We start from the raw sequence: 273,331 nt of genomic DNA, 5'->3' as shown, positions 1-273,331 counted from the left end.
AAGCAAATACAAAGAAAACACAAACCTTCAGAAGTCAGTGGTAAATTACATGAGTAAGAAAATCCATTATTTTCTCCAGTATGGCTGATCTTTGTGCTGTAGAGGTGGGGGGGATCACCAATGATAGCAGCCAGTTTGTGACGTCATGCTTTATAAATCGCAGGCAAGTGTATTGTTAAAAAAAAATGTTTTGCCCCTACGATTGTTCAGGCAGTGGTTATTTTGCCATAATCGGCAACCCTCCTGCGAGCGTTATTTTGCCGTGAATGTCTCTGATGGGTCAACCGGAGGAGCAAGAAAACGCGATGATTGCTTGTAGACACTAGCTAGTATGAATAACACAAATGTGCATGTTTACGCCGCTGCGTGACAGCAACGTGCATGCCGTCTCGTCCAGAGCACGTTAGCTTAGCGGCCGGTTAGCATAATAACCACACGTCAACTAGATGGCGAGTTAACGGTCACGGTAAAAAAAAACACAGAGGATTGTTTATCTTGGCCAAACAATACGCGACTGCTTCAGTATTATCCAACCACCGTCTGCTTTTTTTTTTTTTCCCATAAGGAGTGCATCGAATCAAGAGTGCTCTAGTCATGAACTTTTGTTCACGCCACACAACACAATCTGTTTTCATCTCTTCCTCGCGTTTCTTTAGCATGTGCATCCTCTTAACTTTAATGGCAACAGTTTTTCTGCACAATTTGCAAACAATGGTATTTTTTGCATTATATCTGACCTCTTGTAACCAAACAGCCTCCATACTACGGATGCAGCTCATTCTCACTTTGCCGACAGAACTGGCTGCAGCTCACAGCCTCACACGCTCAGACATTGTTTTTATGCAGCAGCGAACGACGCATGTACGTCCAAACGGACACGAAGACGTATGTTATTACGTCATCACGTCAATTTCACGATATTTCAAATTTTTATCACCCCAAAAAAATACACCGGTAATATCGGAGAAGGTATGACATGTAACACCCCTAATTGACAGATTGACGATGACGGAATGGTGTCCCGAAAGTTGAAGATTGCCGAACGACGGCCGTTCAAATTCGTTGACATGCCCACTTCTGGTTTTAACTAGTGCTGCCATATACAATATATTTTTGCTTTTAAAATTATTGGGTTTAGTTGCGCTTTAAAGACATCTGGGATTCTTCTTTAGTCAAAAAATCTCGTATAATGGGTACAAAGGAATCTCTAAGACGTAAATATAACATGAAATAGTGACGAACGTCATCATCAAGTGTAGAAAATATTGCACAAGAGTGACATCTCCAAGAACTGGTTGTCCCTCCAAAATTGCTGAAAAGACGGTCAGATAAGATGCCAAGAGGCCAACGGAAACATTGAATGAGTTGCAGGAATTTCTGGAAAGTACTGACTGTTTAGTACATGTGACAACAATCTCCCCTCTTCATATATCTGGTGAGTTTGGGAGGCAAGCTGTAGGTAAGCCTTATCTTCCAAAGGAAAATAAATAAAAATAAAACACTATAACCTAAGAGGAGAAGTAAACTGGAATTAGCTGAGGCCTTAGTCAAGGTGGAGGGAAATATGAACAGTTCCAAACAGAAGTTAGCACAAAAGCTTCCAGCTTCTGCTAGAAAACAATAACATTTCAGGAAAAGTCTACTAGAACATCTGAACTTTATATAAGATTATTCGGAGGCACTTCAAATGGTGAGATGCGTGTGCTGAATTCCATTTAACACAAGTTTGAATGTGATTGGTTAATTCTGAAAACCGCTACAGCCCAGTTAGAAGAGGGTGTGCAGGACAGGGGGGACAGGGGGGGGTGCCCCCAATTGTGTTGTACAGATTATAGGTCACATTGGTGGGAAAAGTTATAATGATCTTGGGCTCATTCTTATATAACAAAAACTTGGCATTGAACAGCCAGACTTTAAATTCCCTGTAATACAGCAGAACAACTTGATCATGCTCAAACTTGAATCTTACATCGTTCTTGTGATACATTTTCTAATTAAAAGGGATCAGCCCTGTTCTTTCGTTTGCAATTACAGGTGAAATTACTCCGCCTCACCTACAGGAAAGCTTGATCATGTGCGCTATTGCATCATTTCAGTGGGCATGAGCTCATCGGAAAGAACGCCATTTACAGGCACAGAGGGCGATCATTTGTGGGTACTTCTGGAAAAGTAACACATTGAACCGCCAAATAGGAAAAACACCATCATGTCAACTTCAGGATAAAAGGAAGTTCTTGACAGGATCCCACAAACTGTCAAGTAGCTACTAACACATTTCACCTGTTGGGTAGGGTATATTTCGGGTGCATTTTGATGACATTGTCTGCTTAGTATCTTAGAATAAAGCTGTGCAAACATAATGGAATGACTATGAATGAAAATTGGTGGGATAACATCCACTTGTAACAATCCACCAACACCAGCAAAATTCTCTAACAACTTAACTACAGTACCTGGTTGCAGGCGCAGCAAACTAGAGTAGCTTAAGTGTTCACTTTCATCTTGATTGATTTATGTAAAATTTATTGTTATGGTGTATTGTATGATGTATGGTGTATGGTGGACGACAAGGACGCATCTGTTGAGGAAGGACGCATCTGTACTTGCTCCTGCACTCGCTCGTGATTCTAACTACTTGTTGATTTTTGCATTGGGATTTTTTAACTACATTATTGCAGAATGCCTGGCGGAAAAAGAGCTGACAAGAATGAGGAGATAAAATCTTTTCTTAAAAAACTCAGTGGAATGATCTCCGAATTACTTGAAATGAAGAAGAGCATTGAGACACCTCTTCAGCAAATACAGCAATTGAAGACAGAGACACAAGAAAAAGATCGACGCATTGTTTCCTTGGAACAAAAAGTGGATGATTTGGAACAGAATCTTCATACGGAAGATTCTGACCAATCTTCAGGGAATGAGACCGTGGAACAGCAAGTGACACTTTAACTCTTGTTATACTTGCATTGATAACATGTATTGCTGTTCCCGTTTGAATCTAAATATTGTCTGGCTCTAATTCCGTTTGGACATTTGTTGTAACAGTCAAGGCTACATGATAAAGCTGTATTGTGGCTACAACGAATCTGTCAATACGCAAAATTGTTTTGTTTTTTTTAAACATTTGTAAATCATGTTTTTCCCCCTTTTAATTATTTTAGAAAACCTTTCTTACTCTAAATGTCTTTAAAGTTTTCTGTCTAATGTTTTAACATAGTCAATGTACGTTTTTTTTCCGTAAATTTTGTACGCTACTTTTGTTTTCTCTGCTCGTGAATGTTAACTTCTGTTTATGCTTGTGGGTGTTGTCATGTGTAAAGCACACCAAAAACGCCAAAAACGTTTAATAACGATTAGTAAAATCATGATATGTCACCATAAACGTTAAATCACGTCATCTATGTTTTGTTTTTTTGTTTTTTAAATCAATGGGCAGTGCAATGTCTAAGTGCAACACTGCCTGGTCAATGGGTTGTGGAATCAAAAACACTCACTAACTATAGCCAGCAGATGGCAGCATTGTATCTCTTTTCAATGGGCTTCCGGTGTATGGAATTACAATGAAACATGACGGAATCTGATGAAATCGAACGTTTTCAAGGATGATGTGAATGATCAAAGCCTTTGTCATATTAAAGTTTTTTTTTTGATAATGTGGCAGTAAAAGAGTTAAGTTGCCTTGTGTATGAAATAGACATTAAGAAATAAACTTGCCTTGCCTCTCATTCTGTGCATCTTATTTAATTACTTGAGGCATGTGAGAACACATCATCTTAATGTTTGTTATGAATATGAATAATCATATTTGTTCAGGATGACATGCCCTTCCATAGAAGCCCTCTTGTACGTCATTCCGTGGAAAGACAAGTAAGGTCTTTTCTGTGCCCTCTGACCAAAAAATGAGTTGTTCTTTCCCCTCCCAACACCACCATGCATGGTCAACTTCCTGTGGTTTCACATACCAAAGCAGACATTCACACACCCCCGGTGACGGCTCAATTAGACCACGTCATCTTGCAAGACTGAGAGGAGTTCCTGTCTGCACGTCTCCAGCAGCTGTCTTGCAGCCGCCTGCACTGTGCGTCTTCTGAGGTGACGGAAGGATGGCGTGTGTGTGCCTGTGCTTAGCTGGATTGCAAGGGGTTTGTCTGGACTGTCTTGACACATGAGTCAAGGCACTCGTCCACCGAGGCGAGAATGTGCTTGGCATGTGCAGTCATCTCCATATCGTATGAGTTACGTACAATCATAAATTAAATATGAAAGGCGCTATGTAAATCCTATTTATTGATATATTATTATTATTATTATTATTATTATTAGGGGTGTGAATTGCCTAGTATCTGACGATTTGATTCGTATCACGATTCATAGGTCACGATTCGATACCGATTAATCCCGATACAAATTTATAAATCAATTGTAGTGATATTTTTTACTCAAATTTAGAAAATACTAATCGGTAAACTTGTACAAGTACACTGTAATATTTGTATGAAAATGTATTATTTATTTATCTGAGACTTCAGCCTTCTAACTGTGAGCCACTGTATATAACAAACAGAATTGAAATAAAAATATTAAGGCTTAATGTTACATTAATATAACATTCTTCCATGCTTAAGGTGTGAACCCTAACCCTAAGTAAGACGTTTTGTTGAATATTTATCCATCAAAAATGTTTAAAAATCGATTCAGCTGCCTATTGAATCGATTCAAGAATTGCGCTATGTAATAACGTGATATATTGCCGAATCGATTTTTTAACACCCCTAATTATTATTATTATTATTATTATTATTATTATTATTATTATTATTGTCGTCATCATCATCATCTTCATTAGGGACTTTCAATATCACTTTTTTTCAGATCGATACCAGTACAAGTGCTCAACTCTTGATCTCTTGATGAGTCACCGATACGATACCACATACTGGTACTTAGATACACAAATTTAAAGTCCCCCCCCCAAAAAAAAAACACAAAAAAAAAAACACAATGACAGATAAGTTTGAAGAATGCCGTCATGAACGCCATACCTTGAAATAAAGACGGGTATTGCCGATACCAATGCCTGGTATCGGTACTCGCCCATCCCTAATGATTATCATCATCATGGGGTATATGCCAACGAAGAGGCGGGACTGTTTTTTCAAATCAGCTTTGATTCCGGTTCCGGTTCGCAACGTGTGGGCCACATCCCAATACTTGTGCTTCCGACTTTGTGCCCCTCGGTTGCGCGTTCCCGTCGCCGGGTGCGAGTGTATAGTAGGGGTGGGAATCTCTGACATGAGGCCGATTCGATATGTATCTCGATACACAAGTTGCGATTCGATTGAAAAACGATTATCTTTCAGAACAGAACGGTTCGATACGGTTCGATTAAGTTTGGGAACGATACAATTTTCGATTCGATACGATTAATTTCAATATTCAAAACTTATAGTGACATTTGTTGCTTGTAAACATTAATCTTAAAACACCACAAATTTTTACAGTATCTACAAATGTGTTAAAAAAAAGAACAACAACAATGTCTTCTATATTTTTATATATTGAATCAATTATTTAAATGGACCGGAACAAAGGGCTGGGCGATATGACTGAAAAATGTATCAGTTTAAATATTTATTAGTTGTTATTGACAGTTATAATTGTTTTTTGTTTTGTTTTTTTAATTCAAAATCAGGATCAGGAAAACAAAAGGCTGATAATTCAATTTGAAATATAAATATTTAACCTTTAAAAAAGACACCAACACAATTAAACAGAATATGTCCACATTGTGAAGTATTTCAGAATCGTAAATTTAAGACATGAAATAAACCTACCGTCCAGCCAAAAGAAATATGAAGCCACCTTATGGAACAATAAATCTATCAAACACATTTTAACAACTTAATATATCCAAAAATATTTCCAAAAGTGCCCTAACCTTTTTATCAACAATTTTTGTTTTTAACAATTTTTGTTTTTCTTTTGCCATCACATTCATTTTTGGTTAATGTATGACATCTTTTTTTGTTTTTTTAATCTGAGACACGATGATGACCACTGTTTGTTTTGTTTTTTGGGCTGTCGTTCATTTTGAGTTTGATGACGTAATTGCGGGCACGTCTCAGTTCCCTGCTGCTCATGCTAGTTGTGTACATTGATAGGGAGCCACAAACTGAGAAATGAGATACTTGCAGTTAGGGGTGTGAATTGCCTAGTACCTGACGATTCGATTCGTATCACGATTCACAGGTCACGATTCGATTCGATACCGATTAATCCCGATACGAATTTATATATATTTTTTTATTGAATCGATTCGAGAATCGCGCGATGTAGTATCGCGATATATCGCCGAATCGATTTTTTTTAACACCCCTAGTGTATAGTGTGGGCGGCGCATGCGTGTTGGAACGCGGCCCACACGTCGCAACCCGGAACCGGAATCAAAGCTGATGTGCAAAAGCACGGAAGTCGGAAGTCCCGCCTCTTCCGTGGCATTTACCCCATTGTCATTATCAGTTTTGTTATCTAACTTTAGAGATAACGCACAATTCTTTTTTGTTTGATAAGTGGCCGAAACTGCATGGCTTTTAACTAGAGGTGGGCAATGTGGACTCAGTTAGACCCGTCACCACAAATGCCACGGGTGGGCCCAATTATTATAAATACCCTAAAGACAGCATAAACTTACCCCATATATTTAGATAAATTCACGTAGTATTGCCGTGCATCTATCCATTGAATGGCACCCGCTGACAGTATTATCATAGACAGCATTTACAGTAGATACACATAGAGTAAACAGCAACTCCGTCGTAATACGTTGACGCCACAGCCATGTTGGATGAGGCAAAGTGAAGTTATTTGTAAAGATGCCTCGTTCAGTTTCTCCTTAGAAATGTATCATCAAGCCACAACTCATTGGATTAATAAGGAACCATTAACTTTATATTATCCCATTCAAAACGCAATCTTATTAGTTGCCGATTTAATGGTGAATACAATTGCCACATCCAACATGGCGGATGCGCTGACATATCGCTTCGAACGGGCCACCTGTTTGAACAGTGTCTGCAGCAGAATAAAAAGAAAAAAAAGAGAAGCAAAATCCGACTTCATTTTAGTTGCCCAAACGGTATGTGGCTCCGATAGTTCTTTTTTTCAAGTGGCCCCTTAGTTGTCGAGACTAATGTAGTTTTTGTAACATGTCCCTCCTCACTTGCCGTCCGCTGGTCTTTTGTGCCAGTGTCCTTGGAGCTCCTTATTATTTACAGATGCCGCCAGCAAATGTTTGGGAATGTCACCCTTTTTATTTGTCTTGAACAAACGGCTACTGTTTGCCGTTGCCGACGCCGATACAACAATAATTCACGAGCGGCGAGCAGTAGCAGCAATGAACACAAGTAGCCAATGCGAGCGTAAAGTACCTCCTCCACCACTAGACCTGTGTTGCGTTTACTGATACTCGGACATAACAGTGCGAAACAGAATGAATGAAAAATATTATAATAAAAAAGGAGAACCATTTTAGAGATCCATGCCTCAAATGGGTGGGCACGCTCATCTTGGTGGGTGGGCACGGATCCCGATGGACGGCTCAAGGCAACGGGTGTGGACTCAGTCAAAATTATATAACAATATACAAGGATTGTTGTGATGAGTTCAGAATTACTGTATGATAATGTAGAGAAAAAAAAAGTGTATATTTATTGGAAAAAAAAGCTGACAGGATGTAGAAGTCTTTGTAAAAAGATATTTGTTAACTGCAGGCCTAGTTTATACTAGGGTTGTTCCAGTACCGTTTTTTGGCCCCCGATACCGATTCCGATACCCAGCTTTGCAGTATCGGCCGATGCCGATCACACCAATACCTAAGTTTTTTTTTTCTTCAACATGAAAAAGCTGTCCTGCCATTGGTTCAGAGCATTCAAGAGCCAAAAGGATATCTTAGATCGGCATGCAGTGAGCATGTCACATATCAGTGAATGTCGTGCACAAGCAAGACACAAGATGCTGCATCCAAAGTCCTATATTAGTGTTGGAATTAATGGTATCGGCATGTTACTTGTTAGTAGTCACCGATACCACTGTTTTAATGCAGTATCGGGGCCGATACCAGTATCGGTATCGGAACAACACTAGTTTATTCACATCTGGAGGAAAGAAATATTCAAACGATTTGTCCTAACCAAATATGGTGTCACTATTATAAAAAAAAATAAGGAATTCCTCTAGAGTTTCTAGAGTCATCTTTTCAAGAAAATACTTTTTTTTAGAATGTCTTAGCAAAAGTAAACCTTTTTCAGCTCATAAAAAAATACAGTAAATGTGAAATGGTGTGTGCATAAATAATGAGTACAGATAGAACTAAACAAAACATGCAGGTGTGCGAGATGAACAACTGCACATTCACACATCGATGTCAAACCTCCCTAAAGGAAAGCAGGTTAGTTCTATAAAATAAAGCCAGACAAGTGGCGAGGAATTTCAATCTGCACGCTGTCTAGTCAAAACAAGATGTCTATGCAGTATGGGGTGGGGGGGCTGCACAAGGCGTGACCGGAAAGAGGACTTCCTATAGACGTAAACTCAACAGGACTGAAACAAAATGTGTAATCTACAAAAACATGACCTAAATATTGTGTCTGGAGGGCATAATTTTCTATCCTGTCTGCACACTCTAAATAATTCCTGAGCTATTACACATTATGGCAGACTTAACTACTTTTTAATGACCATTATTTTCCAGTAACAGCAAGTCTACCTGTAACAGATGCCAGCTTGAGCAGTGTGATTGTCCTTGGCGCCTACCAAGATCAGTTTCATACATACATAAAAAAATGTTTTAAAATATGCTGCAAGTGCTGTATGAAGTGTAAAGTTACAACTAATAGAGTTGTTACAAGCCAATACTGTACATTGTAATTTGTAGATGATCCATTGTGGTCAGGCATAAGAATAGACTTTTACCAAAAGTGCTTAAGTGAAAGAAAAGTCAAAAGCAGCATACAGTAGATACAGTCGGATAATGCACCACTGCTCCCAGAATATTGGAGCAATTACAAATGGTTTGTATTCACATTTTTAGTTCTTTTGTTACTTGCACTGGAGCAACACAAAATACAGAGGTGGGCGAGTCAATAAATTTTGAGCATCCGTCATTTGGCAGTCATCAAGTTGGGACATCCTTCCGTCACTGTCAATCCGTCAATATTTCAACCGTCAATCCGTCATCCGTCAACGTTTCCTCATTTGAAGTGGCCATCCGTCACTGTTCCATCAATCGTCATTAGTCAATCCGTGAACAAAATGAGAGGTCTGTCATTGACGGATTTCCGAATTTATTGACGGATGACGATTACGTTGACGGACGAAAAACCTCTTTTGTCAATGCTTAGTTCATCAATTTTTCAAGGTTTTACGTCAGTCGTTAACAAAATGGGCGTCTGTCATTGACGGATCTTCCATCAATAGTGACAAAATGCCCACCTCTGACAAAGTAAGCAGAGAAAAATAAGCCATAACTAATCATAGCACAAAGAACTACAAAAACAGACAAAATTATTGGTAGCCTCACGTTAGAGAGGAAGTCAACACAAACATTTTCTTGATATGTCTTACACACCCCCACCAGCCTAAACACGGTATTCTAATTTTAAATTACGTTAGTGGAACATGAGTTAAGCAGCAAAATTCACCAGCATTTATCCACCACAGCGAGGAGCCATTTTGTCACTTGCTGACAACTCAAAATAACAATTGCTCAGGGCTCAGGTAACAACCAATCACAGCTCAGCATTTAGAAAATGTGAGCTGTGTCAAAATGGCCTTGATTATAGTAGTGTGGCCAGTGGCACATGCAACAAATTATTGTAAAGATTTTTTGTATTTACTTGGCTTCTTAACATTTCACAGCATAAACTTTGTAAAACCTCAATCACTTCATGTAACGAAAACATGTCTGATCCACTTCTGTGCTGCAGATCTGCCCCACTCTTCTTTTTGTCAAGTGGCGCAGGTCTCATATTTGAAGGGTGCTCTTCTCAACTCTTGTTTTGAGAGCTCGCCACTGGTGTTCAATGGGATTACGATCTGGACTCATTCCTGGCCACTACAAACTTTCCAGTGTGTTGTCCTAAGCCACATATTGCCCTGCTGTAAGACCATGATTTTTGACAGGGAACTCACTTTATGATACAGGGCCTTACATTGTATCCAAAAATTATTTGGTAGTCTTCAGATTTCACAATGCCACGTACATGCACACAGACAGGCTTCAGTAGCAGAAGTACCAACGCAACATCAAAACATCAGTGAACCTCATTAATGTTTGACTCTGGCAACCGTTTTCTTTTCTTTAAAGGCCTCATTCCACGATTTTGGTTTTGAAATCCACTGACCTGACAATTATTTGCTTGTCTTTCTTTTGTTCATGCTCAGTGGTACACAAAATAAAATGCTTAGACACCTTTTTGAATAATTTGCTACATTTTTCCGGGAGAAGTGTATTATCCGAAAGTCGTACCAATGTGTACTAGTGTATGTGCAACCATTTTTGTTCATTCGATGCAGAAGTTTTGTTTGATTTTCAGTATAATGTGCTATATCGAAATCAACCAGCAAAAAAATTGTTTTTGTTTTGTAGTTGTTTTTAAAATACTGTGTATCCTATTTGTCTAGGCTTGGATTTTGAGTCTGAAAATAAAGCTGATTGAGTGATTTATTGATTGAATAATCAATGTTGGCCGTTGACAGTGCACAATGTCAACTGTATCCCCAAATTGGCAGTAATGTTTAGGTCCCAACCAGATAACGTTGAGGAAACCCAGGCAACCCAGACAATTGCCTATAGGGTCCACAGCTGAAAGGGGACTCAAGGGATGTCAATTATTGGCCCATAAAGCACTGCAACATCATGTCACTGTGGGAACTTACCCACATAAGGCCCCCTACCAACAGGCTTGTACAGCAAAATGAAGCAACATTTTCACTCGGGGTACACAAAAAAAAGAGGGTGAGGAAAATAATTATAACAATAAGTGGGAAAGTGTATATGTTCCGTGAAAAAGTCGTGATGCCATTTTGTCCAGATTCTATCAGAAACATTTACTGCCCATTAGCTAACAACATTTAATGAAATCAGCTAATGACACATACAGTAATTCAGAAGTGTGGAATTGCCAATGTGGGGTACAATTTTTTGCAAACTCGTTACAACACATTTGCAAGTACAAAATACATTTGAACGTAGTTGCAAATACGTTCATTAGCAGGGTTCTACATTAAACCAAATTGTGGTGGTCCTGACAGAACCAGCACTGGCCCTGTATATCACTGGCGTTGGGCTAATAAACCTCACGTCAGAATTTGGTCAAATTCATAATTTTCAATAATTAATACTATCAGTACACACACACACACACACACACACACACATATATATATATATATATATATACACTCCTCACAAGAGTCGCAGGGGGTGCTGGAGCCTATCCCAGCTGGCTTCGGGCAGGAGGCGGGGTACACCCTGAACTGGTCGCCAGCCAATCACAGGGCACACATAAACCCCCATTCCTTACCCTAACCTCAACCATAACCCAATTGAAACCTAAACTCTAAAAACTCAAAACTAAAGTCTTGACCCTCAAAAAGAGGTCTAAACTTGTGGGGCCACGGCTGGGTCCCACAACTCTGTGAAATCCCGAAAAATTGGCCCCACTGTGAAGCCAAACCTGTTGTCTTAAAAAATAATTAATTTCATAGAGTGATTAATGTTTATACAAGTAAATATTAAGTTAAGCATATTAATATTGTAATGTTGGAAAATAAATATGAAAGTAGGAACTAAAATTAGTCAACAAATGTAGATGATTTTTAGACTGATGGGAGTAGGCCACCTGTTGTGTCCAGAGCATTTAAGGCGTGGCACCACTTGGTGTCACATGAAAGTCAGCCTTGTAGTTAGCAACTACCTAGCAGCACCATGACACACTCTGGAGTATCACTGACAGATGTGTTGTGATCAGAGTGCAGGGCAAGCTTCCACAAAAATTGAAGAGGCAGCCGGTAAGAGCAATATATTAGTGTTTGTCTAGCGATGCTAATTGTTTGGGTGTGATTAATTGTTTGAGTTTGAATGTATCCAGGCCTGTTGAACTGACTTGGTGAGAGGCACGGTGTTTAGGAGTGCGAGTTTTACTATAAGGATGTTGGTTGCTGGCTAATTGTTTAACTGTTTGAATTGATATGCTCGGTTTCTAGCCTGCTTTCAGTCACACGTGGTGAAGAGTTTATTGTGATGATTCTGAAGGAGGAGTTGAATGAGGGCTTAGTTGGTAGCATTGATTTAAGTGTATGTTTATAAGATAAAATGGGGAAAAATAGAAAAAAAACAATAGGAAAAAAAATATTTGCAATTAAATAAGTTTAAAACATGATTGAGTTATGTATTAAAAACTAATGTAAATGATTTTTAAAAATTAACTTAATGTGTTTATTGAATGAGTCATTGTATTGATATAAAATGGTTTGTATTGAATATGGGAAATGTTAATGTAGGATGTATTTTTGATGAGTCTAGATTGTTTCAATGTGCTTGTAATATTCTGTGTCTATTGTTTCCTTGTTTGAAAGGTTTTTCACCTAATGGGCAACCTAATGGTCGACTAATGGTCAATACCTTGAAATTGAAATAAAAGGAAGAAAAGAAAAACTTTTGTCATTGAGTGAATCCCAGTTGGAGTCTTCAAGTGGACGCTTGTTTCTCTTTCAAGTTGGAGGAACTGCACTTGAGTAGAATAACTTGACAGTGAAAAACCGGAGGACCAACAGTGAAAAGTTGGACAATCTGGAAATAGGACTACCTTTTCAACTGTGAACGGGACACAGTTTGGAAGGAAAATGGCTCACCAAATTGTTGAGAAATCAGTGGAGCAACTCAAAATGGAGCGGACCACAGCAAAGAGATTGTTCACTCGTTTAGTCAGCAATATTATTAGGACTTACAAGGACATGTCTGAAGAGGAGCTGAGAAACTGTTTCAATAAACTCACAATAGAAGCGGAGAAAGTCATGGAAGCAAATGACGACCTGGAAGCTGGCTTCATTGCAGAGCTAGAGGAGGAGCTGGACGCAGATGAAGAAGCTGTGTTGACAGAACAGCAAAAATACAACCTGGCAAAAGCTGCAAAGGAGTGTGAGTTAAAAGAAAATGAGGCCAAAGGTCTGATTCAGGAGACTCTTTGGATCAAATTTGGAAATGCTGAGGTGTCCACAGCACTGCAAGCAGCCCAAATTGTGTGCGAACATGCTTCTACAATACGGCCTGATGGTAACCAAGAGGCATATGACTTTATGCTGAACCACCTGCAAGGACTGGTGAAGACTGCAAAAGAGGTGCATGGCCGGTGGAAAAGATGGATCCCACCAGGAGAACAGGGGAAACTGCAAGATCACCTTAAGGAGTTGGAATTACTCCTCCCCAAGCTGATATCTCGGAAGGTTGACTTCATACAGGCAAGGATAAAGGAGGACACTGACAGAGTGCGGACATCCATGACTCCAGGTTATCCCATACCAGCCATTAAACTGAGACCGACATCTCTTCCTAAGTTTACTGGCATCAAACGTGAATTTTACAGATGGAAGAAGGACTGGGAAGCACTCCAAAGGCAAGGTGAGCCGACTGGTTCGCAAGAAGTGAGAAAAGTTCAATTGTTGGACAGTGTGGATGACAGAATCACAAGAGACCTTCGCCTTACCACCTACAATACTGCAAATGACATATTCCGTGTCCTTGAGAATCGTTATGGCAACCCAACTACAATTGCTATTGAAATAGTGGACGAGTTACAAAGGATGCCAGCTGTCAAAAGTCACCAGCCACGCAAGATAGTGGAATTGATTCAAGCCGTGGAGAAGGCACTGCAAGATTTGAGTGACCTCGGGGACACAGGGGCTATAAGAAATCCTCTAGTAACAAAGTCGATTGAAAGCAAACTCCCAGAAAACCTTAAAAAGGAATGGCTTTTCTATGTTGCTGACAGGAGGAACACTGTGGGAGCAAGCAACCGGTTCGACAGTCTCTTAACTTTCCTTAAAGAGCAAGAAAACATTTATGAGCAGCTCGAGCAACTGAGGGAAGAGGAACCAAGTAGAAGAGAGACCCGGACTGACCCTAGACAAGCCAGAACCAAGTCCACAAAGTTGGAGACTGGGCACATAGGTTGTGTGGTCTGTGGCGATGGAAAACACAGGAGGAAGCTGTACTTCTGCAAGCAGTTTAAAGGACTTAAACTGACAGAGAAGAAAGCTGCAGTTGGAAAACTTGGTGCATGCAGGAGGTGCCTTGAGATTCATGATGATGGTTCATACTGCAATCCATCCTTTTTGTGTAAAAGTCAAGACTGCAAAGATGAGCATACATCTGATCATCACTACTGTCTGTGCCCCAGTGCCGAAAAAAAGAGAAGCAATATAAGTCAGAAGAAGAGCAAATTCAGTTCTGAAGAGGGGAAAAGCAGAAGAAAATACACAGAGGAGCAGGAGGAATTTTTCACCAAACTCCCACCAGAGTTGGCGAAGCAATGCCGAGATGTGTTTTCAAACACAACCTCAAGAGCTCTCAGTACTGTGAAGGAGCAACCAAGCCTTCTGGTGGAAAGTGGACTGCAAGAGCTGCCAGTTATCATGATGCTTCTGAAGGTCACAGCCAATGCCGGGCAAAAAATTGGGACATTGATCGATTTGGCCTCAGATACCAATTACATCACCCATAAAGCCGCAAGCAGGTTGAACCTCAGAAGTGAAGACATAAGTCTTGTTGTCCATGGTGTTTGAGGGATGAGAGTTTATGTGGAAACAAAACGGTACCTTTTGAGGATTAGAGTAAAGACCCCGAAGGGTGGCCTGAGATCACATCAGATGACTTGTTATGGACTAGACCACATTGCAGATGTCCACCAAGACGTGACGCCAAAGCAGTTGCAGAAATTTTTCCCGGATATACCACTCGATGAACTTGTCAGGCCAAGGGAAATAAACTTACTCATAAGCCACAGAGAAGGTCGGCTGGCACCTCAAAGAGTTAGGACCATCGGCGATCTCGTGCTTTGGGATGGACCACTCGGGAGGACAGTTGCTGGGTCACATCCTGACCTTTTTGAGGACGTGACTGTTACAGCCCACATGACAAAGACCCATTTTGCAAGGTCAATGAGAGCAGCAGCTGTCAGGTACGAGGAGGTCACTGGCTGTGTTAGAGAGCTGCAAGAGCTACCGGACCAAGACGTCGCCACCACTGAGTCCCAAGAGTCAAACACCTTGATTGCAAGCCATGACTTCCTAGAGTGGTGGAAGTGGGACAGTATTGGCGCGGCATGCGAACCAAAATGTGGGGGCTGTCGTTGTGGAAACTGCCAGCCAGGAGGCAAAGCGATGACCCTTGCCGAAGAAAGGGAGCTTGAAGTGGTCAAGGAAGGACTCACCTATGTCACAAGTGACAACCACAGCAAGGAACCGCATTGGCACGCCAGATACCCTTGGTTAGGAGATCCTGCTTCCCTGCCCAACAACAAAAGGACAGTTGAGTCTACGTTCCTCAGGACTGAGAAGCAGTTAACCAAAGAACCCGAGTGGAAGATGGCTTACGCTGCTCAAGTCCATGATATGGTGGAAAGGAGGGCTGCAGCAAAGTTGTCCCAGGACACAATTCTCAGTTGGACTGGGCCAGTCTGGTACGTGAGCCACCTCATAGCTCCTAACCCACACTCAGTCACTACCCCAGTGAGACTTGTGTGGAACAGCAGTCAAAAGTTTGGAGGAGTGAGTCTGAATGACATGCTGATGAAAGGTCCGGATGTCCTCAATCAGATCCGTGCAGTCCTCCTCAGATTTCGGGGTGGAGTGTATGCTGCTTTGGGGGACATAAAGAAGATGTATAACTCTGTGTGGCTAGAGGACGAGGAAGTGCATCTTCATCGATTTCTGTGGCGAGATTCAGCAGATGCGGCACTGGAGGAGTATGCTATCACAAGGGTGAATATTGGCGATAAACCAGCAGGGTGCATTGCACAGCTTGCAATGCGCGAAACTGCTGCTTTTCCTCCGTTCATCCACCTCAAAGAGGAACGGCAGGTTCTCCAGCAGGACAGCTACGTTGATGACATACTTACATCCCACAACAACCTCAATCAGCTGAAGATCATCACTGAAAATGTGGAGAAAATCCTCAAGGCTGGAGGGTTCGAGCTCAAGCCCTGGATTTATTCTGGGCAAAGTGGGAGGAACGGAGGTAACACCAAGCTGAAGGAGACCTCGGTAAAATCTGTAGTCCTGCCAAATCAAATGCGTGATGAGGACAATAAAGCACTTGGTCTAGGGTATCTGGTGGAGGAAGACAAGCTTCATGTCATGGTCGGAGTCAACTTCTCAAAGAGAAAGAAAAAGATGAGACTTGGCCAAGACCTCCACTACGATCAAGTAAGAGACCAAACACCAAACCCGCTGACACGGCGAGAACTACTGAGTCAAGTGTCAGGGCTGTATGACCCAGTCGGGCTGGTTACTCCTATGAAGCAAAAAGGAGCTATACTGGTGAGACGAGCATTCCAAGAGGCAAAGCAGGGAAGTTGCCCAATCAAGGACTCATGGGACACAGCTCTCTCGCATAGCTTAAGAGGGGATGCAATTCAGCTTTTGGAGGAGTACGTCCAACTTGGCAAGGTCAAGTTCACTAGAGCTTTAACTCCCCCATGCTTCGCTGGAAAACCTTTGGCAATCACATTTTCCGACGGAAGCGAGCATGCCTATGGAGCAGTGATGTACCTCAGATGGAACTCGGATCAAGGCCCGATCATCAGGCTCGTGGAGTCAAAGGCCAAATTAACTCCCCTGGACTGCAAAGGCGATGCCGTCAAAGCGGAAATGTGTGGAGCAGTGTTTGCGTCACGGCTAAAGAAGTATTTTGAGCATCACAGCCAAATCCAGGCTGGGAGGTGGTACCATTTGATCGATAGCCAAACAGTCCTTGGGGACTTGACATTTTTTGCAAATAGGATCGGAGAAATTCAAAATAACACGCAAATTCAAGACTGGTGGTGGATCCCGGGCTCACAAAACATAGCCGATATAATCACAAGAGGTGGGAACCCTCAAGACTTGGATGAAGACTCAGAGTGGCAGAATGGGTCCAAGTTTCTGAGTCTACCAGTTGAAGAGTGGCCGATCAAATCAGCTAAAGAGCTAGTAGCTACTGCCAAAGAAAGTGTCAACAAGTTACAGAAGAAGGCATTTGTTGCTGCTTTGACAAAGACCAAAGAATTGAAGCAAAAAGGAGACCAGAGTTCAAGCCAGGTCTACACGAAGGAAAAAAGACCACCTGCAGCCATCCAAACTCTTGTGGACATTGAGCGGTTTAGTGAAATGAATCGACTTGTTAAAACTGTTGCTTGGATTTGGAGGGCAGCAAAAAAGTTCCTTGGGCAAAGAAGTCAAGGCATGAACAGTCCAAAGTGGGAGGCCGTATTGTCACAAGGAGTCATCTCTGTAAGAGAACGAGAAGACGCCCTAAGAGACATTTTTCTTGCAGCGCAGAAAGGCGCAACCTTCCCAAGTACTACCACTGACAGGCTTGTAGTCTACAGAGACAAAGAGTCTGGGCTTCTACTGTGTGGTGGCCGAGTGCAAGCTTTCAAAGAACATCAAGTTGGAGTCCCCATCCTGCCATATGACACGTGGGTGTCAACTCTGATAGCTCGGGAGGCCCACAATTTGAGCCATGATGGAGTGGCTGGAACCTTGCTCAAAATGAGGAAGTGGGCATGGGTCATAAGAGGCAGAAGGATTGCCCAAAAAGTGGCTGATGGCTGCATGACCTGCAAAAAGGCAAGAGCAAGAAAATGCCAGCAAGTAATGGGTGACTTGCCACCAGAAAGAACTACACCCGCTGCACCCTTTGAATTTACTACAGTTGACCTTTTTGGCCCCTACCAAGTGAAGGATGACATCAAGAAAAGAGTCACACTGAAGGTCTGGGGGGTTGTCTTCTGCTGTATGGCCAGTAGAGCCATCCACACGGAACTGGTGAAGACCCTATCCACGGAAGGGTTTCTAATGGCCTACCAAAGGTTTACGGCGATAAGGGGGCATCCCCGTAAGATTTGGTCAGACCCTGGTACAAATTTCATTGGAGCAAAGCCAGTCCTCGAAGAACTGTACAGATACTAAATATATAAAACAGACCTGGAGGAAATGGCAGCCAGAAATGGAACGGAGTGGATGTGGAAAGTTCATCCAGCTGATTCGCCGCACAGAAATGGTGCTGCAGAAGCTGCAGTCCGTGTTGTAAAGAGAGCACTACAAGGCATTGGAAAAGAGTCTGGGCTGTCTTACAGCGAATTCCAAACAACCCTTCAAATAGCAGCCAGCCTAGCAAACGACCGTCCACCAATTGATGCCAGGGCGCAGAGCAGAGAGGGCTGCATTCAATATGTGTCGCCAAATACGCTCCTGCTTGGTCGATCATCTCCAAGCGGAGACATTAAGACATTTGATTTTTCCAGCTACCCATATAAAAGGCTGAGAGCAATGCAAGCGGAAGTGAACAAATTCTGGAGTCTCTGGAGTCAACTGGCTGGTCCCAACCTGTTTGTAAGGAGCAAATGGCATACGGCAGAGAGGAACGTCACTGTTGGAGACATAGTATGGCGAAGTGACCAGAATGCGCTCAGAGGTAATTTCAAGCTTGGAAGAGTTGTCAGCACCAATCCAGACACCAAAGGCATTGTGAGGGACGTTAACATCAGGCTCTTTCCAAGCTACAATGTGTCTGTGGGAAGAGCTCGGAAAGCAAAGATCAATCAACTTGCCTCTGATAGACAGAAGGAGACGATCCAACCTACTATCCTCCACAGGGACGTCAGGCGACTTGTCGTCCTGCTACCGGTTGAAGAACAGATGGACAGCAAAATCGGGGCATCATCTTGACTGTTTCATGGACATTGTGTGAAGACTATAAAGTTTACCTTTAAAGCAGGCGCCCTTCTCTCAGCTTCCACTTAGGAAGGCCGAGTGGGAGGTGTGAAGCCAAACCTGTTGTCTTAAAAAATAATTAATTTCATAGAGTGATTAATGTTTATACAAGTAAATATTAAGTTAAGCATATTAATATTGTAATGTTGGAAAATAAATATGAAAGTAGGAACTAAAATTAGTCAACAAATGTAGATGATTTTTAGACTGATGGGAGTAGGCCACCTGTTGTGTCCAGAGCATTTAAGGCGTGGCACCACTTGGTGTCACATGAAAGTCAGCCTTGTAGTTAGCAACTACCTAGCAGCACCATGACACACTCTGGAGTATCACTGACAGATGTGTTGTGATCAGAGTGCAGGGCAAGCTTCCACAAAAATTGAAGAGGCAGCCGGTAAGAGCAATATATTAGTGTTTGTCTAGCGATGCTAATTGTTTGGGTGTGATTAATTGTTTGAGTTTGAATGTATCCAGGCCTGTTGAACTGACTTGGTGAGAGGCACGGTGTTTAGGAGTGCGAGTTTTACTATAAGGATGTTGGTTGCTGGCTAATTGTTTAACTGTTTGAATTGATATGCTTGGTTTCTAGCCTGCTTTCAGTCACACGTGGTGAAGAGTTTATTGTGATGATTCTGAAGGAGGAGTTGAATGAGGGCTTAGTTGGTAGCATTGATTTAAGTGTATGTTTATAAGATAAAATGGGGAAAAATAGAAAAAAAACAATAGGAAAAAATATATTTCCAATTAAATAAGTTTAAAACATGATTGAGTTATGTATTAAAAACTAATGTAAATGATTTTTAAAAATTAACTTAATGTGTTTATTGAATGAGTCATTGTATTGATATAAAATGGTTTGTATTGAATATGGGAAATGTTAATGTAGGATGTATTTTGATGAGTCTAGATTGTTTCAATGTGCTTGTAATATTCTGTGTCTATTGTTTCCTTGTTTGAAAGGTTTTTCACCTAATGGGCAACCTAATGGTCGACTAATGGTCAATACCTTGAAATTGAAATAAAAGGAAGAAAAGAAAAACTTTTGTCATTGAGTGAATCCCAGTTGATGTCTTCAAGTGGACGCTTGTTTCTCTTTCAAGTTGGAGGAACTGCACTTGAGTAGAATAACTTGACACCCACCATGTAACAAAAACAAGAAGACGCACACATGCACAGTATATAAATTATTCACTAATATTGAGTGTTGGAAATGTTTTGCTTTCCTTGATGATGCAATCAATGTCAATGATTGAACAAACATACCATTTTTCATGGTCCCCTGAAAAGGGATGACAAGACAATGCAGCACATCAACAGAATCGTCACGTCATCACGTCACAAGCATGAAACTACTTGGCAAATCAAAAAACAATATAAAACTATAATAGATAAGAAATAATGTAATGTTTCACAACAAAGTAATTCCAGTCAGTACTGACTGGTTTTCTGAGTCCCGCAGACTCAATAAAAAAATACAAAACTGCACCTTTCAGAGTGGTCTTTTATTGTACTCTAAGGCACACCTGTGCACTAATATCATGGTGTCTAATCAGCATCTTGATGTGGCTCACCTGTGAGGTGGGATTGATTATCGTCATGTGTTGTAGGCTTACATCAATGTAACCCAGCAATCGCCGATCAGCACGGGTTATGTCATGTTTTGTGAACCTACATGCACATGTCCATCCATCCATGCATCCATCCATCCATTTTCTTAACCGCTTACTCCTCACAAAGTAGATGCACATGTCCAACTGTTAAATGTTTCAGTACTTTTTGCACAAGTTACTGTTCTCTAACAAGGAGCTTAATGGGCAAAATTCACAAACGACAATCATCGTGGTGGTATCATCAGGGAACAGCTCTTGGAGGCTGGTGTACCTCAGTGAACTGAGGAAGAGTGGGGTGCCATGCCTCAGCAGACAACGAGTCGACGTGTGAACAGCTTGAGAACTGATGCTCAAGAACACATGACGATTTATTGAGATGTTGAAATTGTTGTTAAGTAATTGTAAAACAGCCATAAGACGGCATCTGATACCAATAATGTACTCTGTCATGAGTACCTTGAAATAAGACCAGGTACAGATTCCCTAATGCTGATAGTTATAGCTAGTTTTTTTCTTGCTTTATGTTTAATAAAAGTAGTTCGATATCACTTTTTTTCAGGCTGATACCAATACAAGTACGCAACTCTTCAGTAGTAACCAATACCAAGTAGATACCACTAGTACTGATTTATAAAATTTCCCCAAAAAAACAATGGCAGACACTTTTAAAGAAAGACCTATATATCCCAATACAGTATAACATTTTCCTTAAAATTGCATGAAATCAATAGTAATTTTCTATTCTTCTAATTTCTAGTGCCTGATCGTAAAACGACCACAAGAGGTATCGGCTGCACCCACGAGGGCCAATACTTTGAAATAAGGCATGGAATCAGTACTCGCCAATCCCTAAATAAAATGTTTAGTTTCCAATGTCCAAGTTTTTTGAGTGGCCTCCATGGTTCGTCTTGCCTGGGACCCCCAGACTATAATATACACTGGATAGTCTGATGTTCTGATATATATTTCTGTAGTGCTAGCATTAGTTTTGACGTGCATGCTTTTATAACTGTAAATGGTGCAAAGGTAGTATTATGCTGTTGAGGCCAAGTGTGATGCAAGAGTAGTAAAACATTGACATGTTTTGAGCAGTGCACACTTAAAAACCAACAGGAAGCAACCACCCAATGTTTGAAAACAATTTAATTTAAAACATAAAGAAATTCTTAATGAAAAGTAACCTGAACAGAGGAATACACTTCTTTACCTTAATCTGAAATTACAAATGTGTTTATATTTAACATTTACTGACCTTTTTGCTAATTTTAGTGATAGGTTTTTGTAAACACTATTCATCTCATACTCTCAAGACTCCATTACTTTTTTCATTCATGGCAGATGACCAGATAATTTCACTGCATGCGTTTGTGCCCATGTGAATGTAAGTGCAGCTTGCACCATGCGCAGCAAAAATAGACGTGAATCTAATATGTTGTGCTGAGGGCAGCATTGCCAAAGCTTTTCCATAAAAACAGCAGAAGATAGCAAGGGCCCCTTAGAGCCACTGTGCCGAATAATGTGACTGATCTGAAATGACAGGCTGTTTCACAGAAGCCAACCAACCGTTTCCCCATTGACTGTTTTCCTCTCTAACACACACACGCACACCCCCACACTTTGTGAGAGCATAAACAAAGTGTGAGATAACACTAACACAAAAGAATTTTAGATAATTATCATCATTAACAGTTGTCATTTGGCCTCATACACATCATTCATCCAAAGCACCCCAAAATTGGTACAACACATTTTGTATTAAATATAATTTAAAAAAAAAAAAAAAAAAGCCTACATTGGGGTCTCAGATGGGCGTTGCCTTTGTTAAATCACTAACATTTGTTTGTGCAGAGTGTGGTACTTATAGTAGAGTATTCTAAGGCAAGGTGTCTTATGTTGCTATGGAGTTAACTATGAATGCAATAAAAAATGATTTTAGCAGGTGACAGTATCCACTTATTCTATAATACGCTTCTTTATTTGTGATTATGCTCAGCGGAACACGTTAACGTCCAATGATTTATTTGATTTATTTATTTATTTTTTAGGTGGCTGATGTATGATGCTAAGCATATGTTGCCACTTTGCCTACCTCTCTCCTCCTGCTCTCTGCACCCGGTCTGGTGATGAGCGCTGTGTCCCCGCACACCACAGCGGCATCCTCCACGAACACGCAGTCCGGGAGCGTCTCATCCGCGGGCAGTTCCACTACCTCGAGTCCGAGCGTGGTCCTCAGGACGTGGACGTAATCATTTTGCTCCCTTTGCGCCTTGGTTGAATCCACCTCAGCCTGGCTGGTCCGGAGCGCTTCTTTGGCCAGAGACCTCGGGATTCCCCGGACGACAGCGTGGGTGTAACAACCAAAACCTGCCATTAAACCGGCCATGTTTTCCCCGCCACTTGACGTGCTTAACTAAAAGGGGAGGGGGGGGCAATGAGACCTGCGGAGCACCCTCGCGAATCAGTGAGCATCAGCTGTCACAATGCTGCCTGGCTTGCTTATGTACCCACCTTTTCACTATGTTGGGATTGCAGTATTTCACGTTTTCTCTGCCCCACGTGTTTCTCTGCTGTCATCAACATGTCTAAAACAGGATGTGACGTGTAGCTTTCTTTCTCATGGGTTCACCTTACATGACGGGCTTTCTTCTTCTTGAGTTCTGCTAAAGCTACTATTTCTAGTAGACCGTCCGCAGAGCCATTTCAGGTGAAATAATCCTAAACTGAAGTGAAACATTCATTTTTAAAATGTGGTTGTTGCGAGAAAGTTGCGGTGGTTGGACAAAGTTGGGGGCAAGTGCGATTTTGCGTTTAATAGTTGCTATCACAACTTTGCGAAATGTATATCGGTATTCGCCCATTCCTAAATAAAAGATTCATTTTCCATTGTCCAAGTTTCTTGGGTGGCCTACATGGTTCTTAGTCTGACTACAATATACACAGCATATTGACCCTTCCAGCTGACGTCACTGCTTAGCTCCCGCAGCACCTCCCGGAGGGCAAACATCCCATAACAAATGAAAATAGAGAGCTTGATTTTCGGCGAGCGTTTTGGTTAAAAGGTGGGAAATATGTCAACTGTCACGAAAAAAACAAACAAACAAAAACGTCCAAAGTAGGACATTACATGACTGTGAATCATTAAAACCAGTCGTTTGAAGCCGCTAGCTACAACAAAAAAAAAGTTGTGTTGTAGTTTCACGCTAGCCACAGTGCTAGTCTTTTACACCTCACTGTCTTGCGCGGGGTTTAGAATCGCAGACGAAAGAATGGTCTCCTCTCTCTTTGACCCATTAGAGCATCTGTTGGCCGCACACAAGTTGACCATAGCATTGGTCGCTGATTTATCCACTGTTTGACCTATTTTCTAGCTCACACTGATTGTTTTCTAATTCACTCGCATTGACGCCCTGACCCCCACCGCTAGGGGCGCACTTCAACGTGACGTCACACTGGAAGGGTCTTTCGCCTGAAGTTCTGACTATAACATCGCTCACAGTCTTCATGTATTGCTGTAGTGCTAGCATTTGATGTAGGCTACATGCTTTTCTAATTGTAAATGGTGCAAAGGTATGATGCAGTTGAGGCCAAGTGTGATGCAGTGCACCCTTAAAATCAAACAGGAAGCAATCACCCAATGCTTGTTATTAATTGATTGATGTAAATTGTATTCACTTGTATACTTACAATGTTTGTTTTGTTCTTGTTTTACTTATCTTATTCTTTACTCCATGACCGATTTCTGTTCCATGTACAGCACTTTGTATACAGCAACGCTTGTTTTAAGGTGCTTAATAAATAAAGTTGAGTTGAGAATTATTAACTCATTCAAACCCAAGAATGTGTAAATATGTGTCCTGTGCTCCCAAAAACCATATTTATACTTTTTTTATTCTTTTTTTTTTTTTTTTTATTCAATAGCATACAGAAAAAGGCTTTGATGCAGCTTCTGACATGAAGAGGTGGCTTAAAGCAATGGTAGTTATTACAAAAAAACAGTCAGCAGATGGCAGCAGAGTATAAGAGATCAGCCAGGGCCATGTTGCAACAAGCTCTTTTTGCCAGTGTTTTTCACCGGGAATGTGAATATTGATGAAACTTAGCTACATTCTAATGCTAATTGATACAAAACTGAAACACATACAAACATCCTTTTTTTCTCTGTTGAAAGAAGAGACTCTAATCTTTCGTTGGTAGGTTCCATGTTTTTATGGCAATAGAACAAAATATTCTGTGTGCCTGGCAAAATCAGTCAAAATCCAATAACAGCCGAAGGGGGTTGCTTCAGTAAAAATGGCTGGGAGTGAATGAGTAAAATTTGACATTGTATTTTGGTTTTACATGCTAAAATGTTTGGTTCATTTAGCAGGGAAGACACCAGAAAATGTCAGAAACTTGAATCTATTTGTAACTCACCTTTCCCCAGCCTCCGGAAACAAGAAGAACATCTTAGGGTTGCACTAGCTAAAGTCAGCTAAAAACGTGTTGGCTAAAGCTAGACTTGTTCTAATAATTACTTATTTTCATACACTTATATTACAATTTTAACTTTTTGTGCTGCAGGGAAATAAAAATAGAGACCTCAATGAGGTTATTTTTGGACAAATCTCAAAATCGACATTTTTGCCTAAGCGATCTGTGTTATTAACTCAAAACTAATGTCTCCATTTTGTCGGAGTTGGTCACACATTGTGTGGCTACATCTGTTGCAGCACTTTTTCTGACCGGTTTACAACTACCATAATTCTTGATGGGCAGATGACAGCTGCCTCATTGGGTTTCGCACTCCAGCCTCGAGACGGGTCGCTGTGACGCCCAGCGACCATCACGTGAAACCCGACAGCCTGCCATCTACAGTTCCTGTGATTCAGTGACTTAAAAAAAAAAAAAAAAAAAAAAAAAATCACAACAGATGATATGACTGTTTTATTGTGGTTGTGTTGTGCCCATGTGCATATACAGGGTGACATAAAAAAAATAATAACAATCCAATAAAACCAAGAGTGATATAAGAAAATTATTCATACTAAGTGAAACCTTAAAACGTAGCTTCAATCTGCATACATGGTTTGAGCAGCAGCATTTTGCATCTTTGACCCCGGCTTGACTTCCTGTAATGCCAATTTAAAACTGATGTATGCAGATCAAGTCAATATGTCAATATACTTGTCAACATAAAATTAAACAAATGCTTCTCTACCGTTTACTTTGAATTAACGTGTCAAACTGTCACATATCGCCTACATTTGAAAACAATTGTGTACTCTGTCAAAATAGGCTTAGGCTTACTCCTGCAATTGGCTGGCGACCGGTTCAGGAGGTACCCGGCCTCTTGCACAAAGTCATCCAGGATAGGCTCCAGCTCACTTGTGAGTCATCACCCTATAAGTAAGGATAAGCAGTGCAGAAAAATGATGGATGGATGGCTTACTACTTTTATCAAGCTGCTGATGACGATACAACTTTAAGACTGCTGCAAATTGAGAGAATTAAATGTACTTTGTGAGTGGCAAAGTCAACTGTGGCTGAGATCTTGATTGATTGAGATATGGACTGTGGACTGGGAAAAAAACAGTCACAGCAGGAATGCAAACCAGGTAGCATTAACAAAGATGTCAACAGTGGATATATTGGAAAATTTGACAAATATCGATATCGGACTTTTTAAAAATCTGACGGATGATCTAAGGTAAATCTAAAACCATTTTAACCTCAGGTAGCTATTTATTTAAATTTTCTGTTAACGTTGTAAGAGATGCTGCTGACCCTGGGAACCTTCTGAACCTTTTGTTTTTGTTTGACATTAATACAAAGAAATGTGAAAGTTTAAGATTTCAGTTATTTTTACATTTTGGGTCGAAAATTTACTGTATAAAACTGCAGAGAGAGCTATGGTATTTACTTCCATTTAACATTTTGTTAGAAATTTAAAAGGATGTTGATTGTCTAAGATAAAAGATAAACTTATACATTTTGAAAAGTCTGAATAATTGTTTATCAATAAACATGCTTGAAGACATTACAACAGAGTCAAGATTGGCATTTGAATAAAAATAAAAATAAAAAAAAATTGACACCAATATTTTTTCCCCTTTTCACTAAAAATTAATACCGGCTTCAAATATTGGTTATCGATCTCCTTGACTACTAATAATCTGCATCAGTATCGGCCCTAAAAAAAACAAAAAAAACAAAACAAAACATATTAGTCTATATCTAGTCAGCAGATTCGGAAAAGCAAGATATTCCTCATCAATATCCTCATTTAAGTGAATTATTGTGTGTGTTGTGCATGTGCCAAATTTATTAAAATGGGCACTGTACCTAATTAATTAAGTACATTTCAGATATATATTTATATACTATATTTTTGCCACCAGTGCCGATACAAAAGACCTTTATCCAATATTCCACCTTCATAATGATCTTTAGTCAGAGCGGTATTGATTCATCGATAAATTTATTGTGCAGTTGTATTTTGTTGTAGTGTAAAACTGTTACTGCAAACCTTATAAATGAAAGATAATTCGAGCTACATTAACTAATTATTTTATTAATCGATTAATCTGCCAATTATTATTAATTGATTAATCGATTAATTGGATTTTTAAAAATGCCATCATGTTATTCAAAAACTGGATATAATTTCACAGTGACAGTGCAAAAAATCAAGTCACGAACATAAATTAATTATGATTCAGATTCTGGTAGTGACGGGCGAGGACCGATTGTGGTATTTGGCCTTATTTCAAGGTATCAAATACTCATGGAGGCTACTGATACCAGCGACCGATAACTTGAGGCAGAAAATATTCTGATGTCGCTTAAGTCCTCCTCGCCAGTAGATTTGACACCTCAGCGAATTGTGTGCATTACTTCCAGTTCTGACAAAAAAAAAACATGTGAACATGGCTGCTTTTCTAGTATGAAGTGATGGCAAACCAAACTTTGCAAAACTTAAAAGAGGTGGTATGATGAGTAGTTTGTTTAATAGTCTACTAGCAACTTGCAAAATACACTATCGTGTGAAACATGAGAATGAGCACAACACTAGCTATGTGGGAAAAGAGGAAACACCAGCAGCTAACTTTACAGCAAACTCCACATAAAACAGACATTGAAGAGCACCAATCTGAGGGCAGTACAAATCACACTCGCGGAAAACATTGCACTCATTAGCTTGCCGCTCTCATTTGTGGAGCACGGGGGAGTCCAAATGTTGTAGAGCCAAAGTACTGCATGAATTTCCCCCTCGAGTCACATTTGTGATGCCGCAGTACGTGACAATTTTACCAAACATGTTAGCAGCTTTTTATGTAACACTCCTTTTACTGTGCGTGATCAATCCAGTCCACTACTGGGCTGAAGAGAAAGAAAAAAAATGCTGCACTCTGGCCAAGTTAGCCAGAAAATACCTCTTAGTAGCACCGGGCAACAGCGGAGAGAGTGAACAGCACTCAAGTTGAGTTTCTCACATTCTCAATGACACAAGAAATCAGGTCTCCACTGCAGAGATGCTTCTGTTCCCCAATAAGAAACTGTCACTTTACTAGAGCTTTTTAACTTCACATGACAACTAACTAGACAGGGAAGCAGCTGAAAGGTTAATACTTTGTTCTTTGCTTTAATTTTTGCATCTTTATAAACCTTGAGAAGAATTCGGGAAGGTGACCCCAAAATTTTCTTTAAAATATGTTATATGTCCCCCTACTAGTCTAGACATGGCATTCTGATTAATATTGTGTTTGTGGAATATGAGTTATGCAGCAAAATCCACCTGTTTTTATCCAGCTCAGGTGACAGCAAGAGACAAAATGGCCGCCCCTCTGAAATGGAAACAAATCGGGTGGATTTTCCTGCATAATTCATGTTCCAAAAACACATTAATCTGAGTACAGTGTTTAGTGTGGACGCATAGAACATAATATTGTAAAGAACATTTTTGTCATGACTCGAGTCATGCAAGGGTAATGATTGGGTCTTGACTCATTTCTGGGGTCACGCCAGTGTTAAGTTTGAGTTCATGACCTGTTAAGTTTGGGTTCATGATGGTGAGGTCAAGTGTCAGTTTTTAACTGATGTAACCATCATTTGGTTTCAACTGGAAAGACGCTATGTGATGTTATGTGATGTCAGGACCTATGTGATCTCGATCTTTAATCCTTTACTTAGCCACAACCAATCAGATCGATTCACTGTCTGTAGTAGCAGTCTGAGAAGTGTTTGTGTTTGCCGGATTTATTGCTTTCTGTCCCTCTGTGCAACTCTCTTTGTTTCTCGTCTAGTCAAGTTTGTTCCATACCTCTCGATGTGAATAAATAGTTAAAACCTAATTTGTGTCTGCGCTTTGGGATCCAACCTCCAGCTCATGACAATTTTTGAGTTGACTTTCCCTTTAACAGTTAACCTGTTTTATTTTGCACGTAAATGTATGTTAAATAAATACTAGAGACTTTTGTTCATTTATTGCAAATTAATCCTAAACTCGGAGAGAATTGTTTGTGTTGTATTTTGGACTTTATTGCAGAGTGACTTAGTGAGTGTGCCACCTTTTATCAAAAATAAAAACAAGTTTCTTTGCTCAAAGTTACATGTCGTTGAAATCATTTAAATTTTACATATCAAAATTACGAGTGGTGCTTCTGATCAGTGTTGGTGAGTATTTAAGACCTGAATGTGAATACTCATACTGCTATCAATCTGGAAAAAAGGGGGTATTGAACATTCAAGTTTGGGCCGTATGCAACATTTCGGAAATTAGGCAAAAATGCTGCAGGTTATTGTTTTCTGAAGTAAAAGCGGTTGTTTACAATAATAATAATAATAATAAAATACAAAAACATCTAATTTGGATTTTTTTTTTTTTTTTTTTTTTCAGAAAATTGATACATGGTTTATTTACACGGAGGGAGTGGGTGTTTTGTTTTGTTTTGTTTTGAATGTGTAAAGCACTTTGAGTTGTTTTTTTTTACATGATGTGTTATTTAAATAAAGTTGACTTGACACAAATAACGTGCTTTCATGGAAATCTTAAAATAGTTCTGAGGATTTGGACAATTTTAAGTTAAACAAGGTCTTTAAATGATTAATCAAGTGTAATTCTCATTGTTGAACAATTAGTTGTGGTTTAATTCATTAATGGTTGCACTTCTGAATGTAACCAAAATATTAGAAACACTTCTCCGTATGATACAGTGTTGTTCTACAGCTTTCCAAATTACAGTGACAGATCAACCAACTGAAAGAGGGATGGACTGACCCTCAGACAGATGGACAAACCGACGGACTGACTAGTCGAGTTTACATGGAGACTTTTTACTTATTTGGACTGAAATCATCACGAATGAAGATCTGTGTTCACCTGTTCATATGTGACATGATCCATTTCGATCTGCCGTTTACACGCTCACCTCCGTTAACTAATTTGCTCCCAATAACGTATAAATACGTTTTTTTATGTTCTAAGTGTCCAAAAGACGTATTTATACGTTCTTTTTTTTTTTTTTTTTTTTTTTTTTTTTAATGCTAGAGCATACAGAAGGCTTTGATGCAGCCTCTCAACTGCAAAGAACGGTTGCAGAAATGGTAGTTATTACACAAACAGCCAGCAGGTGGCAGCAGAGCAAATGATATCAACCAGGGCCATCTAGAAAAAAAGCTCAATTACTTACAATTTTAAATAGATTTGTGAAAACTGATGAAACTTAGCTCTCTTCTAATGCTAATTGCTGCAAAACGGAAACAGATAGAAACATACTTTTTTTTCTGATGAAAGAAGAGACTTTAATCTTTCTTTTGATAGGTTCCATGCTTTTATAGCAATAGAACACAATATTCTGTGGGCCTTGCAAAATCAGTCAAAATCCAGTAAAATAGCCGGGAGCGAACGGGACTGCTTCTGTGAAAATGGCTGGGAGTGAATGAGTTAATCCGGTCAGCCCCATTACAGCTGTGGGATGCGTGGACATCACGCGATTTATCAAGATGGAGCTCATTCATCATTAAGCACAGTAGTTCTGATAGTTTAAACACTTTTATTGAAGCAACATTTCGATAAAAAAACAAGTTCCAAGTGCTTCTTAATGGCCGGATACGAACGACATCACGACGCATTTACGTCAAGACAGAGCATGCACATACCGGACGCAGCCTGGCCATTTTGAACTGATGAACTGTTTACATGACGCTCGTTCGGATTGACAGAAGGAATACAACATTCCACACCTGAAATTCCATTTGGATTCAGCCTTTACATTACGTTTGAGGTTCTTATATGGAGCATTTTCATTCTGTTTGGTCATTCAGATTCATTCTAATCCGAATACATGATTCCATGTAAACCCGGTTACTGACAGACTGGCCAAAGGACCGACAAACAGACTGACTGACTGACAGATGGATAAACAGATGGACTGACAGACAGACGGATGGACAGCTGGACTGACTGGCTGACAATCAGACTGACTGAGAGACAGACAGGCCAACCGACACTTGTCTGAACCTGACCATCAGAAAGACCAACTGACCGACCGACAGACAGACTAACCAGATGGGCTGACCAATGGACAGATTGACAGACAAACCGACACAGAGATGGACAAACTGACAGGCTTTGGACAGATAGACCAACCTCTGGTCAGATTACCGGACCACCTGACTAACTGAAAGACAGACAGACCAACCAGTAGATTGAATGAACCACTGACGCATAGGCTGATGGACACGTCAACAAACAGACCAACTGACAGAGATGGACGGTCAAATGAACTGACAAGTCAACCAACCGCTGGGACAACCAACCTGACCAACCGACAGTCACATGACCAATGGATGGACTGACCTGTAGGCAAACAGATGCAAGGCAGACCAACCGACTGATGGACAGATAGATGTACAGTACCGCCAAACAGGCTGCTGTAAGGACAGATGGGTTGACCAAAGGGACGGACAGATGGACTGACCAATCATTGCAACAATCTGGCATGGATCATTATGTAAAAAAAACAAAACATTTTTTGTCAAAAAAGAAGTAAAAAAAATGAAAACACAGCAATGCTTCTCGGATGCAAATGAAGACTTTTGAAAGAGACATCAAGACAGGACATCATGGAGGAAAATGAAGTCCTCTGCAGAGCAATAGGAGTACAGTACAGTCAGTTTGTGCATGTTAGAAGAAAAGAAGAGGACTTTATATTCCCAAAGGTACCATCCGGCAGGTTTTGGACTCAGTGAAGCGGTCTGCATAGACGGAATGTTTCTTCAGACATCCCAGAAGTGCATTCTTCCACTGCGGGACCTTGGTTTGTCTTTTCTTGTTCCAGATTCCCTCAATTATCTCTGACTGCTTGAAACATTCCAGGAGCCCCACATTCCTTTTTTTCCACTCAAGGCAAGCTCACCAACCGGAGTCCCTCCTGACACAAACACCTGCACCCACCCAGACATTTTTTTTTCCACCCCATCATTTCTCATCATTGAAAGATGATGTGGCACAAAAAAAGAACATTTTTTTTCTTCATGCTGAGGAATTTGGCTGACTTGGATGAAGGAAAACCCTCAAACTTGTGGTACACCTGGCTGGTACACTAGTTTGTGCAGCTATGAAAGCAGACCCAATCCACCAGCTGGGGATTAAACGGCACCAGAAACACTGCCCATTATTTGTCTGGCATGATGATGAGATTCTCAGTCGAATGTGACATGCATGATTTGACAGTTGCATGTGGCATATGAAATTGAAAAGCTGTTGCACAGACTCGAGGCAAGAGTAAATGAAATGGAACAAAATGATTGAAGATGTTTTTCAGTTTTGGAAAGGATATGGTGATGGATTGTTGCTCATTGTGCACAATCAGGCATGACTGCCCACAACTTATTCAATATGACCTTTAAGCAGACAACAAAGGGATGTCTGGAAAATTTGGGGTGAGTGAAATTTAAGTAGTCGTTAAGATTATGCAAAAACTGGACAAGACAGGCAGAAGGAAATTCCATAAAGAGTCAAGACTTCATCACAGTATAACGACTCCACTGAGATTTACAGTTTGACATCTTGTCATTTCTTGAAATACAGAATTCATGTCAGTATAAATGGCAGGCAGGTTTCCAGATAGTTTGTAGCAGAAGATTCCACTTCTGACAGAAGCCCCCATTTTGATGGGTTCTTTCTTCATTAGAATGACCTGATTTTATGTGTTTTCCCCTACTTTGAGTCCCATTTACTTTGCAAGTTGAATAACATTTCCTCTTATAGTGTATGTATGACTACATGTAAGGGAATACATGAATTGGCATTAGGTATTCAGGATACAAAAAAAAAATGACATTCTGTTACGTTTCAAAAAATGCAATCAGATTACAGTGTGCCCCCGAATACTAGCGGTTCAGCACCAGTGGATTAACAGATTTGCTGTTATTTATTTATTTTATTATATTTAAATAATGTTTTTAACATGTTTAGGTTTTATTTTAGGAGGTTATTCCCCCATTCTCCCTGCAAGACGAATATTGATTAACCTTGCTCTCGCAAGATGAATTCTCGCGGTATTTGTGTGTTCACAAACTCCGGAGAATACATCTTGTACCGCTCACGCAGATAACCGCCGTTCCGAACCACTGGTGGTCCGGACCAATCACAGAGCGACATTGTGTTTGGGGGTGGGATATGCAACTGTGACGAAACCAGGAAGCAGCACTGACGCAGGGGCTAACAAACAAACCCAACATGGACGAATGGATGCTACAATTAATTCTGTTCTCGCAGAATTACTCCGTTACAGAATTACACCGTTTCCTTGTTGAATGTTGAACAGCGCGAGGCGCTTCGTGCGTTTCTAGCTGGTAAGATGTTCGTACTTTTCCTCCGCTTTGACAAGAACGAACACGAAATTTTCACCCGTGGCCATGATTGGTTAAGACAAACATGTAGAATGTCGCATCGTCCAGTCAGCTCGAATTATTGTATCGAATGTCCCGCCTTTAACCGAAATTACTGGTCATTAATTATATGCAGATGTTTTGCTTTTCGCCCAAGGCTTTTCCCTTCTGTACATTATAATAATAATACGTGTAACTCAATGGGCCACCTGACTCCACTTGAGCAGTGGTTATAAGCAAACGGGTGTATTGACAGGGAAAGCAGAGGAACTGGCTGTCATGTCTTACAAATGCGCAAGTTAGTTTAGAAGCTACACAGAAGGAGTAAATGGTGACCAGTTGAATTCACACATAACAGGTGCGCTTTAAATTTGACGGGCAAAAAATGTTGATAAAAAGCCTTTTTAATTAAGCGATTAATTGTGATTAATCAAAATTCTAAGATGTGATTAATCTGATTAAAAAATGTAATCGTTTGACAGCTCTAGTTAAAATAAACACAATCAGATTACAGGTACATTTGTAAAAAATGTGGATTATTTTGTTGGTTTACATTTTTAATGCTGGGACAGTTGGGTCCTCCTCTCCCCCTCTCAAATTTGTTGGCCAAACAAGTGTTCCTGGAGTTAAGTAGGTAACTGGCCAAAACATCTCTCAATGATGCGTCAGTGGTCGTCCCATGTAGGGTTTTTGTTAGCCAGCGAGTAAATGAGACAGGTTGCCGACTGGATACGTAGCGTGGGTAGTTTCAAAAGTGCCTCAAAGTGACTTTTGTTTCCATTTGCAGGACTTACTCATTCATTTGAAATGACTTTTGCAAAGAAACGTGTGTTGTCAAAATCATCCGGACTGTTTGTTCCCGAGGACCGCTAAGAACTAGTAAGCTGTTCGGCTATACTGCCTATACTCTTAAGAGAGGACACATAAACAGCATACAACCTGGAGAAGGCTGCAGGTGACCTGACTCAATTATCCATTCATTCAATGTCATATCTTTTTTTCTTTATAGATCTTGGACTGTGGATTTACATAATTGCCACCCATTAGAGAATAAACAAGTCAACTATAGAATATAAATACAGAATACTGAGACATACTTTGCATTCAAATAATTATTAATGCATCACATCTGATGTTTAATTAGTTTCTCCTGAATCTTACATACTTCTTTTTCCCATTATCATTTTAGACAATTATACGCTTCTGACTATATGAAATTGTGAAAATCAGTTGTGGCACAAACAGATGAAAGATGAGAAATGAGGCAGGCCAAGTGTGTCACAGAATATGAAATGATGTTTCTCAACATCATTAGTTGACCTCAGCTCAAATTAGAGCTCAGATATTCCACATCATTATACACAAGGCCCATCCCAAAGAAAGTGTTTTAACAAGCCCATGCTTCAAGATGCTTTTTCCCCCTTTTCTTTCTTTCCTTTTTTTTTCTCCATAGCCCATCACAACTTGACTCAGTGGTTTTCATGAATAGTCTCACCTTTGTGCCTTTCCAAATGTCTTTACACAGTGTTATTTGCTGCTGTTTCAGGCAGACACAGAGAAAGGAAGAGCACAACAGTTCTATCTCCTGAAAATATTACAATGGAATGTGCTCTACAAGAAAACTCAAGTAGCCTATGATTAAAGTAATGCTGACACCAGAGTACCGTATTTGTTACAAAATATTGAGTTTCCTTATTGAGAAATACTCATTTGTGTTGAGCTCTGCACAGTGCACAAAGAACCACGACCATGTGCTAACATGGACACACCCCCGGCCCGACCCGAATGGTCTCACACATAACTCACAGACACGCCCCCCAGTACTCACAGATCTGTTTTTATCACAGTAACGCTAGAAAACATAACATATCAAAGGATACCAGATGGTGTTTAACCATCAAAGAAACAACAAGCATCCTCTTAAATGTCCCCATCTAGTGTCTGGAAGGCAGATGTGCTTCTACAACGACATCAGTCCAGTTTGAAGGTTTTTTTTGTTTTGTTTTTGTTTTTAGAATGTGTGCAACGTGTGTCCACATCCAACACGTCTTGACACAGTCCAGATTTACGTCGTGCCCGTTTATAGATGGATTATTTGTTATGCGTCATATGCGTAAAGTGAGAACTAAAGTAATAGGAAGAAAGAAAAAAAAACTCACCGGGGGCTCTAGCTGTGTCGATTGTGATCAGCGACATGTAGATCCTTAAATAAACTAGTACCTTCCTGAAAATCAACTTCTTCTCAACACGCATTATTATTATTATTATTATTATTATTATTAAATCTTAAATTCAATTGATCTAAACCCAAACGAAGTCTGTTTCTCTCCCAGCAGCACTCCATCTATTTGTTGTGGAAAGTGCTAGTGCTTTATCTGTAACGGGACCTACTTTTTCCTCCCTCGGAAACATGATAGACAGATGGCGTGAAAAGTTAAAATTGCCCCGAGCAAAGAATGCTTGAATGCGAAGGAATTTCCCTGCACGAAGAACATATTTAACAAGTCAGGAATGCTTTGTGGTCTGCTTGCCAAAAGGAGGGGGGATATGTTAATAATGTAGGCTACTGCCATACCAAATATGGTAATATAGTTACGTCTGCGTTGTGGCGCGCATCTGGAAGCGCTTAACTCCACTGAATAAAGGCACCGGAGAGACAGAAATAGACTCTCTTAAAAGTATGGCAGCACACACTTTCAGATTCTCATGTGAAAAAGCTACTGTTATTTTAAACAGTTTCCACAGCAACGCCTTATAAATGGGCGTTTAACAATCAATTCCTGTCAGAATTACATCATGACAAGGCAAGAATATGATGACGTTTTCCCATTTTGAATGACATAATCGAATTGTTCAATAAACAATTTGAAAGAAATTTGAGCATTTGATGAATATTGTGCACACATTGGATGAAAAACAAACTTTCACCAAATCAACAACTGTTTTTTTTCCCCCCAGTCAGTTAAAGTTGCTTTTGCTAGAAAGAATGTGGAAAGAGGTTATGATAAACAAGAGGGAAAATGTGAAAGGGAAAAGTGCATTCTTATGTGCACCATTGGGGTGGGGTGGGGGGGGGGGCATTTGCGAGTGAGAGACAGGGGGGGAAAAGTGCACGGTTTAGACAGGGCGGAGCTTATGTCTTGGATGGAAAAAGGCCGAGAAACATTCCTGGCATAGTTTGGGAACAGTTCAGCAGGCAGCCCAGGGACGACGTCAGCTTCCCAGTAGAGTATAAAAGTGAGGAGGGCGCCGGAGCTCAGCAGACTACACCAAGAGCTTCACAAAGCCCAGCTTGGATCTTCAGAGAGCAGAAGTGAACACCGCAAGACTGCAACAGGGAATACTTCACATCAACGAGACAGAATTGCTCAACTCTTCTTTTCTTCTGGGACCAGGATTCCTGTTTGCAAGAAACTTTTCCAATATGATGATGATTTTTGCTGTCGTTACCTTCCTGGGGAGCATCAACTTGGTGAGTTAATAATTTTAATTTCACTTAACACGCAGAGGGAAGCCAGCTCTATTTTTTCAAGGGGAGATCACCGATCCAGTGGTGAATAATGTTATTCTTGTTTATACAGGTTTTCTCCTCTTGCTCATCCATGTGTGAGTGTCCACTTGAGATGCCCAAGTGCGCACCTGGTGTCAGCGTGGTTCTGGACGGTTGTGGTTGCTGCAAAGTTTGCGCCAGGCAGCTGAATGAGGATTGCAGCCTTACCGAGCCCTGTGACCACACAAAAGGGCTGGAGTGTAACTTTGGAGCCATCTCTGCTGCTGCTACAACTCGTGGCATCTGCCGAGGTATGTAGAAAGCACGTGCATGCTTGACTAAACCTCAAAGCGTGATGAAAAAGCTTTTTCAACTGGTTAGGTGATCCTTACCAAAGAGCAGGGAAGAGTGACATTCCTTTGTTTTTGTTTCTTCTCCCTTCTGCAGCCAAGTTAGAGGGCAGACCTTGTGAGTACAACAGTAGGATCTACCAGAACGGAGAAAGCTTCCAGCCTAACTGTAAACATCAGTGCACATGCATCGACGGTGCTGTGGGATGTGTCCCACTATGTCCTCAAGAGCTCTCGTTGCCCAATCTGGGCTGCGCCAACCCAAGGCTGGTCAAGGTAGCGGGCCAGTGCTGCGAAGAGTGGGTGTGCGACGACGGCAAGGAGACGGACATTTTGGAGAAGATCTTCGGCAAAGACAAGACAACTGATGAACTCGAAAGAGACCTCACCAAGAAAAACGAGCTGATTGCGATTGTCAAGGGGGGACTCAAGTCGTTAGCCGGTAAGAAAACAATCTTTGACTTCACATTTAGGTGACATCAACGTGTGAGTCGAGTTTGCTAATGAGATGTTTTTCTTTTCACAACAGCCTACAGGCCGCAAGCTGAGATTCACATGTTTGACAGCCAAAAGTGCATCACCCAAACCACACCCTGGTCTCAGTGCTCCAAGAGCTGCGGGACAGGCATCTCCACCAGAGTCACCAACAACAACAACGAGTGCAAGCTGGTCAAGGAGACTCGAATCTGTGAAGTGCGACCATGCACGCAGTCGCCTTACTCTAGTCTCAAGGTAAGCTTCAGCCACCTCCATGAAACGTTAGCATCGCTTTCGAGTCTCGACTTCCCCAGCTAATGCCCCATCATCCTTTTGCAGAAAGGAAAGAAATGCAGCAGAACCAAAAAGTCCAGCCAGCCCGTGAAGTTCACTTACGCCGGCTGCTCCAGCTTGAAGAAGTACCGACCCAAATACTGCGGAGCCTGCGTGGACGGCCGCTGCTGCAGCCCGCATGACACCAGAACCATCCGAGTCAAGTTCCGCTGCGAGGATGGCGAGACCTTCAACAAGAACATCATGATGATCGAGTCCTGCAAGTGCACCTACAACTGCCCCCACGCAAACGAAGCCTCCTACCCTTTCTACCGCCTCTCCAATGATATCCACAAGTTCAGAGACTGATTGGAAACGCGGCAGCCGTTGGGGGTGTAAATAAGGCACCAAACAACTACCAGCTTCTTGTTGTAACTAGATTCCTACGGAATTGTGGGCTTACATCAGGAGGACTTTATAAAGTGCACTGTATGCTGTGACTACATCAGCACTCTTTACTAAGAATCGCTTCATATTAAGGGAGCATCGATGCTAGCTTCGTTACGGAGCAAGATGTAATTAACATTTGTACATTTATGTTATTTTATCAATTCACTGTGTATATTTTGATCTTTAAACATCTGACATGGCCAAGACTGTAGACTTGTGTGCTCATATGTACATATGTGCACGCGTATCATCGATTAGCATACCATCCCACAATGGAACCTGTGTGGTTTGGTGACTTCCTGACGTGGGCATTTTCGTTCATGTTTTGTGGCAGCTAGTGAACTCCCTTCATAAATAAGACAAAACGAAACATGTCAAAGGATGAATGAATGTTTTTAGTGTTGTTAATATTATTTATCTATGGAAATGTAGCTACTTTATGTGGATATTAAAAGTCATACTGGAATAAATTGTAAATGATTAAATTTTATATGTTACAAATAAAATGAATTTATTTATGAAATATGAAAGTGTGTCACTTTGCTGTGTTCAAACTACAGCACACATGATCAAAATGCTACGGCAGAATTTTCCCACAAATTTTTCAGACACCAAGCAGGGCTGATGGCTTATATAACAACACATTGCAGGCTCTCTGCTGACTTTCTATTGCTTTGGAATGCTAGTCCGAAGCGAGTTCTTTTTATTAGATCTGGCCAAGATTCACACTTGTAAAGATGAGCTGAGTATGCCAGCTGCTCTCAATGGGTTGTGGTTAGACACCTTAAGACCATGAATTATCACAACCCGTAGACTTTTAAAGAAAGAAATAATGTCATCAAATTAATTTGCTCTCTCGCTTTTTGGTTTCATCAACATGTTGCTCTTCTATGATGCCATGGACCTACTGTAACAGCCCTTTACTGTTTACCTGAACTCATTGCTGCCCATGTCTGTTACTTTTATGACTCTTAAGTAAGACAAAAAAAAATATGGCTGGTGGTGGAGCCTTGCACCTGGTGCTAAATACCTCCAGTGTGGTTTGAAGTGGGTGAGTGCTCAGGGTTATCGACGGGGTAGGCTCTTCTTTTTTTGATCCAGGTATTGGGAGTGGCTCAGGAATGCAGTAGTGGCTCAGAAAGCAGACATCCTGATGGGCGGCAGATGTTGGAAAGTATTTCAGAGCAACATGTTCACTTTTGCTAGGATGGTCTAAAAATATACAAACACTCCCTTGTACTCACTTGGCTTCCACAGGACGCGTTTCATCTAATTGCAAACTATAAAACACTTTTCTTTGTAGAAGGCAGTCTTGGATGGTCTGATCTGATTGGGGAAATTCATTTTGGAGTGCAGCATGACACGTCTCGGCTGGAGCTGCATATTGCACAGGATGTGCCCACTTAAAACTTTTACGGATTGCTCACATGAAAGACTTGCAAGTTTACCTAATGACAGAGATGTGTGTCTTCCCCTGCAGCCCTGATTTACAGTCAAAACACTCAAAGAGAGAGAGTCTTGTTTTTGCTCTTTGCGTTCATGCTGCTTCCCAAAAGCACATTTTCATCAGTGCCTTATAGTTTGGAAAGTGCCATGCAATCAGACTGTCATTAGTCTTGTTAACACAATGCAACTTGGTTACGTAATGGTTTTTGAATGTTATGTGAGCAGTCCTTTCAGTCATTCATAACATTCCTTTTTGATACAAGTGCAGCAGTAATCTTTCAACATTGTTTTCAGAGGACAGATCACAATCATTGATTTGATTCAAACAAATGGTGGTGTCTGCACAAACGGTCACATGTCACACATCTGCACAGGAGAGAGAGAGAGAGAGAGAGAGAGAGAGAGAGAGAGAGAGAGAGAGAGAGAGAGAGAGAGAGATTGAGAGATTTCACAAAATTATATTTATATATTTATATGAATTACAAAATTCAAATTTTGTATATACCAATGTATTAGCATTAAAACCTCATTATGCACTATGTAGTTGAAGGCAATCAATGACAGTATTTAATTTTTTTTTTTTTTTATTTTATTTTTTTTTACTATTCAGCCACGCAGGCTGATGATATTCACGTTTAAGGAATTGCAAGGCAGAAAGGAAGGAAGGTTTTGTGTGTTAAGTCATGTTAAAAAGCACCATCTGCTGGTTGAACAGGAAATTCGCATTCTGTCAACTTTGTAGATGCAATAGAAATTATGCATCCATCCATCCATCCATCCATCTTCTTGACCACTTATTCCTCACAAGGGTCGCGAGAGCCTATCCTAGCTGGCTATGGGCAGTAGGCGGGGGACACCCTGAACTGGTTGCCAGCCATTCGCAGGGCACACAGAGACGAACAACCATCCACACTCACAAGCACACCTAGGGACAATTCGGAGCGCCCAATTAACCAATTAAGGGGTAGGATTTAGATAAGTAACTCGATAACTTCTTCCTACTCCCTTTGGACATGTAAACCATTTCTAATCATTGTTGTGAGTTATTTTTTTCTCTCTTTTCTTTCTCTCAATTTTTATTTGCTATTTATGTTTATATGTTATGTTTACATGTTCAATAAACTTCAAACTTCAACTTCATCGAGATAGTGACAAAGAATCAGTTAATAAGTGCAAATTTGTATTCCATGACTGTACTCCACGGTGTCTTAATAAAAACTGTCTTGGGGGTGTGTGATACATTGGTAGGTACAAATTGTTGACTTAATTGTCTGGTTGAATAGCAATTTATTTGAGAATTACAAATGAAAAATGTCATGAAAACTTTGGTCTGAACCCATGTATGTCAATTTAAAAATATACATAGTTGAAGAGCCTTTACATCAACACACTGCTGTTATGTTTGGATTGCACAGATCATCCACAATGTCACAATCATCCAAAACTGTTTGTTTTCATATTGGTTTTCCAGCTTTATTGATGTACTCATCTGCAAAATATTAGTTAAAATCTACATCTCCGTATACTATCTATGACAACTGTGATCCACACCAAATAGTTAAAAAGGTACCGGAGTCATTTCTTATAAAAAAAAACAAAAAACAAAAAAAAAACCTTTTGATATCCTTTTATTGCATTTTAATTTATTGGGTTTTAATTTGGGTTTGCAATGAGCAGGATGCTCCATTCCATGTTATTTGTGTTGCTCAGAAATAACAGATTTTGAACGGTCTGTTTATCTTTATTAACGTTACAAAAATGTACATGTAAATAAGCTTTGCTCCGATTGGGTCTTGCAAATTTTGTGAAGGATGCTTTTGAGAATGTAAGCTATGGGGTATATACCACGGAGGAGGCGGGGCTTCCGGGTTCCACACAACAGCATTGTTTCTGGTTCCTGTTTGCGACTTATTTGCCGCTTCCACCCATGTGCTCCTCGGTTGCGCGTTCCCATCGACGGGTGCGAATATGTGGTGTGTCTGTCTCAGTTGTCCGAAGACCTTCAGAGAGCTGAAACGCTCAACGGCTGGAGCCCGCGCTTGGGGGGGCGCTGTGTTGCGGGTGAGAGTGTTGGAAACGGCACTGATGTGTGAAACCCGGAGGTCGGAAGTCCGTAGCATCTACCCCATTAGTATACGCAGTTCCCACTTCTCCGTACTTCTGTAGAGTTGTTTAGATCCTACTTGGCAGGCAGGAGTTTTTGTGTTGGCCTTGGTTGCTCTGAGTCCCACTGCCTCACTTTCATACGGTGTTCCACAGGGTTCAATTTTGGGGCTCCTGCTATTTTTAGTGTATTTGCTGTTCTATCTTAGGAAAGCGCTTCTACTCCCTGGCGGTTGAGTAGAAGCACCTGTGGCTGAAAAGTATTCTGTGGCAGAGCTTTTACTTTCTGGACCTGAATTTGCAAGCTCTGGTGTGTATCGTGTCTGTATCCTCGTGAGATGGTGATGGTGGTGGTGGTTGGGTGAGGGAAGAGGTCTTTTTCTCCTCCCATGTAAAGTAGGCTAACACATCACCAATTAAATTATGGCTGAAATATACATCTATCTAATGCAGGGTTATGCTATCCACATTTTAACACAAAGTTTTTATGTTGTATGGCATCATTCATTCAGTAGTAGCAGTTCTCTGGTTGAGGTCTCTGGTTCATTAGTTGTCCCAAGAAAATGGATGCACTCAGATGTGAGATCATTGCCCCCGACTGGAGACTGGAAAATGCGTCATCACAGGCATAGACATCAAAGAAAGTCAGTCAACAGGGTTTCACATCCAAAAGACGTTAGTTAGCATTGGCTGTAAAAACACATCCATAAACACTGGCCCCACCAATGGGCCAGACTGTCCATTTTGACTGGCGCTGTAGTCGTACTCAACTAACATTGGGTAAGAATACAACATGTAGAGAGGCCTCGTGTGAGTGCATGAAAGCCAGGGAACACCTTGGAAATGTCACAAAACTCAACAGTGACATGAATTGGCTGATGGAAAATGAGAATAGTGGTCTTCACCAAAAGGAGAAACTTGAAAATTTAAAGCTGGTACTTGTACATAGGGTTCGTTTTAGGGAAATGCTCATGTTCAATGTGTGCAAAGACCCAAATAAAGCAGAAATAAAAATGCAATTGGCTTGAATTGTGCATGATATTTAATGGTAGTACCAGTAATTGCAAAATCATCAGCTTAATTAAATTAATAGATTTTATATATATATATATATATATATATATATATATATATATATATATATATATATATATATATATATATATATATAATTTTTATTTATTTTTTTCCCCATGTGTCATGCAACCTACTGACTCCAAATCAGTGCTGGCTCAGTTGCATGTTGGCTGGATGACACACACTTCTTTTTTTTTTTTTTTATTTTAGTACGGAAGCGTATTGCATTCACTTGAAAAAAATAAAAAATAAATAAAACTCCTGTTTTTCTGAATATTTTTTTCTGTCATACAAAAAAAAAATATTCTGAAAAACAGAAAAAAAAATACTCCAAAAAACAGGGGGAAAAAATTATTCCAAAAAACAAAACAAAAAAATATTCCAAAAAACAGAGCACCAACTTCTGTTTTTCAGAGTAAGTTTTTTTTGGACCTCTGAACTCCAAATGACTTGTTAGACCACTGACCTGTATGTATGACTGGATAGTCGATAGCCCATACACGCCAGTACAAGCCATTGAAGTCACAGGGCGGCCATCTTGTTACTCCCACGTCACGAGCAGACTACTGTATAAACTACACGGTATGCATACAGATGAGATATATACAACTCAACTCAACTTTATTTATAAAGCGCTTTAAGAACAGGCGTTGCTGTATACAAAGTGCTGTACATAAACATCAGTTTTGCAGTAAACAAGAACAAAGCAAACATTTTGAAGTGCAAATACAGTTTTTCTTTGTTTTGTTTTTTACAAGTTCATACATTATACATCAGTGAACAAATAAGAAGTATGTTGTCCACCAGATTAAGCCATCTGGCTCCCCATGTGATTCTGTTCCCCCTCATTTCTTTAAAGAGGTTCTTCCGACTATCGGCAATTCAGTTCTGGCTATTATCAACAGTAGCCTGTCTTCTGGCGTAGTCCCCAAACAATTGCAACCTTTCCTGAAGAAACCTGGTCTCGACCAATGTGTGCTGTCAAATTTTAGGCCCCTTTCCAAACTGCCTTTTATCTCTAAAATTCTGGAGAAAGTGGTACACATGCAACTAAGCACCTTCTTGGAGGAAAACATCATCTTGGAGGTTTTCCAGTCAGGCTTTAAGAGGATGCATAGCACAGAGTCAGCCCTGTTATGAGTTTTTAATGACATCCTCCTGGCAAATGACACTGGAGACTATGTATGTCTCATACTGTTAGATCTGACTGCAGCGTTTGATACCGTGGACCACAGTATTCTGTTGGCTCGTTTACAGCACCTACATATACCCCACACAAATGTTCTATGTCCAGCAAGACAGATAAACGCTAGGGGTGGGACAAAAAAACGATTCGACCGAACCATCGGTCGTCAAGGGGAGCTAAACGGCCGTATCGGTAGCAGACTTGTCAACCGATACAAAATCCGCCGGGAATCCTTCGATACATTGCTTGCAAAGCTGTGGACCGGATATCGCGTTGCTGTGAATCGGTTGCGAGTGAGGCTTTATGGTTTTCATAACAATAGCAAGAGTTCTGCGCCGTGCTCTACTTGTTTTGTTTACATTTCAGTAGCATCACTATTCAAGCTACTTCCGTGTTTACAGAGAGCTAGCAATGTAGCGCTCAGAGACGCTTCATTCCCCGGATGTTGTAAACATAATGCAAAGACGTTACGCACCTTTTTTTTTGGGGGGGGCGCCTACCGTCAACGCCGTGCTCGCGACACGGCACGCGCGCAGTCGCGCACAACGAGTGACAACATGCAACAGTGGAGACAGTTAGCAGAAGCCGGTGCCGTACATCTCGGTATTTCCCATGGCTATCGAGTCCTCTCGGTGCACTTGTATGTCCCGTTGGTACTGCGCGCGAGCCAAAAGAATAACTCCCGTGACGATCCAATGCATGGATTCAAACGACACAGGTATGCCCCACAGCCAACACACCAGCTAAGCTAAAAGTACACTGCAAGTAGGGGTGTTAAAAAAAATCGATTCGGCGATATATCGCGATACTACATCGCGCGATTCTCGAATCGATTCAATAAAAAAAAAAAAAAATCGATTTTTTATTTATTTATTTTTTTTTAAAGAGCTCAGAATTGTTCATTCGGTATTCGGATTCAACGTCTTATCATCATTGCCTTTTTTTTTTTGTGTGTGTGTGTGAATCGATTTTTAAACTTCCATTTTTAATGGAAAAATATTCAACAAAACGTCTGACTTCGGGTTAGGATTCACACCTTGAGCATGGAAGAATGTTATATGAACGGAACATTAAGCCTTAATATTTTATTTTAATGCTGTTCAAACATGAAACAGATTACAACCTCTATAATATAAATAAATAATACATTTTCATATAAATCTTACACTCTACAAGCTTACTGATTAGTATTTTCTAAATTTGAATGAAAAAAAATCGCAACAATCGACTTATAAATTCGTATCGGGATTAATCGGTATCGAATCGAATCGTGACCTGTGAATCGTGATATGAATCGAATCGTCAGGTACTAGGCAATTCACACCCCTAACCGCAAGTATCTCATTTCTCAGTTTGTGGCTCCCTATCAATGTACACAACTAGCATGAGCAGCAGGGAACTGAGACGTGCCCGCAATTACGTCATCAAACTCAAAATGAACGACAGCCCAAAAAACAAAACAAACTGGTCATCATCGTGTCTCAGATTAAAAAAACAAAAAAGATGTCATACATTAACCAAAAATGAATGTGATGGCAAAAGAAAAACAAAAATTGTTAAAAACAAAAATTGTTGATAAAAAGGTTAGGGCACTTTTGGAAATATTTTTGGATATATTAAGTTGTTAAAATGTGTTTGATAGATTTATTGTTCCATAAGGTGGCTTCATATTTCTTTTGGCTGGACAGTAGGTTTATTTCATGTCTTAAATTTATGTTTCTGAAATACTTCACAATGTGGACATATTCTGTTTAATTGTGTTGGTGTCTTTTTAAAGGTTAAATATTTATATTTCAAATTGAATTATCAGCCTTTTGTTTTCCTGATCCTGATTTTGAATTAAAAAAACAAAACAAAAAACAATTATAACTGTCAATAACAACTAATAAATATTTAAACTGATACATTTTTCAGTCATATCGCCCAGCCCTTTGTTCCGGTCCATTTAAATAATTGATTAAATATATAAAAATATAGAAGACATTGTTGTTGTTCTTTTTTTAACACATTTGTAGATACTGTAAAAATTTGTGGTGTTTTAAGATTAATGTTTACAAGCAACAAATGTCACTATAAGTTTTGAATATTGAAATTAATCGTATCGAATCGAAAATTGTATCGTTCCCAAACTTAATCGAACCGTTCTGTTCTGAAAGATAATCGTTTTTCAATCGAATCGCAACTTGTGTATCGAGATACATATCGAATCGGCCTCATGTCAGAGATTCCCCACCCCTAATAAACGCAAATATAAAAATTGCAAACAAATCACTGCGCTGTGCTTTGTTTAAAATATGAGTGTTTATTTGTTTTTGTAAATAAGAAAAGAGAGGACAACACAGCACATTCTCATCGACTAGACTTACAGCTGACTTTCAATTAAAAGTATCGTAAACTGAAGTGCCATTCAGTCAGTTATGCTCACTTCTGTACTTTCTCTGGCAGTCTCACTCTCATGAACATTTGATATATCTTTGTTGATACAATTAGCATTGTCTCCGCTGGTCCCTTTGCATATCTCAATGAATATGTTATTTTTTACCGATAATCTCTTCCTTATCGTCTTCATCCTCACTGTCTGCAATCTCTCCTTCTTCCATCGCTTCCTCCCCTAATTCACTCTTTAGCCTTTTCTCTTGTGGGGGCATTGATTGAGGGCTGGACCACGTTGTTGCTGTGAAGATGTTTCCTCTTGTGGTGTGAGAGCCAAGCAGTGGTGGGGAACATACGGTGAGGTCCTCACGTACGTGATCCACAGCTACGCTCTTTGTTGCATAATTATCGTTGGCTGATGCAGCCTCAGCTGAAACAATACGATCACATTTGTATATTAAAAAGACAGAGAGATCAAATATGTTTCCTGCAATACAAAGTAAGCTACATTTTTAACTGAACACACAAAGGTTTAGTGTGATGATTTTGCTCATACACAGCTAGAGTCCTATGTAAACACTGAAAATGAGGGACAGTTCAGACAGGACGGGGAAGATGACGCTATGTTTGAGCGCCTCGCTGGTGCGCACGATGAGGCAACGTGCCAAGCTATGAGTTATGTAATGGAACAGGGTGGACATGTGAGAAAGAAAGGCTGGGAAGTGAAAACTAAAATGTTTTTGAACATTTAGCAAATTTTTCACATAGATGTTTTTGATGGACAAATTGGATTAAAAACAAGATCTCTTCAACACAAGGAAGCATTACACATGTAGCTTTAATAAAAGTTTGACTTAGCATCTTCGAATGTTCGTCATTTTGGTACTGGTCTTTCCCGTTTCTACAAGTACTTCTGATTGGTCTGCCAGGCCTGAATTCACTTTATTAGCCTCATGGGCAAAATGCTATCACTCAGCATTCAACTCTTGATGCACTTACAGTAGCATTGGCTTTGTGTAACCTGGTGATAAAGGAACAATTTCAAGACATAAAAACAAACATAAAATTGTGTTGTGATGTCAATTGTTTTTTTCCTTTTTACTTTCAAGGTACTGATGTAACAGAATGCTAATCAAGAACTGCTTAATATCATGATTTTAGAGCATAATTATGAATTAAAGTAGGCTAAATCCTTTCTAGGAGCAATTAATTTTCAAGAATAGGCGTTTTTCCACCAACAAGACCAGGAACTTTGAGTTCTGGGTAAACCGAGTTCTTAGTTGTAAGAGTTCAGCAGGGAATTTAGAATTGTGTTTCCACAGCTTCACGTCAGTCTTACAATTCTTGGTAATTAATTCAAATGAGTTTGATTGAGTCCAGCTGATGTAAAAACAACGCCCCCAAATTTGACCAATCAGCTGTGGTCATTGCAGCCCGCCCCCTCAAAGTTCCTGCCTGGCTCAGCAAGACCCTGCTGCTGAGATCGTACTTGGATGGGGAATTTAATTACCCTGGTAATTGTTGTTGGTGGAAAAACGCAAAAACTGAATTTTACCAAGGTAAACTGAAAAATTCTCCAAAAGATCCAGCAGTGGAAAAACGCCTATTGGCATTGACTATGTAGAACAAAAATGAAAAGAGCCTAGATAAATACAAATTAGCAAACAGACTCGGGTTCTGTCACAAAAAATTCACTTATATGAAATATCAACTAACACATTCTACTAGGGATGTAACAATAATGGTAGTTAATATTGTGATATTAAAACTGCCACAATATATCGTCGTCGTCATGTCACAATATTAAAATCCGCAGATCTGTTTAAAAAAAAAAAAAAGTCGAGTTGATTTCCACTTGTGCAGTTCTAACGCCGTCTGGTGGCCAGTTTTTTTTTTTTAGTGTAGTTTAATTTTCACAAGGCATGTTTTGGCCCTTCTGTGTTTAAAATGCATGCTAATCTCCAGATGAAGGGTAACATAATATACTTGTGAACAGAGTCAATATGTGGAGGAACCCAATTTATTGTATTTATTAATTTCTTATTTAATTAATTATTAATTAGTTAATTTATTAATTTTATTAATCATGAAAAAATATCAATTTTAATGTATTGTAATGCTTGTATTAGTGCCTCAATATATATATTTAAGTATTTTTTATATGTAGAATATAATATTTTTATATTTTTTATTGCTGTAATGTACAAAAACAATAGTGTTTTTTTTTTGTTTTTTGTTTTTTTTACAATATTGTGACCTTCTTTTGTATCGCCAACCTCCCCACAATATTGTGATATTTATCGAACCGTGACCTTCATATGGTGATATCGTACCGTAATGTTTGGCTATCTTTACATCCCGACATATCTGTAGTGGCAGAGTATAATATTTAGTTCTTTTATTTCCTCCACATCCTGTTGTGCTTTTGCTCCCAGATGAAGAAATTGGGTGGGATGCTTGTTTTAAAATGTGAGGTTTGTTATGTTGAGACTTCTTTTCTAAATGCGACATACCGACTTGTTAACGTTAGTGGGCTGTTCAATGTTCATATGGCTTGAATCCAAAATGTGGTATTTGGCTTTGGAACTAACTTCACTTATGTCACTCAACTTTCTGTAATTGTACAAATGAAGCCGTCGGAAAAAAAGGAGCAGTAAGCAAGATGCCCGAGAGGAGAGGGAAGGAAGCAGTTTGGCTGAATGTTGATGAGGCAAGTAAACAAGCACTCATGTAAATTATAATTTATCCAGTATGGAAATACCTCGAAACCCTTTATCCTTGCGACAGAAGCCCCTGTCACAGTATATGATGGCTTGTTATCACTTCCTTTCCAGCTTCCCAGGCTGTGGCATGTGCAATTATCAGTTCCTTGACTAACACTACATCCAAACGATGAGACAGCAAGGCCTTATCGTTGACAACATACACGTCCACAGACCAGGATTACCTAATTCGTCATTCAGCCGGAATGGGCCGGCCTGACAGTACGATAAAGGGCAAGTCAACCGCCACAGTCAAGTGTCCCATGAGAAATCAGTAAAATGGGACTTAAATATTTCAACATCATTTTTCTGTCTCCACAAGGGAGCATATTCAGGTGACATAAGCGCAACGGCACCTGCCATGTGACATGAGGTCATGATTCAACAGTAAGCCATACTTGATCCTCTCTTTGGCCATGTTTGCTGCTGGGGTTGTGATGTTGTGCAGACCACACTATTTAATTTTTTTTTGTCAAGGGTAGCATGTTGCTATGGCGAAAAATAAGAGGAGGGGGATGTTTACAGTCACTGTTGGAGAAACCGAGGCACGATATGATCCTGTTGGAATCATTTTGGTATTATTAATTCTCATCTCCACCCAGCAAGTATAGATGTCAACAGAAAAATGAAATGAGGTAAAGCATCAAGCAGTGATGTTCATTTTTAAAGTGTCAAAATTTTGGTTTTCCAAATGGCAGGATGTGCTGAGAGGACTACATAATTATTTTTTTTTTTAAGAAATCAGTTAGTTACCTGGTGCTTTCAATGGAAAGTCCTTCCAATGATCTCTCAATACCACATGGAGTAAAGGATACTCGATCAGCATTTTGGATCGCAGGTTGTCTCTTAGGCTCTTCTCGAAGGCCAACTTGTGGTACCTATTCCACATGAAAACAAGCAAGTTTAGCAATCTGACAGCCACTGTAACACACTGAAATACATACTAAAAGTTAATTTCTGCTGTAGTGACGATCTTGTTTCTCTGAACAGAAATGGACTAAAGCAGAAACCAAAGTCATTTGGAGCAGCTCCCATACCCCTAAAGGCTTTGCTTGTTTGGGATGACATGAGTCTTGTCTTGCCTCTAAGTAGTCCTGTCAAGTATTAGGGATGGTCATACATCACCTGTCTAAATAGTTAACTAGATTCTTGGGAGACACTGTGTGCTTTTACGCTCAACATGTTTCAAAAACACTTTGCTGGGCTGTCATTCCCAAAAGTCTGAACTGTACTGCAACTGGCACAATCCCCACAACTTGTCAAAGCCAATTCAAAGATAGTTGTAGAGTTATTGTTTATTTTACTAAAAACACAAGGAGACTGTGAACCGCCCGAGCAGACACCCACTCAACAAGCCAATCAAAGCACTAGTCCAGAACGTGACATTTGCAAAAAAAAAAAAATTCTTCTTCCAATGGACTAACTTCCTTGAAGCCTCCCAGTCAGTTATTGGTTGTTTTGACCATTTATAGAAATCATTTGTGAAGTGACATTAGAGGTGAAGTACTCCAGGTTATTTTGAGGCAGGTTTCCAAGATGCGTTGCTAGAAAATCGAAGCCATTAAATGTATCAGGGAACGCTGTAGAAAAACATCATCCACTGTCGCTCACCTGACCGAGTTTGCTTTCCGTCCTTCTGCCTTCAAGAAAACACTGACATCCTCAACTGGGGCATATACATACCTCTTCAACCTGAAACATTCATTCATGTTAAAACAGTTTCTCAATGCTAAGTTGTTCACTTAATCATCCCAAAAAAAAAAAAAAAAAAAAAAAAACTTGGGGCTTACTTCTGGCGTATCGTAGGGTCTGACTCTGTTGGGTGCATATAAGGCATCAAGATCTGTTTTAGACTTAGTCTGTCAGATACCCTGAAATGAAATAAAAAAAAAATATGGACAGTAATACATTGAGTAAACAAATGTTAAAGTAAATATGTGGTATATGAATGCTTATGCTAATATTTAAGAGTCAATCAAGGTCAATACGTTTATCAGTACTCGAGTCAACCAAGATTGAAAATAATGACAGTAAATTAAGATTATAGTCCACCTTACTCACATATTGCACTGGAATTTTTCTTTGAGACCTACCTTTTCTGGCTGAAGTTTGTATCACTCTGAGGGAACACAATCTTCAAGTGCCACATGAACCGTTTTTCCCTAAATGAAGCAAAGTCACATTATTTTTAGTATTCTATTTGAAAATGCGTTCTTGATTGATTGATGACTGATTGGTGATTGATTTGTACCTAAAAAAGTTCACTAACAAAGACAGCAATTGTAGATGTTGAAAATATTTGCCCCCATGGACTAGCTATCCATGCAATGCAGCCCTGCGGGGCCACAAGCCAGTGCAAACTGAATTGCTTTCCAAAGCGCAGATGAATGCAAAGGAAGGGCTCGAGACTGCGAGCAATACTGTTTACTCGCAAACTTTTCAGTGTGTGCTGGTCAAAATTTCATCCAGTCACACTGGCACGAGTGCATGTTTTAATGCTTAGCACTGCACATACACATCACAGACTGGAATGACAACAAGCCTTTTAACTAATTCAAAAAGATGAAACAGTCTATCACTGATTATATTTAAAAACAAAATGAGAGAGGAGGATAAGAATGTTGCTGGTAAGAAAAGGCCAGCGAAAGGTGCCTAATCAGATGGTACTGATGTCGAAAGGGGTAAGGAGACATCATTGGCTGAGCAGCAGGTGAGGGAAAGAAAAAATAAATAAATACATAAATAAATAAATTAAATTAAGTACTATTTTCAACCCCAATGGACCAGTAACTATGGTTGTAGTACGAGGGGAAACAGTATTTTGTGTTTACCGTCAACAGTGTGACCCGTCCTTTGCAGCAATTCAAAGTTTTTTTTACTGGTTCAACTTATTTTAAAACTGAAAATTTGACATCAGACAACGACACTAACACACAAAGTAATAACCACCAAACCCCACCTTTTTTGGGGGGGCTATCTTGGGTAGTGGGATTTCAATTTGATAAGAGCCCTACTGCTCAGACTGTGCGCTACGTCTTTTCATTTTTATTTAATGACATAACCAAACTTAATTGATTATGATGCTAGGCAGGATGTTAAGCTTTGATTTTTCTCTGGGGAAGGGGAAGAAAGTTAGGACGCCCCACTATAAGAGCTGCCCACTATAAGTTGAATAAAATAATGATCACACAAAATCAAAGGTGTACACTAATGTACATGTCAACATTGTAGCAAAAAGGCAGCTAATGGTTAAGCATAAATAAACTCCATCAGTATTTCCCAACCAGGGGTACACAAGCACATTTGCAAGGGGGTACATGGAAACATTTTTATTTTATTGCCAAGATGAAAAGTGAGGAAGCGTAGAGCTGCCAATGTGGAGGAAACATTTTTGGCTGGCGAGTATGTTCGAACATACTCGCAAATACGTTCGAACGTACTCGCAAATACGTTCGAACATACTCGCAAATACGTTCGAACGTACTCGCAAATACGTTCGAACGTATTTGTGACTACGTTCGAACATGTTTCAATACGTTCGAACATATTTGCGAGTATGTTCGAACGTTTTTGCGAGTATGTTCGAACATACTCGCCAGCCAAAAATGTTTACTCCACATTTGCAGCTCTACGTTTCCGTAGAAAAGTAATTATTCTTAGTCATTTCACAAGCCCGTCAATAAAATGGCATGTGTGTGCCTCAACTTGTCCCCCTGGGGAGACGAGTCTTTTGTTCTTGATATTTAAAGTTTAAAATAAATGCATGTTTAACTCATTCACTGCCAGTCATTATAGAAAATTTTTACATTTCCAATACTCACGTGATATTACATTCAATAATTATATATAAACCGAATCTACCAAATAACAGAATAGACTCCCTACTTTTTGTCCCGTCCCGTTCTTTTATAATTGACAGCAGAAAAATGTAGGTTTGCCAAAATACAGCCATTTCTCCCATGGACTCTGAAACTGTGTTTATTTCCTATAAAATGGGGCAATGATGTCATCTACCGGTGGTTGGGCATCAGTAAAGTTGTTTCCAAGTTTTATATTTACAGTGGAGCATGCTCAGATTCGCCCCCATTTAGCACCGCTCTAAAAAATACAATTGACAAGTATACTTGTCAAAGGCAGTGAATGAGTTTTAAAGGGGACTCATTCAAATGAGCTCTGTTTTATGAGTTGTTGTTACAATGTCAGGTGTATTATTTATTTGGAATTTGTATTAAATATTTATATTAAAGGCAACATTTATTTTAATGTTTAATATGTAGTAAAACAAAGACAATGCCTGTGATATAAATGTTAAAACTAAGGAGACAAAATAAAATGATTTTCTTTAAATAATCAGTTGTGTTACACAATACTTTTGGAAATGGAGAGTCATCAACTGGTATCGAGAGGGGGCACATAACAGGAAAAAGGGTTGTGAATCACTGCCCTACACAACTGTAGGTAGAAGTAGCAACTCCTCTAAATCCAAAGTCAGAGGAATTTCGGCGCCTGTTGGCATCAGTTCCTCTTGACTTTGTCATTGTGTGTCCGCATAGAACTGTAGAGGCCTTGATGTGTTTCCACATGCAAGAAAATGAGGGTGGGGCACCAGGTGTGATACCATTATTCTGTTACGACAACAAATGGAAACTATGCAATGTACTGGGAAAGGGGCTTGTCCCAAAAATGCATTTAGTCATTCCAGGTAAGGTGAAAAGTGCATGCAAGTTGGGATACATTCCAGTGTTATCATGAATGGTCAAACAAATGGAGAGAGCAGCAGTGTTAGGTAATGAGATTTTGATTTGACCGATGATCAAATGTTTTTCTTATTAAGATACACTATAACAAAAAAAAAAAAAAAAGATTAACAGGTGTCTTTGAATATATAACTGTCAACTTGTTTCAATTAAATAAAACACCCAGTTGAAATCAACTTGTTTTGCAAATTGGTTGAGGGTGGACGGTACCTGCTCACCACGCTCCCCTTGACCGCAGGTTGTGCCAGTACAGGTGTGGTTTTGCCATGAATCCATATTTTAGATGTCATGTGACTATTTTTAAGGCAATTTAAAGGAGCAAAGTGACTCAAGTGTAAATTGTCTGCCCTTTTTGTTTATACGTTTAAGGAGCTTGACCTGAATGTCCTACTCTTGAACATCCACACTGTTCGGGTAAATTACAAGGAAAATAAGTGACGTGAGAGGGACAAAAACAAAACAAAACTGTTCAGTTAGTTTTTTGTCACTGTCTCTGAAAGTATGGAAATGTCTTCAGCCCCCAACCTACGAAGCTTTAAATAGCTTCTAGTGGGTGTCTCTTTCACATGGGTGGTAAACCTTGGTTGCACTGTTGATCATTTTTATTTATTAAACAAATACAAAATTCAATCAACATTCTGGACTGATGTGGTAAAAAGCTAGGGATGTAACGATACCGGCAATATTGTGATATTAAAACTGCCACAATATCGTCGTCGTCATGTTCACGATATTTAAAAGCTAGATATTCTGTTAAAAAAAAAAAAAAAAAAGTCAGGTTGATATCAATTTGTGCAGTTATAGCACCCTCTGGTGGCTAGTTTTTTGTGCAGTCTAATTTTCATTAGGTATGTTTTGGCCCTTCTATGTTTAAAATACACTAATTGTCAGATGAAGGGGATTGTAAAATGCTTTGAAGCGAGTCACTATGTGGAGGAACTCAATGTAGGCTTGCATTAGCGATAAAGTGCCTTAATATTAAGTGTTATTAGAGATTGAAGGTAGTTTATATGTATTGCTGTTATGTACAAAAAAACAATATTGTGCTTTTTTAGTATGAGCTCTTTTTTTTCCTTTTTTTTTTTAACACAATTTTGTGACCTTTTCTAAATATCGCCAACCTCCCCACAATATCATGATAATTATTGTATCGTGAGCTTCATATCGTGATAATATCATATCGTAATATTTGGATATCGGTACGTCCCTAGTAAATGCCCCCGGAAACGAATAACTAGTTGTGCCACCAATGGCAGCGATAACTGAAATTGAAAACAACTGGTGACGATTCTTTCACATGACTTGGAAAAATGTTGTCCCACTCTTCTTCTGCAGAATAGACTTCAAGCATGAACTGCATGATTAAGTCCGTAAATTCCGTAACACAACATTTCAATTGGACTTCAGTTTGGATTCCGACTTTGCCACTCCTAAACCTTCATTTGTTTTTTGCGAGATGAGATTCATTCAGGTCTTGCATGAAGTAGTAAAGCAGCAAAGAAGCCCCAGCCCACAACACTTGCCATCACCATATTTGATTGTTGGCATGATGAATCTATCAATTATTCAATGGATTAATAGACTAATTGATTCATTTTGCATTAAAATGGATAGTGGCTCTGACTGTGGATTGCTACAATCTCAAAGCCTTGGAAAAAGGCTGATAAGAGTTCATTTTATTTGTTGTTGTTGCATGATACGTTTCTTTTTGAAATCTTGTACCCTTCACTTTGTCTGACAGGTATCATTTACACTTAAGGGAATTCTTGTTTCAACAAATCTGGTGGTAATCAGTCTTGGGCCGTGGCCAGTGTCAGCTTTCCAAAATACAGTGTTTAATGAAAGCTAACTCATGTATGTCTATTAATTTTTCACATTACTTTTTCAGCATTTACAGGAGACAAGGCATTTGGTTCGATACCAAATACATAAAAAAAGCAGAAATAATCACAAAGTTGCAAACTAGGGCTGTCACTCACAAAACTTTTTTACAATTGGTAATTGTATCGATTATATTGATTATTATCGATTACTCAGGTAACTCAAGTGCAAAAATAAAATGAAATGGTCAAAATCGTCAGGGCGTCCAGTTTAGAAATTAAAATAAGGAACAGAGAAGAGTGGGAAAAAACAAGAAGATAAAGCTATGATAATGAACATTGTCATGCAAATTCCATACGTTGCCATGCACAATAATACTTAAAGCGTAAAGGCAGATCCTGTCCACATTTTTATTTTGCACAAAGCACTGAAAAAAAAAAAAAAAAAAGCGTCTATCAAATTTAGAGCAAATTTTTGGGTTCTGATTGTAGTTGTAGGCAATTGTGGAAACATTTTACATTTCATTATATTTAATCTTTAGTTAAGGTATCGTTAAAACATTCTGGTGAACATGTTACTTCTTACACTAAAAATCATACTAAGTCAGTCTACTAACCAAGTTATAGTTTACAAACTAAGTCGCACGAAAGCACAGCACAATTGAGCATAATGACTAATATTTTGTACTTGTATCGTGCCTGGGCTCCTTGGCCATCTTTGGTACGCGGCAGCTGTGCGGCATGGATGGGCGGGTGTGGGGGCTGATTCTTAATTATAACGTCAAGAGTAAGACTGCTTCAATCATCTTATATAGTATTGCTGCTTAGAGACTTCTTGGTTTTGAGTCACATGCAGAAAAGCTGACTCGTGCTTTTATTTTCACTAGACCACTTTAATATAAGCCCTTTTAACAGGACTGACAAAGCAGGTGTTTATAACATTCCTTGTCATCCAGACTGCTGAGGCTGACAGATTGATGTGCCGATTTAAAAGATTTAAAAAAAAAATAAAAAAAATAAAAATAAAAATAAAATAAAATAAATCCACAAGTTATTCTTCAAATTCCTCAACTGGCGCCCATTGGCCTCATTCGCCTCAACGGCCATTAAATAAAATGTAGCCACATTACCGATAATTAGGGGTGTTAAAAAAATTGATTCAGCAATATATCACGATATTACAGTACACAATTCTCGAATCAATTCAATATTGGCCGAATTGATGTTTAAAGATGAATTTTTGATGGAAATATTCAACAAAACGTTTTACTTAGGGCTAGGCTTCACACTTTAAGCATGGAAGAATGTTATATATTCGGATTAAGATCAATCTGTATCGACTTGAATCGTGACCTATGAATCGCGATACGGATCGAATCGCCAGGAATTCTGCAATTCACACCCCATACCGGTAATTAAAAAAAATCGATTCGGCAATATATCGCGATATTACATCGCACAATTCTCGAATCGATTCAATAGGCGGCCGAATCGATTTTTTGATGGAAAAATATTCACCAAAACGTCTTAGGGTTCACACCTTAAGCATGAAAGAATGTTATATTAATGTAACATATTAATATTTTATTTCAATGCTGTTCAAACATGAAACAGATTACAACCTGTATAATACTGAAGTTTCAGATAAATAAATAAATAATACATTTTCATACAAATTTTACACTGGAAAAATTTACTGATTAGTATTTTCTAAATAAAAAAATAAAAAAAATTGCAACAATCGGCTTATAAATTTGTATCGGGATTAATCGGTATCGAATCGTGACCTATGAATCGTGATATGAATCAAATCGTCAGGTACTAGGCAAGTCACACCCCTACCGGTAATCACATTAAAGTCTTTTGACTCAACTTCACATTATCTGTCAATCATTCAATGGTTCTCAGCAATTCTCAACAGTCACACACAATCCCAATTCTCAACTTTGGTCAACCACTGAATGATTGCAGGGTAGCACATTATCAGATACGGCTTGAACCATTTTGGCAAACCTAACAGTTTGGTAATAAATTAAAAGATAACTTGCATTGTCCTAAACAAAAATATGACACTGCACAGGGTAATGTGAGGGCTCTGAGACTCCACAAGTGCTAAAGGTTAATTGTGTTTCTGCATATGAACGTTTGCATATTGGAAGTTTGTGATCCGACGGCGGATCTGACCGGACCTTACACAGATTCATGGGAGGAGGTTAAGGTCATTTCAAAAGCGCATGACTTCATATAACTGTTGGGCTTAACAAGACTGCCACCCGGTGGTTACCTTGATTACTTAACTCACCAATTGCCTCCTTACCTAGAATTGAAGATGGTGGAGTTTTCCTTCCTCTTGGTGAAGGTGCTGGGGAGGGTTCTCAATGTGATGTTCATCTTCCTGGCATTTACTATCAGTTTCTTTACCTGAACAACAGGAACATGTATGAGAAACTAATGCACACGATATAAGTTACAGACGTGCCCAAAACTGCACGGAGAGAACACAAAAATATTAGTCGGTAGTTGTAGGAGCAGACAACGTTAAAAAAAAAAAAAAAAAAAAAAAAAAACGCAAGCGCGCACACACACACAAATGTAACAGCAGGCAGACTGTGACAAAAACCACCATTAGATTGGAATGATAGGATGAAATTGATAATAGGAAGCATTAGAAAGCCATAAGAAGATTTGTTGCGACCAAATGTTGGCTGACATTTCAGTTCAGTGGAAAAGACAGTGTGGGTGGAGGTATCCTTCTTAGACAAATATGTCTAAATACCAAGCATCTGTTTTGCATTAATAAACCTGACTGTGCCTTCGCAGTTGAAAAGGGCAAAATACTTCACTATCGAGTGCTCATTTAACTTTCATGGCTTCAAGCTTGGCAAGCAATGAGAGGTGGTAAAATAGATTTATTAAAAAGATAGGTCAAGGCAAGCCTATTACCAGATTACTGCATTTCCAATGATCTGGAAGCCAAATCCAAAAACACATCGTGTGCCAAGCCTTTATCTGCTGTTTTCTCTTAGAAGATGAAGACCTTCATTATAATGACTGATTGACCCCCGTACTTCAAACCTGTAAAGCACCTTGAGTTACGTTTTGCGTGAAATGTACGATAAATAAAGCTGCTTTAAGCAGTCAGTCATAAGGCAGTATGAAGTACGGATGGATGTGGTTTCTGTAACAGATTCACAGGACATCATCACATGTGCTCAGGGCTCAGTTAATGACCAATCATGGCTCAGTTTGCGAATGTTACATGACCAAACCCAGCAAACAGGTCAACAGTGATTGTCCATTACCTGAACAGGACCAGAATCGCCCACCCCGATTATCGATTATAGTATAGTATAGTATAGTAGGGCTGCACGATACTGGAAAAACATGCGATATGCGATATACTTGCTGAACATAGCGATATCGATATTATTGCGATATTTAACATGTACCTAAAGAAATTACATTTTTATTATCTAATGAAAGAAAAACATTTTTCATGCGGCAAAATAAGCAACCTGAATGTAATCTTAATTAATTGTAATTATGTCTTAATAATCTTCAACTATTGGATGGCGATACACATTTTAGTTAGCATCTGACTGGTCAAATTCATATAAAAAGCATAAAATTCCATACAAAACTTATTGCATGCCTTTGCGATATGCATATTGCAAGGGCCAATATCGCAATATCGATATTTTTTCGATATATTGTGCAGCCCTATAGTATATTATAGTATAGTATAGTATAGTATAGTATAGTATAGGGTTGTAACGATACCCATTCACCTACTGATGATGCAGCATCAGGAGCAATTGGGGGTTCAGGATCTTGCTCAAGGATACTTTGACGTGAACACAAAGGCCTGGGATTGAACCCACAACCTCTGGGTTGGGAGATGACCACCATACCACTGAGCCACGCCGCCCCAAGATACTGAACTCCTAGTTTCTCCCGATGATGTGCCATCAGTAGGTTAATGTTCAGCCAGTGTAAAGCCCTTTGAGTGCATTAATAGGGGGGGAAAGCGCTATACAAGTCAAAGACCATTTCACATTTAGTATAAATTTGTGAATAAAATAAGAAATTGACCACATTTGGAAATGGGAGACTTTGGCTCGACGCCAGCAAAAACTGTGTCACCCATTCCAAGAACACAAAACAACTCAAGTGCATTAGACTTCAAGTGCCTATTTACCTTTCAAGTATGTGAAGTCCACTACTAGCTCAATAGATAATGTTCTAAACAACAAAAAGTGCTTACTCTCATCGAAGGATGAGGAAAACGTCGAATGAGATTGTCTCTCTGGGCACGACCAGCACACCTTCCTGTATCCTCCAGAAACCTGTAGTCTGAAGATGAGAATGGAACAGTACAAAGCTACTTGGTTAACAGAAAACAATTTGTTCGGATAAATAATACTTATTCAGATCTAAGTGACGTTAATTACAGAGTACCACAAGGGTACATTCTTGGACCCAAACAGTTGACTTTGTGCATAAATGACTTAGTAAATGAATCCAAGCTACTTGGGAGTAGGGCTGGGCGATATGGACCAAATGTCTACCGTATGAATAAGTGATATATCATTTATATTGTGGTCTGTACATATACATTAATCAATATAAAGAACATGTAGAGATTCATGCACCAGATTTAGCAGAAATATTTCCATCTGTAGTCCATTTAGTTAGCTGTAGTTTCTGCTAAGCAATATGTTTGCAGTGCGGGTGACGGCATGCTCGTCCCTGCGCACATGAATGTCGTGTTATGCCGATGTCAGACTACACGAAAACAGCCTGATTTTAGCCCGACCGACATGTCGCGGACAAACGGGGCATGTCGTAAAGGATTTTGGGTTGTCTTGACGTAGTGTCGCCCGTGTAATGTGACACGTTCAACGACTGGTCGCCTGTTGTCCGGGACGGTTCACGACCATCACGACGAAAGTAGAATTTTTGCTCGTCTTGACGCATAATGTGACATACCTACGACGTCGTCCGTTTGGTTCTACTGCATTGACCAATAGCGAGAGGGAGCGAAACGTCAATCACACACTGAACAGCACTTTATAGCTCTTTTTATTTATGTATACATTTGTTTATCGTTTATCGTTTATGTATTTATTTATTTATCCCCTGGATATTTCATGGGATGGGGCCAGACAGGTGCATCTCGAGGGGGAGGAAGAAAAAAAAAAAAAAAAAAAAAAAAAAAAAAAGCGCCCCGCTGCAGCGCTGCGGCTGCATGGAACGCGCACGCATCCGTGCAACCCGTCAAGTAACGGCGACGTGAAAAGAGGACCAAAATATATTGTGACTGTTGTTCTAATAATTTCAGAGATTTGGGCATATGAGTGGGGATGGGCACATATTTAGTGAGGATCGATCACATTTTTATATTCGCGGGCCAGGCCTGGCGGCCTTAACTGTCACCCGCTCTCACTTGAAAGTTTTTTGTTTTTTTTTCCCCCTCGGAGTGAGTGGCGTACTATCCAATTCGCCGTTCTAAAACAAGTCAAATATGAATAAATGAAGCAGTAAAAAATACTCAAACAATATAATATTTCAGTGTTTGATAAAATAATAAAACAAGATGTCGTCCCGCAAATTAATGAACAAAATCGGCTATATACCCCGCCGCATATAGGCCTAAATAAATTAAAATACAGTGTTGGCTACTAAATCATATTTTAAACAATATTGCGGAGCAGGAAGCGCAAGCAATACGCTTACATCACACTTGTCCCATGCGTGCTCCATTCACGCAAACACTCCCTGTCCTTGCCTTTTTCTTTTTTTTTTTTTGTCCCACCTCCCCGACAAACAGTGGCCGACGCGTCTCTCTTGGCAAGACAACACGCGATGATCGGCAGGTGTCTTGTCGCGTTCAGACGTGTAGTGTGACTACACGCCCGTCCACGACACGGAGCGAATTTGTCGTGTAATGTGACAGCGCAACTGTCGTGTAAGACAAAAAAATCGCGTAGTCTGACATTGGCATTAGCAAGTGTACAATAGGAAAGGAAACTGAAGGGGGGAGTGGGGGCAGAAAGAAGAGGCCGGCTTCAAGCACAGACCAAACTCCAGCTCAGACTCCCCCCCAAAAAAATGAAATAAATAAATAAATAAATAAAATGAAGAGTTTATTCGAGCACATGTACTTACACGTGCACCATGCAAAAGTTTGACACAGAATCTGCAGTTACAGTTTAGGCCAGAGGTAGCAGTCATGAGTAAAAAAGTGACAAGCTTCGCAATGAACCTGTAATTAAAAGTACTGTATTGCGGAATACATCGTTATCGGGATATAGATTTTGGTCCATATCACACACATGAAATATACTGTATGAACCTTGGGCATAAAAGGATATGCTTACCACTGAGTAGAGTCATTTCATCAAATAGAGAGAGGTTCAGGAAGGCGGTTTTGTTTCGAACGCCACTGCACCTTGAGTCTTCCTTGTGTTTCTTCACACAAAGCAAACTTCAACACACAGAGAGACAAAATCGGTTTCACACGTACGTGGCTAGCAAATGTGTTATGCCTGAATTAAGTCTGACAATTAAGAAAGCTAACACATTTGTTGTGATTACAGTTGAGTTGAGTTTGACCATGCAACAGATTATATCTAAGATTTTCAATATTTTCTTTGGGGAAAATAGTTTCCAAATACAAACAAATCAGTTAGGTACCATACTAGCATCCAAGATCAGTTTCATGTTCGACCTCAGACAGGCCATAATTTCAAATATTTTATATTGCTTAATGGTTACAGAACAAAAATGACGTTTGTTCAATAATAAAGAAAAACAGATATATATATATATATATATATATATATATATATATATAATATACATACATTATGTGGACTGAAAGCACCAGTTATACAGATGAGAGACAGGTATTTAGCCCAAGCCAGAATAACATAGGAATAAATGTAAAAAAAACAACAAAATAAACTAAGCAAATGCTGACTGATGCCTTCAACTACAGGCCTTTATGAAAGAAGCTTAAGGATAACCTCTGGTGTCCAACAATTTCAGGCATGACTTTCAATATGCCAGCGGATTTTTGAGGATTAGGTGATAAATGTTTCAAGATCAACAGAAGTCAAGGAATAGACCCAGATTGTTGCCACTAGCAGTGGCATGTTATTGCAGGCTATGAATCAAAAGAAAAAGAAGCCACAAATGCATGCCTCCTTGTCAATCTAAAATATTGTGTTAAGTAACAGTGAAAGAGATATTTTTATGACACATATTACATAACTGACAACTGAAACTAGTCTCTACTTTTTTCTGACTGGTTTATGGTCACTTTCAATCATGAGACAAAATGTGCCAGTGGCATATTTAGCACACAGCTTGAAAGCTGCAGTTTGTTGGGACCAAACGATGGACAGCAAAATATAAGTGACCTAACATTCATTTATAGGTAATCCATATTCAGTGAACCCTGCATCTTCACAAAGTAGCTGCTTCAGACTATGCTCCGTTGTTCACTGAAAAACTATTTGTTGTTTCTGTGCTCACGCCAAAGCACTGAGCACAATGTTTGGCACCTCTTGGAGCCAAGCAGACTATGTTTACGTGAGAGAAGGAGGAGCATCATTTAGTCATTCATGGCATAGCCTTTTCTTATTTCAAATAAATAGATAAATAAATAAATAAATAAATAAATAAATAAATACTTTGCCATAATTATGGTATTATTTGCTGTGTTTACTGGTATTACTTTACATTTGTACATTATATTGCATCAACTGAAAGGAAGCTTTCAGATTTACTTTCATGTTTCAATTATTTATTGTAGTTTTCAAGTTATGATGTATTTCATGCAGATAATCACCTACTGTTTCGCGGAGTGAATTTATTTATAGCTAATTCTTACAAAATAACGAACATTGGGGCCTATTCACTAAAGGTTTGCGTCACCTTTGCACCGCGCTAACCGGCAAAAATGGAACATTTAGGGAGCACCAAATTCACTAAACACGCGCAGATGGGGAAATCCGTCACTAAGTGCTCTGCCGAACAGATTGCGTCACGGTGCGCCGGTGTTATTTGCGTGTATGTAAATTAGGTAATTTGCATACATTTGACGCAAAATATGCCCACCCCAATGCAAATGAGACTCATTGATATGCAGCGTCTAATTCACTAACGCCAGCGCAAATAGCAACACCTCTGCGTGACGCAAATAACGTTTTTGGAACGCATGTATTAACCTGACGCACCTCGATCTCCGGCAGTGCATGCCATTTGCTGCACAACATGCGTGGCTGATCACGCAGAGAGGAGAGAAAGAGAGAAAAAGAGAGCGTGGGGGAAATATTTCCGTTTTAGTTTAAGACATCGCGTAACCTGGGCTGATCGGCAATAGCGGGGAGGCATTTTACGATCATTTTTACATGCCAGATGCATACTGTACGGCCACGCCAACCTCTGAAAATATATTTTTGAAACACGGTCGCACCAATAATTTGTACTTTATGAATAAATAACGTCGTTTTCGTCCTCTCTGCTCTGTATAGCTGAATGCGCTCTAAACGCTTACTCTCGGTCCAACCGCTTTCTGATAATGTCATCTTTCTCGCAACTGTTACTATAACAACAATGTTTTTGGTGCAAATCCATTGCCATGTGTGGTAAATCAGGTGCAAATTTGCTCCAAGCTGTCAGTTTTGTGGGTGTGTTTGCGCCGGTATATGATTAGAGCAATATCCTTAGTGAATAGGTGGGTAACTGGGTGCAGACTGCGGGTGCAGTTGTGGTTCAATATTTCGTGCTATTACTGGACGCAGTGCATTCTTAGTGAATATGCCCCATTGTGTGTTTCTCTTTACCAAGCTTTCCAATTATAGGATTCGTGTGAAAGTAGCATCAAGATTAAGAAAATTTGGGATTTTGAAACTCGGATTCCAAAAAAAATAAAATTAAAATAAAAAATAAAAAAAATTAAAAGATGACAGTGGATATTGTGACGCTCTTTTCAAGTCATAACGTAATATTTGTCAAATGAAAACAATACTTATATCACCGGACCCATCTGTAAATGTCCTTTTTGATAATGTTGGATTCATGTAACTCAATTAATCTTTGAAATCACGGTAGACACCACTATATGCCACCCACAGCCGAAAAATGAGTTTGCTTGGATGTCAATGTTCTTACCTGCATGAATGCATGAGACAGGCAGGGCACGTGTACTTGGCCTCCCCAAAGCTACACACACCACAGCTGTTGATAAGAAACTTGGATTAAATAATGCTTACAACACAGTACAGTATATCAATGCAATTTATTTGTATATGTGGGGGAACTTAAGACGAGGCGCCAGTGTTTCTCGTCGGTGCCAACCGGAAGGATGCAGCTACAAGCGAAACGTGCTAACGATATAGCTTGCATAACTTTAATCTCGTTTGATGACGAGACCATAACGCGATCTCAATGTGCTGTTATTAACATTTGGGGTTAAAATTTTCCCACCAGAAGTATTAAAGCAGTCATTAATATGACGATATACAAGTTCTGTCTTAGCTTTATTTCCGCACACTTACTTCGACAGGGAAATCTTTCTTTTCGTCCCCTTCATCTCTTCATCTTGGCATTTACTGTCCGTTGACGTGTCTTCAAATGACATGATGTGTATCGATGGAGAAACCCCACTGTACATTACAAGAGGAGCAGCAGCTTTTGCACAGAATCAAAACAAAAACTCGGCGGCGACCATGCGGCAGCGGCTTGTTGTGAAGCCAGATCCGGTTTAAACTATCTCTTTAGCGCCTCCCAGTGTCAAGGCGTGCATATGGCGTCCCGTCCCGAGTCTGATATTTATTTGCAAACTATTGCAGTTTTGAGACTACAACACTAGTGACATTCTGTCTGAAAAATGTCCACATACCCCAATATGGAAAGGTTTCCTTTGCTGCATATTTGTTCAACAGCCTCTATGCTGAGTCTGACACTATCTGGTCGACTGAGAAAACAAAATTCTCTAAATAAATATTTCCAGACTTTTAATGCCAAAACGTTTTTATACTTGTGTCCCATATTAAATTGCATGATTTGCAACATATTTTCTCAAGATGCTAATACAGTCTTTGAATACACCGTGTATTGTTTAATATGCCTTTCTATGAAATGCATTACAAATAGGCTACAGTACCTGCACTGTCTTAAGGAAATGATCCTACTGCACATTGGTTATTTTTAGGGAGTGTGCGGTTGTGCTTATCTCCAAGGACATCTAATTTTATATGGCTAAACGTCTCTCATAATGAAAGAGCAACTCTCGAATATACTTATTGAGTTAAAATTTTAGTCCATAATAACAAAGACAATGAGGAGATAAATTCACTAATTTTATGTCAGTCCAATACAAATTTAATTTGAACAACACAATTTAAACTTTTATGGTAAAAATCAAACGGTGCCAACTTCTACAACTTTATTCAATAATAAAACAAAATCAGCAGTGAACAAAACAGCTAAACTTTATGGATTTGTGTTCAAACTTCATAACATTACACACTGAACTGACAAAGTAACTGCATAATTTAGCCATGCAAACTAGACATACATAGTTTAAAAAAAAAAAAAATCATACCCATCATTTAGAAATGTATAAATTCTGCATCAATCTCATCCCAACTTTTGGTTTTGCCATGGCTTTATTGAACCCACTGATGGGGGAATGATGTTGGTCCAATGAAAGACACTTTGCACAACAGTAAAAACAAAAGTACTTTTTGTAAAAGAATACTGAAAGACAAAAGCGTTCTTTATATTTTGGATGGGCAAGTACCGATACCAGGCATCAGTGCAGATACAGCCTTATTTTAAGGTATCGGTACTCGCGACGGTGGCCAGCCTGTATTGATTGTCAACGATTTGCAGTGTTATGATCATGAACTAGATAATGCCATGCAATTTTAAGAGAGAATTGTATTGGGATACATAAGACTTTCTTTCAAATTATCTGTCATTGTTTTTTTGTTTTGTTTTTTGTTTTGTTTTTTGTTTTGTTTTGTTTTTTTTGGGGGGGGGGGGGGTTGATTTTATGTATCGAAGGTACTAGTGGTATCAGTATTGGTGACTACTCAAGAGTTGAGTACTCATACAGGTATCGGTCTGGAAAAAAAAAAAAAAGTGGTATCGAACATCCTTACTTAAAGACACAAAAATGTTGGATAAAATTTCCATTTATTTGTCATCATATTATTTACTTACACAAATGCACCCAACTTTTTTTTTTTTTTTCCATTCGGACAATTCACATCATCATACTCTGCTCAAATTAATATAAGTTAAGATTATGGTGATGGTGTTTAAACGAATTCTGACTCTGGCCCATTGCAGCTGCCAGTCCACATAATAAACGGAAGTAACAGTGTGATAAACATACAGTTGCAGGTGAAGAAAACACCACGAAAACATAAATACTTCTATACGTGGACGAACCAATAGTTCTCTGAGAGTATAACTTACTGTTGTACAGTAATGTGAAAAATAAAAATAGGTTATAAATAATAAACATACAGTATGGTGGCAAAATATACACAGGAAATGCAAAAACCTACTGATGACGTACTCTTTGTTGCAGCACCAATGATAGGCTTCCCCTGAAGAACCTACCACATATAAGCAGAGCTACAATAATATGTAGCGCTCTAAATAACAGTTCATAAATTAAAAGCGACCAACTCAACTTAAGTACTTTTACAACATAATACACCTTGATGTAACCGGTACATACATGAAAGACTAACCAGAAAGCAACCAGTCGAGAAAGCAAGGTAGAGGTAGAGCACCATCTGTCAAGATGAGCAGGTCCAACTGTGAAGGACCAACAATAAAATACAGTCAAACCTCGGTTTTCAAACATAATCCTTTCCAGAAGGCTGTTCTAAAAGCGATTTGTTCGAAATCCAAAACAATTTTTCCCATTGTAATTAATGAAAATAATTTTAATCCGTTCCAAGTCTAAAAAAACTTTTTCCAAGTTTTTTTTTTTTTTTACACCATAAACTGCACTGTATACTGTTTACCATAAATAGACACTGTTTTACTTAGATATCCTATCTAAAATGATGAAAAAAATCAAAAACAAAATGCAAACATTTCTTTTTTGAATTCAATAGTTCTGCGCATTATTTTTCTCTTTTCTTCACCAGCTTTTCGACTTGCACTTGCTTTCTTTGGACCCATGATTAGGGGCTAATACATGATGTAAAACTAAAAAAAAGATTTGCGTAAATAACAATGAACAGGTCTGCTCCAAACGAAACTTTGAACACGGAGGAAGCATCCTGGGCATTCCAGTTAGCTCGGCACCCGAGTGAGTCGCGTTCAGGTACGCTCAGCTTTTTCTCCCAAGTGAGTCGCATTCAGGTCCGCTCGGCTTTTTTCAGTTTGGTCGAGAGCCAATTTTTTTTGGACGAGTTCGAAAACCAAGGTTTGACTGTATGATAACAATGGCCATATAGCCTTGGAAGGGAAATCATTTCATAACATCCACATGCTATTGCACTCATATACATTTATAGTTATACAGTGCTCCTATTAAGAGGCCTTGCACACTTCTTTGATGGGCCTCTAAATAGGATGGTATGGGCGTGTTTGGGGTGAGGGGAGGTGTTTGACTTAGTGTATCCTTATATACAGCCAACCTGAGCACCATTTGATTAACATTAAAAACAAAAAAAACAAAAAACAAAAAAAAACATATTTTACACAATTGTTCGATAAATACAGCTATTCTTTCCTGTTGGCATGGGTGGTCCCTTCAAATTAAGTGGGCCAACTACTTCTTTTTGGTGTAAAGCATTTGGTAGACAATAGGGGTGTGAATTGCCTAGTACCTGACGATTCGATTCGTATCACGATTCACAGGTCACAATTCGATTCGATACCGATTAATCCCGATGCGAATTTATAAGTCGATTGTTGCGATTTTTTTTCATTCAAATTTAGAAAATACTAATCAGTAAGCTTGTAGAGTATAAGATTTATATGAAAATGTATTATTTATTTATCTGAAATTTCAGTCTTATAGAGGTTGTAATCTGTTTCATGTTTGAACAGCATTAAAATAAAATATTAAGGCTTAATGTTCCGTTCATATAACATTCTTCCATGCTCAAGGTGTGAATCCTAACCCGAAGTCAGACGTTTTGTTGAATATTTTTCCATTAAAAATGGAAGTTTAAAAATCGATTCACACACACACAAAAAAAAAACAAAAAAAAAAAGGCAATGATGATAAGACGTTGAATCGGTAAGGCTACCGAATGAACAATTCTGAGCTCTTAAAAAAACAAAAAACAAAAAAAAAACATTTTTTTTTTTTAATCGATTCGAGAATCGCGTGATGTATTTTCGCCTTATATCGCCGAATCGATTTTTTTTAACAACCAGCCAATCAAGGAGTATCATTTGAATCGGACAGAGGATGACGATGTTTGCGTCAAAGGAAGCAGACAGGACCAACTTCAATCTGTTGCTGAATATTGGGATATGCTGTGGGAATTTCCTCAATATCTACAATAGGTAGTTGGTGACTCTCCTGAGTATGGAAGAAGAAATGTGACTGATGCCAGCTGCCATCTTGGATCTGAAACAAAATGGACGAAGGAGGGAAGAGAAAATAATGAATGGAGTCATGTTTAAAATACAGCAGAGCAGCCAGCTATGAACTAGGGTTGGGTTTTAAAAAATTGAATAAGCAATATCGAATCGATTTTATTTCTGAGCATGCGATCAATTCATAAAATCTCTTTTCCCCATAAATTCACAAGAAAATAGAATTATTGTACTGTACAAATTAATTTAAAAGTATTTTGTTACATTTATGAAAAGCCTTGACTTATTGCACTTTATTACAATTCATAATCTTTTAAACTTATATTTACAATTGGTGAATTAGAATAATGAAAACATTTTCATCTCATCCATACTGATGTCAATGTTTATGTAACACTTAAATGATTACAAAATCTGTTACTTTCATTAATAAACTAAATCACTTAACCAGTTACTGCCTCTAAATTTAATTTATTTACTTCAATCTCCAGTGTAATAACCTTATTTATTGATTGAATTTTAATTTTATTTTCATTATTATTATTATTATTATTATTAATTCAATCTCTGGTGTAATAACCTTATTTATTGATAGAATTTTTATTTTATTATCATTATTATTATTAATTCAATCTCTGGTGTAATAACCTTATTTATTGATTGAATTTTTATTTTTTATTTTATTTTTATTATTATTAATTCAATCTCTGGTGTAATAACATTTATTGAATGAATTTTTATTTTATTATTATTATTATTATTAATTCAATCTCTGGTGTAATGACCTTATTTATTGATTGAATTTTTATTTTATTATTATTGTTGTTGTTGTTGTTGTTAATAATAATAATAATAATAATAATATTATTATTATTATTAATTCAATCTTTGGTGTAATAACCTTATTTATTGATTGATTGGATATGTAAATTTCCCAGAGGGAGCCATCCCAAAGGGATCAATAAAGTCAAGTCTAAGTCTAAAAAAATAATTCAGAATGTAATGTTTGTGGAGTTTTTTTTTGTTTGTTTTTTTAATCATATCCTTGATATTTAAGGTGTGACTCATTAGTGTTGGTGTATTTAGTTTGTTGTGTTTGTTGAGTCTGTGTGAGAGCATTATCCGGGCTACTTTTGGAAGTCTTGTGTTTTGTTCCCGTCAAACTCTTGTCTACATAAGTCACCTTCGACTCAGTTTAGTCAACCTCATCTTCGTCTATCCTTGTCGCCGCCCACATCACCATCAAGTCAACCTCGTCTTCGTCACGTCATCTTTGTCACCATCCAGTCGCCCACGTCATTATCAAGTCGTTCTCGTCGCTGTAAGTTGCCCACTTTCTGCTAAGTTGCTTCGTTCTGTGTAGTCGTCCACGTTCTGTTCTCTTGTTCAGTCCAGTCATGGTGACCAGCCCATTCTCGTACTAACAATTGGGGTTCAACTGAACTGAGTGCCAGCCAATTTCAGGGCATATACAGTTATAGACAAACAAATATTCACATTCAAAGCTATGGACAATTTTGAGTATTCAGTAAACCACATACAAATACAAAATACATGCTTTTAAATGTGGAAGGAATCCGCAGTTCCCAGCAGAGAAACCCACGCAAGCACGGACAGAACATGGAAATTCTTCTCAGGAAGGCCAGAGCCTCAAGACTCAAAACCTCAGAACTGAAAGGCAGATATGCTACTACTGGTCCTGGCTATGATTTATATAATGGGCCAGTCATAATGAATTTCAAAATCGTTTACTTCCAAAATACTCTATGTATCAACATAAAAGCAAACTACAGGACAGAGGCAGTCCTACCTTGCACTCATCTTTTAGCACATATGGTTCAAGTAGTGTGTCGGTCTCAAATATTTGATTGTTCCAGCCTCGAAACCGGAGATTGCTGCTCTCTTTTGGGCTGGGGCCAGGAGAGCTGAAGGCGTCTGCGGTGCTGTTGGAATGATCCGTTAGGCAATGGAGTGCGATGCTATGGCTGGCCTCTGTACTCAGTAAATGGAGAAACTTCATTTGGACTTTCCCTCCACCAAACACCATCTGCAGGGATAAAGCACAGACAGAGGTGCCATCAATCTGTCTTCAGAACTACATTCCGGTGAAAGTGGCTCTTTGAGAATGACCTCTGCGTGAAAGCTACATTGAGAAAGTGCATAGAAACAGAACCTTAAATAATATTTCTTTATAGCTTTCTTACACCTTTCCTTGAGGTTTTACAATAACACTTGGATAAGTGTATCATTTTTCATGTTTCCCGGTGGTGGTGGTGGGCGTACAAAAAAAACAATGTGACTACACTCATGTACCTCATTTATTGTTATTCATTATCCCATAATTTCAAGATACTCGCTTAACGACACGGTTGCAAAATGTTACTCAGAGGTGCAGTCAATACATGCATGATGTTGATGATGCCATATTGAAGAAGGGTAAGTTGAGCAGCGCTAAGCATTTCTTTACTAAATACACTAAAAAGTCTCATAGGGGTCTGTAGACTGGCTCTATGTTAGTAGACAATATACATGTGATTGACATAAAAACTGGAGCAACTTGATTTTCATGCCGCGCCAAGTCTAGTTTACTGTGTTTGGGAATTTGGCAGCCGGCACTGCGTGATGCTGAGTGTTCCGGCGTCCTCACCACACCTGACAATTTGGTGATCGAAAGTAGAGTAGACTTTAGATCAGCTCGGAGCAGGTCTAAATTGTGGCGCAGGTGGTGTAACACGATTTTGGATCAATTTGAATGAGGTGCACTCAGACAGATTCTGCACTCCGCTAAAACTGTATTTGTGGTGGATGCAGGGCCACTGCTCCCTGTATGCAGAGTACAGTCATCCTTGAAAACGTTCGATTTCATCTGATTCCGTCATGTTACTTTGTAATTCCATATACCTTGAGCCCATTGAAAAGAGACACAATGCTGCCATCTGCTGGCCATCGTTAGTGGCTGTTTTTGATTCCACAACCCACTGACAAGGCAGCATTGCACTTAGATGTTGCACTTCCCATTGATAAAAAAAACAAACAAACATAGATGACGTCATTGAACATTTATTGCGGCATACGTCGTGCTTTTACTAAACGTTATTAAACGTTTTTGGCGTTCAAAGAGTTAAAAGCAGCCCACTAGCCGCGGCACATCTGTGTGTGAGTGTGTGTGCGTTCTCGTGCATGGGGTTGATTGGCACACACAGACGACTGATGAATGTGGAATTTAGAAATATTAATCAATTAAATGATGAATCATTCCACCACCAACCTAGAGGTTTGACACATGCATACATTTCATCGTTACCTTATTAGCGGTCAGTGGATGTAAGCAAGTTTGCCCCCCTGCAGTGAAGTTGCAAAAGACCTGGAACGCATCGGAAGTGCAGCCAAGGTTTGGATCAATCCAGAACCACCCTTGAAAACCGCAGAGAGAGGGAGAGAGAGAATGAAACGTGAGCCTGAAGTTTAAGTCAAATGTTAAAAACAAACGGTCAATCTGCTCTCACCATCTTTCAGCTTGTGATGACAGTCCAGCAGGTCCTTACAAACACGAGTGGGGTTCTCTCTGGTGCCCACAGGTTTTTTGATGCTCTCAATAATGCTGCTCAGGTCATGCAAAGTCTTAAAAATGTCCGTATTCTGGTCTGGCAGGCTCACCTCGGCGTTTTGAAAACTCTGGTCATAAATGACAAGAATGTTAAGAAAAACAATCCGTAATATAATTTGGACATCCACTGTCACTCTGCATTAAACTTTTATTGGATGAATGAAATACTTCATTCACCTCTTTCCCCAGGGCATCTTTGGAGTCAGACATGCTGAAGAATTCGGAGTCATCATATAGTAGTTGCCTCTGTGGAGTCAAGATAATTTCATTTTTTTATTCAATGAAAATCTATACATATTGTACAGATTATGGGAAATGAAGACAATATAGATACACTTTACTAGGATATAAAGTACCTTTAGAATAATATACAAAAAAAAATGCAGGAAAATCATCTATACAAGACCACACAAGATGATGTACTCAGTCAGTGCCACAGAAGCTATCAAATTACGGCTGAAAATAAAATAACCATGTCTTACAAACATTTACTGCCCTACTGTATATTCAGTTACTGTGAATATGTGTGTAAAGTGACATTCTGTTATTGCTATTTTTATTTGTTCAAAATTTTATTTTAATGTTATCTAGTACTATATAATGCTCAGAAATGTTTTTGTTTTTGCTTCCGGTGTCTAGTGAAGAGTATGTTCTTATATTACTTACTGTCGGACCTGGAGCACCAGGGGGGCCCTATGGGAGAGACAAACATGAACAAATGAGCTACAAATGTGGATTGAAGCAACACTAGAAGAAGACCAGCAAACAACTTGACACTTTCTATGGATTGGTGACCATCAATAGAAATTACTTATGTTCAGTTTGATACAAATTTGTTGGTGTTTGAGTACCAACCACGGAGGTATGTATGAAATATGTTCAATGGGGCGACACAGTAGTCTTTTCTTCTTGTAAGAGATCCAACATGATCAACTCATTTTTTTCTATTGTTGGTCTTGTCTTCACTAACACTTCTTTGTTAAATTTTTGGGGTTATCTGATGTCAGGCTGGTATATTTACTCTAATCATAAAGCAGTCCTTGCCATCAAGTCAATATGTAACACAAGATCACAGTTTTCCAGGTTAAAGGTAGAGTTTGCAGTGATGAAAAAAAGTCTTATTGTATATATTAAAATTTATCCATATGATCTGACAGTAATATATATATATATATATATATATCCATCCATCCATCCATTTTCTTGACCGCTTATTCCTCACAAGGGTCGCAGGGGCTGCTGCCGCCTATCTCAGCTGGCTCTGGGCAGTAGGCGGGGGACACCCTGGACTGGTTCCCAACCAATCGCAGATATATATATATATATATATATATATATATATATATATATATATATATATATATATATATATATGTATATATATATATATTATTATTATTATTTTTTTTTTTTTTTTATGGAAAACTGGCCCTAATTTGTTCATTATTATTGCTTTACATAGCTTTGCATGGCTTGAATAAAATTAGCGAATCGGAGACTGTAGAGGGAAAAAAAGGCGTGAAAGAAAAAAAGAGTTTCAGCATTTAACTCCACTTTCAAAACTTAAAAAGAATGAATTGGAAGTCGCTGGAGGCGGGTTAGAGGCGGATAACATTCATTACATATGTCATCAAATCATCAAGTTTGGCTAGGGAGTAATTAAAAGGCCAGCAAAGACAAATTAAAACGCTGATTTATCAGTTTTTTTTTTAGATATTGATATTTTTTTTGTTTTCGAAAATAGAACGGCCTTGGAAACCGAATTTTTTTTTCCATACAAGAGTTTCAATTTTTCCTTACTTTTCCTGCCCTAGAGATTAATTCAATCAAATTGCATACTTTCACCAAAAGGTTTCAATCACACAAACTGACAATTCATTTAACATATGAGACTAAGCCAACTTACTCTGGGTCCTGGACTTCCATGTGGTCCTTGTGGCCCCTAAAAACATAGCGCATTGCTGTGAAAATGTTACAAAATTGTGGTAAAAGAAAAAAAAAAGGAAAATTACCACTCCACAAATTAAATACAAGTTTGTGTTTTACAAGTGTAAAGTCAAAATGCATTTTCAAAGTGTAATTCTCGGTCGTCCAGGTTGAACGCAACACTATTTCACAAAGAGTGTGAAAAAAAAAAATAGGAAAGGGGTTTCCTGTCATCGTGAATGATTCAATAGTAGTGGGTCCACAAGACGAGTTGACAAAAATAACCCGGTGTGTAAGATGTGCCGAAAAGTGTTCGAAGTTCAGAGCAGTTCAATGACAAATCTGTGCCATATACGACAAAGTCAGAAAACGTGAGCAAGGCATCACAAACGCCATCCACATGTCTTTCTGCGAAGTTCAAGCCAAATCTATATGCTAGTATGTGCTGTAGTGACAAACATACGAATATTTAATAAGGTTTACATTTTGATGTTACCTTAATTTAATGATATTTGTTCATTTTTAAAAAGCTCAAACTAGGCTATATTCATACTGCAGGTCAATTCAGATTCTCCCCCATGTGTCATGTATCTGATATTCTTATGCAATGTGAACTGTACCATTCTGATTTTCTCTCTTTTTTTTTTTCTAAATCCGATTTGATTGTTGGGATCTTAAGAACGGACATTCCATCCAGGACAATGACATCCAAATTCTGGATAGGGAGAACTGCTGGTTTGAAAGACGAAATGGAATCTATTTCTTTTTGTTTTTACAACCATTTCAATAAATGTGTGTTCCACAACACTGAACTGCAGTACCGCTGTACCAGTACAGTATATGGTCAGGATGAGTGGCACTGTAACATTACCAACGGAAGTCATCAAAAACAGAGAACTTGTAAACAAAGTGGCAGCAATGGTAGGGAATGAAAAGCCACAGTCAACTACAGGATAATGTTGATGAGAGTCATGTCAGAAAATATTTGTGGACATAATGAACACATTTTAGGGACACTGCCCAAGACAGCTGAGAGACAAGGATTTCCATCATGATGCTGATGTCAGAACAAAAGCCACCTCACTGCTTAGGTAAAGAACATTTGAGGAAAATCCAACATGTATGAATTGATATGCAGGAGACTCCCCACTTAAGAATTTAACTCTTTGACTGCCAAAAACGTTTAATGACGTATGCTAAAATCCTAATGAATGCCGCCGTAAACGTTAATTGACATTTACTAAGGTCCCCCCCCCCCAAAAGGGCAGTGCCACGTCTTGTGCAGCACTGCCTGCTCAATGGGTTGTGGAATCAAAACCCCCCACGAACTATGGCCAGCAGATGGCAGCATTGTATCTTTTTTCAATGGGCTCACATTATATGAAATTACATTGAAACATGACTGATATGATGAAATTGAATGTTTTCAATGATGATGTGACTGATCAAAGCCTTTGTCACATTAAATGTAATTCACAGAGCATCAATAAACCAAAATAATTGTCTAAGTCACTGTTGTTCAAAAAATGTATCTTTTCAATGTCACACAAATGACCTATTTTCAAATGATGATTACTAAAGAACGGAATAAGGTAGAAACATACTTTTTTTTATGTTTATGTAGTCATTGCGCACAATATTTTGTTTGCCTTGAAAGATGAATGAAAATGCTCGAAATCGGCTGGCACTGTTGGGGTTGTTTTTCGGATAATATTTGGCAGTCAAAGAGTTAAAACTGAAAAGGCAGCCATCTTTTTAATGTTACTGCACACTGTCCTTTTAATAAACTAAACTCAAAGTTGAAAAATTTTCAGTAAACAAGAACAAATCCAGTTGCCTCAATTCAACCTTTTGATCATCCTTGTGATCTAAGGAGTGTAAATTGAAATGTTTATGAGTAACCAATTTCAAACCCTCAGGCTCAGAGAAATATGACTCCATAGTATGTTGTTATGGGACACACTGTGTATTCTGACAGAACAACACTGGGGAAGTCATCTTTGTATTATTACTATGCCCTGCGCTAAAGTGACTATGCAGACACACTGTGTTTTTTTTCATGCTAACAATTTAACAAAGCATTGCAACAGTGCTTGCACAAAGTTATCTGCGAATACAACAAGGCCACACAGCGAGCTGCTTTGGAAATCAGCTTCTTTCACGATAACACATAAAATAAATTTAGCTACCACTGTAGTCCATCCTACAGTACAATCATGCATCATTAAACACGGTCTTCATCATCCAAAGTTCAATTTACAGGCACAGGCTGCTTTGAGGTTGCACCGTGAATGGAGCCAGGAGTGATTTTGCAATGACAAATCAAGCCTGATGCCTCAGTGGAGCGTAATCATGATATAATCGCACATGGTATCGGTTATAATCAAACGTGTAAATTTTGGACTTTTGATTACAGGTTGGAATCGGATCTTACCATTTCACCGCTGCTTCCTCTTGGCCCTCGTGGCCCCTGTAAAAATGGAAAATAAACACTTACGACAAAAACAATTAACATTGCGTTTCACTCGTACGTAATTTCAACATCAAATCCATCTGCAAGCCAGAACATAATAAACGTGTTTTATTGAAATAATAAAAACCTACAGGTTTTCCCATTGGGCCCATCTTTCCTTCAGGCCCCACCGGTCCAGCGAATCCCTGAAACAAGTTGTGTTAAGCGTGGCTCATCTCTTTGTATGTAATGAACGCTACAGAGATCGGCAAATGAATTTTCCCAGTACTCATGCTTACATCATAGTTTTTTTCAATACAGGGTCTATGAACAGTACACTACATGCAGCTGCCCTTGTTGTAACTGAATATTGTCTGAATTTATTTGTACAAAACTTACCAGAGTACCCATGGGGCCCTTGGGACCAAGGAGACCTTTCAATCCCACGTCACCATTTGGACCCTAAGGCAAAAGACAATATTACATTTCATGTATATGACTGTAGAGATAATAATTTTGTAGTCGGAACAAGTTTATTAACATATTTTGTACTTTTGTACTTTCATGATTCCGCAGATTCCTCTTTTGACACTAACCTTTGGACCTGGAAAGCCCTGCAAACCACGCATCCCTGGACGACCTAGTTCCCCCTAAAAAAATAAGATTCCTCAATGAGGTGTTCCACATTTTCAAAAAAGAAGCGCACATATTCCTATGTGCAAATTACAGTTCATATGTCCTGATTTGATTTGATTTTTTACAAGGCCACCGCCAACCCAGAAAGCAAAAAGTATGCCGTCCTTTAAACAACCCCTCTTCATTACAAAATAAGTAGGGCACATGCAGAATGGTTCATGTCTGTATCAAGTAGTCGTCCCAGCCAACATTCATGTACACGCGAACGCGCACACGCATACACACTCATATAGGGGTTGAGTGTCTGCACCCAACTCTGTCTGAGGACTGTCTGTTGGCCAGGGTGGCAGCCACAATGTTTATACAGCCAGTCATCCACATCCTCTAGACAGATCCGTTTTCGAGCCAACAACTTTGGCCAAGCAAGTCTATTCACTAAATGGTGTAAAAGGATCTGACCCAAGGGCTGAAGTCTGCTCTCTGTTACATGAACATCAATGGAGAAAACCAGGGAAGGGAGAGGAGAGCAAAGGATTGAATGTTGTTTTTCTTGAGAAGTTACATAAGTAAAGTGGAACACCTTTTTTTTTTCTTTTTTTTTTCAGCTCTCTGGAGTGTGAGGATCTTACATAACTTGACCTTACCAAGAGAAATGTTTCCATCTGAGGTCTTCGCAAGATAATTATTTGACTCCATTTAGGATGTTTCCAGTCTCCAACGCGTTTCTTGCCACACTACTATTTGAACCCACAAAAGCTATATTTAGAGAACACTTGAATACTAATAAATAAATAAATAAATAAATACATACATATCGTAATAGCCGGATTATAAGCCGCGACTTTTTTTACACGCTTTGAACCCTGCGGCTTATACAATGATGCGGCTAATATATGTATTTTTTCTGACGGCAGCCAGGGGTGCTCGAGCAGAAAAAGTAAGCGTGAGACACGTGGAACATATGTGTCGAGAAAGACACAAGTTTATTGTAACTTTGCGCTTTGTGCATGGATAAAATGAGCATGAACAGACCCTCATCATGGAAAATACAAGAAGTCACAGTGACTTTTAGCAGTATGTAGGGGTGGGTGAAATGGCCTAAAAATTATATCACGATATTTCAAAGAAATTTGTGGCGACGATATTTTTGACGATATTGGTAATAATTACTGAACAATAGATTTGTGATTGACATTTCAGAATAATAGCACTTTTATTGCAGAAATAATATTTAAGTCACCATTTTTTTTTCCCAGAATTGAAATGTAAACAAAGTGCAAATATACCAACTGTAATGGAATAAAATGGAAATAAAAACAGGCCATAGTGTTTACCCTGCGAATCGTAACATAACTGCTTAAAGGACATTTACTTAGCAAATACAATGAAAGCAAATATCTTCAGTAGTCAGTGGCAAATTGCACGAGTCAAAAAAGTACACTATTTTCTCTTGTGCCTCGTGATGTTGGGGGGGGGGGGTCGTTAATGATAGAGTACCAGCCAGTTTGTGGCGTCATGCTTCGTACATCTCAGGCAAGTGTATTGTTTAAAAAATGGTTTTCCCTCTGCGATTCTTTTGGCAGTGATTATTTTTACCGCAACCGGTGGCAACCCTCCTCGAGCATTATTTTGCCGGGATTTTTTAATTAGAGGATCGAGAACATGCCGCGTTTCCTTGTAGACATTAGTAGCGGGTATGTAATGTCACAAATGTGCACTTTTAGGGCGATAGAAACGTGCACGCCTTCTCGTTGAGAGCATATTAGCTTAGCGGTCGATTAGCATCACAAATTCACGTGAATTCGATGACAAATTACCAGTCACGGTAAAATAAACACCGCGGATTATTGATCTTGGCCAAATGAGACGCGACCGCTTCAGTATTAACCAACTACCATCTTTTTTTTTTTTTCCCCCCCATAAGGAGTGTGTCTAATGAACTTTTGTTCACCCCCAACCACACGAGCTGCTTATATGTTCACGGCAACAGTTTTCCTGCACGATTTGCAAACATTTTTTTTTTTAGCATCATATCTGACCTTTTGCAGCAAAACAGCCTCCACACGACGAAGCTCACTCCCACTTTGTTGAAGACGCAACAGAACTGGCTGTAAGAACTGCCTGCAGCTCTTGCAGCCTCACACACTCCTTACATTGTTTTTTTGTGCAGCAGCGAAGGACGCGTGTATGTCCAAGTTGACATGAAGACATATAATGTTACGCATTACGTCAATTTCGCGATATGTCAAATTTTTATCACCTAAAAAAATACACCGGTCACAGAAGCTATTTTTTGGAACATCCCTACCGGTATGTTATTTTTAACCAGGCCTGTTAGTACTGTGTTACTGTATTGCTGCTGTGTTACTGCCACATCAGACACTGTTTGGAAAGAAAAGCTAAGGTATATTATTAAACCTTTGGAAACTCTCTGTGTACCGTCTTTCTTTGTAAATATCTCATGTTTCAATGTGGGCACATGCGGCTTATAGTAAGGTGCGGCTTATGTATGTACAAAGTGTTTTTTTCCTTTAGAAAAGTACTGGGTGCGGCTTATAATCAGGTGCGCCTTATAGTCCAACAATTACGGTACTTATTCAGCATGTCAACTCATTGAACAATAAAAGTAAACCTGCGTGCTAATCCTTGGTTTGTAACACCTGACAGTATGATTACACCTAGCCTCAAAACAGACTTATCTGCTTGTCTCAATTGGATCAATCAAATAAATCGAATTTGGTGTACATTTAAGTTCCATTCATTAATTATTTATATTGACTTAGACTAGAGTATTGTCGCTTTAGCCATATTGTACTAAACAGGCAGGTTTGTGCTATGTTTATCCCTTTTGTTATACAGTTCATTTCAGGTGCTACAGTCGACTTTTCCTCTACATGTCATTGCTAACATTCTGTGGTGGCATCACAGGGCGTAAGGTGCAGTACATTCTGAACTGGTTGCCACTTGTAGACAAAGAACCATTCACTCACTTCCATAGCAGTGGGCAATTGAGAGTCTTTCATTGACCAGACATGCATGTCCCTACCCAAAGAAAACTCACTCAAGCACAAGGACAAAATCCAAAATCTGCACACAGAGGCCAGAGCCAAAATTCCAAACCAGAACCTCAGAACTGTGAGGCAGATGTGGTAACCACTTAGTCACTGGGCTGCCATGCATTATGACAGATTATAATGCCTTCAAGTAAGAGTAAGTAATACACCACCAAATTCGTTTCCCAGTATCTGATTGGGTAGTGTGTATAAAGAATAGAAGTGAAAATATCTATGGCCTTATTCCTTGAAATTCTTTAACTCAAAAATAATAACATTAGTGCTGTCAAAGTTAAATTGTTAACTAATTAATTAATCACAAAAAATTATCGCATTAATCATTGTATTACCACCGATTAATCACACTATTAATTTTGACCGCAGATGATCCTTTTTAGCCAACAGTGGATGGTTACATTAAAGGTAGCTGTTGGAGTTTGAGCAATAAACATAACTACATGCATTAAAGTAAAGCATTTAATAAATGTTGACGTAGGTAATTTTTTCCCATTTTAAATTATGCAAATAATTACTTGATTAGAAAAAGCAGGATGAGCATGTGCAGCGGGAAAAAATGTTGGGGGGAAAAAAGCTTTTATAAGTCAGTGATTAGTCATGATTAATCCAAATTCTACGATGTGATTAATCTGATTAAAAAATGTCATCGTTTGACAGCTCTAAATAACATACAGTACCCTGGGCACCGCCATTAACCGGTCACGTGATCGCCATCTAGTGTGTGAACAATGGCAACATTTGTTCATTTGAATGCAAGTTTACTAATGGAACGGGCAACAAAAATGCCTGCCATCTTGTATCGCCAAATACTGTACCGTTTCTGATCAATAAGACGACTTTTATTACTATTTTGATCCTAAAGGAGGGCAATCTATGACTATGAATAATTCCCCACTAACACTAATACAAACACCTACTTATGAATGACTAAAAGACTATCTTTTAAGAAGATTAATTTAAATATTTTTTTAATTTTTATTTTATACAGTGAATTCCACCATAATAGGTGCCACTATGTTCCTGCTGATTAGTCTAGTGCCCTGCCCTGCAAACAGCATAGCCTAATATAATGTAGGGATTAGCACGCTGAGCACAACATGCTGATTCGTGCACCAAAATGTGTGGGGAGGCACAATGTGTAAACACTGGCTACAGTTTCGTCTTCACTTTCGGCTGGACTCAAATCTTCTGCCACTCCCCAGTGGCTGTACTGCTTTTGAAGAAGTGATTTGCTGCTAGAGGGCTTAATTCCCCCTTTTATGTCCACCATGGGACACAATAATTCCTTGTGAATGTCTTTGTTTTTTTATGCTTTATTTACGTTTGCATTACGTCACGATGATCACGTGATTGTCCAAATTGGAAGCTCCTGTACCCAATGCAAATATATCCCTAAAACGTACTTTAAAATCATAATCGGTCAAAGTACATTGGGCTTTTTCAGATAAGAGTTGAATTGAACCATTTTACAGAATAGCTAGTTAGTTTTTGTGTGTTCCTTTAAATTTGAGCATTATCAATTGAATCAGTTGAATTTCACTTTCTGTCAAATAAGAGGTATTCTAGGTACTGTATTTAGTCAATATAAAATGTCTTCATGTAACATGTTGTATATGCCCCCACTAGTCTAAACATAACATTCTGATTAATATTGGAGCATTCTTCTTTGTGTGTATGGTGCTAATTGCGAACGCAGCAGCTGCTTGTTTATGAGCTAGCTTATAAGCAAACTTAGCTTGTAGCAAACGTGTATGACGTCATGCATGCGGAGATCACGTCTCTGATCAACTGCTGAAAGGAGGCTGATTCTGTCCTCTTTCATCTAAAAACTGCTTCAAACATCAAAGCGTATGTAGGGATGGAAGAATGTTGATTTGTTGTGATTGTATTGGCGTTAATGTTTTATATGTTATGTTTGGGGTTTTTTTTGTCTTTCTGTAAAGCGCTTTGTGACAGTTCAGGCTGTTTGAAAGCGCTATATAAATAAACTTGAGTTGAGTTGAGTTGAGTTGAGTAAGCAGCAAAATCCAGCCGTTTATGCTCCATCTCAGGGGGCGGCCATTTTGTCACTTGCTGTCGACTGAAAATGACATCATAGTTGCTCAGCTAACAACCAATTATGGCTTCAGAAAACAGGTGATTGGTTGTTACCTGAGCCTTGAGCCACTCTGATGTCATTTTCCTTTGACAGCAAGTGAAACATGACCGCCCTCTGATACTTAAAAAAAATAAAATAAAAAAATAAAAAATAAATAAAAAACACGTAATGGGTGGATTTTGCTGCTGAATTCATATTCCACAAACACACCATTAATCAGAAAAGCATGTTTAGGACTCGTGTTGCTGCATGAAACATTTGGGGTTGACTCCCACTTTAAGACCAACTTCTAACTGTAGTCTAACTTAACTCATTTGCTCCCAATAACGTGTAAATGTTTTTTTTTTTTGTTTTAAGTGTCCCTAAGACGTATTGATACATTTTTTTTATGCTAGAGCATACAGAAGGCTTTGATGCAGCCTCTCAACTGCAAAGAACGGTTGCAGAAATGGTAGTTATTACACAAACGGCCAGCAGGTGGCAGCAGAGCAAAAGAGATCAACCAGAGCCATGTAGAAAAAAAGCTAAATTACTTACAATTTTGAATATATTTGTGAAAACTGATTAAACTTAGCTCTCTTCTAAAGCTAATTGCTGCAAAACGGAAACAGATAGAAACATACTTTTTTCCCTGATGAAAGAAGAGACTTTAATCTTTCTTTTGATAGGTTCCATGCTTTTATAGCAATAGAACACAATATTCTGTGGGCCTTGCAAAATCAGTCAAAATCCAGTAAAACAGCCAGGAACCAACGGGATTGTTTCTGTGAAAATGGCTGGGAGTGAAAGAGTTAAGCGTCAAAGTACTCACTGGTTGCCCTTTGGGTCCTGTCTCACCCTTCATTCCCTGGTCACCTGTGGCTCCCTCCATCCCTCTGAGACCTGACAATCCCCGATCACCTGGCAGGCCAATCTCCCCCTGGACAGACAGAAGAATTTCTAATGCGGGTTTTTCCAACACTGGAACTTTTGGAGAACTTTTCAGTTTACCTTGGCAAAATTCAGTTTGGGCGTTTTTCCACCAACAACAATTACCAGAGTAATTACATTCCCCAGGGGGCATCCAGGTACTATCTCAGCAGCAGGGTCGAGCTGAGCCAGGCAGGAACTTCGGAGGGGGCGGGCTGCAATGGCCACGGCTGATTGGTCAAATTTGGGGGCGTTGTTTTTACATCAGCTGGGCTCAATCAAACTCATTTGAATTAATTACAGCGAACTCAAAGACGCTGTGGAAACTAGTGCTGTCAAACGATTAAAATTTTTAATCTGATTAATCACACTTTTTAATTTTGATTAATCACTATTAATCAGCTAAATTACTTTGGTATTCGCGTAATATAAAATAAATACAAAATACCGTAATATTTTGCCATTAACGCATTTTATTATCTGAATGTCATTTGCAAACATTGATTAAATGCATGTACGCAATTGCATGCATGCATGTATTGCTCAAAACGTAACAGCATCATACCAATTGGGTGCAATTCAGAAATTATTAATTATTATTATTATTATTATTATTTTTTTTTAAAGAGCTCAGAATTGTTCATTCTGTAGTCTTACCGATTCAACGTCTTATCATCATTGCTCTTTTTTATTTTTTTATTTTTTATTTTTATTTTTTATTTTTATTTTTTGTGTGTGTGTGTGCGTGCGTTTGCGTGTGTGCGTTTGCGTGCGTGCGTTTGCGTGCGTGCGTTTGCGTGCGTGCGCGTGCGTGTGCGTGCAAATACGTATAAATTTATTTACTCATTAATTCACCTAAAGCCTTATAAATATCCCATTACCCTTCGCCTTAACCAGGTACTTCAGAATCTTGCCAGAGTCGTGAGGTTTAAATGGTCAGGAGACCAGAGAAAAGGTCAGAAAAAAATAAAGAGAAAAGAAAGATAAATCAAAGTGAAATCCAGCACCGACCACTTCCTGCCTTCCCCATGATTACAAAATCAAAGTCTTACGCCAACCCCGGAAGCCTCTAAATTCCAGCAAATTTAGCGAGATCTCAAGAGACCAGAGGAAAAACTAAAGAGAGGAAGGAGGGAAGGATCGATAAGGCAGAGTGAGATCCATAGAAGCCAGTACATCCAATCCATCAAAGTGAAATCCAGCACCAACAAAACCCCTCCTGCGTGGTTACAAAACCAGAGTCTTATGCCAACCCCAGAAACCTCAAACTTCCAATAAATTGAGATCTCAAGTGACCAGAGGAAAAACTAAAGAGAGGAAGGAGGGAAGGATAGATAAAGCAAAGTGAGATCCACAGACACCAGCACCCACTGATTCAATGGGCTGTGGGAGGGAGAGGCTACTTCTGTTGAGTTTCAGTAGATGCTGGTGCGACGGATCTGGCATGCATAAGGACCACCACCAAAGAAAGAAGCCGTCAACCGCGGTCCAGAAAAGCGAGCACCGCCCCCCCCGAAATCCCCAGGCCGCGGCAGCACCAAGGCCACCCCCAAGCCACCCGAGCGGACACCGGTCGGCGAGCCGACCCAGACGCCCGGAACACCCCCGCCCCAGCCCCGGCCCACACCCCCGAGCCCAAGGCCGCAGAACGAGGCCCAGCGGGCCCCCACAGCGCCCCACCGGTCCCCAGCCCCCATCCCTCCACGACCCCCCCGCACCCCACCCAAACCCGCCACGACCCAGGCCCCACCACCCCCGGCCCCCAAACCCCCGAACACACCCCGACCCCCAACACCCAACCCCCCACCCACCCATACCTCCACCCCCCACAAACAAGCCGCCCCCCCCCCGACGACCGCCAACCCCCCCGCGAACCCGGCCCCCCGCGAGCCCCCCACCCCCGGAAACCGGCACCGGGCAGCAGCGCAGAGAGGGAAAACGTGCCCACCCCACCTCCAGCCGTGCGAGAGTAGCACAGCGGCGGGAGGGGGGAAGCAGAGGAGGAAGCACCAGGGGAAAAGGCGGAACACCAGAACACTGAGCCCGGTGGGGAGAGGCCCCGGTCGTCACGCCAGCGTACTAGTGTCACCTAACCCTGTTACTGAGTCCGCCAGCTCGCCGACTGGCGAGCTCTACCCTTACACCGTGAATGTGGCCCCACCCAGTGTATATACAAGTGTGTGCGTGTGGTGCATTAAAATTGGGAGCAGGTGAGTCGGAGCAGAGGGAAAAAATTTCCCCTACTCCGACACACCCGCATCCCCCCCAAAAAATGAATATGTATATGTGTGGTGCATTAAAAAAGTAAATGGAGGGACAAAGTGGTGGGGCAGGGACACAGATGGGGGGGACCACAGCGCTGCCAGGCACTGCAGTCCATCCCCTCTGCTGGCTCCCCGCCCCAACTCACCCCTCCCCTTGGACATGAAGTGCATTAAAATTGGAGGGGAGTTGAAGGGTGAAGACGGTGTTTCCACCCTTCCCCACCCCACCAAGAAATGTGTTGTGTGCCCTATGTGTATATTTACAAAGTGTATAGTGCAAAACTAGTGAAGTGAGTAAGAGGAGCGACCAGCGGGGCCTCACCCAACCCGGCGGGTGTAGGTGGCACGCCCGCCCCCCAGCACCCCCCCCCCCCCCACCCGCCCCCACCCCACCCATCTGGCACCACAATAGGCGGACCGCCAGCGCAGCAGGGCTACTGGACAGCCCACCGGCCACCGGAGCCCGCCCGGGGCGCCAGGAGTTCTACCGGAGTGGGGCAGGCCTCAAACCCCCGCCCGGCCCCCGGAGCCCGACGCCCGGGCCGGGGAGGGAGCCCCAGGCCCAGGGAGAGGGAGGGGGAGGGGACGGGGGGCAGACAGGGAGGGGGGGGGGGGGGGGGGGGGACAACAAGAAGGCGAAAGGGCGGCTGCAGGGCAGGAGGGGGGGGGGGGGTAGGGAGGGCGACAAGGGAAAAGGGACCGGGAGGCAGAGGAGGATGGGCGGGAGGAGTCGAGGAGGGAGAGGCGACGGGGGGGGAGGAAGGGGGAGGGGAGAGGGAGCCACGGGGCACACCAGAGCCCCACCCGCCCCGAACTGCGCCGCCGGGCACGGAGCAGCGGACCGCGCCGGGACGGCACCGCCCCGGGCACCAGGGAAAGCACCCCAACACCGTACCCCACAGGGGGCCCAGGGAGCGGCCAAGACGCAACCGCTACCGAGCAGACAACGGGGGGGCAGAGCCACCCCCGCCCGACCACGGGGGACGGCGTCAAGAAAATTGACTAATTATTTTGCAGTAACACCAAGTGTTGATGCTTATTCTATGTACATAGACCATATTTGTTTAAATCTTGATACTTGATTTTTATTTAAGGCAGAGATTTTTTCCATTGAGATATAATTTATTAGTAAGTTTAACCAGTGGTCGATATTTAGAGATTGTTTATTTTTCCAATTGACAAGGATTATTTTTTAGCAATAGTAAGGGCTATAAATATAGATTGGGATTGTTTACATGGTAGCTCAGTTATTGTTAAGTCACCTAGTAAACACAATCTTGGAGATAAAGGAAGCCTACAGTTTAATATATCAGCGAGCTTTTCCAAGATTTTAGTCCAGAAATGCAGCACTGGAGTACATGACCATAAAGCATGAAGATAAGTATCGGCAGTGTTTTGTGAGCACTGGAGACAAATGTCGGAGTCAGAGAGTCCCATTTTTTTCATCATATATTGTGTAATATATGTTCTATGAAGTATCTTATATTGGATAAGTTGCAAATTTGTCTGTTTGGTAATTTTAAATACATTTTCACAGATTTGGGTCCAAAAGTTTGGTTCCGGAACTATAGACAAGTCTTTTTCCCATTTTAAAGTCGGTAAATACGTTTTATTTGTGTATAAAAATAACTTATATATTTTTGATATTTTCTTTATTGTTGTTGGAGAACGCTTTATAATATCTTTAGCTAAGACAGGCAGTTGGAGCGTATCCTGAAGTGTTGGGATTTGTTTCTTAACCATATTTTTAACTTGCAGATAATGTAAGAAATTTCCATTTTTTATTTCATATTTCTGGACCAAGTTTGTATACAATATAAACTTATTATCTGAGAAAAGATGATGAAGGTGTGTAATTCCTTTCTGCTCCCATAAGCTTAAATGGAACGACTGATTATTAAGTTGAAAGTCGGGGTTATGCCAAATGGGAGAGAGCCCACAGGGCGCCAATTGGGAGTTTGTAATTTCTAATGCCTTCCACCAGGCAGTCAGGGTGGCGGCTATCATTGGGTTTTTAAAACAATTATGTTGTTTTATTGATTTTGTAATAAAGAGTAAATCTAACAGTCTAAGATTATTACAATCCTTCTGCTCCAATTCCAACCAACAGTTAGTATCTCTGTTGGGTTGTGTCCATAGCACAAGATATTGTAGTTGATTAGCTAAATAATAGTACATAAAGTTTGGTGCCTCTAAACCTCCTTTAGATTTACTTTCCTGAAGAGTAGATAGACTAATTTTGGCTTTTTTTTTTATTCCAATAGAATTTTATGATAGCAGAGTCCAGCGATTGGAACCAGTTAGACGTAGGTTTAAATGGAATCATTGAAAATAAATAATTAATCTTTGGTAAAACTTTCATTTTTATAGTAGCTATCCGTCCTATTAAAGAGATCGGAAGATTATTCCAGCGCTCCAGATCACTACGGATGCTATCCAATAATGGTAAAAAATTTAAAGAAGTTAATTCAGTTAACTTTGGTGAAATTTTAACACCTAAGTATTTTAAATTACCTGTAGGAAAGGAGTAGTGTGGATCCTGACTTGTAGGATTCCATGAATTTTCTGTGATAGGTAATAATGTTGATTTTGTCCAGTTAATAGAGTAATCTGATAAGTGAGAGAATTTAGTTATTAAGTTAAATGCTTCCCCTAGCGAGATAGCAGGTTCTTCTAAATAGAGTAGTATATCATCGGCATATAGATTAATTTTATGTTCTATTGTCCCGGAGTGGATTCCTTGGATCCGTCTATCCTGACGTATAGCTAATGCAAGCGGCTCAATAAATATAGCAAATAAGAAAGGAGACATTGGGCACCCTTGTCTTGTTCCCCTTTGTAAAGTAAAACTCTGTGATGTAATCCCATTAGTAGTATTAGTATTAGAAATTATTAATTAATTAAACGCAAATTACTTTTGTTTTTTCTAAAGTCCCGATGGGGTGTTTTTTAAAACGAAATTTACCACCGACTGAAGTCAGCCCGCTCATTTTAGAACAACAGGCGTAGGAAATGGCGTGCATTGACCCGCGCAGCCTTCAATGTAACCATCCGCGGTTATGTTCAAGGCTCAAGTGTGGTAAAAAAAAATACTGCGATTAATATGCGTTAATATGTGATTAATGTGACATTTTTCTGTGATTAATTAATCTATTAACGCTTTAACTTTGACATCCCTAGTGGAAACACAATTCTAAATTCCCTGCTCAACTTTTACAACCAAGAACTCCCTTTACCCAGAACTAAAGTTCCTGGGCTTGTTGGTGGAAAAACAGCTAATGCCAGCAAAATTTAGGGCACATTTTTTAAAAAACAAAACAAAACGCATTATAAATAATCAGAATATAGTAAGTGAAATACAAACTATTTTGTTGTCATTTTCACCTTTGGACCAGGTGGTCCGAGTTCTCCAGGTGGTCCTGGGAGTCCAATGCTCCCCCGAGGACCTGGACGTCCAGCAGGACCAATCGGGCCCACCAAGCCTCGTTGGCCCTGAAAACAGTACACAGTATTATTTAATTAGTAAAGCACCACCAGGTCTTAAATGATATGTGCCGATTAATCAGAATAGAATGAACACAGAATATAAGTGTTGATTGAAAAAAAAACAAATTTGTTATATAGCTGTATGCTAAGTAGACAATCATTTATTTGATTTAATTAACATTAAGCATGCTACAGTCAAACACATTTTCTTCATACAGTATGTGCATGGCTCTAAACCACAGTTTTGATGTCTGCTGGCCTCCCGTCCTGGTCATAATATTTCTTGACAACGGGCTCCCAAAGTGAACTGTAAAAATGGACTGCTTGTCACAGAGCCGCTTTCTCACGCTGCAGACCAAAGCGGTTTCCTGCTCCATCAGCAGTGTGGTGAGGCAGAATGGAGCGAGAGATATTAGAATAACAGATTGAGTGGTTCGTCGCTTCGCATATGGCTTCTGTTCCTCGATCAACATGATGAAAGCGGATAAGACCGAAAGAACTTGCTTGGAATTTTGTAAGGTGAACCCAAAAAGTGCAGGCTATGAAAAGCTCTTGCATAAGAAGCAGACGGTGTCTCTAGTCTTAATTAGAGAATGGGATTAAATAAAAACTTGACCAAGGTCCTCACAGGAATGCATACTTAGGACAAACTCAAGCAGGCGTACTAATAAAAGTACTGTTACACATACATTTTCCATGTCCCTGGAGGTAGATATGTAACTTGCACAAACACACACATTAGAAAAATTAAAAGGTAGCAAGTTGCCATAAACTTGATTTTTAACTTTTTTTTTTTTTTTTTCCAGAAAAAGATGATTATTTTTAAAACGTATTTTATCAGACACCTTATACATGGTTCGGCTTACTGAATCTGATTGGTTCAGTTTGGTATAAATCAGGGGTGTCAAACTCATGTTAGCTCAGGGGCCACATGGGGGAAAATAACGGTATATAACTTAAAAACCATTGCTGTCAATTATTGGCACATTTTCGCTATTTGTGTGCCAGCCATAAATTACGGAGCTCAACTGTAATCATATTGTTCCAAAAAATAATACAAATGCAAATGGAACACGGTAACTCTGAGTCCTGGACGTGTTAAATCTACCTGTATTGCATATATATATATATATATATATATATATATATATATATATATATATATATATATATATATATATATCATTCCCAGAATGCATTGCATGGCGCAGTTAGTGACATAAGGACGCTAATCCTTGTCATATCTATTTGTGTTACCAGTAATTGAATTTGTGTCGTATTTAACACGTTTTTCGGTCTATATTAATACTACTACTACTACTACTACTAATAATAATAATAATAATTATTATTTTTATTATTATTAAACAAACTGTAACTTTAAGTTGTGTGTAAAATAATGACATCCATGACGATTCCCGGTAAAAGTTGCATTGCTCATCTGAGGACTGCGTGTGAAGTTACAAACTTTATATATTTTGATTGTGGCCGACTGGTTAATTACTCCGACATTACAATTTTATTTATTTTTTTCTTAACTTTACAAAATCATCTCGCATCTTGGGCCGGATCAGGCCTGCAAATGGGTTTAATCAGGCCCGTGGGTCTTATGTTTGACATCCCTGGTATAAATAAATTAAGGATTACAAGGAAAGGCCCAGGAGCGTTGACTGAGAATCAAAGTTTTTTTTTGTTTTTTCGTTGACCTTGAAACTCACCTGTTACAACTAAACTTGAAACTGTCAAATGATAATGGTGACCAAGTCTGCGTTACAGATCAAGTAGTACTGAAACAGTCCCCGAGCAGATCAATTGTGATATTATATAATGCAGAGCAGTATTTCTATGAATGAATTGTAGCTGTCATCTCCTGTGATTGGTTGGCAACCAGTTCAGGGTGTACCCCGCCTACTGCCCAAAGCCAGCTGGGATAGGCTCCTGCACCCCCTGCAACCCTTGTGAGAAATAAGCGGTCAAGAAGATGGATGGATGGATGGATGGATGGATGGATGGATGGATGGATCTTCAATGATGTAGCAATGTTACAATCATAAACATCATCATCTACAGTATAAACTGTCCACAAATACCTGTCTTCCTTGCTTTCCAGGAAATCCTTGTAAACCAGTGAGTCCTGAAGGACCGTCAGGTCCGGGGTAACCCTTCATGCCTTTGGGTCCAGGTAAACCAATTGGCCCCTGCAAAAATATCAATAACAACATCAATGTGACAAATTGGTCCCACCGGCTTTCGGTAAATTAAATGTATAAAATTAAATTAAACAAATATTAAATTTATATTACCATCATTTCCACATTATTGAGCGCGGAGAGAGGCCGCTACAATCACCCCTAAATTCCCACTTAAAAGCAACTTTTTCTCTGTACTCTTGTATTACATGCTCTCCTAATTTGCTAGTATCAATGCTCAAAAAGTGAAGTTCTGTATTATCCGCATAGTAATTTGATTGGGCTGAGATTGGCTGGCGACCAGTTTAAGGTGTACCCCGCCTACTGCCCAAAGCCAGCGGGAATAAGCTCCAGCACCCCACGCGACCCTTGTGAGGAGTAAGTGGTCAAAAAAATGGATGGATAGTTTGATTGGGATCTCTTGAGTTCAGTGATTCTATTCTATTCTATTCTATTCTATTCTATTCTATTCTATTCTTGTCATACAGTAAGCTTGCATACCCTGGGAGAATTTGTGAAATATTGACTTTTTTTTACATGATTGAGTATCCGTAGAATGTGAAATCACCCAAATAGCCAATGACCAATTGCGCTGTTGACACACACAGGTTTAAATGGTTATTGAAAATGATATGTGTCCATACGGGGCGGCACGGTAGTCGAGTGGTTAGCACGTCCGCTTCCCAGTTCTGAGGTCTCCGGTTCGAGTCCAGGCTCGGACCTTCCTGGGTGGAGTTTGCATGTTCTCCCCGTGCCCGCGTGGGTCTTCTCCGGGTACTCCGGTCTCCTCCCACATTCCAAAGACATGCATGGCAGGTTAATTGGGCGCTCCAACTTGTCCCTAGGTGTGCGTGTGAGTGTGGATGGTTGTTCGTCTCTGTGTGCCCTGTGATTGGTTGGCAACCAGTCCAGGGTGTCCCCTGCCTACTGCCCAGAGCCAGCTGAGATAGGCGCCAGCAGCCCCCGCGACCCTTGTGAGGAATAAGCGGTCAAGAAGATGGATGGATAGATGTGTCCATACGCATGAATTGTTTGACTGTTTGATTGTAATTAGTATCTGTGTATATAGATTGAGTTTCTCTGCTCTTGCAACATCCCTGCACATTTCATCCAGGGCTGCAATGACTTTGCTGAGCCATGAGGAAAGCAAACGAATGGTCTGTCATGTGAGACAAAATAGTTGAACTTTAGAAATCTGGAAAAATTAATAAGTAGTGTTCAAATTCTTATAAAGAACTGGGAAATGTGTGGTTCTGTTAATAGATTTCATCAAAAAGATTTCATCCACAACTGCCATGAAGATTGAGATGTTAAAAGAAACCTAAAATCAACTTCAATTGAAAGGCAAGCTTCTTTGCAAAAAAAAAAAAGTGGTGTGGCTCTCTTAAGATGCACCATCAATGCACTGCACAGTCAACTTGAAGGAACACCACCAAACAGCACCTAGACATGCCTCAAAATTTCTGGAACAAAATTACATCAAAATTGAACTTTATGGAGGAATCAAGACAAAATGTTCACTATCCATACTGGGAAATGTGGAGGTGACTCTCTGATGCTTTTGTTATGTGTGAGCTACAATGGCACAGGGAATATCTTCACAACTGTTATTATAAAATAATGGAGGATGATTAGCATTCATCAGCCTGGAAGCTGCACATGGTACACGCGCAATAGGGCTTTCCAACATGATAATGACGTCAAACATAAGGCTAAGTCAACCATGTACAATGTACAAGTATGAATAGAGTTGTGACTGTCATGTTTTGGGTTTAAGGTTTTTTTTGTTTACTTTTGGTTCCATTGTGGTTTGTTTTGTTGTGATTTCCTTGTATCCCTTTGTCTCGTTAAGTTCAGAACCCTCTGCCACTCGTGTCTTGCCCAGGTGTGTCTCGTTGTGTCAATTAGTGTGTGTGTATTTAGGCCCTTGTCGCCCCTCTGTCTGTGCCGATCCATTGTTGTTTTCCCCTTGTCATGTTGCCGGTTTTGTTCCATGTCTCGTCTCGCTCAACCCTTTTGGACTTTGTTGTTCTGGTTTCATAGTTTGTACCTCATTTTTGCCTCCTTGTTTTTGTTTATTAAACATTTTGGACTTCATTCCATGCCTCCTTGGCCTGCTTCATTGCATTTGGGTCCACCACCTAAACTCAGACTTGACAGTTACTATATGTGAAAAGCGATTGTTTGTCAACTCATGCTTTTGTAAGCATACTGTATATAGGGGTAGCCAGGAACTAAAACCTCTCACATGGTTATCAAAGTGAAAGTGCCTTTCATTGTAATCTTTCTGTGATTTGTCTGTGGACCTTTAAGAGATATGATACTCACTTCAACTCCAGGAGCTCCGTTCAAGCCCCTCGCTCCTTTCTTCCCTGCAGAACCCTGAATAAACACAAACACGCAGCGAATAAAACAATACACAAACATCAAGAAAAACACATGATTTTGTACTGTATCTCACGTACACCACATTGAGCAACGGAAATGCTCAAGACATCAAGACCGTGTCTAATGTAAGCCTGATGGAGAGCCCAAATACATGACACTGTCATCAACATTTACTTTCCCACATGAAAGGCAACAAAAAGCAAGAAGCACTTCTAAAGATAAACTACAAAAGTTGTATATTCTAATCTACTCTAGCTACCCATCTATCTATTCTAGTTCCGATTTTTTAGTACCACAAACTATGTAAATTGTTGCCTATTCGGTAAGGTTAAGGTTTCTCATTTTTCCCCTGATGGGTTTTTGGAGTTTTTCCTTGCCCTTTTGTGGTTCGACTCTTGTGTGATTAAGGGCTATAAACATGGCTTGACAATTTGACAATATGCACTTATTTTACATTAGTGTTGTCATTTTTTATATATAAAGGAATACATTTTAATCTACAGATAAATACAGAAACAGAGCAGGATCTAGGAGATGTTCCCGTTTTCTGATAGACTGTTCAATCTCTTCATTTATTTCTGTTTGACACAACTCAAACTCAACTTAGACTCAAGCCAAGTGTTCCTAAAGTATTTGTACTTGTTATGATTGGTTTGAAAATGCGGCTTTTTTTTTTAGGGTCGGGGTGGGGGGGTTGGGGGTACTTTTAACATGAACAATACATATGGATCTAGTTGAAGGATGTTCATGATTTCGTGGGGGAAATGAAGTTATGTAATCAAATGATTTAAGACAATAACATGTTCATAGAACAGATCAGCAAGGGAAAAAAGATACAATACCCAGATACATATCACTACAAAAAGGAGGGGAGCCTTGAATTCCGCATGTCCATGGAAATTGGCATGACCAGTACTTTTCTAATTGTCTGTCTTTTCACTCCGAATTCTGCAGTTAAGACCCATTTCCAGGTGTCTCATATTAAGAGGGTAGACTCTCCTTTTCCCTTTCAATAAAACCCTACAAAACTGATCAAAACCATGAAGCACAAAGAATAAGCATCAAAGAAAAGAAATCGACATGGATGAGTGTCTGGTGACATAGGAAAAATACATTTTGGTATTTAGACAAGTGGTATGTTCTGTCCAGGCTGCAAAACTAGTCTTAATCCACAGCATCAGGTTCAAAACTATTTCTAACATACAACCACTTCCAAAAGCGCCGGCAACAGAGGCCAATTACTTTATTTTTCCGTTCAACTGAAAACAATTGGGTTTGACATCACAAAATGAATATGAGACTAGAGATAACCCGGTATTTACGTCTAGATTAAATACGCAACTGATACTGTGGCAACTTTCGCTTGAACAAATACAGTGATTATTGAAACATTAAATAACACCGAATGTTTACACTAGGTGTGTGCTACAAAATAAGTAAATAAATAAATAAATTGATCGTTGCAGGCCAATTTACAATCGGTATTGCACATTCATTCATGAAGTTTCCTGGCACGTATCTATTTATTTATTTATTTATTTTTTCGTGGCACGTCTCTGAAAACCTCTCCTTGCCATGCAGTGTGCGCACATTTCGACCAGGCATGACGCTGGCGGTAAACCGAAGTGCTGCTAACATTAGAAGAAGAAAGCATTTTTGCCAACCGGCATAAGAAAAATATCATTTGGGTATATATTTGACTGTATCATAATAATGTATGTAAATGAATGTAAAATATCCGGATACGCATCGTATCGTGAAACGTATCGTATTGTGACCTCTGTATCGTAATAAGCATTGTATCGTGAGGTTGTTTGGGCAATAGCCAACCCTACACTCAGTTTCTGATTTGGGTTTTGCCTGTGAAGGTGTCAGTCATGCGACCTAGAGGTGTGATGAACTGAAGTTTGGAGAAAAAAAAACAGATCTGGTCAAGATACCCAAATATACAAGTTAATTTGTGATGTCATGCCTTGTACTTGCATGGGTCCTCTTGAGGTGCGTTTCCATTAAAGGCATGTTTCGCAAAAGCAAGCTGGTAATGGAAACACTGGATTTGCGAAAAAAAAAATATCGCTAACAATTTTTTTGCGCTCTCATGAGGTGGTTTTTGAGACGTATCGAAAAAGAAGTATTTCGCAAAAGTGTAATGGAAACACTTTTTGCGTATTAGTAGTCATGTGACACCCGCCGGGTCACGGAGGAAAGGAATGTAACACGTTGTTTATGTGTATTTTTTTTTTTTATCAAACTTGCAATTACTATTTGTTTTGAGAATGATTAATTTCTGTATTGTATTTTAGTTTTACATGCAGAAGTGGATTGTATCGGCTACTGCACATCATGAGTGCAAAAGAGAGAGAGGTGTAACCGAGTGAGCCTCGTTCGAGAAGTTGAATAAAAAGAGAGAAGCTTGAAATCCTGTCCTGCCATGTCTGGTTAATTTAGCAGGGAAGACGCCAGAAAACATCAGAAACTTTACATTATTTGTAACCCGCCTTTTACCCAGCGTCCGATAACAACAACAACAACATTTTCGGGTTACAGGAAGTAGGAAGTACGGGGCCAATCGCTGTCCTGTCGGAACTGTGTTCCGAGGGGATAACGAGTCTTTTTAAGCACAAAGCGATTTAGAGAGCCAATATGCCGCCGGTTCAATGCACTTCCCATATCGTTGCAGAAATCGCTGTTACCACCGGCAACAAGTGAGACGTTCTATCTGTCCGCACCATAACACGAGTTACATGCACGCGCACATACACACAACACCGACACTAAATGCTCGAACCCGCCCGATGAGGGGTGAGTGTTTTTAAAGTAATATAACTACACCGGGCGTCCGTCTATCGTAAACAACATGAGCGCCCCCTTTAGAACAGCGAGGTCTCGCGAGACGGGACATTCTGAGAATTGCACCTCAGAAGCGAAACACTCTTCAATGGAAACACCTACAATTCGAAATTGTACTTTATCGAAATAGTACAATATCGCTTTTATTATGCGAAAAAGGGTAATGGAAAAGCACCTTTGGACCAGGCTGACTAATTTTCATTGATGTACAAGTATTACATGATGTCAACAGAAAAATGAACTCAGAAAGATACAAATAAGATTATTATATTTGCAGCAATCTAATCGTCTAAAACACTGTCAAGACAACAAAAGGAGTTGATCAAAGGAAACAAGTAGGTCTTAGACAGGCCAAGCCTATATCCAAATTAATAACAAATTGAGGACATTGAGAGGAATAACAGCCCAAAATGATTTACAGTAAACTAAATATTAAGTCTTATTCATTTTAATGAGTCTATTTTAAGTCAAACTGTGGAAATAGATTTACCCACATAAAATTGTGGTGTTTCCTTATACAACTTACAGGAACATTATTTCTATCAGTTCCAGATGGAAATACATGGAAAACCTCAATGTTTTCAGTCTACAGGAAAACAGTGATTTTTGAAACAGACTCGCAGCAGTACAATAAAGCCTATAGTGTGTTTCAGGAAATATTAATAATATTGCTACCTTTTTTAATTCATGATGGTGTTATTTTAGTCTGTTGTTTTATGATGTAACAAGTTTACCTAAATGTCATGCCCTGCATCTTAGTAAGGCGTACTTAAAAGTTTTCTAACAGCTAGCAAGTTCCGAATGTAGCCTCACTTCACCTCTGCCTCACAAACGTGCACAAGACGACGTGCGTTGTATAAACATGCAAGATAAACAAACTGATCTAAGCCACGCCTGCTGCATTGTTCGCGTGACTTATTTACGATGAAGTCTTGCAAAACACTTAGATCTCTATTTTTATCAGTGGCTTGCGAGGAGATGGGTTAGACAGATCCGACGGTATTTTGTGGACTGGCTTCTTTTACTGTTTTTTAAATGTCTTGGCCTTCTTATCTCTGTAACTCCTACTTTAACCAATGAACGCTCACAAGCTCTGCGGTCCTCTAGCCTGGCCTTTTAGTCATTTCAAAAGTTAGGACACACACAATTGGCGAGACATCTTTTCAATTTTACGGCCCACGTTTTTGGAAAGGCCTGTTGGAGAACCTCTGCGCTGCAGGGAATGTTTTTGTTTTTAAAACCAGTTGAAAGACCAACCATTTTAATGTAGCTTTTAACTATTATTTTTTTTCATTTTTATTTATGATTCTTCATTTTTAGTATATTTTAAGTCTTTTATCATGCATTATTTATTTTTACATTGCTTTGCATGGATTGCAAACTGCCCCTTTGCGCAACCCATTTCTGTTTTACTCCATTCTATTTTGCATGGAAAGAATCTCAACAAACTCACCACAGTGCCCATCTCTCCTTTTTGACCTGGCTTCCCTGGCATACCTGGTGACCCCTGAACCAAGGGAGAAAAATAATTGGGTGCTTATTTTCATACAGAGCATATTAAAGGCCCAGTCTGCCGGTTTCACTCAGGAAAGGGCACTTTTCAAATACAGGATTTAAACAAACCAACTACTTCTCAATTTACAGACCTGGGCTTCTCTTAATGTCTGGTGGTGATTTTGTCCTAATCCCGCACCCGCCCCCCCAGCCTGTATTTTGCCATTTTGTGTTTGTTTTGTAAACAGCGGGACGTTTCTGTGGAAAGACAGTGTTTACACCCCTCCAGCCAATCGCAGGGCGGGGGGTGGAGTGTCGCAAACGCGGCCGGGCGAATTTGTCGGCTACGTGACATCACTTCCGCGGCAATTTGACAGCACGCACGGATTTTTATTTATTTTTTCACTCACTCATTCACACATGTAAGCTTCTGTGAGTGAGTGGCCCCGGCCCCGTTTGCGACCCCCCCCCAGCTCTGCGATTGGCTGGAGGGGTGTAAAGACTGTCTTTCCACAGAAACGTCCCACTGTTTACAAAAAAAAAAAAAAACAAATGGCAAAATACAGGCTGGGGGGTAGGGGTTTAGGACAAAATCAAAAATCACCACCAAACATTAACATAAGCCCAGACGTGTAGACTGAGAAAAAGTTAAAGTGTGCACATCCTGTATTTAAAAAGTGCATTTTCCTGAGTGAAAACGGCAGACTTTAACATTCACATTTTTTTAAACAGTGATTAATATACTGTATAATTGAGTGTAGAATAGGAAAAATACCCCTTACAGCTGTAATTTATAATAATATGGTAACTTGCTAAGAAAAACTTTTAACTGTTGATGTAAAGTAAAAACAAACAAACAAACAAACAAAAAACTTGCAAATACTGTACATATAGCAAAATGAACTATTTAGTACTTTGCTGTACCTAGAGTAGTCTTGCAGAGGTTTACTGACTTACGGGTAGGCCTGGTGGTCCTACAGCCCCACGAGGTCCAGTGGTACCAATGTGTCCCTGAAACATAATATTATTATTAGTCATTGATGTTTGCTTATTATTTCACAACACTGGCTCAAATGACAAATGGACTTTACTTTGTGCTACTTTGTGGCAGGAATAAAATTAATTGGCTTATAACTTCTGGTGGTGAGTCATGCACCAATGTGCCATCAATTTCTATACCTGTACTTGGAAATTGTAATAAAAAAATATTAGACTTCAGTAACATGTTCAAAATGTCATTAGTCATTCACTCTATATTTACCATAATGATGTGTGTTGCTGGTAAATACTGTACGAGCCAAATATACTTGACGAGCCACCACTGGGTCACTTCATGATTAAAAACTAATAGGCTTACTATATCCTTGTAGAATATAGGTCAGAGGTTTATTTATATAGCACATTTAAAATACAAATCATCCAGCCCATAATACAAGGAATTGCAAAAATATAATAATCTAGACGTACTGTAGCCTAATAAATACATGAATGAATCTTTCCAACTGGTCAAGGGGCAAGTTGGATTTCACCTTGGCGATCAGTCGCAGTCGAAAGACGCTTGCTTTTACAACTGCGCTGATTTTCTTATCAAATTTAAAAGAACTGTCAATCATGACACCAAGGTTCTTGATGCAAGAACTGTTTTAGAAAGGTGAGATCGATGCAGGTTCCCCAAACACAATTACTTCAGTTTTATCCTTGTTTAGGTTCAGGAAATTCAATTTCAGCTAATCTCCACAGTTCTGAAAAGGCTGGACGAGTCACTTGTGCATAGACCAGGGGTGTCAAACTCATGTTAGCTCACGGGCCGCATGGAGGAAAATATATTACCAAGTGGGCCGCATCGGTAAAATAACGGTAGATAACTTAAAAAACGATTGCCGCCAATTATACGCAGATTTTTGCTATTTGTGTGCCAGGCCTAAATTACGGAGCTCAACTGTCATCATATTGTTCCAAGAAGTAACACAAATGCGAATGGCATGTGGCAAGACTTGCGTCTGTATGAGTTCCGGACGTGTTAAATCTACCTGCTTTGCGCATATATATATATATATATATATATATATATATATATATATATATATATATTATTCCCGGAATGCATTGTGTGGCAAGTTAATGACATTATAAGGACGTTAATCCTTGTCATATCTCCAAGTATTTGTGTAATTTGTGTAATATTTAACAAATTTATGTCGGTCTATGATTAAAAATAATAATAATAATAATAATAATAATAATAATAATAATAATAATACAAACCATATCTTTAAGTTGTGTGTAAAATAATGACATCCAGGACCATTCCCCCATACAAGTTGCTTGTGAACGTACAAATTTATTATGTTTTGATTGTGGACGGCTGATTAATTAGTCCGACTTAAAATTTTATTTCATTTTTTTACTTTACAAAATCATCTCGCGGGCCGGATTAAACCGCTTTGCGGGCCTAATCCGGCCCGCGGGCCGCATGTTTGACACCACTGGCATAGACCTTAGAATGATCGAATTTTGCAGCTGTATTCAAATGCAGAGTTTCCTGTATGTGATTTTGCCACTCTGGATCTCTGGGAATTTGAGGTGCAAGGCCAATGTGAGGACCTTCATTATCACGTTTTCAAGTTTTATCAAACACATTTACTGGATGCCAATGCTGTTTTTTTTCCCCTCCTACCTGATATCCTTCATCTCCTGGTTCTCCACGATCTCCCCTTTCTCCTGGTGCCCCCTGTTCAAAGACAAATGGACTCAAAATAAGTCTCACAATGTTTAAGGAACTAATAACGTTTAAAATAGTGGAGGACCATATAAACACTTAAGAGAATTAAGTGATCGATTCATTGGTGTCCAAATCACAACCCAAAGGCCATTTGCAATTACTGCCTGTTTTTTTAGTGGCCTGTGGTTTGTATAGAAATGACATTTGACTGATTTTTACAGGGTGAGTCCCTTATCAGTTTGTTTTATATATGTCATGACTCGAGTCATGCAGGAGGTATGTTTTGGTTTTGTCTCGAGTCATGCAGGAGGAAATGTTTGGGTCTTGTCTCATGTCTGGGGTCATGCCTGGGTTAGGTTTGAGTTCATGACCTGTTAATCTAGTTTCAACTAGTTTTAGGCTGTGATGTTATATGATGTTTGGAACTCTCTGTAAGAACTATGTTATGTCAGGAATCTGTACTCGCGTTACTGAAGAATCTTTTATGCAATATGATGTTTGTTGATGTCAAGAACTATCTGTAATTACTGGGTTAACAGCCAGTCAGAGAATTCCATGTCAATACTGGTACTCACATGTCTAGCCACAACCAATTAGATTGATTGGCTATCTATATAAGTTGTCTGAGGAATGTGCGTGTTGCCGGATTATTGCAAGCTGTTCCTCTGTACGTCCCCGCAGCCCAAGGGGGCTTGGCGTCTCATGATTCTTGATGCATTCTCGTTGTTTTTCGTTTAGTCAAGTTATGTGAATAAAGAGTTAAAATGGTGTCTGCGCCCTGGGATCCAACCTCTCAGCACATGACAATATACAGCTTCTAGGAATACGTTTCCATAGATAAAAGTAGTTTACTCCACTTTCTGCACCATGTCAAGGTCCGATTCGTAAAACATCACACTACTGATACTTGGTGGTACTGATAAAGGTATTGTTCAAGTAAAAAGACTGTCAGCTTATTATATACAGGTAGATTGTTCTTTTTTGTTTCTGAATGTGCAGTTGTGGAAACACTGCCTCATCATCTTTAACAGAAAGCTGTGAAGTAGCAGTTTTTTTAAAGGTCCCCAGCCAAACTTTTTTTTTCTTTTTTCAATTTATCTGTGACATATTTTTATTGGGTTTGTAAGATAATTTGGGTTAGAAATCCTCAAGATACCCATTTTTGATATTCTAGTGGGTCTTAAACACCTGGAATCAAGGATGGCTGGATTTATCGTTACTATATGATATATACATAAATTGTGCTCTGATTGGATTGGTATTCTCCTTTATTTGTGGAAAACACCTTTGATTGGTAGTTGGTAATATCTTGGAATATTGTAGCAGTCATGTCGGGTCCCAATGAAGCAAAATTCCCCGAGCGTTGGTAACCCACACCTGCACATTGAGTGGTTAGATATATGGATGCCCTGAAGTGCGAGTTTGTATTGGCTTTTGAGGCTGCACATTGGCTCACTTGGCTTCCATTCATTTGAATGAATTGAGTCAATTCATTTTTAACATTTTTAATACATTAATGGTGAAAGATGTCAAAGTGGCTCTTGCATCATTAGAATTTTCGAAATGTCGCCTTTGGAGGATAGTTTGGACACACCTGGTCTGATCGGGTGGGTGCAATCTCACTGTGAGTCCTTTTTACAGGCAATGGTGTCTTGGTAGAATAGAGATGTTGGGTCAAACCATTTATTGATGAATTAACTTACAGATGTGTCTGACATTTGTCCATTAAGTGATTGTAAAATATATTTACTTCTAGGCAAAAAGCCTCACTTTGATGTCTATAAATGTTTTCTTTTAATTTAAGGGTTGGAATGGTTTATTTTGCATCTTTGACGTGTGCATGAACTGCCCATGTTTAAATGGAATGTGGTGGTTAAGAAATCAGAAATTATTTTGAATGCAAAGCAAGACCTACTGGTTCACCTAAGGGCCCTGATGGTCCTGGGGTCTTATTGTCTTCGCCTGGATAACCCTGAAAAAGAACAAAGACACACACATTTATCTCTGCACTCATGTGCCTGATATAGAAGTGACTCCTTCTGTCCACATCTTAAAATTAGAAAAATGAAAGGTGTTCAGTCGTTACCTTTTCGCCTTTAGGCCCTGGGGGTCCAATGGGCCCTTGCTTTCCAGGATGACCCTAAACAGGCACAGAAAATTGATAAGAATATGAATCATGATTGTTTCATAAATGTGCTTCCCAACGTTCAGTTCCCAAATTTAGTACTGCACTATGTAAAAAACAAAAAGCTTCATATAACACATGACTTTTTTTTTTTTTTTTTTTTTAACTCTTTGGAGTTTGGTTCATAGTCATCACACAGCAGTCGAGGCGAAATATAAATAAAATAAATATAATATAATAAAATGAGTCCTACAAATGAATATGGATGTAACGGTAAGGGCAATATCGTGATATCGTGATATTGAAACTACCACAATATTGTCGTCATCATGTTCACAATATTTAAAAGGAACACATCTGTTAAAAAAGTCAGGTTGATTTCCATTTGTGCAGTTCTAGCACCCTCTAGTTTATGAGTGCAATTTAATTTTCATTAGGGATGTTTTGGCATTCTATGTTTAAAATCTATGCTAATTGTCAGATGAAGGGGAACCTAATTTGCTTGTGAAGCGATCAATGTGTGCTTGCATTAGCAAGTGCCTCAATATTGTTCTTAGAGATTGTAGGTAGTTTATATGCATTGCTGTTATGTACAAAATCACAATATTGTGCTTTTTTTTGTATGAGTTCTTTTTTTTTACAATATTGTGATCTTTTTTTAAATATCGCCAACCCCCCCACAATATCGTGATAATTATCGTATCGTGACCTTCATATCATGATAATATCGTATCGTGATGTTTGGATATCGTTACATCCCTACAAATACATACACAAATTCTGATTACTTCATGAAAACGTTGATAGTGAAAGAATCAGCATTTAGACCTGAATTCTCTCTTTTGTATTTTTGTCTGCTTGAGGTCACAATTATCAGATTCATCAGTTCCAAGAATGATGAGGAAGCCACCAGACTTAAAAATCCAGTGTTTGCATTTCTGGGGACAAATCAGGACAACCCCAACCGTGCTGATGAAACCCAGAGTCAATCGGGTTATTTGGAAAATAAATCTTTCTTACAAAACAAGGAGGGACGTACAATAAATTGTAGCCACAATACAGACTAGGTTTTACTCAGCTTCACACATTTTTAAATCATCAGTATCCATAATTCGGTGGAGATGTGAGATTTATGTAAGGCTGTGATTGTTATTTTGCACATTGTGCAAATATTTTCTTATAAAACCACAAGGAGAGCAACTCACTGTGTATCCTGCCAATCCCGGTTGTCCTTCCATACCCATGATGCCAGGCCGACCCTTAAAAAAAACAAAAAACACACACACAAAAAAAAATAAACTGTGGCTCAGAGCTACTGTTCTTTTTGCACTGCGGTTCAGCTAAATATAACCCTGGCTTCAACCGCACACACATAATGCGGTTTTACGATGGGCAGATAAATCTTTTCTCCGCACCTATCACAACATGTTTAAAATGGGTTTGGACAAGAAAACTGTTTTTGTCAAGAAATGGATTCTCTAGAATGGATTCCTTCCACTTGGAATTTCTTCTTATTTTCTTACTCTCTCAAACCTTTTAAACAAATGTTGAGTATTTATACCACTCAATACCGGCAATCAGGAGACAATTTACTGAAAATGCTTTACTTACAAGAGGTCAATTTAGTTTATATTGGTAAATTTGAATAACTAAACCCTCATGAGTGTTTTGGTGTACAATAGGGGACAAGTTGCTGCCATCAGGCTGGAACTGCCTATGTCACAATTTGATAAATGTATTACTTTTTCACTAATTTACAGGATCCTTATTGGTCAGTCCATATAAGTGGGTGCACAGTTCACATAAGGAGTCATACAGTCAGTCATTCACTTTTCTAAACAGGCTGTAAAGACTTTATCTGACGAATCCAAATCATGTAAGGTGAAGAGAAGTGGGAACTAACAGGAGGCCCTCGAGTTCCTCTGGCACCTTTTGGCGCCGCCTCGCCAGATAGGCCAATGTCTCCACGGTCTCCAGGTTCACCAACAAGGCCGGAGGGACCTCTCTCACCCTGTGTAAAGACGTGGTTTTGTTGGCATCACATTTGACACAAAAGGACAGGAAAGTGGGCATGTTTGAAATGTTTTCTGTATTATTACCTTCTTGCCACTCCGTCCCTTGTTCCCTGGGGATCCTGGCTTTCCTTCTGGCCCCTGTAATAAACATAAAACCCAGATAGAAAATCGAGGTTAATGAATACAACAATAATAAGTGCAGTGAAGTTCCATATATTTGCAGTTCGGCATTCGTGAATTCCTCTATTCATAGATTTTGTTTTTCTTGGCAAATTTTTCCTCCGTTATTAGCGGAAATCTTTGATTTGCTGATTTTGAGCTCAGGCCCAATGATATTGTCAATCAAAACTAACACTTATTACCTCTTGCAAATGCATATTTTTAGGTACAGTTATTGTAATGCAGAGGTGTCCAAACTACGGCCCGGGGGCCATTTGCGACCCGCCGTCCATTTTTCAGTGGCCCGCGACATGGCATTTGACTCAGTTCAAATAAAATAAACAAAAAAAAATGTTTGGAGATGGTTAAAGTAAGAAGGGAGGGTATCGAAAAACAGGTGCCATTAAAGGTTATTTTAGTTGACTAAAACTAATGAAAAAACTAAAACTAAAATTCAAAAAACAATGTTACCGAAATAAAATAAAAACGAAAATGCTTTTTAAAAAACGAAAACTAACTGAAACTACATTTTATGTTTAAAAAACTAACTAAAACTAACTATAATTATAGCAAACATGTCCTTCATTTTAGTCTTTGGTAATTAATTTAATACATGAGCCTTTGGGGAAGGTTTTAAATGTTATTTTTAGTACATTTATTTTGATATAAACCGGAATAATGACGTTTGAAAGTATGCCACACAGAAGTGACGTCATCTAGCAACAGCCAATAGAAAAACACCTTCAGACGACGTCGCTCCCATGGTGTTTTTTTTTTTTAAATATTGCGTACAAGTAATACACATTAAAAAACAAAAAAAACAAACTAATACTAATACTGAAACTAATAAAAGAAAGAACTAAAGAACTAAACTAATACAAAACTAATAAAAACTAACAGAACAACCCTGAAAACTAATAAAAACTAAAATGAAAAATTTCAACACTATAATAACCCTACTGCCATATTACAAATAAATTGGTTTATACTGTAGCATTTTTCTAAATATGCAAAAGCACAAATTTTTAGGACTAAACACAATTTCTCTTCATAACATTATGTGGCCCTTGCATCCTTCTGATTATCTGTATGTGACCCTCAAGTAAAAAAGTTTGGACACCCCTGTTGTAATGGATATATTTGTGTGAATTGTCATAATGTTAAGACTGGTCAGAGTGTAAGACCTAACACAATTCTTCCTGAGACTAGCGATCTTGATGATTGGCTCACTTCCTTAGTGATATGGATCTCACAAATTATTTATGTACTTCATGCTAGGCATCCATCAGAACCGCAGCAGTTTATTGTCCATTAGTATAGTATAAGCGTAAATGTGGTGAAGGGTGACCTCTGCTGGTGAACAGTGGCATTACTTAGCTTGGACTGACAAATACAGTTCATCAATTTGTCAGCTAATAAAATACATCTATTATGAGTCTTTGATTAAAAAAATAATAATCTGCATAAACTAATTCAATAAATATACGAGATTAGATTGCATTAGCAGCATTTATTTGCTTTAGAATGCAAGTTTGCGACTTTAACTATACGTACACGGAAGCCCTGTTTCCCCGGTTGTCCAGGTGGCCCTGCAGGTCCAGGGACTCCTTCTATCCCTTTGTCCCCTGGCTCGCCTGCTGATCCACACTCACCAGGCTCACCCTGAAATGGAACCCAGACCAAAATCAAATGAGATAAAGACAATATAGTTTTAATATTTATGAATATATGTCCAATTGAGAATAAAAAGCAGACTGGCTATATTGTTTAATTAATCTAGTTTGCAGGACTTCTTATCACTTTCAAAGCCAGATTCTGATATTGAGTGGATAATTTACTCAATGCATTGTGGCCATAATATGCAGTTTAATGATAAAAACAGAAACAAAGAAGTCTTTAATAATATGGATAGTAATTAAAAGAAAAACTGTAATACATAACACAATCTAGAATGAGGATGCATATCATTAAATTATATATTTACCTTGGGTCCATCATTTCCTTGAGGACCATCTTCACCAGGCAGACCAGGGAGGCCCTACAAAGACATTAGTTTTACTACATGTTGGACATTTGAGATACAGTTCTACTGTGTACCACTGCAAATTACAACTCAAACCTGAAATGCATGGTTGTGCACCAACTGCAATGTACCCACCAGGCCTCCACCACTTTTTTTTTTTTTTTTTTTTTTTTTACAAATAAAATATTAGCTACATATGTTAGACAAATTATTTGCGCACAAAAAAACCCAAAACCAAAACCAATGATGTTCCATCAATAAAGTTAACAAGCCTCATGCTTTGTAAAAAAAACATATTTTTCCCCCCCTTGACAGCCTATGTGCAGACAGACTTAAAAGTAAAAGTAAAATAAAGAAGGTCAAGCTTGTAGGTTAGAACGGAAGATAGGAAACAAGACAGATATAAATTTGAATTAGGAAAAGGAATGGCAGAAATTAGAATAGTATATCCTGAGCTAACCAGCGATCGGGAATTAGCAGTATTCGCATGGCTGACACTACTGAGGAAGCGCTTGGCTGTCAAAATTTGCAGGAGGATTTCAACTTCGCACAAGTTGCAACATACAGAAATTCAGTGTGGCAGGTGGTTCAAAGATACTGTGAAAGGAAGCATATGCGACAAACGACAGGCCTTCATGATTTTTTGTGGCGGGTGCCAACAAGTTTGTAATGTACATTGCTGCCACCTACTGTTTGATGTCATATATAGCTGATGTCGGGGAGGAGGGTAGACACAATTCCCCAAATCTTTGAAGGGGACTTCATCAAAACATTTAAAACAGAGCTATGGAGTGAGGGGACGGTACGGGGGCAATTCATGTATCCGCATGTGTATGATGTGGCTCTTTGCAGTCCACAGTAAAAAAAAAAAATGTGGCTCTTAGCCTCTGACTTGTTGGCAACCCCTGGTTTCAGGTACAGTGCATGTTTTTTCCCAAAGTTGACTGGGAATGGCGGCATGTTCTGGAGTGCGCTCATTCTGGGGACCCCCTCATTCTGTTGGGGGACTTCAACGCTCACATGGGCAAAGACAGTGAGACCTGGGAGGGCATGATTGGGAGGCCAACAGTCATTATTCAAAATAAATGGAGAAATTCAGTAATAGATAGTAACTGAAATTACAGCGATTCCTTTTGCATATCGCTGGAGGGCTGGAGTCCTGCAGGTTTTGGATGTTTCCCTTCTCCAACATAGCTGATATATGATCAGCTCATCAGCAAGCTCTGCATAAGCCTGATAACGATCCTGTTGATTGGAATCAGCTTGTGTTGGAAGAGGGAAACCTCCAAAACCTGAAAGACTTCGCCCCTCGACGCCCGCTCCTGTGTTAGACGAATGTAAACAGTCTACTAGCGAGATGTCTACTGCGCTAAATCTACTAATTCTGTCCGATAATGATATCCCTGGTGCCAAGTTCACTGGTATAGATGTTGAAGAACATACTAATGTTCAATTGAAGAGATGACTTGCGTGTAGAGGGCTGAAAAAGACGAGGAAAAGAGCAGAGGTAAAGTTTTTTTTTTCTCCCCCTCAAAACCATCATCCTACGCAACTGACAGATATTCTCCAGTTTCAACAAGCTACATTTATATTGCTTTTTTGTGTATGTATGTAGCGTGTCTCTTGGGCACAACCAACAACCCTCGCTATACCTCAATTATTATATCAGTCCAGCTTATAAATCCATTTCCTTAATTCACAAAAGGCCCTACAGATAAATTTTCATACATGTCACAACTGCACGTAAGGCAAAAAAACAAAACAAAAACAAAAAAACAGGTGGAAAGCAAGACAGGTCGTAAACCCTATTTTAGCATTTTTTCCTCGTCATTCATTATTGTCGACCTGCAGTCGGGATAGTGCCAAACGCAAAACAAAACAAAATAAATAAAGACAATCGCTTACGACTTCGGGACGGCGGTGGCTAGCAAGGGCAGGATTGTCATCTAGAAGCATGCATGCATGCATGCCCGCCAACAAAATGTTTACTCCATATGAAGGTGAAAGGCTTCACTGAAAGGCTGGTGTTAGCCCGTAGGCAGTATCTTATTTTGAAATGACTTGGTCAGAACGACCAAAAAGCCCAAAACGGATCCCAATACTGACTACGGGTTCAACTGCTCTTTTGGACGTCCTCACAAGTTGATCCCCGTTCACATTTTTGACTCTGAATTTTTGGCTTCAGGAAACAAATAAAGAATACATCCGTCATATGTGGACGGTTGTAGTGTCTGGAGTGGTTTCTGAAAGTTCCATAAGAGCTGTGTTTACTCGGCATGTTTTTCCGGAGATAAACGAGAGCAAAACAAGCACTGTTTGCATGGCTTTTTATTTAAAAAAAAAAAAAATATATACTTTTGGTCACTCCACACGTGTCATATTTACAAATTTTTGACGAATTTAAAATGTTGAAAATTGCTTGCCCTCTTTGATGATGCAATGTAAATGGTTGACCAAACATGTTGTTTTTAGGGTCTACTGAAAAGTGCTGATTTCGGAGGTACAATGTTTTGCTGACGCCATTGACATACAAAAGGGATCGCTGTAATTTTAGGTATCTATGCCTGAATTTGTCCATTTATTATGATCAACAAACTGTGTCTGATTCTAGAACAATTTATAAGAATATTTAATTATTGGAAAATACTACCATCAAAAAGCAGGAGCTTTCCGACAGTTCATTATTTGGCAAGGCAAGGCAACTTTATTTTATATAGCACATTTCACACATAATTAGGGCTGGCAAGATAAGTCGACTAGTCGTGACTATGTCAACGACCAAAAGCGTCAACGGCTAATTTAAATCGTCGACTAGTCAGTTTTACATAATATATATCAGCCTTATTTCTTTTCTTCCAAAACTGCCTCAACCGCTCATTTGACTGTCTGCCACCTGCTCTTACTGGACGCACATGAGCAGTAGCATTAATCCGGGTCAGACGTGACGTCACCGGAAGCTATATAGCCTACTCTTAGCACCAGCTGTACACAGTATGCTATCATAGCTAACCGACATCGGACTTCGAAAGTTTGGGAACATTTCTACAAAGACGCTAAAGCGAATAATGTTCAATGTAAAATAGACAAGACAGACCTTGCCTTTCATGACAAGCACCTTTTGTCGAATCCTTCTGACGGCGAGGGACAGTCATCTCAGCCGCTGTAAGTTATTTGGATGGTTAGCGTAGCTAAGTGCTAACGTGGACGTTAACGGAGACGCTTTCAGTATTTAGCACACACTGTGCGATAAAACGTGCAACGTTGTTACAGCAATGTTATAGCTACATTCTTGTACAAAGTGCACTTTAATAAAAGTTGAATGTACTGTTACCTTTCACCTGTCAACATCTTTATTACTAACTTGTACATATATCTTAACAAATTCAAGCTATATGCTAATGATGGTTATATAAGAGTAGCTGCTTGCTTGTCAGCCCCTTAAAAATATTGGCCTAAGTCGTAAAAATTAAAAAAAATGTTGGCCACCTTTGCTAAAATTGGCTACATCCTTAGTTGAACAGATAGTTTATTATTTTATGTATAGGCCTATATAATTATACCCCTAAAATGAAATTAATACGTAATCAGAATGCGGTTCCGTTTTTGGGGTTTTCTGAGGAAAAAAGGGTCGAAATAAGACTTAGGAAATTATTTTAAGGAGGCTGACGATACGATCCGATTAGTCGACTAATCGCGACTACTGTTGGTGATTAGTCGACTAGCAAAATAGTCATTTGTAGTAGCAAAGATTTAGGCACCTTGAAAAGATTCAACACAAAGAAGTAGAAGGGAGTACACCAAATAGTCAATAGTGTTCAGTTACTCACTCTAATTCCCTCTTGTCCCTGCTCTCCCTCAGCTCCCTGAGGCCCAACATCACCCTATGGACGGACAACACAAACTTAAGTGTGTGCATGCAGTCATATTGACACTTAACATTGTGTTAAACTCAATAAGGCTACAACTAAACTACTTTAGGTTCCACATTGTTGGAGTGTGCTGCAGAATGAATATCTAAATATTTTCTATGTTGCAGAGATGCCTACAATAACATTATGAAGTTATATAGACCTTTAAGCCTGGCTCTCCTACAGCACCTGGTTCCCCTTCGACACCAGGCCCACCCTGAGGGAACCGAGAAGCACAGCCATTAAAAATCAAAGTCAACAAATAATGAATCAATTGAAGAATATTCTAAGAAAACTACATCAGGCCCTGCTTCTCCATCAGGTCCTGCCTCTCCAGGAGGTCCTCTGGGTCCCTACAAGAGAATAAACATGATAGAAAATATCTCGTCATTGATTGACTTGCTACGTAAACCTGGAATACATCAGCGGAACAGACATAATACACAAGTTTAACAGGCAACGGCCAAACAAACACAAACAGTCACGATTACATCTGTGCAAAAGAGGAACCTGATAACATCGACAGAAGCAAGATGAGACCCATAACTAATACCTCCTTCTTGCGCGATGGAAACCTCACACCCTAACAAATATTTGATTGTTTGACATTCTTGATTTCCCCCGAGGGCTCCGTTGACTTCCAGGAATATTCAAAAACTTGAGCACAGTTCCAAGAAGGGAGGCCTAAGGTATTAGATCCGGCGGTGCGAGAAATACGAGTTCAAATGCAAGTATAAACCAAAGACAAACTAAAATTGCTTTTTTGTTTTCCACTCAAGCAGTTCCAAAGCAGCTGTTAAGCCACATGAAACAACATGCGCAAGCGGCGACTACTGGTGCACATCAACACAGAGTGTTATTATAGTTTCCAGATGCCTTTCACAATTAGTGCTAATCTAAAGATGGCATACTGTACTTACAGCCTCACCGTGGGGTCCCCTCTCCCCTGTACTTCCTGGAATACCCGCTTTACCCTGGAGACACACACAGCATCAGTCAAGTTAACAAAACCATACCATTCATCTTCAAGTCAATATAAAAGCAGTTTCAACCATGGCCTACATATTAATGCAAAAATAAACTGAACAGGGAAAATATCAGGCATCCAGATTAAATGGGATGTTTTTCAATCACTAGATGGTGCTATCGAGCCAGGGACAATGAAACCGTTGGGCCATATCAGTCCTGTATTTAGAGCAGAAAATTTTCATATTTATAGATATGATATTGAACATTTTCTTGTCATAAAAACATCACTGTTTGCTTCTTTCTCCTTTTGAATGTTGAAAACAAAAACAGGAACAGTTTTTATACGCTGCACACAGACTCATTTATTACAACATGCTTTATGGAACATCCATCCATCCATCCATCCATTTTCTTGACCGCTTAATCCTCACAAGGATCGCGGGGGGTGCTGGAGCCTATCTTAGCTGGCTTTGGGCTGTAGGCGGGGTACACCGTAAACTGGTTGCCAGCCAATCGCAAGCTTTATGTAACAATTTGGCCAAAATATCTTCACTAATAGCTTTTTCGTTTGACCATTTATGACTGAAACATGATCTAATTAGTAGATTAACAACTTAGGTGTATACAATGGGTACTCCTGCAAGCCTCTAGCCAATAGTTTTCGGACTGGATTCGGGTTTGAATTTCCTGCCCTCTGTCTTCGGATGTGACATCTTTTGTGCGTTGTGTATGTTGGCCACAGGTGGCAGTAGCGATTCAAAATTAAATTTTCTGCATTCAGCCACTTTAAACTTTAAACATGTTAAAACTAAAAAATAGATTCATAGAGATAATTAGTGCTGTTCGGATACCGATACTGGTATCGGCAGAGGCGCCGATACTGCATTAAAACAGTGGTATCGGTATTGGTGAGTACTCAGAAGTAACATGCCGATACCATTAATTCCAACGCTAATATAGGATTTTGGATGCAGCATCTTGTGTCTTGCTCGTGCACGACATTCACTAATATGTGACATGTTCACTGCATGCCGATCTAAGATATCCTATTGGCCCTTGAATGCCCTGAACCAATGGCAGGACAGCTTTTTCATGTTGAGGAAAAAAAACCTTAGGTATCGGTATCGGCTGATACTGCAAAGCTGGGTATCGTAATCGGTACCGCAGCCAAAAACTGAATCTGAACAATCTATCTGAACAACAGTAGAGATAATAATAGTCTTCAATGACATAATGATTGATTTAATTTTTATTATTATTATTATTATTGATTCAATCTCTGGTGTAATAACCGTATTTATTAATTGATTGAATTATTTATTTTATTATCTGTTCTTATTACTACTGGATATGTAAATTTCCCAGGGGGAGCCATCCCAAAGGGATCAATAAAGTCAAGTCTAAGTCTAAGTCTAATGTCCTAATTAATGTATTAGTTTATGGTAGTTTGTAATGGAACTACAGTAGTTGCTTTTTGCTCTTCATCAACGGTAAACACATTTTTAAACATCTGCATGAAGCAACTGCACAGGCATGCAAAAGCACAGCTACACATTTTTAAGTAGGCCTATGTTTACATTCACTGAGAATTCTTACGGTTTAAAGGTAGACTTATTGATAATTCCTGATTAGGTGCACATGATTGGAGGGGAACTCAATCCAAAAATGTTCTAATATTTTTTCATGCAGCCGCACTAGTTTAAACACAGTATTCTGATCAATATTTTATTTGTGGAATATGAATAAAGCAGCAAAATCCATCCATTTTTATCCATCACAAGGGGCAGCCATTTTGCCACTTGCGGTTGACTGAAAATGATATCACAGTTGCTCAGGGCTCAGGTAACAACCAATCATGGTTCAGCTTCAGAAAACAGGTTAGGCGTGATGTCATTTTCTGTCAATAGCAAGTGGCTTTGATAAGGTAAAACGGGTGAATTTTGCTGCTTCACTGATATTTGTGGGAATGCTGAAAGCATTCGTATTCTTTATTATTATTTCAGGCGCATATTCTCCTCACTTTTTTCCCGTCCAACAACTCCCACATAATACTTCCGATTTACACCATTCAAATTTCAACTTGCTGAGAAAATTCACGCCTTCTTGGGAATATATCATCTGATTCCACATTACTTACAGTACTCGCATAATTTAATGTTAAAGATAAACTTTTCCTCATTCATTTTCAATGGCACTGACTGAAATTTTTCTAAGTCCCACTTTCCATACAAACAACTGACCACCACCATCAGCTCTCTGATACTGCTCAGTAGCTCCCTTGGTATAGTGCATTGTTCAGTAATCAGGAGGTCGCAAGTTAAAATCCCACCTCCGACTGCACATTGCAATTATGTCCATGAAGTGATATAAATGTATACCAAACTGACTATCATATCAGAAAATGCATTATAATTTCACTGAATTGATTAAACATGTGTCCCATCAGCTTTGAAAGCATTCAGCTTTGTACAAAACTTTTAAATATAAGATATATTACTAGTTACTAGTAATACTACTATTACTACTATTACTCTTACTACTAATACCAGTAATTACTAGTTAATTACTTTGTAATTTTCACATAAGTTATCCTTCAATTTACTTCATGATCATTCAGCTTGGCATTCAGCTATTAGCATTCAGCTTTCAGCATTTCTTAGAAATTGCACTTAGTCTAGTCTACAAAGGCAATACTAATCAGAACGTCGTGTTTAGTGGGGACACATACAACATATTGCAAAAAAAAATAAAAAATCTTTCTGAGATGATCTGTCCTACATTTATCCAGTTGATGACCTTAACTAATTGCTATATGCATTTTTCTCTGAATGCCTTTGAAACAAGAGGTAAAATACAGAGACAATGGACAGAATCTCTGACTGTAGATCGTAAGTCAATGGGCACTTTTCATTTCTTAAAATGCAATTAAAACAAACACACATGTAAGTGCCCTGCGATTGGCTGGCAACCAGTCCAGGGTGTCCCCCGCCTACTGCCCAGAGCCAGCTGAGATAGGCGCCAGCACCCCCTGCGACCCTTGTGAGGAATAAGCGGTCAAGAAAATGGATGGATGGATACATGCAAGTGCGCACTCACACATTTTAGTACAACTCAGCAAATAATGAATAAAATAAAATGTTTCTCACAGGCTTCCCAGGTAGGCCTCTCTCTCCTGGAACGCCAATTTTGCCCTACAGAAAGAGAAACAAGTATTTGAAGAGATCTGACAGATTATAAGTAAATGTTGAAAGTGTAGTTGCAAGTTCCACACAAATCATGATCATTGACTAAATAAATAGCATAATATATCTTATGAGTGAGTAATCTTTGTGTTGTAAGCTCCATACAAGCACATCCCATTTTGTTTTTGTTTTTAATTGAATTTTGACAAGGCGAGGACAAGTAGGACTCAGACGCAGGCGTAAGGTAGGCCACCAAGGCAGCAGGTTTATTTCCGGCCAACAAAGGTCTCCTCTCAAACTGAGAGGAGAACAGGGAGGGGAAAAAGTGGAGAACAAAAAGTGCTCCACTAGGGAGGAAAAAACAGGCAAAAGGTACTGGGGACAACAGAAAGCGCTCCGCTAGGGAGGAAAAAGGGCTCAAGGCAAAAGGGGTAACTAAAGGCGCTCCAAAAGGGAGGAAAAGGCACAAAAACAAGGCAACATGAACAAGGACATAAGGACTGTGGGACGCTTCCATGCACTGACGGTGACACTTCGGCAACGGAGGGGAGAATGCAGGTGGCTTTTATTGTCTTGGTTGATTGGTGGCAGGTGGACATGATCATGGGCGGGGACCGGTAATTAGTGAACTGCAGGAAGGGCAAGTGACCTGGGGTGCGAAGGGAATCAGAAATTCAAAATAAAACAGGAAACATGACTATGACAATAAAGGCCTGTCACGCAGGTGGCGGCGTGACAGTACCCCCCCCTCAATGGCCGGCTCCTGACGGCCATCCGACCCAAAGAGTCCAAAAACAAGGGCGGGCGGAAGGGGGCACGGAGGTGGGAACACGGCCCACCCATCCGTACAGACAAAAAGCAGTTCAGGAGGGCGTCCTCGACGCCCGACAAGAGAGTCCCAGCGGGGCCAGTCAGGAGGGCGTCCTCGACGCCCGACAAGAGAGTCCCAGCGGGGCCAGTCAGGAGGGCGTCCTCGACGCCCGACAAGGAGCAGAGGTGGCGGCGGGGTGTTCGCCGCCAGATGAGGAGCAGGAGGCGGCCGCTGGCCGGGCGCCGCCGGAACTGGTGCAGGTGATGGCGGCCGCTGGCCGGGCGCTGCCGGAACTGGTGCAAGAGGAGGCGGCCGCTGGCTGGGCGCCGCCGATCGAGGAACCGGAGGTGGCGGCCGCAATCCATGCGCCGCCTGACGAGGAACAGGAGGTGGCGACCGCAATCCATGCGCCGCCTGACGAGGAACAGGAGGTGGCGACCGCAATCCATGCGCCGCCTGACGAGGAACAGGAGGTGGCGGCCGCAATCCATGCGCCGCCTGACGAGGAACAGGAGGTGGCGGCCGCAATCCATGCGCCGCCTGACGAGGAACAGGAGGTGGCGGCCGCAATCCATGCGCCGCCTGACGAGGAACAGGAGGTGGCGGCCGCAATCCATGCGCCGCCTGACGAGGAACAGGAGGTGGCGGCCGCAATCCATGCGCCGCCTGACGAGGAACAGGAGGTGGCGGCCGCAATCCATGCGCCGCCTGACGAGGAACAGGAGGTGGCGGCCGCAATCCATGCGCCGCCTGACGAGGAACAGGAAGTAGCGGCCCAGGCGAAGCGGCCAGGGACTGCGGCGGCAGCGGCCCAGGCGAAGCGGCCAGGGACTGCGGCGGCAGCGGCCCAGGCGAAGCGACCAGGGGCTGCGGCGGCAGCGGCACAGGCGAAGCGGCCAGGGGCTGCGGCGGCAGCGGCACAGGCGAAGCGGCCAGGGGCTGCGGCGGCAGCGGCACAGGCGAAGCGGCCAGGGGCTGCGGCGGCAGCGGCACAGGCGAAGCGGCCAGGGGCTGCGGCGGCAGCGGCACAGGCGAAGCGGCCAGGGGCTGCGGCGGCAGCGGCACAGGCGAAGCGGCCAGGGGCTGCGGCGGCAGCGGCACAGGCGAAGCGGCCAGGGGCTGCGGCGGCAGTAGACAAGGTTCCGGAGCGAGAGGCTGTAGCAAACGAGGTTCAGGGGCGATAGGCTGCAGCAGACGAGGTTCAGGAGCGAGAAGCTGCAACAGACGAGGTTCAGGGGCGAGAAGCTGCAACAGACGAGGTTCAGGGGCGAGAGGCTCCAGCAGACGAGGTTCAGGAGCGAGAGGCTCCAGCAGACGAGGTTCAGGGGCGAGAGGCTCCAGCAGACGAGGTTCAGGGGCGAGAGGCTGCAGCAGACGAGGTTCGGGGTTCTGAGGCCAGTCCGACCCTTCACCCCAGTCGCCACGGTCCAAAGCCATCAACTCTTTTATCTCTGCAATGACTCGGGCGATGTCTTCAAGCCTCTGCCAGGTCTCCAAGTTGGACACTCCCGCTGGGTCCATGCTGGCCGAAGTGTACTGTCACGACGTGAAGAGGTAGGACCCAGACGCAGGCGTAAGGTAGGCCACCAAGGCAGCAGGTTTATTTCCGGCCAACAAAGGTCTCCTCTCAAACTGAGAGGAGAACAGGGAGGGGAAAAAGTGGAGAACAAAAAGTGCTCCACTAGGGAGGAAAAAACAGGCAAAAGGTACTGGGGACAACAGAAAGCGCTCCGCTAGGGAGGAAAAAGGGCTCAAGGCAAAAGGGGTAACTAAAGGCGCTCCAAAAGGGAGGAAAAGGCACAAAAACAAGGCAACAACGCTAGGCAACATGAACAAGGACATAAGGACTGTGGGACGCTTCCATGCACTGACGGTGACACTTCGGCAACGGAGGGGAGAATGCAGGTGGCTTTTATTGTCTTGGTTGATTGGTGGCAGGTGGACATGATCATGGGCGGGGACCGGTAATTAGTGAACTGCAGGAAGGGCAAGTGACCTGGGGTGCGAAGGGAATCAGAAATTCAAAATAAAACAGGAAACATGACTATGACAATAAAGGCCTGTCACGCAGGTGGCGGCGTGACACATTTTCTAACTGAGTGGGTTACAGCAACTCATAAAAGTGGCTTTGCTTGATGATAGTGTACTAAACACCCTTTGCATGACTACAGACTGTTAACAGTTGCTATAATTTTTAGTTGCATTTGGATATACAATAACATGTCGCGAATTACAAAGTTAAGCTAACAGGCTACACAAATGATTGAAGTCTCACTTGACTATTACAAAGGCCTATAATACTGAGCTGGGCAAACATTTGGAAAAACATAGTAATATTTGCCAGATATAAATATGCATCTTCAAAGTACATATGCTTGTTAACCACGGTGCTGCAGATGATGCCTTTTTGTTTTTGTTTTTTAATCACTATCATTATTCTTGGCTTGAGATCACAGGTGTCAAATTTGAGGTCTGCAGGACAGATCCAGATTTTATATGACCTTCAAAAACTTTTCACAATGTTTTCTTGACTTCTGTTCAAAAGTAATTCCATCATTAAAATGATAATAATCAAATACAGGGTCAATCATATTACATATGTATGGGGCAGCAATGTGTGGGGTTTCAAAACATTTATTGGTATTAGTCCAAACACATTCAGGGGATTGTCACAGGTCAAGTTTACTTACTATAAGACCAGTTTCTCCTGTTACCCCAATTTCACCAATTTCGCCCTGAAAGAAGAAAATGCCAATAAGAATAAAAAATAAATATATATCAATGACACAATGCAAATACGTCAGGTCCATCATTTCTCATTTGTATTGTATTTTTCTAAAGTGTGTGTTTACCTTGGTACCCTCGGGGCCCGGTTCTCCCAGTGGGCCATCAGGACCTCGAGGCCCCTGAGGGCGACAAAATGACACAAATCAAAGAATGTACATTTTGCATCAAACTGACAAATTCAAGTTGTAATGATGTTGCAACTGCATAGAGGGTCCCACACACATTACTAGAATTTGACGGCATCACAGGAAAATCAAGAGATTTTATGTATATTTATTCATCCAGTTCAGGAACCCCTAAAATCAGATGATTTTATCTTGTTTATCTATTACATTTCTTTCTTCAGAGGATCTGCTTCCATTTAGTAATGCCTTCAAGCTTTTTTTTTTTTTTTTTTTTTTATATTAAAAAAAAAAAAAAAAAAAAAGTAATGCCTTCAAGCTTCAGACAGATCTAATCTCATTTCCAATATTGTCTCAAGTCAGGAAGGAGAATGATTGTATTCTGCTTATTTATTACAGTTGTGGTAATTGATATGAAAATGAAATAACGAAAAATAAATACATTAGGTCATACATTTTGATAAATGATTTGCTACCATCCTGCTGCGTATCATCCATTTGTTCAGGCAACACTATTACTATTTGTGGCTCCTAACTAGTATTGTTCCGATACCGATACTGATATCGGCAGAGGCGCCGATACTGCATTAAAACAGTGGTATCGGTATCGGTGACTACTCACAAATAACATGCCGATACCATTCATTCCAACACTAATATAGGATTTTGGATGCAGCATCTTGGGTCTTGCTCGTGCACGACATTCACTGATATGTGACATGTTCACTGCATGCCAATCTATGATATCCTATTGGCCCTTGAATGCCAATGGCAGGACATCTTTTTCATGTTGAGGGGGAAAAAAAAACCTTAAGAATCGGCATGGTATCGGTATCGGCCGATACTGCAAAGCTAGGTATCGGTATTGGGGGCCAAAAAACGGTATCGTAACAACACTATTCCTAACTAATGTAACTAACATAATAACATAAGTTAGCTCAAACGGTAAATTAAAATTTTCTTCAAAAGTGAATTCAGAGGAAAAAAAATAAATCACCCGTATGTAATTACTTAATAGTGTAGAGACAATTCATTGTCATAGTCACTGTCATAGTGACAGTAAAAGTCTCATATTGTATTGTAACTGCATCGGACCACATGACCCTTCAATAGTTTAGGTTAACATCCCAGTGCAGATGCAAACAAATGAACAAAAGGAAATTGGGTCGAGTTGTTGGAGAAATTCTAGTCAACAAACCATCACACTCGAACAAACTCAGCTGTGACTGATTTTCATTGCTTCCACATGGGTGGTCTTGGTTGGGTATGTGGTGCATTGCTAGGAACAAACCGTATACGATAACAAGAATTAAAATATAAATAACAATACATGCCTGCACATGATGCAGTCAATCGCGAGATTTGCTTTTAGGCAGTAGAGATAAAGTTTAATGTGATTGATCTTTAAAATGAGACAGATTCTAATTCAGAAATGTTTAGGGTAACTCATATTTGTCATGGCTTGGGTCACATGCGCCAGAGTTCATGACCTGTTATGTGTCTGTTTAGGTACTGATTTAACAAGTGCCTGTTTACAAAACGTGATGTTCGTGAAGTCAACCTTTAATCCTTTAGGTGATGTCGGGGACCTATGTGAGGTCGTTCTTTATTCCTTTACGATTCACTGTCTGTGGGTGCAGTCTGGTAATTGTGTGTGGTTTGCCGGATTATTGTCCGACTGTCCTGTGTACAGCGTCTCTGAGTTTCTGCCTCTCGATGTGAATAAATGGAGAAAATCTTATTTGTGTCTGCATTTGGGATCCAAACCTTTCAGTACACAACAATATTTGTAATATGTACAGCAAAACCCAATTCCAATAAAGTCCCCCCCCAATATTCTCTTATTTTGGGCCGTTATCACATCCGCCTCACAGTGAAACCACAATCCGAAACCACAATCCAGAGATTGTGGTTTCGGATTGTGGTTTCACTGTGATATATATATATATAATAAGAAAATCCTGACCAAGAAAAGGGTGATTTGTCTCTAGTCACATACCTTCTGCCGTGTCGTTTGGTGTGTGGCTGACTTAAGAAAGTATATAATACAAACAGTGATCCCTTACTTTTAACAAAGGATAGGGATTGAGCTTTGCTGTGAAGTGCAAAGATCTACATTTGTAATTGCCTGGAGGTGCCACAAGATGGTGGCAACACACTTCTTTCCATTTAGATAATATTTTGGCCCCACCAAATGGACCTCCTCCCCTTACTTCAACATGATTCCTTGGCCCAAAGATGTGACAAGATTGTGTCAAAGAAGTACTGTTATAGTAAACATGACTTTGGCCTACACCAAATAGGTGACTTCTTCAGCAAATAGGCCTACCCCCACCCCCACAAAAAAAAAAAAAAAAGAGTACCAGTAAATAGGTGAATTAACAAATGATAAACGGTGAATGGGTTCACTGCATTCCAATGACATTGGTCCTTACCCTGCGACCCTTTGTACCGACACTGCCGGGACTCCCTGTCTGCCCTTGTAGGCCCTGTGAGGAAAAAAATAAAGAGCAATGATGATTGGGAAGTTCTACAATGGTAAAAAGGTTGACATTGGGAAAAAAAAGAAAGTACTATAGCCTCTATAATAATTCATGTCAGAGATTTTACATTTCAAATTAAATAAAACATTTGATGAATAATACCATCTACAGCATTGTGTGGGAAAACAAAGCAGACTGACCAAAATGATTGCACATAAAAGTCAGTTTAACCACCATTGGAAGCAGCATCAATATTTAGAAGCAGTTGCTCAGAACTTTGGTCCAAAGTACTTAACCATGTTGCATGAGGTCTGCAACCATTTTGTTTCTGCACAGAATTTCATGTATGCTTAGTTCTGGACTTTGACAGGCCGATCGCAACTCCCCGTTGCACAACTTAAATTCAATTAAAAATATAACTATTACATGATCATGCCCCATTACTGCAAAACAGATTGTTTTCCCTTTCACCACGACTTGACACTTGATACACTTTAACTGAAATGTTGTGTTCAGTTTTTGACACTCACCATTTGAAGGACACTGTTCCAGTTGTCTTGTGATTTGTTAAGAAGCAACTTTGCACAAATATTTTTTTGGCATACTTGGTCCCACGAAACAGCTACTGTATTTGAGTTTCAGAGAGCTTTCTCTTTTAAGACTGTAAATGATGGATAATTTATTGTTTATTTGAAATGAACAGTAGAACGATTTACATATTTGATTATTTTATCAAGGATGAAACATGTATTAATTTTTTTTTACCTCCATCAATGCTGAATATTATTATAAAGCTTATTATTTTAATTCTTTATAATTAGTAGTAGTGTTGGTTAAAGAAAAATGGATACCTACTATAAAATTACCCTTTAAATTTGTAAACTGTAAAGTTTCTTCAACAAGTTTAAGTTTTCTGATTTGTAGTGAAAGTAATGTTCCTGTTAAAGTTAGAATGATCCACTACAAATGGTTAAAAAAGAATTAAATAAGGGAATGAATACATTGATTCTCACACATACATATGAATACTAGAATAAGAAAAATAGAATAAACAGCAGAAATGAAGGTATGACACTTACAGGTGTACCTTGCATGCCGATGTCCCCAGGACTCCCAGGCATCCCTGGATAACCCTACAATAATGAAACACAACAAACAGTATTGAAAGGTCTTACATGTCTTATAATACATTCAAATTAAGAAACCATATGTGACATTAGTCCACATGAAGTGATGACAATATCAGGTCTTGCTGGCCTGTCATTCATCCATGTTTTGACAGTCATAGTGATTCAGTCATATTTATTATATTTTATAAATATGGGTTGAGTTCATGTACAGTTACACATGGAGACAAACTAGGGGTGGAAGGCAGTGCCCAAGTGTCCACTACACAGCGGTGATCTGTGATCGCCTTGGCCCACTTGATACTATCCGCCTAGTGGGCTGTGTTCACATCCTAAACTGTGCAAAACAGCCTAACCAGTGTTGCCATCAGTAAAGAGAGTAGCTATTGGCTGTCTTATAAGGATAATTGGCAATTCACATTTAATAGTAATGGACAGTGTAGGAGAGAGCAATAATGTCATGAGAGAGGCAAAAAGTGAGTTAAAAATACCGTAAAGAACACCAGAAAAAGTGGCTAGATTTGTCGCTCGTCGCTTTTGATGAAAAAAAAAAAAAGTCACAGCAACACTGCACCCTACACCGTGTGAGTCTATGAAAATACCAAAGCAAAGGAAAGCCGAACAATAGATCATGCTTTACATCAGACTTGGGCAGGCCACAAATATAGAGAGCACACTGGCTCTATTTTCATGGCCGCTATAAATCCTGCATGGCACGTGGTGTATCTCTGCGTGGTGAATTTGACCCAAACAAGCACAGGCCAGCAGACCTCAATCATGGCCAATCAATCGGTCTCCTTTCATTCCCTTTAAATGTGCCGTACTAGTCATGCACTAGAGTCGCAACATGGTGGAAGGTCATCTGCACCATGAAATAGGCACTAGTAGACCTCCCCCATTCCTGATCGTTTATGTGTCCCCCACATAATGTGAGATGATTTAACAATATCATATAATGAACAGTTTCAGCACCACAGATGGGCTGTCCAAGTAAAAAAAACTCATAATGTCAATTACGGTGAGAGGTGACATAAAACTTAAAGATGGCCCAAATATGACATGTTAGTAAAGTGCATCAAGATTTTAAATAAATGGTGAGTGTCATGTTTTGGTTTTGTGGGGGTGGGATTTTGTTTTCTTTTGGTTATTTGTCATGTATTCCTTGTCTCTTCCCTTGTCCCGTTATGTCGAACCACATCCACCTGAGTGTCTTCCCTTCCCAGTGTGTTGATCAATCAGCTCCCCAAGCCTCTTGTATCTTGCCGAGGTGTCTGTTGTTTTCTCGTTACCATGTGTATTTAGTTACCCTGCTTTCTTTCACTTCTCGTTGAGTCATTGTTATTGTTAGTCTAGTCATCCCATGTTGCCTTCCATGCCATGTCTTGCTTCCCTCCTGTTTTTGTTGCTTTAGTCTATTTTTTGGCTCTTGTTAATTTTGTTATTTTCACAGAGTACCTCGTTTGCCTTTTTGTTAAGTAAACCCCTTTTTTACTTGCATCCCTGCCTTGCCCTGTTTTTGTTGCCCCCTGCATTTGGGTCCTGCCTCCAACACCCCCCCATCGTGACAGTGAGTAGAAAACATTGAAGCTTCTAAAGGGACAGCAACATGAAAAATCAACTTTTTTGTTAAAGTGCTAATTCCTCACCAAAAACATGACGGAAGTGGTGCTTTCCTCCATTCGCCCCTCTCTTAGAAATTCTAGGTTATTCTGCTTTCCAAGCACCAGCCCCTCCCAACCTGAGAAAACGAGCTAGTGCTCACTGTCTGACATCATAAAGTGTGGACCCACCCCCGCACCACCTCTGCGGACTAGACGCGCGCCCACTTTCTCTGAGACCTCCATCCGATTCTGACAAAAGTAGCCTTTAACAGTAAACATTCTGTCCGAATGAATTCAAAGCAATCAATTATCCTTCACATTTGCAATGCCAAAGTGCAATGGCAGTTGGCTCTTAACATCCCCCGTGGTAAAGTGGTAAGTAAAACATTTACACCGTTGAGTCTAACTGGACGAATAATATAGTGGTTAGGGTGCTTTCTCTGTAAGCAGCAAGTCACTGGTTCAAAACCAGCCAAGTTTTTTTCCTCTCTTGTCTTCGCTCTACTCCTCTCCTCCTCCACAATCTCTTGCGGCAAGTAGCCATTTTGTTTCAAATGTTTATTGAAGAATTGGCTTGCGTCAAGTTGCGTGGCGTGCTCAGAGGAGTGCTCAAACGCAGAGCTACAACAGCAGGCTGCAGTCTGCTTGACGGGGGTACGTCAATCACACGGGGAGAGGCGGGGTTTTACTTTTTAGTGTTTCACTTCCGCGTTACAAATCTAACCAGCAAAACATCTAATATTTCATAAAAAAATTACTTCGCCATGGTGTCAAAGGTAAGATTTAATCATTATATGCCTATAGTTATAGTTTTGGAAGGGCTTAAAATACCGTGGTCTAATCCCTTTAAGGAAAGCATTTAATTTGATATGATGCAGAATTTTAAAAGGCAGAACAGCAAAGGCAAGATTGGCCAACAATCCCAAAAACTACATTTTTAACATATGAGCACACTGTATGGTGAGGAAAAAAAAGGTTTTAATGCCCATCAAATCCAAAATACTGTGGTAATTGTTTTGATATTTTCAGAAGTTGAAGTTAACATGAGTAGAGTTTTTGTGACAATTCATAGCATTTTGGTGTTGTTAAGCGACGTTTAACTTTTGTACTTTTACCCCGAGGGTATGTGAACTTTCAAGCACAACTTGTCACATGACAAAATGATTCTACACGGAAATCGGGTGTTAATGATGGTGGCATAGTTCAATTAATTCACATTTACCTGCCTCTACACATTTTATCTGACCAACCATTACAACTTATCCTTACATAAGAAGCAAAGCTCAGACTCAGAGTGAAACACATACACACAAGTCATGTTTCAATCATTTGGCAAGTCACTCGCCAGCAGATTAGTCATTCCCACTCGCTGTCAGCGATCGCAATCAGCCAACCTTGCATCCAACTAGGTCAGGACTTGTGCCCAGATCCTCGAAGATGAAGTCAACAAAGGTTCCTGGGATGTGAGCAATGCAGGGATGCTACTCTATGCAGCATGAGATGCACTGTCTAAAGCAGGTCGATTATTTAATGATTGCTCCACGTGGTAATTATTTTGGTCATGAAGAAAAATTGCAGGTGAATAAATTTTGGCGTTAGATATTTACACAGCATTTAAGCAACAAAGACCACCGGACAAAGCATTATCACAAAGCATTGTACACAACATTCAAAACAAACTGTACATTTTATTATTACAATGGAGGCGGCCTAGTAGTTGATCATTGGTTTCATATTTAAATTATGGATGTGTAAATTATTAACTCTCAGATAAACAGAAGTTAAGACCAAATGAAAGATTCATACTCACTCGTGGTCCTTTCTCTCCTGCTGGACCCATTGGACCTGTTGGGCCACGGTCACCCTGGAGAAAAACAAAAAAAACAAAACAATAATAAACCAGCTTTCAAAAACTCATTAAACAATGCCTTAGAAACGGATTTACATTCTTTCTCAACAAAGAGCCATGAAACTGGAGCTCAGAGTGACAGATGCTTGGTTTTGAGCAAGCATGTACTTTGAACCATTTGCTGACGCACTGGCCAATGAGTTGATCAAAACACTAAATAAGATGCAAGCATCTACTCCTTTAACGTGTAATGACATGCAACAACTCAGCTGGTTTGTGTGCAAAAAAAAATAACAAATATGTACTGATAAAATCACCAGGAGGTGTTATGGAAATAAATATATGCATATTGCATAATGTGGAAGGAATTTTCACGCTGTCAAGGTGTGATTGGCGCTGACAGACTGAACAAGGGGGAAGTTTTATGCTTAAAAAAAATCAACTGACTAGCGAGTTGCTTCAGAACATGTTCTGACACATGGACACTTCTGAATTGAAAGGGGGGGGGCGATGTTTTCCAATGAAGGGAGGAAATACAGAGTTTGAAAAAGAAAGTCAATAATGCACATTTTTTTTTATAATCAGAAAGGTTAAAAATATGCTTGAATGTTTTTCTTTAACCGTGCAAAGTAATTTTGGAGAGATAAATAATCTTTTCAATCCTGTCACATTACCTCTACCATAACCTTAAAACCAAAGTGCAATGGGAGGGGGGCAGTAATTGTGTTACACCCCATGACAATATTGATTTTGATGTGAGTGTGAGAGTGTTGACTGTTTATCTAAGGCACGTCTTCATGGACCTTTGGGGCCTCAATTTATGGCTGCTTAACACGGCCTTAATTTCAAGGGTCTGCAACTGACAAGCAAACCACTGATGCTTATGACAGCATAAAGATAGCTAAAAACACCCCTTACCTTTTCACCAGGACCTCCGATCATGCCAGCAATCCCTACGAGGCCTACAAGACCCTGAAGAGAGAGAGAATATGTTTTTTGTTGTTGTTTTTTTTGCAAAGGCACTGAGAGAAAGTAGGCTATGCCAATGTGAGAGTCTGATCTTCCCTCATCTAAGAGTTATTCCCCAACCTGTTATGACACTTGGAATGCAAGAGGTCATAGATTGCAATGCAATGCTTTGGTAAGCAATAAGGTGGGGCTGCTGGCTAAAGGATAAAGCTGTGATTTGACCCATAAAGTGTGAAGTATTCAACTCAAATTAGTTTTAAGATCTCACTAAGCTCATTTTGACTTCATTAATGTGTCAAAGAATTAAACATAAGAACATCACCTAGCAAAAACAAAGTAAAATGACGACATTATCAGCAACAGAAATGTTTGCGTCCAGTAAACTGATGTGTGTATTATTATTATATTAATAAGTCCTTTGCTGCAAGGAAAAATAGAAGAAAGAAGAAATTGTGTTTTGCATATACCTGTTGATTCATAAAGGCAGCAAACGCTTGCACCATTTTCCTAGCCAACTGCTATTTGTCTGTGTGCTGTATTTGAGATAGGTTTTCCATCCTTTTAGCTACATAATCCAAGCAGACCATCAGAAGATGTCTGAGGAAGAGGTAAAGGCCTCCGATTATTGCCCATGGGAGTAAAAGACATAATATTTACCAAATGGGCCTAAGAGTGGGGTGAGAACATGGAAAATGACCCACACAGTAATTCTTGTGCCTACCATTAATGGCAAAATACTACTTAAAAAAAGTGTTTTACTCCTCTAAAGTACTGTAAATGTGCACATTATCAGAAACGCTTAACTACTTCCAGATCACATCTGAGAGGTGGACTGTGGTTTCAACCAGTGTCGGTCTCTTCATAAGAGAATATTGTGCTGCAAATAACACAATGGGTCATATTTTGGTAGACAATCTAGTTCAGTCTAGTTGACCATGTTTGGGAATATGGCAGACTGTGTTGCGCCTCATTGAGCATTACATGCCAACAGCATGCGTTACACTTTAAGTAGACGAGAATTTAGACCAGTTGAAAGCAGGTCTAAGTTGTGTTGCAGGCGGTCTAACGCTCCCACACGACACATAACGCCCCCTTTTACCAGCATTGGTCTCGGTAGGAAAATACCAAAACAAAAGACAACTCCACTAATGTTCATTAAACTGTGCTTTGTCCGAGACTTGTGCTGGTCATGGAAATTGGGCCCTATGATTTATGAATAAATCCACATATTTCTCAGAATATACATTTACACTTCTTATCTATCCAGACAGACTTAAGAATAAATTGAACTCATAGACAAGGCTCAACATGCTACTATGGCACAGACAGCACAGAGCCAAATATCTAGTATTTTCAAAATATCTGATTAACAGGATTGGGGAATCCAGGTCCAGTAAAACCCTGTTTCGGATGAGCCACAGGTGAGTCTACTCAATAGGTAGAGACGATCTTGTTTACCTGCCAGTTGAGCAGAAGCACCTGTGGCTCAAGCCAGACTGTGGCAAAGAGTGCCCCAGAAAAGGAATTCCTGCACCCAGTGTGTCAGGCAGTACAGTTAGGAACAGTTCAAATATGGTCGGCTCATTTAGTTATGACATAGGCTGTGTCCGGAAATCAATGAACCCTGTGTTAATTCCAGTGAACGAGTTCTGGTTGAATTTGAAACTTCCACTTCTAAATACGGAAAAAGTTCATTCAAAAGTTCACATTCATTTTCATTTAAAATGGTATTGCATTATCTGTGGCCAAGATAAGAGTCCTGGTTGATTCTGGCACCCTGTGCTACTATAAATAATAAATCATTGTTATGGCGGAAGCTATATGTTAAACTAGCAAAATATCACATATTAGTTGGCATGACTATTTCTTCTTCTTTTTCTAATTCTTCTTCTGCTTTCTTTTGGCGGTTAAATACTTTTGGTTTATTACCACCACGTTCTTTAGGTGGCCTCGATAGCTACTGACTCATAGAAGGTTACTTCAGAAGCGTCCAGTCTTTTGTTCTTAGTCATTCCTTGGTGGGCAAGCTAAATTCTCGCAGTATTTGTAAATAAATAGTATGAGAATACATCTTGTATTGCTCCCGCTGATACGTTTGCAGCCGATGTATTAAGATCGGCGTTTAGAGTGTTGGCGACATGAAGCTGTGACGAAACCAGGAAGTGCCTCTCTCTCTTTCTCTAGTTGCCTCTCTTACCTTGCAAGATCTCCACATAACGTCACACCCAGCGACTCATTTTATTGGCTATGAGCAACTTCCTTGTCACTTGTCAACCTACGGGAGCAGCCGAGGTCCAAAAATGGCAAAGATACCGTTTGATGCATTTCGTGTAAGAATTGAGAATTATTTTACGGGACAACTCCTGTGGAAAAGAGAGTATATTTTGGTCCAGAAATAGATAAATTTGCAAATCCTTTCCTACTGAATTTACTGTACATGGCAAGAAACTCCAGTTTATGTTCATGAACTGTTCTGTTTTATTACTTTACTTTCATTTATATACTTAATTTCAAAGCATGAACTATACAGTAGCATAACAGTGCATTCTGCGAAAACATACTGAGTGAGAAGCAGTCAAAGACAAGAAACAGACCCCTAAGATGTAGGCAAACTGTCCAAGATCCATTTACCATTCCCAAACTCAGCTAAAGCGACTGACAGCCATAAAGTCTTACGATTGTAACACTATCTAAAGGGGATTTGCCTGCTGAATGCAAGTCAGAAAAACAGTGACGGATTTAGAAGCAGAGTGTCTTAGAAGCGATCCAGCTTGAAGGCTTTCTTAAAATTGACCACAAATCCCTTAATTAGGACAAGAAGTGGGGAAAATGTGGAACCCTGTATTATTTACCAGTAGGAGATGCTTTAAAGGAGTTTCTGCATGACATAATCTATAAGACATGAGCTTGATTCAAAGATGTATTTCACTCATTTCCAAAGCTGATAACCATTAATGTTTGCAACCTCTTTCTCTTGCACATACATTATAAGTGCAAAGTAAGTTGCTGAAAGCACAGAGGTTGACATTAACTAGATTTCAGTGCACACCTGCTTTAAGAAGTTTGCCTTTTTTTTTCTTTTTTTTTGTTCATTCTTGGTTACTGGAAGTGAGACATAATGGAATAGAGCAGCTAACTAAAAAAAACAAAAAAAACAAAAAAAAACTCCAGTTGAATTTCCCTGGAAGCATTTTATGGAACACTTTGCCAATTGTATGTAACTTTGCTTAAACTACAACAGTCAATAAAGGCCTTTCTCTGGTCTTATGCATTCACTTTATTTGTTCGGTGACGTAAAGGCATCATCCGAGCCTCCATGTGTTTAGAGCTTCAAAGTGTTCTCTCCTCTGTAACCACTTAATCCTTTTCATATGTACTCCAGTAACTAAGTTCATCTTGGTGGGCTTGGTTGCCTACAATGTGCAAAACACAAATATTAACATTAAGGGGCGTTCGGGAAGACAGACTGTACTCTAAAATTTAGGAAAAGTTGTCTGTACCAAACAAATACCTTCTGTATTAGTAAACATATTTAGTAAAAGTAGCCTACTTGTAATGGCTGATTTTATTTGTAACAATGTTTACAAATACAAAATATATTGGGATTGAATGGGGATGGTATGTGGCCATCCGCCCCACATAGAGTATTTTGGCAAGGCTGACCAAAACAAGCCAAGTAAGGTCGTGTCATTTAACTCTCTGTGGTATTCTGCCAAATGCATGAAAGAAACATGGATTCATATTTCTTTTGTTTGACATTAATGTGCTCTAGTGTTAGGCATCACATGATTACCATTTAACAAAGGCTGTGGCATTTTCAAGTTTAAAGCACATACTTTAAACATTAGCTCCACATGTCAGAGTTGATGCAAATCTACAACAGGATAAGAGTTAATTACAATCAGTCCTATAGTGAGAAAGCAACTCACTTGTGGTCCGATTTTTCCAACATTTCCAACGTCCCCTTTCTCTCCCTGGAAGAAGGAAACAAACAGCATACTGATTAGCTTCCTGCAATTAGAACATTTCTTTTGAGTGCAACCACCCTGCCTGCTACTAGCTCAAGCCTCAAGTGATATTTCAAGTCTGAAAGAGGAACATACACACCATGCGCACAAACTGTACTGTATGGAAATATGTGTTGCTTATATCTGTGGTACATGACAGCCTGGAACACCACAAAAGATTTTTTTATTTTTTCCAAGGAAAAATACTGGGACAAAATGTATATAACTTTCTTTAAAATTATCTGGCATTGTGTTTTTGTGGAAATTCAATGTATTAAAAGTACTAGTGTTATCGTTACTTGGTATCAGTATTGGTGACTACACAAGAGTTGAGTACACCTATACTGGTATTGAACATCCACAATCAATACCTAAAATAAACCCCCATTTTTGGTGGAAAATGCTCATTTGTAGTACATCCCTGATTATTCAAGAAATTTTGGGTGTTAAAAAAATGACTTTTGTTTCCTTATTCATTACAATTATAATGGGTGTCAAATCTGTATATACACAGTTGTATATGTATATCATGTATAATAAAATTAACAGAGATGATGTAGTATAATAACCATGCACAGAGGTGAGCAATTTCTTGGACAAATACAGATGCTGGTCATACAATAAAATTAGAATATCAAGGAAGAGTCCATTTATTTCAGTATTTTGCTTCAAAAACTGAAACTTGTATGTTACATTAGTTCACCACACACAAAGTGGAATATTTCAAGCCTTTTTTTGTTTCAATGTTGATGATTATGGCAAAAAGAAACAAAAAGAGAAATTAAAATGAAACATCGTGTGTTTAAATTTTTTTTTTAAATTCATGTGAAAAAAAATAATAATAATTTGATTAAATTCACTCCAGTTCAACCCAATATCGATTAATTATGTCACATCAATTCTTCTTAAATTTCATGGATGTGATAAAAAAGTTCACAAATTAAAAAAGTACGTTTTGCGGAGTACGACGGTGTATTAGGGCCACGTGGAATTTTCCATTATTTTTTTTAATTATTATTATTTATTTATTTATTTATTTTTTAGAGGGCGGGGTCAATATGACAAAAAAAAAAGTGGCAAATTTTCCACTTTTTAATATGACAAGAAAAAAAGTGGCAAATTTGCCACTTTTTTTTCTCTTCGCACGGCTGTTTGTGCCGGTGCCGGCCGGCAGAAAGGAAACGCATATGCAATGCTACAAGTCACAGTTTGCAAAATGTCTACGGAGGAAGCACTCCTTAAAATGTACTTTTCGGTCGGGTTTTCTTCAAACAAGGAGATATTAATTGCTTTAGCAGAGATTAACAATATCATAGTTGCCACTTTATAAACTGGCATATTTGCCACTTTTTTTTTCTCGTCATATTGCCCCCACCCCCCCAAAAAAAATATATATTTCTACGTGGCCCTAATATGCCGTCCTAGCGGAGGAAGTAACTGGTCAAATTATTTACTTTTGCACAAACGCTAAACAAACCTTTAGTGGATGTGACCCAAAGTTTGAGTCACGTCACATGATTTGGCAGTGTTCCTTTTGTGCATCAACCATGTGCAAACCATGCACCTAGGGCGTCAATCACTCAAGTCAATTATTCTGTTCATATTCTAAGCACCTTTCTAAGGATTTGTGCAGATCCCAGCATGCAGATCTTTTGAATCTCTGTCATAGTAGCTCTCTCTGATACTTTCTTGATGTTTTCTACCATACCCTTCTTCACTGTACCAAGCACACCAACAACCACAGGGATCATTATGGTTTTCATAGGCCACATTCTCTGTAATTCTAGTTTTAGGATGGATAAAAAAATAATAATAATAATTAATAATAATAATTAATAATAATAATAATAATAATAATAATAATAATAATAATAATAATAATAATAATAATAATAATACATTATTATTATCATTATTACTTTACAGTGTTTTTACTTTAAACAGAACCAATGGCGGGGAAAGGATAAAATCAACGTTTGTAAAATTTCCTAGCATTGTCACATGCACATAAAATGGATTTACAGCATTTTGAAAATGAGCTCTTCATATTTTGCTATGAATCACATTCATCCATTTACAAGAGTCAGCTTGGATTTAGTCACAAATACCAAGTCTGACTAGAAAAATATTGTCAAAATACGAGATTAGGAAAGTAGACTCACTAGCAGACCATCTGGACCAGGTTCCCCAAAGGAGCCTTTCCTTCCAGGTCGCCCCTAAAATGAAACACAATGTGCAACACACATTCAGAACACAATCTCACATCAAGATGCCTCAGCTCATGACTGGTTTATCACAGTTCATTCCATCTGCTTACTTATATAGTTATTAGTTAGTTCTTTGTTGTATTATTCAGACTATGTGCAAGAAACTCATTGTGATTGTATAGTTGACTTTTGTTTTTTGTTTTTTTAAATCATCTGATAGTTCTTACATTTGGACCGGCATTGCCAGATGGGCCAAGTGGTCCTTCTTCACCCTGCAAATACACAGCATGGCACAAAATCTGATATTCACAAAAAACACACGTACACAAAAGTAATCTCAAGAGCAACTTGAGCTAGTATGTTGAGTGAAAATAGAACGAGAACACGCCTCTGTTGTCACATGTCTTGAAATAAACGATGACTTCAGCACTACATCACTCATCTCTCAATCTGCATTAAAAAAGCTGGGTTGCTCAAACACAGAGTGAAACCTGGCTTACAAACTGCAGTATAACTCGACACCTTAAAATAGTTTGATCATTTGATGAAGCAGCACAACAAGAGTATGTCAGTGTGTAAAATAAACAATTTTGTACAAAACAAGAACAGATGTGCTTTGTGTTTCTTTTTTTTTCCTCACTGATGCTGTGATGCTGAAAATGTTTAGTCTCTTCCGAAAGCTGCAATGTTCAGCACTTATACAGCAGCCAAAAAACTTCTTTTTTTTTTTCCAAGAACTGGAAAACATTCAGCTTTGTTTTTATAAGCACCCTATGTGATTCATGACTTCACCCAGTGGAACATGCCCCAAGAGAAATCTCAAACAAAAGAGATGCTACTGTACACCAGACATGTTGTCTTATCTGATATTTGTCTTTCCTCACACTATATTTGAATGGATTTTTTTTTTCTTTTGACAGACTGAGTTTTCCATTCATCGTTACAGTTGAAAGTATTGGATAATTAAAGTCAATGTATTGAATTCTCTTACCTGCATTCCTTTTGGTCCTACAGGGCCTTGGACACCTCTAGTACCTTGTAACCCCTAAAATGCAACACACTAAATGAATGGTGCGGTTTACGTGAGTTCAAAACAGAAACACAGAGAAGATGTTAGCGTACCTTTGGTCCAGGTGGTCCATTGGGCCCAGGCACTCCGATGTCTCCTGGAAAACCCTGAAAATAGCTGAATATGAGTCCAGTTCACACATTTACAAATTGTAAACAGTATTTATTGAAGAAATAAAGAAAATAAACATTTATTTTTGACTGCCCCTAACAGTAACATGTTATATTACTAGTTAGTCAAAATGACAGCCATTATTAAGTAAGGTTTTAAAAGTGTTACAGGCATCACTACAAATGGAACACTGAACGAGTTTGCACAGGGGAAAGAACACCCAGTCACACGGGACAAGAAGGCAGGCTCAGCTACTGTCCTTGATCATGTTTTTGATTGGATTGTTTTATATTCATAGCCCTAGAAGATTATCAACTCAAGTGCTGTACGTAAAACATCCATCCATCCATCCATCCATCCATCCATTTTCTTGACTGCCTATTCCTCACAAGGGTCGCGGGGGGTGCTGGAGCCTATCTCAGCTGGCCTGGGTGGGGGACACCCTGGACTGGTTGCCAGCCAGGGAACACAGAGACACAAACAACCATCCACACTAGCAAGCACACCTAGGGACAATTCGGAGCACCCAATTCACCTGCCATGCATGTCTTTGGAACGTGGGAGGAGACCGGAGTGCCCGGAGAGGACCCAAGCAAGCACGGGGAGAACATGCAAACTCCACCCAGGAAGGACGGAGCCTAGACTTGAACCCGAGTCCCCAGAACTGGGAGGTAGACTTGCTAACCATTCAACCACCATGATGAATGCGATTAGCTGGCAACCAGTTCAGGGTGTACCCCTCCTACTGCCCAAAGCCAGCTGAGATAGGCTCCAGCACCCCCCCACCTCCCTGTGAGGAATAAGCGGTCAAGTCATTGGATGGATGGATGGATGGATGGATGGATGGATGGGAGTTAATGATGACGACTCTGATTGTGATGGACACTCTTTGGCTAAACCAGAACCAGGTTTAATTTGCTGTTTTGAAGGTCATGTTGCCGCATAAGTAAGGCCTTGTAGCTCAGTGGTGAGAGCACTGGTCTAATAAACCTGGGGTTGTGAGCTTGATTCTCACCTGGGCCTTTCATGGTTTGTTTGAATACAACAATGAAGTGCAGATGTTGGTTAGTGCTACTGTGTTTTGTAGTATGTAGCAAAGCCGTAACCAGGTTAATTTGCTGTTTTGAAGGTCTAGTTACCAGAACCAAATGTCCTTCTAGCTCAGTGGTTAGAGCACTGGTCTCGTAAACCAGGGGTTGTGCGTTTGTTTCTCACCTTGGCCTTTTGTGGAATCATTGACTCACCAGATGTTTGGTAGTATTGCATTGTTATGCCTGTATTTGGGGTCTCTGGGAGTTAATGATGACGACTCTGATTGTGATGGACAGTCTCCATGGCAAAACCAGAACCAGGTTAATTTGCTGTTTTGAACATCATGTTGCCACAACAGTAGTTTCTTGTAGCTCAGTGGTTAGACCACTGTAGTATCAGGTAATCAGGTTAATTTGTTGTTTTGAAGGTCTTATTAACAGAGCAGAATGGCCTTCTATCTCAGTGGTTAGAGCACTGGTCATTTACACCAGGGGTCCTGAGTTTGAGTCTCACCTTGGACTTTTGTGGAATCATTGATTCATCAAACTTCAGATATTTGGTAGTAATGCATTGTTATGCCTGCCCTGCGATTGGCTGGCAACCAGTCCAAAGTGCCCCCCGCATACTGCCCAGAGCCAGCTGAGATAGGCGCCAGCACCCCCCGCGACCTATGTGAGGAATAAGCGGTCAAGAAGATGGATGGATGGATGGATGGATGGATGGATGGATGGATGGATGGATGGATGCATTGTTATGCCTGTATTTGGGGTCTCTGGGAATTTACTCTGATTGTTATGAACTCTTTGGCTAAACCATGAGAGGGTAACTATCTTGGTTTGAAGTTATGTTTCACATTGCCATGAATATTTATTATGTAAGTTAGTTATTTGACATGAATATATAATTAATTTGGTAAACTTAAATCTATGCTATTTATGTCTGTATGTATTCATGTTATTGTTACTAACTTTAATTTGACACGGCTGGCTGTTTATTTTTAGACTGCATATCTGCACCCGGTGTTTTTGGGCAAGGAGAATATTATCAGTCGGGTTTTCCTTCAAGCTAAGGTCACATTAGCCTCTACACGCATAGCCCAACACATAGTTTAGGTACCAGTCGTGTTCTTCAGCAAGCTAAGGTCACAGTAACCTCCATACACATGGTTCAACACGTAGTTTAGGCATCAGACGTGTTTTTCATCAAGCTATGGTATTTTTTGATAAGGACTGTTTTGGATTGCCAGCACACGAACTTGGTGCTCTTGGTCTTGAACACTATAAATGTAAGGGCTGCATTTTAGACCGCGCTCCTTTTTTTTGTCGACCTGTTTACGGGTGTGAGCAATCGCGAGATAAGAAAAGCAGCCCGGATCCGATTGTCTGTATTTTCCTGAACTCCAGAGCTTTAACAACGGATGAACCAAATATTCTGCTTTTGTTTGATTTATTGAGCGACTTTCTTTCTTTGAAGAAAAACGAACACGCATGGTGTAAGGTAAATATTTACCAGGTGTGTGGGTGTCCATATGGGCCTTTCCCCGGGACAGTAATTGGGATTCTAATCTGTATGCATATATGCTGCTAATGGTAATATAAAATATTAAAATTGTTGCCCACACACGCAATAGTGGCACAACATTTCTAACAACCAGAACCACAAAAGTAAGGCCTTGTAGCTCAGTGGTTAGACCACTGGTCTAGTAAACCAGGGGCCGTGAGTTCAGTTCTCACCTGGGCCTTTCAGGGGTTGTTTGACTACAACAATGAAGTGCAGAAGTTTTGTGATTTTGGGTATCTGAGATTAAATACCTACTCATGTGACAGCAATGAAGGGCAGATATTGGTTCGTATGACTGTATGCTGCACACAGATGAAATAGGCTGCCAACAGATGTGAAGTCAGCCTCAAGTGTAAATGCTTTAAAATCCAGGTTAAAAACTTATTTTTTTCTCATACTTTTGATTAAGGACTTTTAAACAGCTTTAATTGAGTTTTTTTCCCCTTCCTTTTTAATTATTACTTTTATTATTACTTTAAACTTACTTACGCTATATATGTTTTAAAGTTTGCTGAATAATGTTTTAATATTGTCATTGTATATTCTCTTAGTAAATTTTGTAACCTACTTTTATTTACTCTTCTTCCTCTGAATTTTAACTACTGTGTTTGTTGATGCTTATGTGTTGTCTTTCCTTGTGTAAAGCACATTGAGTTGCCTTGTGTATGAAATGTGCTATACAAATAAACTTGCCTTGCCTTGCCTACTGTGTTTTGGGGTATGTGCGACTTAATACCTACTAATCAGACTGCTGTGGTAATGCAAGCCAGAACCAGGTTAATTTGCTGATTTGAAGGTTATGTTAGCTTTACAGCAAGGCCATGTAGCTCAGTGGTTAGAGCACTGGTCTTGTAAACCAGGGGTCGTGAGTTCAGTTCTTGCCTTGGCCTTTTGTGGAATCATTGACTCACCAAACTTCACATGTTTGGTAGTAATGCATTGTTATGCCTGTATTTGGGGTCTCTGGGAGTTAATGATGACTACTCTGATTGTTATGGACAGTCTCTTTGGCTAAACCAGAACCTGGTTAATTTGCTGTTTTGAAGGACATGTTGCCACAGCAGTAAGGCCTTGTAACTCAGTGGTTGTAAACCAGGGGTCGTGAGTTAATTTCTCACCTGGGCTGTTTGATTACAACAATGAAGGACAAATGGTTCGTACTACTGTGTTTTGGGGTATGTGCGACATAATACCTACTAATCAGACTGCTGTTGGTGATGCAAGCCAGAACCAGGTTAACTTACTGCTTTAATTAAAAAGTATAAATAAATAAATAAATAAATAAAAGCCATCAGAGTCACCCGCACTTTCGCAGGCAGACTTAAACCAATCACACTTCACGTTCACAATGGCGCATTACAGCAGCAATTGTCTGGATTAAGAAAACCCCGCAGCATTGTATGTGTTAATCATACATGTTTTCGGTGTAGTACATGAGAGGGCAATTTTAAATAAAACAGATGAATGATCAGACAAGAATGCATCACATAGATTATCTCAAGACTGGAGACAGTTAGACCATGAGAGAGAATCTGATCAGGGATGAGGCCACGATCATGAATTGGGGCTGACACACATTGCACAGCGTTAAAGCAGTCAATCAAATAAAAAAAAAAAAATCTTAAGTCAAAGAATAAAAATAAAAATAATAAAAATCCTTGATGATGCACTGTAGATGCAATTTTGACATAGCATTGTTACTTTGAATTTCTTTTCCTCTCTAGAACAGCGTTTCAGCAAATTTTCTACATAGACATTCTTTAGGCCCTGCAATTGGCTGGCAATCAGGGTGTACCCCGCCTACTGCCCATAGTCAGCTGGGATAGGCTCTGGCACCCACCGAGGAGCAAGCGGTTCAGAAAATGGATGAATGAACATTCTTTAGGCAATGAGTATTTGTTACAAATCTGGATCAAACTTTATGTAAATCTTCCTGGATATAGTCAATGCCCGCTTTTCTCATAAATACCAAAAACACATTAAAAAGTACCTCTGGTCCCGGCGGCCCTGGCGGGCCTTGCAGCCCTATTTCTCCAATTCTACCCTGTTGAAAAGACAAGAGTTCATGGAAACCTGAAATTGCAATTTCCTCACAGATTTTGTGCATGATTACCTCCCAGTATTCACATCTTACACAGAAACATCCAATTTGTAATGCTTACATTGGAATCTTTTCAGATGACCTCTATTATTTCATCTGCAACTACAGTTTGTTGAAGTGATCTTACTGCAATACACACCCTGAGTGAAGATTGACATGATTTAAAGTCATGACATCAGGTTTAAGAACTCTCAACTCTGCACGCTTGCCGTCTCAACTATCAGCCACTACTTGCTTGTGACAATGTTTCACAAACTTGGCAACGACAGTGTGAACATGTGAATGTTCGACCATATGATGATGAATATGTGTATGGTAAATGGTGTCATAATTTGGGTTTGGTTTAGTTTGATTTTTGTGTGATTTATTCCTCAAGTCTCTTTAGTTAGTCATGATTTGTGTTTTGTTCTGTTTTCCTTGTGTGTTTTCCCTTGTCTCGTCAAGCATTGTAATGTCCACCTGTGTTTACCTGCCCTTTCTCATGTGTCAACCAGTCAGTGCCCTCAGTGCCCAGGTGTGTATTGTTATGTCAACCAGTATTTGTGTATTTAGCCTTCTGTTTCCTGTCAAGCCTTCTCAGTCTGTCTGATTAACACAGTGGTCATGTCTTGCTGTTACCCGTCATCTAATCATCATTATCATTATAATTATCATTATGCACTTTGTTTTCTTGTTTACCGCCTGTTCCTGGTTCTCCTCCCTGTTTTGATTGAATTAAACGTTTTTGAACTTCATTCAGGGAAGCAGAATGAGGAGGTAGAGTCTACCTACTCATTCTGCTTCCCTGCACTTGGGTCCTCGACCACCACAGCATAACAAATGGTAAATGGTACTTCATTTATATAGTGCTTTTCCACCTTACAAGCCCTTCAAAGGGCTTTACATTCAACTACCGATGACGCACCATCAGGAGTAACTGGGGGTTCAGTATCTTGCTCAAGGATACTTTGGTGTGGACACAATGGCATGGGATCAAACCCACAACCTCTGGGTTGGGAGACTCTGGCCCTTTCTCAATACACATTCTTGTCCGTACTTGCGTCCTCGTGATGTCTTGAAACGTCATCAGTAACGGCCCAAGTACCGTTCCAATTTCAAGTACGCAAAAAGCAAAAGCATTGAATGGACGGAATCCTGGATGTTGTTCTTACTGCGAGCTTCCTCCTTGTGACGCATTGCCGTAACTGTACCACGTGACTCGATGTTATAATTACGAGTACTATTTTAAAATATCATTTGAAATTAAATTATACATGGGATTTATCCAATTTACGATAATATTGAGGGGGGAAGGTTCTAGAAAGATACCGGTCAGAGTTGCAAGTTTTGTTCTGATTCTTTTTAAATTGTGGTGATGCATCTTATGTTCAAGTGTGCAGATCCCAAAAACGTGGGAAGGAAATCAAGTTTGATGAAATTTATACAATAGAGACTGAGGTGAGACGGGAATGAAAGATGAGGTTGAGACTAGTTGGGCAAAGTCAGTGGATCAGCCAGAGGATTGGTCCGACAAACTGGTGTACTTAGCTGCCAAAGGAAGCCTAATCAACACAAAACAGGTGTGTGGAAGAAAGAAGAAAAAACGTGATGCTTCTCCGCTCCCATTCGTTCCTTGAAGTACGAAATGCATCTTGGGATATATTCACAGCCAAGCATTCACCAAGCAACAACCGATGCATCCTTGGATTAAGCTAGCAATAAAGAATGACATCCGGGAATTCCTTGTGGTCTTGGCTTATGCGTACTTTCGATTGGAACAGTACTTGGGCTGCCATTGCTGACGTCTCACAAAATCACAAGGATGTAAGTAAGGTTTTTAACTGATGTATGTTGTACAAACATTTTGAAACATCTAAATAGAAATCCAAATCCATTGAAAGCAAGTCACATGATATAACTGCGATGAATTACGGAAATACGCCAGCGAGATATGCGTGCTTGGGAAGTACGTTCTTGAGACCGAGCTTACCAAGACCTTGCTCGTTGCGTCACAAGAACGTACTGTTGTGCTACTCTGAAAAACTGTAATGCAGTGACTATCTTCCTATATTTCTTAAACCAGAAGATTGTTTGGCAACATATGCTAATTAAGCTTTGATGTTGTTTTGTCATCAGTAGTTTTGATCCAGAAGTTTTACAAAACTGGTTCTTGCATCGGAAAACGCGTTCGAAATATGAATTTACCAATAATGTGATGGTGATCTGTGAGTGATCATAGGCTGTTGATTTTATTTTATTTTTTTCTGTTGATTTTTTTTTTTGTTTAGTTTTTTTTGTGGCTTTTGAGGACTGAACTTGGCCACCCGATCTAAACCTATTTAGAGTCCATCCTGAATAATATGAAAATAATTTGTACTTCATGTTTTATGAAAACTGAAACATACTTTTAGATAAATGAACACAAATGCTTATTCCATATCTCTTGGTTTCTGTCACTGCAAGCAAATGAAAGACTGTATCAGTGAGTTGCAACTCATTAGTTTCCCATGGGAAAATGGCTGAGCAATTTTAGTTTACAAGCTAACAAAAGTTGTCCAGATCCCACATGTTTACATAGCTTTGTCCATAAAAGCTGAACCAAACCTGACCACAATACACCTACACTGACATATGGTCTCAAACTTACCGGTGGTCCAGGTTTTCCTCTTGGACCGGGAGGACCAGGCGCACCAGGAACACCCTTTAAAGATACACACACAGTAATATCACAATGACACCAGAGACCACAAGCACACGAGTATAGAATCAAATTGTACGATGGCTTCATAAAAAAAAAGCTCCACAAACTAAATTATGTGATATTATACATACCTTATCACCCTGGAAACCCATCGGTCCTGGTTCACCCAGTTGTCCAACTTCGCCCTAAATTTCACAGCATCATACAAAGATATAACAACACAACCCTAACACCAAGACCACTGAATAGAAAAAGTCAGTGCAAATACAACTGTAGCCATTGGCTCCAACCCATTTCCACCAAAGTTTGTGTAGGAGTGACTACTGACCAAGGAAGAATCGGTAACATCCATTAAAACATTGAGTCAGGAATGGCCTTGTTAACAAAATTTTCAAATTATAGCCTCACTTCACATACAATTTATGGTTTATGAAAAGTCATGGAATGGAAAAGGAAGGCTCAGTTGCATTATGCTGTATATATACAGTAATATACTTTGTACAGGTCAGACTCAAAACTTGGATTTATTTTTGAATATTAACAGAAGAACAAATTTAAGTAGGAGAATGAAAACAACTACAACTATCTACTACTACTATTTCATATTATTGTCTTTGCCACAAAAAAACACAAATACACTGCAAATATATAAATATTTAGATCACCTTATCACCTTTCAATCCAGGCAGGCCAGCTCGTCCGGCTGGTCCCTGCCACAGAGGGAGGAAAGGAGGGAGGACAACAAAGAAAGGATGAATAATGTAGTAGTAGCAGACCTTGACAAATTATTTAGAATAGGGATCATTAAAAAGTAAAAAAACAAACACAAAAAAAAACGCACACACACATATATTGCGATTTCGTATTACTAGTCTAGGATGTACTATGATAAATAAACATTCCGCGCAATTATGCAACAAATGACAGAAAGTGGGTAACATCCAAATGAATCTAAAGAAGCTCATTTGTATTACTGGCCTTGGTTTCAAACACTGAGACTCAATAAAGTCCCAATAACATATTGCTGATTATAATTTCTTAAAGTGAATAATTTCCTATAATTAATTACACACAAAAATTAAACACAACATCCATTTTTAAGATTAACATGAAGGTGATTTACAATGAATTCATATTAGTAAGAAATGCAGTGGCCAAAAATAATGGTTTGCGGTAAATGTCATATATACTGTACAGTACTATATACAGTAATTGTGGTATATAAGCAGGCAATTTGATCGCACCCAGGAAACGTTTCAAACTTAGAAGTATTTAAATTATTGTGTAAATACCTTCGGCCCGACTATACCAGGAAGTCCTCGAGGACCTTCTGGGCCCAGGTCCCCCTACAAAAAACAACAACAACAAAAAACAAAACATAACAACAACAACAACAACAACAACAAAAAGGAGGTATATAATGGTATATTTTACACAAGCATCCTCATGCACTTCTAACGCTGGGACTCCCTTGTACAAACACCTAATAACACATTAAAATACTTATGGTAGGTCTCTTTTTCTGTTTGTGTTACACAGAGTATTCTTAAGTCACAATATGGTTAAGCCCTGCTCTCAATTTGTACAGTTGTTTTGTGAAACGACAAACTTGGCTCTGCTAGTTAATGCAAATATTCAAGCTGCATTCTTACTGTCAAAGTAACAGTACATTTAAATGGTTGGAATATCTGGATAAACTGGAATTTGTGGGACATGCGGCTGTGGTGCCCTTGAACAAGACAGACACCCTGAATTGCTTTCTGGGTGTTTAAGTATCTCCCTTGCTCCAGTGTGTGTTTGCTGTGTCCACTACTGTGATGGATCGAATATGGAAGTCAGATTACATATAGGTGTGCACATGACAAATAAAGATGATTCTCCCTCACTGAAAAAAGTGATTCGTTGGACTAAACTTAAAAAAAAAAAAAAAAAAAAAAAGTGCTGTAATTTGTTAAAGCTATTTTTTTCTCTCGTTATATTCATGATTTGGTTGGAAGCATCATTTTCAATTGAATATGAATCAAATACAATTATTTTTCCAAAGCCGAACAAGTTACATCCAAGCAACTTTTTACTTTACAATAAACTAATTAAAGTCAGTTTTATTACTTTGCCCCAAATCGAATTTCTGATTCAGTTTGAACAAAATTTGCGGGGTACAACCTGACTTGACTTGAGCTGGTTGCCAGACAATTGTAGGGCACACATGCACTTTTAAAAGTTTTACCCCACTTAAACTAACAAAAATTATGTCCAGACATCACATCTAAAATATTTGACTTCACAGAAACTACATCGAGTGACTTCGAATGACCTGATTATTTCATGGTGATGTAAACAATAATTCTTCACTTGAACCAACCTTAATTTTTTTGCCTTGACCCAAAATATTTTCTTAACATTTTGGGTACTGAACCAAATTAATTCATTTGGCTATAACGGAATTAACATATTCAATTTGACATCCCGTATTTTATAAAAAAACGCTGATTGTCAGTGAGCAGCAGCAGAAGGTACTCAGGGAACATTTGGTGATCTAAACCTCCAATTCCAACCTGTAACGCTGAGTGTCAAGCAGGAAGGAAAACAGGTTCCATTTTTATAGTATTTTGGTATGACCCACAACCTCCCAGTCACAGGGTGGACACTCTACCACTGAGCCCGTTTTGTTTACTTGACAAAAAATAATAAATAAATAAATAAATAAATAAATAAATAGATAATATTGTATTGCCCATCTCAAGGCTACAAAGACACTTGGCCAACAGAGTACCCTCAAACTATATTTATTCATCTTAAAACATGATCCATATGCACCATATGAACTAGAGAGGAGAAAGAAGATAATGGAGAAGACAGAATATCCCATTTATAATATGGTCAGTCTTTCAAAAGATGTCAGACAACAACAACAACAAAAAACAGATTGTCTAACAAGCAAATGAGCCAGACAAACACACGTGGCAACACCCCTACAAAATCTAAACCTGTAATAAATCAATATCACATCAAAGCCTGCTTTCTGAAAGTCGCGTTGACCTTCAAACTACCAAATTCTAAACACTCACTCAAAGCCCAACAATATAGTACAGCCTATAATTGCTAAAGATACAGGACAATGCCATTTGTTTTAAAAGTACATTTACTCACACATAGAATCATGATCTCCCAGGTGGGGAAGCGAACCCACGCCGCCTGCATCAGAGGTAAGCGGCAGTAACCACGCCGCCACCCAGAGCGCATGTACAATCATGCCATGGTGGCACTGATGTGCTGTCATTTTCAATGCGCAAGCGCAAGTCCATTTGACTCTAAATATATTACCCAGAGGGCATGAAGACAAGAAATTTAATTGGAAAGAAATCAAGTACTTTATTTTGAGTCCTTTGGACATATTTTTAGTTCCATCGAAATCAAAATTGATGTCTGTCAATGCAAAATAAATAGTTTTCACAATAAAATCAATACATTTATCCTGTTTTGAATGGATATTATTTCTTTCAATGACATGCTGATTGCAATCCTTTCTAACAGTATGCTACAATTGTCTGGCAACCACCTCAGGTTGAACCCCACAAATTTTGTTCATACTGAATCAGAGATTCCATTTGGGGTAAAATAATAATATGGACTTTAATAAGTTTATTACAACGTAAAAAGTTACTTGGATGTAACTTTTTTTTTTTTTAGGTGTGGCTTGGGCAAAATAAATGTATTTGATTTATATTAAATTGAAAATGATGCTTTCAATCAAATCATGCATATAATTTGAGAAAACTAATTTAGCTGTAAAAAAAAAAAATTGTTTATTCCAACAAATCACTTTTTTCAGTGCTCTAAATTGCAATAAAAAGGAATTTCATTGTGATTATTTTTGCAAAAGTGAAAACGTCACCACAGCCACCTGAACAAAAACATTATCTTCATCAAATCCTTGTTTCTGTCAGCTTGGTGTCTGACTACATCACATTTAGTGTCACACACTGGCACAGACATCAAATACATTCCAGAAGGAACTCTTGCTGCTCTGTTTCTGCTTTCCTTCTGAATACTTCCCTTTGTATGATTGGGTTTCGATGAATGAATGAACACAACTAAAGCCACACCGGTGTGACTGACACTGGGAATGAACATTTGTTTTAGATGTCAAATAAAGTTCTTCATGAGATCCAACCTGTGCCAAAATCACTCAAGCGTACAGATGATTAAAAATGAACCACATCAAAAGGCGGATTAGTGAAGTGGAAGTGTTTTGATTTCCATGTACAGCATGATTACTCAAAATTACTTTGAGTTTGTTGATTTGAAGATATGGAAAAGGTGGCTCAAATTTTACTGCCAAAATAGGAACACTACTCATGTTCAATCATGACAAGAAGGTAGCTGGAAGATTGAATCGCACGTTCCACACTAGTACTTCTAAATGTTTTTATTACTAGCCAAGGTCTGATGGCAAGGTGTAAATATCATCAGCATAATCTTGGCAATCGCCCGAACTGAGCATGTAATGGTTTAAAATATGCTGCTGCTTGAATGTAGCAACAACTCTAACCATGACAAAGCAATGTTTTACATTTTTGTGGAGCAAGAAAACTGACTGACAGGTAATATTTCTAACATACTGACAAGCATCAGTACATACTGTATCTGCCAAGCGATTCAAATTATCACAACTTTGCCAAGCACGTACTTACTCTTAGGCCCGGAAAGCCGTCAATACCAGTCCCACCAACAGGCCCCTGTGAAACATCACAGCAACATCCTAAATAAACAGGACAGTATACTTAAAGGATTGCAAGTTCTGCATTCCTGGTATTCGAAATTCATTAACATATTTAAATAATTAAATTGCATTAAACAAAACATAATCTTACATATTGTACAGGGTGACCCAAAAAGATGCGTACCCATATTTTATTCGATAAAAACTCAATTTTTTAACGAATGTCTTTTCTGTTGCAGGACGTGAAAGGTGAACCTATGGATGATCATTTGCAGCTATAGTTGCCCTGAAAATGTCTTGGACAAATCAGCAGAAGATATTCTCCCTGGAGACCTATTTTGTGACAAAATCATACCAGAGTGTACAGATTCAGTTTCGAAAGCGTTTCCAATGTCGCAACTTTCCATCAAAATCAACGATTGTTGATTGATTCAGTTTCGAAAGCGTTTCCATTGTCGCAACTTTCATCAATCAACAATCGTTGATTTTGATGGAAAGTTGCGACATTGGAAACGCTTTCGAAACTGAATCTGTACACTCTGGTATGATTTTGTCACAAAATAGGTCTCCAGGGAGAATATCTTCTGCTGATTTGTCCAAGACATTTTCAGGGCAACTATAGCTGCAAATGATCATCCATAGGTTCACCTTTCACGTCCTGCAACAGAAAAGACATTCGTTAAAAAATGGATTTTTTATCGAATAAAATATGGGTACGCATCTTTTTGGGTCACCCTTGTACATCAGCATTTTAATCAATCCAATTAAGTAGGCAATTTAAATGTAAGAATTTTGATATCCACTTTCAAAGTTTGAAAAATTGAGCTTTTTTTCTGTCCAAGTAGTTTTTTTTCCCCCCCTTAAAAAAGGAATGTTGCATTGTGCAGAGATTAAATTACACAACTTGGAGACCACAAGACTGAAATCATGTCAAGACATACAGTGAATCTTACCTCACTGCCATCAGGACCAGTTGGTCCCCGTTCACCAACATCACCCATCACACCCTGTGAGGAAACACATGCACATTAAATTGTATGGACTATGCATATGTGTAAATAATCCAATTATAAAATTTGCCTCAATACAATACAACATTTATTATGTTGTTCCGCAATACATTCACCATCAAATAGATTTCGCAAAATATGAGCCTATTAGCAATGGCATAAAATAAGTATGACGTAAAAATAAATGTAATTAAATACTTAATTAATTAATTAATTAATTTGTTAAATTCAATAAGTAATTAATTAATAAATAATTAATTGATTTAATTAACTTAATTAACTAATTAATTATCAAATTAACTAATTCAACTCATTTGGATTTATCTAAGAGATTAATTATTCAATTATGTGATTTTTTGTTTTAATTAACTCTTTGACTGGCAAAAATGTTTCATAATGATTAGTAAAATCACAATGTATGCCGCCATAAACGTTAAATGATGTCAACTATGTTTTGTTGTTGTTGTTGTTGTTGTTGTTTTGTTTTTTATCAATGTGCAGTTCACCGTCTAAGTGCAGCATGCGCTGCCTGGTCAATGAGTTGTGGAATCAAAAACACTCACTATCTATGGCCAGCAGATGGCAGCATTGTATCTCTTTTAAATGGGCTCATTGTGTATGAAATTACAATGAAACATGATGTAATCTGATGAAATTGAATGATCAAAGCCTTTTTCATATGAAAGTTTGTTTTTTTTAATGTGTGGCAGTAAAAAAGTTAATTAATTAATTAATTAACTAATTTGTTTATTTATTAATTCATTAGTTTATTAACTAATTAACATCCATATTTGTTACATCTTGCTCTAACCTGGTGCCGCTTTGCATGTAAGTTATTTATTTGTGCCTTTCAGCTGCACGAGTATTTATTAGAAGCCTGACAAAATGTATGACCCATCAATCAATGATTGCTGAAAATGGAACTTTGTCATTTTTTTTCATGAGCATCTTTTTTTTTCAGGAGCAGCCAGTAGTGTTGAAGGTATCGGGCTCTATTTTCGTAGAAAGAGCATTGCATAAAAACTTTAAAACATTAAAAGCGCTTGGCATAAAAACTGGCTCAGCTTCAATTTCTTCTCGGGGCAAGTCTGTTTTACCATGTTTGGGAATTTGGCAGATGGCACCATGCTAGACGGTCCGGCTTTTACATGCCCCAGCGCACCTGACAATTTGATGATAGAAAGTAGACTAGACTTTAAACCAGGTAAAACCAAGTCTACGTTGTGGCGCAGTTGGTATAACGCAAATTTGGTGAATTTGACTGAGCTGCCGGCGGACAGATTATATGCACTTCAATGATATAATTGAAGTTCATTCATGCATATAACAGCGTGCATCGAACCTTCTGAATCATTTTAGATAAAAATTCATTGAAGGCATTATTATGATATTTATTAAAACACTGGACACGAGCGATTGGAGTGGAAGGTGGTCTCCTCTCACAGTGATGATCCGAAGACAGTGTGCACCTCTGTTGTGCTGAATTTCAAAGGCAATGAGTGCAGACACTTTTATCAGCCAGGAAGTAAGTTTGCTGTGTTCACTTCCACAATGGCGCAAATGGCCCTTTCTACCTGCGCCCATCTACGAAAATGCCAAAATAAAGAAAACTCCCCCCCCATGCGCACAGGTAGAATGCACTTTGTGCTGGACTTGTGCTGGACACGAAAATAGGGGCCATTGTGTCCAGAAATCTAACCGAACGGTGTAGAGTTGGTGGAAACCGGAAAAAGTTGCGCTGTTAGAGATTTTTACAAGAAGTCCTGCCCTGTACAAGCCCCATTGGCATCTGCTAAACATCTGAGAGCAAAACATCTTCTTTTTGCCACCCGGGAATATGGATAATCTGCTAAAGTTGAAAGTGATCTGGTATGTGAAGACTGCTATTTTATTTATTTGTTTTATTTGTTTGCTGTTTCACATAATACAAATATTCATTGGTCATCAACAAGCACCGCTTTACTCCATTTTGTGTTTATTTTTGCTGCTTTATTCTCTCCTCGCTTGTTAGTCTGCACAGCAAATATTCTTCCTGTTTACATTCTTTTTTAACCAATAAGAGAAGAAAGTCACATCATGTGGTTTGTGGTGATACATTTTAGTAACTTTGGATTTTCTACTGTGCGAATGGGCGGGTGGGGAAGTTATTAATTGACATTGAGTTGACTCATTTTGAGAGCCCATAGCCCTGAACTTATTCAAGTTATGATTTTTCCCGTCTTGTTTTTGCTCCCATTTTTTGGGGAACTGGACAAATCTAAAACTTTTTCTACAAACACAAAATGCTATTTCCCCCAAATATTGTTCATAAATTTGGTGTCAGGCCACATCCAAACTTTCAAACTTTGAAATCGTCATTTTCAGGAGGCCCCACAAATTATTATTTTTCCAACCATTAAACATTGCATCATCAAAGAGAGCAAGCCATTTTCAACACTTTTGATTGGTCAATAATTCATAAAAAATGACACCCACACATGTGGACTGACCAAAAGTATGGTACAGATTTTTTTAAAATATGAATAAAAAAAAAAAAAAAAAGTATATTACTTGTCTTCCTTTGGGACCAGGTTTTCCAGGAGGACCAGGTATGCCCTAGAAAGTAAGTAGAAAAATATAAGTTATAATGTGTATGCATATGAATGTGGCAACACATTAATATTATCCAATATAGCGCAAGTTTCGTTCTAATAATTATGGCAATGCTTGACGATGCCGTACGGCATTTTTACTGCATAATAGACAAAGAAATATGTGTTTACGCATGCAACACGTCACAGCTATGACGGGGACTGGACAAAAATGTCCAATATGGCAGGCAGCATAGAGGGTATGTCATTATTTTGATACTTCAACGGCTTAATTCTTTTTTCAGGGAATACATTGTGGGAATTCATCCTGGCATTACCAAAATGGAAAACTAAGATATCCAGAGATTTTTTCCCCCCATCTTCTCAAGTTGTCATGTAAAATTATCACTCACTATCTCCCCCTCAAGTCCTGGTGGCCCAGCTACACCAGGAAGTCCAATGAAACCCTGGAAATTGACAGATGACAATATTATGTTACAAAACTTTCAGATAATAACGAAGAAATCCACAGAATTTGCAATGACATTATTAACACTGTATTAAAACCATTGTGCAAAGCAAATAGCCTTAGTACACTTTTATTTTGAAGTTTGCTCATGTTGTGGCGTGACGAGTAATTGACTTCCCTTAGACGTTTCTTTCTTCTCATTGATTGACTTTGTAGTTGCGACCAACATCAACACAACACTATCCCGAAATCAAGTTAAATCGTAAATTTAGGACGCTAAGAAACCGCTAATTAATTACGCCGTCATTGTATGTATGATACGGCAGAAGTCTGTGACGTAAGTGGCTAGTGGCTACCTGTTAGCGTGACCAATGAGTGTCTGGCTGCCGTGTCTCGAGGAATACCAGCTGGTAAGTAAGTTTGACAGCTGGCCTGGCTTACTTTAATTCTTTTTCAATATTCTGGACCATGGCTACTTTGTAATTCACTCTCCATGATTAAAGGGAGGGAATGGGCCTTCAATTTCATGTTGAGGTCTTTATAGAACTTTGTTTTCATTTACTTTATAAAACACTATTGCCCATTACAAAAGAAAAATATTCAACTCAAAATGTCAAACTTAGCTGTTTAGATTATAGGAACACAACTTTAACCCATTAATACAATACGGAATGTGCTAGCTAGCCATAGTTACGATGCACATTACTGTACTTACTAATTGCTTATTTTTACAAACTTCTACTACAATTTAAACTTTTCTGCTGCTGGGAAATGAAAATAAGAGACTTTAAGGAGGCTTTTTTTTTTTTGAGAAATCTCAAAATTGACACTTTTGTCCAAACAATCAGATTAATTATTAGTTAGTCAAAACTAACCTTTGCGACATATGACTGATTTTGTGAAAACTAGGGATGGGTACCGAAGACAGTAATTTTTGTTGGTAAGGACGGTTTTGGGTCGGTACTTCCGAGCACCGGTTCATGTAAAACCAAACTGTGCCATGTTTCGGTTCTGACGCACGTCTTTCAAAGTTGTGACTGTGTGGGAGTGGGATAGTTGACAATTTTTCCATGGCGCACTTGAACACAACATTATACGAGCACCAGCGTACTGACGTGACCCACTTGCGCAGGACTTCACGCACTAAAATACAAGATATATACACATTTTAATTTTGGATATACTACTGGTGACATATTGAAACTGGCAAAAGATTGTGGTCAAAATGTAGCGAGCATTACAGACCACGTCGGGTACATTCAAATGATTAATTTGTCTTTTTTTTTTTTTATATACATATTTGAGTCCAACGTGAGTACAAACTTCGAGCTCATCGCGCGACAGGTTTTACATCCTTGAAAAACTGTACAAGAAACAAATCAACGTCAATTATTAATTTATACATTTACTGTTGTCCATTGCAAATAACTTGTTTTTGTAATATTAACTTACATTTATTAATTATACTACTTCAGTAACTGTAAAATGTTAAACCTTTATTTTTACTATTTCTCTCTGGCTCATTTGAATGAAATTTTATTTTTTTGTCAAGTTTTATGTATTTTTACAAGATTTTACTGAGAGAGAGAGAACGAGAGAGCGAGAGCGGAAACAAAAGTACCAGAAATTGGTACCGTTGAGTATGGGTATCGATTCCCAGGTACCGAGTCTTTGAACAGTACCGGTTCAAATGTGAAAGGTACCCTTCCCTAGTGAAAACACATCACGTATATATTTGTATTCAAATTTTATTCCCCTTACAGTCTGGGTACGGTAAGTATGATCTGTCTACCTATAAATCTATCTGTGAATTTGTATTAGCAGTATTCAGATTTAACCAGTTTACAAGCTCCATCAAATAATAATGAGAACGCAGTATTAATATTTTTCCTGGCTGACCTTTGTTTCATAGACACACCCCCAAATATTAGACACTTTAACTGGAGATCAACTGATGCTGCTACAGTTCTGTAAATAATGTATCGGCATTTTTTTCAATTGAGATACATGCTATTCATTTTAGTAAGTTTGTATTACAAGGGTAAGCGGCAGACACAATTAACCATGCTTTCTCCTGTCTCATTGTTTCCATTAAATATTGAAATACTTAGAGCCACTGGGAGGGTCGTGGTTCACACAGCTGACATACATGAAGTCCCAATAACGTTCCTTTCACCCCCACACTCTTTTTCATTTCCCCCGTTAGTATTCCCAGCTCATTTGGCACCATTGCTTTTGTTATAGTTTAAGGAATCTTTCATGATGTCCTCCAGCCTGAACACCCACAAGCAGATTGCAACCTGCAATGTTTCAAACTAACTCAGTTCTCTGGAACAAGTCTGAAGCTTTGACACTGTGTTAATCCTTTCAGGAAATGAAGTATTAAATGTTTCTGAAGACAAAATAGAAGGAGCTACTAATACTTACACGGACCCCCTTAGGCCCCGGGTTGCCTTCTGGGCCAGCAGCACCCTGCAACGACGGAAAGACTGGTGATGAGAACATTGTACAGTTACTGTATGTAGGAAACAAACAAATGATGAGTTAAATCTAACACACAATCTGATCTGCACTGTAATTCTAGTACAACTATTTATGACTGATAATTATATAAATTGCAAATCAAAAAACCTATGTCCACAGTAGGGGTGTTAAAAAAAAATCGATTCGGCGATATATCGCGATACTACATCGCGCGATTCTCGAATCGATTAAAAAAAAAATCGATTTTTTTTTTTTTTTTTTTTTAAGAGCTCAGAATTGTTCATTCGGTAGTCTTACCAATTCAACGTCTTATCATCATTGCCTTTTTTTTTTTTTTTTTTTTTTTTTTGTGTGTGTGAATCGATTTTTAAACTTCCATTTTTAATGGAAAAATATTCAACAAAACGTCTGACTTCGGGTTAGGATTCACACCTTGAGCATGGAAGAATGTTATATGAACGGAACATTAAGCCTTAATATTTTATTTTAATGCTGTTCAAACATGAAACAGATTACAAGCTTACTGATTAGTATTTTCTAAATTTGAATGAAAAAAAATCGCAACAATCGACTTATAAATTCGTATCGGGATTAAATGGTATCGAATCGAATCGTGACCTGTGAATCGTGATACAAATCGAATCGTCAGGTACTAGGCAATTCACACCCCTAGTCCACAGTATGTTTATATTCTCAACTGTTTTGCAGTACCTTGACATAGCACACATTTTTCTACCAAAACTAATATACATCACATATACTGTAGATAAATGAGCAGCCATCTTTTTGTTGGGCTCTCTCTGGGGAGCAAGAAAGAAGCAAAGATAATGCACGAACAAGAACCATGTTTTTTGTATTTTTCACTGCACCTGCCTGCCAGGGTAACCTGCAGCCCCGGCTTCCCCAGGAAGTCCTGGTATGCCCTGCAGCAGACAAACACATACAGAGGCGGGGAAAGAATGAACAGTGAATAGATGGACGGATAAAGTGAAAGAGGAGAAACATAAAGTCAAAACAGTGTTGCCAAAGATGGAATAAAACAAGCACTGTTCATTCCAGACAGGCTCCACCAAGACTACTACATCCACTAGATTTTCCTTTCTACACCACTTTCAATCAGCCTCTGTTGCTATTAAACGCTTTTTATTAACTCCTTCTGTTTTTACTCACTCAAGCTCAGTCATGAGTGATACTAGTCTTCACCAAATCTGCATCATCATAAATAGATACTGTATTTTTTGTTTCATAATACCAAGCAAATTAATGCTTACTTGTTCTCCTGGAAGCCCAGGTGGTCCTGGATAACCTTTCGGACCCTTGAGAATGGAATAAAGCAAATGCATTTTAATATAAATGTTTCATAACAACATTAATAGAGTTTGATATCAACCAAATTATATCAAGAAATTTTGCATTGTTTGTGACATACACCAGCTGCATTTCAGTTTTTTATGATTGTTTAAGCACGGAATACAAAAGAGGATTCAGATTTTCAAAACCCTACACACAATTAGCACAACCATGCACACGAGATGCAGAACATCTCACATCCTGTGCAAAAGGAGTCACTCTTGTCAAAACTCTAAACATGTATATAAACCATCTTATGTTCCCATATGACATACACACTTGTCAGAAGGTTCAACTCTGTTTGACTTAATAAACTTTTAGCAGTCACTATAAGCCAAGTACACAAAGAAAGTACAAATAGAGAATATGGTACTTTTGTCATGTCTGGGGTCACGCCAAGGGTTAAGTTTGAGTTCATGACCTGTTAAGTTGGGTTCATGACCATGAGGTCAAGTGTCTGTTTTGTACTGATAGAACAAGTGTCTGTTTTGAACTGGTGTAACCATAATATAACCATCATCTAGTTACAACTAGTTTTAGGCTATGTGATGTCAATCTTTAATACTTTCGGTGATGTCTGGACCTATGTGATGTCTTTCTTAATCCTTTACTTGCTTCAACCAATCAGATCGATTCACTGTCTGTAGGTGCAGTCTGAGAATTGTGTGTGTTTTGCCGGATTATTGCTTTCTGTCCCTCTGTGCAACTCCCTTTGTTTCTCATCTCGTCAAGTTTGTTCTACGCCTCTCGATGTGAATAAATAGTTAAAACCTTATTTGAGTCTGCGCTTTGGGATCCAAATTCCAGCACATGACAACTTTAGTCAAACACAAGATCAACGCTACACACTATTGAAAATGGGATTCATTTGTCTACATATAACCAAAATCAGTCAACGTAGACAATCACAACAAAATGTGTCCCAACACTATAAGCCCAGAAAATAGACAAATAATAATACTGTACTACCAGTACATGTTAAATTTACTGTTAAAAAAAAAAAAAGAAGAAAAAAATTGAACTTCCGAGTTCAGGGGTAGGTAACCCTGATCCCAGAGCGCCGCAGTCCTGTATGTTTTAGATATCTCCCTTGTCCAACATAGGTAAGGATTGTTATCAGGCTTCTCCATAGCTTGCTGATGAGCTGATCATTTGAGTCACCTGTGCTGGAGGAGGGAGACGTATAAAACACTCAAGACTGCGGCTCTCTAGGACCAGTGTTGCCCAACCCTGCTCAAGTTGGATCTGACCAGCAAATTTCATCAACATCGTTGGCAATATTCTCTTTGGATTTTTCTTTTAACTAATTGAGTTGTTGGAAGGCCTCCTTCAGCATTAATCCATGGTAGATGACATTATCAAATAGAGTTTTACAAATTTTATTTGACAATTGTGGTCCTCCTCTTTTTTGAGGACGTTCTTCTGCTATTTCGGTTCTTCCTGAACCTTCTGCTCATCCTCCACGGATTCACCCGTCTCACGCTCACTTTTATTCCTCTGATTTCTTCCATTTTGGTTGAAAGCAGGTGAACTTACCTGCTGCATTTTGTAGTGTTCAAACCTGATTGCTTTGTCCACAATAAAGCATCATGTGTTGAAACAGCTAATGTGCCTTGGTTTAATCAACTGGCTCGTGTGTGGTGATTTGTCAGTCAGTGCTTTGGAAATGCAAGGAAGTGACATTATGACATACCTCTATGCCTAATATATAAAAGTGGGTTCGGTGTTTCGCAAATCATTGTGTGAGTTGTTCTGAAAAAAAGGGTGAGGCTGACTTTGTGTTTATAGTGGTGAAAATATGGTCCAATGTTTTGCTACTTCAGTGTCAAGTGTTGATAATGATGTAATTCTTTTGTTTTTAGTGTTTATGCAATCATAAAAAAAACAAAGTAGAATGTTTTAAACTGGTAACATGTGGGCATTCGTTATAACTTAGTTAAGCCTTTTGCGCTACAAAGCAAACTGCTGCTCAGTCTAAATGAGTTACTTTAACAACCATCAGCATAATGTAAGTGGGTTTTAACAAGGGTAGAAAGAGGAACATGACAGACTTATTGTACAGTACAAGTTGAAAAACAAGAATAAAGATAAAATGAACTAAAAGTCAGTGTCAACCAAGCCCAGTTAGTTCTGATATTTGTCCATACCCCAGACGTTACATATCAAAAGTCCAGTTCTATAGATCAAATTTGAGTTTAGACATACATTTTAGAGTATTAGCTCATACTAACATCAACAGCATGAAACACCAAATAAGTGAATACTATCTTCTACCGTGCATTTCAAATGCAGACTTGAACTTGATCTCTAACTGCACTGGTATTGACTTTCCCTAGGATGCTATCGTCAATTGTGCTTGTAATTGACTCTTTGACCCTGAGCAGAATGGATGCCATTCATCTTTCCGATGAACTTTGGCCTTGAACTCAAAGCATATCAGGTTTTACAGACACCACCATATTTAACTCAAAGGCTTTGACTGCAGAAGTAAGCAGAGATATTCGGTTTAACAGCACATGCAAAATCAGAACTCTCAAATACGCAAATGTTAATTTCCTTAATTTTATAATTCCAACCACCGCATTTATTTCAGCAATTTTAGCTCTCACTAATTTATTGCATTTAAGAACGGACTGAATTTTACCTGCAAACCTGGAAATCCATCAGAACCAAGTAGACCAGGTGGACCTCTGTCTCCCTTTTTACAGATAAAACAGAAAAAATTAGATGTCACTTTCCAAACCTTGCAAGGCATGCAATACACAATCAAGCATTGTAAATAGTGAATATGCAGAATAGGTAGGAAAACCCTGCTTCAACATGTGACTGAAATTTATCGTAGCGTTCCCATGATTTTTTTTTTTTTTTTTATTTGGACATGGTGGGCGAGAATTAAATTGTGGCTACAAAGATATCAATCTATTGGAAGCACTGGAAAGTTACTGTGCGTGCTTAATTAAATGAAAACGTGTAGCTGTGTTGCTCTGGAAAATATTTATTGCATTTGGAAGAAAAAGAGACAAGTATGACATATGACAAAAGGGAAAGCATGAAGGAAAAAAACAAAAGGGCCTCCCACCTCCACAGTGGAGAAGAGTCTAGACACAGACAACCGTGGCAGATTCCTTACCTTTTCTCCTGGTGAAGCTTGACCTGGAGACAGCCCCGGGTCTCCCTTTGAACCCTAGGTAGAAAAGGTCACAGGTTAAGGACATGGTGAGCCACCTAAATGTGTTTCAGATTCATCAGCTAATGACAGGAAGCGAATCTGTTCTTGTAAATCAATCATCTCAAACTAAAAATCTCCTGCTAGTCCTTTGTTGTTCTCTCTGAAAGAGTAAATCAACACTGAACATTATTATATTGGAATTTGCTGCCATTTTAAATGGATGTCAGCTGGTGCACGTTTTCCCTAATGTTGTGGCCATGTATGTTCCCTCTCAAATCTTGGATTTATTTTTCCCATCCGCCCACCAGTGCCTCCTGCATGACTCATTGTGTTTATATGCAAAGTATAATTATGATTATTATTATTATTGCCTATTAGAAATTGCTCATAGGAAACAAAATGTGCCAATTCCTGCTCTGAATGTTACAAAATCATGATGCGTTAAAGATTCATATAATTCCTTGACACATCCGGTTCAGACATTTGCCTGGATACCCGTATGATATTCTCATGATTTTAACTGACATCAATTAATAGATGTATATAAAAGTGTAAGCGGGAAAGTTCCAGCACAGCAGATTTCAAGATGATTTGAGCAGTCCATGAAGTAGTTTGGAAAAAAAAACAAGTCCTGCTAGAGCATCATCAAAACATTTCAGATTGTGCTTAAAAAATATGAGTAGTGTTAAACTTCAGGGACTTCTTCCACATGTCAACTGGATGAATGTTCCTGTTTTGGAGCGGAGAGTCACAATCCCTCATTCCACCCACAGACAGCGGGGTTTAGATGGGAGAATGAATCAGAGAAAAACCACTGGGGCATTAGATTAACAATTATCATATTTGTGTGCAAGTGCAGATGTGTGTACAATCGTGTGTAAAAAATGTGGTGGCTAAGAAACGATCGTTAAAGGGACAATGTCTCAGCAAGGCCACAGATGTCAGCCAGTGAAAAAAAAAAGCTGGCATGGCATCAGTTGCCACTCAGTGCCCCCTTCTCAATCGCGATGTGAATGACTGGTGAGCAGTCTAAGGCACAGGTGTCTAAGTCAAGGTCCAGGGGCCAGATCTGGCTCCCCACAGAATTTTATGTGGCCCATGAATGCAAATCAAGCTTGTCAACTTCCATGAAAAGTCTGAACTAAAATTTCAAATTGTCATATGTAATCAGAACATTCTTTTTCCTCTTTTGGCTTTTCCCTTCAGGGGTCGCCACAGCGAATGGGTTGCCTCCATCTAACCCTGTCGTCTGCATCCTCTGCTCTCACACCAACTACCTTCATGTCCTATTTAACTACATCCATAAACCTCCTCTTTGGTCTTCCTCTCGATCTTCTGCCTGGCATTTGAAAACTCAGCATCCTTCTTCCAATATACTCACTATCTCTCCTCTGGACATGTCCAAACCATCTCAGTCTGACCTCTCTGACTTTATCTCCAAAGCTTCTAACATGTGCTGTCCCTCTGATGTACTCATTCCTGATCCTCTCCAGCCTGGTCACTCCCAAAGAGAACCTCAGCATCTTCATCTCTGCCTCCTGTCTTTTCCTCAGTGGCACTGTCTCTAGGCCAAACAACATCGCTGGTCTCACCACAGTTGTATAAACCTTTCCTTTCATTTTAGCTGAAACTCTTCTATCACCCGTTTCAGCCTGCCTGCACACTCTTCTTCACTTCTTTTCCACACTCTCCATTGCTCTGGACTGTAGACCCTAAATATTTAAACTCCTCCACCTTCTTGTTCTCTTCTCCCTGCAACCTCACTCTTCAACTTGGGTCCCTCTCATTCACACACAGATATTCCGTCTTGCTACGGCTAACCTTCATTCCCCTCCTTTCCAAGGCAAACCTCCACGCCTCTAGCTTCTCCTCCACCTGTTCCCTGCTCTCACTACAGATCACTTTGTCATCTGCAAACTTCATAGTCCATGGGGATTCCTGTCTAACCTCATCTGTCATCCTGTCCATTACCATTGCGAACAAGAAGGGGCTCAGAGCTGATCCCTGATGTAGTCCCACCTCCACCTTGAACTCCGTCACACCTACAGCACACCTCACCACTGTATTACAGTCCTCATACATGTCCTGCACCACTTGAACATACGTCTCCGCCACTCCAGACTTCCTCATACAAAACCACAGTTCTTCTCTGGGCACCCTGTCATAAGCCATATGTAATAATAACATTAATATTGCAAAATTATTTTTGTGTTACCAAATATGGGGGCCTATTCACTAAAGGTTTGCGTAGCCTTTGCACCGCACTAACTGGTAAAAATGGAGCAATCCAGGAGGCCTAATTCACTAAACACGAGTAGATGGGGAAATCTGTCACGATGTGCGCTGCCAATCAGATTGCGCCACTGTGTGTCGGGGTTATTTGTGCGTATGTAAATTAGGTAATTTGCATACATTTGACGCAAAATATGCCCACCCCAATGCAAATGAGACTCATTGATATGCAGCGTCTAATTCACTAACGCCAGCGCAAATAGCCACACCTCGTTTGCGTGACGCAAATACCGTTTTTGGAAAGCATGTATTAATCTGATGAACCTCGATCAACAGGATCATGACAGCAGTGCATGCTATTTGATTACGCAGAGAGAGAGAGAGAGAGAGAGAGAGAGAGAGAGAGAGAGAGAGAGAGAGAGAGAGAGAGAGAGAGAGAGAGAGAGAGAGAGAGAGAGAGAGAGAGAGATTTTTCCGTGTTAGTTTAAGACACATAACGTGACCCGGGCTGATCGGCAATGGCGGGGAGGCATTTTACGATCATTCTTATGTGCCAGATGCATACTGTACGCCCACGCTAACCTCTGAAAATATTTTTTTTTTTAAAACGATCGCACCAATAATTTGTATTTTATGAATGAATGACGTTGTTATCGTCCTCTCTGCTCTGTACAGCTTAATGGCGCTATAAACGCTTACTCTCGTTCCAACCTCGCTTTCTGATAATGTAATCTTTCTCGCAACTGTTACTATAACAACTAGGGGTGTTAAAAAAAAATCGATTCGGCGATATATCGCGATACTACATCGCGCGATTCTCGAATTGATTCAATAATCGGCAGAATCGATTTTTTTTTTTTTTTTTTTTTTTTTTTTTTTTTTTTTTTTTTTTTTTTTTTTAGGATTCACACCCAGCATGGAAGAATGTTATATGAACGGCACATTAAGCCTTAATATTTTTATTTTAATGCTGTTCAAATGTGAAACAGATTGCAAACTGTTTGTGTACAGTGGCTCACGGTTATAAGCCTCAAGTTTTAGATAAATATATTCATACAAATCTTACAGTGTACATGTACAAATTTACTGATAGTATTTTCTAAATTTGAATGGAAAAAAATCGCAACAATCGACTTATAAATTCGTATCGGGATTAATCGGTATCGAATCGTGACCATTCGTATCGGGATTAATCGGTATCGAATCGAATCGTGACCTGTGAATCGTGATACGAATCGAATCGTCAGGTACTAGGCAATTCACACCCCTAATAACAACCATGTTCTTGGCGCAAATCCGTTGCCATGTGTGGTAAATCAGGTGCAAATTTGTTCCAAGCTGTCAGTTTTGTGGCTGTGTTTGCGCCGGTATATGATTAGAGCAATATCCTTAGTGAATAGGTGGGTAACTGGGTGCAGTTGTGGTGCAATATTTCACGCTATTACTGGACGCAGCGCATTCTTATCGTGAATATACCCCATGGTTAAGAGTGTATTATTTAGCGACATCTCGTGGTAAACTAATAAGTCATTCATTTTAAAAACCCACTATTAATTTCAATCATATGCAAAAAAAAAAAAAAGATGTTTTATCACATCGGTGTACTTTTTTTTTTTTTTTTTTTAAATATAATTGTAGGTCTAGTAATCGGTCGAAATGAGTTTCCTCCACAGGGTGTCTGGGCTCTCCCTTAGAAATAGGGTGAGAAGCTCGGTCATCCGGGAGGGACTCAGAGTCGAGCCACTGCTCCTCCGAGTTGAGAGGAGCCAGCTGAGGTGGCTCGGGCATCTGGTTCGGATGCCTCCTGGACGCCTCCCTGGAGAGGTGTTCCGGGCATGTCCCACCGGTGGGAGGCCCCGGGGAAGACCCAGGACACGCTGGAAAGACTATGTCTCTCGGATGACCTGGGAACGCCTTGGGATCCCGCCGGAGGAGCTGGTTGAAGTGGCTGGGGAGAGGGAGGTCTGGGTTTCCCTCCTAAAGCTGCTGCCCCCGCGACCCGACCAGAGCAGAAGAAGATGGATGGATGGATGGATGGTCTAGTAATCGCTAATTATTTCACATAGGTCGTGCTGTACTTTAACAGAAGGCTGACAGTTTCACTGTCATCTTTCTGCTACAGATACCCGAAGGAGAAGACCTTTACAAACGTAGTTAGCCTCAGGTGTCAGACCCAATGGGCATAAGCAGCAAATTAATGGAAAGAGAGACAGATGGATCAATTCACTTTAAAAGTAAAATGAGATGAACGATGTGGACGTCAAATGAGCCGCAGTCACCACAACCTGACCACATCTCTGCTGGTTGACTCATATGTGTCATTTACATCTGCTATCACAGTGGGAACTTCGACCAAAAACTTCTTCTGTTTGGTGTAATTGACTGATTGGTTATGCTCTCTCTACCCGTATACATTATTGGCTCATTATCTTGCCTCTTGCCAACATCTGCCTATTGCTGGTTTTATTCATTTACAGACACTGTGTACCAGAAAGAATATCTTCTACATGGCCTTTAACCAACATAATGTTCTTCAAAAGTTCCTTATTGCTACAAGTGCAACAATTTCTAGTAGGATAAGGCAACCAGAAGCAAATATATTTTTAAAACATTAACAAAGTGAGCTTTGAAAGTTAATTCAAGTAAAGTTATGGCTACAAAAGATCCTAGCTTATGAAAGATCAACGCTGCTATTTTATCGTGCCGCCTCCAGGTAAGAAGGCCAAGGTGTACCCCACCTCTTGCCCATAGTCAAATGGGATAGGCTCCAGCTCACTTGACCTGAATGACAACAAAGGCTACAGAAATTGGATGGATGGATCTTTCTGGATTTTGCACACACATTGTACCCAACCCTTCATATAGAAAAACAAGCTTGGCAACAATCAGGCCCTAGCTTGCCCGCTCACATCAAAGTTTGCTTAATGTGCAGGGGTGGCAAACTCAACGAGCATAACAACACACCCCATCACAAAGAGGTGCACAACAACTGGATGCATTCACTACTATGGCAACTGATAAAGTTGGGCCACAATGTTAGGCACATCCATTGTTCTGGGTTTCGATATGCTGTACGTATGAAGACAATATTTTTGTTTCAAAAATGTCAACACATTCATATGTACAGCATTTAGAGTGTTTTAAATGCATATTGCATTGCATCACAGGAGTCGAAAATGGTGGCTACTCAGGATCCCCCCTTTGTGTCCAGGCATGATTTGAACACTGTTGATAATGTTACGTAGTTGGGGTTATTGATGTGTTGAATTACTGTCCTGAGTTACATCTGCGCCATGAGTAAAAGGTGTGACGAGTTGCTGACAGAAGTCACATTCCTGCCATTTTGCATTCATTGGAGTTCTTAAATGGGGAAGTAAAGCCAAACATTTCTTTAGAATATGTTCTATGCAGCCCCACTAGTCTAAATGCAGTATTTTGATTCAGATGGCATTTATGGAATACCAATAGAGCAGCAAAATCCACCTGTTTTTAATCCATCTCAGGGGGTGGATATTTTGTTTCTTGCTGTCAAATGAAAATGACGTCATATTACTCAGTGCTCAGGACCAAAACAGGCAGTACATATAGGTCGGACCATTTGTCTTGTTAGTGATGAAAAGCACTTAATAACCAATTCCTAATTAAGTCTATTGGATTTTTTTTTTTTTTACAATTGCAATCACACTTATGGAAACTGGGAAGTGGAGGCACATTCAGACGTTCAACAACCGGGGCAAGCAATTTGCTCATCTGACAGAGATCAAGGCTCTCAGTTTCCCAACAGACACATTTTTTTTTTTTTTTTTACAAACAAGTAGTCAACCACATCCTCAGGCTGTTACAATGTCCTGTCATTTGTCAGTTAAAGACATTGCTATCTTCCGTAAATAGTGATTGGCAGGTGGGCCTGCCAAATGATGGTGAACATCCCCCACACTTTCATGTGATGCTTAACTTCATTCGTATATGTGAAAAGAAGTAATTTGCAAGTGGTGCGATAGTAAATATAATTAACTATGTTTTATTGCAAAAAAAAAAAAAAAAAATGCTGACATGGGTGGACTGAATTGTTGGTGCTGAACTATTTCTGGCTAGTCTTCTGGCTCAGAGGAAACCCATCTGCCTCACTCCCCTCCAGGTACGATGCAAAAACTGTCTCATACTGTCAGAAAAGCATTTGACTAGAATCAGAGATGGCCACTCACCTTGGGTCCAGGTGGTCCTGCTGGTCCAGGCTTTCCAGGTGGACCATCGTGACCCTGAAAAAGTCAGAGCGAAAACACGGTAAGCGCACTGTTATGTTTAGTCACTGATAACAGCCAAGTAGTGAAGATGACTCATATGCAGTAATGAATACCAGCTGCTACATGAAGGCACGATTGTGGCATGTTGTTGGAAAGATCCTGCTGGGTGATATCACCTCAAACCAATAACATGATTTGTAACAGATTATTTTTATTCTGTTAATATTATTCTTTCTACTGATGTCCAAGAGATTCTAGAATTGGGCCAAATGTAATTATAATTTACTACAGGTAAAGGAAGTACTCAGTACATTTTGTAGAGTAAATTTTACTGTCTATCCGTTGAGCCATGGAGTGCCTACTATTGTATGTCAGTATATGGCTGATGTCAGGTGGGATTCTTGTAAAGTACCTCCAAGACCATCAATTTTGGTCTCCTTTTGGATTTTTATTATTATTATTATTATTATTATTATTATTATTATTATTATTAATTCAATCCCTTGTGTAATAACCTTATTTATTGATTGACTGAACTATTTTTTATTTTATTATCTGTTCATATTGCTGCTGGAAATGTAAATTTCCCAGAAGGAGTCATCCCAAAGGGATCAATAAAGAACAAGACTAAGTCTAAGGTTACTCGCCAAAAGTGCAGTTGTTTGTTTACATACAGCCATCATCCGTGACATGTTCTGAAGGTTGGATCCCAAAGCGCAGACACAAATAAGGTTTTAACTATGTATTCACATCGAGAGGCGTAGAACAAACTTGATTAGATGAGAAACAAAGATGGTTGCACAGAGGAACAGGAAGTAATAATCCGGCAAAACACACACAATTCTCAGACTGTACCTACAGACAATGAATCGATCGGATTGGTGGTAGTAAGTAAAGGACTAAAGAATGACATCACATAGGTCCAGACATCACCTAAAGGATTAAAGACTGACAGCACATAGCCTAAAACTATTTGAAACTAGAAGATGGTTATATGATGGTTACATCAGTATAAAACAGACACTTGACCTCACGGTCGTGAACCCAATTTAACAGGTCATGAACTCAAACTTAACCCTGGTGTGACCCCAGACATGACAATCTGTAGCCTCTGCGAATGACGTCAAACACTCTGTGATCGTAGGATTAACAGTTTTGGCGCTCTGGCACCCTAAAAGTGGTCAGCGGATACTTAAATCATGTTCTTTTTAACAAACAACTTTACACGTTAGACTGTGAAACGATAGGGATTTAACCCTGAACCTCCGCTACGCAAATTTTCTTTCTCCTCTGGGAGATCTTACCACAATTTCATATATCTTGAGACCACCAACAGGCCGCTGTTGGAACAGCAGGCCGCCAACATTAGAACTGTAACAGTTTGGGATAAAGTCACAAAGGACGTAGAGGTAGTGTACAGTAGGAGGGTTTCCAGGTCACCAATTGGTTGTATCCTTTTAATTAGATACACTTTAAGTAGAAATGAATATCTTTCTTTTTCTTTTTTTCCCCTCCCGTTGTTGTGTTTTATGTTTAATTTTGAATTTTTATTTATGTACACCACTTTATTTTAACTCTGTTTTAGGGTGCTTAAAAAAAATCTAGTTGAATTGTTTTTCCTGTTTTGTTTTGTTTTTGTTTTTTTTGTTTTTATTGAAATACTTGTATTTTATTTTGCACTGCTATTTAACTATATAGTATGTTTGTTAAACTTGATTACTATGAATTACCTCACCATCAATTCTTGGTGCATTACATTCCTTTAACTTCAGGTATGCGAGAATTAATACACACCACACATGCACAGACACACAACAAGACACAATCACAGCCACACACTATAAATATGCTACATTCCTGCACATCTGTATCCCTGCTGCTTGCGCTCCACTTGAGCCAAGTGCCTGGAAGAAACATCTTTCTCTTTCATTCAGTTTAATTTCAGTCTGTCAAAAGTACTTTCCCATAAATGAGCATGTGTCGTTAGTATTTATTTCCAATAGATAATACATCACACAATGTTGCAAACAAGTGTTGCATTAACACATTTATTACACCACATCATAAACACGAGAAAAAAAATACTGTAAATATTTTAGAACTCTTTGAAAAATCTGTTTAAAACAAAAATACAAGTGATGGCTTGAACTTGACATTTTACCATTTTAAACAGAATTGACAAAGCACAGATTGTTGAGGTTCTTTCAGAAGTCAGATATTACTTTTGAAAAGTAAATTTGAAATTTCATGGGTAAACATGATATCGTATTAAAAATATTTGGGGTTAAAAAAAGAAAAAAGCTTCTACTGTAACTTGGTGTACACTCTTAACAATTAAAGAAACATATTCATAATAATTAACGCCGGTGTTAATAATTTAAGGCAGTTGTGGTATAAACCTTGTTTTGCACATGCCCTTAAACTTGCATTTGAACTTATCAAGGTTTAGACTAACAATAATACAGCCAAATATTACTGTTTTTAGTACAGTTCAGTATATGATCTCAGGCAACAGCAAACCATTTTGTGACAAAAAGGAAGCCCGACCATATAAACAAAGGCAGCAGCTTTTTCTTCATTAAAGCCTTTGACGACCGAATCATTCACTTAGCATGCAAGAACATGGTTGGAAACTGCCTTAACAGCACCTTCAAAGCAACCTTGTTTATTTCCATGACAAATGCCTCCTCCATATCCTGCGGCACACTTCAAACGCTTTGATAACGGTTTGAAGCATCTAGTCTGTCACACTATGCTGAGCTAGCAGAGACAAAACCCCAGACTGACCGCACACTGCCCTAAGCTTCCGACCACATAATAACTCCAAGCCTCGCTCTGTCTCTACTTCATGACTCAGAGGGTTTCCATGTGTTCTCCAACCTTTTACGAGTAGACGTGTTTCACTTTTGTCCAGCTGTTCTCATGTCCATCATCGTAAGAAGGCAGCAGGGAGGAAGCAAAACAGGCATATTGTTTTATGCCTTTGAAAAGTAATCATGATCATAACCATCATATATATGACATAAGTATAATGGCTTACAAGTGGTGCTGACTGGCAAACAAAATTACAGAACAGCAGAACCCCCAGTTCCATTTAACGAATATTGGTGTGGTTCATAAACTACAGCAAACTTTCAGTTAGCTAACAGTCAGAACATCCATGCAGAGTGATATGTTGTGCTATCTCTCACACAGCGTGAATATCGGTCAAATCTTTTTTCTTTTTCTTTCTTTTTTTCTCTAAATCAGCTGTCATCAGCGTGGCTCCTAACTCATTTGCTCCCAAAGACGTAGTTAGTTATACTTTTTTTTTTTTTTTTTTTATGCTAGAGCAGGGGTGTCAAACTCATATTAGCTCAGGGGAGGCATGGAAGAAAATATATTTCTAAGTGGGCTGGATCAGTAAAATAATGGTATATAACTTTTACTTAACAATTTCCGTCAATTATACACAGATTTTTGCGATTTTTAGACCAGCCCTAAATTACAGAGCTCAACTGTTATCTATTGTTTCAAAAAACAACACAAATGCAAATGAAACACAGCAACACTTTGCCTGTGTGAGATCCAGACATGTTAAATCTACCTGTTTTGCAAATATATAATAGTTCCCAGAATGCATTGTGTGGCACATTAAATGAAGTTATAAGGACGTTAATCCTTGTCATATGTATTAGTGTTACCAGTAATTGAACTTGTGTCATATTTAACACGTTTATGTTGGTCTATGATTAAAATCATTTGGTAGATTCGGTTTATATATAATTTTTGAACGTAATATCACGTGGGTATTGAAAATTTTGAAATTTTCTAAAATGGCTGGCAGTGAATGCGTTAAAAAAAAAAAACTTTTTTTTTTCTTTTCAAACCATAACTTTAAGTTGTGTGTAAAATAATTACTTCCAGGGAGATTCCGTGTACAAGTTACATGACTCATCTGAGAACTGCTTTTGAAATTACAAATTTATATATTTGATTGTGGCTGGCTGATTAATTGGTCTGACATTACAATTTTATTTATTTTCTTACTTTACAAAGTCATTTCGCGGGCCGGATTAAACCCCTTTGCGGGCCTGATCCGCCCGCGGGCCGTATGTTTGACACCACTGTGCTAGAGCATACAGAAGGCTTTGATGCAGCCTCTGAACTGAAGAGAATGCTAGTAACAATGGTAGTTATTACAAAAACGGGCAGCAGAGTATAAGAAATTAACCAAGGATCAAACAGATTTGTGACTAATGATGAAACTTAGCTATATTCTAATGCTAATTGCTGCAAAACGGAAACAGATAGAAATTTACTTTTTTTTTTCCCTGACTCTAATCTTTCTTTTGGTAGGTTCCATGCTTTTATAGCAATCTAACACAATAGTCTATGGGCCTTGTACAATCAGTCAAAATCCAGTAAAACAGCTGGGAGTGAAGGGGACTGTTGCTTCATTGAAAATGGCTGGGAATGAATCAGCTAATAAAGTGAAAAGTGCAAGCGATAGTGCTATTAGAAAGCCCTAGAAACGAGAAAGTCAGAGGCTCCCTGCCTAGCATCTCTACAGCGTGCTCACACCATAGGTGCCAGGGACCACACACTTAGCTACTTGCTGGCCGCCTGCCCTCGCTTTACACCAAGGTAACTTGTTTCTGACTCTGGAACTGATTACCCTAAAATCCTGTGTATAGTACGCACCTGTGTATAATACGTCCCCCAAAAATCAACCTTAAAAAGCTGTTTTTTTCTCTGTACCCGTGTATAATATGGTCCCCTGATTTGCTGGCATCATTTATTATACTGGCCAACATTTGTTTTCTCAAGTACCAACTGCCAAGGACATTTTAATGATTTGAGTTATTGTGGGCTGCTGAGTCTGAAAATGACATCCACTTCTCTGAAATGGCTCTAGTTTTTGAAATATGTGTATTTTTGACAATTCATTGATTGATAATTCAGTTGGGGATATCAAAAAGGCTTGTTGTTTATTCTCTAATAAAAGTGAAACAAGCTTGTTGTTTACTGCTAATATTGCTTCAGTTTCTGTTGCTTTTTTCCCCCTGAGATTTTACATAAATCTCTCCCCATACATTTTGATCGATGAATCGAAGTGATGTCAGCTTAAAAAGCACCTTTGAGTTAGAACGTGATCAGCTGTCAGCATCAATGTGTGCAGAGTCATTTTTGTCTATTATACTGCCTTTGAAAAGTAATACGATGGCTTCCGCCGTCTTACTCGCTGCAGGCTAGCTTACAATTAGCGGCTGACGCAGGAGCTGGTGCTGAATGCTGGCAACAGGCACCGTATGTCGGCATAATTAAGTAGGTCTTTTACTGTCCTTAGAGAGTGAACTTAATTTCAGAACAAAGTTGTGCTGTTGACGTCGGTAGCAAAAGTTTGAAAGACACCATGTGATTAGTCAAGTCAGTGGTCACGCCGCAACACGCTGCGCGGGAACAACTTCAAAATAAAAGTATCCAAGGCACTAAGGTCAGTGTATTACTGCATTTGGAAAGATGTTATTTTGAAGTTGGCCTTACCACTGGTTGCATGTTCCGTCATGGATAGCTTGAACAAAAATTGCTACTTTTAGCTAACATGAAATATCGTGTTGTAATTGAAACGTGTGACGGTTTGGGACGAGTGCAGCCATGGTGGTACTCGATAGCCAAAGTCGGGAGTAAAAATGGGCTAAATGTCCACATGTACAGTACTTACTTTATTAAATGACCAAAATAAAGATGTTTCTCAGCGCTATCATGCTTCACGATAAAAGGTAACAGTCCTGTATACATCCGCTCACAAGTCCATGGCAAAAATACACTGAAAGGTCAAACGAATATAAGTGACCCATCACCAGGAATGAATAGAATGGTGGGACGATTTTGAATCATTTTAGATGGGGGAATCCTTCACAGGATTGCCAGTAATTCTGTTTCCATTTATTTCAGTTAGGAGCAGGCTCGCAACAGATTAAATTCCTGAATTTGGGTTCCACTGTATTTTCACAGATGATTCCCGTGATAACGGATGTGAGTTAGAGGTCAGAACGAAAAATGACACGACCCAGATGGCGATAAGGAAGAGGCATGTAATAATACCAACAACTGCATAAACAGACATATTACATATACATCATAAGTGTGAATGAGACGTTATCACACTATAATGATCGGTGAAGGGAATAAGCTCACAACACGCATCCTGTCTGTTCAAACAACACAAAAAAAAACACCAATTTTAATTTAAAACTACAGCAAAAACATTAGAATTGTATATGTTGTTAAATAAGGGAAATAATTGCTGACAGAAGCCAGTATAGAATAATGTGGAGCTTTGCGCAAAGTTAAACAAATGAGGGAGTGAGGGGAAGAGTCAGTCCTGACCAACTAAACTATGTGTAAGTTTTAATACTCGTACTATGCAATATTCATATATTGTCCATGTTTTTGCATGACACTTATGTTACTGTTTACCTGAATGTTGGATATTTTGCACACAGCAGTGGTTTCATGTATTCAATTAATGTACAGTCCTAAATTCGTAACAATATAGTATATGGATTATTCCTTTGTGAAGTGTGAAGAGAATTAAACGAGAAAAAAAAAAACTCTATTTTTGAACCTCTTAATGTTGTCTACTATATTGGACATGCACCAACATGGTCAACCTGCTGACTTTGCAAATGTTACTCACCCTAGAGCCTCTTGCTCCTTGAGGACCGGGCAAACCAGGGGGACCAGGAGGACCCTAGAAAAAAGTGAAAGAGAGAGAGAGAGAGAGAGAGAGAGAGAGAGAGAGAGAGAGAGAGAGAGAGAGAGAGAGAGAGAGAGAGAGAGAGAGAAGAGGGAAGAAAGAAAAGAGGTAGAGTATGTTAATGGCAAGCAATAACATGCAGTTCACTGTCCCAGCCGCCAAAGTGATATGTGCAATATTTATGTAAGAGCCGCCAGGTTCAAAGACGTGAGCCTGTATTCAGCTAAAAGCAATTTTTGTGAAGCTCTCAGCAGTAAGGGTGAAGCAACATTTTGCAGAAGAGATTCAGAGATATCAGATTTTGAAAGTATTTTGTGATCCTTGCCTAATGACACGCTCTGATAAGATCGTGACACATCGTCTCAAAAATCTGACTTCCTTCCAGGCATGTATTATGTCTAGCTAGCAACAAACATTTACACATGTTTAAATGTTTTTTAGATTTAATGTATCTTTGTTGTGAATATTTAGGGTGATTGGCCAATAAAACAAACAAATATTTCCAATGGCATACTGAGTCAATACCGACTGGTGCATACTGCATTCCATACTGAGTAGTGAGTACTACTGAGGTGATACTATGCAATGAGTGTTAGCATTATTCCTTGGTCAGTTCTACTGATGTGACCCAGTGCTCGCTCCTATTAATATTAGTACTTGCTAGGGGTGTGAATTGCCTAGTACCTGACGATTCGATCCGTATCACGATTCATAGGTCACGATTCGATTCCGATTAATCCCGATATGAATTTACAAGTCGATTGTTACGATTTTTTTTACTCAATTTAGAAAATAGCATTCAGTAAACTTGTACATGTACACTGTAAGAATTGAATGAAAATGTATTATTTATTGATCTCAAACTTCAGTGCTATAACTGTGAGCCACTGTACTTAACAAACAGGTTGTAACCTTTTTCATGTTAGAACAGCATTGAAATAAAATAGTAAGGCTTAATATTCCATTAAGATAACATTCTTCCATGCTTAAGGTATGAAAGTTAGACATTTTGTTGAATATTTTTTCATCAAAAATGGATGTTAAAAAAATCGATTCGGTTGCCTATTGAATCGATTCGAGAATTGCGTGCTGTAGTTACGCGATATATTGCCGAATCGATTTTTTTTAACACCCCTAGTACTTGTGATTCGACGAATAACAATTGAATTCCTACGGTGCCTCAAAATAAAATATGGGATACAGGCAATGCAATCTTATTAATATTATGACCAAGAATCCCGTCAGCGCAAACACCACCAATCAGCCAACTTTAATGAAACTAGGTCTCATGAATATTAAATCATTCTCGGAGAAATCCTTTCTAGTTAATGACTTTTTCAGAGACCATAATCTTGATATGATTGGTCGCAAGACTTGATTAAAATCAAATACGTTTTTTGCCGCATTGGGCGCTCCGAATTGTCCCAAGGTGTGTGTGTGAGTGTGGATGGTTGTTTGTCTCTGTGTGCCCTGCGATTGGTTGGCAACCAGTCCAGGGTGTCACCCGCCTACTGCCCAGAGCCAGCTGAGATAGGCGCCAGCAGCCCCCGCGACCCTTGTGAGGAATAAGCGGTCAAGAAAATGGATGGATGGATGGACGTTTTTTGCCGCGAAATGAGGCATCTCCTCCAAACTTTGGGAGTTCACATGCTGTGCGTGATTGTAAGAAGGTTGGGGGTGTCGCTCTAGCTAGAAAATTTGTTCTCAAACTTAGCCCTTGTGGCTCTAACAACACCTTTAACACATTTGAGGTTCTTGTGCAATCTACAGCTTTGTTGCTATTTTATCTTCCTGTTATTTACTGTCGTAACTTGTGGCTAAGTTGGTGATTCACACAGATAATCTATTAAAATATTTTGTCTGGGTGACCTCAACACTCCTATAAATTTCAGATGGTACTTTCAGTTTCACAGAGATAACAAATAAAGTGATCCATAATAATGGTAATACTTTAGATGTGGTACTAACCTGGGATATCACAACCAAAAATGTATTACTTCATAAAATCTGAAGTCTCGCCTCATTGACTAACCACAACCAAAGATATAGCAGCCGTAATGCTCCCTGAGTGTGCGTTTGGCACGCTTGCCAAATGCCAAATTGCCTTTGGCAATTGCTTCCTTTCTTTTTATACTGGTTCAATTCATGATCTCACGAATTATTCATTCTTTACTGTACTTAGCACTAGTAAGACTTAAAACTCATCATAAGAGACTTAGTCTCTTGTTCACAAACCCGAATCTTAAAACACTTTAAAAAGCATGTAGGGAGTGCAAATGGAATGTGACAGAAATAGAGGTCTTCTGTTGGGCATAGGGCTAAACACAAACAAGCTCTCATTTTAGCAAAATCTAATAATTTATCCATAATGACCCATCTTACTAAAAATAACCCTAAAACCCTAACGCTACTTATTTGATACATGAGCAATGCTAACTCAACAGCAGCCTGCTTCTCAAGTACTCTTCTTTTCTTCCCCACATATGTGATTTTTCAGTTTTTCCTTGCCCACTTGTGGGGTTGAGATCAGGGGATGTTGTTTATATTTGTCAACCGTGGGCCTGTGGAGCCCTTTAAGACTCTTTTGTGATTAAGGGCTATATAAATAAACTTGATTTGGCATTTATGGGTAGGCTACACAGCAAAATCGCCAGTGTTAGATTAACACAGTGTTATATCTAACACTAGAAAAGTGTTTAAAGGTGTCCACACCAATGAGTGTAAATCTGTCACTTTTCAAAGTGTTACTTATGCTGCTACTCCATTAGTTCCGCACTGCACACCACATCGCACCCGTCGCTTTTCCATTACAACTGGCGCATGGCGGAAAGGGGGCGTGAACATTTGAATATACTGTATTTTTATGACTTTGGCGAACACCGGCGGGCGCCTTTGCTTCTCTTGCGTAAAAGAAGGAAATGGGCGTGTGCCACGGCGTTGTTTGCGCGTTGCTGTTGGCCAATCAGACGGCAGGTGACATCACGGCCCTGCTCGTCCCCCGACGACCGGCGCAGCAGAACCACTGCAGAAAGGGTTCTAAACAGTGGTTACAACGGAACAACTCGGCCCCGAAAAAGTCCCGTGGAGACACTAACAACCAGGGACAAAAATTGCCGCTTCGGTGTGGAACCGGTTCGGTGGAAAAGCGCCATTAGTAGCTACAATGGAGTCTTACTGCAGTTTCGTTAGTGAACGCCAAATACAACCAGAATATGTTAACCGAGTTAAAATGACAAAGACTGAAAGAATAAACGATAACAATCATTTCTGCACTCGTTTTCATTGATCTGTGTGAAGTTTGCATGTCCTCACTGTGGCCCTTCTCCAGCTCATCAATACATCTTACTTTCACATTGCATGCACCCGCACCGCAGTCAGCTTTGAAAGACTCTAGTTCAGCCCTGTACAGCATCAGCAAGGGAAACCCTATTCCCGGAATAGGAATGAATTAATTATACTTTTATTGCACAATCAAGGGTGAGATCATGGACAGTCATAGAAAACTAATGTTACCGCTCTTGCATGCTAATTATGCTGCAGCTGCGGCATCCTGACTAGATGGACTAATTTTTAAGGATTGTTAGTTTATACTGAAAACACTCATACTATCATGTTTGCTTCAGAATTCATAACTACTAGCTGGGAAATTGTTTCATGTACTGTATTTGTTATTTTAAACTAATGTCACATAAAAAGAAAACAAATGTGTAAGAATAACACAAGATCAAGAGTGCATTTCAAGATTACAGATTTACAGAGAGCAGGGGCAGCCTATGTATACACCACTGAACTCTACAGCCTACTTGGAAGCATGCCTGTCAGGCAGTGAAATACTGCCCCTGAGGAAGGAAACCAACTTTTTTTTTTAGTTTTTTTTTTTAGTTCAAGCACAGAGGTCATGGCAGACAGAGACACTGAACTTCAACTGACCTTGCATTTAAAACAGGTCTGTAAGTAGCCAAAACATACAATCAAAGAACAACAGAAAAAGGCCAAGTGCTTTGGCCAATTAAGCAATATTTTGTACCAATTTCTGACTTTATAGATTAAAAAAAAATCCTGTGCTTTATACAGTAGACAACATTATTCTTATCCTCCAAACCGCTTATATTATAGAGGTCACATTCACATAGAGGTTTTTTTTTGTTTTTTTGTTGTAAGTATGATACCCCTGGCAACCAGGAGATCAATTGTAATGTCCATAACACACTCATTTGAAGTTAACCATGTAATTGGAAATGATAATATCTGGGTCATGTGGCTTTTTGAGCTGTCTAAATACCTCAATGTCCTACAGGAAGTGAGTACTGACGAAGTTTCTTCCAATGACCCATAGGAATGTCACGATAAGTGCAATATCGTGATATTAAAACTGCCACAATATCGTTGTCGGCATATTCACAATATTTAAAAGGAACACATCTGTTAAAAAAGTCAGGTTGATTTCCATTGGTGCACTTTTAGCAGCCTCTAGTGGCTATTTTATTAGTGCAATTTAATTTTCATTAGGGATGTTTTGTCCGTCTATATTTAAAATCTATGCTAATTGTAAGATGAAGGGGAACTTAATTTGCTTGTGAAGCGATCAATGTGTGCTTGCATTAGTGTCACGCCGCCACCAGGCGTGGCGGCTCATGCTTTTATTTTTGTCTCTGTTTCCCGTTTTACTCTGAAATCCTAAACTCTCCTCTCACCCCAGGTCACTTGCCCTTCCTGCCGCTCACTCATTACCGGTCCCCGCCCATGATTATCACCACCTGCCACCAATCAACCCACACAATAAAAGCCACCTGCATTCTCCCCTCCGTTGCCGAAGTGTCACCGTCAGTGCATGGAAGCGTCCACAGTCCTTATGTCCCCGTTCATGTTGCCTAGCGTTGTTGCCTTGTTTTTGTGCCTTTTCCTCCCTTTTGGAGCGCCTTTAGTTACCCCTTTTGCCTTGTGCCCTTTTTGCTCCCTAGCGGAGCGCTTTCTGTTGTCCCCAGTACCTTTTGCCTGTTTTTTCCTCCCTAGTGGAGCGCTTTTTGTTCTCCACTTTTTCCCCTCCCTGTTCTCCTCTCAGTTTGAGAGGAGACCACTGTTGGCCGGAAATAAACCTGCTGCCTTGGTGGCCTACCTTACGCCTGCGTCTGAGTCCTACTTGACCCCGCCTTGTCAGTACACTTCGGCCAGCATGGACCCAGCAGGCACGGTCGAGGCCGCACTGCAGAGCCAGGAGACCCGGCTCAACAACCAGGACCGGATCCAACAGACCATGCTGTCCCGGATGGAGGAATTGACCAGCCAGGTCCACGAGCTGGTAAGCCTTTCACGGCGTCGAGCGCCAGCTCCCACTGGACAGATTCCTCACCCTGAGTTCTCTGTATCGACCACGCCATTCACCGGGGTAGGATTGAGACTGGCCTCCCCAGAACGATACTCCGGTGAACCCGGACGCTGTCAGACTTTCCTCACGGAATGCGACATTCATTATGAACAGTTACCACAGGCATTTCCCACAGCCCGATCCCGAGTGGCCTTCATGGTGTCTCACCTGACGGGTCGGGCCAAAACCTGGGCAACCGCGGAATGGGCCAGGGGTTCCTCGGTCTGCCAAAGCGTACAGGACTTTCAAATCGCTTTGCGCCAAGTGTTTGATCCAGAAAACAATGACCGAGAGAAGGCACGAGCACTGAGCCGACTTCAGCAAGGCAAAGAATCTGTCAGCGACTATGCAGTTCGCTTTCGAACGTTGGCAACAAACAGTGGCTGGAACGACATCGCACTTCACGACCATTTTTTGAAAGGACTCTCACCTGTCATTCAAGAGCTTCTGGTTCCCGTAGATCTCCCCGCGGACTTGGACGCCTTGATTTCCCTCGCCATCCGGACCGATCATCGTCGTCAGGAGCTGGCCAAGATCGGCGGACCGCGAAGGAGGGAGGAACCCACCCCCTGGACGCGGCCACCGGAGGCCAGAAGGCTGCGACCCATCTTTCCTTCCCGACCGGAACCAGGAGAGGTGGACCTCGCCAGTGACGAACCCATGCAACTGGGAAGGGCTCGGCTTTCGCCGGAGGAGAGACAGCGCCGACGCCGAGAGGGCCGTTGCTATTATTGTGGTGGTCTTGGACACTTGGTGGAAGCCTGCACCACGAAGGGCAACCCTCCGGTGAGTTCTCCGTCACCCCGACCAGCCAAGAACCACAGACTCACGCAAATTCAGATAACTCACCACAATGTCACCACAGTTCTGTCAGCCCTTATCGACTCCGGATCCGACGAAAGTCTCATGGACTGGGAGCTCGTAAGGCAAATACGATGCTCCACCGAACCCCTTTCCGCGACCATCCTGGCTAAAGCGCTGAATGGCAAGGAGCTCTTCAAAATCACCCATATTACTGAACCTCTGGAAGTCCGAATCGGACCTCACTTCGAGACTCTCCGTTTCCACGTTTTCCACGCTGCTTCCCCCACTTTGGTGCTGGGACACCCTTGGCTGTGTATACATAGCCCCAGAATCGACTGGAACACTGGAGTTGTTCTGGAGTGGGGAAAGGACTGCAGCTCTCACGGGTTGGAACAACCCGCACTCCGAAACTCCACAGCCCAGGTTCACCAGGTGACTCTCGTCCCACCGGCTCAAGAAGAGTACCCGAACTTGCACACTGTTCCCTCCTGCTACCACCATCTGCGGGAGGTCTTCAGCAAGACCAAAGCCATGACTCTCCCTCCACACCGCCCATATGACTGCCCGATCGATCTGATTCCCGGTTCAACCATTCCCAAGGGGAGACTGTACTCAGTCTCAGGACCCGAACGCCAGGCCATGAACAACTACATTGATGACTCCTTGAAAGCCGGCCTCATCCGACCGTCTTCCTCGCCTGCAGGAGCAGGCTTTTTCTTTGTGAGTAAAAAGGATGGATCCCTACGCCCCTGCATTGATTACAGTCCTTTGAACGACATCATTGTCAAGAACCGGTACCCATTGCCCTTGATGTCCTCTGTGTTCGATCAGCTGCAACAAGCCAAGATCTTCACGAAGCTCGATCTGCGGAACGCCTATCACCTCATTCGGATCCGTGAGGGAGACGAATGGAAGACAGGCTTCAACACTCCTCGGGGACATTATGAATACCTGGTCATGCCATTTGGCCTCACGAATGCTCCCGCCGTCTTCCAGGCCATGATAAACGAAGTACTCAAAGATTTCATCGACCACTTCGTGTACGTCTACCTGGATGATATCCTGATCTACTCTCCTGACCAAGCAAACCATCGAAACCACGTGAACCGAGTCTTGCAACGCCTGCTGGATCACCGGCTTTACGTGAAAGCAGAAAAGAGCCTGTTCCACGTCAACACCATCTCCTTCTTGGGATTCGTCGTGTCACCCGGAAAAGTGGAGATGGAAGCGGTCAAGGTCAGCGCCGTGAGAGATTGGCCCACGCCGGACTCACGAAAGAAGGTGCAACAATTCCTCGGATTCGCCAACTTCTACCGGCGATTTATCAGAAACTTCAGCACCATTGCCGCCCCTCTGCACGCCTTGACCTCCCCACAGGTTCGATTTAGGTGGAACACGGAAGCAGAAAGAGCATTCAAGGACTTAAAGGCTCGTTTCACCAATGCGCCAATCCTCAGAGTCCCTGACCCCAAACGCCAGTTCGTGGTGGAGGTGGACGCCTCGAGTATTGGAATTGGGGCAGTACTGTCTCAGCGTTGTCAGGAGGACGGCAAGACACATCCCTGCGCCTTCCTCTCACGAAAATTATCTAAAGCAGAACGCAACTACTCAGTCGGTGATCGGGAGCTCCTAGCTGTAAAGGTGGCTCTCGAAGAGTGGAGACACTGGTTGGAAGGCGCCGAACTCCCCTTCGTGATCTGGACAGACCACCGAAATCTGGAATACCTACGCCAGGCCAAAAGACTCAACCCTCGACAGGCCAGATGGTCTTTGTTTTTTAACCGCTTCGTTTTCTCTCTGACCTACAGACCCGGCAGTAAGAACGTCAAGGCTGACGCTTTGTCAAGAATTCACGAGTCCGAACCACTGGAAGCCGAGCCTGAGACCATTCTGCCCCGGGACTGCATAGTCGGGGCCATGAGGTGGCAAATTGAGGACGACGTCAAAGAGGCACTACGGAACGTCACTCCCCCCACGTCATGCCCACCACGCCGACTCTTTGTGCCCGAGGAACTGAGGGCCCAGGTAATACACTGGGCCCATACTTCACAATTATTTTGCCATCCTGGAGTCCGCAGGACCATGTATGCTGTCGCCCGGAGATTCTGGTGGCCGGCAATGGAGACCACAATCAAGGACTACGTAGCTGCCTGTCCTACCTGTGCCCGCAACAAGACGTCAAACCAGTCCCGGATGGGTCTACTCCAGCCACTACCAATCCCATCCAGACCATGGGCGGAAATTTCAGTGGATTTTGTGACCGGACTACCACCATCCAATGGTAAAACCACAATCCTCACAGTCGTCGACAGATTCTCTAAGATGGTTCGTTTCATCCCATTAACCAAGCTCCCATCCGCCAAGACCACAGCCGACATCATGATCCACCACATATTCAGGTTTTATGGTTTCCCCTTACACATCGTTTCCGACCGTGGACCACAGTTCGTCTCCCGTTTTTGGACTCAATTTTGTAAAGCCCTAGGTGCCAAAGCTAACCTGACTTCTGGGTACCATCCTGAGGCCAATGGGCAGGCAGAACGGCTGAACCAGCAGCTCGAAACCGGTCTCCGATGCCTCGTCTCCCAGAACCCGACAACCTGGAGCAAGTATCTAGTATGGGTCGAGCTCGCGCACAACTCTTTGCCCACATCTGCCACAGGTCTCACCCCTTTTAAATGCGTCCACGGCTACGATCCGCCATTCTTCGCCGAACTGGAAGAGGAGGCAACGGTCCCCTCGGTCAAGGCCATGATCCGTCGGTGCCACAAGGTCTGGTCGGCGGCCCGGACGGCGCTTCAACGCCAGGGAGACCGGGTGAAGAGGGCCGCCGACCGGAAGAGGAGACCGGCACCAGAATACCGCCCAGGCCAGCGAGTTTGGCTATCAGCCAAACACCTCAGGCTCAAGGTACCATGTCCAAAGTTGGCCCCGCGCTTTGTGGGGCCTTTTCCAGTAACCAAGTCCATAGGACCTGCCGCCGTTCGACTCCGTCTGCCACGATCCCTCAGAGTTCATCCGACATTCCACGTCAGCCAAGTCAAGCCTGTTCATGAAAGCACACTGGTGCCCTCCGAACCCGACCCACCCCCCCCGGAGATGATTGAAGGCGGCCCCGTTTACAAGGTTAGAAAACTTTTGGATGTTCGTAATCGGGGCCGCGGAAGACAATACCTGGTGGACTGGGAGGGATACGGCCCGGAGGAAAGGCAATGGGTCCCCTCCCGGTTCATCGTGGATCCCTCGTTAATTGATGAATTTTATGAAGATCACCCTGACATTCCTGGGCCGTCAAGAGCCGGCCGTTGAGGGGGGGGTACTGTCACGCCGCCACCAGGCGTGGCGGCTCATGCTTTTATTTTTGTCTCTGTTTCCCGTTTTACTCTGAAATCCTAAACTCTCCTCTCACCCCAGGTCACTTGCCCTTCCTGCCGCTCACTCATTACCGGTCCCCGCCCATGATTATCACCACCTGCCACCAATCAACCCACACAATAAAAGCCACCTGCATTCTCCCCTCCGTTGCCGAAGTGTCACCGTCAGTGCATGGAAGCGTCCACAGTCCTTATGTCCCCGTTCATGTTGCCTAGCGTTGTTGCCTTGTTTTTGTGCCTTTTCCTCCCTTTTGGAGCGCCTTTAGTTACCCCTTTTGCCTTGTGCCCTTTTTGCTCCCTAGCGGAGCGCTTTCTGTTGTCCCCAGTACCTTTTGCCTGTTTTTTCCTCCCTAGTGGAGCGCTTTTTGTTCTCCACTTTTTCCCCTCCCTGTTCTCCTCTCAGTTTGAGAGGAGACCACTGTTGGCCGGAAATAAACCTGCTGCCTTGGTGGCCTACCTTACGCCTGCGTCTGAGTCCTACTTGACCCCGCCTTGTCAATTAGCAAGTAAGTGCCTCAATATTGTTATTAGAGATTGTAGGTGGTTTATGCATTGCTGTTATGTACCAAAGCACAATATTGTGCTTTTTTTAGTATGAGCTCTTTTTTTTTTTTTTTTTTACAATACTGTGGTCTTTTTTAAATATCGCCAATGCCCCCACAATATCATGATAATTATCGTATTGTGACCTTCATATCGTGATAATATCATATCATGATGTTTGGATATCGTTACATCCCTAATTACCCCCTCTATATTTCCACATGATAGCAAAATCTTTATCACTTTATATACACTGAACTAAATCAGAGTTCCCAAATTGAGTATATGTTTATAATAATAATAATAATAATAATAATAATAATAATAATAATAATAATAAATATCATCCTCTTATTACTACTCAGATTCTAAAATGGGAAAGTTGGCGCGACAACGGCAAGTTCAGCTATGTCTGTTCTGTAGGCAATATAAAGGAAGCTGACAGGTGAGTCCAAATGTTTCACATTGTTAAGATGAAATATCTGATTCTGTGCGCTCATGGAAACGTTACCAAGGCAGTACCTGAAAACCTGCTCTCTAAAATTATGTTCTGCGTCAAAGTTAAGCTGACAACCAGCTTGATGTAAATCATATGGCTGAATGGAGAGCAACATTTACAGTGTTTCCCTCCATCCTTCAGAAGAGTTATTTTCTCACACATAAAAGTCAAAGCCAAAGAGAAAATGTCAGCCAAGATTTTAGAAAGGGTCCAATATGTTATTTTTACAGTTTGCACATACTGCACACGTGTGTGGAACAGTGGAACAGTGCTTTCAGAGGTCATATTTTGTATGTTTCTTTGCATGCTGGGTGTATGTACAAATGTATTATCGTCTTAAATTATTACTTTTGTTGTATTGTGTTGTGTTGCTTAACGTTCAATGCTTAAACATTTATTTGCTAAATGATTGTCATGGTTAATGCAAGCTTTTCAAACAAAATTACACTAATTATATTTTTTATTTTAATGTTTTGCCCCAAAAAATGTAAAGCACATTCTTCTTCATTCAGATGTACAATATTAATCTATACAATATTAAATCAAGTGGTTTATATTATGTTTGATTCATTTCTGATTTCCTCGAGAAGCCCAGTAAACTGGCTCACATTTGAGTAAAAATGTGAATTTAGTTTGAAATTCCTCATTCCACTTCAAAATAGTAACAAGACAAGTACTTAGTGAAGTCCACTTTAAAGACTTCATGATGCTGCTCTTTATAACAATGGTGTAATAAGTTAACTCTTTGGCCGCCAAAAATGTTTAATGACGTATTCTAAAATCCTAATGAATGCCGCCAAAAACGTTAATTTACGTTTGTTTGTTTTTTTTTCTTTTCTCTCAATGGGAACGTCTTGTGCAGTGCTACGTTGTCACTAAACAAAAAATATTAGTGTCAAAGTCACTGTTGTGCAAAAAAATTTATCTTTTCACAAAAAGCTTGTTTTTCTCTTAATATTTTTGTATTTTCGCTTATGTCACTCAAATGACCTAATTTCAAATGGTGATTACGAAAGAACGGAATAAGGTAGAAACATATTTATTTTTTCCTCATGAAAGAATGGAATCAAATCTTTCATATAGTATCCACCATATTTATGTCGTCAGACTGCACAATAATCTGTTTGCTTTGAAAGATGAGTGAAAATGCTCCAAATCGGCTGGCACAGTTGGGGTTTTTTGGATAACGTTTGGCAGTCAAAGAGTTAAGCACTGTAATATACTGTAATTTTTATTTGTAATGATAATCCTTAACCATGTGGGTCAACTATTTGAAATCTCTCATAAACATTTAAAGCTTGAATGGGCTCAAGTTACTCACCGGAAGGCCTGGATCTCCTTTCGGACCACGTAAGCCGTCTTCATAGTCATACAAGAAGTCTTCCTCTTCATACACATAATCATATCTGTCAGTGTCTCCATCATCATAGCTGCCATCCAGTTGGTGTTGCTCGAAGGAGTCTCCATTATTTTCCTGATGCAAAGTGGTACCACTAGCAATTGGATGAATCTCCAGGTGCTGCAGAGCTTCTTGAGGCCCAACACTTGAGTCGCCGGGGTTGGTTCTGGTCCCGAGTCCATCTTTTGACTGACTTTGCCTCACTGGGGAAATCTGGTCTGGAGCGGCATCAGTGGGCTGCAGGTCCACGGATTTTCTCTTGTTTTGTGGGCTGTTGTCAAATTGATCAGACTCTCTTTTAAATGTCACTTCTTTCGTCGATATGTTTTGGGATGTGGTTGCAGTTAGGGTGAAATCCAGAGCTGATTGCCCACTGTGAGTAGCTGAATTTGTTCTGTCAGAGTGAACGGAGGATATCTCAAGGGTTTCAAAGGCAGAAATGGGGCTCTGGTCTTCTAAATGAGCTTCTGGTATCGGGCTTGAGGTTGAATAAAGTTTGAACACACTGTCAGAGGCCACGTTTTCCTTGGAATTGATCAGCATTTCATGAAAATTCGCCGTTCCAGGAGAGGACATTGTTGCGCCATTAGAAGGGCTATTTTTGGCCTCCGTAGCTAATCCATGATGTGCCAAGGACGATCGGTACGTGTCAGCCAGCCGGCACTGTTTCCTAAGGTAATCGCAATAGTGCGCAGCGGCTTGGGCTGCAGGATATATATCGAGTTGGCAGACTCGACCATTGAACGGCGCAGCTTTGGGGTTCATCCTCCCCAAACTGAAGAGACCATCAGAGTTCCCAAGTATCTGAACCCTTCCCACAGTTTGCTCCAGCTGGTGCACTGCTCCACAATCTGAATAGAAAGACACTGAGCGTGCTTCAACACCAATAGCAAAAGGGTGCTGGCGCCCATCATGCCAATTGTAAGTAAAGTAGATGGCAGCCTTCTCTGCTGTGTAGACTACCACTCTGCGCGGCAGGAGCTGGATGCCAAAACGTAGTCTGTCCCTGCCATCTCTGACACTGAAAATAAAAGCGTTGTTTGCTCGCCAGGAGCTCACACTTACAACAACAGAAAACTCCTCGCCAAACTCCGGAGGAAAAAGTCTGCTCACAGGAGCCTCATAAAGAGAGTTTGAGTCTAGTATTACCCCATGTCCAGAAAATGGGAGATTTACAGGTGAGGGAACAATGGTATATGTGCTTGAAGGTTTGGCAGTTCGTTCGTATGGATTGTCTGTTGTTCTTTGAACTGTGAGCCCAAGTTGATAGAGGATATCCACTCCTGGAAAAACAAAAAAGGAACATATTAAAATGTAGTTGTGTTGCTTTGTTTCAATAGTTCCCAGAAAAGGACCATACAAAAAACATGCACTTGGCACCTGTGGTGGACAATCTTAAATAAAATACTGGAATGTGCTAAAAGTAACTTGTGTGGGGGGGGACTTAGGTAGACTAAAGTATCTGACATCTGCTGTACTAGACTCAAAAGACATTTTCTGATATTACACGTATTCAAGTATTTGAAAGAAAAGTATACAACAAAGAGCGAGTCCTTCGAATTAGTATTATGTTTTAGTTTGTCATTTATTACTTTCCCTGCAGTTTTGCAGATCTACGTGTTGACTAATGAGCGAAGTTAGGCTGCTGGTTGTCTGGTCTCAAGCTGGAGGGAAGGAAGAAGTGAGAGAGAGAGAGAGAGAGAGAGAGAGAGAGAGAGACACACACACACACACATATGAAGCACCCATATAAAGATAAAGACTTCATGATTGCCTCTGTTTAATTTTTATGACCTTTTTCCCTACCAAACCAGTACACGCAGGACTATTCTTCTGCTTTGTGCTCAGATATTACGTGAACCAACAGTTTCTTTGGGTTTTATTTTATCGTAACTACACTAACAAAGATGGTTAGGGAAAGTGTATTTGAGTAATGCATATATATATATATATATATATATATATATATATACATATATATATATATATATATATGTATACATATATATATATATATATATATTCAGATAATTAACGTTTAATAGTCAAATAGACATTGAACACCTGTTTGTTTTTTTCCAGTTACAATTAATATATTTATTTTATAAATGGTTACATCATGGCATAGTAATTAAGGCATATGTCAACTTAAAGGCTTGGGCGTGTGCTGAGCTAAATGTGGAAGTAACAGATGTATGCCCTGCATTTCTTGACTTTAAGGCGAACAAACAAGGTGGAGGTTCAAATGAAAATTCACAAAATTCCAACCATTAGTCTGGTCCATCTCTCACTCCAGACTCAAACATTTTTATGCTGAGCAACATTTAAAGCCCTGTGGGCCGTGAGTCTATTTTTTATTTTTTTTGGTCACCTGAATGATGTAAACAGAACCTGGATTCATCACTGAACATGAACATTTTGTCATTGGTTCCTGTTCCAGCAGACATGTTATCCGGCCCACGCCAGATGTGCTAGTAAATTGACCAAAGTTTGCATGTGCTTTTTGGCAGCCTTCCGTGGCCTCAAGCCTACCTGGCCTAATTTGATTTTGACCACGACCTTGCTTGTTTTGGTCTCGTTTATTCATTTTTTCCTTTCGGACACATCCATCCCAGACTATCCCAGACACTGCTCGCTCACTTCATCTTGAACGTCCGTGTGTAGATTGCGGCTAGTCCCTATCATTTGTAACTAGTGAATCGGTCCCCAGATGCCACCAGCAGGCCCATCCCGCCAGGCGAGCAGCCAAGGGAAGCGCATTTCTTCTATTTAACCAGTAACATCTTCGCTGACCTCGGATCAGCTTTCACACACGTTGTGGCTTCCAGAAGAGTAGATCGGTTTGCATTCGGCCCATTGCTTTCAAGCAATTTTGCCTCGATTCTGGTCAGCTCATCCACCACTGTTGCTACTTGTAGTTGTTGATAGACTCCTGAGCGCTACCAAGACCAGCTCACCCAGCAGAGCGGCCCACGCCAGCCGCACTCCAGGCTGTTAGCATTAAACTCGAGAAATGTAAGGCATACAGTACAGTACAGTACAGTCTTTGTTACTTCGGCATTTAGCCCTGCAAATGTCCAAGCTTCAATTTGATATATGGATGCTACCATTCATGAAAGACATATATTATTTGTAAGTTGTAACTGAAGAACTAAGTGATCAATGACAAACCAACCGATAAACAATACAATAAAAAAAAAAAAAAACTGCAGGAGTGACACTTTTTGGTGTAATGACCGTATTTAGGACAATAGCGCTTCTGATCCTGATTAAGAACAGAAACATATTAGGCTACATAAGATTACATCAAAAAATTCAAACCACAAACCAACGAGACTGCCAAGTGCAGTAATGTGACAAATTCAACATTCTACTATATTTTGGGTTCTGTGTATTGTAGTCTGCCCTGCGATTGGTTGGCAACCAGTCCAGGGTGTCCCCCGCCTACTGCCCAGAGCCAGCTGAGATAGGCGCCAGCACCCCACGCGACCCTTGTGAGGAATAAGCGGTCAAGAAAATGGATGGATGGATGTATTGTAGTCATGTAAAAAAAAAAATACAAATAATAAATAAATAAATAAATAAAACATAAATAAATAAATAAATAAACACACTACATAATGTAGTCATAGGACTTTTTTTTTTTTTTTTTATCTGGTTTCCCCATAATGTTGGCAATCTTGACCATTTACTTTTACACTTCATTTGTTCCAGAAAGCAGCTGTGGCCCAGATGACCGAGGGGGACAAGAGAAGAATGAGGCCAAACTAGCTTACAGGATACCAATCTTGACAGCCTTCTTCAATCATACAGAGAGCATGATATTCTTGAAAACACTTTTCAAAATCATTACATAATGGTAGTTCAGGTTTTTGGTCAGAGTAATATATGAATATATATTATGGGATGTGTCAACTTGATAATATTGATCATTTGCACTTATGTCATGTGATCACAGACTTCACCAGTGTGAAGTGAATGAATGTTGAATTGAAGTTGATGGAACACGGCGCGACTTAGGCCTGCTTCACACGGCAAGATTTTAAAATTGTCGTCCAATTTACAATCTTTGACAGACACCACACGTGAAGAGAAAAATCCCGGGAGTTACAGTTTTGAACCTACCGTGTGTGGTGTGCAGCCACACCGCACAATCACACATCACACACGAGCCGACCTCATTCAAGAAGGTGACGGGAAGTCTCGCAAAACCTCTCGAGATTAAACGTGACTTCTAAGTCAACATGAATCAATCCTGGTTTTCAGCCGAAAAAGTGGCATAATAAGAAAGGGTGTTGTTTAAAGGAGTGTAAATGGGCACTGGCGAGACATTGCTTGCCCTCGGCTCGGTGCTGGCGGCGCGGGTTGGTGTCCCACCCGGAGACCGCGTTTATTTGTGGAGAATGTGTGTGCGTGTATAAAAAAAAAACAAATAATTAATTAAAACAAAACATAAAAAGAGTGTAATAGCACGAGCAGACTTTCTGCTGCGTCATGACTGCTTTGATTTTGGATTCACCACCGGCTTCCTCGCTGGCTGTTTTCTGATTGGCTGCATGTCACCGTCAACCAGCTGCGCGCATGGTTCGTCCTCGAGGAACACCACACACGGAGCGAAGTCGGGCCAAAAAAATCCAACATGTTGGATATACCCGATTTCAAGTCGGAGGTCCTTCCGAGCGCTGATATCGGGAGGCGCCGTGTGTGTTGATACCAACCAGGATTATCTGTTAAGATTAGCGCTTGCGTCTCGGTGCGTGCTTACGATTGTCGGGAGGGGACTAAAACCAGGACAATTCTCCTGCCGTGTGAACCTGGATTTAGGGACTGTTATTATGCTACGTAAGTTGATAATTATTGCCCGTCTAGCCAAGGCATCTACTAGTTCGACTGCAGTTCTCCTGCCGGTAGAAGTGGCAAATTTAGTCAGGGTTCATAGAGTGCAAATATTTGGACAGTCAAACGCTTAATCCATCCATCCATTTTCTTGGCCGCTTATTCCTCGCAAGGGTCGCGGGGGGTGCTGGCGCCTATCTCAGATGGCTCTGGGCAGTAGGCGGAGGACACACTGAACTGGTTGCCAGCCAATCGAGGGCACACAGAGACGAACAACCATCCACACTCACAAGCATACCTAGGGACAATTCGGAGCGTCCAATTAACCTGCCATGCATGTCTTTGGAAGGTGGGAGAAGACCGGAGTACCCGGAGAAGACCCATGCGGGCACGGGGAGAACATGCAAACTCCACCCAGTAAGGGTGGAGCCTGAACTCGAACCCGAGTCCCCAGAACTGGGAGGCGGACATGCTAACCAGTCATCTACCGTGCTGCCCTAACGCTTAATGTGCGTGTAAAAAAGCTTAATGCCGCCTAAGGTTAAAAAAAAACTGAGCAATCGCCACCAAAATTCACATGCACATCTCCACTTATTGGCAGTTCCATAGAATCATACTTTGCGCACTTCGATTTTCAGCTTGAACTGCAGAGTCTATTTCTACTTTCGCAATATTTAAGGCAGTGGAAGTGCCTAAGGAAATGAGGAGAGTCGCTTAGATTGACCAGGAAACAATACAGATGTGTTAACTCCCACGACGATGCAATTGCCCCTTTCTACCTGCGCCGGTCTCCAAAAATACCCAAAAAGTAAAAGAAAAGACAACTCCGCCCATGCGCAAAGTTAGACGGCATTGTGCACTAGACTTGTGCTGGACATGAAAACAGGGCCCGTCATGTTTGCAATAGAGAAAAAACAAATGAAGAAATTGGAACTTGTTCCATTGCTTTTCAAAAGGAAGTATTATTCATTTGTTAAGGCCTGTCCCAAAACATGTTCACACTCATTTGAGAGTAGATCACACATGGAAAAGTTTGTTGAGGATTATGCTTGACTGGGTACATTGTTCTGGCTCATATGATTATAAGTGAAAACGTCAACACTGCCTTCTGTAACTGCAATCTTTCACAAATTCCTTTTCTTTTTTCCTGCACATTCAGTCACAGTGGATACTTATTCTTAGGATAGAAATAAATGTGCTCCTTCCAATCCCAAATGAGACATATATTTTCTTTTCACCTTTGTTGATTGATTGTATTAGTTTCCCAGAGCGCTCCTGTTTGTATGTACTTGAACATTAAGATCATGTTTAACCAATTCAGAGCCTCTGACTCGACTTGAAGTTTCGAGGCAACAATCATAGAGAGGTTATTGAGGTGGCTTTTATGTGCATTCTGAGGCACTGAGTACAAGAGCAGACATGTTGGGGGAGGAACAGAGGAAAATGATCTCCTAGCCTGTGCCCCTGAGTCACCTGCTGCTGAAAATAAAAAGATTATGGCGTGATAAAAGCAACATACTGTGGTTAAACTAAATAATTAAATAAAAAAAATAATTAACATGGTTATTACTGTATGTAGCATTATTTGGAATATGAAAACAATACTTTTCAATTTAAACTGTGCTACAGCAAATTAGTGTAATGTGAGAGATGACTCAACTGAATATTATTTTCTAGGGATAGACCAATTATCGGCGCCGATATTGGGCATTTTGACAAATATCGGTGTCAGCTTCTTAAAAATCTGAAGGCTGACAAAAAGTAAATCTAAAACCATTTTAATATCTGCCAAATATTCATTTAAATTTCAGACTCTATGAACCTTCTGAAATGTGAGCGTTGAATATTTCAGGTGTTTTTAAATTTTGGAAAAGAATATTTACTGTAGAAAACTATCATTTTAGTAAAGTTCAAGAACATTATTTAAGTCTGACATAAGCTAGTACAATTGTAGCAATGTAATTTCTTTTTTCCGACGTACCAGAATGAGTGTGATGAAAATTGTATATGTGAGTATGTGGATGTATTATTATCGTGTATTTCTATTAATTTTATGTATATACGCTATATGAGTAGGATCATATATTTTCTTTTATTGAAATATAACCTATTGTATTATAAATGAAATAAGTTAAAAGATATAATGAATAAGGGGTAGGACTAGATAGTTTTCATCTTCTTCCTACTCCCTTTTGAACATGCAGATTGTTATTGACTGATTTTATGTTTCTTCTATGTTAAATGTTCTTTTCTGCTGTCTCTCTGTTTGTGTGTTTATGCTGTATGTTCAACAAAAAAAAATCAATCAATCAATCAAATAATGTGCTAAGAGATTTTAACTTTTTAAGACATACCAATAACGTTAGGAGTTGCCTGAACATTTTGTTAGCATTTTAAAAGGATTTTGTCTAAGATAAAACAAAATTAAAAAAAAAAAAATCTACATTTTGAAAAGTCAATAAACATTCATGAACAAAGTCAAGACTGGAATTTATGTTAAAAAAAAAAAAAAAAAAAAGGCGCCAACACCTTTTGTCCTCCTTTTTACTAAAAATATATATATATTATATCGGTTATCGTCCCTCTTGGCTACTAATAATCGTCATCGGTATCGGTCCTGGAAAAAACATATTGGTTTATCTCTATAATTTTCACTTAATATTTCCCTGTAAAGGGTGTTTATTATTGATTGATATTATTTGAGATGTAAATATGACAGAAACTACATGGTTAGGGATGTAACTATACATCGAAAATCGATTTGACATAGATTTAAACTGCTTAAAATATGCATCAATGTAACGCCATGCTAACTGCTGTGCCTTGCGCAGTTTTCATCGTTTCTAGTTGGACCCTTTTAAGGGACGGTCACGTTTGTGCGATATTGTTCCTAGTAGCGGCGGATCATTGTAGACGGCAGTAAAAACTTGGTTAGATCTTTTCCAGTAGTCAATTTAATGTTTGAAATTTTGTAAGTGGCTCCTTGATTACTTAATGAGGTAATTTATTGTCCTGTGTGTTTATCGCTTGTATCAGATGAATTACACTCATGGTGAACTTCGCGTCGCTGACGTAGTGTCTTATTAATCCAGTAGAGGGACTTTACGTTACAATTGTTGAAGAGCCGTATATAGAGAGAGTCTGGTCAACTGAAAACACGGACGCCATGTTTCTTCCCTCAGCCACAGGGCGGGCCGTGTACTTAAGCGTGTAAGCACTTGAGCATGCATATCGTTTTGCACGCAATATAACGTTCTTTCAAAAACTAAGTGTACAGTTTCTTTTAATATTTTTTAACCTTTGATGTAGATGACAAGCCGATAATATAAGGAATATCCTGCATGTTTGATTGAGGCTATTACTAGTGTATGGTATATTTGTACTGTACTGTTTTGATTTTCAACGTTGGGAGCACTGGAAATGTATTAGTGTGTTCACACATAACACATAATATGTTCAAATAAGAGATCTGATTACATGTATTTGCTTTATCTCCTGTCTGTGGCGCCTGATATAACAGGCAAGATACTTCATAATAAGGCCAATGTAGCACTTGTGAAACCAAGTTGGTCAAACGTTCTCGATCTACGGCTCTGATTTGTTGAACAGACATCTGTTAATTCTTTGGGAAGGAAAAAAGAAAGAATCAACACGAATCGCTGAACAAAGCTGAAAACGTATTGTGAGGGCAGAATATTAACCGTAACCACAAAACAGTGACAAGACAAAAATGTAGTTAAACAGTCAAAATTATTAGTTCATTTTCAAGATTTTTTTTAATGATATATGTTTTAATAGATTTACAAAACATTATTGTTTGCAATAAGGACAAAATGTAGATGTCAAAATAAAACGTTTTGTTTATCAAATGAGTTATCCTGGCAATAGCATCTATCTGGTACCGCTCCACAGTAATTTCGTCAGGAAAAGGCGGGACATGCTGTAAAATAATTCAAGCTGATTGGACGATGCGACATTTTACACGTTTGTTTTAACCAATCACAGATGAAAATGCGTTTGTATCCGTTCATTGTTCTTGTCGAAGGGGCAAAAGCACGAACATCTTACAAGGTAGAAATGCATGAAGCGCAAGGAAACGGTGAGTAATTCTGTGAGAACAGAATTATTTGTAGCGTCCATTCGTTTGTTTGTTTGTTAGCCCCGGCGTCGGCGCTGGCTTCCTGGTTTCGTCACAGTTGCATATCCCGCCCCCCAAACACAATGTCGCTCTGTGATTGGTCCGAACGGCGATAACGGCAGTTATCAGCGGGATGGTATTCTCCGGAGTTTGTGAACTCACATAATACCACGAGAATTCATCTTGCGAGAGCAAGGTTACAAATGAGTCATTGTAAAAAAATAAAAAAAAAATTGTGAAAAAAAGTTGACCTGAAAATCGCAAATTGAATCGAATCGGGTTTGAGTGAATCATTACATCCCTAGTCAAGGTTAATGAAACTAAACAGGTTTGATGTTGAACAATGAACTATATAAGATTCATCCCTCCAAATTTGAATGAAAAATTCAAGAATATGTGGATCTCCTAGCTGATTTCACAAGTGTTTAATATGCACTCTGCCTGAAACATGTTACACGTCAATTAAGTACTCCAGATTTTCTTCACGCCAAACACGAATAAGAATACATTTTGTACCAAGCCCGCTGAATTTCATTGATCTGTACACTTTTTGTACGGACCAATCACAAAGCGGTATTGTGTTTGGGGACAGGCTATGCAGCTGTGACGGAACCACGAATGGACGCTCTAATTACTCACCGTTTACTTGTTTAATGTTGAAAGAGCAAGAGGCGTATCATGCATTTTTAGCTGATAATGATGTTTGTGCGGACTGCTCCGCAGTGATTGGCGAGACATTCTGTACAATACTTGGAGTTGATTGATATTGATATTGATATTGATATTGATTGATAGATAGATAGATTGATATTGTGAAGAACTCCCTTGAGTGAATCACAATTATCAATCTGGCTATTGCCAGGTTACTTCTTCAGTGCATGTCACCCCAAAATTGTTGACGCTTTCGCTTGTCCTTTGTTGTTATAGCCTGAAAAATCGGCTATGAAATTCACATAAATTTGAATATTTTTTGGAGGGATGAATCTTATATTGATCAACATTAAAGCAATACTTTACTTATTTAACCATTTTTGGCAGTCAAACATTAATATTTTGCCTATAATAAATTCGATATTTTCATTATTTTCCATGTACAATTAGTACCTTTTAAAAACATATTTTGCAACTTGCTGTCGACTGAAAATGACATCACAAGGGCTCGGGTAACCAATCACAGCTCAGCTTGTGAATGTCACATGACCAAACCTAGGTGAGCTGTGATTGGTTACCTGAGCCCTGAGCCCCCTCCCCGGATTTATGGGATCGGATTTATGCAATATGTAAGTGAAATAATTTGCCTAATTTCAACGGTTTACAAATCTATTATTTACTTAAGATAGAGTGAGTCAGTCATGTCAGCATTCAACGTTGCACCCTTTAGTGAAAAATATAGAATTTTGACGAATTTCAAAATGCTACGTACTTTGCGTTAAGTAGTTTTCTTCTCCAGAGAGTGCTGCAGAGCATACCGACAGGAGCAGGAGGAAGTTCCACCTAAAAGGCACATGGAAACAAATTAAAATTACATTTCCGTTACAGTGAAAATGGGAGCAGATGAGGAAAGGTATGTCCATTCTGGTATTTTTCACATTTTTTTTTTTACAACAGTGAATATAATTAGAATAAGAATTTTGTCTTTAATATTTATGTAACTAAGTTTGTACTCTTAGCAACAGTAACAAGTGACTCCTGAAACCCTGTTGCTATGATTAGAGTGACAGGGTTGCACTACAACAGGTTTGAAATTGTACTATTGTATGGAAGCCCAAAAGTGTCAAAATTCAATAAGTAAATAGGTCATTTTGAAATAACTATCCTGTAGATAAATAACTGACAATTATGTAATATGGCCATTAATAAATTTTAAAATGAGGTGTTAGTATTATTATGAAGTGTTATGCTATTCTTTAATGTGTAACAAATATTTTTATTTTTATTAAATATTTCATAATGTTTATTTTAACAATGTTATACTTTTTAAAAATAATGACATTTAATTTACTTTCAAGGTTTTATAAGATAAGAATACGTTGTTTGACAAAGTCAGTTTTTATTTCATAATGTCCTTATCCACAATGGTCTTTTACATAATGGCGTTTTACAGCCGAATGACTTGGTCTTCCACTAATTACACTAACATGGTCTTAATAATGTGTTTTTAATTGTTTCGATGCCGTCAAAATATTGCTTCATGTGAAACCAATCAAACCAGTGGCACAAAATAGGTTGGTGACAGCTGATTTAGCAGACAGACAATACTTCATGATGACTCAATTCTGATGATGCACAGGCAGTCACTATCCAAACAATTAGGGGTGTAAAAAAAAAAATCGATTCGGCGATATATCGCGATACTACATCGCGCGATTCTCGAATCGATTCAATAAAAAAAAAAAAACGATTTTTTTTATTATTTATTTTTTTTTATTTAAGAGCTCAAAATTGTTCATTCGGTAGTCTTACCGATTCAACGTCTTATCATCATTGCCTTTTTTTTGTTTTTTGTTTTTTTGTGTGAATCGATTTTTAAACTTCCATTTTTAATGGAAAAATATTCAACAAAACGTCTGACTTCGGGTTAGGATTCACACCTTGAGCATGGAAGAATGTTATATGAACGGAACATTAAGCCTTAATATTTTATTTTAATGCTGTTCAAACATGAAACAGATTACAACCTCTATAAGACTGAAATTTCAGATAAATAAATAATACATTTTCATATAAATCTTACACTCTACAAGCTTACTGATTAGTATTTTCTAAATTTGAATGAAAAAAAATCGCAACAATCGACTTATAAATTCGTATCGGGATTAATCGGTATCGAATCGAATCGTGACCTGTGAATCATGATACGAATTGAATCGTCAGGTACTAGGCAATTCACACCCCTACAAACAATTATAAATTCAACTAGTTGGAGACAGAGAAATATAATAGCTGTACAACTACATCAAATAAAATAATTGCTTTCAGCGTTCACACCCCATTTATTTCGAATGAGACATTCGAAAATTCATTCACAATTTAAATTCAAACCAGCTCATTCAATTCACCTTTGGATCAATTTACAGCATTCATCAATTTTTCACATTGCAAAAATTAAATTGTTTTCCTCTAAATATTGCATATTTTCCAACAACAAAATTTCTTAGAATAGGCACTTGGGTTAGGGTTCCTGCCTAACTTACTTCAATAACCAGTTAACCATTAATTTTCATTGTAGCATTTACGAGTGTGAATTGCCTAGTACCTGGTGATTCAATCCATATCACGATTCATAGGTCACGATTCGATTCGATACTGATTACTCTCGATACGATTCTATAAAATGATTATTGCGATTTTATTTTAACCCAAATTTAGAAGATACTAATCAGTAAACCTGTACATGTACACTGTAAAATTTGCATTAATCTTTTAACATCGATTCGGCCGCCTATTGAATCAATTTGAGAATTGTGCGCTGTAATATCGCGATATATTGCTGAATCGATTTTTTTAACACCCCTAGTACCATTCAAAATAAAAGATTAATAGTTCCCATTTGAAAGTTAAATTATTCTGCTTATTCATTTCAATTTGCGAACAATCACTTTTTAAAGACAAAAAAGGTTTTTGTTCATGACGTGAACAATTTTCAACATGCCAAAATTTTGTACATACCAAAAAGTCCACAGTTTTCACTCATATACTGCACCTTTTCACCAATAGTATTTCACATTATTAAATTCATGGATTTCACCACTACAATTCAACACCATTCAATATAATTTAATATTGGTCCATACCATTCAACATAATTCCATATCTTTCAATAACATTCTACTTGATTCAATATGATTCCACGCTTCTATATGGTTTCATTCAGCATTTCAGCATTCACTTACTATTTCTCCAGAAATTGCTTCATCTAGTTAGTTTATTTGATTTCATTATGAATACTATTTATTTAATCATTGTTTATATATTTTGTATTATTGATTTGTTTTATGTTTAACTTTTATGAACCACAGGAAGATTAGCTTTTGCACATTGCAAGAGCAAATGGAGATCTAATAAACAAAAACCCTACAAGCATCAGCAAACACGGCAGTTTGAAGACATTCAGAAGCAAAGCAGAGAATATGAAAGCAGCTTACAAAAATGGATAGTTTCGTTGTGATACTGGCATCGGGAGGGGACCCGATACGGCATAAAAACGCTGGCATCGCTATCGGCAAGTACTAACAAATAATTGGCAGATGCAATTTACCGATACTAGTATAGGACTTTGAACGCAGCGCCTTGTGTCTTGCTCTCGCATGACATGTGTTCAATCAATGCATGCCAAGCCAAGCTAATGCTACTCATGATTGATCCGTGGGCTATTTTGCTCCCGGTTGTTAGTTCAAACGCCAGCAGTGGTACAACTTGCCAAGTTTCTTAAGACAGAAATGCTACACGATCGTTTAGAAAAAGCAAGCAAAACATGGATGTTACATTATGCAAGCGGCTGTCAGCATAGAGATATTACATTAGATATATATTACATTAGATATTACTGAGATATTACATACATAGCTGTCATGTTGAAAGAAGTCCCACGATGGTCTCTATGTTAAAGTCCTGATTATAAAATGGCACTCGTGGCTTGCATCATAGCTTCATATCTGATGTTTGTAATCGGGCCCGACCGATTAATCGGCCGCTGATTATAATCGGCCGATTATTGGCCTTCAAACATCAGCCAAAACAATCGGCCAATTGGGCTAAATGGCCGATTATTTTCCCCCTTAAAACGTTATAGAAGAAAAACGAAGTTTCTGATGCTCTGAAAGTACCCTGAATGCACCATTTTGCTTGCTTAGCATTAGCAACTAGCAAGTGTGTAACGTATGTTATTCTGGTTATGCTCACAGGACACTGAGGAATAGTGAACACTTATTTAATTGTTTTTAATAATAATAATAATAATAATAATAATAATAATAATAATAATAATAATTAATTTATTCATAATAAATAACTAAATAAATAAATAACAAAATATTTAAATAATAATTATATATTTATACATTTTATATTTTTAAATAATCGGCAGATTAATCAGTAATCGGTATTTTCCTCTGCCAATAATCGGTACCGGCATCGGCCTAAAATAATGCATATCGGTCGGGCCCGAGTTTGTAACAACCCAAACTGCTTCAAAATCGCTATATTTATGAAGTTTTGGAGCCAAACAAATCTGAGTTCTAATAAATACAATTTGATTTCATTCCATGTATTTATTTTGTTACTAGAACACAGGGAAGAATCACCATTAGTGAACCCTGCATACTTGCACCCACAGATGCACCTAATTGTAGATGTCACTGCACTCCATTCAGATGCTCCAATACACTCCATCTTAGTCCTCATTACACCACTTAGCCCCTTAAGTATAATGTAAACACCCAGAAGAGGCCCATTGTAGTGTTAAATATGTCTGTGTATTTGAATGGAAATCAACAAATATGAAATACCTTGGGGTTCGAATACCTAAAGACCTCTCAAAAATATACAATATTAACTATGACCCCATAACTAAAGCTATTAGATCAGACATGGACAGGTGGTCGCAAATCCCCCTAGGTATGCATAATAAGATAGATATAATAAAAATGAATGTACTTCCCCGCCTCTTATACTTGTTTCAATATTTACCTGTTGAAATTAGTCTTAAGCAATTTAATGAATGGGATAAATTGATCTCGAGTTTTGTGGGGGGGTGGCAAAAAAACCAAGGGTTCGATGGACAACACAATTAAGAGCCCTAGCATGCTGTTGTAACCCAAGCTATGTAGCAAAATGGAAGGACCTTGAACTTTCACAGTTAAAAGTACCACTCCAATCTGTAATTGGCAGTAAGACTCTGTACAAAACCCATCTCAACAGCTTCAACCAATGGACAAAAGTGACCCTCAAGATCTGGTTTAGGGAGTGTAGATCGCCAACACTTGAAAGACAGTCAAGACAACTTAGATGGATTTGCTCAGACCCGTGTTTCAAACCAGCCGAGACCGATATGAGATTCAAAACCTGGAGTTATGCTGGTATTACTTCATTTTGTACAATCACATCAAAAGGGGAAATTGAAACCTTTGAAAACATCTCTTTAAAACATGGGCTAAGAAAAAATGATTTCTTTAGATGCCTACAGGTCAGGCCTTACTATAATAATGAAATGAAACCATTACAGAAGTCAGAGACTAACCTTGCAGATATATTAGTGTCCATGTACAGAGACAAAGGTGTAAAGAAATTGGTTTCAATATTTTACTCAACAATTCAACACAAAGAATCTTTCAACCAACACTGTTATATTAAAATGGGAAAAGGAGTCTAGACTTGAAATTTCACAGAAAGACTGGCTGAATATGTGCTCTGTTCAGGCAACATCCACTAGTTCAGACCATTGGAGAGATTTTTGCGGGCGCAAATTTAATAAGATTTTTTGTTACTCCAGAAATAAAGGGTCTGCAGGGTGCTTTACATAGAGGTGGTCTTTGCTGGAGGAAGTGTGGAGAACAGATCGCAGACCATTCCATTATATTCTGGGACTGTCCACAGATTCAGGCATATTGGGATGGGCTCAAATACACAATTAACAAAGTTTTGAAAAGACCAATTGACTTCTCTTTCAAAACAATATACTTATGCAATATCACAGCTGACCTTCCAAACCATGACAAAGATCTGCTAAAGATAATAATGGCAGCCACAAAAAAGGCAGTAACTAGGAGATGGCTGCAATCTGATCCGCCAACACAGACCGATTGGATAAGTATTATGAACAAAATTGAAAGTATGGAGCGTATTACCTTCTCTTTAAACCAAAAAATGGAAAAATTTCTTCTGTTTTGGGAAAAATGGATTGTGTTTATAAACCAAAGAACTGACTCTTGAACCACTGCTGTATAAAAAGACTGAAAAAATATCGATATCGCGATATTGGCCCTTGCAATATGCATATCGCAAAGGCATGCAATAAGTTTTATATGGAATTTTATGCTTTTTATATGAATTTGACCAATCAGATGCTAACTAAAATGTGCATCGCCATTCAATAGATGAAAATCATCAAGACATAATTACAATTAATTAACTAAGATTACATTAAGGTTGCTTATTTTGCCACATGAAAAATGTTTTTCTTTCATTAGGTAATAAAAATGTTATTTATTTAGGTACATGTTAAATATCGCAATAATATCGATATTGCTATGTTCAGCAAGTATATCGCATATCGCATGTTTTTCCAATATCGTGCAGCCCTAGTAATTACTGTATTTTTTTTTCTGTACTGTGAAATTGATGACCAAATGTATGTTTGGTGTTTCTGTTTTGCTATAATTGAAAAAGATGTCTCTGTGCAGTGCATGATCAAATTGTTGATGCTTCATCAGCAGCTAAAGATAAATACATTGCCACCTCATTCAATGTTGTTAATAAATGAACAACATTTAAGATGATGTACTGCCTTCAAATTCAGTTGCAACCTGAATTTTAAATCTTCAGTCTCACTGTTGACTAAAATCAGTAAAACAGCTTTGGAACATGCACAGTACGTGATCCATGAAGTGAGTCGATAACTGCAAAAAGATTTTTGTGATTGAGTGTATTATTATTCAGACATGCTCCATGTAATACTCACTGGTGACACTCACTAAAGTAACGTCTAACTAGCGCAACCACACAGCAAATCAAAGCTCTCCACATTTTAAAATCTGGAGAAAAAAAAATGTAAATGGGTGAGAGTAAAATTTCCATTACTTGCATTGAAACAAAGGCCAACTTTTAATGTTGCTTTGAAAAGGGGGTTGCATGCGTTACCAGGCATTTGTGATGTAATTCAGCATACCCTGAACATTCAGATTCAATCAATAATGATGACAGGCATCGCCAACATGGAAGCTGCTGAGACAAACTGTGCAGTGGCTCCTGGCAACTTGTGGGATGACGACACTGGGACACAATTTCAAAAAGGCTGTTTTGCTCTGTCTTCGTGAAATAAATGAGTCCCATCAGTCATGGTCTGTTGCCTAAGCTTCCACTGGCTTGTCATTAGAGCACAATAGTGGCAAACATCTTGGGTGCTGCCTTACAAACTTTCACTGTCTAAGACAGGGGTGTCAAACTCATATTAGCTCAGGGGCCGCATGGAGGAAAATATATTACGAAGTGGGCCAAAACGGTGAAAAATAATTAAGTTGTGTTTAAAAATAATGACTACCAGGGCAATTCCGTGTACAAGTTACATTACTCACCTGAGGACTGCTTGTGAAATTACAAATTTATATATTGATTGTGGCTGGTTGATTAATTGGTCCGACATTACAATTTTTTTTCTTTTTTTTTACATTATAAAGTTGTCTCGCGGGCCGGGTTAAACCGCTTTGTGGGCCTGATACGGCCTGTGGGCCGTATATTTGACACCCCTGGTCTAAGAGAAGCAGCACTTAAGAAACGAGTTTGTGTGGCCCTATATTTGGCAGACAGCCTTAAACAGACAGGCATGTTTGTTTTCCCACACTTAAGGTATGAAAACCCCTCATCCTTTTCTGCACAAGCATTGAAAGAGAAGAGCATGTAATTGCAAAAACACACTAGAACCTCTTCTCCATCTAAGAATGTACTCTGGCATCCATGTCCGGGAACACAAACACATTATCCAAAGTATGAAAAGACAACAGAAGAAAACAACATGTGGTAATACAATAATTTAACTGCTGAGAGGGGAACGAAGAAAGGACATTTCTCTTCGTTCTAAAGTTGTCAGCCATTAAAAGCAGACTTCAAATAGGAACGAAGGCTAAATATGACTTAAGCATTCCCTTTTGGGCTGTCAAGGGGGACCATCTGATGCTGATTCAGGCAACCTTTTTTTTTCTGTCCTCACTGTTAGAGCTATGGTATCCCTGAACACCCCTCACCCCCCCACCCACTGAGCTCCAGCACATCTACAGGGTAGAAATGTGGTAGCAACAGCCACACATTGAAAATGTGCTGGCAAACTTTCTGTCTCAGGGTGACAGGAAAAAAACATTGAACATGTAAACAGTAATTCTGTCATTTGAATGAGGAAATGAATGGCAGTCAGTCTTTATTAAAAGTAAGTGACATGCTTCCTAGTCCTTGCACTGAAAGTAAGACAAAGCTCCCCAAATACTGTTCTGTTGACTGAGGGAAATGCCACTATGTGGAGAGTGAGTGTCATGTCAAGACTATAAATCAGGGGTGTCCAAACTTTTTCCTCTTAGGGCCACATACAGAAAAATAAAAAGCTGCAAGGGCCACTTTGATTATTTTTTTCTTTAGTTATTTATTAACACATTCATTGCCAGACCAGCAAAAACTGCATCATTTGATGTCTTTTTCCGACAATGGCAGTGAATGAGTTAAACATGGTAAAAATCAATGAAGCAATTATAAATTGTTGATATATGTACAGTTACTTATTGAAAACTGCTAACAGACACAAGGCAAATATTGACCCCTGTGTGCCACTATAATAGATATGCCTCTCCACTGAGCAGCAGCTGATCCCAACTTGACATTCTGAACCACAAGAACAAACGGTCGTCAACTGACCACACTTAAGAACCATTAATGTGATGTTTTCACATTTTTTTCATTAATAATTAACCATTAATTAATGTGATGTTTTCACAAATTGGACGTTGACACTAAGAAACAAGTGGATGAAACTATTTTTATTTCCGGAACTGAATTATTAGTTGCAAATTTGTGTCTTTGCATAGCTAGAAATGTTTAATCCGCCCCCCCACACTTTTTTTTTTTTTTTTAATAAACAGAATTGAAAAATTATTTTTAGTATTTGCCGCGGGCCGCCAAAAAATGTATGGCGGGCCACAAATGGCCCCCAGGCTGTAGTTTGGACACCTCTGCTATAAATAATCACAACATAGAACTAGTGCAGTCCACACAAAAACAGTAATGTGTCTTTCTCCCATCAAATCAACTTAGATCTTCAACAATGGTTGATTCAGCCATGCAGGCACAAAATGGAGAGAAAAGGAAATGCATTTCTTAAATTTACACTCATCTGTCAGGTGAATGGAGACATTCACAATTATCGGCCGGGCCGATTATTGGTGCCTATATTCGGCATTTTGAGGCATATCGGTATCGGCCTTTTCAAAAAAAAAATTGACGGCCAATAAAAGATCTATTTAGTTCACTCCCAGCCATTTTCACAGAAGCAATCCCGTTCGCTCCCAGCTGTTTTACTGAATTTGGACTGATTTTGCAAGGCCCACAGAATATTGTGTTCTATTGCTATAAAAACATGGAACCCATCAAGAGAAAGATTAAAGTCTCTTCTTTCATCAGGAAAAAAAGTGTATTGTATCTGTTTCCGTTTTGCAGCAATTGGCATTAGAATGTAGCTAAGTTTCATAATTTTGCACAAATCTATTTAGCATTGTGAGTAATTGAGCTGTTTTTCCAACATGACCCTGGTTGATCTCTTATACTCTGTTGCCATTTGTGTAAAAACTACCATTATTTTCAACCGTTCTTTGTAATTCAGAAATGGCATCAAAGCCTTCTATATGCTCTAGCTTAAACAAAAACAAAAACAAAAAACGTATAAATACGTCTTTGGGACACTTAAAATATTTAAAATAAAACGTATTTACACATTTTTTTTGGAGCAAATTGGCTAAATTTTCTGTTTTCAGTCAGTCTCTGGGAACGTTATGCACCTATTTTGTGATTGTTTGAAATTATAACAAAGATAAGTAAAAAAATTAAATTAAATATTTCAAAATTTTGAAAAAAAACTATTTGCTGGAGAAATGAATACAAAGCTATTTAATTTTTCATTTAAGTTTTTAAAGATGTGCTGATGACCCAGGGAACGCCCTGAACTTTTTTTTTAGTATTAAAACAGTGTATTTTATAATTAAATAATAAAAAAAATAACATTTTACAAAATCTGAAAAGTTGTTCAGAACTGTTAAAAAATTTGTATTTTTTATTTTTTTTTTCATGTCAATATTTGTTTGCCTTTTACTGAAATATCAGCATATCGGCTCCAAATATCGGTCATCGGCCTCCTTACTACTAATTATTGGTATCGGTATCAGCCTTGAAAAAAACATATTGGTCTATCTCAATTCACAATTATATGTCTACATGTCTAAATTGGCCTACGACTAACCACATCATTAGTGACAGCAAAGTAGGAAAAGTTGTAATCTATCCTAACAACTCTAAACTGTTTAACATCTACTGGAGAGGTACACATATGGGGACCTATTTTCATTCCCACTGAAAGTCTAGTGCAAAGCACAGTCTAATTGTGTGCATGATGTCGAGTTTTTTTCTTTCTTTTTTGGGGATTTTCATAGATTTTGAACAGATACAATTGTGCGTAAGGGGGCGGTTGCACCGTTGTGCACGGTTGTGTGATGGAACCACTGATCTGTATATATTACGGGATACCCGTTATCCCATACACGCCCGTGCAAGACGTTGAAGCCACAGGGCAGCCATCTTACTCCTCCCATCTTGCGAGCATACTACTGTATGTATGTACTGTATGTATAAAGCTCGTAGGCTCTTAGTATAGGGCCGGGGCCTGGGTGGGGGAGGGGCGATTGGCGAGGTGTTCAACAAGTGCTGCTTTGAACACCCACTTTTTCTTTTATCGCTCAGTTCCTTAGACCCCAATATTAGATTTGGCAGAGGCAACTTTTGTTGAATTACAAGTATAATTCTTTAATTTAAAAAAATATTAAGCATATCATTCATACATGCATTAAAGGCAAGTTTTAAAATGTCTGAAGTCCGCTCATGTTTAACAAATTTAAAACATCATACATAATGCTATTTCTATTAAGTACTGTTGTGTGCTGAAGGTTGGATCCCAAAGCGCAGACAAAAAATTTTTTTTTAACTATGTATTCACATCGAGAGGCATGGAACAAACTTGACTTGACGAGAAACAAAGAGAGTTGCACAGATGAACAGAAGGCAATAATCCGTCAAACACAAACAATTCTCAGAACGCTACGAAAGACAGTGAATCGATCTGATTGGTTGTCACTACGTAAAGGATTAAAGTCTCACATCACATAGGCCCAGACACCACCTAAAGGAGTAAAGATTGACATCACACGTCCTGACATCACATAACATCACATAGCATTTTTCCAGTTGAAACCAGATCATGGTTACATCAGTTCAAAACAGACACTTGTTCTAATTAGTACAAAACAGACACTTGACCTCACGGTCATGAACCCAAACTTAACAGGTCATGAACTCAAACTTAACCCTGGCGTGACCCCAGACATGACAAGTACTGTCTCAAATGTTTTCCAATTTCGATACTGTAAATGTGTAGGATCGTATGCCGAGAAACGTTTCTTGGGAGGCGTATAATGGCGACCATGCATGCAGCTTCAAAAGGCTTGGCCAATCGGCTATCCAATAATATATACAGATCAGTGAATGGAATGTAGCTTTTTCCTGGCCAATCATAGTGATATCTCTCACTTTGCATTAAATTCAGGGAGGCCGGAGTAACCCTCCCTCCCCCGCCCAATAGTTGTGCCGTGCAGTAAGTGCAGTAGTAGTACTGTTAAGATGATAATAATTGTAAATCTTTCAATGAATTAATTTATTCAATGATTCAGAGGGCTTGTCCCATGCAGCTATATTTATGAATGAAATAGATGACATCCACCACACATGCAGGACCCTCTCGAAAATGAGATGAAGCATCTTCATGTAATATCCTCTAAAGTAATGAACACAGCGCTAAATCTGTCTGCATTTGCCTCAATCAATTCCGCCAAACTCGTGTTACACCACCTGTGCCTCTAGTTAGCTCTAGTTTCACAGAGTCTCAAATCTCGCCTACTTTTTGACAACAAATTGGAGATGCGCCCTGATGGCTGCAGCTTGCAGTGCTGGAATGCACAAGGAGGCATAGCGCGGGTACCAAATTCATAAACACTCTAAACTAGACTTGCCATGGCACACAAATAATGGTGTGCCCCGATTTCAGGCCAAACGCAGTCTACTGTCTGCTACCAACTTACCAGATGCAACAGGGGACTCCACCTATGTACGGCGGAACCCTCAAAGAGTCATAATCCGGTCCCAAATACGGACTTTCACTGGCACGAAAACTGACGAATTTTACGCGGATCGCATGTGTGTCTGTTTTCGAAAATAAAGCTCAGCCCATTATATATTATACACTGGTCCCACGGCTAATTTTCAATTGGCCTCTGTAGAGAAGGTTTTCTGATTTGGATTTAAGCGAACAGAATTATGACATCCCGAAGCTGTTTTGTTCAGTTTCTTCATGTGTCCTTCAAAATGTCAACACAGTTGATGTGTACTCTTGAATTCTTGAAAGGTGTTGCACAATTTCATTTTTCTAAATTTGGTACAATAATGAGCTTACCCGAATATTAATGCAACTTTAGAAAGAAAAACAGCAAATAAATGTATGGTTATTTTATTTTTTATTTTTTATTTTTTTGAATTACTGGTGGATCACATCTCTATGGTGTATAGGGCTGGGAATCTTTAACTGTCTCACGATTCGATTTGATTATGATTTTTGGGTGAACGATTCGATCCAGAATCGATTTTCGATTCTCGATTCAAACGATTCAAACGATTTTCGATTCAAAATTATTTGATTGACATATAATTTCTGCTTCAATTTACAGATATACACAACATTGTCATGATCTATTTCCAGTCTGCTTTGCAAGACAAAATGACAAAAAGAGACATTAAAGTGTCTTTTTTTTTTTCTTTAAACATTTATTAATTTTGTATTGTAAGTGCCTTTTTCCACAAAAACAGCATGTGGGCTACAACTGCCTTTTCCCCTTCTTCTTCATTTCTAATTTAAATAAAATCGATTTTTCGATTCAATTCGATTAATAAATGAGAATCTTGATTCTTTTATGAATCAATTTTTTGGCACACCCCTAGTGTACACTGCCACCTACAGTGGCGGAGTCCCCTCTCAATATCCACAAAAGAAGAACAGATGGAAACGGACATAAGTCGCATGTCCCTTTTGCGCATTTTCACAAAATACGCTTAAAAATTTGAAACAATTTAATAGAAACCCCACTTATGCTATAGCAACCCACATTAACATATTCAGTCTTCAGTCTTAATTTACCACAGCGGGCCAATGTTTTAAATCTGCAACATCCCAGAATGCATCATTGCATCTGGTTTTGCCAAAAAAAACAAAAAAAAACAAAAATTCAGAATTGTATATCCCATATGATAATTTTCATCAAATCTTTAAATATTTATTTATTTATTTATTTATTTTTTAAGCCTCAGAGGGTGAACACAAGAATGCTGATGCCAAATGCTGGTCTAATGATTTGATACTGCAGAAGCACTAATGGCTAACATGTTTTTGATTTCTTTTGCAGTTTTCTGGACTTGTGATGGCTGATTTCAAAACTTTGCCTCATCAACTATTACACTCAACATTATACTAGACATTCCCGACTCCAGTGAGGATGAGCGGTTCAGAAAATGGAGGGATGGATTTTCTGTCATCTTTAGTACAGTAGTTAATTCTTAAGCCACTGTAGTGAGTGTATGGTGTTCTCTCTAGATTGGTGTCTGGAGTCAAGAGGTCAGTGCAGACCAAAGTAAAGATTGACTCAGTCCACAAGACAGCATGCAGACAAAGGGATGTGAGTAAACTTACAGTGGTCTTTATTGGTTTACCCTTTTGCTTATGTGGCTGAACTTGCAGATGTTAGAAGCCTTAAATGAAGTCACAGAAAGAGACCAATCCCAACAGACACCGGTGTGCAGAAAATGAGCATACAGGCAGCTAACGGTGTTAAAACTGACAATTTATCAAGGACCACCCACTGGGTCAGCTAAATCTTTATTTTAATCTGATCTTAAAAGTGCATTATGCAGTTTTACCTGGATTTTTTTTTTTAATTTAGAAGACTGAGTGATAAGTTTTTTTTTGTTTTTTTTTTGTCTGCAAGTGATGTACTACTATTCAACTCACATATTCATTGCTAACAAGTGACGACTAAGCACATCACAGACACAAACATGTCTACAGGGCAATATGAGTGAGAGGTCTGCCCTGGTAGTCTACTTGACATAGTGTAAGGCATGGGGCTCATAGTTATTAGGGGTGTAACGATATCCAAACATCACAATACGATATTATCACAATAGGAAGGTCACAATACGATAATTATCACGATATTGTGGGGGCGTTGGCGATATTTAAAAAAGATCACAATATTGTAAAAAAAAAAAAAAAGAAAAAAAGCACAATATTGTGCTTTTGTACATAACAGAAATGCATATAAACCACCTACAATCTCTAATAATATTGAGGCACTTACTTTCTAATGCAAGCACACATTGATCGCTTCACAAGCAAATTAGGTTCCCCTTCCTCTGACAATTAGCATAAATTTTAAACATAGAAGGCCAAAACATCCCTCATGAAAATTTTATTGCACTAATAAAATAGCCACTAGACCAGGGGTCTCCAAGTTCGGTCCTCGACAGCCCCTATCCAGCCTGTTTTCCATGTTTCTTTCCACTAACACTCCTGGTTCATGATCGGGATCGTTATCAGGCTTCTGCAAAGCTTGCTGATTTGCTGATCATTAGATTCAGCTGTGCTGAAGGACAGAGACATGGAAAACAGGCTGGATAGGCCGGACTTGGAGACCACTGCACTAGAGGGTGCTAGAACTGCACAAATGGAAATCAACCTGACTTTTTTAACAGATGTGTTCCTTTTAAATATTGTGAACATGACGACGACGATATTGTGGCAGTTTTAATATCACAATATCACGATATTGCCCTTATCGTGACATCCCTAACAGTTATAGTTACGTTATCTGATCAAAACACTATCCAGTATTTGATTTTGATTTGATTTCTATTTTCAAAAGGACACATTGCCACTTTGTAGAATGAACAAACAAAAATCCCAAATTTTAGCTTAATCTCACATATTTGGAAATTTAACGTTTTAATTGCTTGCATATAAATAGTTGGGCTATGCCGCGCCTGCCCACCAACCAGAGGTGGAATTAAATAGCCAAGCATGTATTCTTTTGTTATCGGTTTCTGAGAATGTGTCTTGAGCGAGCCAGTCAGAATTTCCGTTCCACTGTTATGTAACAGTGCGGCTTATTACATGATAACCACCCCCCACACATACTTAGTTCTCCGCCCGTGACTTCAGAGCTAAACTGAGCCTGGCCAGTTTCAAGATATAACCAAACTGACCTGTCTCTGCAATAGTACGTTAAAGCATAGTTTTAACTTGGATTTAAAAGCATTCACAATTAAGACTGACTTCACTTCTGTTGGCAAATTCAAATTGCGTGCAGCGTAACAGCTAAATGTTGCTTCACCGTATTTGCTTTGAATTAAGTGACACATATGTGATTGCTTGGTGAGGTTGTCAACTCAGTGGGGGTGGGAGGTTATTTATGTTTGCCCATGTGTTCACTACACTCACCACACACATGGATCAGTTCTGTCCACAAGTTGACAAGGGTAATAGGTGATGTAGCGCTACTCCACAATGAAAATGCAATCCATACTATGCCCCAACTCATCGTAACAAAATCCATACTCGCCATTGGATTAGCGCTATATTGGTCAGGCTGCTCAATGGCTCACTTTAATTAGATTGGGTTTCGCCCTTAAAACAGGCTAATATCACAACAGAATATGGTGTGTTAACTGTGTGTATCATTCGTGATCCTTGTGTTACTTTTATGAAAACATGTCACGGACATATTCAAACACCCCTGAAGGGCTCTTTCTGGCCCGCAGGCTGTATGTTTGACACCATTGTTTTAAAATGTAAAAATAAATATTTTTTAAAAATTTGTCCTTAATTTAACCTCTGACAACGGGCACTTGTCACATTGAGCCTCTACTTTGCTCAAAGGCACTTCAGCAATGCTCAGGAAGTGACCTCTCTCCAATTCCAATAACCAGTCATTGACTCCCTCCATGACCAACTTGAACCTGCTATCTTTCAGGCTAAAGGTCAGCCCATTTTAACAGGAACGTCTTCATCAACATTGTACATGCTCCTCTTGACCTTATGCAATGAAGTCAATTACGAGTGCATCTAATCGGTCCTGGCTCACTGTGTTGCGTCACTGACAGCAAAGTAGCAGCAATGCTCCCAACGGTGACAAATTGTCTAAAGCTCAAGAGCCGATAAACCACTTGATGCATATACACACTATACTCGAAATTCAAAGGAGACTGCTCAGTCAACTCACTTCTCATGTTCAATCAGAAAAATCAAGAATTGAGATCATTTCAAGTATACTTTATTGTGAAGAGGTAACCTTTCCTCTGCTGAGAGTGCAAAGAGAGTTGAAGGAACATATTGTATTTGAAAAAAAAAAAAAAAAAAAAAACTTTTGCTCACATCTGGAGAGAATTCATAACAGAGTACACTGTATCGGTGATTTGGAATCCAAGAACAATGTAGTTCCAGACATTGCAAGGAGCACTATCAGTTAAATATGAAAGGGGGAGTTTGGTTCATTCCGTATATCAATAATGCACACTGCTGTGATGACTGTTCTAGAAAGCGTTTTACTGCTCTTCTTTTTTTACAACTCCTCTGACATCTATCAGTGGCATGCTGAATAAGCACTTTTTCTTTAAAGCATTATGGATACCCATTGTGCGCATGAGCCTCTGCAAGGTTTTTCTAATAATAGTATTTCGTATTTTATAGCTACTTGTATACTTAAATGCAAATCACCTCTAAGTTTTAAAATAAAGCAGTTTTGGAGCTACATAGTAAACGAATGAATGGTTTAGCCGTAGCGTTGAACTGGTTAATTTGAGTCTCGTAAGTGCATGAAGCTGAAACATGTTCTGTCACTTGGCAGCCTTTCAGGGATAGACGCCAGCAAACGAGCAGAATAATGTTTCCAATTACACAAGCACTAAACGCCTGTCGCGTAAACACTTGCAAACGCACATAATATGACATCTGCATGCTAGTTAAGCAAAAGCACATGCACTTACGTTGCTGCCGCGGAAACGTGTCCACTCCTTGTCCGTTGAGCTCCTAAATGCATTTGTATGCATTTGTCCAGGCAGCAGAAATCTGGATGAAAACAGAATCGCACTCGAAAGGATACCTTGTCATGAGCTAACCCTTTGGAAGCAGCCAAGGGAAGCTTCAAGTGGTCGGAGGAGTAATGTTACTGCCAGCTCAGAGATTCCTCATCGTGTGATAGTCCACCAGAGCTCGCTCGCTGCCTCTGCCGGCTCCCTTTTGCGCCAAAGCGCTAATGCGGCGCGCACTGTTTCGAGCTCCAAACTGGAGACGCACAATGGTTGCGCACACACAGAGACACGCACACACACGTAGCAGGTCCAACTGTCGATGTGTTCCCTTTGCATTCACAGAGCATCCGACGCCTTCTGATCTGAGAGGCTTCTTCTTCTTCTGCGTCTTTACCTCCAGGCGCTGGGTTTGCGTTATGTGCCTTGACTTGCACTGATGGGACAGACAGCATTCAGCCCAGCACAACTCCTACTTACCAGCTGCTGGTGTTGGATTTCACCTAGTTCTGCCTTGTGACATCACGGATAGAATTTTGGCATGTGCACAATATGGACAGAATTTTGGCATGCACGCACAAATACCATAGCCTATACATATATACGGAGCTGTCTGTATAAATGTAGGCCTATGTCTCCAGGGTATACAGACTAAAAAAAAAAAAAAGAAACGCTAACTGTGATTGTTTTAACAGTAATGTAATTAGATATGAAGGATGAGCTTTTCAGATGTGCAAATCTGTTGTATTTATTGGATTGCAATCTAAATGAATTGTTTGGACTTCACTTAAACTGAGGATTTCGCACATTGGGTTTTCTACTATGTTAGCATCTAAAACAGGGGTGTCCAAACTTTTTCATTTGAGGGTCACATACAGAAAATCAGAAGGACGTAAGGGCCACATAATGTTATGAAGAAAAATTGTGTTTAGTCCTAAAAATTTTAAAAATTATTTATTTGTGTGCTTTTGTATATTTAGAAAAATGCACCAGTATATAAACCACTTTATTTATAATATGGCACTAGGGTTATTATAGTTTTGGAATTTTTCATTTTAGTTTTTATTTTGTTTTGAGTTTTGTTTTGTTTTTTAATTGAGTTAGTTAATTAGTTTTTAGGGTGGTTCTGTTAGTTTTTGTATTAGTTTTAGTTCTTTAATAAATGTTTAGTTTTAGTTTAGTTAGTTTCAGTATTAGTTTTAGTTTTTTTATGTGTATTACTCGTGCGCAACATTTAAAAAACACCATGGGCACGACGTCATTATTCCGGTTCATATCAAAATAAATCTACTAAAAATCACATTTAAAATCATCCCCAAAGGCTCATGCATTAAATTAATTACCAAAGACTAAAACGAAGGACATTTTTGCTCTAGTTTTATTTTAGTTAGTTTTGTGAAACATAAAATGTAGTTTCAGTTACTTTTCTTTTTTTAAAAAGCATCTTCGTTTTGTTTTATTTCGTTAACAAAATTGTTTTTGAATTTTAGTTTTTTCGTTAGTTTTATTTAATGAAAATAACCTTTAATGGCACCTGTTTTTTGACAGCCTCCCTTTTTACTTTGACCATCTCCAAACATTTTTGTTTTTATTTTATTTGAACTGAGTCAAATGCCATTTTTAGCATATGTCGCGGGCCACTGAAAAATGGACGGCGGGCCGCAAATGGCCCCTGGGTCGTAGTTTGGACACCCCTGATCTAAAACAAGGTGTTGAATATCAGTTATTGATTTGTGCTTTCAATGTGAAAGCCAATTGTCCTCCAATTAACATAAAATTGTCAAATATGACTTTGGTCAACATTATGACATAACTAAAAATTTGCTCCCAGCTGTTAGAATTTGTGGGCGTGTTTGCGCTGGTATATGATTAGAACAATATCCTTAGTGAATAGGTGGTTAACTGGGAGCAGACTGCAAGGTGCAGTTGTGGAGCAATTAGGGACGTCACGATAAGGGCAATATCGTGATATTGTGATATTAAAACTGCCACAATATCGTCGTCGTCATGTTCACAATATTTAAAAGGAACACATCTGTTAAAAAAGTCAGGTTGATTTCCATTTGTGCAGTTCTAGCACCCTCTAGTGGCTAGTTTATTAGTGCAATTTAATTTTCATGAGGGATGTTTTGGCCTTCTATGTTTAAAATTGTGCTAATTGTCAGATGAAGGGGAACCTAATTTGCTTGTGAAGCGATCAATGTGTGCTTGCATTAGCAAGTAAGAGCCTCACTGTTGTTATTAGAGATTGTAGGTGGTTTATATGCATTGCTTTTATGTACAAAAGCACAATATTGTTTTTTGCTTTTTTTTTTAGTATGAACTCTTTTTTTACAATATTGTGATCTTTTTTAAATATCGCCAACGCCCCCACAATACCATGATAATTATCGTATCGTGACCTTTATATCGTGATGTCGTATCGTGATGTTTGGATGTCGTTACATCCCTAGGAGCAATAGCTCACGGTCTTAGCGGACGCGGTGCATTCTGAGTGAATCTACCCCATAGTGTTTAAAAATGGAAATGTGTGTCTAGATCAGGGGTCTCTAAGTTCAGTCCTCGAGAGCCCCGATCCAGTCTGTTTTCCATGTCTCCGTCCGTCAGCACAGCTGAATCTAATGATCAGCTAATCAGCAAAGCTTTGCAGAAGCCTGATAACGATCCCGATCATGAATCAGGTGTGTTAGTGGAGAGAAACATGGAAAACAGGCTGGATAGGGGCTCTCGAGGACCGAACTTGGAGACCCCTGGTCTAGATAGATCACTAGGTGTGACCAGCTCCGTGGCTGAGTGGTAGCGTGTCCTCCCTGCGACTGGGAGGTTGTAGGTTCAATCCTTAGCTGCATGGGTCATACCAAAGACTATAAAAATGGGTTCCATTTGCCTCCCAGCTTGACAATCAGCGTTATTGGTTGGAATTGGGGGGTTAGATCACCAAATGATTCCCAAACGCAGCCGCTGCTGCTGCTCATCACTCCCTCAGTGGATGGGTCAAATGCAGAGAACGAATTTCGCCCCACTTAGGTGGTTTTCAGGAATCACGTGACCGGCGGGATTCCCGAAAAAATGTCAGTCTCTAACACAGATTAACCAATCTCTTGGTCAGAATGACCAATTTGTATCGGTTGGCCCAATCACCAATATATATTGGTTGAAAAAAATGTACCATTCTACAATAGTTGTTTTGACCAAAGGATCTGTCGGACTAACCTTGCTCTCGCAAGATGAAATCTCGCGGTATTTGTGAGTTTACAAACCCTGGAGAATACATCATGTACCACTCCCCTTGATTTGACAAAGGAGGCTGATTTAATCTCTTGAGAGGTCAAATTTCCAAAACATGTACAGGGTTAAAATCTCTTGCCTGCTATTGGAATTGACTTTCCACTGATATTTGAACAGTTCCTGAAAATTTCAGCTGCATATCTTTTTCCCACAGTACGGGTTGCTATGGACATTTGAAAGATGCAAGTACCAAAACTTCCATCCATCCATTTTCTTAACCGCTTGCTCCTCACAAGGGTCGTGGGGGTGCTGGAGCCTAACCCAGCTGGCTTCGGGAAGTAGACGGGGTACACCCTGATTGCCACCCAATTGCAGGGCACACAGAGACAAACAACCACCCACACTCACAAGCACACCTAGGGACAATTTGGAGCGCCCAATTAACCTGCCATGCATGTCTTTGGAATGTGGGAGGAGACCGGAGTACCCGGAGAAGACCCATACCAAAACTTTAAACACTTTTTTTCTCAAAACTCAGGATTTTAACCTTCCAACATTAAAACTGCTGTAACTTTGTCGATTTTTGAGGTACGTCCATGTATTATATATCATTTTAAAGGGAATTAAGTGCAGAATTCGAATATATCAATATGTCCATTTGGATTTTTTTGGCACGAGGACCCTTTTCCCAGAGCATATATACTGCTGGTTTATGAGGCTCATTGTTTATTCATGTATGAACAGAGCACCATAATATAGCCACCTTTTCTCAATCAAACAGGCTTTGACCCACTTCCACTCTTCCAGCTCCAGATGAACACATCAGCTTAAAACAAACAGAGCTCTGTGGATCCCTGAGCTGCCCATCCCACTCCACCTACGCACCCCACTTCCCATTTCTTAATGATTGTAGCCTCCCCCAGCTCACTGAACAGACATAGAACATTGCATAGAAACTCCGGGACGCTACCGGGAGACAGAGCAGCCTTTAACGCAGTACTGAACGGTGAAATGATAGTTTGAGCCTTTGGTGCCTGAATAAGGAGTAATGCACTTGAGGTCAAAGGGTCATGGAAACTTCCAAGTAAAGTTGGCCAGGCACTGTAAACAGTAAAGAGTCTTCATTTAGTGTTGCTTACAAACATTTTTGTGCAGCAGGTTCTGTGTGAATGAGTTGCACCCTCTCCCTTGCTCCCTCTCTCTGGCTTTACCATCAGCTAGTATCTCAAGATAGCAATGACTCAAGCAGATGTTTTCACCCTCTTCCAGCAATCAAAATGACTGTTGTAGTTTGAAAATATGTGCTACAATATTCAAACTAACAAACAAAAATATTGAAATAAGTTAAAATAAAATTAACCTGTTCCAACCTGCTATGTTAAAAAATATATTGTAAAACTTGAATATAAAAACACGATGAAACATAATAAATTAATTAATTCACTTGACGTTATGTCCTATGAGAACGTGCCCTATTGTGTGGATGTGGACCCAAATGCAGGGAAGCAAGCCTGGGATGAATGAATGATCATTCATTCATTGATTTTTCTTGACCGCTTATTCCTCACAAGGGTCGCCGGAAGTGCTGGAGCCTATCTCAGCTGGCTTTGGACAGTAGGCGGGGGACACCCTGGACTGGTTGCCAGCCAATCACAGGGCACACAGAGACGAACAACCATCCACACTCACAAGCACACCTAGGGACAATTCTGAGCGCCCAATTAACCTGCCATGCATGTCTTTGGAATGTGGGAGGAGACCGGAGTACCCGGAGAAGACCCACGCAGGCACGGGGAGAACATGCAAACTCCATCCAGAAAGGCCAGAGCCTGGAGTCCTCAGAACTCGAGCTAACTAGTCATGCCGCCAGGAATGATCACAAAAAAAGTAATTTAATGTAACAAGAGCAAAAAGCAATGTACTTGGGTATTTAAAAAAATACTAAATAAAGTCATAAAACAACAAATATTTAAAGTAGCAAAACTAAAAGACTTGACTAGGATTGAGGCAAGGGTTAGTTTGGATTTTTTGATGTGAATCTCTATTTCATCCTCACCTCCAGTGTGTACGATCAGCAATGACTTTACCACTGACAAGCGTTCTGTGACACGAGTTCTGGTCCGGTGTTGGCCGAGAGGAAAATAGTCCAGCAAACTGGCTGGGGTCTCGGAAATAAAGCGTTTTTCTTCTAAAAAGAATTTGTGTTCAAAAGAGTGATACTTTTGGATCACAAAACTCATTCCTGAAAAAAAGTCAGACGCCATTACCGCCGGGCACTATTTTTCTGTTCGTTTGTATCACTGCGCGTCGCCCTGTAGACAGCTGATCGACGCGCTGCAGCCAGCTGATCCGCGCGCCTTCCGCCTTCGAAAAGACAAACAACTTGTAGATTAGTGCGCGTCTATCAGCTGCATGCGGGGCGCCGCGCAGTGATACGAACGAACAGAAAAATGGTGCCCAGTGGTAATGGCGTCTGACTTTTTTCAGAAAGGACTTTAGTGTGCAAATGTATCACTCTTTTGAACACAAATTGCTTTTAGAAGAATAACACTTTATTTCAGTGACCCCAGCCAATTTGCTGGACTATTTTCCTCTCATCCAACACCGGACCAGAACTCGTGTCGCAGAACGCTGTCAGGGGTAAGTCAGTGCTGATCGCACACACTGGAGGTGAGGATGAAATCGAGATTCATGTCAAAAAATCCAAACTATCCCTTTAAGGCACCAAACAAACACCATGTGATAGGGACAATGAACCAACAAGGATTGAAAGAAAGACGGGAACTTATGCTGCATTCAAGGGTGGTCGGAAGTTGGACTTTTCTGACTTCAAACCAGGAAGTGAGTACGGGAACTCGTAAATCCCATTTGCGAAGTCGGGGGGAAAAAAACTAAAAAATAAGTACCCCATCTTAACAACGGGACTACAATGTGACATCACTCTACAATGGCGACCTCTTTGGAAACACAAACAGTGAATGGCAAAACACTATTTACTTGAGTATAAAACTAAATAGCTTTCTTCATTTATAAATATTCAACATAACTTCATGTAACACAACATATGTGACAGTATGCCGCTATCGCTCTGTATGTAATTATACGGTGTACTACTGAACTGTATGGAATGCTTCTGGAATAAGATAAAAACAATAAATGAAGCAAAATTGCGAGAAGGCGAGTTTGCTGGAGGTCAAAATGAGTTGTGAGGACCAAAATAAAAAACAATTTATCACCATTTTGGCTGTTTACTTTCGCCACGAACACTTTCAGGCCGGAACTGTAAAAAGCCAACGGGGATAAGTCTGACATCCGACCTTCCTCGAATGCAGACACCTGGTCAAGACACACCTGGCTGAGGGAGCTAATTGGATGACACAAGGGACTGGGTGGACAACTTTGCACAGGTGCACACAATAAAACTTAACGAGAGACAATTACATTGGGGACACAAGGAAAACATGACAATTGGAATCAAACTAATTCCGATGTCAGACTACACGAAAACAGCCCGATTTCAGCCCGACCGACGTGTCGCGGACAAACGGGGCATGTCGTAAAGGATTTTGGGTTGTCTTGACGTAGCGTCGCCCGTGTAGTGTGACACGTTCAACGACTGGTCGCCGGTTGTCCGGGACGGTTCACGACCATCACGACGAAAGTAGAATTTTTGCTCGTCTTGACGCATAATGTGACATACCTACGACGTCGTCCGTTTGGTTCCACAGCATTGACCAATAGCGAGAGGGAGCGAAACGTCAATCACACACTGAACAGCACTTATAGCTCTTTTTATTTATGTATGCATTTGTTTATTTATTCGTTTATGCATGTATTTATTTATTTATCCCCTGGATATTTCATGTGATGGGGACAGACAGGTGCATCTTGAGGGGGAAAAAAAGAAAAAAAAAAGAAACAGCGCCCCGCTGCAGCGCTGCGGCTGCATGGAGTGCGCACGCATCCGTGCAACCCGTCAGGCAACGGCGACGTGAATAGAGGACCAAAATATATTGTGACTGTTGTTCTAATAATTTCAGAAATTTGGGCATATGAGTAGGGATGGTCACATATTTAGTGAGGATCGATCACATTTTCATATAGTCGGGCCAGGCCTCGCCCCCTTAACTGTCACCCGCTCTCACTTGAAAGTCCCCCCCCCTCACAGTGAGTGGCGTACTATCCAATGCACCGTACTAAAACAAGTCAAATATGAATAAATGAAGCAGTAAAAAATACTCAAACAATATAATATTTCAGTGTTTGATAAAATAATAAAACAAGATGTCATCCCGCAAATTAATGAACAAAATCGGCTATATTGCCCCGGCGCATGTAGGCCTAAATAAATTAAAATACAGTGTTGGCTACTAAATCATATTTTAAACACTATTGCGGAGCAGGGAGCGCAATTTGCGCTCACAACTAACGTGTCCCATGCGTGCTCCATTCACGCAAACACTCCCTCCTGTCCTTGTTTTTTTTTTATTTTGTTTTGTTTTTTTGTTTTGTTTTTTGTCCCACCTCCCCGACAAACAGTGGCCGACGCTTCTTTCTTGGCAAGACAACACGCGATGATCGGCTGGTGTCTTGTCGCGTTCAGACGTGTAGTGTGACTACACGCCCCGTCCACGACACGGAGCGAATTTGTCATGTAATGTGACAGCGCAACTGTCGTGTAAGACAAAAAAATCGCATAGTCTGACATCGGCATTAAACCAAATCAACAAAACACAAATGTTGTCAGAGAAAGATTGTTTTGAAATTAGAACAACTTGGAAATCAAACACCATAACAGAGAATGGATTGTGTGTGGTTTAATGATATTTTAAGGTCTTTCACCTTTTTTTTTTATTCATATCTTGAGCCTCTGTCAGCTCGCTTAATGAGCACTGCGCGCTCAACATAGTGGCTATAAATCGTGGAGGGTTCCTTGAATGGGCTCTCGAGTGGGGAATTTATCTCATGCAAGCTGCACGAAAGTCAGCCATGTGACCCATTCCACAATGGCCCGGTAATATTATCTCCACTTGGAACTGACCCTTGAGTTTTCTTGCAGTATGTTGTTAGCCTGTGACTGTCCTTGGTTTTGACTTGGAAGTGCACTGGTCCTATCCCAGGAACTCTATGTATTTCGATCTTCTCAACTCACTGTCACACCTAAACCTACTGTATGTGGATTTGGGAGCAGATTGTCTTTCAGGTGCTTGTAAATGTCGCAAATGTGGAAACATTCTTTCGCATGTGATCTGAGTGAAGCCAAAGTCAACCAGGCCGGCAAACTGAAAAAGAAACAAGAATGTGGATGATGAAAAGAAATACAGCTCATCAGGTGGTGGCGCATATAAGTTGATGTATTGTTAGCAAGGTTATTTTAGTTAGTGAAAACTAACGAAAAAACTAAAACTTAAATTCAAAAAAACAATTTTGTTGACGAAATAAAATAAAAACGAAAATGCTTTTAAAAAAAAACGAAAACTAATTTAAACTAAATTTTTCATCCATCCATTTTATTGACCGGTTATTCCTCACAAGGGGCGCGGGGGGTGCTGGAGCCTATCATAGCTGGCTTTGGGCAGTAGGTGGGGTACACCCTGGAATGGTTGCCAGGCAATCACAGGGCACACAGAGACGAGCAACCACTCACACGCACACCTAGGGACAATTCAGAGAGCCCAATGAACCTGCCATGCATGTCTTTGGAATGTGGGAGGAGACCGGAGTACCCGGAGAAGACCCACGCGGGCACGGGGAGAACATGTAAATTCCACCCAGGAAGGCCGGAGCCTGGACTCAAACCCAAGTCCTCAGTACTGGGAGGCGGACATGCTAACCAGTCATCCACTGTGCCGCCCTGAAACTACATTTTATGTTTACAAAACTAACTCAAATAACTATAAATATAGCGAAAATGTTCTTCGATTTTAGTCTTTGGTAATTAATTTACATGAGTATTTGGGGATGATTTTGAATGCGATTTTTAAGTATGTTTATTTCGATATTAACCAGAACAACGATGTTTGAAAGTGTGTCACAAAAGTGACGTCATCTAGCAGCAGCCCACTAGGTAAGAAATGTGTTACTTTTTTCATTTTACCATGATGTTTATTACATATTGCACACAAGTAATACACTTAAAAAAAAAAAAAAGAACACTATTAATGAAACTAACTAAAACGAAGCATTTTTTTTAAATAACTAAAACTAATAAACACCAACAGAACCACCCAGAATACAAATGAAAACTAACTAAAATGAAAATTCTAAAACTTTAATAACCCAGATTATAAGGGGCCAGTAGCTTGATACATTAGGGGCTTTATTGAGCCATACACAGTTCATTCTTCTCTCCAATATGATTGGTTAAGTCCTGCCCATTCTGTTTGACCTGTTTGCAGTTTGACTTAAATGGGACTCGGGGAAGTTAACATAATATTTCTAGGATCAGGTTGACACTACCTGTACAGTAAACTGGCTACATTCAAGGGCGGCTTCTGTCTCTAATTAGCCCATGCCGCATATAATGTCTGTCTGGTGTGCATGTCACCAGCTTTTTAGAGCTGTTATTTTGCTGAGCGAGGAGAGATTGGGCAACAGCTGGGAGAAAGCTCAACAGATGGCGGAATACGGAGCAGTCAAAAGCTGAAACAATGTTCCGAGTTTGAGTATGTGTGCGTGCGTGTGAGTGTTGAGAGTGTTTATGCGTTGAGGTGCTTTTGCAGAGATTAAGTGGCCATGGGAAAACAGGGAGAGGGGCCAGGGGAGTCCAGGGTGAAGTGGGTGTTTGGGCTGAGAGGAGGTTTTGGAGTGTGTGCGGAAAGTGAAAGTCCCTTTGGGGAACGTGTTGGGTGGAGAGAGGCCGAGTGGAAGAACACACGTTTCACAGGGAGGCACTGCCTGGTCTTAAGGTCCTCATTGTGGTTTTGAGCACTTGTAAACACCCTTCGACACATTGACCAGTTTGGATGATTGAAACAGTGTCTCGTTAGTGAGTTGATGGTTCATTTAATGAAAATCCCAAACACTGTTTGACCTCATTCATGATGCATTGCTTTATTGTTTGATTGCATTGTGCTTTGACCATACGGACATCATGAATCTCATTATAGAGTTGAACTATGTGATTGATTTTGACCCAAACTCAGACACACCAACTATAACAAGACGTCCCATCACCTTTAACAGTTTGCTCGCATTCATGTGCAGTGTGCATCATAAATCATCATCCTATATTGTGGTTTTCTTGCTGTGCAATGTTTTAACTTTATGATGATGTATGGAGAGAGTTAGACACAAGAAGGCAGTTTTCACATTGACATTCTCCAGGAAATCAAACTTTTTGGTCAATCAATTAACAAACATTTCTACTACCAACAATAATAAGGGAATTTGATACCTACAATGAAAATTGACAAACTCAATTAGAACACATCTGCGCGTGCAGTACCGAAATCAGTGAAAACAAATAAGCTACACACTGCCCAATCCAATGCCAAAAAATATGACATTGATGATTTAAAAATAAAATGAAATTAATAAACCAGTGCTCAGCATTAGAACCTGCAGAGGTCGGCATTCTGTCAATATTGACAGAAGGTCTGTCAATACACCCGATTTGTTGACGAATAACGAATGACAGGAAACATTGAAAAACTGACGTACTTAAGGGCAGGGACTATCGTTATCGCTCAGGAAAATGCACTTTTTAAATACAGGATGTACACACTATCTCTTTCTCAGTCTACACATTTTAGGCTTATGTTAATGTTTGGTGGTGATTTTGTTCACACTGAAAGGCACACCTAGGGACAATTTAGAGCAGGGTTCACCAATTTCGATCATTGAGGTCTGGAGTCCTGCAGGTTTTAGATGTTTCCGCCCACTAGGTCACCTGATTAATATAATCAGCTCATCATTATGCCTGATAACGATCCTGATCTTTCATATCAGGTGTGTTGGTAGGCGGAAACATTTGAAAAAACAAGGACTGACTCCAGGACTCCAGACCTCGAGGACCGGAATTGGTGAACCCTGATTTAGGGTGTTCAATTAAAGGTGGGTTCAAGGATATTTTTGCGGCTGCGTCTTCCGGGTAGATCATCTTAATGATTGTTTCTCGATCCTGTCAATCAATCTGCGTAACGACGTCGTGCGTGCTCGTTCCTAGCTGCGCATGCATGAGACTTAGCATGAGACTTTAGCATGAGACACAAATCGAAAAATGGTCTGTATATTTGCTTTTGGTTACCAGAAGTTGTCATCGGTAAGAATATGTTCTTATACTGACCAGGACATGAAAACAGTGTGGCGCCTCAACATATGCTATTGCCTGACGTCGGAAAACATAGTAGAGAAGGAAAGTGTGCAATTAATATAATACCTGTCGCCCACAGGTGGGGGAGAAACGACATGTTAGTGAGTCATTGTTTACTTGCTGTTGTGATTAAAGTTGTGAAGGTTGAGGATTTTGGGCCACAAATGTGAGATTGAGAATGAGATTCTGCAATGAATGAAAGTGTAAAGCTAATGGTGCACATCTGGAGTTGGAGGTTGCAAAAGCCAATACTGAGATATGATTTTTTTTTTTTTTTTTATTTATGCGATGAATTGCTCACTTGATGGTTGTCATGCTTTTTAATGACCATTCAATAACTGAAGTAACCTGTACTTGAACAAATGTTTGCATTTTCAACTTGATAGCACTGATCCTATAACGTGTCACCTTGACTCTTTCACTTTTGTAATGCAAACTTGTTGCTGTAGATGCAGCTGTGCAATTGTTTGTTTTAACAAATTTGCTGGGAATTTATTTTTGCGTTAAGTCAAAGCCTCGATCACATTCATTATCAATAGTTAGCAGTCACTATGTACATATTTTGATCAAAATATATATTTTGTGCACAGATCGTAAAGTATCTAAATGTGTTAAGATTGAAGAAAATCCTTAACAAAATTGTAGTAAAATCTTTAAAATGTATGAGTTGATATACAGTATACCACATAACGCGGTACATTTTATGTGACACTGACAGTGTTAACACCAGTGGCAGTGCAATGTTAACTAAAAAAAATTGTATTTTGTTCATGTGTTTTTTCTGTGTATTTAGGTTTCCCGTAATCTCAACCACACGCCCTACCAGGCTGCATGTGGGTCACAAGATTCATATGGATCAAAATGAAAAGCTTGTCATATTTGGAGTCACCCATGTAATAGCAGTTGATGGATTCAGCAAAATTACTGTATAGGGGAATGTTTTGTTTTGTACTTTTGACAGTTGTGTTTGGTAGTACAGTTTCAGGATATACAAGTATAAATGGTCCTGGATTTTTAATACGTACTGTAAAAACCATAATTTTCTACAAGTCTACTTTACTTTTAGAAACTAGTCTATAGGTCTATATATCTGCGAAGCATGCTGTGATTCACAGTTCCTGTTAATTTCTGTTTTTGTGTAGGTTATTAAATTATAAAACTAGATATACTTTGCCTGTTTTGTTGCACCTTATATGCAGGCATCCATAATTTACAAATTCCTATGTTGCATCCATAAGTGTAATTTAATAAAGTACTACTATACCTGTTTATATTTTTGGTCATAAAAATTCATTTTACTACTTTAGAAAGATTATGTTAAAAATGTGAGTGATCGAACAGGCCTGCAGTGCTTGCTCATGGTATATGGCACAATACAGTAACCTTGTATACTTCATGATTATTTTTTTTTTTCATCTGGACTTTTCATTCAAAGCAGAGAATATTAATGGTGAAAGTTTGTGTGCAAGTGGCACCCATTGAAAAGGAATTGGGGAAGGGATGAATTTTATGCATTATATATCATTTTTAATAAATAATCGGTAGATTAATCAGTAATCGATTTTTTTTTTTTTTCGGCCAAAAATCAGGCCTAAAGAAATGCAATATCGGTCAAGCCCTAATTTTAACTGTTAAAATCTTGCCACCATTTAGGGCCATTCTGGAGCCCTGAAGTCTAAAGTAGTGTTAAGGGGGAATTGCAATGTGGTCGTCATTAATTGGATCTATGGAGTTTTAAATATTCAGTTTATGTAAATTAGAATGTATTTAGTAGTAAAACAAATAATCATTTACACCCATTTGATTGGAAATCCAACCACGCAAATCAATACATACTACCATACCAACTATGAATAGATTTGAAGCAGACTTGCTATTGACCGACTACTTTGAATTTTGGATCAAATACTGTACATGCAAAATAAATTGACCTTTGGATCATCGTGCGAAATGCTCTTCAATGAGCAAAAAATACTCATACTAACATTTAGACATTTGCATTTTTGTCGGTGAGCAATAGACTCATGAAAGGTAAGGATGAGAACATGAGAAAAAACTAGTAGAGCGAAAGATATGGTGGATATGCATAGCAAAGATTCGCTCCCGAAATGCATGTTCAACTCCTCTGCATGAGCCACACATTGACAGTTAAGAGAAGTTCTGTTGTACATATTTTCTAGTTGTGGTTCTTTAGTACTGGTGTAAATAGTTATTGTTTATTTGTAGGGGTGTCAATATAAGTGTTAATTTAAAGTTCCATTAACGGCACTCATTTTTTTAACTCTCGATTGACGTCGCTTACCTTATTTGGAAAGCCTGTGATAAGGCAATTCCAGTTGCAACGCAGCAGGCACATCCATGTCAAAATTTAGCAGTAATGAATTTAATAATAATGCACATATTTGTGGACACTGGGGCAGAATTTGCAGAATTTCACAAGTTGCTTCGTGTTAAAGATTAGATAGCTCTTAATATGAAAACAAAAATACACTGAGCTGTCACCAATGTCTTACAATTGCAAATATGCCATCTCGTGGCAGAAAAATGACAAATTAAATCACACTCATTTTTTTACAGTACAGTACATTCTTTTAATTTTAACTCAATTTTATGAATTATTATGAAATTACTGTATCAATGACTAAAATATGTAGCCATATTTCTAACAAGAGCATGAAAACTTTTAATGTATAGTTTGTTGTACATTTAGAACAGATAAAATCTGCGATTAATCATAAGTTAACTATTGAAGTCATGCGATTAATTACGCTTAAAAACTGTAATCGCCTGACACCAAGTTATTTCATAACACTCTTTTAGACTTGGCCAAACTATTTTTCATTGTCTTGATATGACTATCATTATTGTACATGTAGCAATGTGAAGCATGATAGAAGTTATTTCCTTAGCCAAGAATCAACTTAGCAAGGTTCTAGTTTATGTACATGCAGTTTGTTCAGAGGATGCACGGCTGTGTGCAGCTAACATTTGGCAGGGCAACTCGCACTTTACAATAACTGTAGTCTTGTTTATGACTCTGGGAAAAGCTCCAAGTTCTTTGTCCGTGTTTACGTAAAACACAATAGTTCATTATATTTGGACACATGTGAAATGCAGTTTACAAACCCTAAACAAAAATGATTTGCATGACGATACTTAGGAAGGAGTTTCGGAAATAGAGGGATCCAAGTTCAAACACGCTGTATCTGTTAGAGGACACTTTGCAGGTGCCGACTGACGCAGTTTAAACTGTGCAATTAGTTCAGTGCAGTAATGTTCCTTTTTCATAGCCGAAAGTGCCAAAGCCGGAAAAACTTCACACCATCTTGCTGCTGTTTGTCCTGCACTTTAAGAGGGACTAAAATATGACCACATTTCAGGTCATCCCCTGCACAGGCCTCTCTGCTGGTTCAATATTCTTCACATTATTATGGCTTTAAGTACCGTATCAAGATAACGTGAGGAATGTCAGTGGTGTCATACACCATTCAGCAAGACATGACACCTGTTACAATACCACTTTTTTTTGCATGGGAGCTTGTTGAAAAAGTACCATCATCATTTTCTGCAGAACCGCTACACAGTAGGAGTAACAAAAGCATGTGTCATGTCTGGGTCACGCCAAGGGTTTGAGTTCATGACCGTGAGGTCAAGTGTCTGTTTTGAACTGATGTAACCAGCATCTAATTTCTACTAGTTTTAGGCTATGTGATGTGATGTCAGGAGCTTTGTGATGTCAATTTTTAATCCTTTACTTAGTCACAACCAATCAGATCGATTTACTGTCAGTAGTAGCGGTCTGATAAGTGTGTGTGTTTGTCGGATTATTGCTTCTGTTACCACTGTCTCTCTGTGCAACTCTCTTTGTTTCACGTCTAGTCAAGTTTGTTCCACGCTTCTCGATGTTATGTGAATAAATAGTTAAAATCTTATTTGTGTCTGCGCTTTGGGATCCAACCTCAGCACATGACAGAATAATCTGACCACATGGATCCTGCAGACTTAAATAAGAAGTGCCATGCCCTGGACTCCCAAGGACGATTGCTTGGACGTCCTGATCCGGCCTTGACTGGTCTGAGAGATGCGCTAAAGATTTTAGCCAACCACTCAGCCTGTCCCAGCACCGATCCCCAATGCGGATGCTTTGGACTCCGGGATGGGAGCAGCCTTCTCGCAGCGCACCCCGTCCGACCGGAGGCTTCACCCCTGCCTCAGCTTCAAGTCCCAAACCTCATCTACCGCAGCTTCAAGTCAAGTCAAGTCAAGTCAAGTCAAGTCAAGTCAAGTCAAGTCAATTCAAGTCTATCTTTATCAAGTCCAAGAACCACGTCCACTGCGGCTTCAAGTCAAGTCAAGTCAAGTCCATCTTTATGAAGTCCAAGAACCTCGTCTGCTATAGCCTCAAGTCCAAGAACCACGTCCCCTGGGTCACGCCAGGGTTAAGTTTCAGTTCATGACCTGTTAAGTTGGGTTTATGACCATGAGGTCAAGTGTCTTATGTACTGATGTAACAAGTGTCTGTTTTGAACTGATGTAACCAGCATCTACTTTCTACTGGTTTTAGGGTATGTGATGTTATGTGATGTCAGGAGCTTTGTGATGTCAATCTTTAATCCTTTACTGAGTCACAACCAATCAGATTGATTCACTGTATGTAGTAGCGGTCTGAGGAGTGTGCGTTTGTCGGATCATTGCTTCTGTTACCACTGTCTCTCTGTGCAACTCTTTGTTTCACGTCTAGTCAAGTTTGTTCTACGCCTCTCGATGTTATGCGAATAAATAGTTAAAATCTTATTTGTGTCTGCGCTTTGGGATCCAACCTCAGCACATGACAGCATGAGAGTTTTAATGCTCCGTGGGTTTTTCAAGGTGTGTTCCTTCCGGCAAAACCATTAATTCTTGCACAACTTTCCTATCACACCTCAATATGATGCGCCAGAAGGTTTTTAACTAACACTCTCAATGTTTGAAATATAATTAATTCCCAAAGACAAGGTGTGGGGGGGACATCCTGTTCTCCTAATTTCAGGTTCTACTTTTGCATGTGCGAATAATTTGCTCATGATTATTATCTAGTTGGAAGGCCTCTGTGAGAGAAGTGATCTACACCACTTTTTTTTCTTTCAAAGTATGTATAAGCAGACACATTAAAGTTGATAACATATACTTGCAATAACCCCCGTTTTGTCACCAGTTGCTTATTTTTCTGAAATTCAGATTGGAGCAGCCCGAGTGCATCAACTTTGATAGTTTATAAGGGGGACTAGTTTATAAGCCTATCCCAACTGGCTTCAGGCAATAGGTGCGGTACACCCAGAACTGGTTGCCAGCCAATCGCAGGACACACAGAGATGAACAACGTCTTCATCATTCTAATTCGATTAAAAATAATAATAATAAACAAAATCTTGATTTCAGTTCAATCAGCCAAGCATATGGGTGATGTAAAGAAAACAAAATAAAACAAGTTTCATTACTGTGGTCAAGATGTAGTGATGTAGATGTAGTGGTCTAGGGGCCAATTGTGGCCCATCGTCATGCTTTTCAACCAGCCAATAACATATACTAAAAAATGACTTTTAACACAACCCGCAAGGCTAGGGAAAAAAAAAAGTGGTGGTGGACAAAGTGAGAAAGGACGATGTCAAAAATAAATAAATACCACCACTGTGAACAAGTTGCTATCTACACTGCAGACATTTTCAAAATATGCAGATACAAATAAACTAGTGTATTTATGAGTACAATAATAGCACAATTTCTTTTCAAAACACTGTAGTGAATAATGATAATTTAGTTTTAGAAGCAAAAATAATTTCTTCCACGCTCTGCTCTGTGTCAAGGTCCGATAAAGATAGCACAATGCTCCTCAAGCAAGTAAAGTTTTTAAAATGGTCAGCTAACTAGCTAAGAATGCTCTTGTTTCAGTTCTGAAGAGGGATATACATGGCCGTTGGCCACCCCAAAATCTAGACAAATCCTGAACATTTGCTTTAAGGCCAATGTTGCCGCCAGCCGTCCAATGAAAAGATCTCCATAATTTTCCCAATCCAAAGTTGGTAAGTGCCAATTTGCCTAATCACTGTGTTATGTTATATAGTAGTTTATCAAATTAACTACAAAATATAACCATTATAAAATTGTTTGATTGATTTTAGCATGCTTAATAAATTGAAGTTGAAGAATTTTTAAGTGGCCCTGGCATCCTTCTATTTTCCTATATGTGGCCCCCAAATGAAAAAGTTTGGGCACCCCTGATGTAGAGGCTTCGAATGACTTCACAAAAATAAAAATAAAAAATAGTGATATGCTACTCATTGTATTCAAGCCTTGCTTTTGCTCCAACCCCACTTAACCCACCATCTGCAGGATTGGTCTGGTTTCAGGGAGTTTGAAAAGAATATAAAAGGAAGAAGTTCAATATGTATGGCTGTTCCTTAGTGATCTCAGTCTTTGCTTTTTTATGTCCATACATATAACACTGCTGGCAGTCTGGGCAGCATACACAAATGAAGTCATGATGATGAAGCCTGTTAAGGCAGTCCCACCAAAATTGGCTGGAACCTTGATAGCAAACATATGATGGAGGTGGTGATTGTCCATCTGTGACCGGAGCCAGTTTAAACCTTTGTTTTGCGAACAGGTGGCACAGCTTTGCTCCAGTGGACAGCCAGGCAGCAAGACAGAATTTCTAAGCTATTTTTTGCCCCACTATGGAGCAGCTGCAGCAAAGTATGAGCCTGAACTAACCTTGATTTGCAAAGCGAAAATGATGCTGTTAAATGAAAAACACAGTTTGGTTTCAATGGTTTTATGTCCACTGTGTCTACCTTTTTTGTTTTGTATCAGTATATATAAAAAATAAAAAAATAAAAAAATAAAATAAGATTAAAAAAAAAAAAAAAAAAGTGTAAGTGCTACTTGGCCAGCACTAAACAGCAAACAGATGAAGTTAGTGACTGTATGGTGAACATAATGAATCATTTAAAGGCAGAGGAGTCTGCTGTTTAACTACAAAGTCAATGTAAAAACAAGAGAGCACTGTTGACGAGCACAAAAGCCCTGAAAAACAAAATGTTTCTGTTGGGCCAAAAGTACCAGATTCCCAAATAATAGGCCGATTGTTCGACAACTGGCGCGTAATAAGATGATAGCCTCTGTAGTTAATGGTGTTATAATAAAGATAGTTTAATTGAAATTTGAGCTAATTTGAGCTGCACTGTGACAGAAAAGTATCCAGCATCCAATACTTTGAGATTCATTTTCTTCGACCTTTCGTCTTTTGTTTTGGGGTTTTTGTTATTTTTCATACTTCATTTTTCATACATTTTTAGACTTTTCTGCCTTTCTGTCAATTTCTGACATTTTTGGGCAAATTTATGAACATGTGGTAATTTTCTGCCCCTCCTCTTTCTTTTCTGGACATTTTATGGCTATTTATTTTGTTTACATTTCTCTGGCTTTTTTTTTTCCTATCAATTTTATGCCATTCTTAGCAATTTTGTGGACATTTATGGTAATTTTTGGGCATTTTATGGTTATGTTTTCTTTTCTGCCTTTTTTATTCAATTCTCTGACTCTTTTGTCAATTTTACAAACATTTTATGGTAATTTTTCGGACATTTCTAGGCATTTTTGAAAAACATTTTCATCTACCGTTTCTGACAACTTAAAAATTAGGACTCTGACATTTTTTTTTAAATATTTAACTAACGGTATTTTTTTTTAAAATCATTAATTTGTTTAAAGAATATTGTATCTAAGAAAAAGAAAAAAAAAAAGGAAAAAAATATATATATGTAATGATCCCTGATCTTGAGGATGATAAATGATGACCATGTCATTTTGTATTCTAGGGGTGTCTGGGAGCACTTCCATTGTAACTCAAATGGAAAAAATCACAATAAACTCCCTGAACAGAAGTTAAAGAAATTGTGCACTATAATTTTAGTGGCTGGTTTGTCTGTTTACAAATTACTGATAAACCCTGATCAAATTTCATATGGTTAGTATTTCTTTGTTTTTTTGTTTTTTTTGTTTTTTTGTTTTCGTTTTTTTGTATTTTGTGTGTGTGTCCATGCTGCTAGTTTGGTGGGGGTTATTGATGTACTATTATGGACTTAAGAACCTCTAACTCAACTAGCAATTGTTTTTCAGAGTGGGATTACGGCGCCCCCCAACAGTGGTGCCTCAAGCACAAACAGCTAACACCCAGGATTTTTCCTGTGTACAAAATTAAGAGGCGGCCACCTCCACCTAATTTGCGCCCCACCTCCAGTTTGAGCCACTGATATCGCTCAACATAGCGCTCCAGCTGTGTTGATTGAGCTCGGCAGGAACGCATTTTAACTGCAGTTGCAGTGTTGTGCCATTATGGAGGCGCTATATCAACAGCAGTGCAACAGAAAGACCTGCGACAATAGAAGAAGAAACAGCTTTCTTTAAAAAACAAAAACAAAAAACTTTAATGTACTGAAGAAGAAACAGATCATGGAGCAACCGTTGCGCACGCTCGTATTGAGTTGAATGTCCTGATTTCATTTCTTAATGTCATTTATGTTTTATTTCATTTTTCTTTTGTATATGTAATTTACAATTGTATGTGTGCATTCTATAGGTGTTTTCCACCAACAAGCCCAGAAACTTTGAGTTCTGGGTACAGGGAGTTCTTGGTTGTAAAAGTTCAGCACGGAATTTAGAATTGTTTTTCCACAGCTTCACAGCTGTCTTAGAGTTCTCGGTAATTAATTCAAATGAGTTTGATTGAGCCCAGCCGAACAACTCCCCCAAATTTGACCAATCAGCCGTGGCCCTTGCAGCCCGCCCCCTCAAAGTTCCTGCCTCACTCAGCAAGACCCTGCTGCTGAGAATACTTGGATGGTCACTGGGGAATTTAATTACCCTGGTAATTGTTGTTGGTGGAAAAATGCGCAAACTCAATTTTACCAAGGTAAACTGAAAAGTTCTCCAAAAGTTCCTGCAGTGGAAAAACACCTATTGTTTGATTCTTTAGAATTGTTTTCTTTGTAAACTACTGTTTTCTTAGCAGTTATTGTTGATTTATATTGAAAATGTTTGATTTTTGCCATGTTTGTATGTCTTACAGCAAAATAAATAAATAACTAAATAAATAAATAAATAAACGCTCATTTCCTGGTTGCGAGGCGGAGGTGGCGCGCTCCAGCCATCACCAAAGTCATAAAAACACAGTATACACAATAAACATAACAGTGTTTTACAACAACGCTGAACTATATTTACAATTTAATATGTACTAGTGGTTGAATATTTAATGATTGTAGTTTAAAAAAAAAAAAAAAACAGTTCTAATTTCTAGTCCTTGATCGTAAAATGGCTGCAGGAGTGTGGCCCATAATGGCATCGGTCAGCGCCACGAGTACATATACCTTAAAATAAGACTGGTATTGGCACCGATAATAGCTGGTATCGCTACTCACCCATCATAGTCAGGGTGATACCAGCTCTGCCTCAATTTGAGCTAGAAAAAAACCCTGCACCTGTTGACAGAAATCTGTTTAACTTGAACATATTTACAGGAATGGAAAGAGTAGTGGAGGCTAGATTCATGAGAGATTTATGTATTTGTCAGCAACAGTTTTCATGCCTTACTCCAGTCCCACAAATGCATTATTTGCTTTGATGGTGCTAATGGAGACGTACAGAGAAGGTCAGAAGGACTTGCATTGTGTCAGGGTACCCAGAGAGGAACTGTGCTACTGCATGAGGGAATCTGGAGTGGCAGAGAATTATGTTTGAAGAGTACAATTTGAGCATTAGGTGTGACAGAGGAGTTTAAGATGTAAGTAGGGCTGCATCAACTCAAAGACACTTAATCTTTGCAATAGCGACGGATAGGCTGACAGACAAGATTAGACTGGATTCCCCATGGAACATGATGTTCGTAGGTGACATTGTGATCTGCAGTGACAAGAGAGAACAGGTGAAATAATATAGAGAAAGGTGGAGTCCTGAGTTGCAAAGGAGCGGAATGAAGATTGAATATATGTGCGTGAATGATGGGGTAAGGCTGAAGATTCTGGTGATTTTTAGTAGATTTATTATGATATAAACTGGAATAATGACGTTTGAAAGTATGTCACACAGAAGTGATGTCATCTAGCAGCAGCCAATAGAAAAGCACCTTCAGATGATGGTCCATGGTGTTTTTTTTAAATATTGCGCACAAGTAATACACATTTAAAAAAAAATTAAAAAAAATACTGAAACTAACAAACTAAACTAAAACTAAGCATTTTTTAAAGAACTAAACTAAGAAAAACTAACAGAACCACTCTGAAAATGAATAAAAACTAACTAAAATGAAACATTCCAAAACTATAATAACCCTACAGCCATATTACAAATAAATTGGTTTAATATACTGTAGCATTTTTCTAAATATGCAAAATCACAAATTATTTGTACAATTTTTAGGACTAAACACAATTTCTCTTCATAACATTATGTGGCCCTTGCATCCTTCTGATTTTCTATATGTGGCCCTCAAATGAAAAAGTTTGGACACCCCTGATCTATAGACACATTTGTAGCGAAACTTTCATAGTCATTTGTTTTGCAGTTTTGTGTACTGCTAGCAAACAAAAACAAAAGCTGTTGAAGCATTATTATGTCACAAATATTTATTAGTTTTGATTTACACTGTTAGGAAGGTATTATTTAAGACCATGTTCATTGTTGCAGTGGTGAAGAATTGAACTACAAAATCCAATTCAAATGCACTAAATTGTATTTAATAACATGTCAACTTGCTTTTTACAGTGTGTGGGGTCCCTCTCACTGCAAAGAAACATAATCCTATTGTAAAGCTGAAATCAAAAGATGGATCTAAGCATTTGAGACGGAGATAGACCTGAGGTCATCATTGAGAGTTCCAGACACTTTTAAGCTGACTGCACCCTTGCACTCAATGGAAACCCAAACACTGAACTCACCAAGAAAATGGTTGTGTCAACTGGGATTATATAATGAAGCTGACCTAAGAAATGTTTCCGAAATAGCATAATCAAGCATAAATAAAGGAAGAAAGAAAAGGAAAGAGTGGATCATTTGACCTCTTCCTAAACAAAGCTGAATAAAATCACGAACATTAAACTCAAGATATTAAAATTATTTCAAACAAAACCTATAAAAATTTGGTCCTGTTTGTAACATGATTTTATCTTTTTTTTTTTTTTTTTTTTTTTTTTAGAACATACAGTCAAAATACACAGCTGCCAACCTTATGTGAAATAAAAAGCTAACAAAAAAGTCAGCCATTTGTTCACCAGAATTTTGCAGACTGAAGTTTAAAGTGACAAACATGGACTGCAAGTTGTCTGCTTGTCGAGTCGCACACTGACTCCATTCACAACTCATGAACAAAAAAAATAGGTTAAACATAACAAGATGTTTTTTGCGGAGTTGTTTTATGGGAATAACATGACTTCATCTTCTCTTCTGCCAGTGCCTGCGCACAAATATCTTTGTGAGTCATATGTATCGATATTGGTTGTGAGCTATATAAAGATGCCGTCATTGCAGAGAATCCGTCCAATTGTTGACTGTTATTGCTCTGCATTTACTCATCACCACTGAACCAAAGACACTTGCCTTGATCTTCTCCTTTCACAAATCTAAAGCTGTCAATTCTTCACGTTTTTTTCTCTTCAACAGAAATAGTGCAGATATGTGACAAGCACTGCCAGCAGTAAGGAACAGGCTAAACGGAGAAATAATTAGTTTCAAGTAGAAAATGTGTCACTTAACCACTCTAGATGGAGAAAGGATTGTTACACAGCTTTCAGGCAATTGATCTAAAATGTTGGGCAGGAACACTTAACATATGTAATTCCCATTCGACATTTTGGACAATTTTATGCAATTAGCCTTCTCTGTTCCTGGCTGGCGTGGCACGGTGGGTGACTGGTTAGCACATCCGCCTCCCAGTTCTGGGGACTCAGGTTCGAGTCTAGCCTCCGGCCTTCCTGGGTGGAGTTTGCATGTTCTCCCCGTGCCTGCGTGGGTCTTCTCCGGGTACTCCGGTCTCCTCCCACATTCCAAAGACATGCATGGCAGGTTAATAGGGCGCTCCGAATTGTCCGTAGGTGTGCTTGTGACTGTGGATGGTTGTTCGTCTCTGTGTGCCCTGTGATTGCCTGGCAACCAGTCCAGGGTGTCCCCCACCTACTGCCCAAAGCCGGCTGAGAGGCTTCAGCACCCCCTGCGACCCTTGGGAGGAATAAGCGGTCAAGAAAATGGATGGATGAATGTTCCTGGCTGCTTACTAGCCAACCAAAATCCAAGGTTGGCTGTGTTTTGTGTGGAAGAACTTTAGTGGTAAAAGTAACTACTTCTGTTCCCTTGAATTTGAATTTATCACTGACACATGAAACCGATAATCATCATGCACCTGAAGGAAGGACAACACAGCATAAGATCTAATATGGGATACTCCTCCACAGACCAACCTCCTGCCAAAATGGTCACGCGAACGATGTCGGCAGCAGAACTTTCTCCACAGCTGCAGGGAGTTTTTGTTTTATTGATTATGGCACAATATCCATGCCTTTGTTACATCTCGGCTGGATTACTGTAATGCACTTTATTTTGGAATCAGCCAGTCCTCCCTCCAGCGTCTCCAGCTTGTGCAAAATGCTGCTGCTCGTCTCCTTACTGGTGCCCGGAAGAGGGAACACATAACCCCTATTCTGGCCTTTCTTCACTGGCTGCCCGTGAAATTTAGAGTCCACTTTAAATTCTTCTATTTGTTTTCATATCTCTCAATGGTCTTGCCCCACCTTATTTGGCCGAGCTCTTGCACCCCTACACACCTGCCCGGTGCCTCAGGTCAGCAGACCAGACCCAATTGGGGGTACCGAGGGCTAAGCACTGGCTTGGAGGAGATCGAGCCTTTGCTGTTGCCGGTCCCTCCCTTTGGAACAACCTTCCACTAAATATTAGGCAATCCCCCTCTTTATCCTCTTTTAAAACACGTCTTAAAACACATCTATATTCTTTGGCTTTTGGCGCACCATGAGACTTGTTCTTGGTGTTTTGTGGTGTGTATGAGTTTGATGTTTAGTCTACTTATTTATGCATTTATTTATCTCTTTATTCACTCACCTACTTCTTATTAATTTACTGATGTAAAATGTATTTACTTTAAAAAATAAAAAAATAAAAAAATAAACAAAGTTGTATTTGCACTTCAAAATGTTTGCTTTGTTCTTGTTTTGTTACCTTATTCTTTACTGCCCAACCGATATTTATGTTTATGTACAGCACTTTGTATACAGCAATGCCTGTTCTTAAAGCTCTTTATAAATAAAGTTGAGTTGAGTTACCAGCTAATGATAAGGCAGAGCTATTCTATCATAATCACGCCCGTGTTACTATGAGGTTACGAAGGTGTTTGATGAAAATGGATTAGTGAAATATGAGGAAAATATGACGAAAGTATCAGGAATTTGCATCAAGTAAACATCATTTCTTCACTTTATTCCAGCTCTTCCGATGGCAACCCAAGGTGTTTCCAGGCCACCAAGGGAGACATCGTCCGCCGGACCTCCTGCCGGTGGGAGGTGCCCAGAACACCTCACCAGTGAGACATCCAGGAGGCATCCTGATCAGATGCCCAAGCCACCTGACCTGGCTCCTCTCAATACAGAGGCCCTCCCAGATGATCGAAGCATCTCACCCTATCTCTTAAGGAGTTCCAAACACCCTGCGGAGGAAACTCATTTTGCCTCTTTTATATCATTTTTCTTTGTTGTTTTGGTCATGAGCCACAGCTGACTATAGGTGAGGGAGGAACATAGATCGATGGGCAAATTGAGAGCTTTGCCTTTAGGTTCAGCTCCTTCACAGTGACAGACAGATGCTGCACCAATCTGGTTGTCGATTTCCCGCTCCATCCTCCCCTCAACTCATGAACAAGACCCAAAGATAATTGAATCCAATCCACTTGGGGCAGGATCTCATCCACCTTTTCCTGTCAATTCCCAGGTTTGGAAGTGCTGATTTTTCATCCCAGCAGCTTCTCACTCAACTGCGAACTGCTCCAGTTAGAGTTTGATGCTTGATGAAGCCAACAGTACACATATTCAGAAAAACACCAAACAATAACTCCTCAACGCCTTAGCTGTACCTGGAAATTTTCTCCATAAAGGTTATGAACAGAATAGGTGACAAAGGGCAGCCTTGGCTTCATCCAACCCTCACTGGATACAAATCCAACTTACTACTGCCAATGCAGACCAAATTCTGACATCAGTCATACTGGGACGAAATAGCCCGTATCAACGGGTTTGGTATGCACACCAGAGAACTCCCCGAGGGACACGGTCAAATGCCTTCTCCAAGTCCACAAAACACAGGTAGGTTGGGTGAACTTCCATGTACCATCGAGGACCCTGTCAAAGGTGTAGGGATGTAACGATATCCAAATATCATGATACGATATTTTCACGATATGAAGGACCTGTTTGTCATGGGTGACACTGCCGGGGGCATAAATCCCCAGACAACTTAGCTCCTACCATCATTGGGACACACAAACTCCCCCACCACAGTAAAGTCTGCTCCTGCGGGGGACAACTAACTATGTTCATTTGATTAGTGGATATGTCCTATAAGCTACACTTGCTGTCTTCATGTAAGGATAACCTTTCTGAAGCTCAAACATAGCATCAGGCAGACGTGATGATACTGATAATGATGAAGATGGTTTGCACAAGCAAGCTTTTCAACTTTTCTCCCAGTCAAGTATGCCTTGTACATAGACATGGGAGCATGTGATGAAACTAGATGTCGCCATTTTATCCAACTGGGTCAATCAAAAATACTTTGGGAATGTTGGTGTAAAATGGTGTTCTCCGTGTTGTTCCCGCTTTTTTAGATAACCATAAAGAGTCAAAGTCAACTGGACACCGTCTACACATTAGGCCCACATTAGATCCAGGGTCAAACAGGCAACTGCTGCCAAGACGAGTGTCCATATAACTGACAAGCGTTAACACTCCTGTAACTACACTGCTAATGTGTGTTAAACACGCTGCACTGCTTTAGGGTGTGGCGTTGTCCTGCCACAGTAGATGTACGACCGCATCAGACGCTGAGTCAATTTGCACTCATCCTCCCACCTGCATCTCCTGGCTAGGCTGGCCCCCTCCTGCACGTCTCATCCACCACTAAACAAAGTCGCAGCGGGGTCTGACGGCTGGAGCCTGCTCTCGTTTATCGCCGCACAGTCAGACCACTGACTAGGCCGATGAACTTGGCTGGAAGGAATCTTCAGGCGGCTCCACTTCACTGAGCAGAGCTAATGAGTCAGAAAATCTCACAGTGAGGCCTTCAGGGTTCACCATGGGCATCGGAGGAAACAGGTAGTTGAAGAACATGAATGAGAATAAAGTGGAGAAGGGTAGAAGCAGACAAACCCTTTGGGGAGCTAAAGCGATGAGGCATTTGAAGGTGAGGGAACAGGAGGAAGAGGCTGTGTCTAGATGAGGCAAGGATTACCTCTTTGATCACTAAACCATGTCTGTACCAGTGAGGTTGGGGGCCAGCCAGGTGCACTCTGTTCATCGAGCTGCTGCTAACCCCCCACCAAGCTGCCCTGAAGGTGTGAAATGCTCCCCCAATCCTTTCCATACACACCCCATCACACAACCGACCTACAGCAGAAAGAGTGGTAGCAGGAAAAGAGCACAAACCAAGAACCAAAAGAACAAGTGTGAAATCGGTTTGATTTTAACAACAATGTACAATGAAATATGAAGACGTCGTTAATTAGATTGAATTGAAAAGAGACAAATATTCATTTTTATAGCTGAGTGTTTTTACACAATATACTGTAATTGTATTCAATCATTAGAAGACTATGGAGGACCAAAACTGCCCAAATTCAAAATAAATAATTGACTAAATAAATAAATAAATGACTAAAAGTGAAAATAAAACTGAATATTAAAAAATATATAATTGGAAAATTATATATATATATATATATAAAAAATAAATATAAATGGAAATAAATCCGTTTTTATTTTCACTTTTTGTCATTTAAATATTTATTTAGTTAGTTAGTTATTGATCTATTTATTTAGTTATTTATTTAGTCATTTATCTATTTATTTATTTATTTATTTAGTCATTTATTTAGTTATTTGTTTATTTTTTATTTTGGAAGTTTTGGGCCATACGAGGGCAGCACGGTGGGTGACTGGTTAGCACTTCCGCCAGTACTGAGGACTCGGGTTCGAGACCAGGCTCCGGCCTTCCTGGGTGGAGTTTGCGTATTCTCCACGTGCCCGCGTGGGTCTTCTCCGGGTACTCCGGTCTCCTCCCACATTCCAAAGACATGCATCGCAGGTTAATTGGGCTCTCCAAATTGTCCCTCGGTGTGCTCGTGAATGTGGATGGTTGTTCGTCTCTGTGTGCCCTGCGATTGGCTGGCAACCAGTTCAGGATGTACCCCGCCTACTGACCAAAAGCCAGCTGAGATAGGCGCCAGCACCCCCCGCGACTCTTGTGAGGAATAAGCGGTCAAGAAAATGGATGGATGGATGGATGGATGGATGGATGGATGGATGGATGGATGGATGGATGGATGGATGGATCGATGGATCGATGGATGGATCGATGGATGGACTGTTCTGCCAAGTCCAAATGTTATTCAAATGAAGGGTCGGTCCTAAGCGTGACTTGGGTTGGACTCAGCCATTGAAAACTGCCTGTCATTGGCCGAGTGAACAGCTGGCAAACAAGGAAGTCTTGTCGGCTTGCAATGGAGAGCTCCAGCAATTGACGACTATCGTGTCCACTGTCTGCTCAATGCAATGATTTGAAGGGAGCCCGGTGCCTCGACTAGCCTAGCGCGGATCCAGAGGGTCTGACGTCCTTTCATGGGGTCGCCAAATCCCGCCCAGGCCGGCAGTCTAGCCTGGAGCGAGTCCAAACCCAAAATCAGGATACGGTAAGATTAAATACATTTTGCTTGCTTGTGTCACACATATATTTTTTTTTTCCGGAAGTAAAACAACGTTAGGTTACCCCATCAATTTGTGTTAAGTAGCATGCTGTAAGATGGCTACAGTAAGTTGTCAAAAACAAAACAAAGCTCTTGTGAAAAATTAATATACTGGTTCATAACAGCCCTTTGAGTAACTCATACGTATGTGTGCCAAAAAAAAATAAGGGGGGGTACAATTTTTACTGAGTTAAACCATTGCTTCACTCATATAAAAGTTAGGGTGTTAGGGTGGTTTTTTTAATAAATAAATAAATAAATAAATAAACAAATGCATTTTTTTGTCCTTAATAAAATGCCGAGGTATCGGATCGGGACAAGGGTGACTAGGGTTCCATAAGGTCAAAAAGGAGGACTAAAGTTTTGCATGATTTATATATCATGTTTATGTAACTAAATTGTAAAAAAATATATATCAATAAAAACTTATTTTTAACAATTTATTTAGTTTCCAGTACCATGTGTTTAAACCACTAAGCAACGTGCCACAAAACATAACTTATTTTGAAAAGCAAATAAGGAAAAAAAAAAAAGTCTTTACATATGATGTTCTATGGCTGCTTTGCCCTGACTGCTCACGGCCACGTCACACTGGCAAAGCGTTCAGAAACCGTGAAACGATTTTCAACTGCTTTTGGCCAGGAAATTGTGCTCTTTCTTCCACTCAATATTAAAAGATATCCAGCGTTGTTTTGTTTTGTTTTGTTTTGTTGTTGTTGTTTTTTTTTGGGGGGGGGGGGGGGTTGTTGTTGTTTTTCTTGCTAGCGCTGCTGTCAAAGAAGACGAGGAGGAAATGACGCAGTCAGATAGCCACTCATGAATCTTTATTTACATGTATTGAACCAATGATATACAAGAATTTTAACTGAAGCCACTCTTGACCAATTACAGACCAGTTGTGACAAACGTGGGGTGGGGCTGATGTTGGGTCACATAACTCAACTGCGGCTCATTTTCTTTAAAAAGGAGGACAAACCAGCGTGCAGCTTAGGGTTGTACAGAACGCAGGACACATCACTCAAAATTAGGACTGTCCTGCCTAAATCAGGACATCCACCCTAATCGCTAAACGCTCCCCCAAACATATCTGCTGATAATTTTATGATCCAAAATGTCGAAGAAGTCAAATATCTAGATGTGTCCTTAGATCCTACACTTAAATTTAATAATCATGTTAAAGCAGTATGCCGTAAATTAAAATTTAATATTTTAAACTTTAAACATATTAGGGATTCTTTATCCTTGGAAGCAGCAAAATCATACTTCAATGCAATGATTATTTCACAAATTTTGTATTGCCTGTCATCATGGTCTCAGGCTAAACAAACTGTTTTAAAACCTCTTAGAACATTATATAATCAAGCTTTAAAAATATTTGATAAAAAGCCAATGCGACACCACCATTGTAATATACTCGTAAAACATAATATGTTAAGCTTCGATAACCTTGTCAGGTATTCTAATATCTGTTTGGTGCATAAAATTCTTAATGATGCAGCCCCACCCCCATTAAAAACATTTGTACATCTGCGATCACAATCAACAAACAGGGTGTCACGGTCTGCAGCGAAGGGAGATTGCAACATCCCAATAAGAAAGTCTGTCTTTTCTCAATCAGTCTTTTCTTATAAAGCTATTAAAGAGTGGAACGGGCTCCCCGTGCACATGAAAAATAACACCAATTTTAATAGCTTTTCACGCGCAGTCAAAGGCTGGCTCCTTGAATATCAGTCCTGTCTACATTTCTAGTACTTGGGTACATGTCCATCAGACGATACCAGTGGGTACCGTCTGATGGACACAGCCACAAGTATAACTGTTGTTGCTTCAATAGCGAACATACTATGACTACCACCTCTACGATTTATGTATTTTGTGCTTGTTATAGATTTGTAAATTGCTGTTTTGTATAATTCTGCCTCTTTTTTTATAGGATCTGTAATTTAATAATGCTGTACTGATACTGATCTGATCTGATACTTCATATGTTACTTGAATGTAATTTTGGTGCTTCGTATGTTGTTTGTATGTAGTTTTTGACTGTTAAGTAATTTTATTTTATGAAGACTGCAGATGGAAATTATCATTTTGCTAAATCTTTTTTTTAATTTATTTTTTGCTAAATCTGGTGCAGCCATCTTTTTAATGTTACTGCACACTGTCCTTCTAATAAACCAAACCCAAACCCTAATCGGGACTCGGAATCGGCCGATGTCAAAATGAGGCGACTCAGACTCTGGTCAAAAAAAGAAAAGAAAAAAAAGTGCGATCGGGACATCCCTAATTTATTCTTCAACAAAATATGAGGGTCCTCCTCATGACTGTGCTTACAGTTTCAGGGAACATAGTGCACAGGAATTTGCCTTGGGTGATAAGCAACATGCTACTTCATCCAGTCTTCCAAGAAGTTCCAATTTGGTTGTTGCTGAGAAATTATGTTCTATATTATACCAAAAGAGTTCCCCTGTCAACAATCATTCAGAAATCAGACCTGCGCTTTCAGAGCAGATTTAGTGACCTAATCCTCCTCTAGTACGACCTACTATCATGTTGCTTTTTTTTTTTTTTTAACAAAACACAATTAACAATGCATGGAATTAGAGAGAGAGAGAGAGAGAGAGAGAGAGAGAGAGAGAGAGAGAGAGAGAGAGAGAGAGAGAGAGAGAGAGAGAGAGCGAGAGAGAGAGAGATTTAATGTATTTGGGATTAACCTGACAAAAACGTCAAATTTATCGGTTGACCAGCGCGGGAAAAAAAAGTCTACATTACTTTAAGCTTTCAAGCATGCTTCATTTGGTGAATTTGATATTTGATTAGTTAGGGGAAAATTCCATTGTGAATAGTGTGTATGTCATGGACCAGCATTCCAGATTGTGAAGGCAAATTACATTGACACTGCAACACATCGAATCTGATATCTGACTGGGCAAAACAAACAAACAAACAAACAAACACCCACACAGTGTTGGAAGCTGCACAGCCAATACACAAGCTACAGTATGAAATCAGGATAAAAGACTATTGGAAAATACATTTCAAAACTTTAAACTTTATCTATGCTGTAAATGTACGTCAGTGCTTCTGACAGTGTTTAGGCTAGCAGAGGCCTCGCTGGCCCTGACTCGTCTGCATACCTTTACTAATCACAATAAATGATAATTAGTTCAAATTATGTTTCATACCAGAATCAGACCAACATTTTTTTTTTCTCAGGTTTGTGCCAAGGTTCACTGCTCTCGCGCACATCAATCCAAGCAAAGTAAACCACAGGGGTAAATGCTAAAGTATTCCATTTAACTGGATTAATACGTGCTGGTGTGAACAAACCCTGCAGGCATATACACTCACCAGGTGGCATGGAACAACTTCTCAATCTGCCCTTTTCTGTTTCAATCATATCACAAGTTGGCAATAAACAGTGTATTTCTTTTTCTTCCTCCCCAAGCTGAGATTTTTGCCTGATATTCCTCCATTTTTTTTCCCCCTTTCCTATTTTTATCTTCCTGCTTACTGTTGTGGCTTCTTAGATTGTATCGCATCCCCAATCCTCCACCTGTTCCTTAGATGGACTTTCTAGTTCACAATCAGGTTCAATTCCGTGAATTTTTCATCTTTCTGTTTGAACCTGCCATATCCTAGTCTATATTAGAGAGTTCACCAATTCCAGTCCTCGAAGTCTGGAGTCCTGCAGGTTTTAGATGTTTCCGCCCACTAGCACACCTGATTCATATAATCAGCTCATCAGCATGCCTGATAGCAATCCTGACCTTTAGTATCAGGTGTGTTGGTAGGCGGAAACATCTAAAACCTGTCGGACTCTGGACCTCGAGGACCAGAATTGGTGAACCCTTATATATTATGTAAGCAGTGGACAGAAGCTGTACTTGGTCATCCTGACATTTACGTTATTGAAAATTAATATTCACCACTTCAATGTTTTCTTTTGTTTGCATGTAAAAAAATGGATATATGTTACATATGGGCAAAAGAAATAGAATTGACTATGGTGAAATTAGCTTTATAAACTCTATTATGGGATGTCATCAGATTATGCAGGTGAATGTTGTGGTCGCGTGAAAAACTGTATTCCAAATTTGACTATTGAGTTTGAACTTTTTTTCCTCAGATAGTATTTTAATTATTTTAGCTATTTATCATCCATCCCAAAATCAAGATTGTTAAGGGGGGGCCGGGATTGCCGGCGAGAGTGGATCCCAGAATACGCAGACCAGAGAAAGGAGGATCAAGAATTTATTCCGCAGATGCACGGAAACAAACAACCGAAAAAGCTGGTCAGACAACCAGTACAAGAAGAACTCAACCGAAAACACTTGCAAAAGGCAAGGAGAAAAATAGCAATTAACGAAAAACACTTGCTTACAAAAAGCAAGGATTCACAGCAAACATCATATAACACGAAATAGAAAGTTCAATTTAGGAAAACATGGCCAACAGCGCACACGTAAAAGGTAACACTACAAGTCTAGGTGAGAGAACGCAAACTAAAATCCAAACATTCTACAAAGTACAACAAAGGGTGACGTAGTAATACAAGACACGTGAAAAAACTATGAAAGGCTATGAAAACGCTAGAATAAACACTTGGCTGCACAGCAGTGAGCAAGATGAATAACCCGGCAGTCAGCAGTAGTTGGCAGTGGCTTTTATAGTCCATTGAGTGTCGACGAGAAACAGGTGCGGTCATTAAGGAGGGAAACGCCCACCAATCACTTGGGTGCTGGAATGAAAACAAACAGAGGCCTGAGAGCCAAACCATGACAGTACACCCTCCTTAACGGACGCCCCCTGGCGGACCACCTGGTTTCGAGGGGTGAGCTGAGTGGAAGTCCCGCAGGAGGGACGGATCCAAGATCCAGGAGCGGGGGACCCACTGCCGCTCCTCTGGCCAGTAGCCCTCCCAGTCAACCAGATACTGGACACCCCTGCCACGAGGTCTGGAGTCCAGGATTTCTCTGACCGTGTAGATAGGGTCACCGTCGAGCAGTCGTGGATGCGGAGGAGTCATTGGAGCAGGAGCCAAGTCACTGGAGACAACAGGCTTGAGCTGGGAGACATGGAAGACTGGGTGGACCCTCATGGATGGCGGGAGACGAAGTTTCATGGCCACGGGATTAACCACAGTCACAAAGTCTTAAGGGCCAACGTACCGCTGCCCCAGCTTCTTGGCCCCGCCTGCTAGCCATAAGTTTCAGGTGGATAGCCATACCTTGTCTCCCGGGGCGTAGTTTGGTGCTGGGTGGCGGCGCCGATCAGCGATGGCCTGGTTCCGGGCAGCAGTGCGGGACAAGGCGGCTCTGGTCTCCCGCCAGACTGTGGGCTCGGCGAAGGTGCATTTGCACGGACGGGAGGTTTACTTGTCCCTCTTGGGATGGAAACAGGGCTGGTAACCGTAAGCAGCCTCGAACGGAGATCGACCTGTCGCTGAGGAGACCAACATGTGTGCATACTCAACCCAGGCTAGGTGTGATGACCATGATGCGGGGGACTGCAGGCACACACAGCGAAGCGCCGCTTCCGGTTCCTGGTTCAGGCCTTCTGTTTGGCCGTTGGTTTGCAGGTGGTAGCCCGATGACAGGCTCGTGGTGGCTCCCAATGCTCTGCAGAACCGCTTCCAGACTTGGGACACGAACTGTGGTCCTCGGTCGGAGACCAAGTCGAGGGGGATGCCATGGAGCCGAACCACGTGCTTGATCAACAGTTTTCTCCAATGCAGACGGCAACTTTGATAAGGCCACGAAATGGCCTAGCTTTGAAAATCTGTTACGGTCAGAATCACAGTGTTACCTTTTGACACCGGCAGCCCTGTGATGAAGTCCATGGTAATGTGGGACCAAGGGCGAGAGGGTACCGGTAGGGGCCGTAGTAGCCCAGCAGGGGCTTGGTGGGATGCCTTTCCACAGGCACATGCGACACAAGCCCTCAAAGTCTGAGACGTCCTTACTGAGTTCTGGCCACCAGAACCGTTGTTCCACCAGGAATTGCGTGCGGTGGACTCCAGGATGGCACGCGAGGTTGGACTCATGTCCCCATTGTAGAACGTCCGGGCGTACCTGAGGGGGCACAAACAACTTCCCAGGAGGAACGTCCTCCGGTACTTGGATACCTGCTAGTGCTTCGGTAACTTTCCGTTCGATAGTCCATTGCAATGCTCCCACGATACAGCGTTCGGGCAGAATAGGTTCAGGAACCATGGCTTCTGTGGCGTGGTCATAGATGCGTGACAGGGCTTCTGGATTTTGATTCAGAGTTCTCCTGCGATAAGTCAGCACAAAGTCAAAACGAGTAAAAAAAAAACAGAGCCCATCTTGCCTGCCGTGGGTTCTTTCTTTTGGCTGCACGAATATATTCCAGGTTCTTGTGGTCTGTGTAGATGATTAATTGTTCCTTCGCTCCCTCCAGCCAGTGTCTCCACTCCCGTAGAGCCAGTATGATGGCCAGAAGTTCGCGGTTCCCAACGTCATAGTTGACCTCTGCAGGACTAAGCCTCTTTGAGAAGAACGCGCAGAGGTGCAGCCTCTGGTCATCCGGGGAGCGTTGGGAGAGGACTGCCCCCACTCCTGAACTGGATGCGTCGACCTCATCCACAAAAAGGAAGTCCTGGGTTAGCATGCTTCAACACTGGTGCAGTAGAAAACAATTGTTTTAATTCAGAAAAAGTTAATTCCGCTTCCGGAGTCCACTGGAATGGGACTATCAGATGTAAGCCGTGTAAGTGGTTCTGCCCTTTGACTACAGTTTTGGATAAAGCGCCTATAGAAATTAGCAAACCCTAGGAACCTTTGCAGCTGTTTCCTAGACGATAGAGAGGGCCAATCCACCACAGCCTGAATCTTTGCTGGGTCTGCTTTAAGTTGTCCTCTCTCCACTATGAAGCCCAGAAACTGGACCGAGTCTAAGTGAAATTCGCATTTCTCAGCTTTTACATACAATCGGTTCTCCAGTAATCGCTGGAGCACTTTGCGTACGTGAATCCTATGTTCTTTGAGATCGCGTGAAAAAAAAAATAATCAGGATGTCGTCAAGATAAACAAAACAGAACTGATCCAGCATCTCTTAAGACGTCGTTAATTAAACACTGAAACACGGATGGTGCATTAGTTAGTCCGAACGGCATTAAATATTCGAAATGTCCCAGCGGGGTCTTGAAAGAGGTCTTCCACTCATCCCCCTTCCGAATCCGAACCAAGTGGTATGCACTCCGAAGATCAAGTTTTGTAAAAACTGGCGGCTTGCAGTGGCGCAAACGCTGAATCAAGCAAGGGCAAGGGGTATTTATTCTTTATGTAATGTCATTGAGACCCTTGTAATCAACACAGGGTCGTAATGACTTATCTTTCTTCTCAACGAAGAAAAACCCTGATCCTACCGGTGAAGTCGACGGACAGATTAAGCCGGCGGCCACGGAGGAAGAGATATAGTCATGCAAGGCCGCTTGCGAAACCCTGTACAATCTGGAGGTTATGAAGTGGCACATCGGGAATCAAGTCGATGCGCAATTGTAAGGTCTATGGGGTGGCAACGACTGGGCTTGGTCCTTACTGAAAACCTTACTCAAATCATGATATTCTCTCGGTACATTGTCAAGGCAGATTACCTCCGGAAGCATAGGCGGAGAGGTAGGTTTATCGCGGTCGGCGGATACTAGACAGTTAGCATGACAGAATTCGCTCCAGTTTTCCAAGGCCGGCTTGGACCAGTCGATCTCTGGATTATGTTTCTTAAGCCACGGAAGACCCAAAATAATGGGTACCGAACGGGACGGCATAACAAAAAAAAACGAAGACGCTCCACGTGGTTACCTGACAACCTTACCTCAACCGGAGCCGTAACGTTTTCAATAGCGGCCAGGAGGCGTTCGTCAAGATACAGCACCTCTTTACATTCCCTAAGGGGTTCTAACCCCGGGTTTTCACCGGATGCGGTTGCGGTACGGTCCGGCGACGCAAGCAATTAGATTCCATTCATTCGAATGGTGCAGTTTACACCGCTTGCGGGTGCGTTGCGTGTCGACTGCAGAAGGCCTGCGGCGTGCCGCAAGCCTTCCTCAAGGATAGACCTATTTTCTATTTTTGCCGGACGCCGCAGCGGTAGGCCTCCGGCAAATGGCAAGCTAGCACAAAACACATCGAGCGGGACAGGAAGACCGAGGCAGTTTCAAAATAAATTTCCGGTTACCTTTCAGAATAAAACACTCGCCAGCTCCTATTTCGCAAGTTTTTCAGCAAAACGTGACGTGGGCGTCGCCGGGCCATGTGCTCATTCACGGTTTAGACACCAGCGAACATGGACGAGGAGAGGTTTATATTGGAGGTGGAAAACCACAAAATAATATATGACACGGCACATCCTTTTTATAAGGACTGTAATGTATTGTGAGTTTGATGTTCGCGATTGCTTGTTGTGCCCGTCTCGCTTGCCGTACTGAGCGGCAGCCGGACGCGGAAGACAGAAATAAAGAGTGGACCCGCACTGACCCGACTCTCGTTATTAATATACTTTACAAGGACAACCAAAAAAAGGATGCTGCATGGAATCTCATAGCAGAAGAAGAAGAAAAGGTTAAATCAAAAGAAGTCCACCTCTCTTTCTGCTTCTCTGTTGAGCACAGACTTTCTGTATGTTTGTCGTTGTGAAATGCCACATGATCGCGCGCGCGCGGTCCCGCGAGACACGTTGGGAAGTGGGCGGCGACGGAGCTGCCGGACCGCAGCTGTGCGGAGCCGGTGTGGATTGACAAAAAAATTGACCCGTCCGGAGCACGCAGTCAAGACGCACCGCACCGCAACCGCAACCGCAACCGCACCGCAACCAACCGCATCCGGTGAAAACCCGGGGTAAGGGACAACCCAACTGTTCAACAATTCCAGGATCCATGAAACACTCATCGGCCCCAGACTCAATAAGCGCTATAACTGTAACAGCATTTCCTGGCCCCGTTACCTCCCCTGGAAGTTCGAGCCTAGTGTGGCTGACAGCTCAAGAAACCCACCATACTCTTCTCTACCCCCGTCCGAATGCACTCACGCTGTGGTGTAGATGACGGGATCGGGGTATCAGCTGGGGCTTGTCGAGAGCGGAGCAGCGTTGTTCCTTGTTGCCCCCGTGAAGCACTGGCTGGACAGCCGGCGACCCGGTGTCCCACTTGACCGCAGTAGTAGCAGGCCCCACTCCGAGATCGGCGCAGCCGCTCTTCTGGGTGAAGTCGACCACTCCCCAGTTGCATGGGCTTGTCCGCTGCAGCGTCAGTCACGGTATGTGGTCTGGACTCACGGGGCTTGTTGTCAGAATCCCCTGCGTGCGTCCTCTCCCATGCGGATCCAGACATGTCTCTGCGTTGGCTGCTTTGCTCACAGCCCCGTTCTCGCCGTCTTTCCCGGATACGATTATCCAGTCTAATACTCAGGGCTATGAGTTCTTCCAAGTTCGTGGTTTCGTCGCGAACTGCCAACTCGTCCTTCAATATGGGTGAAAGTCCTCGCCGGAATATACAACAAAGCGCTCGATTGTCAAACCCGCTTTCTGCGGCCAGGATTCTAAATCCAATTAAATAGTTTGCGACTGATTGCCGCCCCTGCACATAGTCAAGTAACTGGCCTCCGGCCTCCTTCCCCGTCACAGGATGATCAAACACGCATCTGAGTTCACGAACAAACTCAGGGAAGGAAGACCGGAGCTCAGGTCCTGAATTGCTCACGGCCATACTCCAAGAGGCTGCTTGGCCAGTCAAAAGGCTCATAACAAATGCTACCTTGGAGCGATCAAGGGCATACGTAAGCGGTTGTTGGTCAAAAATCAGGGAACAGTGGTGCAAAAAGGTACTGCACATACCGGGTTCCCCTCCGTAACGTGACGGATGTGGCAGAGAAGGCTCGCTAATAGCAACATGAGAAGGCAGCGCCTGCTCCAAGTCAGGAATTGAGCTAGCTCGGGGAGAAGCGTATGCTTCTGCTTGACCGACCCGGGTCGAAAGCTCCCCAAATTGACGGGCCAGCGTTGAAATCGCCTCCTGCATCTCACGCAGCGATTTGTCATGCTGCCCCACCAACTTCCTTTGACTGGCCAAAGCGTGACGTACCTTTTCCGGGTCTGCGGGATCCATGGCCAGATTATTTTGTTAAGGGGGGGCCGGGATTGCCGGCGAGAGTGGATCCCAGAATACGCAGACCAGAGAAAGGAGGATCAAGAATTTATTCCGCAGATGCGCGGAAACAAACAACCGAAAAAGCTGGTCAGACAACCAGTACAAAAACAACTCAACCGAAAACACTTGCAAAAGGCAAGGAGAAAAATAGCAATTAACGAAAAACACTTGCTTACAAAAAGCAAGGATTCACAGCAAACATCATATAACACAAAATAGAAAGTTCAATTTAGGAAAACGTGGCCAACAGCGCACACGTAAAAGGTAACAATACAAGTCTAGGTGAGAGAACGCAAACTAAAATCCAAACATTCTACAAAGTACAACAAAGTAATACAAGACACGTGAAAAAACTATGAAAGGCTATGAAACCGCTAGAATAAACACTTGGCTGCACAGCAGTGAGCAAGATGAATAATCCGGCAGTCAGCAGTAGTTGGCAGTGGCTTTTATAGTCCATTGATTGTCCACGAGGAACAGGTGCGGTCATTAAGGAGAGAAACGCCCACCAATCACTTGGGTGCTGGGATGAAAACAAACAGAGGCCTGAGAGCCAAACCATGACAAAGATGAGATGCCAGGCAGAGAATCCCTCTTATGTGTACTTAGACAAACACCAATTGTTTGTTTGTTTGTTTGTTTGTTTGTTTGTTTGTTTCCACAATGCATTCAAATACAGCAAAAAATATTGCTAAGTAATCATTACACAGTGAAAAATATATAAATATATATATAAAAAAAAAAAAAATTGACTCCCCCTGAAGATCAAAGCTTATAAACTGGGGTCCAACAACCCACATGATTTACCAAAACTTGCCATGAAAGGTATGCCCATCACATTTCACAAGAAAAGAATCATTTTCAGTGTGGTCCTGAGACAGATATGAAAAACTATGTTCATGTTTACTTTTATAGCAGGTATAACCCTTGTAACCTCTGTTCCATGTACAAGATAGTTTAAAACACTGAAATAAACTGAAAAGAAACTAGGCCACAAAATCATCAGATGCATATCTCCTATGTTGTGTTTCAAATTTCTTTGAATTAACCTCCTGACTACCAGCAATTCAAATTTGTCCCCTGTAGTGGACCTTTTTAAACCTGAATATCTCTCACCCAGTGCATACAATTGGATTAACTCCTTTGGTGCTCTATAGAGGACATTCAGAGCTTTCCAATGATACCAAATGTGTAGGGGTGGGGCTTCCCTCAGTGCAAGCACTTTTTAGGGAATAGGGAAAAGTAAGTGTATAACATTTTTTATTGAACAAATTTAGACTTTAAATGTTGTTAGCATGTTTTCTATAAGAATCTCAAGAACACATTAAAGTTTTGTTTGAATTATTTTAACTGTATTTGAGCCTAGCATTTAAGTTTTTAAAAATGTCCTCTGTAGTAGACACATCATAGCTTAAAAATAAAAAACTTTTTTTTTTTTTTTTCAAAAATTTATTTTGTGGTATTCCAGTTACTTTACAAAGATTGGGGAATATCAAAATAAATATGATTGGACAATTTTTTTTTTTTTCCTGGTAGTCAGGAGGCAGAGTGTTTTAAATGGAGAGATTGTCTTAATCTGAACAATAATACACCAATTTTCGCTTTTTTTTTTCATCTATATGCTTTTTGAAATTTATGGATCAATCAATATGAATTCCTTGAAATGTACTCAATTTATTAATAGGGCTCCCCATCTATATTTATGTTCATATCCTGATGTTTGTTTGTTTATTTCCACAGTGTGTTCAAATACAGTCAAAACCTCGTGATAAGCAATCATTTCACCGTGAAAAAATGGACTCCCTCAGAAGCTCAAAGCTTATAAAATGGGGTCCAATTACTGTATTTATTCTTATTCACACAGAAAACAATATAATTGGTTTTTACTCATATTAAAATATTTATATTAATTATTTATTTATTTATATTATTTATTATATTTTATTTTATATTATATTTTTTATTATATTTTATTTATTATTATTTATTATTTATATTATTATTATATTATTTAAATTATTTATATTAGATATTAATATTAATATTTATTTATATTTAAAGTTGCATTTAAAAGCTTTTCAAGATGATCGTTGTGTCATCTGCAAAAAGGTTTTTATGAATTTCCCGTGAGCAAAAGACAAAATTATTAATATAAACAATAAACAAAAGAGGACCCAGTATAGATCCATGTGGAACTCCAAATGCTATGTTTTCCATTCCTGATTTTTCTCCATTTATATGCACATAATGTTGTCTCCCATAAACATAGTCCCTGAACCACTGAAGTGCTACGCCCCTGACACCGTAATACTCCAACTTCCCAAGTAAGATAGAGTGGTCGATTGTATCAAATGCTTTTGAGAGAAAATGCCAATGCCAATTTCTCCCCTCTCAAAAGCATAATTAATTTTCTCAATCACATCAAAAATGGCCATACATGTGCTGCTATGTTTTCGGAAACCATATTGTGAGGACATGAGAATATTGTGCTTTTCGAAATAATCTGCTAATCTTAAATAGACCACTCTTTCTAAAACTTTGGACAGGGTTGATAAAATGGATATAGGTCTATAGTTTTTCATTTATGTCACCAGATTTATATACTGGTATTACTTTAGCCCCCTTGATTTTTTTTTTTTTTGCTGAAGAGATGTGTGCAAGTGTCTTAGCTATTATTCACAGTGGCTTTGAGGAATTTTTATTGGAGATACCATCAGGACCAGCTATGCATGTGCATTTCGTCTTATTTATAATGTTAGTTGCTTCCATTTTACAAGTAGGTCTAAGATAACATGAGTACGGATAGTTATTTTTGAGAAAATATTTACAATTGATGCCTCCTGGTGGATAAATTTGTTCAGACAGTTCTTTTATTTTTTCCAACAGAGGCAAAAAATGGATTGATGAATGCGTGATGTTATGAAGATCACAGGGAGCTACAGAAATCAAAGCATTCGTGAGGGCATTCGGGTTGAATGTGTTGTGTGTGCTTAGCCCACAGCCATCCTCACTGCAGGACATCGTGGAACATGTGATGGGGATCATCACCTTCGACAGCCCGCCCCGCTCACCCTGCTCAGTCTGAACTTTTGACCCAGATCACCCCCATTTTCTTTTTGCAACTTAGAAACACCCTGTTGTGTTTTCTTCCCTGCAGACTTCACTCCTTTTCTCTCTCTGTATTTTCTGCATCACACTCAGGCTTCCAGCCATGAGCCCCAACAGACCATGATGCAAGCATAGCCTCAGGTTCATTTCATGCACTAAAGAATTTCTCCTCTGGCTCAAAACTATACTGTAAGTGAACAGAGAAATAGTGGGAGAGCAATACTTGTTATGAGCTGAGGTTGGATCCCAAAAGCGCAGACACAAATAAGATTTTAACTCTTTATTCGCATAACATCGAGAGGCGTAGAACAAACTTGACTAGACGAGAAACAATGAGAATGCATCAAGAATAGCGAGATGCCAAGAGGAGGAGAGGAGTGGAGATTCACCGAGGAACAGAGTTAATAATCCGACAAACACTAATTTCTCGGTTTGGCTTAAATAGACAGTGAATTGATCGGATTGGCTGTGGCTAGACATGTGGGTAACAGGACTGACATGGATTTATCTGATTGGCTGTTGACTCAAAAAAGAGATTAAAGATTCTTGACATCACATAGCTCATGACATCACATATCTTAAAACCAGTTTGAAACTAGATGCTGAGTACATCAGTTCAAAACATCAGTTCAAAACAGACACTTGACCTCACGGTCATGACCCAAACTTAACCCTGGCGTGACCCAGTCATGACAATACTTTTCTCTGATGTAGAGCAAATAAAAACATAGTAAGTGCAGATTGAGAGGCCAATCATTTAATTATCATTGGAAAAAGATTAATTATGCTCGCTCATAGTTTCTGGACGATTCAATCAAATGTAAGACCCTTAAGGTAATTAAGAATGGACTTAAGCGACAATATCAGTATATATATATATATATATATATATATATATATATATATATATATATATATATATATATACGCAGTCAGAATATAACTTGCCAAATAGCTCTAATTGAATGCAGGGTCCTGAATGCCCCCAAATGGCGGCATTTTGCCCCTAAAATTTGAAACTAATTTTCATCTACTCACACCAGAACAACTATTTGCTGTTTTTTTTTTTTTTTGTTTTTTTTTTTTTTAATAACTGTTCTTGATTATTTTTTTGCTGTTGACACAATTCTGCACCACACTTAAGCCCATTTATCAGTAATTTGTCATTTGTGAAACGACATTAGAGGAGAGGAACTCCGGGTTACTTCAATGCACGTTTCCAAGCCACGCTAGCTCCAAGTTGGCTATCAACCAGTCATTATTTCAAATCAAACTAAACAGTAATAGTCAATCTGTCAACGTTATATTAATCAGGCTTCCCTCATCGCTAAATTATTGCCGCCATTTCAGGACCGACACTAAATTCCATGGGCGCAGTCAGTCAATCGTCAATCCATGAATCTTCAGTCCATCAACGCTATTTTAACCACGTGTCCATCATGCTAAATTACATTTTGTCACCACTATTTCTTGCTTGACAAATATCACCACATATCTTATGTGCAGACAGTCGTAACTGCCGTGAACGGCCAATGGACTCAACTCCTCTTTTTAGGACCTTCAGTTGTTGTTGTTGTTTTTTGTTTTTTTGTTTTTTTTTTAGTAAATTTTGTAAACTATTTTTATTTTTTATTTTTTATTTTTTTTCCTCTGAATGTTAACTACTGTTTTTTGATGCTTATGTGTTGTCTTTCCTTGTGTAAAGCACATTGAGTTGCCTTGTGTATGAAATGTGCTATACAAATAAACTTGCCTTGCCTTCAATAACTTGCCTGACGTAAAATGGTGCACCAAAGGACCCCTAAGCTGTCGAACGTGCCTGATGTATAATAAACCAACTGACACTTAACTTATGCTTGCGTAAATGTAAGCAATAAGTTAATAGAGAATTTAAAATAGAAGGAAAACATTAGCATTGTGTTTAGTCATCCGAGCTCTACGTGGCCAGCTATCAGTATTTGGATAGAGCCAGAAGAGCGAAGGCTTGGAGAATGGTATACGAGGAAGTGCGCATATAGGCCTACATAGTAAGTGCATATTTTGGTCTGTATAGAGAGAATTGTTTAGGCTGTCACCTCATGTGTTAGCGTTGACTAAGGCAGTAAATTGACTGGGTATCATTTTGGACAGGTTAGACCTTCTTCCACTTCTATGTGGTTATAAGACTCCACAATGTGTCAGTCTTTTTGGTATTCATATTTCCTGGTAATAAATCTGTTAGACTTTGACTTGCATTCTTCTGTCTGGTCATTCATAATATAGCAAGCATTAAAGACAAAGAGCCAACAGTGGTTCAGACAAAACTTATCATAATCCACTTTTTCACTCAATTTACCGTAGTTGCTACAGCAATTTAATATACAAGGTCAAGGATAATTTTTATTCATTGAATTTTATTACTGTGATTGGCTGGCAACCAGTCCAGGGTGTACCCCGCCTACTGCCCAAAGCCAGCTGAGATAGGCTCCAGCAAACACACCGCCCCCGAGATCCTTGTGAGGAATTATCGGTCAAGAAAATGGATGGATGGATGAATTTTATTCATGAAGTTTAAGATTAAGATCATTAATGAAGTTTAAGATTCAGCCCGATCAGTCCAGATTACTTTATTCATCCCAAATGGGAAATTCATTTCTCTTGCAAGATTAGTGCAAGATGTCAAATGCTTGATGGCCTGTCTCTTCCAATGATACAAATCATTGGGAGAGACAAAAAAAAAAAGTGCATAGTGAATTTTGGAACATCCTGTATTGTGTATTGGCAGGGAGGAAACGGGAGTTTCACCCCTTCTACAAGACCACAGGGAACTGTCAGGTTCCTGTTTAGAGGGCCCAAATGCATACATGAGAAAGAACAAATGAGTTCAGATGATGGTATATTTATTTACAACAGGACAGGGTTGATGGAGGTGTGCAGTTGTGCAAGAGTTCCAAGAGCTGAGCACAAATTATTAGGCCATTTGCAGCGAGCAAGATGGCGGGCTGGTGTAGGAATAATTGTAAATAAGTTGCCATACATTTGCTGCAATGAAGAACTGCTTCTGCTTGCAATGCAGAATGCTTTGCTTTGCACTCACATTCACATAGCCTAGCCATATATGTTAGCATATATTTGCTGCCATGAAGGACTGCTTTGCTCTGTTGCCATTTACATTCACATAGCCTGGCTATTTGAAGATGACTCAAAAAGATGCAGAACCACAACATTTAACACAGCAGAATGGATCGAGCCAGTCTGCTGAGGTCGCCTGTTTTCTGTTAAAAAATGATTGCAAACTTGATCACACGTACTCAGCAATCTTCCACTCACATTCACAACACATAGACAAACAAGTACACTGTGTTCCAACTATGCCTTGCATTTGCATTATTAGGGTTGGAACACCCATGTAACTAGGGGTGTGGAAAGGGCGTGGAAAACCAAATAAATAGAGAGGGTGAGGAGAGGAATCTTTAGAGAGTGCAGGAGTGAATTGTATCAGTCAGCTCCACTCCGCTCTCCTCGCGAGCCCTGAACTGAGTGTCTTCTCTCCTTTTTGTGCCGTGTTTAATAGATGTCAAACAGGTAACCCTGACAGCTGGGAAATGGGAAGAAAAACCAAAGTCAGGATTGATCAGCAAAATTGTCAAGCAAAACAGAACCGAGTGGCTTGCTGTACAAACTCATCATAGAATATCTGAAGCTGGCTTAAGTAGGGCTGCTAATGAAGATGGAAAACACCTGCTGAGTAACGACAGCCCAGCACACCTGATAAGACATTAAATCATGCACACACTCACACTTACATACTTGGGGTTTTGAGAGAGAAGACCTGACAGGAAGTTTTGGGAGATATAAGGTTATAACCTCACAAGCCAGACTGATAATTGTGATTCACTCAAGGGAGTTCTTGACATTATCAATCTTGAACGTCACTCGGCAGATCCGTTCGAGAAAGGAGTGGCATTCTATACAATACTATACTTCGAGCTGATTAGACGATGCAGTATCATGTGCACGTTTGTTTTGACCAATCACGGCAACGGATGAAAATGTCGTCTTCGGTCTCGTCTTGTTAGGAAAAGGAAAAAAAGTATGGACATATTTACCATCTAAAAATGCACGACACGCCTCTCGTTGTTCAATATTCAACAAGGAAACGGTGAGTAATTCTAATAATGGTCCATTTTCACTCATAACTCTTTGTTTGCCTGTTTGTTTTAATCAGGAAAATTACATTAGCATGCATTTTCAATTTCATCCATCTGTTTTGGAAATTCAGAAATAAAGTTGAGTTGAGTTGAGTTGAGTTGTTGTGGGCTGTGACTGTGGGCAATATATAGATTTTTATTTCCATGAGAGACATCATTGCTGTCTTAGTAGACTATCTTTCAAAAATACCAAGTGCATACTGTAGTTGTCTTTTTGGTCTCCATTACAAGTTGTTGGTATAATATAGTAGGTAGGATAAATCTACCAATAAGGGAGATGGAGAAAGAGAAATGCAATCAAACAATTCCATTAAGCAAGGTTGACAGGGTGAGAGATAAATGCATTGCCCCCAAGCAGAAGAGAAGACACATTTTTCCCATAAACACGATCACACCCGCAGGATTTGTTCGGACTGGACTTCCAGTAAATCTTGAGGCACAACAGCTAACCTTTGAAATGCTGAACTGCATAAAGCATTCTGTTATGAAACATGGTGGGAGGGGATTGACAGAGAGAAGACAGGAATGGAACGTGAGCAATGGCTTTTTGGGGAGATTTACGATTTATTGGTCCTTGATGCTGTGCTCTGTCAGGAAGAAGTTTGACCTGTGCACAAGGCCAAAGGCTGGTCCCTCTCTTTCTTGCTGACTTTCTTTCTAACATAAAAGCAGTAGGCTACATGACTTTTTGAAGGAGGCTTGCAGCTGCTGTAAGTGAATGGCCAGGTGACAGTACTATAATTATATGTACACATACATTTATTACTATAGCCAAAATGAGCCAAAATTCGGTCATTGTCAATGTGTTTTCTATGTTAAATTTAAACTAATTTTAGACAGATTTTTTTTTAAAGGCTTTTTTATTGTCTGTGTGTGTGCGCGCGTGTCACACAAAGTCAGGCAATAAACGAGCCTTCTGGCTCTTGTGCGTGAAGTTGGCCCTGCGTCACAGTCTGTACCTTCAGCGGACAGATTGGACGTCCAAAAATTACATTAAAAAGACGTCGTTTCAACGTGTTTTTACACAACTGAAATCAAGCTGTCCACTGACAGTAGTGATGTTTTTTTTGTTGTTTTTTTTTTCAAACCATACACATATATTTTTATACTTATTCTGTAATTCTGTACTGCAGTAATGTACAGTACGTTGCCGTTGTATTTTTCGGGAACCTTTGACGTTTGCTTTTTTTTTTTTTTTTGGCTTGACTACACAGACATCTAGTGGTCGAAAGTGTAGGTGCATGTACCAGTAGACCTACACATTTCTCACACATTTTCCTGCTAAACAGCAAAAGGTCTTTTTTTTTTTTTTTTTTTTTTTTTTTTTAAAGCTTTATAAGTCAAAGCTGAAATATTGAGGCAATCACATATTGAACACTTACATTTAACAGCCATACTTGTACCTTCGTCAGTGTGCTATACCATAATAAGAAACAATTAAAGTGCTATTAACTTAAATTGTTTCTTATTATGGTGCAGGTGTTATGGTGCAGGAGTTATTGTATAGTAATTTGCTTTACACAGCCTGTACATTCTGCCAGAGGGAATAATGGAAATCAGCCTTGTGACTGTAATTGTAGTACATTCGCATTTTTTTGTAACGATTGAAATGTTCATTAATGTACACACTGACACTGTCCCCTAATGAACAAATAAACAATCAAACCATCCCCAATCAAATTAAATGATCACATTTGATTAATATGTAACCCAATTATCCGCACTGTAAGGGCAACAGACATATCAGTACGGAGCAGCAAGTCTTACAATTTCTTACTTCTTCTCCAGAAACTCCAATACTTTGTTTGCTTAATGTGTGTCTCACCCAGCCATCCATCCATACCTTACAAGCCAAGCCTGGCCCTTTAAGAGTTGTATTATGGGGGATAGTGTTGCAGTGCTACATTTTGGCACAGGGGGGTGGTGTTGGTTCAGAAAGGGAATGGGTGCTGTGGAGCTTGCTCGTAGCCATATATGTACATGTACTTGTAGGTCAGTGCTCGGAGCGCACTGGATGTTGGTGGAAAAAAGCTAAAATAAAGTTTGTGCGGAAGCAACGAAAAGAGAATTTGCCTGTTCAGTCTCTGTACCACGGTTAAGAGGTCACTGGACAGGGGAAGAGGATCCAACAGATCCATCCATCCATCCACCCATTTTAAACAAAACAAAAACAAAACAAATCTTTAACCCAGCAGTTTTGAGGGTGTTTATTTATTTATTTATTTATTATAAAAAGCGTGTTCATATTCAAAGAAGAATAAATGAAGTTAAGGGACGGGGCAATTGCGAACCTCCCGGTTCAAGATGGCGACCACGCTTTACGACCATTTTTTACGACTTACACGAACAACAAACCATTTTGCGACTGTATTGGAGGCTGATTCAAAATGGAGTAAGCTTGTGGAAACGTAAACAACTTAATGCGGCTTTTTTTTGTTCCCGTAATCAACATTGGATATAATTTAGCTTAAACGATCAATGCACAAGAAAATACGTAGCCCTACATAATGACTGAAGACAAGCAGACTGGCTCTTTGGGCTTCTTTTCGAGTTACGACGATTTAAGCGACAGTAGCGACTCGGACAAGGAGGCTGACCGTCGCCGGAGAGATCCCAGCCAGAAACCAGAGACAGACACGACTGGAAGGGAACCGAACGCTGCGCAGCAAGAAAGCAAAGCAGAAGCCGGCGAAAATCGTTTGCCTAAACCCGACGAGCTCTTTAACTCCGTGTCCAAACCCGCGTTTCTCTACAATCCTCTGAATAAGGAGATTGACTGGGATAATTTGACGGTTAAACCTCCCGAAGAGGTAAAGCACGGAGTTTTTAATTGATCGGTGATATCTCAGTTTCTATTGATCAATCAACCAGCGTTAACTACTGAATCGAGATCTAGACATAGACAAACGAATGACACAATATAAGCAATAGTATACAAATACTGTACAAGCTGCACTGCAGCCTTTATTATTATTATTATTATTATTATTTTAATTTAACACAACAGTCCACTAGTTTAGTCAGAGCAAAATTGGTTTTAGCCAACGACGACTCGCGCACATCTGTGGTGGAGTGCACAAATTAATACATTTGTAGTTATATCTGATGATGCATTTGTTTTATGTTAAGTCATGTCACTGGATCAATATTGATTCTAATCTGGTACAGATGATGCATGTTCACAGTTGCATTATCATTTTTGTATTATAGTTTTCTATAATTGCAGTGTCAGTAATTATACAGGTAAGTATAAAGAGGTTGCTAAAGTTGTGTACTAAACACCTGCTTTCCTCTGCTGTTTTCAGGCACCTAGGGAGTTTAAGCCATGGATGACAAATGCTGTACCCCCTCCCCAAAGTTATGCAGCAGAGCCTGAGAAGAAGAAGGGACCACCTCCGGGCATGGACATGGCTATAAAGTGGTCCAATGTGTATGAAGACAATGGTGAAGATGCACCAAAGGCTCACGCAGGAAAAGCCCAGTTCCTTCCTCCGGAAGAGCAACATGTTGATTCGGGTCAGTAGAGCTGGTTGTTATAGATAAAAAAAAAAAAAAAAAAAAAGAATAACTACATGTGGCAATATGTTGTTGAAGTTGGGAGTATCCTACCAAGCAGTTACTTGAGGCAAATTGGACCTTGACATGGAGAAGAAAGGGGAGTAAACAATTTCTACCGCTGAACAAAATTATCTTTATTCACCGTTATTTGATGACAATTTTAGTCTGTGTTTTTTGTTTTGTTTGTATTCATTCTACATATTTCACATGTTCACAAAGAACAGACATACTCAAAAACAGAAATAAAAGTCATCATCATTCTAATCATCATCGTCATAATCATCATCCTAACCATGATGACAACAGAAACAAAACTGAACAAAAACAAACACTCCAAAGTATTTTAAACATAACTTTGATGTTTTTTTTAAACTTTCAAAATAAGCATTTTAGCCAACAATAATTTTGTACTATATTTAAAATGGGTGTACAGCGCAATTCTTTTCAAAAATACCCTAAATAATATTTGTAGGCGTGATTTCAGAAATAACCCCAATTGTCTTCCACCAAAGTTGAACCATCCTCTAGCACATGGCGATAATTTGCCATTTAGACAAAGACTTTTTTGTTTTTGCAGTTAATTTGTTGCATTTAAGTTGAAATATTCTAGAATATGAATCAACTCTGTTATTATAAACTGCTTTAAAGTAGTATTTCCATAAAAATGGAGCATTAAATTCATCTTCCCAAAATGAGCAGGTTTGTGAGGAAAAAGTGAGGCACCCAAAGTGCTTAGATATTGTTTATTTATTCTTTTGTTTATCTTTAAACCTAACAACTATTTATAGCACCTTATTTATGGAAGACTGAGCTCTTCTGCAAATACTAGCGAGGTAGTCAAGCAGAGCAGCTTGTTTGCTTGCTCTGGAGGTAGATGCAAGCCAAAAGATACTCCCAAATACGTTTTCAGTTATTCCACCTTTTTTTATGTACATAAGGGCATGTGTTCATTATTAGTTTTGATGCCTTCAGTGAGAACCTACAATGTAAATAGTAACGAGAATAAAACAAACACAAAGGAATAGCAAAACACTAAGGCCAAAAAAAAAAAAAAAAAAAAAATACCTAGAATCTTAAAACGGACTAATCAGTCCTTTTAACTGGAAAGATGTGATCTTTTCTGTTGTCTGTGGTTTTGATCAATATTTTTACAATGATCATATCAAATTGTGACTGTTCCACCATAACACTCTTATCTGCTGATTAGACGAGGAGTCCAAGACATCAACTTCACCTTCGTCAACCAAGAAACGTCGGGTGGAGAGCTTCCAGCAAAAGGAGAAGAGGAAGCGAGACATGGGACAAGCCACTTCTGACAAGAGTTTTGTTGAGGAGGAAAAAAGAATCCTCAGACAAAAGATTGAGTGAAATCCAAAGTTGCTCTAAAATGGAATCGGCTTTTTGTTTTTTTAACTTTTTGTGTTTCATTAGTGAAGAACATTAGCACAAGGGGCATTTAGATTGCTATCCTTGGGACTCGAAACTGTGTTTGCAACTGTACTGCTATGTGGTGTAATTTATCGTGGCGTGTCCTCTTGCTTCACCTCACATTAATATTACTTTTTCATTTACAATCACAGTGACTTGAATCAATTCATGTCACTCTAAATAGCTGTTTTTTTTTATCACTGTTCCTTGATGCACCAAACATACAAGTTTAAATAAAATTGTTACCAGAGAAGGTAAATATTAATGAGGGTTTGCTGCTGTTGTGGCAAATGGTAGCATGATGTGAAGTCACAGTGGATAGCAAAAAAAAAAAAAAAAAAGGTACTCTTGATATTTTAATTTCATGTTCATCTAGCTCAGCTAACAAGCGTTTGTGTTGGGCTCTGCACCTTTTGTTAAATTGTACTGAACACAGGATTTGTCAATTCTACTGCCACCAATACTACTGGCCAAAAAAAAGAAATGTGTTTTTCTGCTTTTAGCACCAGATGGCACCAGTACGCAACTCAAAAATCCACTGTCTTGTGTTTAAAGGAAGTCAGACTATCAAACACTTGTTTTCTTTGCGGGTTCATCATTTCCATACTTGTCTCAGCTCTGGTCTTGTTGGATGTGTAATGTGATCATTTTCTTTTTACAATTCATGCACCCGTGCTCAAGTAAGGAATGTCAACTAAACAGTGGAATGCCATCATTGTTGTGGTGTTTAGATTTAGCATTAGGCATAGGTCCTGCAATATTTTTGATCATTACAGTGAAATGCATGCACATTGATAAATCTCAGAATTTTCATGACCACTACATTTTATTAAGGTTTCCTTTGTTTTTTAATTTGTAAAAACCTCCAAACACCACCACAGCAATGAAACAGTTTCCTCCATATGTTGTCATAACTGGATTACATTTTCTTGAATTGGAGAATTGTTCAAATTGCGCCTCAAGAACTGATTTTCCTTTGTCCCAAATGGCATTCAGAAAATACATTACAAACATACGTTGCTCTCGTTTTATGTATTTGTTTCCCTTTTGAAAAACCTGTGATAGCCTATAAAATAAATTGCCAAACATTTTGTCCCAGGTGTGTCTTCTGTAAAGTTAGTACAGTACAAAAATAAAACAAAATGTCTGCCCTGTGGTACACTTAAAAAAATAAAAAAAAATATATATATATATATATATATATATATATATATATATATATGTATATAGGTGTATTAATATAAAGTCTAATAATATGTAACCAGACAATGTGAATTCAAAGCGATATTCAGCCACCTATAATTGGTGAAAGAACAGTTTGGTGATCACAGGAATTCTTCCAGCCTATCTGTCATCACCGTTAGACATGAAATTGCGGTAAATGTGCTTCTGATAAGATTCCATCTTCCAGGTATGAGCCTGGTCTTGTCTGTAATGCATACCCGCAGACTGATTGTATCGAGCCATTGTCATTAAGCCACGATGACCATCAAGTATTCATTGCACATGAATATAGTTGGGAAAACTCAGATATGTGTTTTGAATATCGTATCACTGAAAAAATGGTCAAATATTACTGTAGTTGTGGGTGTACAAAAAAATATGCACAAATATTGAAAACAGTGACAGGAAAGTAAAGCTTCATGAAGCACTTGCAATATTCTTTAACTCATTTTGATGGTTTCAAGATAAAGACTAGTGTAATGGAAATTGTTTACGTTTCCTGCATCTTTAAACCAAGAGCACTATATAGGGCAGTAAAGAAGATATCACAAGTCACAAAGCTTCAACTGTCCATCACTAATTGAAAATGGTGTTCTATCATAATTTTGCACACTTGTTGCTTAATTCAATTCAACAACTGATCTATTGTTATCAATTGCAGTGGTGTGGAACTGCACTGTAACACATCAAAAATTACATTAGAAACTGTTCTCTGTGGCGATTCAGTGACATTTTTCACACTGCAAGGTAGAATGATGAATAATTATAAATTAATTGATGAAATAACTAGTCAATATCTAACTGTTAATGACAGTTGATTTTTATTTGATCTCAGTCTTATTCTGGAAAGTTCCATGTATACATTTGTATCCATAATTTAGAGAAGGTATTACCACACGAGTAGTCAACCAGCCTGTTAAAAATAGGTCACCACTATTAACTATAAGGGGGCATTGTAATCGCTTTTCTACAAGGTAATAATTAGAAAATTTTATACACAGTTTTAGAGGGTGAGGGGGGGGATTGTATAAGAATGTGTTTCCTCCCTTATTAAATCATTGATAATGGGGTGTGCGGCACGGTGTCCGAGTGGTTAGCACGTCCGCCTCCCAGTTCTGAGGACTCCGGTTCGAGTCTAGGCTCCGGCCTTCCTGTGTGGCGTTTGCATGTTCTCCCCGTGCCTGCGTGGGTCTTCTCCGGGTACTCCGCTCTCCTCCCATGTTCCAAAGACATGCATGGCAGGTTAATTGGGCGCTCCGAATTGTCCCTACGTGTGTGTGTGCGTGTGGATGGTTGTTCGTCTCTGTGTGCCCTGCGATTGGCTGGCAACCAGTCCAGGGTGTCCCCCGCCTACTACCCAGAGCCAGCTGAGATAGGCGCCAGCACCCCCCGCGACCCTTGTGAGGAATAAGCAGTCAAGAAAATGGATGGATGGATAATGGGGTGTATGCCACGGAAGAGGCGGGGTGTGATTTTGCACATCAATTTGGTTCCGGTCCAGGTTGCGAACGCGCAACCGAAGGGCACAAAGCCGTAAGTACAAGTATTTTGACGCAGCCCACACGTCGCAAACCGAACCGGGACCAAACTGATGTACAAAAACAGTCCCGCCTCTTCCGTGGCATATACCCCATTATTGTGAGAAATCAGGATTTTTTTTCCAACCACTAACATTATGCACACTTTTAAGATTAACATAGCACTGAACTATAAAATATTGTTTCTTTTGTTACACTTAAATAATAATTCAGTTAAAATGCACTGTACATGAAATAAAAAAATATGACGGATGGAATGCATGGACGGACCTCAGTTAAATACAACTGAACTGCACTTAGGCAGGGATCCTTTCAAGTACCACTAGAGGTAGCCCACATTCCACTGACTAGTGCTAACTATAACCCACGATGAGAATCACTGGTCCACACGGTGTCAGCTACTGCTCGGATCTCATATTGGACATGAAATGAAATTCTCAGACAGAAGCGTAATATTATAATTTACTGTAATAGTGTGGCACAAATGACTGACGGCAGCAGAATATTTCCAAAGTGGTATCCCTGAAGTTGAGCTAACATTTTTCCACAAGTCCTTTATTAAACAATGCTGTGGTCAGACTTTAGAGTTAGATTTGCAGAGAGATGACAGTATTCATTGCACCGCCAACCAGGCTGGACGGCTTTTGACAGAATGCATCATTTAAAGACACGGTGTGTAGAGTTCAGTTCCATCTTGTGGTGAACTAATAGAATGCAACAACCTACGTTCGAAGCGTGTGCATTTTGAAGCGACGAGCGATGGTGAGCGAGTGAGCAGCCTGTCGAACAGGAACTAGCGGGAGCGGTGAGCAAGAGTGGTTAGCAAGGACTCGCTGGAGCGGCTAACAAGAGCAGGTAGCAAGAACTAGCTGGAGTGGCTAGCAGGAGAAGCTAGCAAAAGCTAGCGATTAGCAAAGCTGAGGGAGACAAGTGACGGGAGTTCAGATCAAGGGACTCAGCTGTGAGCCGACGACCATCTGCAGGTCGCAGCTGTAGAAGGTAAGTGGCAGTCGACCGCTGTCGGAACCAGATATGATTTGGCTGCGTCATGCTACAGGATTGGCTGGAAATTATCCAGTTGACGTCAAACATTGGAAAGAAAATATTGAAGATGTAATTTAAATAACAAAATGTACAGACTGAAATTGTAAAAACGGAAATAAACCTAATAATATAAAAGCAATATATATTGAATAAATAATAAAATAGATTGAATAAATGATAAATACACAAATTAATTGCCTGCGATGTAAAAAATCTTGTCAGTTTAGATTGTTAATGTGTTACTATTATCATTAAGACTGTTTTTGTGCTAAAAAAAAAAAGAAACCAAACCGAAGTAAACACATCTGAATCGCGCATTTCATTAGCGCTGCTGTACTGACGTCACCGGCAAGAGTGAAGGCGCTTCAATCTATTTTAGTATTTCTTCAATCTTAAAGTCTCCTGCATTTATGTTCTTTGGTTTATTTATGTTTTTACAATTTTACTCCATATATTTTATTTAATTACATCTTTAATATTTTCTTTCCAATGTTTTGACGTCAACCGCCAATTTTTTATACAACTTTATTGAACAATTGTACGGACAATTTCCAGCCAATCCTGTAGTGTGACATCATCTGTAGGCGACCCCGATACAATCTGACAGCCCCATCACAAATGTTACCGACAGCGGGACCCATTGGGACTTAGACTAGCTGCAAAACCACCAGAGGCGAGCTACATTCGCGAAGTTCTTATCCTTTGGGAATCCGTAGCAGAAAGGTTGTGGCCAAACATGTCAGATACTTGTAAGGAACTGTGAGACCTATATGCTAGAACTTTTTTTTTTTTCCATATTATTGAACCTAATAGTTATTGTTTTTTTGTTTTTTTTAATGAATGCATTATTTGTTCACGTACACTTAACACTAAACACTGTCACTTTAAATCAAGCATTCCATATAAACAAAAACATTCCGCCACAAGAAGTGACCTTACTCTCTGCCTCTTAAAACGTTTCTTCAAACCTGTAGTTAATGAATAACATTTCCTACCTTCTTACCTTTCCTCTTCGCACCTAACTGGTATACGTTTTTGTTGGTTTTGGCAAAGTTCTTGCTATAATTCTTCATGGGTATTGGCAGTCGTTTGCATTGTGTACTCCACCTTCAGAATGAACGTTAATCAAGTAGGCTTCTCTCATGATCGTACATGTTAGTGTGACCTTGACCAAGCTGGCCTTCACCATGAAAACATTCTCCGTTCATCCAATTCACATGCATGCTCGAAAATCTTTGGATGCAACTTAGCTCTTATCTGCTCTTTCACTGGTGAGCTATTATGTTATGTTTGTATTTGTGAGCAGGATTACACAAAAACTACACAACCCGATTTGGTACAAGAACACACAAATAATCCATTGAATTTTGTGTATCTGAGTGTAAATGTCAATCAAAGAGTTCATCATCTTCTGCTGTCGTATTTACAACTTTTTTTTTCACTTTTCATACAGGAATATGTTCCTTCTTTGTTTTCTCCTTTAAATTTTTTTTTTACATAATATTAAGTAAAATGACCTTTGGTCAGAGACTGTCATGTTTCGGTTTTTTGGGTTGGGTTTTTGTTTTATTTTGGTGAGTGGTTGAGTGGTTGTCTGGTGTTCCTGTCTTCTTCCCCAGTCTCGTTATGGTTAGCCTTGTCCACCTGCTTGTGTCTTCCCTTCCTGGTGTGTATTGCTGATTGGTTCCCCCTCCCTGCTGTGTCTCCCAGGTGTGTCCTGTTGTCATTAGTGTTGGTATAAGGGAGTGGTGTTTGTCTCACGCGGGTGTGGGAGCATTGTTTGAATGTCTGCATGTTTAGTCACAGTGGTGTCTTTGTTACCAAGTCATCCAAGTCTGCTAAGTCTGCTAAAGTCTTCCACGCCAAGTCTGCTAAAGTCTTCCACGCCAAGTCTGCTGAAGTCTTCCACGCCAAGTCTCTGCATCACGCCACGCCAAGTTTCCGCCATGATCAGTCTCCACGTCAAGCCCAGTCTACTCACTTTCCGTCTCGTCCAGTCCTTCACCCTCATAGTTAATAAAGTTCCTTACATCATCCTTCCAGTTTGTTTTCCTGCCTGTTTCCTCCGATTTTGGGTCCATCCATACCCCCAACGTAACAGAGACTCAAGGTGGGGAGGGATTTATTATTAAATAAGTGCATTAAAATATTGCAAGTAATTTTAACACTGCAAACTCCCACTTTAAGTTTTTATTGTTTATGTTTGGATTGTTTGTTTTATTGTATGCTGCATCAACCAGTTACCTGTGTTTGCAGTATTGCAATACTAGTCTGCATGCGGCTTTCCAATGAAGGACATTCATTGCCACCAACTGCCTTGTTCTTTGCAATATATGCACAGCCACGAGATCCACTGATTGCCTCAATGCGATTGGACAAGAAACACAAAAAAATGCATTCCAATGTATTCTTAATTAAAAATAATTTTCAAAATGTTGAGCTTTTGTCCGCTCTTCAACCTTAACAAAGGTCATCATTCTACTTATTGCTGCAATGTGAAATCATTTTCATCTGGATCCTGTCCAGAAAGCACATTTGGAAGCAATTAGCGTGAGCGACTCATTTAACATGTTGAGACACTTTTATCGCTGTCAGTTCTTACAGTCAAGTTTTTTGTCAGATGTCAATGGAGTAGGGTTGGGAGAAAAAAAATCGATATCGCAATATATTGTTACGCTTTCTGTTGCAATAAATTATCGATACACTAACGGTAGATATCGATGTAATGTGTCCAGTTGTGCATTGTTATGTTATAAATGTTTATGCACTTTAATTTGTCCCACTTTAGAATGTTTACAGTTAAAAGGCTCAGAGGCAGTGAGGCACTATGCAGAACTTTGTACACTGTACAAAGTTTTGGCATTGAATAAATGCATAATTAGACATTTTCCTTTTTATGGGCATTTGTTGGCTTTTTCAGTCACATATCGTGATATATTGCTGATTTTTTTTTTGACAATATATAAAAAATCATAGATATCGTGTATCGTGATATTATCAATATCGTGAGACAAATATTGTCACAGTATCAAATCCTGTTTACCCGTATCGTCCCACCCCTACAATGGAGGTAAGGTTTTATCCATAATTGGATAAGTATCCAGCGGAATCAAACACGAGTGTTCAGTATAATTTCTTTCGCATGATTACTTTTCATGTTTATTAGTCTGATAAAAATATTTTGCCACCACATCCACAATGTAATTGTAACACTCAAATAACTACCATGACTGATTTGTAGTGAGGCCTTTCTGATTTTATTTCATTGTAAAATATGAATGAATAACAACTAATAATGTGATTCTCCATGACATAAAGCTGCAGGCCCCTGGACAAGGCTTCTCTGACAGCCATCATCCAGCCTAATTTATACCCTGAGAAAGGCTTGTGTCCAGCACATAAATTTAGTTGCGGTGCACATTCAAAAAAAAAGAAAAAAAAAAGGGAAAGCCCATAAAGCAGCCGGGACAGAGAGGCGAGCCAGAGACACAGAGAGTGGGAACAATGGGCAGCCATCAGGAGGGGAGACCCAACAGCTGCGAAGCTCCAACACACAGTCAGGTGCACGCACACTCACACAAGCACAGATGCACGCAAATATAGAGTCTGTCCATTTCCTTCTGCTTTCATGCTCTCACAGGCACAGTTTTCTTTCTCTCTGACCAGATATTGTGAAAGGGCGGCAACTTAGCAGATGTTCTGCCATTGCCTTCACAAAAGGTGAAAGTGACTGGTAGTCAGCGGCGGTGGTTGTGGGGCGGTTGGGTCACAGAAAAGACTTCCTTTTTTTTTTCAAGCACTGTGGAGTCGACGTGCACTGCAGCATTATGCAAGTGGATAATGTGTGTTATTTATTTGTGTTCTCTTCTAATGAATTCTGTGTATTTTAATTATTATTTCGCCACTCTAGCACATCATGGCAAGTATTCCAGGAATGTATGGAGCTACAACACTGCCAATAAGGTTTGGTATTGAAATAAAATAAAATAAATTGTCATTGTGGAAAAAGCTGCATTGGCAATGAAACAAGTACTGGCATTGTAAAACAAGAATTGGCATTGTAAAAGGTTGTATTGAAAAATAAAATCCAAACATTGAAAAAACACTATTTTATTTAACCATTTTTTTTCATCTTTTTCAATGCCAATCTGCAGATTTTTTTTTTTTTTTTTACACTTTCTCTTCTCTCTCTCTCTCTCTCTCTCTCTCTCTCTCTCTCTTTCTCTCTCTCTCTCTCTCTCGTTTCACGGTTTTTCAGTTTCAACTCGCTGGGTTTCAGTTTCACTTCTCTTTTTTTCTGTTTCAACTTGTTGGCAGTGTTTTAACGTGGAGGGGCGGGTACGGGGTTTGGGGCGGGGCTTTGACCAGGAGATGCCTTCCAGCGAGAGGAGAGCACGCCCTCTGTCGGCTAAAGGCAATACCTGAATTTCCTGTGGCATATCGTCATAGACTCGTGGATACAAAAGTTGACCAGGAACTCCTAAACCGCCTGTAAGTCTGTGTTTTTTTTCTACACATGACTTTGTGGTGTCAGTGTTAATGTTTCTGTAGTAAACCACTTCGCATGCTAGCAAATATGTATAATATATGCCACAGGGAATGCGGGTACTGCCTTTAGCCGACAGATGGCGCGCTCTCCTCTCTCCTCTCCGGAGCAGCTGGAAAGCGTTCTCCTGGTCAAAGCCCCGCCCCAAACCTTGAGCCCGCCCCTCCACGTTAAAACACTGCCAACAAGTTGAAACTGAAAAAAAGGGAAGTGAAACTGAAACTCAGCAAGTTGAAACTGAAAAACCGTGAAACTCGAAAAAAAAAAAAGGGAAAGCGTAAAAAAAATCTGTCGATTGGCATTGAAAAAGACACCATAATATATATATATATATATATATATATATATATATATGGTTAAAGAAAATAGTGTTTTTTCAGTGTTTGTATTTTATTTTCAATACAACCTTTTACAATGCCAATTCTTGTTTTACAATGCCAATACTTGTTTCAATGCCAATGCAGCGCTTTCCACAATGACAATTTATTTTTTCAATACCAAATCTTTTTGGCAGTGTTGTGGCTCCATAGGGAATGCAAACATAAATATATCACAACCATTGTTTATAAGAACAGACTGTCCACGCCCTGTAGTGAATGTGTCCTACATTGGAGTCCAAAGGTTTGTGCTGTTCCTCAAACATGTGGTCTCTTTGCCCACTCCTCCTTCTCCCCCGCCCTTTCCACAAAACACACTATGCAGCCTGCAGGTTTTGACCTGAAAATAACTGCCCAGACAGGGTCTAGTCAGTCAGTCGGGGAGGCAGGCCGAGGCGTCAGGGCCTTCATGGCTCCTGTGGTGTAATAACAGATGCTTATCATGTTTTACTGAGAGTAGTGATGGTGATGGTTGGGGGGCGGGAGCCGGGGGAACACAGGGGTCCTGTCGATGCATAGCTTTGGCGATAAATGCCCTCAGTTAGAAAATTGAAACAAGAGATTGCTATAACAAGTTCTCAATTTGTGTGCATGTGTGTATTTGTGTTTTCACAACAGTTCTACTGAGCACATGCGCACTCGCACACTAGCAGGTTTTCACCAGCTTGTCCTTTTGCACATTCCAGGTAAAGGCAACAGCAAACAAATGGCTTAAGGTTCAAGTGAAGAATGTTTCATTCCTTTTCTCTGCTGCCTCAGCGCTCTTAAAGCCTGAGGTTGTGCTGCCAGCTTGGACAGGGTTAGCCACAAGGTCAAAGAAGAGGGGATTACTCAAGATACACTTGAGATAAAAGTGTCAGTTCAATAATCGGCAGCTATACATCTTGTGGCAGTCCATGCGTGGTGTTGGTGTGGAGGCAAAAAATTAAGAAAGCCTTCTTTTGTGCAATACTCAAGATGAACCTTGATAGACTGTGTGTAGCTTGTGGTATAAGAGATGTAATTTAAACTCCCAAGTAGGGATGGGCGATACCAGTGATTTTGGATTCGATCCGATACCAAGTAATACTGGGACCAAATATCGCAATATCGATCCGATATCGATACCGGAAGTGTTTTATTTTTATTTGTTTATTTTATTTTATTTTTGTAAATACACAAAGATAAAAAAAATAATAATCTAGGAAAAAGTAGCTAGTATTCACAAAAATATATATGAAAAAATAGAGATAAAGAAAATATAATAAATTAATTGGAAATATTGATACTTTAGCTTGGGGATCGATACCTAAAACTGAATAGGCTGTATCAAAATATCGATATTTTGGTATCGATCCGCCCATCACTACTCCCAACACATGCAGTGGAAAATTGATTTCAGTTTGCCACCATTAAAGTGACAGTGTGTATTTTTAGTGCCATCTAGTGGTGAAGTAAGAGAATGCAACAATTTTGAAGCACGCACACTACGGCATCTCTCAGAGACCACACTTTGCAAAACTAGGCTCAATTAATTACGTGTACTAAAGAATATTATTTGGAAGGGGCGAGCATGAGCAGTGGGAACAGCAAGCAACAGTGTCTAGCAAGAACTCGGTGGAGTGGCTAGCAATAACTACTTGAGCAGCTAACAAAAGCGGCTAGCAGGAAAAGCTAGTACAAGCTAGCGAGAGCAAAGCAGAGGGAGACAAGTGGTGGTAGCGCGAATCACAGGATTCAGCGATGAACCCCTGCAGGCCCCAGTTGTGGAAGTTAAGCCGTGAACGGCCCATTGGGTCCCAACACTAGCTGCAAGCACCACCAGAGGCTAACTACAGTCGCAAAATTCATATCCTTCGGGCATCCATGATGGCAGCGAAACATGCCAGCCTCATGTCCGGCGAGACCTATATGTAATATAGTTAGCGATGACTAAGACCTAAAATTATATTTTAATTGTGAGGTTTTAAAAATAAATTATTAGTTCACCACTAGATGGTGCTAAATAAATAAATGGAAAATGTTTATGCGGATGAGCTGCATCAGGCCTGTAACCCCGGGTTTACACCGGATGCGGTTGCGGTGCGGTTGCGGTGCGGTTGCGGTGCGTTCCGGCGACGCAACCAATTAGATTCCATTCATTCGAATGGTGCAGTTTACACCGCTTGCGGGTGCGTTGCGTGTCGACTGCGTCTCAGCTGCGGCGTGCCGCAGCCCTTCCGCAAGGATAGACCTATTTTCTATTTTTGCCGGACGCCGCAGCGGTAGGCCTCCGGCAAATGGCAAGCTAGCACAAAACAAATCGAGCGGGACAGGAAGACCGACGCAGTTTCAAAATAAATTTCCTGTTACCTTTCAAGATAAAACACTCGCCAGCTCCTATTTCGCAAGCATGCTAGCAAAACGTGATGTGGGCGTAGACGGGCCTGGAGTTAACGTGCGAGGTGCTCATTCACGGTTTAGACACCAGCGAACATGGACGAGGAGAGGCTTATATTAGAGGTGGAAAGTCACAAAATAATAAAAGTCCACCTCTCTTTCTGCTTCTCTGTTGAGCACAGACTTTCTGTGTGTTTGTCGTTGTTTTTAATGCCACATGATCGCGCGCGGTCACGCGAGATACGGCGGGAAGTGGTCGGCGACGGAGCTGCCGGACCGCAGCTGTGCGGAGCCGGTGTGGATTGGCCAAAAGATTGGCGCGTCCGGAGCACGAAGTCAAGACGCGCCGCACCGCAGCCGCACCGCACACGCAACCGGTGTAAAACACTCAACGCTCAACACATCAACTTTCCACGTCATAATCTGCAAGTTCGATCAAATATTCACAGC

At 39.8% G+C, this 273,331-nt stretch overlaps 6 protein-coding genes and 3 non-coding genes across 11 annotated transcripts in view; 5 read left to right on the top strand and 4 right to left on the bottom strand.

Moving 5' to 3' along the window:
• ddah1 (dimethylarginine dimethylaminohydrolase 1) overlaps positions 1-23,224 on the bottom strand; it is an 83,654-nt gene extending 60,430 nt beyond the window's left edge. Inside the window, exon 1 of the mRNA XM_077535025.1 lies at positions 22,732-23,224. Coding sequence (XP_077391151.1) covers positions 22,732-23,025 — 294 coding nt within the window. The 5' untranslated portion in view covers positions 23,026-23,224. The remainder of the gene's footprint in view (positions 1-22,731) is intronic.
• Positions 23,225-36,758: 13,534 nt separating this feature from the next.
• ccn1 (cellular communication network factor 1) lies at positions 36,759-39,085 on the top strand. Its single transcript, XM_077533966.1, has 5 exons — positions 36,759-36,987; positions 37,097-37,316; positions 37,453-37,797; positions 37,885-38,087; positions 38,172-39,085. Exons 1-5 carry the CDS (start codon positions 36,940-36,942, stop codon positions 38,472-38,474), a joined length of 1,119 nt encoding a protein of 372 aa, XP_077390092.1. The 5' UTR covers positions 36,759-36,939; the 3' UTR covers positions 38,475-39,085.
• A 7,564-nt stretch (positions 39,086-46,649) lies between these two features.
• znhit6 (zinc finger HIT-type containing 6) lies at positions 46,650-65,880 on the bottom strand. Its single transcript, XM_077535261.1, has 10 exons — positions 65,646-65,880; positions 65,260-65,325; positions 62,460-62,566; positions 60,344-60,432; positions 58,397-58,500; positions 51,596-51,664; positions 51,293-51,373; positions 51,114-51,194; positions 50,256-50,380; positions 46,650-47,170 (listed from the first exon to the last, which is right to left on the bottom strand). The coding sequence occupies exons 1-10, from the start codon at positions 65,759-65,761 to the stop codon at positions 46,899-46,901; spliced, it is 1,110 nt and encodes a 369-aa protein (XP_077391387.1). The 5' UTR covers positions 65,762-65,880; the 3' UTR covers positions 46,650-46,898.
• A 1,249-nt stretch (positions 65,881-67,129) lies between these two features.
• col24a1 (collagen type XXIV alpha 1) lies at positions 67,130-211,181 on the bottom strand. 3 transcript variants are annotated; one of them, XM_077533926.1, is made up of 60 exons: positions 210,715-211,181; positions 194,033-194,103; positions 183,558-184,918; positions 171,592-171,645; positions 164,871-164,924; positions 158,395-158,448; positions 157,909-157,962; positions 155,186-155,230; positions 154,784-154,837; positions 153,858-153,902; positions 151,375-151,428; positions 150,942-150,986; positions 148,335-148,388; positions 147,353-147,397; positions 143,951-144,004; positions 143,324-143,368; positions 142,790-142,843; positions 142,605-142,658; positions 139,868-139,921; positions 135,228-135,281; positions 135,097-135,150; positions 134,333-134,377; positions 134,061-134,114; positions 131,821-131,865; positions 127,841-127,894; positions 126,884-126,937; positions 123,425-123,478; positions 122,298-122,351; positions 119,806-119,859; positions 119,644-119,688; positions 116,107-116,151; positions 112,912-112,965; positions 112,291-112,344; positions 112,155-112,208; positions 111,911-111,964; positions 108,045-108,098; positions 107,615-107,722; positions 105,986-106,039; positions 105,790-105,897; positions 105,092-105,145; positions 103,848-103,901; positions 103,677-103,733; positions 101,717-101,770; positions 99,997-100,050; positions 98,999-99,052; positions 94,636-94,689; positions 92,209-92,316; positions 90,017-90,124; positions 84,271-84,378; positions 78,251-78,304; positions 78,054-78,116; positions 77,807-77,860; positions 77,637-77,672; positions 75,183-75,218; positions 73,943-73,969; positions 73,454-73,522; positions 73,176-73,344; positions 72,974-73,083; positions 71,480-71,716; positions 67,130-69,700 (listed from the first exon to the last, which is right to left on the bottom strand). In XM_077533926.1, exons 1-60 carry the CDS (start codon positions 210,765-210,767, stop codon positions 69,554-69,556), a joined length of 5,163 nt encoding a protein of 1,720 aa, XP_077390052.1. In that variant the 5' UTR covers positions 210,768-211,181; the 3' UTR covers positions 67,130-69,553. The 3 variants fall into 3 exon arrangements, with proteins under 3 accessions (XP_077390052.1, XP_077390054.1, XP_077390055.1); XM_077533928.1 differs by lacking the exon at positions 84,271-84,378; XM_077533929.1 differs by lacking the exons at positions 171,592-171,645; positions 183,558-184,918; positions 194,033-194,103; positions 210,715-211,181 and adding an exon at positions 167,558-167,628.
• On the bottom strand, positions 116,271-119,006 carry LOC144027106 (uncharacterized). Its single transcript, XM_077534403.1, has 3 exons — positions 118,303-119,006; positions 117,947-118,272; positions 116,271-116,285 (listed from the first exon to the last, which is right to left on the bottom strand). Exons 1-3 carry the CDS (start codon positions 118,472-118,474, stop codon positions 116,271-116,273), a joined length of 513 nt encoding a protein of 170 aa, XP_077390529.1. The 5' UTR covers positions 118,475-119,006.
• On the top strand, positions 136,236-136,308 carry trnai-aau (transfer RNA isoleucine (anticodon AAU)). The gene has a single exon. It is a non-coding gene; the product is annotated as a tRNA-Ile (tRNA).
• Positions 137,986-138,058, top strand: trnat-agu (transfer RNA threonine (anticodon AGU)). The gene has a single exon. It is a non-coding gene; the product is annotated as a tRNA-Thr (tRNA).
• On the top strand, positions 138,695-138,767 carry trnat-ugu (transfer RNA threonine (anticodon UGU)). Its single transcript has one exon. It is a non-coding gene; the product is annotated as a tRNA-Thr (tRNA).
• Positions 211,182-259,132: 47,951 nt separating the features above from the next.
• On the top strand, positions 259,133-262,892 carry c10h1orf52 (chromosome 10 C1orf52 homolog). Its single transcript, XM_077535260.1, has 3 exons — positions 259,133-259,618; positions 260,114-260,324; positions 261,574-262,892. The coding sequence occupies exons 1-3, from the start codon at positions 259,316-259,318 to the stop codon at positions 261,732-261,734; spliced, it is 675 nt and encodes a 224-aa protein (XP_077391386.1). The 5' UTR covers positions 259,133-259,315; the 3' UTR covers positions 261,735-262,892.
• The last annotated feature ends 10,439 nt before the right edge of the window (positions 262,893-273,331 follow it).

The sequence above is a fragment of the Festucalex cinctus genome, chromosome 10 (assembly GCF_051991245.1).
Source record: "Festucalex cinctus isolate MCC-2025b chromosome 10, RoL_Fcin_1.0, whole genome shotgun sequence".
NCBI classification, from domain to species: domain Eukaryota; kingdom Metazoa; phylum Chordata; class Actinopteri; order Syngnathiformes; family Syngnathidae; genus Festucalex; species Festucalex cinctus.
This window is presented reverse-complemented; position numbering and strand designations above follow the sequence as displayed.

Coding starts and splice junctions, on each gene's coding strand:
- LOC144027106 (XM_077534403.1), bottom strand. CDS start 118,474: ATGGACCCAGCGGGAGTGTCCAACTTGGAGACCTGGCAGAGGCTTGAA. Junction 118,273..118,302: donor GCAGCCTCTCGCCCCTGAAC/CTCGTCTGCTGG, acceptor TCGCCCCTGAAC/CTCGTCTGCTGGAGCCTCTC.
- c10h1orf52 (XM_077535260.1), top strand. CDS start 259,316: ATGACTGAAGACAAGCAGACTGGCTCTTTGGGCTTCTTTTCGAGTTAC. Junction 259,619..260,113: donor CGGTTAAACCTCCCGAAGAG/GTAAAGCACGGA, acceptor TGCTGTTTTCAG/GCACCTAGGGAGTTTAAGCC. Junction 260,325..261,573: donor AGAGCAACATGTTGATTCGG/GTCAGTAGAGCT, acceptor TCTGCTGATTAG/ACGAGGAGTCCAAGACATCA.
- ccn1 (XM_077533966.1), top strand. CDS start 36,940: ATGATGATGATTTTTGCTGTCGTTACCTTCCTGGGGAGCATCAACTTG. Junction 36,988..37,096: donor TCCTGGGGAGCATCAACTTG/GTGAGTTAATAA, acceptor TTGTTTATACAG/GTTTTCTCCTCTTGCTCATC. Junction 37,317..37,452: donor AACTCGTGGCATCTGCCGAG/GTATGTAGAAAG, acceptor TCCCTTCTGCAG/CCAAGTTAGAGGGCAGACCT.
- col24a1 (XM_077533926.1), bottom strand. CDS start 210,767: ATGCATTTAGGAGCTCAACGGACAAGGAGTGGACACGTTTCCGCGGCA. Junction 119,689..119,805: donor CGGGCCCCGAGGGTACCAAG/GTAAACACACAC, acceptor TTCTTCTTTCAG/GGCGAAATTGGTGAAATTGG. Junction 99,053..99,996: donor TAGGACCACCAGGCCTACCC/GTAAGTCAGTAA, acceptor CCCTTGGTTCAG/GGGTCACCAGGTATGCCAGG.
- znhit6 (XM_077535261.1), bottom strand. CDS start 65,761: ATGTACAGTGGGGTTTCTCCATCGATACACATCATGTCATTTGAAGAC. Junction 51,195..51,292: donor GACCCTACGATACGCCAGAA/GTAAGCCCCAAG, acceptor TGAATGTTTCAG/GTTGAAGAGGTATGTATATG. Junction 50,381..51,113: donor CGGAAAGCAAACTCGGTCAG/GTGAGCGACAGT, acceptor CATGTGGAATAG/GTACCACAAGTTGGCCTTCG.